At 40.7% G+C, this 263,503-nt stretch overlaps 10 protein-coding genes and 3 long non-coding RNA genes across 28 annotated transcripts; 5 read left to right on the top strand and 8 right to left on the bottom strand.

The window, feature by feature from the left end:
- Positions 1–5,807: 5,807 nt before the first annotated feature.
- Positions 5,808–6,971, bottom strand: LOC111948215. Its single transcript, XR_002874177.1, has 3 exons — positions 6,930–6,971; positions 6,494–6,555; positions 5,808–5,848 (listed from the first exon to the last, which is right to left on the bottom strand). It is a non-coding gene; the product is annotated as an uncharacterized LOC111948215 (long non-coding RNA).
- Positions 6,972–11,623: 4,652 nt separating this feature from the next.
- LOC101170109 (neurexophilin-1) lies at positions 11,624–57,133 on the bottom strand. 2 transcript variants are annotated; one of them, XM_004074159.4, is made up of 2 exons: positions 56,746–57,133; positions 11,624–13,526 (listed from the first exon to the last, which is right to left on the bottom strand). In XM_004074159.4, exons 1-2 carry the CDS (start codon positions 56,791–56,793, stop codon positions 12,771–12,773), a joined length of 804 nt encoding a protein of 267 aa, XP_004074207.1. In that variant the 5' UTR covers positions 56,794–57,133; the 3' UTR covers positions 11,624–12,770. The 2 variants fall into 2 exon arrangements, with proteins under 2 accessions (XP_004074207.1, XP_020562941.1); XM_020707282.1 differs by lacking the exon at positions 56,746–57,133 and adding an exon at positions 46,076–46,204.
- A 7,142-nt stretch (positions 57,134–64,275) lies between these two features.
- On the bottom strand, positions 64,276–119,764 carry LOC101170357 (thrombospondin type-1 domain-containing protein 7A). Of its 4 annotated transcripts, XR_002291214.2 has the most exons (30): positions 119,337–119,764; positions 97,853–98,984; positions 94,722–94,973; positions 93,497–93,669; positions 92,672–92,827; positions 90,909–91,112; positions 87,766–87,960; positions 86,303–86,341; positions 85,339–85,579; positions 82,071–82,186; positions 81,679–81,811; positions 81,448–81,551; positions 79,989–80,183; positions 79,612–79,878; positions 78,738–78,916; positions 78,263–78,268; positions 77,559–77,692; positions 76,965–77,118; positions 76,117–76,258; positions 75,930–76,045; positions 75,733–75,850; positions 75,260–75,405; positions 74,817–74,991; positions 73,561–73,734; positions 73,355–73,450; positions 71,045–71,127; positions 69,783–69,996; positions 68,690–68,777; positions 67,876–68,196; positions 66,100–66,209 (listed from the first exon to the last, which is right to left on the bottom strand). XR_002291214.2 is itself a non-coding variant. In XM_020707283.2 (29 exons), exons 1-29 carry the CDS (start codon positions 119,488–119,490, stop codon positions 66,122–66,124), a joined length of 5,274 nt encoding a protein of 1,757 aa, XP_020562942.1. In that variant the 5' UTR covers positions 119,491–119,762; the 3' UTR covers positions 64,276–66,121. The 4 variants fall into 4 exon arrangements, 2 of the variants coding, with proteins under 2 accessions (XP_020562942.1, XP_011479458.1); XM_020707283.2 differs by lacking the exon at positions 67,876–68,196 and having other exon boundaries at positions 64,276–66,209; positions 119,337–119,762; XR_909620.3 differs by lacking the exon at positions 86,303–86,341 and having other exon boundaries at positions 119,337–119,763.
- Positions 119,765–129,927: 10,163 nt separating this feature from the next.
- LOC101170603 lies at positions 129,928–131,517 on the bottom strand. Its single transcript, XR_909622.3, has 5 exons — positions 131,257–131,517; positions 130,939–130,983; positions 130,587–130,763; positions 130,238–130,318; positions 129,928–130,152 (listed from the first exon to the last, which is right to left on the bottom strand). It is a non-coding gene; the product is annotated as an uncharacterized LOC101170603 (long non-coding RNA).
- Positions 131,518–133,130: 1,613 nt separating this feature from the next.
- Positions 133,131–144,459, top strand: LOC101170855 (phosphatidylinositide phosphatase SAC1-B). Its single transcript, XM_004074161.4, has 20 exons — positions 133,131–133,281; positions 134,587–134,684; positions 136,548–136,622; positions 136,698–136,825; positions 137,153–137,302; positions 138,243–138,302; positions 138,380–138,413; positions 138,525–138,626; positions 138,695–138,780; positions 138,905–138,991; positions 139,347–139,415; positions 139,500–139,579; positions 139,649–139,747; positions 139,822–139,960; positions 140,729–140,798; positions 140,898–140,970; positions 142,553–142,646; positions 143,215–143,307; positions 143,387–143,444; positions 143,622–144,459. The coding sequence occupies exons 1-20, from the start codon at positions 133,253–133,255 to the stop codon at positions 143,756–143,758; spliced, it is 1,761 nt and encodes a 586-aa protein (XP_004074209.1). The 5' UTR covers positions 133,131–133,252; the 3' UTR covers positions 143,759–144,459.
- Positions 144,460–146,102: 1,643 nt separating this feature from the next.
- trnau1ap (tRNA selenocysteine 1 associated protein 1) lies at positions 146,103–151,843 on the top strand. Its single transcript, XM_004074162.3, has 9 exons — positions 146,103–146,270; positions 146,725–146,822; positions 148,731–148,830; positions 148,908–148,957; positions 149,344–149,475; positions 149,654–149,770; positions 150,632–150,830; positions 150,905–150,941; positions 151,403–151,843. The coding sequence occupies exons 1-9, from the start codon at positions 146,247–146,249 to the stop codon at positions 151,561–151,563; spliced, it is 918 nt and encodes a 305-aa protein (XP_004074210.1). The 5' UTR covers positions 146,103–146,246; the 3' UTR covers positions 151,564–151,843.
- A 100-nt stretch (positions 151,844–151,943) lies between these two features.
- LOC101172093 (SH3 domain-binding protein 5-like) lies at positions 151,944–162,864 on the top strand. The gene is made up of 6 exons (XM_011481157.3): positions 151,944–153,617; positions 153,710–153,772; positions 154,870–154,998; positions 156,035–156,196; positions 157,353–157,526; positions 158,696–162,864. Exons 1-6 carry the CDS (start codon positions 153,516–153,518, stop codon positions 159,242–159,244), a joined length of 1,179 nt encoding a protein of 392 aa, XP_011479459.1. The 5' UTR covers positions 151,944–153,515; the 3' UTR covers positions 159,245–162,864.
- A 6,452-nt stretch (positions 162,865–169,316) lies between these two features.
- gabbr1 (gamma-aminobutyric acid type B receptor subunit 1) lies at positions 169,317–203,558 on the top strand. Its single transcript, XM_023960059.1, has 18 exons — positions 169,317–169,893; positions 178,031–178,165; positions 180,269–180,439; positions 181,490–181,591; positions 184,125–184,190; positions 184,317–184,508; positions 184,636–184,881; positions 185,242–185,305; positions 186,189–186,266; positions 190,965–191,115; positions 191,264–191,396; positions 192,102–192,218; positions 193,329–193,436; positions 193,962–194,055; positions 195,732–195,859; positions 199,243–199,371; positions 200,492–200,635; positions 202,506–203,558. Exons 1-18 carry the CDS (start codon positions 169,657–169,659, stop codon positions 202,794–202,796), a joined length of 2,586 nt encoding a protein of 861 aa, XP_023815827.1. The 5' UTR covers positions 169,317–169,656; the 3' UTR covers positions 202,797–203,558.
- Positions 203,559–210,801: 7,243 nt separating this feature from the next.
- On the bottom strand, positions 210,802–213,595 carry LOC101172593 (tumor necrosis factor-like). The gene is made up of 4 exons (XM_004074335.3): positions 212,588–213,595; positions 212,463–212,490; positions 212,325–212,375; positions 210,802–211,691 (listed from the first exon to the last, which is right to left on the bottom strand). Exons 1-4 carry the CDS (start codon positions 212,891–212,893, stop codon positions 211,237–211,239), a joined length of 840 nt encoding a protein of 279 aa, XP_004074383.3. The 5' UTR covers positions 212,894–213,595; the 3' UTR covers positions 210,802–211,236.
- Positions 213,596–226,652: 13,057 nt separating this feature from the next.
- Positions 226,653–240,631, top strand: atat1 (alpha tubulin acetyltransferase 1). Of its 10 annotated transcripts, none has more exons than XM_023960061.1 (13): positions 226,653–227,035; positions 228,237–228,297; positions 228,742–228,833; positions 228,920–228,977; positions 229,047–229,160; positions 229,374–229,574; positions 232,841–232,886; positions 233,272–233,317; positions 234,438–234,515; positions 235,044–235,257; positions 237,087–237,172; positions 237,731–237,809; positions 239,454–240,631. In XM_023960061.1, exons 1-13 carry the CDS (start codon positions 226,944–226,946, stop codon positions 239,934–239,936), a joined length of 1,650 nt encoding a protein of 549 aa, XP_023815829.1. In that variant the 5' UTR covers positions 226,653–226,943; the 3' UTR covers positions 239,937–240,631. The 10 variants fall into 10 exon arrangements, with proteins under 10 accessions (XP_023815829.1, XP_023815830.1, XP_023815834.1 ...); XM_023960062.1 differs by having other exon boundaries at positions 234,441–234,515; XM_023960063.1 differs by having other exon boundaries at positions 226,654–227,035; positions 229,473–229,574.
- Positions 227,858–228,830, bottom strand: LOC110015954. The gene is made up of 3 exons (XR_002291217.2): positions 228,703–228,830; positions 228,431–228,581; positions 227,858–228,348 (listed from the first exon to the last, which is right to left on the bottom strand). It is a non-coding gene; the product is annotated as an uncharacterized LOC110015954 (long non-coding RNA).
- A 756-nt stretch (positions 240,632–241,387) lies between the features above and the next one.
- Positions 241,388–251,194, bottom strand: LOC101171345 (regulator of G-protein signaling 1-like). Its single transcript, XM_004074163.4, has 6 exons — positions 250,925–251,194; positions 246,653–247,156; positions 245,627–245,676; positions 245,367–245,500; positions 242,868–243,034; positions 241,388–242,217 (listed from the first exon to the last, which is right to left on the bottom strand). The coding sequence occupies exons 2-6, from the start codon at positions 247,106–247,108 to the stop codon at positions 242,047–242,049; spliced, it is 978 nt and encodes a 325-aa protein (XP_004074211.1). The 5' UTR covers positions 247,109–247,156; positions 250,925–251,194; the 3' UTR covers positions 241,388–242,046.
- A 1,016-nt stretch (positions 251,195–252,210) lies between these two features.
- c11h6orf136 (chromosome 11 C6orf136 homolog) lies at positions 252,211–261,993 on the bottom strand. 3 transcript variants are annotated; one of them, XM_004074164.4, is made up of 7 exons: positions 261,867–261,993; positions 260,355–260,531; positions 257,675–258,343; positions 255,799–255,887; positions 253,925–254,125; positions 253,123–253,192; positions 252,211–252,688 (listed from the first exon to the last, which is right to left on the bottom strand). In XM_004074164.4, exons 2-7 carry the CDS (start codon positions 260,445–260,447, stop codon positions 252,545–252,547), a joined length of 1,266 nt encoding a protein of 421 aa, XP_004074212.1. In that variant the 5' UTR covers positions 260,448–260,531; positions 261,867–261,993; the 3' UTR covers positions 252,211–252,544. The 3 variants fall into 3 exon arrangements, with proteins under 3 accessions (XP_004074212.1, XP_020562946.1, XP_023815840.1); XM_020707287.2 differs by lacking the exon at positions 261,867–261,993 and adding an exon at positions 261,622–261,849; XM_023960072.1 differs by lacking the exon at positions 253,123–253,192.
- Between the last annotated feature and the right edge of the window lie 1,510 nt (positions 261,994–263,503).

Consider the following 263,503-nt stretch of genomic DNA (forward strand, 5'->3'; position numbering starts at 1 on the left):
AAGCAAATAAACTGCAACTTATACGTAACTGGGTTTTGGAAAATGCATGGATGGATTTTCTGATTGACAGGTGGCCAAATGACCTCTGGATGATCAACTACTACTTTGATGTGAGAACTGATAGTGAATTTTCATTCACAATGGCCAGAACACCTTTCTGATGCTCCCTCTGGGTCTCCTACACAATAAGCACCTGTGTAGAAACTAAGTCACATATGAACACAATTTGAAAGCAATGTGTGTGTTTATGAGGCCATGTGTTTTTTGTCTCTCTGTCTCCAGTTCACATCTCATGATCAAACGTCCAGTTGACTAAAAGGTGTGCTTCTTAAGCACAAATAATTTGTTAAATGAGCTGGAGTTACGAAATAGAATCCTGTCTGTTCCCAAACAGAGCGGCCAAAGTCTAATGTATTTAACCTCTTCTTGGTGGAGACATTTATGTCTAAAAGGACCCTGGAGACCGCAGATGACAACACAACCTGGCATTCTTATTAATAACTGATAAGTTGTGAGCCTGTGAAAGGCAGCAGTTTTCATCCCCTCAGAGGCACTAATCTTTTTGAAGCCAACTGCTGCTTCCTGCTGAATACTTGCAGGACTCGATGGCAGGTGTCAATGTGTGCCAGAACAGACGTCGTCACTCTCCCTATTCCAATCTCCACATCTCATGGGGGCTTGCTATGCAAGCACCGGTCCAGCCTTCTGGCAGACGATTATTAGGATCTGCTTGGTCACACATGGTGCAGATCAGAGGATGCTCCAAGAAGTAATTACAATCAGGCAGAGAGCTTATGTGTTCTTTCTGCTGTTGAGGAAAAGCTGCCTTACCACAGACTGTTTACACACACGCTGTTTGTCCTCTGCACACATCCTTCACGGGAGAAGGTGGAGATATAATTTGTTGAAGAAAATGAGGAACAAAAATAAATGTGGTCAATTTGCCTTCAAGAAAACTTTCTTCGAGTTTGATTGGATTATATTGGTGAAAAACTGCTTGATCAAAAATACCCAAATCATCACTGTCAAACTGTGGTGTTAGGACATTTTAATTTTGTTTAAGCTTCACTCACAACTGCCCTTATGGGTGTGTACAGACTGTCTGCAAAGGAAAAATCAGGAAACCTGTACAAGGCATGCAGATAGATTTTACTTTTTTTCTACCCACCCAAATCCAGCGAACTGCACAAGGGGCAGTGGTGGCGGGGGTTTACGTGATGAGTGCGTGCTCCTTGTGGGTTGCATCCTGACTGTTAGAAATGAGGAAATTAGACAATCAGAACGTAGTTTTTGCATCCTACGTGCAATTACACACCACATGCACACTTTGTGCAGGCAGCATTTGAGTGTGATCTCTAAGGCACCAGTACTTGCACCTTATTAATGATCAGTGAGTGGCATAAGGTCACACTGTGACAACATCACCCATATGTAATAGGTGCATGCAGCATTCAATAACTCTACGGATACTTCACAATATACTTACAAAACGTTCAACAATTATATTTTCCTTTTTCATGGCATCCCTTGAGGTGGCATTATAAGTCTCAAGGGAACTGCAAGAAATACCTGCACTCCCCTTAACCCTTGTGCTATCCTATGACCCCACCCTTACATTGACATGTTCTCCCTACCATGACAAAAGTGGATAAAGGTGAAGAGGATTTCATGTAATCCATGGACACCAGTGAAGATCACAAATCATTGAAGAAAAAAGGTTCAGCGCACTGTCTTGTGGGGTCCAGATGACCCAACTCCCAATGGTAAAGTGCCTACGATAGCACAAGGGTTAAGATGTTGGCGCTCCTCTCTAATACCCTCCATGGGGCCAGACAACCCAAAAACCTGCAACACCCATAAGGGTTCATGTGACTAAAGCTAAAGCTGCAAATTAAAGGAAAATAAACGAATCTCTGCTTCCTCTGTTTTTACAACCATTTTTTTTTTTAGATTTTTCCAACCCTTTTATCTTTTTAACCTAATTTCACTCTCCTGTGTTTCCTGTAGCATCATTGGTGGGATGGTGGGTGTCACAATAACCCAAAAGTGGCGATTTCTGTGAGTCTGTCAAAGATGCAACTGCATTGGCGAGCTCAGCATCCTGAAGATCCCGAGGTTTAGATTTAAATTCTGAATTGGAGAGCTAAGCAATCTAACTAAACGTATTTTTAACATTCTCTTAAATTCACTTTAACTGCAGCCTCTTTTGGTTTTGCTTGAAGTGCAATTCAGTGAAGCTGTTATCAAGGGCTGTTAATGGAGTGAGAACAATTTTCTTTTGATCAGGTCTTCTTTTCATAAACTGTGTTATTATGGAATAATCATATTTATAATAAAGTATTTACAACCAGGAGGTTTTTGCAATCAAACTAGCATTGGAGGAATGGACAATGGGCATAACACCTTTCTGGTGCCCTCTGTGTCTGAAAAATCCAAGTTTGAGAAGTGCTGGAAGGTTCTCATGAAACAAGTCAAACAAGGTACAAGTTTGCATTTATATTAGATATATTAGTTCATGTTGTTCAAACCATTGACTGTATGTGAACTAGACTGAGAGACCCCTCCCTTGGAATTAGTCTCTTCAATTGAGAAATAAACAGCTACTACTCAGTCATACTGTTTGTCAGAATTCTTGCCCTGCTACCTTTTTCTCAACATGTTCTTGCTTATCCTAATTTTTTTCTTGATTATTTTTTCTGTTGCGCAAGTTATTCAAGTTATTAACTGGCCAATCAGATGCTTCAATAAAAGTATGTGATGTCAAGTTGAATGTTCACATTTGATTGACAGATTCTCTTGAGCCCGCTTTCAAGTAGTAAGGGAATGGACCTCCAACATGCTCACTCCTGACTGGCAAGAGGTTGTCATAGAAATGATGACTCAGCCTGACTCAGACCAATCATAGCATACTGACGATTCTGGTTCCAACATGGCAACATCTATATCATGAAAAAATTGCGACTGGAATGACTCATTTCGTTGGAACCAGAAGAAAGCCATTTCAGTCAGGCAACTCCTGCAGTAAAAACATTTATTTTTTCCACATTCTTTTAGTTTGGCATAAGGCTCAGTTCAATTACATAAGACAAGATCTCCATAAAACTTTTGGGTAATAAACTACCCCCAACGGAGCTCGCTGGTGGAAGCCAGGGAGGAGGGTGGGGCAACGAACGCAGCGTTTGCGGTAGAGGAAGAGAAGGAAAAACTTGCACACCTAGACTTTAATAGGACGCTGAACAGGTGAGTTGAATAAACTGAACCACCCTAAGGAGGAGTAACCGAAGTAAACGCACTGCTTGAGTAGTCTGCCTGAAATGCTTCCAAGGTCGCTCACTCACTTAGTCAAGTTCTCATTACAGTCAAACTGCTGATTTGTATGCAAGATTTGTTGCCTATCAAGGTCTGAAAATGCATTAAGTGTTTATTCCTCTTTACTAATCCTAATTATGTTCTGTATTGGAAGATTTCATATTTTTACCAATAACATACTTTTTATAGTATGTTCCCCAAAATTAAAAATACTACAGGTAAAAACTCCCAATGGTGTGAACCTAAGATGCTGTACACATATGGAAATGATACATATGAATCTTCTAAGATGTTTGTCTCTTTTATCTGAAACTTGTAAGTTAGGCATAAGACAGTCAAACCACTATTAAGATCCTAAGTAAAATTGGACAATATGAAACTTGTATGGTTTGGTAATATTTAAGAAAATTATATGATAGTAGTTCCAAATAAATTCTTTTTAGAAGAAATGTGTAATATTAAACTTTTATGAGATAGGCATCTTGTAGTGAAAAAGTAATCCTACAAGTATCACAGAAAGCATTTGCAAGTCTGATTTGAAAAACAGTCAAATAAGAGAAAACATTGGAAAGTTAAAATTTAGCAATGCTAGGTTTTCTAAAAATGAGGTTGTTCATTCTCTCTAATGGATGTTCCTAAAAGTTTTGCTTATGAAACTGGCAACATTATATTGTATCAACAAAGCAAATATTGAAAATACTGTGAGATGTAATTAATATGAAGCAATACATCCTAATGGTTTCTCCAATAAATACCAGTATTTTCACGACCATAGGGCGCACTGGGTTATAAGGAGCGGTCTCAATTATGGGTGATTTTTCAGTCTTTGACACATACAAAAGGCGCACCGGGTGTTAAGGCGGAGACACGTTAACACCCCTTTCGGACCCTGAGAGCCTCCAGAGCGGGTTCATAAAAATAAGCAGTCTCCGTTTTTTTTAGAGGAAACCTTTTTTTAAATTATTGTTCTCCCTAACTCGGTCCTGGGAGGAGTTTGGTGAGGCCATGGAGAAGGACTATCAGTTGGCCTCGAACAGATTCTGGCAAACCGTCCGGCGGGGGAAGCAGGGAATGAGGACTTTGGCGTGAGGCTGTCTATCACCCAAGCTGAAGTCACTGAGGTAGTCAATGAGCTCCTCAGTGGCAGGGCTCCGGGAGTGGACGGAGTCCGTCCTGAGTACCTCAAGTCTCTGGATGCTGTGGGAGTGTCTTGGCTGACACGTGTGTGCAGCATCGCATGGCAGTCGGGAACTGTACCACTGGATTGTCAGACTGGGGTGGTGGTTCCCCTTTTTAAGAAGGGGGAACGGGGTGTGTTCCAACTACGGTGGAATCACACTCCTCAGTCTCCCTGGGAAAGACTATGCCAGGGTACTGGAGAGGAGAGTTCATCCCATAGTCGAACCTCAGATCCAGGAACAACAGTGCGGTTTCCGTCCTAGTCATGGAACAGTGGACCAGCTCTATACCCTCTTCAGGGTGCTGGAGAGTTCGTGGGGAGTTCGCTCATCCAGTCCATATGTGGGTAACGCTTTCTTTTACAGTACAGTACTTACAGTGTACTTAAGTGGTATTTACATGGTACTTATAGTGTAACTACTGGGTACTTTCAGGGTACTTACATGGTACTTTTTATGGAATTTACTGGGTACTTACAGTGTGTTTACATGGTACTTTCTATGGGACTTTACTGGGTACTTACATGGTACTTTTTGTGTCTACTCTGTACTTACATGGTACTTACTGTGTATTTATATGGTACTATTTGGTTCATACCTATGTGGTACATACTGGGTATTTATAATATTCCTACTGGGTATTTACATGTTGTGCAAAGGTGTCTTTTATGGTACTTACCACATGTAAGAACAAGGTAAGTACAAATAAAGTACCTTGACCTTTAGGTCTGCACTCGCTGCATGTTTCATGGTATTTACCATGAATTTACCACAGAAACTACCCCTTAAGTACACTGAAACTGTAACTGTAAAAGAAAGTCAGCCCTATTTCCACTCAACTACATGGTACTTTCAGTAGTAAATGCTGGGTATGTTCACTTGAATATTACTTGGTACTTAACCCTTAAGTACAATGAAACTGTACCTGTAAAAGAAAGTCAGCCCTATTTCCACTCTATTACATGGTACTTTCAGTAGTAAATGCTGGGTATGTACACGTATTACCTTCCTGTGCAGTGTACATACACACTTGGTCTTCTGACCTCACCAAATGAGACAATGCTTACATGTTGGTAAGGGTAAAGTAACTACATTGTAAAAAAAATATTCTGGCCTGATTACTTCTTGTAACATGAGGCAAGTTTAAAGAGAAACAAGACAGCAGTGAAAACAACAATCTTTAATATGATACGTGTCTGCAGCATACAAAGTGTCATCACAATGAAATAGGTTTTAAGTACAAAACAGTTCAAAGGAGAAATCTAAAAAACACATTATTGGCCTGAGGGTCGTGCTTTTTGTCCATCAAAATTCTTTCAGCAGAGTTTGGTAACGGTGCAGGACTTCTTCAGGGTTTGTAACTGCAAGAAAATTCACAATATGAGCTAAAATGAACATAAAAAGCATAACGACTTTGATGAAATACAAAATATATTTTACTTATTTAATCATTTCTGTAATGAGTTTGATAAATTTCTGTGAATTCTTTATCGCTTTGACTGTAATGCTTGAAATTAATCAATTATCCTCATTTATGAACATGATAATAAATTATTCACAACTTTATATTTTAGTTACATAAACAAGAACAACAAAAAAGAAATCAAAGAAAAAAAATCATTATTGCCATAAAAAAATCTAATTTGTTTAGACAAAGAATGACAAAAGCAATGTTTTAATTGGCAATTACTGTGTGTATTTCTTCTTTATAAATATTATTCGCACCTACAATTTGCATTAGCATGAAAAACATTGCAGGGTAAAAGAAAAGGAAAAAAGAAATAAATAGGCAATTTCAAATTCAACACAGTTATTCACAAAAATATGTTTTAATTTTCAAACAGTTACATTCACTGTGTTGGGTGGTATTGTTGTCTCTATCATATTTGAAAATAAATAAATAAATAAAAATAAAATAAAAACGGCGAAAGAAAAGAAAATGGGGAAAAGGCAGTTAAACTCTTCATTAATGTAAATAATATGTCCACTTGGTGGATTTAACTTACTTTAGCTTACTCTCCTGTGGCTTCACAGATTCGTCTGGAATGTCTTCTTCACCATAGCTGATCTAAAGCGGTAAAAAGACGGAAGTACGTCATCATTATTTTAAATAAACGCCTTTCATTGTTTTTCCCAGAAAGACGTGCTCTCAGTCAAACGAGCACAGAACAACAGACGTTATCATTTAGGCTACGTGCTTGTTTTACAGGTGCCCCTCTCCTGGTAAGTAACAACAATGTTTGTAGATTTTCATTACAAACTTTGAAAATGTATACATGAAATAACTGAAATTATTGCAGTAAGGTAGACATGCTCTTACGTCACGTTTCAAACACAGAGATAGTGGCTTGAAATCACGAAGTTAGCTTCTTTATAAAGTTTGATCAGTTTAAATATTTACATGTAATTTATCCAATATTTAGAAAAAAAACACTGGCTTACCTGCCAGATGAAGAGAAATTCAAACTGTTGCGCGCGCCTCGAGGCTCTCCGGATTAATCTGCACGTTCACTTTGGGGGTAGTTGTGCTGCATTCAAGTGCGCTGGGAATTTGCAACTTTACTTGCCCCGACCTATTTAACAAAAACACACACTTGGGGTGTTTTTAGTATTAAAAGTAAATATTTTGCCTTGTTGTTTTACATATTTTCCTGACATTATATAATATATATTAAAACAAGTTCATTTTTAGAACAATATTTAAAAAAAGTTAAGTTTTGAATAATTTATTATCATGTTTTTAAATGAGGATACTTGATTAATTTCAAGCATTACAGTCAGAGCGATAAAAAAATTCATAGAGATTTATCAAACTCATTACAGAAATGATTAAATAAGTAAAATATATTTTGTATTTCATCAAAGTCGTTATGCTTTTTATGTTCATTTTAGCTCATATTGTGAATTTTCTTGCAGTTACAAACCCTGAAGAAGTCCTGCACCGTTACCAAACTCTGCTGAAAGAATTTTGATGGACAAAAAGCACGACCCTCAGGCCAATAATGTGTTTTTTAGATTTCTCCTTTGAACTGTTTTGTACTTAAAACCTATTTCATTGTGATGACACTTTGTATGCTGCAGACACGTATCATATTAAAGATTGTTGTTTTCACTGCTGTCTTGTTTCTCTTTAAACTTGCTTCATGTTACAAGAAGTAATCAGGCCAGTATATTTTTTTACAATGTAGTTACTTTACCCTTACCAACATGTAAGCATTGTCTCATTTGGTGAGGTCAGAAGACCAAGTGTGTATGTACACTGTACGGGAAGGTAATACGTGTACATACCCAGCATTTACTACTGAAAGTACCATGTAATAGAGTGGAAATGGGCTGACTTTCTTTTACAGGTACAGTTTCATTGTACTTAAGGGGTAAGTACCAAGTAATATTCAAGTGAACATATCCAGTATTTAGTAATGAAAGTACCATGTAGTTGAGTGGAAATAGGGCTGACTTTCTTTTACAGTTACAGTTTCACTGTACTTAAGGGGTAAGTACCAAGTAATATTCAAGTGAACATACCCGGTATTTAGTAATGAAAGTACCATGTAATAGAGTGGAAATAGGGCTGACTTTCTTTTACAGTTACAGTTTCATTGTACTTAAGGGGTAAGTACCAAGTAATATTCAAGTGAACATACCCGGTATTTAGTAATGAAAGTACCATGTAGTTGAGTGGAAATAGGGCTGACTTTCTTTTACAGTTACAGTTTCAGTGTACTTAAGGGGTAGTTTCTGTGGTAAATTCATGGTAAATACCATGAAACATGCAGCGAGTGCAGACCTAAAGGTCAAGGTACTTTATTTGTACTTACCTTGTTCTTACATGTGGTAAGTACCATAAAAGACACCTTTGCACAACATGTAAATACCCAGTAGGAATATTATAAATACCCAGTATGTACCACATAGGTATGAACCAAATAGTACCATATAAATACACAGTAAGTACCATGTAAGTACAGAGTAGACACAAAAAGTACCATGTAAGTAGCCAGTAAAGTACCATGTAAACACACTGTAAGTACCCAGTAAATTCCATAAAAAGTACCATGTAAGTACCCTGAAAGTACCCAGTAGTTACACTATAAGTACCATGTAAATACCACTTAAGTACACTGTAAGTACTGTACTGTAAAAGAAAGCGTTACCCATATGTGTTTTGTGGATTTGGAGAAGGCGTTCGACCGTGTCCCCCGTGGTATCCTGTGGAGGGTGCTCTTGGAGTATGGGGTCCGGGGAGCCTTACTGAGGGCTGTCCAGTCTCTGTATGACCGGAGGAAGAGCTCGGTTCGCACAGCCGGCAATTAGTCAGACTTGTTTCCTGTGCATGTTGGACTTCTGCAGGGCTGCCCTTTATCAACAGTTCTGTTCAGAGTTTTTATGGAGAGAATTTCTAGGTGCAGTGAAAAGAAAAGGAGAGAGCACTGGCCCTTGCGGAGCCCCCATGCTGCAGACCACCTGAGCAGACACACAGTCTTCGTTCCAATACTCACCTATGGTCATGAGCGATGGGTCATGACCGAAAGAAAGAGGTCCCGAAAGCAAGCGGCTGAAATGAGCTTCCTCCGCAGGGTGGCTAGGTGCTCCTTTAGAGATAGGGTGTAAAGCTCGGTCACCCGCGGAGAGCATGGAGTAGAACCGCTTCTCCTCCACATTGAAAGGAGCCAGTTGAGGTGGCTCAGGCATCTAGTCAGGCTGCCTCCTGGACCCCCCCTGGGGAGGTGTTCCGAGCATGTCCCACTGGGAGGAGGTCCCGGGGGAAGACCCAGGACACGCTGGAGAGACTACGTCTCTCGGCTGGCCTGGGAATGCCTCGTTGTCCCCCCAGAGGACCTGGAGGAAGTGGCCAGGGCGAGGGATGTCTGGACATTTTTGCTTGGACTGCTGCCCCCCGCGACCCGGTTCCGGATATGCAGAGGAAGATGGATGGATGGATGGATGGATGGATGGATGGATGGATGGATGGATGGATGGATGGATGGATGGATGGATGGATGGATGGATGGATGGATGGATCTTCTCCCTAACTGAGTAACACAAGCTGAACGCTCACACACTCTCTTGTGCTGAGTGTCTCCAACTCTCCTTCTTTCACACGCGCTAGCTAGCGAAGACATCGGCTTCAACACACACACAAACAGTCAGTGTGTGTTTAAAAAAAACAGTGGGAGCAAATCTGAGTTGGTTGTGATTTATTTTTTTATCTTTTCAGTCATCAAACAGCATCCAAAAATCTTTTAAAATCCTCATCTTTTGTATCTGTAATGAACAGCACGACTAAATTTCTATCAAACACATCAGGTTGCCTTTCGTCATTATCAGAGTCTGTCTAGTTGTTGCACGGCTTCGAATGATGCCGGCTTTTTGGCACGATGAAAGCAGTGCAAGCAAACACTTTAGCCCAGTCTTCTACAATCCATTCACAAACTGTGGCCTCCTACAACAATAAAAGCCAACTTTTCCTGCCCCTTTGTGCGTTTCGCTACAGCACTGCTCCCGTTCTTCTTAACATTGAGACTCACCGGGATCTCGGAAGTCACCGCCATGTCCAATGAAGGTGATTCGGCTGGGCTGGAGGTGTTTGTCGACGATATTTTTACTGCAGTATGAGCGGAAGATGATGCTGTTTCATGAGACGAAAGTAAAAAGCTTCCTGTAAGCATTACCGCCCTCAGTCAGTTGCGGTGACGGCAGAGAAGCTTCTCCAAGCTGATTGCTGGTTGTAATCCATCGGTCAGTCGCCTTTTTTCGCAGAACTTCATCTTGAATTCTCTGCAGCTGCTCCCATGTTCCACTGTGTAGCTGACAGCTGCAGTTTAAACTGTGCTTCAGCCATGTTGTAAACAAGTGTGGGGACCTGGGGGTTAGCCCCGCCTATGGCCACTAAGACTCATGGGAAATGTGGAATCCGACACCATAAGTGAGGGAGCTGGGCAGAGAATTGATATTCATGCTGTTAGGCTGTTAATGTGTGTTCTAAATGATGGGCAAGATGACCATAAGAGAGTAGAGCAATCCGCTTCACACTAAATCCCTTCCTCTCTGAAACTGCATGGGGGCTGTCATTTGTGCCCTACTACATAACACACTAAAGTGTGACATATGGTTGTGAGTATACGCGTTTTGCTTGATGGAACTGTACTAGTTTCAGCAGAATGTAACTTCAGATTGTAAGGAAAATATATTTGACTATGATGTTATATGGCATTAACAAACAAAGAACTTGTATGTAGTCATACATATTTATATTTGTATTTTGTAATAGCCGAGTCATTTTCATTAGATGACATATAATGAAAGTAAAAACAGGAAAGAAAGCATAATTTGTCTTTAAGGTTTATACATTTTACTTACAGGACACCTACATTTAATGTTGTAAAAAAAAAACTATAAATCTGATATGCAACATGCATAGAAACATAGTTGCTTTTTAAAGTTCTTATAATCCACATAGTCGATTATTACATGATACATACATATTTCTTTTTGATGTCATGTATAAAAAGAATGAGAAGGGGGCCACTTTCAGGACAATCTCATATAAAGGACTTATGAGTCTTATAAGATGCTAAATATATGTGAAATATACTATAATAGACATCTAAGTTTCTGATAAGTTTTCTCTAGTTCTTTTCCATATGGGAAGGACATAAAAAGTTGTCCAGTGCTGAACAGGATCCCTTTTCTTTTTTTCTTTTGATCAAGGAAATTAAGAAAAAATGATGGCAAGTTGTCTAGATGTATTACATCTATTTGGTGGATTTGGATTGGGTTGATGAATCTGCCTGTTTTCCAGCTCCAACCGGTCAAACCTCACAGAAACAGAAGAAAACCTTTCATTCAATTTGTTAAAAATTGTCCTGGCGTAAAAAATACTTTACATTTGAGACTCGTCTCACTCAGGTAAGACACAACTGTATCTGGATTCAGATGTTACCTTCTTCTTTAAAAAATAGTCTTTCTTCGCAGGTCACCCGGTTTGTTAAGTGCTGCAAGGTTTCAGTGGTATTTGTAATTCCTTAAGCAAGTCCCCTGTTTTCTCCTTACTCTGCCGTCAACAAGAAACACACTTGATAAAAGGAAGTGAACTTTTTAGCAGCACTCACTGGAAGAACACACCAACACACACATTGGGTTGACACAATTTACTGATTTCATTTATTAGTGTCTCTAATCTTCCCTTTTGACCCCAAAAAGACATTTTCAGAGAATAGTTTTCATATTTTTCGTCATATTTAAAACTTCTGTACAGGATTTTAGTTTTCACAAACTTCACATCTAGGGCAGCAATATTGTTTCGTTTCTTTGAGGAAATCAAGAACGAGCATAAATGGGGGAGAACAAAAGCGTGGCAGGGTTGTGGGGGCACAGCTCATGTGGGACATGTACAGAAGCAGCTTCATCCAGATAAACTATGTATATATACAAACCATTCATACAAATTAGGATCCTAGAAGTAGAATTTCTTACATTACATTTCATGTTAGGTGAGAATAGACCCCCCCACACCCCCACCTACCACTGACAACTGAATAGTCAGAAGTTCAGTCAGTAACCAACCAGTCACCCATCAGACTCAAAACATGGCTATATGAGGAAAACACTGGTGACGGTTGGGGAGTGACGAAGGTGCAATGCACAACCCCCCAAAGACACAGGGGGGTTTAGCCCCTTCAATCCACACTCTGCAGGTTGGACCAGCTCATTTCCAAAAGCACACAGGTGAATCGGCATTGTCAACTGTTACCAGATTTTGTTAAGATCAATAAAAGTTTAGTTTTGTTTTCAGGAGAAACTGCAAAACTTAAAGATCACAGGAACGAGGGTCTGTCCATTCAAGGTTTGGTCAGAAAGGTGGAGCTGCTAAAAACATAAACACATAGAAAGAAAGAAATATTACAGTGTCTGGTGTTTCAAGTGGGATGAGCCGCTTAAAGAACTCAAAAAGGTACAGAATTCACAAATTCAAACAGAACTATGCATCTGTTGCAATCTAAGCACTGCTAAGACGGGGAAAGTCGTGATGAGGATCAAAGTTCAATAGGATAGCAATCATAGTTTCAGTTAATCGTTTTAGGTTAGTTGTAGGCATCACACATTGCTATTTTCTAGGTTTGGTAACAGTAAAAGTAAGTGCTCTTTCTACAGAACTGTGAACACAGAGCCGGGGAAAAAGAATAGAGGAACGTGTTGGTACCGCTAATGCACCCGCTTCCCTGGGATGGATAGAAGCCCCAGTCTTTGAAGCACTCACATACTTTGGAGTATTCAGAAACATCAGCCTGAGGGGAAGTACGGAGTGTCACTGTGGTAGTTGTAGTCTGGACACACTTTCTGCACCAGCTTGTAGTCGGTGCTATAGAAGGAAATGAAGATGCAGATAACCTTGAAAGGTTTGGAACAAAGCCAGGACACATGGCTCTGAGTTTGCTCCTGGTAGCAGGTCTTGGATGGATCGAAGTTGCAGAGTGTGTTCTTTGCACCTTTTTCTACCTTCTCATACTCTATGCGACAGTTGAAGGACTTTGAGTCCTTGGCATCTATGACCGACTGCTGTGCTGCCACATCAAACTCAACAATCTTTGTTGGTGGAACCAAGCTAACGGATACGTTGCCATGGCCCGTAGAGTTGTGGCGGAAGTAGACGCTGAAGGTGCCGTTGCCATGATCCACAATTTTACCAGTGATCAGGAGATTGAGTTTGACTGTTTTTATGTTGGAGTGGAAATCCCCCCAGCCAAACATCTTCTTGAACTTTCCTGTCTTAACCATGGGCCGCCGTTTTGTTCGTGGCCGTGAATCCTGCAGATCTGTGGAGTTCCTCAGCCAATCCCACAGGTCTTGCTCAGAATAGGGCTCCGGAGTATCATAGCGAAGGTCCAAGGCTGTGCTGTTTTCTTTGCCTTGTAAAGTCTGTGACAGCAGCCTGCTGATGGACATCTCCTTACCATTTCCTGTCCATATATGTTTTAGTGTTGATTTGGGGCTTCCTGACTTTATGATGTCCGACCTTGATGCTTGGGTACCCTCGACCTGTAGAGGAGAGCAAAACATGTCAGTCTGCTTGTTTTGTGTACCAAACAATAATATAAGTACAACAATATAAGTAATCTATTTAGAAATTGAATTATATGAATTCTGTTTTGGAATTGCATTCGCAAACTCTCACTAAAGGCAGACTTCCAACTTGGAACTCCACGTCAATGTACGTTCAAGCTACCACCTCCAATGAAAAGTCAATGTAAACGCGCATAGACACACGCTTCAAGCTTCTGCATTCAAAACGCTCGCGTTCATGTGTTGCTACGCAAGTTTCCCTTACTGTTTTCATTATGGAGGAGAATTTATATGGCTGGAATTATATGACACCAAGTCTTTCATATATCAGAATAAAGCTGTGAAAGAAAAAGCCAGCAACAAAATTCGAGAGATTTGCAACGCTCTGACATTGCGCACCAAGTCTCTGTAGGTGGAAGACATGAGCTAGTAAACAGTGAAAAAATGGAAGAAAAAAATAAAAGATGAAGAAGCCCCCGTCTAGTGTGAACACCGTGGGCTAAATGTGCGTTGAAAAGGAGCTTTCAGCGCGTTTAAAAACACGTGTCACATATCCGGTGTGAACGTTCCATAAGATCGTGCTAAAGGAAGACATAATTTCAGCTTTTACGATTCCTGTTGTTATTCTTTCCTCTTTGTTTATGTCTGGGTTTCATCAGTAGATGTGTTGCTGTGCTTTTTGGCTGCACTGAATTTAGCATATAAGGATGTAGTCAACCAGTACTGCTAATTCCTGCAAGTGGCAATCTAAAAAGCAAAGATTCTCTAAGAATTGCTGAATAATCCTCTGACTTCTCAGACTTTGAGTCAGATTGGACATCATTCAGAGACCCAACCTCTGGTTCAGAAGAAAATAATGAAATAAAAAAATCAAGGGTAAAGCCCAGATTCTGTTGTCACTACTGAGCCCCCCATCTGGCTCAGTTTTCCTGTATTCATTGGGGTGTTTGCTCTGTCATGACATGGACTGAGGACCACAAAGCCTCATAAACAAGCGAAACCATAAAGAGTTTTTAAGATGAAATCTGCTAAGGGGGAGAAAAAGCTATATAAGTGGGAGTAGAGACTAATAAAAAAAGCACAAGGATTTTTTATTACACAATTACAAAGAAAAAGCTATATTGGAAAGACTGCTCAACAACAGTACATTACCCACACAGCCCCAAACTAGGTTATGATGTCCCAGTAATTTTGATTACATTAGCAAACATTGCATTTGTGTTTGCTGACACCGTCACCCAGGTTTGTTTTCTCAGAGAAAATTTTCTTTGTAAACTTTAATAAATCTTTAAACCTCTTCAAATCTTATTGAGTATGGTTAGATTGAGTGCATCATCTCATCAGGGCAAACAAACAATAGTCTTTTTCCCCCCAGGTTTTTTCAAGATCTTATCTGGTTGTTTTTGGGTGGAAAAGTATAAGTTCTTGAAGAGCTTGATGTTATAAGACCTGTTTTGAGGTTGGGAGAACACAAAAAATAAAGTCATCTAAGGAAGGTAAAACTGCTGTTGAGATAAGAGCTGTTCAGGAGGTAAGAATGCTGCTTAAACTGAATATTGATTACCCCAAACATTAATGCTGCTCATGCCGCAGCGAACAGATCTTTGTTTAGACGAGCTGTGGTGGAGGTTCCTGACATTGATCGCCTGATTTCCGTTGAAATATGTGACAGCAAATCTATCTGTGTGCGATTTTTATATTGAGCAGTTCCAGGATCGATACTGGGAGAAAATGCAGGTATCTCTCAGCTCAATGTCAGTTGCCATGTGAGACATACTTAGAAACCGCAGCGCTTTGATCCGATCTGTCTCACTTCCGGACCAGAAAGACATTGATGCTCACTCCTACTGTGATCTGAGGGTTTTTTCAAACAAAGTTAGACATTTTCTTTTTAGACATCGCACCTTTAGTTCTTCATATGTGCAATATCATTAGTTCAGAACAGTGAAACTTGTCTGAAGACTTAGGTTTCATGTCATGTATATAAAAGGCTCTGATCAAACTTGAAAACTAATGGTCCAAACCAAATCAATTTAAAATATAACTTCAGAAATCTTTATAGAGATGATCAAATGGAAGTCCTAAAGAGAAAACGAAGTTTGGGCAGCATGTGCCATGGGGGGTTGTTGCCGTTCGTGTTGTCATGTTGCATTGACACGCCACATTTCTGAAGGATTGTGAGGATCCTTGTCATGTACATCTGTGGGTTTCAGAGAAAAACATTTTTGTTGTGTGATGTTCTAAAGTGATATGTTATTAAACCTCAGCAGATTTTATTTGGTCTTTTTGCAAAATGTTTGGCATATTTATTCTGATTTTTGTTTAAGGCTATGATGTGCTCTGATCAGCAGAACCTTTGTATTTACTTAAATGTTTTAGGTTCTCATCAGATAATGCTCAAGGTGCAACTGGAATATTTTCCGCTAAAGAAAAGAAGATATCAAAACAAAACACTGTCAGACTTCTTTACAGAATGAGAAGCACAGAGGAAAAGATCTCCTGTGGATCCTTTTCATTCATCCTTGTTTTTGGTTTCCATATGCTAAAGTTAGGAGGATGCATGACCTTTGACTGTGAAGCTGACAGGAGCATCTGATGAGTACATGCGAACGCAGTTTCAGGTTTGAAGCTGTAATTGATTGTTCTTTAAGTCTGAGAAAATGTAGATCTGGACTCAAGAGTCCAGATCTGTTCAAGTACTACCATCTGGACTTCTTTAGATTCCTAAGGACACCAGACATGGCGATGAGCCTGATGATGTCTGCATTTATTTTTCATATAAAGATAAACCAAGAAAGCTCTCCTGACATGATGGTAATCCACATCCACCCTTGCTTTGAGCCCAAATTGCGAGATTTTCACCGCTTCCATTATTTGCACCAAGTTTCTTCCACTGGTGGCAGACTTGTGCTAGTAAACAGTAAAAAAAGAAATAAAAAAAGCCCCTCGCTGCTTGTCCAGAGTGAACACAATGGGCTAAAGGTATTTTAAGTGCGTTCAAGAATGCACCACAGAATGTGGTTTGGTTGAAGTTTCAAAGATGTTCCATAGCCAGCTAAGAAGAAAGGTACCATCAAGTAGGTCCATGTGTTATCCCAGACCCCAAAAGACAGGTGGATGAGCACCTGACACTTAAGTAGCAGAAGCTGGAAGCAGGAATGGAGCGAGCGTGGACCTGCTGCATCTTTAAAGCATAAACAAAAATAAGTGAGGAACTGAAATGATGTTAGACTGACACAAAAGAATGCCATAGTTCTTGATCAGAGCATTTGTATTTCTTAGCTTTGTCTTGATGCTTTTATTTTCAAAAGTTCAATCCCCCCAATCAGCCTCTCCATATCCCTCTCTTCCTCACTGGTGGTCTCCCTCTGCCTCTGCACACTCAGGGCCAGATTTCCTCAAGGTCTGAGGATTGCATCTGTTAAATTAGCAAATTGGTGCATACAATCTATTTAGTGTGTTTTGTCTTTGATGAATTTGCAATAGAGACACTTCTGGCAGAAAGTGGGAACAATTGATTCGATTTGTATCTGTAAAATTAGATGAAATGGATAAACATAGTGCAAACAATGTGATTTATCAAACGTAAAGCAGGATTCTGGGCGCCGCTTTGCTTCTATATTTGGCATGACTCGAAAGGAAGGAGCAAACTGGCAAAGGGGGAGACAGAGCTCTGACTTCTGAATGTGCACTGTTGGCTCCTCTCCTCAGTCTCTCTTGCACTCTTCCTCCTATGCAGGCTCCTGTTCTCTAGAGACCCGCTGGTCACCTGTGCCCCATCTTCGATCCCTCTCTCTGGGGCATTATCGACCGTCATCAGCACAGATGCGCTCACCAGTGTGAGGTTCGACAGAAAACAGCGTGCCACTTGTAGGTTATAAAAGATGTTTCATTTTTTTCCAGGAGCAAGTCATCATAGATGTCCTTTCCATAAACTGGAAACTTCACATTTGCACTATATCTGGTCGAAAAAAATACTGCTAATTGCACCCCATATCAGTTGTTTAATAATATTAAGTTGATTATTCACAAATTCTAAATGAAAAAACGTGTGTAATCTATTTGTATCTGCATGCAATTTAGTGCTTTTTATTGGAGATTTGAGTAAATCAGGCCCCCAGAGTCTCTAAGTCATTGACAGATCTTCTTACTGGTGATTATGCTTTTAGCTTCACTTCAGTGGACAGCACATTCACTTACACACTCCCCAAACAGAACTCACACAGCTGTCAGTACTAGATAAATGGTAAATGGCATATACTTATATAGCGCCTTTCTTCCTACAAGGACAAAGCGCTTTACAGTCACAGACCCATTCACCCAGTCACACACACATTCACACACACATTCATACACTGACTGATACAGATAACTGCTATAGCTGCATACATCTATAGAATAATTGAGTTTGAGGCCTGAACTCTGGCTTGTGTATGGGTTTGCAGAGGTCTGTCTGCTGTAAACTCAGTCGGAACCCTCATTTTTTTAGACAGACGGGCTTTTCTCCCCGCCTCACCTCTGCAGCTGGAGGGCAGCGGCTCCACTGAAGTCATGAAGCGTGTTAAAAGACAATGTAAAACTATGTGTAAATTAGTGTTTCTGCAGACAATGATGTACACAGAACTGCAGGGGAGAGTGTTACTGATCTCCTGGCAACATAATCTCAAAGAAATGATTCTTCACTCTAACTCCTGAAAAACACAACAGATTTATTAGGAGTTGTGGAGGGATGTGTCCCTGTCCCAGAGTTTTGTGCTTCAAACTGAAATGGGAAAAAAGGGAAAAATTACAGTCCATCATTCTTCATCTAAATAGATTTCAAAATCCATGTTGACGTCTCCGAACACACTGGTGAGACCACAGCAGCTGTTTTTAATGATGCAGCAATGATGCAACAACACCCAGTCATATATATATATATATAGTCAATAGCATGAAGGCCTCGAAAAAGTTTTCTTTTAAAAATGTTTGTTTTAAAAAAAACACAACTATGACACATAATTGACAAGGTCCTTTAAATTTAAATGTCCAAAATGTGTCATTGTGAATATTTTGCTACCCCAGCCAATAAAAATCAAGAAATATAAATAAATACAAACTACTGTTAATTACTTCTACAATCTAGCCACATGGGTTGCAAGCCAGTTACTTCTGTGCCAGTCCCAAGACCGGATAAATAGAGAGGGTTGCATCAGGAAGGGCATCCGGCGTAAAAATTGCCAAAATAACCATGCGAATCATCCACAACACTTTAGACAAGATAGAGTGAGGTGGAAAAAGGATGATTCGCTGTGGCGACCCCTGATGGGAAAAGCCAAAAGAGAAAGAAGACATAAGAAGATATCTGCAGAGTATGTATTCTACATTTTGCAGAGACTTTATGACTGTGCATCTTTAAATGAGCAAGCAGAATTCCAAAAAAATGAAAGTGATGGAGGTTTTAAAGTATTTTGATGACTTGGTTTTTTAAAAAAATAATTCTAAGACTTCGGAATTTGGACAGTCCCTACTGGAAAGAGGAATGAAGGATGCTGTTTTGACCTTGAACTGTATTTTCTTCTTAGATTTATAGATTTTATTTTACCTATGCACTTTTAATCCATGTTGTAAAACACAAAAACAGTTGATTTAAAAAAAAATTAAGTCTGCTGTTAAAAAAAGCTAAATGTACTACTCTGAATTGTGTTTTTTGTACAGTTTCAGGTCTGTAAATGTAAAATGTAAACTGTAAAATGATTAATAAAATAAAATGTAATAAAATGAAAAGAAAACTGTTAAAAAAAAATGAAGCTGGGGTTGTCCTAAAAATTATTTACAGCATTGCCACAGAAATTGTTTAGAATGTAAGTTACTCCAGTAAATTGTAAAGTGATAATAAATATTTAAAAAGGCTCACAACTGCTAAGGATTTAATTGTTCCACTTTTATTTGTTAAAACAAAAAAACAAACAAACCGCACTTCGGGACCGCATGTCGGCGAGTCTTACGTAACTTACATTAACCTAATCCAAACCATGTCATTTGAAGACGTAACTATTGTTGTTAACGACTGTCTTAACGTCTTTTAAAAGAACGGTAATGCTGCCCAGACGCTGATCCATTTCGCACATGCAATCGGTGCGGATTGGATACCTACACCTGCCTTTGTTTGCAACTGTGATCAGATTTGTTGAAGAATGGAGAAGTGCATGTATAATGGATGTCATGCCTCCGGGCCCCCCAAGGAGACGTGCCCGACAGTTTGAGAACATACAAAGTGAATGATCCTTTATTTCATTTATTTATACTTCGTATAAAGGATCATTCACTTTGTACATGTCTTCCTGGCGGGGATTCTTTCTCAAATATTTCCCAGGCAACAGTGCTCAGTACGACTGGCTGAGAGATCCATTTAACGCGGCAGCAGCACCTGCTGATTTGAGCTCTGCAGAGGAGGATCAGTTCATTGAAATCACATCATACTCCACCCTGAGGATAAAGTTTACACTTACTAAATTCTGGCTGGGTGTGGAGAGGGAGCATCCACCCATGGGGCAGGAGGCCCTGGGCATTCTGCTTCCGTTCTACGTCCTATCTTTGTGAGATTTTAGGCTTTTCTGCTGCTACCACTTTGAAAACAAAGAACAGAGCTAGGCTCAATATTGAGAGTTGCAGTAACAAACCTGCATCCTGGTTTTGAAAAGATGTGTAGCACAAAGCAGGCACATTGCAGCCATTAACACAACTTTTTATTTTATATTGTTCTTACAAAGTGAATGCTCCTTTATTTAATTTTTTTCTAGTCTATATATGATTTTGATATACTATTAAAGTTTCGCATATTTGGCTTACTTTGTCACAGTTTTTTCGCAGTGGGGGGTGTGGAGGGGAATCAACATTTTTTCTCTTTCCTAAGAGAAAGAAGTTTAAGAACCACCACTCCAAGTGATCACATCCAAGCAAAGTTTTTTTTTTCTAGTTTTTTAAAGCTATCTTCTAATATCTAGTGGCTCACATACAAAAGACTACACAATGTTTGGGGCAAAAATGGGATTGGAATTCCCAAACAAGTTTTTTATAAAAAGAATCGGGAAAGTTCCTAATTTCTCCCTGTAATTAACTTGTCGCTTTGCACTGAACAAACAGGTGTTATTGATGAGTCTGGGTTCGGGCCTGGGGCTTCACGGTCACTCCATAAATCAAAGCGTAAGTTTTGCCTCGTGACCCGCATTGTTTTATAACCTGAACAGGCAGAGAAGGAATCAGCCTTTCTGCTCCCATCATGCTCCACACACCGCAATCAACCACAGTGAACATTTGTATTTTTTGGTGTGGCGTCTTACTCGACTGCTAAGTCCACTGTATAGAACATGTTACTATTTGTAGCGATGAAGGGGACTTTTCCAGTTTTAGAGGCACAAATAACGAATTCATTAATTTAGTCACAGCAGTTTACAACACAATCATGTCCCAAAGTGCTCCACAAAAATTAATGCATACATGTAGGTGTGTGTATACATGTGCGTGTATGTGTGTAATATGATGGTTGATTCAAAAGCCAGCGTTCACCCGCTTATATCTCAACCTGAGTACGTCCAGCAGAAGCTGGTTTGAAGGCTGTGAAACTCTGACATCACAACAAGCACATAAAATCACTGACCTGAGCTTTTGAGCTGCTCAAGCCAGTGCAGAGAACAGAGTGCTGAGCTCTTGTGTTGACGTGTCTGATCAAAGTTGCTATGTTCTACAGACGGCTGACACTATGTTAACATCAGGTATGTGACGCACGCTAAACGTGCAATCTTAAACACACGTTTACCCCACTGTGTTCACACTGAACAAGGTGGGGGCATCTTCTTTTTGTTCTTTTGCTACTGTTTACTCGTGCATGTCTGCCACCTACGGTAGGATATAATATAGTTCCGGCCTGACACAAATTGCCATAATTAATTTTTTCTTTATGATGAATTTTCAAACAGGTACGCCATCCACTCGTTGCTACTAAATCTGAGTCCCTGATTGGTCAAAGTTCGACATGGTTTACCTTTTAACTTGCATTCACTGGCTATGCGTTTTGTACATAGAGCCCGAAAAACGCCATAGATACTTTCGTAGCGACGCGTGTACATGAGAGTTTTGAACGGAGAAGCCCATAACACAAGTTTACGTGCATTTACATAGAATTTTCATTGGAAGTGAACGCTTGAACGTGCGTTGGGTGGTGTGAACATATCTTAAGAGAATGCAGAGAGACATGAACAACAGTAAGTGCTAAAATAATCTGTTTGCCTGGTAAAAAATGTCAGTGACAAAGGAAATGTTTAGCCTTGGCAAACAGGCACAAGTAATCTAATTATACAGTAAATATCTTCACATATACCAGTTCTTTCTCTCATCCCCTAACTGAGATACAGCTTTTTCCTTTCATGCATCTGCCCTTTATTTTGAAATGTAGTTTTTGAAATCAATTTTAACAACAGATAACCACTAATTTCACATTTCCTCCAAAAAGCATTACATAATATCTTTCTTTAGGTAGTTTCCATATAAATTATTTTAAATCTTCTAGTCAGCAGGAAAATACATTTTCCTATTTGAGGACCGTGGTGGAAATCAATTAATTCTGCAGACTTGTCAATTTTTTAGCAGACTCCTGGCAGGTCCAAATTAAGGTTCTATTAGTTGTCACACACATCGGTGTGCAGAATTTGTTCTCCGCCAAGTTTTCTTTTTGAAACTATCCTGCATGATGTAGCACAAAAGAAGCTTGGGGGTTTTGTTGGTAGTTTTCAAAGAACTTCTGTCTGAAAAATAAACTGCATCCACTGCTGCCAGGCACACATATTCTTTGGGAACTAGAAATGACTAATGTCATTTACAGACAAACTCACGTCTACGTCAACTTGACTAATCCAAAAAGTCAAGGTTTTCCCGACATAGTAGAACAACAGACACATTTATACATTTCCCAGTTGAAAACTGAAATAACTAACCCTTCTGGTGCAGCACTGACCCCCCCCCCCCCCCCCCCCCCCAACACCACCTCCATAACCCCTCATCACAGTCTGAGATTTCCTGGCATGAGAAGTTCAGAACATTCTTAGAGGATGGGGGGGGGGGGGGTTACAAAGTCTTAAGTCATCCTGAAGATGAAAGCAAATGTAGAGTTTAACATTTGCTGCAAATATATAATATAAACATTTCTCAAAGTTTGTTATCAAAAAGTACCAAAATATAAATGTGGGCCCTTTTTTATGCAGCTGTAATTTGTCTAAAAGCCACACAAATCTCAACTGGCTTCAGATCAAAACACTGAGGCTTTTTCTGGTTGGATAGTTTTGTCAGAAGCTGCTCTGAAGTTGTGAAATCGTGCATTTTAAAGGGCAGAAGGCTTAGAGGGCAGCACAGTCTCAGCTGCTTGTTCTTTAACACATTCTGGAGTTCATGATATCAAAACATTTTTCATCTTTTGTAAAGCTTAGGATAAAAGTACTAATGTTACAAAACAGGATTACATTTACTATATTTTGGATTAAAACAGCATATTTTTTAGACTTGTTTAAAGCAGTGTTTTTCAACAAGTGTGCCGCGGCACACTAGTGTGCCGTGGGAGATGGTCAAGTGTGCCGTGGAAAATTGCCCTCATTAATTGATCTAAAAACATTTCCCATCTCCAGGAAATCAGCTCTTTGTTCATCCAAACAGGTCCTGATAAAACACTGAGGAGTTAGGAATATGAAAGATCATAAAATACTTTTTTCTTTGTGTTTATTTGATTCTATTAAAGACATTTTTATAAGAATGACGGTAACGCGATTTAGCTGCAGCTATAACTGTTTTCTGAAAAGTCCCGCAGCTTTTACTGTCTCCACGACTCCACCAATCATTCTTGAAGGCTTAATCACATGTCATCAGTCTGACCAATCAGAAGTGTTTAAAGTATTCACTTCCTTGTTCCAATTTAGCTCATAACTCACTCAGTTCCAACAAAAACACCAGCTAAAGCTCGTCTTTAGCGGTGGAGCTTTCCACAGAATCCGGTATCAGACCGTGGAACAAGTGAACAAAACCATGAAGCTCAGAGACGCGAGTCTTTCTGCCGTTTTCTGGCAGTTTTCACACTACATCTCCCATGATGCATTGGCTTAAAGGGACAGCGCCTCAGCGTCCAATAAGTCGTCCTTGTTACATGTCTTGAAACCACAACGAATTCAATTCAATTCAATTCAATTTTATTTGTATAGCCCAAAATCACAACAACAGTCGTCTCGATGGGCTTCGAAGTAAAACATGAAATCAAAAGGATCACGAATACAAAGAGTTCAATAGAAAAATACTAAAATGAACTAACAAACTGACTAAGCTATACTGGCATCCCTGCCCTTAGACCCCCCTTCGCGGGGGGAACATACAGTTTGTATGTAATTTAAGTTTTATTACATCTTTTAGAAAAAACATCTGCAACTTCCTGCTTTTTCTGCCACAATTATCACAAATTGTGGCGGGGGGGGGGGGGCGGGGGGGGGCTGTAGATCAATACAGACTATGAGTTTCTGCTTTTTTTTTTTTTTTTGGGATGCTGGTGTGCCGCGGGATTTTTGTCAAGGTTAAAGTGTGCCGTGGCTCAAAAAAGGTTGAAAAACACTGGTTTAAAGAACTCAAGTTTGTTCATTCAATCTCTGTCACACGTCTGACTCCATGTCTTCCTGATTATCAGGCTGTTCCGGATCCTCTCTAAAAAATCTCCAGCTGATCCAAAATGCTGCAGCCAGAGTTTGGAACTGAAAGCATCCATCACAGCATCTCCGTTGTGGCTCCTCACGCTCAAAACACAGCAGGGGTTCTTCAGGTTGTAGATAGTAAGGAGCAGCACTGAACCTCCCCATCATTTCGTCTCCAACTCCTGTGTACTGGAAGCCTGAGTTTGGATATATCTGGATATATCCAGGATTAAATATGATGAAACACCAGAGCTCTTTTCCGCTTAGAGAAACAAAGAAAACTACATGGCGGTTTTGCTTGATTCTCAACCAAAATTCAGGTATTAGGGATGTGTGCATCAGTGTATGCTGCTGTATTATCAAAACAAATATGGGAAGGTAAGTTAGGAATCCTAAGCACAGCACAGGAACTAACTTTCTGTGTGCATAGTTTGATTCTGCTGGGCTGACAGATGGTCTGTGTGTGCTTCAGCATTGTGTGTTTGCAGCACACACATCCAGATTTGTGTGTACCGCCAATGCGCGTGTACGTTTGTGTGTGTGCCAGGTTAAGGAGGCCTCTTTATCTTTAATGGTACACTTCCACACAGTTTTCCCTTTTAACTTTTCTAAATTATGGCCGATCAGAATACCTAAGAAGCATCCACTATAAACTACCTGAAGCCCCACTCAATTTCATCCCCTTTAAGCATTTGATTACATATTTCTCTTTTTATATTATTTTTAAAACCACTAAATTAAGCTCCTTTTGTAGTTAAAAGCCAAATTGTAAGAAGAAGAAAAAGTTTATTTACTGTTTTTTTCCGTTTTCCTTTGTCTTTCACTGTTCAATCATTTCACATCTGTCACTGCAACTGTGGGGGTTTTATGTTCGAACAGGAAGCTATTTGTTTTCCAACTGTGTAGAGTCCTCCCAGCAAAAAAAAAAAGGATAAAAAAAGAACATTAAGTTTTGTACAATATTTAATATTCAAATTATTTGAAGCCAGAAAAAATGGTGAATCTATCTATCTATCTATCTATCTATCTATCTATCTATCTATCAATCAATCTATCTATCTATCTATAGGAACATAGGAAGAAGGAACATGAGGAACAGGAGAAATACCATGGACACAGAAGAACTACAGAAAGCCTAGAGAGTGAAGGTGACAGTGGTGCCTGTGGTAATTGAAGCACTCGGGGCAGTAACCCCCAAGCTGGAGGAATGGCTACAACAGATCCCTGGAAAGACCTCAGACCTCTCAATCCAGAAAAGCGCAGTGCTAGGAACAGCCAAGATACTGCAGGACCCTCAAGCTCCCAGGCCTCTGGTAGAGGACCCGAGCTTGTGTGAGGAACCACCGCGGAAGGGTGAGAGGGGCGTTTTTTTTGTTTTTTCATTAATGGTGGACCTGAAGTGTTAATCACATCAACATCCAAAGCAAAAACATATTAAATTCACACAACAAAATTTTAAAATCATAGCAAATGATAAAAAAATAGCATTGCTGTACATTTTAGAAATCTAAACAAAATTCCAGAAACCGAAACACAATTAAGGAAAAATGAAAGGTTTTGGAAAACAAGACTCTTTTCCAGAAATCAAAATTTAATGTTAAAAAAAGGAGACACAATAAGAAACCAGAAAAGGGGACATTATGGGACATCTCTGATTGGATGATGATGTTTTCTTTTTGAGTTTTTTAAAATGTGTCATCAATGTCCGCATAATAATTAAAGTTCTATAAATAGTACGGAGCAAATCGAGTAAGATCATAGTGACCAGATGCGTTTTGACTCACTTGCAGTTGAAAAATAATTTTAATTGGCGGATTGGAAGTCTATTTGAGTGAATTGATCCTGGAACGTAAAAAGTTGAAATTAATTGTTGAGGAAAAGACAATAGACGATTTTTTTGGGGTGCCTTGACTAATCATGCATGTAACTCCTCCTGTAGTACTAGCTCTCCAACTTCCACCCTGTGCTCCTCCTACCGCCACTAAGAGCTAACACGTAGAAATGTCACATTACAACTGTGTCTGTAGCACGTCCACCGCAGGAGGAATCACTCCATCTTCCTTTTTAGGACATCCTCAAACCTCTGTAACCTGAATACACAAAATAAGGCTTTTGCACTCTTGGCATCTCGAATGGTGTTATAAATTTGACAGATTTCCTTGTTTTCTTTCCATTTTGTCAGGTTTAAGAACTATTCTTTCAGCTTGTTGGGTAAATTAATTTGAGTTCCCTTTCATCAGCTTCTGTTTTCCTGCATGAGGGTTCTCCCACACCAATTCATGACAACAGATCATTATTTAAAAGGAGCAACCAAGGACATTAGGTTTAACATTTGTTGTGGCATTAGCAGTTGTTAGCTTCTCTGGTCTGTTGTGTTGCCGTGGAAAGCAGTGTTGGGAGCTTTTCCAGGAAGTTTGGAGCTGACGTTTCCCCAGATGACATAAATCAAAGCTGCAAACAGATGGCGCAACTGCACAGCTCACCTAAATTAAGACCTGAAGATTGGCGCTAAAAGGAGGAAGTGTTTGGAGAGGCAGCAGGGCACCTGTTCGCCTGTCAGATCTGCAGCTCCTCTGATCGCTGACGGGGAGCTTCCCTTCGAGCTGCTTCGTCGCTGAATTAATGACAGCAAACAAAGCTAAAGCCTCCTCGCATCCCCTTTGTGAGTTCATTCTCTTTCCACTTTGGTCCCTCTCAACTAATCTTCAGTGTCACACTTAATGAGATTTTCAGTTTGTAAAGTAAGTGGAGCAGTAACTCCCCGAGCAGCGCCTGCCACGGGCTCTGCAGCATCTCTTTAAATGATTTTAAGCAGCCGCACTGCACCTTCTGTCTGTTCCTCCTCTCAAAAAAAGCTCGAATTATAGAGGATTATTGCTGAAAAAGGAGCATTAAATTATTGACTGCAGGAAAAGCTTCATCCTGTTTTTCATGTGTGGTTTCATTTATGAATGTCAGAGACATTTGAAATCATGAAGTTTTAAACGATTTAGATCTGACGAAAAAGATTAAAAGTCAATACTGAACCCGTCGTTGGTTTTACTGGTGCAATCGAGGTTTTGATTCATGCACGTTTGAGCATGTTCTGTACTTCCGACTGGAAGAAGTGTGACAGGGCCCTGCGATGATCAGTCGGGCTGATGATGGAAAGTCAGGGCTAAAGCTGAGATTCAGTCTTTTCTTGAAAAAAGTTCATGAAGAACTGGTCTTTCAAAGGTCTTAACACACAACAAAGTTGTAGAAACCAGGTGGGAATGTGCAAAGGTTAACTCAAATACCAGGACTTAAAAAAAAAAAAATATATATATATATATATATATATATATATATATATATATATATATATATATATATATATATATATATATATATATATATATATATGTGTGTCTTCTCCCCATAATAGATCGACGGCAAGGTTTTCCACACATTGAGATGTCGAGAGATGAGATTTGATGTCAAAAAATGGGATATGAGGCCATTGGGCAGCACATTGTGCATTTATTTTGGTTGGCACTTTGTAGCTTATTAACTGGTTTGATAGACAAGACTAGACTAAAATCTGCCACAGGTAGTTGTAATCAGGTGACATAAGAATCTTAGAGCTATGAATCTATTAAAAAAGCTGCTTTGTGCCAGAAGACGTTCAGTAGAGAAAAATAGGAATTGAAGACACTCCGTTACATTTCTTTAGAATTTTTTCTTTAACCCTTTAATGCCAGAGAGCTTTTCCTCCAGTGTTGACATTCTTTCGACGCCATAAGTCTTCAACTGTTTAATGAATAAATGTAATGAATGTAATTTGGAGCAGAGAATAGTTGGTTTGCACTAATATGCAACATTTTACAGTAGTGAAGTTTTAACACAAAATTAACTCTGTGTCAATCTGCTGCACTTTACATTAGTAATGTGTTGCATATCGATCCAAAGCCAAAATGTAAAGTTACTTTTATCCGTTTCAGCATGAGCTGATTCCCATTGATCATGTAAAACGCATAGCTACGGTTTGTCAAACAGAGTGAGTTACTTAGGAGTCGCTGGCGACATCTTCGTTGTCCATATAAGTGTGCAACAGTGTGCCACACATATCTGACAACTTTTAATACCGGCAAACCCAAAAACACAAACCCCAATGTTAGATGTGCAGAGAGCCTCTTTGCTTGCCTCAACTTTCAACACTGACAATAAAAAATTTAAAAATAAAAACTTTTACTTGCTTTTGGAGTAAAACTTACATTATTCATTGTTCTTGCAACATCCTGGATATCAAGCTTATAATTTTTCGTTTGCAATATCTTAACTGAACTGCAACGAAACAAAACCTTTTTCCACGGTTCCATGTCTGTGAACAACACCTCTATTTCTTTGTCGTTGCACCTTTGGGACAAAAGCCTTTTAATGTGCATCATAGATGGAAAGGCTTTGGCAACACAGAGGGGGAAAAAGATACTAAATTAATATATTAAAGAGTTGGTGAGAGTCCAGCATCATTTTGAAAGAGCAAGTTATTAAGTTTGGTCTTGAACACTGATCCAGCTGAGGATTATCTACCGTTAAACCCATTAGGAACTGGTTCCATTTATTTGCAACACAGCAGCTAAAAGCAGATTCCCCCTCTTAGGTTCTGACTCCACCAGCTGGCTATTTCTTGCAGGTCACAGTCTACATGAGTAAATATGACAAGTATTTATATTCCACACCACTGTGACTTCTCCATTATCTGATTGATTGACCAAAGCAGCTTATGAAAGTTTGCATGTTCATAATTTATTTACATAGACCTTTGATAGATTAATTAAAGTAGTGTGTGGGAAGCTACCAAGACATGTGCATGGATAAACACCATAAAGAAAACAGCATGAAAAGCATGTGATGTTTGGTTTTATAAAATTAAATATTGAGTGCATATATGCATTAAAATTAGTCCCATTATGACCTCAGGGGTGTTCAATTGAAAACTCTACTAAGATGTGTGTGGGTGTGATAAACGTCAGTGGCCTATGCTTCATTCACAACAATCTACTGACCACAAAGAGAATAAATTCAGCTTGAACTGGAATCTGTAGACCAGCAAATCATATATAGCATATTTCAAATAGGGCTGGAATCACTGGGTACCTTACGATACGATGCAATACATTGCTCACGATAACGATACTATCAGGACATGGTGATATTGTTTTAATATATATATATATATATATATATATATATATATATATATATATATATATATATATATATATATATATATATATATATATATATATATATATATATATCGTCTCTAACAACTCACGATATATCAAACTTTAACCCTTGTGCTATCTTAGATGACCCCACCCTTGCATTGACGTGTTATTCTACCATGACAAATGTGGATAAAGGTGGAAAGATTTCATGTAATCCATGGACACCAGTGAAGATCACAAATCATTCAAGAAAAAAGGTTCAGAGCACTGTCTAGTGGGTCTAGATGACCCAACTCCCAATGTTAAAGTGCATAGGATAGCACAAGGGTTAAGAAAGAAGTACATATATGTTTTTTAGAAAATATTTCCCCATTTATTTTTAAAAACAATGATAATAAACAACTTGTGTCCTATTTGGTGCAATAAATAACAGATTTTGTGTAACATTGCTGAAATCAGTAATACTCTGTCTTTGTCAAACGATGACAATTTACATTTGGAAATATCTGTAAAGTTCAGTATAAACAACAAAGAACATGAACGGCAGTGCCATTATTTAATAAAAAAATTGCCATAAACAGGATAAAAATTGAAGAAGTCAAGTAGCTGCCAGGCACATTGGTATTAACTTTTGTAACACAAAGCCATAAATACAGCATTATTTAAAAAAAATTGCTCTAAATCAGATGAATTTTGTGAACAAGTTATAATGTCTTTGTTAATAATAAATGACACAATTTAGTGCAAATGTGGTGTAAACAAACCGCTGATTTCAGTACATCTGATATGTGTGCACCGGTGTGAGAGAAGGAGGGTCTAAGTGCGGGATGCCCAGTTTAGCTTAGTCTGTTTAGTTTAGCCTTTACTTGTTAAATTCTATGATTTCAAGTTTCTTAGAAAGCCCATTGAGACGACTTTTGTTGTGACATTGGGCTACTTAAACAAAATTGACTTGAATTGGGATTCGTACCTTGATCGGGTCTGTAAGACATATAATTTCATTTCCCAGTCCTTGTTAATAAAATGCACTGTGAACGTCATGTTGGACTCAGTGGCCCTGAAGGTCCAGCCGTCACATGTGAACCCCACTCTTTCTGCTGTCTCCAGCGCCATCTCAACCTTAGCTCTGGTCTGGGCGAACAGTGCAGGGATCATTTTTTCAGTATTTCCAAGAGGGAAGGTCAAAGCGTGACTCTAATGCATTCAATAAAAACCGAAATCGCTCGTTCTTCACCTCGCTGCAGGGACGGAGCCCCTTGCACATGTAAATAGCAATTTGGTTTGTAATTGCCTTTGCTCTCGCAGGAGACGGTGGTAGCTTCACCTGGAAAAAGGCATTCACCCAGGGCTGTGTCGGCTTCAGGCCAGCAACAACCACGGCTTTCTAACAAAACTCCGGGTGATGCAGCTTAAATGCTACCCAGGCATCTTTTACTTTGATGCTCTCGCTATTTTTGTTGTTTTTCCCCTCTGCCATTTTTGTGAGACTTTGTATTTTTCTTCGTCCGCCCGCAACAGTCAATCTTGCAACGAGCGCCCCCTATCTACCTCAGAAGAAGCCTCTTACCAAAGGATGATTAATATAGCATTTTACACAGTCTTCAAACGTAAATAAAAAAGATCGACTTCAAGTAAACCATCAAAGTCAAAGCAAACACAGAGTCATCTGAGTATGATGTCACTGTAAATTCTCCCCAAACTAAATGACTGAAGTCTCAATGACTGAGATTCCTGCTAATTTCAGAAGTGACAAACACATCAAGTTAAAAGAGATCGTCTAATTTGAGCAAATAGAAATGTATACATTATCTTAACTCTACTATTCATAATGTGAATTTAGTGGACCAACTCTAACCAGGGAAACTCAGAGACAGCCAAAACCCCCAAAGGTATAGCGGACATTTATCTTACACTAAATGTATCTAAACATCTGCTGCACCTTTTGATAAACTAATCCACATCACTAACCCTGCCCTCTGCACATACATGAGACAACCTACAGGCATAAGCTAAAAGCAACTGCCTTCCTTCCTGCTGGCCAGCAGATATTTCAGGAAAGCTCTTTATGGCCGGGAGCCAGTCTACCTGCTTCCAGGAAACACTTCCAGCTGTTTATAAGCCCTGTTAGAACACACGCTACACTAGAGAGTGTAAAGGTTTGAACAAAAAGTCTTTTCAACAACTATTTTCCAAAAATCTGCACAGTGTTCCGCAGAATCAGCACAAAGCACAGAAAATTCCAAAACCTTTAGTCTGCTGCAGTGGATCCTTCTGCTCACATTAGTGATGCAGACCTGATCAGATTCAATCCATCCTTCAGTCAAACCATCCATCTTTTTTCAATAATTCAGATTTGGGTTGCAGGAGTCTGATCTTTATCCTGTTCTACTGGGGGGAACCCCTAGACCCCCAGGGCCTACGAGGCTACACAGTGTAACATGACTGGAATATCTCCCTAGGAATGAATGTCCAAACCACCTCAAATGGCTTCTCTCAATCTGGAGGAATAGAAGCTCTACTCCAAGCTCTTACCCACCAAGCTTCTCACCCTATTTCTAAGATTCTAATCCATAGGTCATGAGCACAGACAAGGGAATGAACCTTCACCAGTAAATAGAGTCAGTGATCACTTTACTTCAGCCACTACACCCATACACCTGTTGACCTCACGCTCCTTTCTTCCCTCACTTGTGAACAAGCTACTAAAATACTGAAACTGCTTCCAGGTATCGTCGTAACAGTCAACGGTTAATCAAAGTGTTAAAGTCTCCCAAATGAAAAACGAAACTTCCAATCAGAGGACTTTCTGTTAGACCTCCTAGAGACCCTAAGGTACTCTTTACAGCCATTCCACCCATAAGCCAAAACTACAGAAAGAAACTCGTCACTGACCTGCAGGCACAAAGATGTGACCCTCCAGGCCACCAGGGTGAACCCTTAACACATGTTGGCTGAACTAGGGTGATTGAGCAGATTGGTGTGAGAAAGCCCACACCAATCTGCCACCCCTCACCATGGGCAACATCAGAGCTGGAGAAAGTCCAGCACAGAGTTTGGTTTCACCACCCAAACCATGTGTGGAGGAGAGCTCAACTATCTTTAGCCAGGACTGCTTAGCCTTCTTTTGCACCATATCCAAATGTTTAGAGTCTATTTCCATGGACTGAACAGTCGGGGGACCACCCATTGACTGCTACCCAAATGAGAACCACATTAACTAAAACACCCATTTCAGGGAACAGACCACAAAATCATGAATGCTCACAGTCTTGAAAGCTCTAACTGCTCTCTAAAATTAAAGTGGTCTCAAAGTCTGCACATATATACCATGTACAGTACAAAATGAGACATAAAATAACAGAATAATCACAATAATGAATGAAATGTTAACATATTTTCTGTTCAACCCTTACCTACCAAATGTCTTTTGTTTTGTCCTGACTAAAAGAAATACCTAGAGCAAAGTCCAAAAACCTCCATCCCTGCCTCAGAAACACAGCAGCCCCTCCATCCAGTCTGCAGCTAACCAGGACCTTCGACACTCACAAGATTTACTTCACTATACTATAGCAAAGAAGATTTTTCACAGAAGGGAAAATCATGAAGTAAGATTTTTAAATAACCAATGGAGTGAACTTAAAAGCCACTTCACCGCCAGCTCGGAGCAGAGAAACACAAAAACACGAAAGCCATAGCTCAGACCCTCACTGAGCACGCTCACATCAAGTCTGATAAAAGAAAGTCTAATCTGTTTGACCCCTTACAAAAAACATGCACTGAAAAACATCAAGACTTAGCAAAATGTTCGTTAACAATGAGACAGATGAGAGGATCCCTGCTCTAACTGAAGAGCAGCACATTCAAAAGCAAACTATATGTGAAAGCACGGTGATTGTGATTAGCTTCATACTTGTTTGTTGTCGAGAAACATCCCATTGACAAGAAAAATCATAAAACTTTAACAACTCAGTTTGACTTAATTAATGCATCTTAACCTTCCTTAATACGCTTGATCAGCATATCGTCCATAATCAAAAAAGAAAATCAATTGTTATCTTTAAATTTGCAATGTAATTTCAGGGTTACTAACTTACTTATTACTCCAACATGTCCTAATAGCTTGTGTTAAGAATACATTTCTCTTTCTGAATGAAAAATGATGAATGAGGATGAAAAAAATGAGTGTTAAGAATAATACATTCAAAAAATATGAACTTTTAAATGTAAGAAAGTACAGTAAAATTATGCAAAATATCATTATTTTATTCGATACAGTGACTTGCAACTTTGCATTTTTTTTCTTTTTTTTTTACCAAAGCAAACTGTTGTCTTCTTGTGTTTTTTGTGGGTCAAACCTAATGTTCCTAAGTCTGTTTTGTTTTCAAACTATTAGGGTGTTAAGTTCAGTTTGTGTTCAGTTGAGTGGACAAAGCTGTAGCTGAGGGTTTGTCCTGCAACTGCACTTCCTCAAATTACGAATACAAGGACGACAAGATTGTAAAAAAATAGAAATAAACAGAAAATCAATGTTGTTATAATTTAAACTAAACAGATCCAATATATTGATAGATATTGGCATATAATCCCTCTATATCAACCATACTTTAACCAGAGTGTGTTGTTTGTGATTCTGTCATATTTCATTGTCTTGTCGTCTTGCCCACATCTTACCATACATAAACATGTTACTAGTCAGTGTTGTTCCAAACAGCCCCTCCTTTAAAGATTTGTTAGCTGTGCGATAGACCCCTCAGTTCAGATTGTTTTTTCTATGCTTTTCCATGTGTTGTCATAAAAACATCAAGATTAAATTTAGCACTCTTGTCTTACACGACAAGCGTTGTGTTTTGAATTAAAATCCGGATTCAAATGTTGCAAAACAGGGATTACTCTTGTATCTACAAAGCAACTTGTCGAACACGGGTTATATCTGCTGAAAATGATTCAAGCTGTCATAGTGCCTAAGTCATAAAGGAATATTTAATAAATTGCATAAGTCAAATATTTGTGTTAAACAACTGACGTTTTCAATATGTAAACACAAATAAAAAAATATTAAGTGATTTTAGGGGGCAGTTGGTACAAAAAAATTATTTACCTGTGATGTTAAGAAGTTTGAGCATTTAACTCTCATCCTCATCTCATTGAATTGGCTGCCACACCAACATTTCTTGTCTTTCTTTTTAAGTCACTCACAGGTACTTTTCTTGTTTGCTTTTAAAATATTCCCCCCTAAAGCCCTACGCTCTTTGGATCAGTGTGTGCTACTGGTTCCAAGAACCAAATGCAAGTTTCGGGGGGGACTGCGCATTTGCTGTTTTGGCTCCTAAACTTTGGAATAAACTGCCTTTTGACTTTTAAAGCCAAACTGTTCCTTTACCACCATGCCTTAGCATCTGCTAAGCTGGCCTTTTTTTTTTAAAATGTTTTGTTAATATTACTTTTTATGCTTGGTATTTGTATTGTTGTATTGATTAGACCTTCTATACAGCACTTTGGGTGCTGTATAGGTGTAGGTGTAAGGTGTTCTAGACATGAATAAATAAAATTAATTGAATGAAATCAAGTTCCGTTTCATTAAAAAAATGCAGTTTAGAGTTGGAACAAATTTTTAGACAAAGAAAAGCTTTTGTCATTGGCTGATAAAACGATCAGATCACAAAACAGACTAATATTGCAACTAGATCGACAATATGGGTCAATCAGAAGAAGTATGGATTCTTCAGCTTTCCGATTATGCAAAAGTCCAACTAAAGACTGCTCACATGACAAAATAAGCGGTTAAGAGCTGGGAGGGGCAAGAAGCACTGATGTGTATTTTTACTCTTACAACTCTGCTTAACGCTGCTGGGCACTGCTCTGTGGACACAGGTGGATTTCACAAGGACGAGGACCATTCTGCTCCAGTGCAAAAGTCTAGTTATGCTTGTGGGATTTTTGACATTAAATTGACACCTTAGCAGTATGGAGTTAATTCAGTCTCAATAATCAGAAATGCACACAACCGGTTTTACAAATGCACACGCTCCGATTCACAAATGTCATTTTATGCAAACGTGAAAAATAAATTCGGAAATACACACCCTGTGTTTCACAAACACACAGATTGTGTTTCACACATGCACACTAAATGTTTTACAAATGCACAATAAGTGTTTCTCACAAATGTGCACACTGTTTTTCACAAAAACATTTTAGAAATTCACAATAAATGTATCAGAAATGCACAGTAAGTGCTTCACAAACATGATTTTTAGGTACACATGTGACGTGAACTCACAGATCATTCGAATTGCAGACTGTGCATTCAAAATCCCGTTCTCGTTTGTGAATCTCCCCGTGTGTGTGAGAGATTTTTCTACGGTGAATATTGAGACTCATCTGACGGAGCGGGTCAACTAATGTCACCATTGGCTAGTGAATCTGTCAATCAAACTCATCGGCAAAGCAGGCGGGTTCGCTTTTAACCAATCGAATGGCCCCTTACACTCCTCACTTTCAAAGTGACGAGGGAGGGAGCTGTTCAGCACAGCAGTTGAAAGGACGCGGGCGGCAAACATGGCGGAGAGGTCTTCTGAACGGGATCAGTCTCAGCCCGTAAGTAATGCATTTATTTGATCATTCCCTCGTTGTACGTCCTGTAATGTTATTGAATACTAAGTTGAAGCGTTCTCCTTTGCCAAGTGACATGTGTGAATGCTTTATGAACACTGCAGCCGAGTCGTTTGCAGAGTACCCCCACCGCAAATTAGCTTAGCTTTGTTTTGCTTAGCCTGTGCAAGTTGTGTCTGCCTGTGAGTGTGAGTGAAGTTCAAGCCGGTGTCGGTTCAAGCTAGCGTCTATAGCCAATGATCTGTAGGTTCTTAACATGATTCAGATAGAACTAAGGGGAAAAGCATGCCGGATTTACAGCAGCAAAGAAAGTTTAATAAAAAGTATTGATTTGGAGACGGCGATTTGTTTAAACACTGATGCTATGCTATGCTAACTAGCTAGTTGTTCCGTGTGCTGCCTTTCCGGGATCGCGATCCGGGTTAAAGTTAGACACAGCATTTTCACAACCCAGACTTTAAGACGGGGTGGACTGTGCAACAAAGTTAATTCATATGACATTCATGAAAACGACATTTTTTAAATATAACATACATGAATCCACTGTTGAATGAAAGAAGCCTCATTAAGTTTCTAACGTTAGAACCCGTATTGTGCTGAAAAGCCCTGTGAGATTGTGTCAGAGTGACAGCCACTAAAATCCCCGTATCTTTACTTCCAATGACGTAATGACAAGAATCCCAAACATTATGTTTTTAGGCTGTTTTGTAGTCGATAAGTAGTTACAGAAAGGGTGGATGGGAGAAATCAGCTGTCAACAGTGATTTGAGTAGAAGTTACTGTAAATATTACACACAGGCTTCCTGTGATCAGTGTCTTGTCTCTGATTTTTTTTAAAGGTGTTCTTTACTACAAGCTCAAGTTATCATAGCAAGAGTGTTTTAAAAAAATTCCCCTTTCATATATTTGAAAATTATGTAATTTAAGATCAGACAGCTAAATGATCTAATCCATGTTTGTTGTGTTTTTATTTATTCTCTAGGAATTACTGAAGCGTGACAGCGTGACAATCTTTTGTTCCTCGTGCCATCAGGCAATACAACTCTCTGGCAGGGCATCTTACAAGTAATTTCTTTTAATTTTACCCACTGATTTTCCAATTATTTACCTTTTTTTATCAATCTTTTTATTTTGTGATATTTCTATTTGTAATGCATGTGTGTTTATGTGTTTTTTTAAGATGACCATTTTAAAAAAATTTCCTCAGGGATTATTAAATACCCTTCTATTCTATTCTATTTCATATTTTATCATCCTATTGTATTACTGTTTTACCTGTCAATTGGGAATTTAGCATTTTTGCCCCTGTAAATATCTGTCCGTTGAAAGTATTTGTACTTGTATTCCATAGATCTTGTACCTGAAGATAGCATAGAACAACTGTGCAGACACCCACTTGGCCTTCTTCAGTGACGCTGTGAACGTTTATGGCTTTCCTCTGAGGTATTCATGTTATTCATAAAGAAATATTTTATTCACATATCAGGCAGTATAAGTACTTGGTTATTTGTACAAAAATAAAATTACTTTTTTTAGACTCCTCTCCATAAACAAAGGCAACTCTAAAACTTTCCCCTAATGAATAACATTTTACCCCCCCTTAACAGTCTCTCTCACCTCATTTTTTTCCCCAGTGATACATGTAACCCACTCCTGCAATTTTTTTAACCTAGAAATTCTACTTATTGGCATCATACATAAGAACATTACATTTTAAACTGATGTGTACCGTATTGCCGATGCATTTGTAATTATGTGTTTGAGACATGATTTTCATGTTATTGTCAGGGTGAGAGGAGATCATGGATGAGAAAATGTGGGCACAGCCGAGTTAATGCTCACAGTACGTACAACTGACACAAACGGCTTCATTGTGGGAAAAGTGTACACACAATCAACGGTGAGTTGAACCTAGTTTTAGAAGCTTTAATATATACACAGGGCTCCAGACTGCGTCCATTTGGTCGCATTTTGCGACCAAAATTTGAGAGTGTGCGACTGAATTTTACACCCAGTCGCACATGTGCTACCAGTAAATTTGCCTCCTCCACCCTCCGTATTTTTTATACATTAAACATGAAAGGAGCACGTCAATGATCGATGAAATGAGAGATGAAATCATCAATGAGACGCGAGCGCACACACGCACGCAGGCAGACACACACACTCGCGCGAATACTCATGAGACTGGAGCACACGCGAGCACACACTCGCGTTTCATTGAGTGATGCCTGAGGCGGCCAATGCGTGTGAGAAGAATAGGGAAAGTCACTGCAAGTGGCTAAAATGTGTGGAGGGGCGGGGCCTAGAGATAATCGAGCGCGCGTAAACATCCGTGGGAAGGAAACGGAGACAAATATCATCACAACCTGATATGTGCGTCTGAGCTATGAGCAAGTGAACTATTCATTCGTTCTTCCGAACTGCAGCTAGTGTACCAGTGACAGAGTGTACAGCAGGGGTCTCAAACTCGCATGAAATCGAAGCTGCAGCGAGACTGAAAGAGACCAGGAATTAGGAGTTGTCCTTAACATTCAATTTCGTTTTAATATGCCTCTCCCCCTAAGTATGAGCTGTGATATTACATCTTTTATAATTATTTTAATGTTTTGTAATGGATGTAGCCTTTTTTTAATCAGTTGGTATTTTAAATTATTTTAATTGATCAGTGAACTACAAAAAACCCATCAGGACGCATGTCCCATAATGCATTGTTTTGTAGTCTGTAGGGCAGCTTTTAGTCAGTTCAATACTAAATTTCCAGCTGCGTTCGCTCTGATCGGTGTCTTGCTCTCACCCCTTTCTCGTGATATTTTTGTTTTGATTGACAGGTGATGTTGGAGCAAAAACAAAAATATACGTCACACACCAGGTGATCTGTGCAGTGTTGCGTCCATCTGGGTGATCTCAAACACGCTTATTGTGCATCTTGGCTGAACCTATTTGGTGTCACCAACATGAATTTCCATCCTCTAATATTTACATACATTTAAGTCTTGTTTGAAACTGTGAAATTACGAAAGGTTACTACGGTAATCACTTGTTACTAAAAACTTTTTTTTTATTCTAAAAGTATGGTATTTTTTTAACTATTTTTACTTAGTTGTACTGTCGTGACAGCGATGGTGATGTCAGTTTACCTTCATGTTGCATCTTCAAAAGTGCAGAATAAAATATGACACTGAATTAGAAACAGCACATTGTAATTTCTGCATCTATTGTTAAAGTATTTATTTGTAATACAGTGGAAATTAGTAGATTTGGTTAGAATGTTGATTTACGGTATGCGCCCCTAAATTTTCTGGTTGTGCCCCTAAAATTTTCAGTTAGGGGCCACTATGCTCCTAGTGAAAAAAGTTAGTCTGGAGCCCTGATACATAAAAGTGAATGATGTATTAAAAATAAATCTGACAATATAATATTTTTTTTTGCTTTTTTCCAAATACAGGATTGAGCTCCTCTGGTGTGATGTCTTCGTGAGTGTTACTGGTTTATATTACAACATCCTGCTCTCTCCTGAGGACCAAGACTTGCTCAATATCAGTCACATCACGTATTCTGCTGCCATTACATTTTTCTACCACGCATTCAGGCCAGTTTGGATGTCTTTAGTGACGCGTGGGACAGCCATCCAATCAGGACGGAGCAAAGCATGACGCCAAATCAGCTGTGGCAGTTGGGCTTGACCCAGAACCCTGTTTCTGATCCCTGGGTAAATGCTTTATTTAATCTCACTGTACTGGACAACTGATTTGTGTGCAGTTTGACTAAAGTGGAAAGTATCAAGAAGAGTATCATGAAATCATAATGACTACAGTGAATTTTCATCGAAAATGAATGAAAAGGATTATTGTTGTGTGGTGCAAACAATTTCCCTAAATTGTTTGTTTGTAGGAAGAATAGCACATCTGCAAGTTCAAAATGCATCACAATGCATGGTATTATGAGCCATCATATGTACTAATCTCACTACTTTGTTAAGGTTCACTTATTTGCAAATTATAAACAGTTATGGAGATATGAGGTCTGCCTGCAAGCAACAATATAAGTTATTATTAGTCGGTCACTGTTCCTACATAATCTAAAACACAAAAAAAACAGTGCTGTTCATAAACAGTATCTTTTTTCTTTTTTTTTGTCAGGGTATGCTGGTTCCAGAGATTGAATGGGAGGAGAGTGGATCCATGGCTGAACCTCATCCTGGGATCAATGTCCCGGTATGGGACAGTCCCCTTTTGGGTCCACAAATGTTGGAACTGCAAGACGACATCAACCCATTGTGGAATTCAGACCGTTTGGGAGTGGACCTACATCTTTACTGTCCCGTTTGTTTAGAACTTAATTTAGGCGACATAATTACATACAGAAGAAGAGAGACTGAGGGGAGGAAGACAAAGTTCAAATCAATACTGCTGTATTGTTCAAGGGACTTCATTGTATGTAAGGAAGTTATGAAAATTAGTTCCAGTTTAAATAAAATTCAAATCAGTAGAGATCCCACATTTGCTTAAATTTTGATGTTTTAATCTGTCCATGTTTTCACTGAGTTTTACTCTGCAATAAAGGGTGAATGTTTGCACTTTGTTGTTCTATGACCATCTTTTGTTGTGTAGTATTTAACCAGCTATAAAACCCAGAGAGATGAGGATCTTTTTTGCAAGGGTGACCTGGCCAAGAGGTGTATATGTATATGGTTACAATATAAAATCAATGACATTTGAGTTATTAAAAAAATAAAATTAAGGTCAAGCAAAGTGACTTCGGGCTGAGCAGGGGAGGTGTATATTGGGCGTCTGTGATTGACAGTGAGATGAACTTGAGGTAATGTAGTCCCACTGCGTGGTACGGAGCAAAGTGATGCCAGTTTCTCCACAAAACCTGTGGAAGTTGAAGATTTTTCTCCTCCACCTTCATATGATCAAAACCGTGTCTGAGTGTTGAAATGACGCTAGCATGAAAGCTAAGAGAATAACGTACAAACAATCCCGAGTGAAACACTCATTTTAAATCTCATGACCAGTACAGAGTTCGATGGATTCAATGTCAACTGCATTCAACCACTGTTGCCTTGCTTCCAGGTCCACTGAAAAGTTGCACAAGCCAGTAATTTTTGACAACCGAAGGCAATAAACCGACAAGCCATGCTAAGGCTAACACGCTAACGACCGACTGGTACAGAATCAAATATGGGCGGGGCTTTTGCCACCTGCAGAAAGCGTAGAGAAAGTGTAAGGGGCCATACGATTGGCTAAAAGCGAACCCGGTTGCTTTCCCGATGAGTTTGATTGACAGATTCACTAGCCAATGGTGACATTAGTTGACCCGCTCCGTCAGATGAGTCTCAATATTCACCGTAGAAAAATCTCTCACACACACGGAGAGATTCACAAACGAGAACGGGATTTTGAATGCACAGTCTGCAGTTCGAATGATCTGTGAGTTCACATCACATGTGTACCTAAAAATCATGTTTGTGAAGCACCTACTGTGTATTTCTGATACATTTATTGTGAATTTCTAAAATGTTTTTGTGAAAAACAGTGTGCACATTTGTGAGAAACACTTATTGTGCATTTGTAAAACATTTAGTGTGCATTTGTGAAACACAATCTGTGTGTTTGTGAAACACAGGGTGTGTATTTCCGAATTTATTTTTCACGTTTGCATAAAATGACATTTGTGAATCGGAGCGTGTGCATTTGTAAAACCGGTTGTGTGCATTTCTGATTATTGAGACTGAATTAACTCCATATAGCAGAAGCCTCCAAACAAAATGCAGCTCCACAGTCAGTTTTTGTGAAAAACTGTAAGGCTCTGAGGAGATCATGGAAAACCTCAATGATCTGAAAGACCGTTAGCTGAACTTCAACGACCTACTTAAATGTACAAACTCACAGAGCAATAATGAGTACATTTTAAACTAAAGATGAACAGGAGTTTGAATGGAAGATGGGTGAGAGCCAGGCAGAGTTACAATGCCTGAACCAGCAGCAAAGAGGGGGCAACTCGATCTGACTGCTGCCTGGACTGATCAGATAACAGATTAATCAACCTACATCACACATCTGTGAGCGTTTTAGGATCAGACCCTACTTCAAAGAGGCAGATCTGCACAGAGAAGAGCCAAAATGTTGAGATGAAAGAACAGAGCTTTAGTCACTAGTATAAAGTGACATTTGTATGGATATGTATCATTCAAAAATCCCCAAAGTATGAAGCATTTTCCAGTTCATCGTGCGTATTAAAAATGATCCAACAGCAGTTTGAGTCAAGCAGAAACACCCATTTTCAAAAAGAAAAAAGTTAAACTCACGAAATATTTTAACAATTTTAAGGCTTTGGTCAAAAGTTGGAGCTGTCTAAATGATAAAAAATAATATTAATATAATTGATAGTGAAAGTACAGCAGTTTGCTCAACAAAGACAGGATTCTTGCTAAAAATAATAGACGAAATCAAACAGCTGACTTCAGAACCTTCCTAATATTTCTCTTTGATGAAATGCATCCCAGCATGTTTGCTCTTCAAAGCTCAGTTGAACTTGTTAAATGCACCCCTCGCATTTTAGGACCATTCATTTTTCATTCGACAGGAGTCAAACTGGGGGTCTCCTTCATCTCTCAGATTCATCTCGCACAAGGCTGCCTCGCAGCGTTAACGTGGGCTCCTCTCGAAGTAAATGAACAGCACCCAGCTTGAGATTCATGTTTATCAGCCTGAACGAAACCTGGGATGGGCGGGAGTGGGATGTGTAAAGGTGGTGAGGGTGGTGGGGGTACTACAACTACAAACTGGGTCCCAAATGTGAGTCTGCTATCAGCTTCAGGTGCGTTCGTGAAAACGTAGCAACGTTTTTTTGCAAGAACACAATTTTTCATCAGATCTTTCTTGACAAAAACATGGGAGAAAACCTTCAAGGAGCTCAACCATCAAACTTAAACAGAGTATAAAGATGGCTGTGACGTTTTTCAGAACCGCTTTTTTAATTGTTATGTGGAAACAGGTGAGACAAGAGCCCGGGCAGATGACAGAGCCTTGGGTCAGAAAGGACCTGTAAAATGTCTTTGATTGTTCTCGAGTCGCCAGTCATGGCAGAAACTAACGATGACTCAAATCTCTTGGTGAGTTTGTGGGAATAATCACTGATAACCCCAAATTGATATATTAAAAAAGTAAACCAATGCTGTTATCAGTTGAATGTGTTTTATAAGTACCGTATTTTCCGAACTATAGGTCGTTCCGGAGTATAAGTCGCACCAGCCTAAAAATGCATTATAAAGCAGAAAAAAACACAGATAAGTCGCACTGGACTATAAGTCCCATTTTGACTGGAAATTTATTTGACAAAATCTGAGACCAAGAACTAATAACTTGCACAAACTGATATGACACAATCATAGCAAACTGTTTATCTCATAATTTCACAGTAATTCTTTCTCATACTTATTTATTCCTTTCATGAAGCATCATTGGCCAACTAATACTCTGTTTTCATCCTGTATTTGTAGAAACAGTTGTCATTTTTATTGCTTTTCTGAATCTATGAAATCATTGGAAAATAGAATATTATGTTGTTAACCTTCAAGATCTTCCTGTAAAAAAAAGTTTGCTGTTTCTCTGAGTCACTTAACATACTCTCAACACTTAACATACTTCATACATCAAATTGACCCAGGAACATCATCTCTGTTCCTCACAAGTGAACATAACAGGAGGGTTAACAATGTATTTTGTCATGGTTTGGGTTTCTTTTGTCTTGGTTTTTGACTTATTTCGTGTTCTGTCATGTTTGGTTCTGTTTCCTGTTTTATTTTGAAAGGTGTTCTGTTTGGTCATGTTCCTGAGTTTTACTTCCTTGTCCCTATCTGTCCTGATCATGGTCACCTGTGTCTTGTCTGCCCTGTCTGTATTTAAGTCTCGTCTCTCCCTTCCTCTTGTGCTGGTCCATTAACGTCTTTTCCCTGACTCCTTCATGCCATGTTTCATGTTTTGCCACAGTAAGTTTAGCTCTGCAGTGCTTTTTGTTTGTAATTAAACACCTTGCCCTGAAACAGTTTGCCTCCCGCCTCTGCGTCTGGGTCCTACCTGCTCTCCTGCCCCCTCATACCTTGACTGTTGACAGTATTTATTTCAATTTATTTCTAATATAATTCGCTGCAGAGTATAAGTCGCACCCCTTGCCAAACTATGAAAAAAAGGCGACCTATAGTCCGGAAAATACGGTATAGGTTATGCCATGTGTCTTTGGTGTTCTTAATTTACTATAATTTAAATGATAGCAGGGCACCAAAGTGGTAGGATATGCAACATTATTGAGTAAGTGCAAAAAATTTTGTGACAGATTACTTCCATTTTTTAAGTTCAGTCAGTGTTCATTTTTTCAGTGTAGTAAGGAGTAGGTAAGATCAGTTTTATCTCTTTGAGAGATTGAGTTAAAAAAAATTCTTATAAACATGTCAGTCGTGTCATCTGGTGGAAAAGACAAGAGGAGTTTTATATTAGTTTAATTAAGCGCATTGCATAGGTTAAATCGCAATAAAATAAAACGTTTCTTTAACTGAAATAATTTGAGTATGACACCAGAGATGATGTTTTTGTTGTTTCATACTGCATCTTCTTGATTCTTTTCTTCATGTAAAAAACTTTTCCTCAATTCCAACTGTCTATGTTGCAGCACAGGTTTGGTGGTTTAAAGGTGATTCAGAAAAGACTGTGAGCAAACGTCTGACTCGTTCACTGTATATTTTTAATAATAATGACTCATTTTTACAGCAGAGCTTTTGACAGCATGAGACCCTGCTCTGCTGGTGGGTTTTATTTTGTTTCTGCTACTTATTTTTATATATTTAGTGCTTTACTTTTTAATTGATTTCACCTTTAAATTACAGTTTTAATGTTTTGAGTTTAGTGTATGCCGCCGATTGACTGCGGTCTTGTTAAGGTGTCATATCAATAAAAGTGATTCGAGTTGATTTATGGAAACGGCAGACTGACACGCCTCCACAGGACAGTCTGCTTTTAGACAGAGTGTCTGCAGCTGCAGCTAGAGCTTCTTAAAGAACTAAAGGGAGGGGCTGGGATGCCAATTTTGAGGCAGGAAATTGATGTTCTGTTTGGTTTTTCAGAGAATGCTCACCATTTTATTATTCTTGTTTAGTTTAGATCGCGCGTTATAAGAAAACGGTTTTGCTTTTTTTCATTACTAGGTGAGATTGGTTTTTGAACCAAAACATAGAAATAAAGAGAAGTCTGAGACTGCAGCTCTGGTGAACCGATTCTAGATTAGCAGAACAGAATATATCCATGAATGGAAAATATATATATAATTAATGCCAAATAATTTTGGATTCTGAAACTAATCAAATCAAGACATTGTGAATTTCATTTAATTCATGAATTTAATAGCAATATCTAACCTGAGAGTGATGAGAAAAAGATCAATGGGATGGGAACCTACCAGCAAATGTCTTGGGAAATGGGAACAATGACTGTTGATGGAAATGGTTGGAAAATGTGTAAGAATATTTAAAGTTGCACTTTTTTTCACTAAACAAATCTTTAGGGGAGATTTTTGTTGTGAGGTTAGTAGTTTAAATGAAGAGTCCAGCTTTCAAAGACAAGAAAACTCAGGAATTTAAAGAAAAGAGCCTCTGGAACACCTCAACATCTTTTAATTCAGACCCCTCTGATCTTCAGCTCGTGGCTTCGTTCTGCAGCTCAGACTCAAAGGAGAACTTTCAGGGACACTTAACAGCTGATCAAACCATGAGAGAAACAGTTTAAGGACAGAGAAGCAGCAGCAAGCAAACACTGTTCACATCAAGGCTGACTGAAACAGTCCCTGCACTTAAATTTTGCTCTACACTTCCTTAAGCACACAAACATCCCCATTTTGAAAAAATTCCTACTGAATGGTAACTGAATTTTCCAAAGCATATTCCCAAGGGTCAGACTGAGAAGAGTGCAGCATCTGAAAAGATCGTAATATGTTAAATATAATAAAATTAAATAAGAAAACTCACATTGAAAAAAAATCCCATAAAGAATGCCAGCAGTCAGGAAAGGTGGTGATGACGTTGCTCTGAAAACCAAAAACTATGACAAACAGTTGACATGACAAACTGAAATCTACAACATTAAAAAGACTGAGGAGCCCAATGAGGTTCAGCTGTGAATGATTATCAAATGAAACCAGATGAAACTGGCTGCAAAAAAACATAAAGCCGCACAGAAAAAAATCTAGGAACCCTAGACCTAGGTGTGTGAAATTTGTTCTCCATATTTGACCCATTCCTGGGGTAGCAGTGAGCTGCAGACACAGCTGTGCTTGGGAAACATTTAGTGGAATTAACCCCCCAATGCTGAGTGTCAAGCAGGGAGGCACTGGGTGTCATTTTTAAAGTCTTTGGTATGGGTTTGAACCCACAACCTTCCAGTCACAGGGCAGACACTCTAACCACAAGGCCACTGAGCTGACCTGATGTTAAATACACTCTGTAAATAGATCACACGTCTTCACAGACCAACTTTTGTCTAGACATAGTTGAACCTGTCAGCTGCTTCACCAAGAACAAACTATGGGTCACCAGCAAGGTTAAAGCAGTTCTTACCAAAAATGAAAAAGACCCTAAAAAAATTAAGATGCTGGAGAGGCAAAGAGGGGCCCTGGGGATCTTTGGACTTGTGTGAAGGAGGCCAAGGACAACAGGAAGGAGCTGGAGAAACAATTGGAGGCTAAAAGAATGTTGGAGGTTTGCAGGGGGGATGAAGAGCATCACTGAAGCTGCAGCTGAGAGGAGCTGAGAAAGCGAAGAAACATATTTTTCAGTCGATTGGACTTTTCTTCTGTCTGTGCCCCATATTTATGTATCAGCTTTTCTATCTACCCCCGCCCTTTCATCCGTCTCCAGAGCTGGCTGCTCCCCTGCAAAGCATCTTAAACTTAAGTCTGTACCTGACGGGGCTAGGAGGGGGGATGATACCAATGATCTGGAAAACCTTATGCATGATCCCAGTGTGAAGGAATGACTGCAGGCCTGTAACACTCAACTTCTATGGTATGAAAAAAAAAAAACGAATGGTTTTGCATATCTCAGCACCTAAATTGTGACAAGCAGTAAGCCCCCTCATCAGAAGAAGAACATGAGGGTTGAAGATGTTATTCTTTTCTCAGCACCAAGTCCTCACACACCCCAAAAAACGCCCAGATGGGCATAGAACATGCAAACTCCACACAAAAAGAACCCAGCTGGGATTTTAAGCAGGAGCTTCTTGCTCTGAAGTGTCAGTGCCAAAAACCACTGCATCATGCAGCCCAACTAAATCTAGAAGCACTAGAATTAGTAGTTAATCTTTTACCGTGAAAATTAAGGTTAAAAAAATTCTGTTCTGTTCATAATCATTTTAAACATAAAACTGAGAAAAAAAACCAAGATCATGTTCTAAAAAAAAATAGGTCAAAATTAGGTCGGCTAATGAAAGGGTAGAAAAGGAGGAATTAAGCAATATTTGACAAATACAAACAACTCAAATTGCAGTACATTCAAGAAATAACAATAAAAACACAACTAATGATACCTTCACACCAGACTCAGAATCGCACGTTCGAGCAACTACTTTCAATGAAAACTCGATGTAAACGTGTACATATGTGGGTTTTGGGCCCTTGCGTTCAAAACAGATTTTAGTTTGAGGCTCTAGATACAAAAATGCGCAGCAATTATGACGTCAACTTTGACCAATCAGGGGCTTGGTAGTGAAAAAAAGGACGTGCCAACCATTTAAAAATTGATCGCGGAGGAGCAAATAATAACTGCGGATGGAATTATATGACGCCAAATGATGTTGCACCAAGCCTCCTTCAACGGCTCCCCATATGCCTAGTGTGTTGGTAGCTTACACATGATCCATATGAAGCTGCAGAAGTGAACTCGCTGCACCCAAACCCACAAACTCAGATCCAACAGCACCAACTTTCAATTTCATGAACATCACAGAGACAGAGATATCAAAGAACATGAAGGACTGGGGCTCATCAGTCTCAGACCACATTAATCTGCCTTGCGCCACGGGAATGTGTGGCATGTTCAAGAGCACACTAAACAGGAATTCTTCAACGGGCTTTTAGCCCAGTGTGAGTGAAGCATCAGAGTGTGTTTGCAAACGCATTGAAATTCAAGAATTCAAAAGTGAAGATTCTACTTCTTAATGGACACCATTAACAACATATCATCCACGCTGTCAAAAGAAGTGGGGGGTTCAGATTCATGGTAAAGACATTAGAAAACTTGCTGAACAGCCTTCAGTTCATGATCTTAATGACCCTGATGTGCATGAGAAAAAATGCATTATGTTTCTGCTGTTTCAGAGAAGGGTGACAGTTCAATCACAGGAATAGATGGCAAAAGCTGTAATCAACCACATCTCTTAGGTGACTGCATGGCAGAGTCTTTGTCCACTGGTCATGCCCTTGAGGCAAAGACAGAAAGAAATCCCTACTACAACAACAGCAACATGTCCAGGTAAGGCTGACCTTCCTGCCTACAGAGGCTGCTGAGAGGCATCCCTTTAATTCTGGATAAAATGTAATCATACAGAAGAAAATGTTGCATTTCTATGGCAACTCTTAATAATAATAATAGATACTTTATTTATCCCACATAGGGGAAATTCTTCTTCACATTTTGACCCATCCCCTGGGGGGAGCAGTGAGCTGCAGGCTGGCAGTGCTTGGAGGGGTGACGGCTGCCTGGGGAGAGCAGGGATTGATCTGCCAGCCCTTTGGTTGTTGGACGACCTGCTCTACCACCTCATCTAAACCGCCGCCCTTAAAAAGCAACGAAAACCCTCTTGTTATCCAAAAGGCTTAGCAGAATGCTTAAGTTCCCCATTAAAAACATAAATGTATTTTTCGTTGAGACAAATAAGGTGTCATGTTTTTAATCAAATAATCCAGCAAGTAGGCCACAAATAGAGCAACATAACAGATCAAGAGAGTCTGTGATTTTCTGAGTGACAAACTGTTACCAGCATGCACAATGATATTATTACTGTTAGGGTGTAGCAGTGTGACACTCCAAATGTGCACATGTGTATGTTTGCAGGTTAACTTTATGACCAGTCTTAGTAAAATTTTAACAACGCTCCACTATGCATTAAAAACCCAATACAATGAAAATCGTGTTTTTGGTGTTTTTAACATGTTCTTATAGTATTTTCTAACGGTGGCAGATATATATAAGAATTTAAGATTAAAACTGCCTTTCTGCATGGGCTTGTGAAGGAGATAGTGTGAACAAAGGGGGGCCTGCTTCCGCACCAACAGTCCTGCTCACAACTCAGAGGCAGATTTCTAATGAACTCCTGCCGCTATGAATAATCTACGTCTTAGAGTACGACGCAGGTTTTTTGATTGTGTCTAAAATAATCACAACTTAAAGACCACTGGGAAAGTTTTAAAATAGATCAAAAGATGATCGGAGTGGGACTTTAAGGAATCTTCTTCTGAAAATCTGATGGAACCGCAGATGAAATCAAAACTGAAAATGTAAATCAAGCTAATAAAGAAGGTGTGCACAAAACTGAAGCTGCAGATGAAACTGGAGATTAAGATGTGGTTGCAAATGAAGCTACAGATGAAGTTGGATGTTGAAGCTGCAACTAAAACTAAAAATGAGATTATAGATGAATCTAAGAATGACTCTGGACAAAAAGTTTCAGATGAAAATGCAGTTAAAAGCACATATTCTAGATAAAGATGCAAATGGGATGCAGATGAAGCTCAAGATTAAAGTAAAGATAAAACCGTGTGGAGGGAACTATAGATGATCCTAAAGCTAAAACGATAAATGAACCTTTAGGCAAAAATAAAGAAATTTAGCAACAAAGATAAAGCTGTACCAAAAAAAGAGACTTGAACGACCTCGTAAACAATTGAATTGAAAAAAAAAAACAGCTAGACATAACTGCAGAAAACCTAAAACCAGAAGATAACCTGAACATAAAAACATGTCTTCATCTAAATAGTACAAACCAAGAAAACTAGAAAGCCACAAATCTGAGAGATAAAGACAATACTGCCGAGAAAAAAGTAGCAGCTTAGCCGTTCATTTCTGACTGAATGCAGGTAAAAGTCTGTTCTTAAATCAGCTCTCATGCTAAGGAAAAGACAAAGTTTTTGTAGGGTGCTTGGAAATAAAAGGGCAGGTACGGTGGCCCTGAAGTGCAACAAATCACTCAATGCTAGGGGTGTAGCGATAAATCAATTTAATCGATGAATCGATATCTATTCCTATGATCCAACCAGATCAATCTCTCTAAAGTAAGTTGTTAAATTAAGTGAATCAATATATACTATTATAAAATTATTTCAAAATGAAATATTATCTTGATTATCTTACAAGAAATACAAGGAATCTGGAAAACTTCCCCTGCACTGTTCAGTATTCATCTCCAAAGTCACAATGGTTGAATTTTTGGCTCAAAATGTTCAGAATCAATTTTAGGTCAATGGGATCATTAAAAATGAACCAATATCGACAATGAATCGGATCATCTAACAAGAAATTATGATATAAATCAAATGGTTGATAAAAGGAATCGTTACACCCATTCTCAAAAACATATTTGCAGATCATAAAGACAATTAAAAAAGCAAAGCATACAAAACAACAATTAAGCTTCTTTACTTGTTTTTCTTTTTTAATGTTTTTTATTCTTTAACGTTTTCTCTCGTTCCTTTAACTGAGCCTTATTCTGCTGAAGGTTGATTGACGGCTGTCAGCTTCACAGGAACTGATTTCTCTGCTGCAACTGAAACTATCCAAAGGCAAAAATATTAGAAAGATTAAATTGTAATTCAGAAAATCAATGCCAAGACTGCCGGGGTGTCATTTTTGTGGAGGATGGGCGGCTGATAGGCCTCCGTCTCTGTCAGGCATCGATCACAAACAGAGGTGTCTGCAGTTATGTGCGTCCACAGAGACATGAATTTTCTGTCATTAAGGTCGGCCTTAATAATCTGGTGCAACAGTGCCGCCCTGCGTTGCGCATCCCAAAAACAGATCTATAGTTCAGCCGCGGCTCAGCTCTGATCAATAACTGCGATTATTCCTCATTCATGGCTCAGACGAAGCGCAGACATGAGAAATGACTCCAACCATTTGCTCTGCTCTGATCTCCCAGCAACAAGCAGATCTTCATTATAATGATATTTTTCCTAATGTGGCATGTGTTCGACGCAAACCGAGAAATGATGACTTTCTTTGACACGTCAGTCACGTTTGACATTTTATATACTTTTCTGCAGCCCCAACTAAAAAAGACCACACACACACACATTTCCTCACACACTGAATACTTTTTTTCTTCATGAGACCTTTCAAAAAATGGAGAAAAAAATATTTTTGCCCTGGACAAATCGGCCGTCATCTTCCTGTTTCATCACTGAAGGCAGAAAATGGAGATTATTTAAAAATATTCTGTAACACCAGCAGACTTTTAACTTCAGAGTGAGTTCACTGTGACTGCCTTGCACATGTCTGATCTTCAACCTAAAGGAGCCGCACACTCATCCCGCTGGCCTCCATTTGACATGCCCGCATATAAGATGGCGTCCAGCTAAAAAACCTTCCTGTACATTTTTTTAACCCTTGTGCTATTCAATGGGGTCAAGATGACCATTGACGTGTTCTCCCTACAATGACAAAGGTGGATAAAGGTGGAAAGATTTCATGTAATCCATGGACACCAGTGAAGATCACAAATTATTGAAGAAAAAAGGTTCGGCGCACTGTCTAGTGGGTCTAGATGACCCAACTCCCAATGTTAAAGTGCCTAGGATAGCACAAGGGTTAAATTACTTCATGTCAAGAGAAATAGAATTATTTTTTTTCAACGAAAATGGGGGTTTTCCCTGTAAGCTAAAGCATATGGTTCTTCATTTGAGTTTCAGCTAACTCAGTTTAATGACAGAGTTCAAGCTACAAAGACACCGGGCATGTGACACACATTCAAGAACATTTTAGAAGCGGGTTCTTGAACGCACGTTTAGACCATGGTGTTCACACTGGACAAGCAGGGAGAAGCTTCATCTTGTTATTACTTTGCTATTGATTACTAGTGCGACATGGTGAAAATCTTGCTTCAGGCTTTTTCCTTCCGAACTCTATTCCGATAAATGGAAGACTTTGGTGTTATATAATTCTGGCCGGGCACGAACCCCAATTATTAAATTATCCTTTATGATCAATTTTTAAATGGTTGGCACGTCGGTGAATGACAGAGGATGTCATCTATACGTCACTACCATATCAGAGTCCCTGATTGGTTAGAGTTTAAACTGGTTTAACTCAAAACGCATTTAATGGACATTTTGTATGTAGAGCCCCAAAATGGTCTAACTTGTGTAGCTACACGTGAACTCGAGAGTGTGAACAGAAAAGCCTGAAACTTGTGTTTAGGCGAGTTTACATCGATTTTTCATTGAAAGCGTTTGCTCGAACACGCGTTGCTGTGTGTTAACATGTAGCTTCAGACTTAAACCAAAGACAAAATCATGACTGGACTTTCTCCAGCAAGACCAAAGTTTCTTCAGAAGTCCTTCAAACGGTAAAACACTATTGATTTGAAATGGTTTATTTCAAACAATCAAAGCAACAATAATGCACAAAACAATACAATCAGCAATTATACATTTGTGTGATGTATCAAACTAAGGATAATAAGCCGCCTGCTTAACTAAGGCCCTGCATCAATACGTAGACCATCCACCCCCCATCCTTGCCACCACACCATGTGCAACAGGCTAAAGACTTCAAAGAAACGCTGTAACATTCGTTACAGTTCTTTGCGTTTTCTTTATTGAATTTTTAAATCAGAATAGCACTATGGCTGAACTTTTGTGCAATGGTGGGAAAGCTTTGGAAGGCCCAACTTTTGAGGAAAAAAAAGAAAACACAAAAAAGTGCATTCAAGCAAAATCCCTTTCCCAGCTTATTGGAGCCACAGATGAAAATCTGCTGAAAAAGAAATGAATCCGCTGGAAAAAATATTTTTTAACACAAAGAAATGTCTGAAAAACACATTATCAGATTTAAAAAATCAGGTGAAATATTCCTGGGTAATTCTGAGGTCTGTGACTTATATCTGACTGTTAAAAGTTAAATGTTAACTGTTAAAGAGTTTATATATATATTTATATATATATACACTTTTTTTATGCCTTTGTCATTTTCTTTACATTTCTTTGCATTAATGACTGCTAGAATAATGATGTTCTGTCATAAATGGTACAGACATAAATAAACATGTAAAAAAAAGTTAATCATATGTTAGACATAAATATTTGTACTCTGATTATTTCCAAATCATTCACTATTCAAAATTCACAAATGCGTGATATTATAAAGTGATTCTCTTAGGTTTTACTTGATGTTCCTTCGCTCTAAAGCACAATGTGAATATTTTTTTAAATGTATATTTTTCTATCTATCTGAATTTCTATTGTATTGTTGTATTTCTCAGTTATATGAATCTAAACTGTTAATATTGGGTTTCAGATGGTGAAAATCTTGAAGCTGGTCTAAAGGAGGATAAACTGCTGTGAGCAGAACTGCTTTAAATTTCACACAGGCTCCATAATCTCATTAGAGGCTGAAATAAACACTTCAAAAGAGCCATCAGAGGATGCGAGCAAATTATCATCTGGATGCGTATAACTGCCAGTTAGGCTGGTTTAAATAATAATCTTCATTAAAGAGCAGATTAATATAAAACACAAGAGAGGAATAGATGAGGTTGAATGGTTTTGAATGGTTCTGCAAGCGAAAAAACTAGGGCTTTTTTCTTGCTCCCCCTCTCCTCACGCACAGCACACTCTGGCCAGTTTCACAGCGTAACTATCAAGGTGGGACACACACAGTAAAAGGATTGTCTGTGTGAAGTGAAGAGCAACACAAACCCACACACATCAAACCCAGGTGGAGTGCAGAGTCTGAGCTGCGTTTAACAATCAGCTGCTGCTCCGACCTCTGACCTTCCAACACGATTGAAAATCTGGAGCGGCAACAACGACGGCTGTGGTCATTAATCACCAACAACCCCGAGCACACACAAACCGTAGACCCACACATGTGCGCTCCACTCAGCTCTTTAACACTGGTCCAGTCAGAAACAGAAATGAACTTAAAGAGTCGTTTGCTCGCTCGGACGGCGCTTGGCTGTCGACTCACTGCCCCACACAAAACTTAGCGTGTGTGCACACCTGGAAGGGCCTGGCATTAGATCTGTTAACAAGGGGGGTCACAGTTTCTGCATGGGGAGTCACCTTGAAAACTGAACTGCAATCCTGAACCCTCAGCAGACACAGGATCTCAGGTCAGGGGTCAAAGGTCAGCTTGGATCACATTCAGGGGTTCAAACAGGATTTCAGGGAGAGTTTTTCCTTAATTTGAATAAAGAACTGAAACACTAAAAATTAACTTTCCTTTAATTACTGAACATTTTATTATTTTTGTTTATTTTGGACATTGGAGCAACATTTTTGCTTTTGTGGTTTAGTGATTTGTGCAATTTTTTAATTCCACATTTGAATCAAGCAGAACTCTTTTTAAACTTACTTATGTTTTAAGAAAATACAAACTATAAAAAGAAAATAAGAAATTAATTACTATTTTAAAATGTAGGAAAAAGAACAAAAAATAAAAAGTATGAACTGGCCTCAGGATATTTGTACTATAATTTCTTTACAAAATCATGCTGGGATGGGGGCAGAAATGAAGCTTTCGGCGCTTTGACAAGCAAACTACAGTAGCTCAGCAACGGCTGTTTGTTGCAAAGTCTCAAATTGGCTTTTAAACGGATGTGAACAAAGCATTATTGTTCATTTAAAATTCCATATTTTCTTAAAACGTTGAAAATAATTTATGTTCTTTTCTAATTTCAGTTACAAGCACTAAATATTTGACATCTGAATCTTTAGATTTCTTTACAAAAGCAGGAACGTAGGAAGCTGTGTGTTTTGGGGGGGTGCAAAGGTAACAAAGGTTTGGGGGGGGGGGGGTCTATCTGTGGGACTCTGGGACTCCTTTTCCCCCTCAAAGCTCTAGAAGGCCCAATTTTCTACGAAGACCTTTAACGGGACTGCGGAGATGATGTGAGGGGGATGGTGTGTATGTGTGTGTGTGTGTGTGTGCGGGGGGGGGGTGGTTAGAGGACCACCGGAAGGACCGAGCAGAATCCGCGCGCAACACCGCACACACAGCGAAGCGCGATCAGGACAAAATGCGCACGAAGGATGTTCAACTAAAATATAATTCAAAACACTTGGAAAGATGATTTCATCGGTTATGTTGTTGTTTCTTTTAATTTATAATTTAAATTCCTTTTCATTTTATTTTTATTATTTTTTTTAACAACCAAGGCATGTTCTTAAAGCGCCAACAAATTGTTTACACATATAGTTCATAATATTCCACATGAGAAAATATAATGTAGCCTACAATGATTTAAATAAAGAAACTATTGTACAATATTTTAAATAAAAAATGTTGTTTAAAACTGAACAATAATGCATGAAGATATTAAAAAGATGAAAAAGCTTCTTAGAGGAGCGCAGCTCAGCAGAAAGAAGCCAAGAAGGTCTGTCGCAGTTTTCTTCTTTTCCGGGCAGCTGGCCTTTAAAGGTTGATCTAGAAGTCGTTTTGTTGCTCATCCTAAATCTTCCACCGAGCACATACACACAGAAAAACTCAAATCAAGAAGGCCAACTATTCACGCGCGCAATAAACACTGAGTGTTGCGCGCGCTTTCCCTTTCCTCTAGCTCCAGATTCCAGCACAATTGACTGCAGAACCGATTTCTTTAAGCGCGTCTCTGTTGTCAGGTAAGGATGTGTGGTAGCAAATAAATTACCGAACTTGAAGTGTGGCTTTTATGAAGGAGATATATATATATATATATATATATATATATATATATATATATATATATATATAGCACAATCTTTAGCTCCGTCCTGTTGCTGTTGGACTCCAGATTGCTGGACAAAAAACTCTAAGTAATTTCAGCACCGTGGACAGCTCTGCTCCGGCAGCTGCGCCAATTTGGTCCAAACTTGCCAGATTCAAGGAGATAAATCCACTTTATATGAAATAAACGTGTTTTATCACGAGTGGAAGTGTTCAGGTCTCAATTAGAGATCCCAAAAATGAATTTCGTAAAGAAACATTTAACCTTCTCGTGTTTTTTTTCTTTACTATTATATTTATTTAAGAGGGAGGAAAAGTGAAATACTTTTTTCCCTTTCCAGCAAATATGAGTGTGTGTCCGTCCTGCTTACACCGAGAGCTGGCCTTGTGCGCGTGAGCACGTGCTCACAGTTAATGTCCTCCGTTCAAGTCTCTGTTCAGAGTTCAGCTGCAGGTTGGGTTGCTGGAGCGCCCCCTCACATCACATCGTCCGGGTCCGGTCAGGGCTTTTGGTCTATTATTAAATTGGTCTATTTTGCTCTATTTTATGGTGAGTGTTTTCCGCGTGTGACCCTTCGCGCAGGTAAACACCCCCCCCCCCCCCCCCCACACACACACACACACACACGCACACACACACACGCACACCCACACACAAATACACACACCCCGCGACTCCCCCGGTGCGCGTGGCTCTGAAGACTTAGAAAGTTGCGAGGACTCACCCGGCAGAGCACGGCCGTCAGCAAGACCACGGCGCACCAACGCGGCATCCTCCAGGAGCTCCAATGTCCACGCACGTGCCTTAGCCGTTGAGCGCGGCTCCGCGCGCATACATCCACCTGAGGTCCGCTCAGTGCCCGCACGCGCCCGCAGCCACACGCCCCATGAGCGCAGGGCAGGAAACGGAGAGCCGGGAGGCTGACGCTGGGTCGAGTGTAGTCAGAGGGGGGGCAAAGCGCAGCAGTTACATGAGAGTTAATCCAGGGGGGGCAACCGCAGGGTCATCTCTGGGAGCGCGCTGGTTGGCAGCTGCGCACGTGGCAATACGAGGATCCGATGTAAAGAAACGGCTGCGCTTCCTGCTTTTATAACAGGCGTCCACAACACCGCCCGAGAAGCTGTCCTTTGCGGGGGAGGGGCAATCGGCAGCAAAGGGGGAGGGGGGTCCTTTGGCACGGAGAATAAAACACGCAAACGCGAGCGGATGTGCGGGATATAAAGTTATTTCTCTTTGCTCTTCTTCTAAAGAGATTCTTTCGTGATGCTTCAAGGTTCGAGCTCATAAATCATATGTGTCAGTCATTGCCCCAATCCACCACCACTACCACACCACCCCCACGTTCTTTAAATAAAATCAATGGTATGAGTCTGGAAGGGTTCATGTTTATCATCCTCATCTCTGATCCTGGACTTCAAAAGCCAAATTTAGGGGTCCAGAACAGAACTGTTACAGATCAGGAGCTTCTCAGATAACCACCTGTTGCTAAACACCTGAAACTTATCAGGTTTGACATCCAAGTTCTGGTGTTTTGGAGGACACCAGCTGAACAATTCAGTTGACCTTCAAAACCAGGACAAATAGGAGCCAATTAAAACATCCATTCAGAGCCAAACCTCACAGTTGAAACTCAAAGCAGAAATACGCTCAAACTTGTGAGGTCTATGCTTGTATACCCTCATCTATGGTCATGCGCTTTGGGACATGATCATAAAACACTAAACTCTGAGTGCAATCGGCTGACGTGAGTTTCCTCGTTTTGGGTGGGTGAGTGTTCCTTTGGAGATGAGGCGAAGGGCTTGGTCAACCCAGAGGAGTGGATCTGATGCTCTTCCACATCAGCTCAGGGGGCTTTAGTACATTTTCTATGCATGCTGGACACCTCCCTGGGAGGGTAATCTGGGCCTGTCCCACTGGAGGAGGCCCCTGGATGGTTTATATCTTCCCACTGGTCTGAGAGCGCTAGATATTGGGAGGAAGGTCTGAACATCTCTGCTGACTGTCACCCTTGCAACCCAACTCCCGACAAGTCGGGGAAAAAATGGATGTTTGGATAAATGGATGGATGTGTGAGGTTAAGTTCTTTCTGGACCAGCAGAGCTGGACCTCCAGAGCTCTACTGAGAGCTCTGGAGAAGAGCGGCAGGTCTTCATCAGACTGAAGTGGGGTTTCTTAATGTGCAAATTGACAAAACTTGTTGTTAAGTCCAACAGCGTTCCAAAAAAAGAGCAGAAACCCACCTCTCACTTCTTACTCTGTCAACTGCCAGAAATGCATCCTGTCTGATATGGAAGTCTGCAAAGATTATGATTAATATCTAAACTTACCTGTGCACATTTCTGGCGTATTTTCTGTTTTGTTTTTTCTCTATAGACAGCCAAATATAGGAAAATTGTGTAGAGCTGCAGAGGTCCTGAAATCCCACACAAGTGCAAGTCCAGATGAAGTCTTTAGAAACACAATGTATGCTATTCAGGTTTTGATTAAGTTTTTAATATTTATGCACGGATTCAACTAAACGTTTTTAAATTATGAAAAACTTCTTGGTGTTCCTGAATGTTTTTGATCAACCAAAAGACGATGAGAAAAGCTCCAAAAAGAATAAAAGGAGTAGAGGGAAAACTGTATTTTAAGCCCTGCCCTAACAGATGCTGTAAAGAAGCACAATTCTTCCTGCTTCTCGGAAACACCTGCTTCCTTTTTCCGGACTGTCCTTCCCTGATAGAGTATAATCGGGGGGTCAAGTCTTTCATTTCCCACGTATCCTTGCTCATTCACGCCTGCAAGCAGAAATAACAGGGTGGCCTCCCCCTCAGAGGACTGCAAAGGAGCAGGAGATAAAGACGGGCGCAGGAAGAGGATGATTGCCCAGCTGAGTGACGCTCGCGTCACTAAGACGTGCCCTGGCTCGCCTCCATCTGCGATTGTGGAGGCAGATGTTGCTGCTGGCCCCCCCCTGGGTGCGGCGGCAAGCTGCCCACCAGCTGCCAGCTGAAGTGTGGCTGTGCATCCGGAGACAGGAATGGAAGTAGGAATGAGCTTGACCAGAAGGGCTGCTAGGCGACAAAAGGCCTGCTGATCTGGGTGCCAGTACTTTTCAAGCTGAGTGGGGGTGGGTGGCTTGAGGGATGGGGTGTGTGTGTGTGTGTGTGTGTGTGTGTGTGTGTGTGTGTGTGTGTGTGTGTGTGTGTGTGTGTGTGTGTGTGTGTGTGTGTGTGTGTGTGTGTGTGTGTGTGTGTGTGTGGAAGGGGGGTGATGGAGACAAATGGTTGCAGCTGCCTCACATCAAGTGCTTTCTTCCTGATGATCAGGAGCGGAGCCCTGGAATGGAGGCGGGGCCTTCCGGCCGGATCCTCCATCGTTTAGAGTCCAAAACTTTCGGCTACTGAACTTTCAGCTGATCTGATGGAGGTGGGCGGGGGGCAGCAAGAGTCTGGTGAGGAGAGGAAACAGGATGATGGATGACTGTCTCCCAAAAAAATGGAAAAGAAATTTAAGTTTAAGACTTTCCTGACAATCCGATGTATTATTGACAGTCGATCAGAGCAGCTCCTTAACCCTTGTGTTATCTTAGATGACCCCACCATTGCATTGACGTGTTATACTACCATGACAAAGGTGGATAAAGGTGGAAAGATTTCATGTAATCCATGGACACCAGTGAAGATCACAAATCATTCAAGAAAAAAGGTTCAGAGCACTGTCTAGTGGGTCTAGATGACCCAACTCCCAATGGTAAAGTGTCTTTGATAGCACAAGGATTACAATGCCTGGAAACTTCTGCAAACATTTACAGAATGACTAAACTTTTCTGTTTGACAGTATTTTTATTCATTTTTTTTGTGTTTATACTTCTCTAAAGTTTGTGACAGTCTGTTCACTTCAAATCCTCTTTTTCTCATTTTCAGTTCCTCGTCGGTTGTGCTCAAAGTGATAATACCTGTAAACGAAAATCCAGTAAGTATTTATAATCTATTTGTGAAATCATCTATAAATATAGATATTTTTATGGTTGTGGATTGTAAGAATCTGACGGTGCAGGAGCACCTCGTGGCCTCCAGGGGGAGTATGGACTGATCATCTGTGTCCAAAGATTTCTTTAAATCAGGATAAGAAAAGAATCTGCTAAAACAGGGCTGGTGGAGCTTCTGGAGAAACTGGGGTCACTCATGCTCCTCTGGGGGAGGTTTGGTGACTTTGAGCAAAGTCGCTCATCTGAAGTGGTTTTTATGACGTGGCTCTGGTGATTAGTTAGGCCTGCAGGATATCCTTTTTTCAGGCTTAATTGGACGGCCGAAGCGTGATTAGGTGAGGTCTGATTAAAGGAACGAACCTGAACACCCCCCACCCCCCATCCCGACCCTTAACATCTGATCCTAATCAAGGCCCTGATGATAAAGGTTATTACACCACTTCATCAGACAAAGACAACATAAGAAGTGAACGGCTGCATGTCTCTGTGCCTTCAGGAGCTGTCTTTATGCAGCTTCGTGCTGCCAGGCTGCTGTGACCCCCCCCCCCCCCTGGGGTCCTAGATTACACCTGTCTGAGAGGCGGTCCTTCCTCGACGCCTGCTGGTGGAATGTTTAATGCATATATGTCATTGCTGGGGCTAAGGCTCAAATTGTCATCGAGTTCTTCCTCAGATTTAAGCCGTAAATGCAGAGACATGGGGGGGGGGGGGGGGGGGGGGGGGGCAATGTCACCCTGAGCTTAACCTGCTCTGATTTATGGTTGGTCAAGTGGAGAAACCCTATGAACTTACTTTTCAGCAGGGGTACATGTGTGTAGTTTGAAATAGTACATTAATTTTTTTAATACCAATCTGTTTCTCATCTTTTTTGTCCTGTTCCTACTAGGAATTTTCAATGTACTCTTTCTGTTCACAGTTGATCATTAGATATGACTGTATTTTTAATTTTACCATAAAGTTAAATCAATGTCCTAGAATTGTTAATTTTCCTTATTTTTATATCAAGTTTTAGAAATCAGCAGTCATTACACTACAAGAGCGTCCAGTGATGGCAAACAGATAAAATCAGGTTTTCATTCCAGTTATTGCATTCGCTCTGTTGTGATCTGCTTATTTTTGCCTTTTACTTCGTTTGATATATTTTAATTTTATTCTGAAAAATATTTTCCTTAAATTGAAAGTGGCATATAATATAGCAATTTAATATTCCTTAGTAGGTCCAAAGCGCTTTATAGTCCCATTCACCCATGCACACACACACTTGGCACTGACCCATTACCCCTGCACCAAGATTATTTTGAACTTTATTTTAAAGTTTTAATAAAAAATGATTCATTCATGGATTGATTGATTGGAAGGAAACACAAATAAACACATTTTGAAGTAACCATGTGTTGTTTCTGTTTTATGTAAACTGTTTTCTTATAATCTAAATCTAACAATGTGGTGTGTCAAATAATGCTCCATTTAAATCCTGTTGATATTCAAGCTGGTACTCTATTAGTAGGCAAAGGATGAAGCTGGTCTGCTGGACTTTAAATCTGTAGTTGTAGAGATAGATAAGTTAATTCTTCTCTATGAGTTCTGGTAAATCGCCTGTCCATCCTGGGGGAGGATCCCTCCTTCATGTGGGCACCCCTGAGGTTTCTTCGTTTTTTCCGGAATCAATTTTTTTTTAGGAGTTTTTCCTTACCGCAAAGGGTAGGGATGACTGTTTAGTTAAGTCAGTTTGTTTGTTCAATTTAGTATTTTCCTATTGAATTCTATGCATTCATGATCCTTTTGATTTTATGTTTCACTTTTTCAATTACCGATACGAAGCCCATCGAGACGACTGTTGTTGTGAGTTTGGGCTATATAAATAAAATTGAATTGAATTCAATTGAATTAAAGGTTCATGCTAGTTGAATTTAATCACAACCAAATCTGACTCTGGAAAGCAATGGCTGGAATTCACCACCACATCCCATCTCCCTTGGCCTCACGTTTTATCATGGTGTTTGCTTCCCTCTGCTGGACCAAACGCATTACAGCAATATCATAATGTGGATTTGAAGTGTTGCCGTGGGCATAAAATATCCTTGTTTTACAAATAAAGACCCTTCCCATAGAAAATGAATATAATGATAAAGTTTATTCACTTCCGTAATTCCTTTATTGTAACTTTCACAGAATATAGATTCAGGGCTTACTGTTTAACTGATATGAAATATTTGTTTATTTTTACATAAATTGGGGTTTCTTCGAAGTGTCTGTTTCACATGTTCACTTTGTTCCGTCTGCTGATCTTCATCTGAGACCTAACATTTTCACAACATCAAAGTAAAACATTTGCAATTTTGTTTTTGTTTTTCATCAATAGGTTTTAATGAAACAGAACACATTAAAAGAGGGTTTTACGTCCTGCTATCCTGTCAATATTTCTTGTTGGCGCCCCACTGACAGTAGTTAAATTAAAATGATACCAGTAGGAGCATTGTCATGTGACTGTGTATTTTTATGTTGAATTATTCAATCAAGTCTAACGTCTTTATAAAATTGAAGTAATTATGGTAAAAATCAGGTAAAAAAACGATTGCCTGATACAACTGCAACAGGAAAAATCACTCGTAATTTGTTGACATTTTTATCAGTTCAGCTTCCTTGTTGACTCCATGCTCTTTGTTGCCTTTTCTGCCTATACTGTGTTAATTTCATGTAGCTGAAATGATTTGACCACAGTGTATTAGTGCTCCATCATTTCAAAGAATTCTTTTTAATAAAATCAATATGGCTGACTCAACATCCCAGTGATGTGATAAGTATTCAATTGAGCCTAAAACATACAAAGAGCTACAGAAAATAAAGTACAAAATCAGTTCAAATAAAGTTTTTTTTACATGGGAACCATTTAAGAAATATTATATTCTGTAACAGACAATTGTTTTGTAAGACTAAAAGAATGTGTCTGTAATGATTCTGTCCCTCCACCTTTTCTCAATTAAAAGGTTGTGTATTCAGCATTAACATTTAGGCCTACTGTTTTTTTTTTCTGTGAAGTCTATATTCCACCATCAGTCCTTTTTTGTCCAAGACTAACCTCTACAGAATGTTTACTTGGGTTCACACAAGAAGACAAACCAAGGTTGAAGCTCGCCTTGCAATGGACTAAACCATTGGGTGAGAAGTGGATGTTTTAGGAAGAAGAGCAACAGAAGGATCGACTGACTTTCCGTTTTTTAGGTGTGGAATGGGGTTTTGTTTCTCTTAAGACCATAGTCATTTTATGGGATGTATGTACAGTTATTTTTTGGATCTGTTTAACACATTAATTAACCTGGGAATAGAGCTGACAGTGATAGACCCCAGGAAATAAAAGGCAGGAGGATTGTATGTTGAGCAAAAAGATGAGAATTCCACGTTGAACTGTGAGAGAACTAAGAATTTTGAGACACACTGAGAGCTCTGAAGATCGCTAACTATGGGGTTTTGGACAGAGCAACCACACAGTGTCTTTATCTGTGCTTTGAAACTTCATGTTGTGCAAAGAAGTGATGTCATCATGCAGCAGTGTGCCGCTGCTTGATTAAGACCATGTTTTGCACACACACACAGCCTAGCCAAAAACTGGTTCATGCTTCATAGTTTCTACACATGGGTTAAACACTGATACACAGAGGTGTAAATAGAAAATTCAGAACAGAAAAAGAGCTTTGTTCTTTTACTCAAGGCCACTCTCTGCTTGCTCACTTGAAAAGAGCACAGCTTTCGTCTAACGCTTACGGTGAACTGTTTCTCTTTCATCTTTATCCTTTCTAATAACCCTTTAATACAAATTAATTCTACATTTTCCTTTTATATTCTTGGTAAGGACAATCGCGCCTGAATAAAAGACCGGGGTTGTGAAAGTTTTGGAACCTGCTTCCATTGGTTTTTGGAGAAACTGCAACATTTTGGAAGTTCCTGTTTTGAATTTAATCCAGTTATGGAACATTGGGGTTGGAACTGACCGCCACATGAGGTTAGACAGAAATCTTTGACAACTCTGATATTAGCAGATGACGTTGTGCATCTACTGAGGTGAAGATTTGCTTTGGAAAGAGAGGAATGAAGGCAAGCCACAGAAAGACAGAGTATCTGTGTGTAAATAAGAGGAACTCAAGTGAAACAGAGAGGTTACAGGGAACAGAGGTGATGAAGGGGGATTGTTTTAGGAGCAATGGAATATGGGAAAGAGGTGGAGGTGTGGCTCTGAGAAGGAGACAGAGCTGAAGATGTTGATGGCTTTAGAAATCCAACCAATACCAATAATTCATTGTTTATTTCAGCTGTTATTCAAATACATATAAACAGTAGGAAAAGACAAGAGTTGATCAGCCATTAAGTTTTTAACAAGAAAAGTTGCTTTAACCACACCCACATTCATGCCTCCAGTTTGTTCTTAGTTAGATCTTGTGCAGTAAAAAAGAGGAAACACAATATATTACAAAAACAATAAATATTAATTTACAAAAGAAATATATAGCACTTTTTTTGCAACTCAAATTCTGAGAAATAAAACTTAGACATTCCATAAACTTACAGGCAACTAACTGCACAGAACACCGAAACGCCATTCGCCATCGCCAGTCAACACGACGTCTGCCATGGATGAGCAATTTGACCCTGGACCAAATGTTCATTTATGTTCCCGTTCATCCACTTCATATGCATTCATCTCTCTTTCTCAACCAACAAAAAATAAGCCACACTTCCAAAGTCAGAGGTGATTCAGTCACAAAATCTGAAAAACGACAAAAACTCAACATCACTCCGGGCTCTTATGGTGAGTTTCTGACGATGGCCCGCTTTGTTGGGTCACATTTTCCAAAGTAAAATGTGCTTTATGTTTAGAAATGTACATCAGGAATAGAGCTTCATGACTGCACCATCACACAGACAACTAGTTTAAGAAACCCGGAGGAGCTTATGACTCCAGATTTACTAAAAGCAACAGGGCAAACCCAGATGAGCTTGACTGATTCAATCTTCCAGTCTTATTACTCAAAAAACCGCCTCATATATGTGACTCACCTTTGTTTTCTGCCCTTCGCCCAAATCCTAATTACTCCTCATGAGTACATCCTCTTTACATCTACATCACAAAGGCATGCAAGTTTCTGGAAGCAGTTTGAGGGCGACCATCATTTCCACTTCCTGTGTGGGCGCACCCATCCACAACACACAGGTTTGACTTGAAACAGAAGTAACACCCACTGTGGAGCATCGTTCTTTTTTACAGAGTCATTTCTAAAGATTCCCATGTCTAAAATGAGTCGTTGATTTTAAATGTTAACTTACAGAGGAAAAATTAAAAAACATCCTCACAGTCAAAACATCATTAGCAAGTGAATGAGTCCTGCAGGGTTTGGGATGTCAGCTGTACAAACTAGAAAGTTAAAGTTGAAAATACAGACAAATCTATACAGAATTCAATGTTTTGCATACAAGAGGTAATGGAGAATCCCTTTTTTTATCTTTTCTTTTTTTTTTTTTTTTTACAAAACTTTGCAAAAAAAAGTCTGTTTTTACATATCTTGCACAAGATTGTGCATATCTTGAATTAAGAGAGGCAGTTTGATATGGCGAAGCGAGGCGCACGTGTCATGCTGCACTAATATAGTGCAAAAATTATGCCTGGAGAACAGAAGGGAGGACAGGCGACGGAGCTGGCGACTCTCGCTTCTGATTGTATTTTTCCTAAAAGCTGCACCCAGGCCACAAAGACAAACAAGGGTTCTTGGAAAATCAACAAATGATAGAAAAATTCATGCAGCTATGCTGTTACAAAAAGGAAGGAACACTGGAGGGGGGTGGGAAACTTGTGCTTTTCCACAAAGACGTTATCTTAACTAGACCCTGTGGTCTGAAAGCAGCCAGTGGCAGCACACGAAGAAGAAGAGGCATAGGCAGACTTCCAGAAGAAGATCAAAAGTTTGTAAAGGCTCCTGTGACAAAAAACATCAAGGCTGTGAAATAAACATGAGCTCAGAGTGTGAGCTGTGAGGTCACAGTCAAGACCGTTGTTCCTGGACGCTGGCTGAGCAGCTCTCAAAAGGCTTCAGAACAGGGTCTGCACAGGAGATGGGCATTTTCTCATGGAGGACGTCTACATGTCAGCGTCCCCGTCGTAGGCCAGAGTCAGAGGCTTCAGCCTGTTGTTCATCTGCCGGCGCGGAGGCTTCTTCGGCTTTTTGCTAAAAATACAAGCATGAGCACAAGTTATGATTCTCACACTGCTGTGTTCACATTTAAATAAATCATCCTGCTTCTTCGGCTTTTTGCTAAAAATACAAGCATGAGCACAAGTTATGATTCTCACACTGCTGTGTTCACATTTAAATAAATCATCCTGCAGAATAAAACGTTCACACAGAAACACAGAACACAGAGTTTTCTTCTGGTCTCTGCAGTCTGTAACTGATGAGAAGGGAATGTGTATGAATTCAGATGTAATGAGAAGGGACGACCACTAGATGGTAGCAGACTTCTCCACATTGCTGATTGTCTTACTGCAGCCTTCCTTTTCCATTCACACTTTTAGAACATCTTCAGCAGAAACAGTGCAGCCGCCACAGAGATGTCACGTTATATCCCCACTAAGTGTTTACACCAAAGATAAACATGCACAAGCAAACAAATAAAAAACAAAACAAAAAAACACATTTTTTGATGGAAAAAATAATTAAACAGGGATTTGTTGGAGGTTTTTTTTTTTCTAAAAAACAGAATTATTATGTTATTCTTTGCACACAGACGACCAGGACTGTTCAGCTGACTCAGGGAGGAACTGGATACTGAAAATGTTTCCACTTGCATCACAGCTTGCCTTTATATTGAAGTTTTGACAGCTTATCACAAAAATAAAAAATAAACTATGGCAACCAAGTCAGGCTCAGCCCTGAACTCATGGATTCTGATGGGAACTCTAACAGTTATAATTAAATCAATAACACTGCTTACCTTACCAGAATCAAAGATAAACTGGATCTGGAAATACTTTTTCTCAAGGCTAATTGAAATAGGTTTACTAGTGTAATGGTCTGCTCACTGGATTCAGTAAACATTTTGTGAGGAATCTGCAGTTTTTTCAGAAAGCTGCTGCTCGGGTCCTGACTAAAACCAGGAAGTACGACCACATTACTGTCCTCAGGTATTTACACGCACTTAAAAAACATGGCATGGCACAGAAGCACGTCTCTGACATGTTGGCCCCATTTGATCACCACAGATGCAGAAATACTCAGGGACAGACCCTCTGCTGGTACCCAGAGTCAAGACCAGGTATTTAGTGTTAAGCAATTGCAATATGAAATGTTTTTCCTCCTGATATAAGACGAGGCATCATTCTAACAATGTTCAGTGACAATGATTGTATAGTTTTGTAATGAGCTTACTTTCAATTTCATTTTCTTCAAGGCACCTTGAATGGCCTTGTTTGGGAACTGGTTTTACATGTCAACCTGCTTTGCCTGTTTGTGTTACTGCTGTTTCATTTACTTGCCCTTTAATTTTGTAACTAAAATGCACAGCTCTTGCATCACTTTTCTTCATTGTTAACAGAAAGAAAATAATTTGGGAGCCGTGTTTTCAATAAAGTCAGAGTTTGTTCGGCATTGAGCTTCATACCAGAACAAAGAACATGGATTATCTGGAAAAAAGAACAGTCCAGGAATGCATCATTAGATGATTTAGATCACTAAAGGTGTTGAAAATGAGCAAACAATGATTGCAGTTGTAATTTTTGACTATAGGAGCAGTTTTTGGTCAGAGTTTGGTCAGGGATCAAGCAGTTAAAGTACTTGTTTGGTGCAGATGTGTGTCTTGTGAGTGTTCAAACGTGAGTTCTGCAGCTCTGCTCACCTCCAGCATGTGATCCCCTGACATGAGTGACAGCCGTGCTGTTTAGACGTTGGTGGTTGAATACAGCAGGGGGGTGGGGGGCAAGACACTGACTAAGTGATGAGCGTTTCAAAGTGGGCCCTAACGGTGGGCTGCTGCAGCTGCGTGTTTTGCAGCAGCGCTGGCGGCTGAAGGGGGCCGTGCAGCTGTAAGTCGTCTGCCTCTAGTTTCTGGCAGGCTGGACAAGTGTACGGCACCGTGCAGTTATCTGGCTCCATCCACAGAACCCCATCAGGGGGGGACTCAGAACGCGACTTGCAGCAAAGGCAACAATCACAGTGACTGAGTGTGGAGGTGGGGGTTGGAGGGGGGCAGAAACAAAAACAAAGAGGAAATAAAAGAATGATAAAATGATAAAACTCACAAAAATGAAGAGAATGATGAAACATGAACTCAGAGGTGATGAAGGTTAAACCAGGACACTGATGTTCACAGCAGCTCCCCCCGCAGGATTTCTGACGCATTGTTCTCTTTTGTTTTTCAGCAGTTTTATGTTTTGATCAGGGGTCTCCCCTGCTGCATTTCTTTATAAACAGCTAAAAAGAACAGATTTGTTTTTAATATGAAAGCCACACTATTTTGGTTGTTGCTATGTGTGAGTTTGAGGTTTCTGCAGATTTCCAGGCAGAAGGCATGTCCAATGTTTGTGGACCTTCATCCCATCGTGACTGGTAACCTTCATCACGTCACTGAGGGGGACTTTGATCACATCAGTGCACGCTGATGAGACAAACCAGGCCAGGCATGCTGATGTGGAAACACTGTGGTACATTACCATGCCAGATACGTCATGGAGATGATGAAGACCAGCAGGACGAAGACTCCTGCAGCCACTCCGTACACCCACGTCTTGAGCTTCCCGTCTGCACAAAGACACACAAACACACAGTGTTAGATTACAGTGAGGCCAAGCTCAGCGATATAAAGAAAATCAGTCGTGAACAAGACGTTGAGATATTTATACTCCTCCACTTAGGGCAGAAGCACTCCACCTAGTTTGAGAAGCATGACCTCCTAGGCAATAATAAACATTTAAATAACAAGTGTTTTTGTTTTATCCAGAAAATGTGGATTCAGATACTTTTTACTTGATTTATGTAAATTTAAAACAAAAAAAATGTTGTTTTAATCCAAACTCTGTGGTAATAGAATAGAATAGAGGCTTTAGATTAACTGAATAAGGAAAAACTATTTAAACTTTTTGAATGTACTTTACTTGAATTGTATTTTAATCAAAAAACTTTCAATATTTTAAGAAATCTTTTAAGTCTTTTGAATGTTTATGTTTTAAATTATAAGACAATCTTGGACATATTTAATCTGTCAATAGCTCTAAATTGCAGACATCCCATAATAGTTGTGCATAGTGGGGTGCATAGTGCTACTTGTAGCTCTTGAATGTTTTCTGGAAGGAGCCTGAGCTTCAGGGGCGGAGCTACAAGCGGGCAAAGGTGGGGTAACTGCTTCTTTAAGCATTAGCAATAGCACATCAACTAAAATAACTGCTGTTTTAATGTTAATAACAATAACAAAACTGTTTGAAACGCAATTTAGATCCTTTAATTTGTTATAGCCTTCCGCTGCTGTACCTATTTGCCACCCTTTCAGAGTCTTCTGCCCCTTCCAGGAAAAGCCTTCCTACTTAAGGGGTATAGACAGATTTCTTGGTTTTCCATTACATTTCCCTTCCAAGTTCATCTTAATCTGGGTCACACTGCAGTCTGAACCAATGCAGGAGGTCTGCTGCTGTGGAAAAAATCCCCCTTTTCCCAAAATGTTCATATTTTCTATACTTTAGAGGTCTCTCATGGATTTCACAGCCATCCTCATATGAGAACATGCTTCAGTTTTTCTCTAGGATTTAATACCTGGTCCAAACGGCTGCAGGAACCAGGTGCGCCCCGCCCTGCCAGGTGCGCTGGCTGCCGGCTGGGTGGGGTTAAAGCCTCGTATGGTCTTGACGTCGGCCCTGTTGTCTCCTGTGGTGGGGATCTCCAGCATGGGGATGACGGTGCACTGATCCAGCAGGCCATCAGAGGTCATGACTTCAGTGAAGCCCTCTTCACAGCCGCAGACGCCGGCCTGAGGGAGAAGGTAGGGCTGATCAGGGGAGAACTGGGGGAGAGGGCTTCTGTTTTACAACCACTCAGTCACCATCATGACTCACAAATGAGTAAAGCAACAATTATTTTTTAATTTAATATAAAATAGAATTTTACCTAAAAGAAAATCTGCTAGAAAATAAAAAATGCTAATAATTTTAGCTTTTTGTATGACTTTTGTTTTAGTTTGCCAGAAGGTTCACAGCATGTGAGACCATCTCAACTGCAGACGACCACTAAAATTTGCATGAAATTTTAACTGTGAAGAGTGATGCAGTTATAGCTGTTAATAAATCATCATATCTGATTGTTGTCACTTCATTGGCTTTGATGAGGTTTGACAGTGTCAACCCCAAAGCCATGCTCTAAATCATTTTGATGTGCAGTGAGCTTCATATCATGAAATAATCTTCCTTGATACATTATTGCTGGAGGTTGCTGATGATGTTGACACTTTCCTGATGCACATTTTAGTTTGTTTTCTTACTGGTAGTTTTTCTCCTTGAGAGGATTCTTCTCAAAACAGGATGAATGTTGGTAATTCAGAGGATGAACATGAATGCTGACGAGCTTCTTCTTAAAGAAACCTAGGAATGCCAATTAAAATTTTGGGGGAAACTGGCATCATTTGTGCATAAAATCATAGCCGACACTTTCAGTGTTAAGATGCTATTTCTAATTTCCTGCTCTGCCTGCTTTCTGACACGACTCCGGCACAACACAGATTTCTGAGGACTATCCCTCTTAGAGGTTTTAATGAGCCTTGGACCCCTGCAGTGTAATGAATGAGCCGAGGAATAGAAATGTGAAGGAGGGAAACACGCTCAGTCAGACCCCTCACAAACGATGTAAATAATTTTTTTTTTAAACGTACATATATTTCTGTCATTATCATGGGCTTAACAGTGTGCTGCATGTCTGTCTTTGACATCCATAACTGTATAACTTTTACTGATGTTTTAGGAGCATCAGCAACTTCAAGGCCCAAAGCTGCAGAACATCACAAATGTCCTCCTTTCTGAGCTCACCTCAGTGCAGAATGACCGAGGCTTGGTACACGGCGGGTGGCAAGATCGGTCAGCCATCGGCTTGGAGCTTTGCAGACATCCACCTGTGGAGAAGGAGCAGGAAGTCAAAGTCAAGGAGCAGAAGTTTGAAGCCAGTCTGGTTCCTTCTTATTAAAAAAAACATGTCATTTTGCTATAAGAAAGCACGTATCCTAAATAGTGATGTCCCAAATCATACAAATAATTTAAGAGTTGGAAATATACGATTTTTCAAGTGGCATGTAAACAGGATAATATAATGTCTTTTATCAAATAACAGCAGTTTTTCAACAAGAAGATATTAATCCCCCCCCCGGGCTGCGTGGGTCCTGTCGCCGGGGGTGGTCCTAGCTTGGGGGTCTCTCCCCCTCTCTCCTGGTCTTGCTGGGTAGGATCTGGTTCCCCTCATGAATACACGGTTCACTTTGGCAGCGTGCATGTATCTCCACCCCCACGTGCACACTGCCACACTGCTCCCTGTCTGCTTCATCCCTCCTCCTAACCCACAGTGTATTGATGGACAGATACCTTCCCCTCATCTTCGTGTCAGAATATCACCTTTGGAGGTAATATTTGTCATCTCAGCAGATCTGGTATAATTGTTACACAGCTTAAAATAATAACTACTAATTACTAACTACTAATACAAATCAGCGCTTGTATCCTTTTATTCTCTTCCACCCCCACCCCCCCTCACATTCTTCCCCTCTCCCTCCCCACACACACTAAATGTAACAAATAAATCAAAAATAATTTAAAAAAAACAACAAAAAGGGTTGATACAAATTTACACTCTGGTTTCTCGAAGTTCTATAACCTCTTTTTGTGATAGTATAACCTGTCCAACACAAATGGCCTTCAGCTCTAATCTGTTTGCTCAGTTGTTGGACAGAACAAGTTAAAAAAATAAAGAAAGAAAGAATTCTCCCCAAATAGCCAACACGTCCCAGCATGCATCCATTGGTGAGTGTTAAAGTTTTACATCTTGACATGTATAAAGGAAACTCTGGGGGACGGAAGTCATCCAAGACCCCTAAAGTAGTAGGACACATCCAAGCCAACCGTTCATTTTATGGTCTCAGAGTACAAACCAAAGACAACAGGAACTATTTATTGTTCAGCATTTTGCCCAGGATTCTTTTGCGACATGCAAACTTTAGTAATATCAATAAAAAAAGACTCAGATAACCTTTTTATTTATTTATTTTATTTATCATTTCAGGCTATTCTTGAGTCTTAAAGTCATTGTCAAAGTGTTGCTGCTGCAAAAGGTCTGGTTGTTTCTTTCAACAACCACAGCATCATCCAACCCTGCAGACAATCCTCATCAAATTGTATTTGAATATCAATGGATTTGATCGGTAAGAGTAATTTAAAAGAACACAAACTTTCTGCCTACAAGGCAAAACACAGCAATTCAGTTTAACCTAAAACTGACTACAAAGAAGTTACCTGTTGGCCTATGTTTATCTCCATCGGTTAAAGGGGTGGAAGGTAAAAAGGTGGTTGGGGGATGTGTGTCAGGTAACACCAGGTAAAGTGCTGTATAAATAACGATTTGATTTGATTTGATTTGATTTGTAGTTTTTATTCTCTTTTCAATTCTCTCCTCTATGAAGTTAATAATTGGATTAAATCTGTTACTCAGTTGTGTTTCAGTTATAGGTGTTTGAAAATGTCTGTAAACTTGATTAAACTGAGCTCATAAACATATGCCTGAATGCACGAGTACTTGCTCATTTTTAATAGACTGTGTGAATATTTATCAGAGGAACGATGGGCTGAGATAAGCTGATGTGAGAACAGAAAATGATTCTGTGTGTGTGTGTGCGTGTGTGTGTGTGTGTGTGGGTGTGTGTTTGTGTGTGTGTGTGTGTGTGTGTGTGGGTGTGAGTATGTAGGTGTGTGTGTGAATTGTTCCTCTGTTAGCCCCGGGACTCACATTCACGCACAAACAATGGAAGCCTGGCTCACGCTGTTTCTGAGAAACACTAATGATGCAGTTTTAGCAGACAAGCTTTAATAAGATCTGCTGCCATCAAGGTTCTCGCTGGTGTTTTCCTGAAATGATGGTTTTATGTCTCTATCTTGACATGATTTGTTGGTCCTATTGTGACAAATCCTGGACAGAGTCCAAATGAAGTTGTCTTCTCAAAACATAACATTTGGTTCGTTTTTTCATTTACGCACCTGTGCAGCTCTGGTTTTATGGTGAGGCTGTTTAAAAAAAATGGAAAATTTGGTTCTATGTAGCATCTATTATGCAGGTTAAGGGAACACATGGAGGCTTACCTGTAACGTTCAGTCCATCTGAGCGCTCACACCAAACCTGACGAGATGAGCCTCTCCACGGTCCGCTCCTCCACTTGTATTCAAAGCACTGCCCCCCTGCATGGACATGATCAGTTTGTCCTTATATATTTTTTCTTAAAGCAGTTTCATATCAATTCATACAAAGCATCAGAGCCATTTTCCTCGTCATATGATTGCTATCTCACCTGTGCAGGGCCGGGCCTCCAGCTCTTGTTCTGGACATTGCAGCAGGTTTTCAGGATCCTGGGCCACTACAGCTCTGGATCGAACCTGGACAGAGCCAAAACCCAGATCGTCTCCATTCACGCAGTTCAGCTGGCACGGACTCCACACAGTCCAGTCAGTCAGGTAGCAATCGCCTGCAGGACGTTCACAAAGACACAGAGAGATCAGATACCAAACCCACGCGGAACCATTTTGCCTTCTCTGCTTCTCTGCTCTGATCAAATACACTTAAATAGTAAATTTTTCAGACCCAGGCCGGCATTACAGACACGTGAATGCTTTTTTATTTTCAGTTTTGGTTAAAAAAAACGGTATCTGTTTTAAATAAATGACAGGATAGTGTTTCACACTTGCCTTTAGGATTTCACAGAACTGTGCTTTTCTGTCTTAATGTGTCAGTGAAGTCAAGACTTGAGCTCCAGCTCCTATGTCACAAACAGCTAAAGCTATGGTCACACCGCCCTCGACAATGTGTGTTCAATTGGCTTCTTCCAATGGAAAGTCGATGTAAATGTCTGTTTCAGGCTTCTTTGTTAAAACTCTTGATTTCACACATAGCAATGCAAGTTTTTAGGACTGTTTTCAGGCTCTATGAACAAAACGTGTGGCCAATAAACAAAAGTTGCAAGTCAAATCAGGTTAAACTGACCAATCAGTTTAATGGTAGTGACGAATAAATTTGGTTTATCTGGTGAAACCAGATATGGTGACAAAGTTGACCACATCTGTGTCTGTCTTTCAAATAAAGCTTAACGAAGTCCACTCTCCTGACATGATGGCAATCCATATCTGCCATTGCAAAGACACTATCAATGAACCAAACCGTTTCCATTTTGCAAGATTTGCACTGCTTTGACATTTCGCACCAAGCCTCTTCAAACTTTAGGTGACGGACTTGTGCTAGTATATAGCTATGTGTGGATATAGTTAAAGAAGCAGATCTTGAGGAAAAATTAAGAAACTTTTAAGGAAAGAGAAAGCCTCAAAGTCCTCTTTTTTTTTTCTCTGCAGCCTATTCTTCCCTCAGAAAACTCTGACAGACTAACACATTTGGCCTTCCGCTTACTGGTGTCTTACCATGTTGACGGAAAGACTTTCTCTGAAGAACCAGAGCTGGAGGTTCTAATGATTAACTCATTGGTACTTTTATTTTTTTTAAATTTAGTCTTTTTATTTGCCTTGACTGTTTCTATGTATCCCCTTCAGCAGAACCTACCCGGGCAGGGAATGATGCATGCCTCCTGGAGGATGATCTGGGCATCTCCGTCCACCAACAGCTCCACATCTGCACACAGCTCGTCATCCACCAGACCACTGTCCTGCTGACCCGAACCGTCTGACACAAAGCACGACACATTCCTGAAGCGCATCCCATGACCACACCTGGCCCCCTGAGCGCAGAGAAGACAGAGTGAACAGGGAAACCTGTTTCTGCTGCAGTGATTCAGAGCTTCACAGCTCAGAAGCAGAAACAAATCAGGCAGTGACTCAACAAAGAAAGTAGTTATAATGATAATCAAACTCTACTGATTTACTGTGAGAAAAATAATGAATTGATGAAAGCGTCATGAAAATTAACTTAACGGATGCTTGCCTAATTTTCTTTGAAGTTTAAAGCTAAACTCTGCACTAACACATAGCGGAGAGAGGCAGACTAACCTCAGATCTGCATACAGACCAGGCGCTGTATCTCCAGCTGTAGCAGGGCTGAACTGGGCATGGCTTCCACTGTTCCATTTGGTAAGGGCATGGCCTCCCGTCTCCCTGAGGAGCCTGGACCACTGTCCGTCTCCTCCACAGTTTACCTAAAGCATTGTAGGAACCCAGGGCAGAACAAAATCTACTGAGAGGAGTGTTGAATTTGACAATCAGAGAGTCAGAAGGAAGAGGAGGCTCAAGGACTACAGCAGACTCTGAGGCCAACTATTTTAAAATGCGCGTGCAAATGCTTGACCGTTCAAGTAAATGGTGGTTTTCAAAGATAAGTATCCAATTACTGTAACTATTATTACAAAAACATTTTAATATTTAAGAGACTGCTTAGAAATACTGCTTTGAAAGTAAAATATCATAACAAAGAGCTGATGTCATTTGGAGATTTCCTCAGGTCAGACTCATACCAAAGAACGTACCTGCCAGGCCGCAGCTGCGTGTGCACTCAGACCATGCTGACCAGTCAGACAGCTGGCAGTTGACGGGACACTCCACCACGCAGGAAGCATTCATCTGCAGCTTCCTGTCTAAACCCAGCTGCACAGAAACATCAAAAAGCCTCAGTTGATCAGTCTCAGACCCTGTCAGAAGGTTTAACAAAAGGCAGTGGTCTGACCTTCTTGCAGAAGCTGGGGTCCACAGATTTCCCATCACTGCGCACACAGTCCAACATGCGGGTCTTGATGCCGTATCCACACACGGCCTTTTCACTGAGCTGGCAGGTGCTCCAGTCTGCTGGGACACACCTGTCAGCAACAGAACATGCACCCTCCATCCTGCTGTGGGACAAAACAAGTACTCACCTGTGATGTTGTACGAGTAGTGGAAGCAGTTGCTGTTCATTTTGCATGGCTCTGTTGCTGTGGTAGGAGGGCAGGTCTTGTTGTTTCCGGGCTGACGCAGCGGGAAAGCAGTCCTCTCACGAGTCCTGTTCTCATTGCAGGGCTGAAAAGAGAACAGTTTTGTTGAAATATTTTCTCTCTATGTCTTGCCTGGTAGGTGTCTAGAGTAGGGTGCAGCGTCAAGTTAAATCATATGATTGAAATAAATTCAGAGATTCTCACTTTTGTTTTCCTTAAAGACTATAAACTGGCAATTGATTTGAAAATTTCCAAAATTACTTTCAATTATTACGATTTTGACACAGAGTGTTTAGAAATTAATTGAAAAAAATTGTTTTACTGGAATTAAAATACTGATTTTAAAAAAATAACTGAGTTTAATTTGCAAATTTGGGGATTTAATTATATTATTTTTCTAAAAAGAGTTTTAAGAAAATTGTTTTGGAAAATATTACCTGTTGTCATCATGGAAAGAGATGTGAGTGTTCTCAAAAACTTTTTCCTGGCTTTTGTATGCCAACCAATAAATTGGATTTTAGGCAAAATAAGTGAAAAAGTTGCATAAAAACAGTAGGGAATTGTCAGCAAATTATAATGTTCTCTCTCCTAAGAACATCTGAAAATTGGGTCAGGTTGATTTTCAACTCAAGAAGAAAACTGTTGTAAAATCTTTGCATCTGCATGAACTGTAAACAGACTCTCCATCTTGTCTTAACTTTATGATCTTTGTGCTCATATGACATTTTTGTCACATTTCTAGGTGTAGTCCTTCCAAAAATAATCAAATTATGAACCAAAAAAGTCTTTACCAGAGGACATGGGCTCCATGACCCCCAGTCCGACAACACACAGTCACCAGGACAGGGTAGCTGGCTGTTCCGGGCCCCTAAAGGCATCTCTTCCGGGTCACACAGGTAGTCCTCCACCTGCTCAGATGGCCCATCTATGGTGTTCAGCATGCACCTGATCATGAACAAATTCAGTTACTCGGGTCAAAAAACTAAGGTTTTCTCCTGCATAAGATCTGTTTCAGTGGAATGAAAAATGTTCATATTAGGCCCATTTAATGATCTCACTGCTCTTAAAATTGCTTGTTCTGATTAATATTGTGTACAAAAAATGTTACTGTCAACAACTATTTTTCAGTCACTATTTCTTTTTAACATTTTTTGATTTTACTATTATCTATTTTATTGTGGGACGCACTTTAAGATGCTTTGTAGCAAGAAAAGTGCTATACAAAGTTGCATTTGAATTTCTTTAAAACACTGCTTTTAAACTGTCTTTCTGGTTTTCGATTGGCAAAATACACCTGTCATTGTCTAAAAGCAGTCTTTTGACATGTAAAATAAATACTTAATAAACGTTTTTCTCTTGCCACATGTCGATTCAACCCTGCTCACCTGATTTTCCTGGTCTGCACACCTTCACCGCAGTTGCTCCTCAGGTCCACGTTGCTAATTTTCCACACACTCCAGGGCTCGGCTACCCACACATACTGCCCACAGTCACTGAGGCATGGCACCACCTCATACACCTGACAGGCACGCAGAGAACACAGTTACTATCTGAGCATTAGTAGGACATGTCATTTATTTTAACCTGCAGGTTTATTTAACACTTCAAACTGTTGCAGAGATAGCAGGAGTTTCTGCTAAAATGAAGAGAGACTGAGCACAATCTGTAAACACACACTTGAGTTTTTACATTTGAACTTGATGGGCCCATTCTTCCAAAAACGAAATCCAAAAACTTTTTTTAAAGTTATTTTTATACTTGAAAGTAACTATATATGGCCTGTGTTCATTTTTCTATTCTCACATGCATGGTGTCAGTTACTTCTGATAAATTCTGATTTTTTTTTAACTTAACAAAAACAAATCAGTTTTTAAAATAACTTTAAAATACGTTTTATTTATTCATTTATTTTATATTTTATATATTGCACCACCTGCTAAATGTCTTGTATAGCTAGGTTGGGTTTTTTTGTGCAATGGTGCTACATGATGTTTACCTTCCAAAAAAAGAAGATGCCTGTTCATTGTTCTGTCATAGAAATTTATTATTAAAAATAAAACAAAACAAGAAAAACAAAATCTGTACCTACCTGAGCCTGTGGACATCGGATCATCGAAATGGTTAAAAAGAAGAGAGAGAGAAGAAAAAGGATTAGTATTCTCATCAAGAGAAAAGTAGACTAGAGCAATCAGCTGAAAAAAATCATCAAGCTGTCTCAAAATAGAGTAAGTGTTTTACTCTTACTAAATGCTGTTGTTAATACTTAATATTAATTCATATTAATATAATTAATTGTTTAGTCTTAAAAGTTAAATATGAGTCCTTCAAGCATGCCCTCAGTGAGTTTATGCTTGACCAGAGTTGAATCTCTCTGTGCTACTATATCCTTCTTTCCTTCTCATTTTCCTCTTTATTACATATTTCAGTAACATTAAAAGTTGAAGACGTACTACATGTGTGAATGCATCAATAAGCAAAGCCTGTAGAAATACTGCAGAGAACGTCTGTAAAGATTGGAGGAAGAAATGAGGCGTTCACATCTGTGGGAATACTAGCCCTTTTACCTGGTTAACGTGGTCCAGTTTCGGACATGGTCTCCCACCATTGTAGGGCTTTTCTCTGAGCCACTTGGAGCGAACTTTGACCCCACTGCCACAAGACTTACTGCAACGTGACCAGTTGGACCACTCGCTCAGCTTGCAGTCAGAGGGACAAGGGATGATACAAGCCTCCTCGATGTAGCCTGGGATTGGACATTCGAAGAAAAACAAGTTTACTTTGAAGAATATGATTATTAAACAGAAAAGAGCTAAAGTTAGGAAACAGATCATTTTTTTGCAACTGTTTATTAAGACATTAAGACATTATGTGGCAGATTCCAACATTTAATAAAAATGTAAAATAAAGAGCTGAGGTAATCAAAAGCAGAATACATTTATGATACGCTGACAGCAAGAACTTGCAGGAAGATTTTCAAAATAATACAGAAAAATCAGAAGTTTGACTTTTAGTTTAAGAGTGTTGGAAAAAATAAACAACTGACACTAATCTTGCACACTCTTGAAGATTGATGATTCAGTAGTTCATATTCAGGAGTAACAGATAGATTTTGCACACTTTTGCACATTTTTGGCCTTTACTGTTGTAAATAGTTTTTAAATTATTATACCACCTTATTTCTTTACTTTACTTTGTATTTATTTTATTCTATTTTATTTTTATGATTACAAACTGTTATGGTAACGCACAAATTTCCCACGTGCGGGATCACTAAAGTATTTCTGATTCTGATTTGTTTTTTCAAAATATCTTTAATCCTGTGGTTCCCCACACAGCATTTGCTGTGGAGGCGGTTGGGAGTGGGAGTCTCTATGTGATTTTAAGGGTCTTAGGCTTTATCTGACCATTACCGGTTAGGAGGTCCAAGGGAGGACTCACCATGACTGTTGCAGCGAGAAGTCTCCACCAAGCGACTGTCCTGGTCGTAGCACGCCATTGCTTGGTAGCGGTAGCCTTGACCACATTCCTTGACGTCCCCTTGCACCTTCATGCCAAGCTGGCCCTCCATGCGGCTGTTGTCAGGAAGGATGCAGTCCGACCAGTTTCCAACAGGTTGGGCATTGTACTTCTTACACGGGCAGTACTGGGTCTCACTCAGGGGGTACATTTGGTTGTTTTTACACTGGTCACGCTTTTTACTCTTTCCTGGGACAGATACAAAAACAAAAGTGACATTTAGGATGGCCAGTGGCCCCCAGGGAATGCATCATAATGTCACAAAAAAGACAGCATTTATCTGGAAGTCTTCCACTTACCCATCAGGCTCCTCTTTCGGGTCCTGACACCCACACAGTTGGCTGTACAGGAGGAGAACTTGGACCAGCTGCTGAGCTGACAGTCCTCCTGACAGGGCAAATGGCACTGCTGGGTGAGAGGCGGCATGGGGCTGGCAGACTTCAGACACGCCTCAATGTCTGCTTGACCGCCGTCCTGCTTCCGGCATGAAATGGCTGCAGAGAGCCAAGAAAGAGCAAAAGATCAAAGGAGTTTTTGAAAGATTTACACCTCTGGGTGTGTGGGAGCATCGATCGAGCTCTGACTGCAGAAAACAAGAGAATGGAATAAAACCCTTAAATCTGACAGTTTTGTGCTTTAACTTCTCTCTGCCAAAAGTCAATAAGTGGTTTTATTCAGAAATGACTTTAATGAGGAGAAATTGTACTGACTGAGTGAGGAGTCAAAGACTTGTAATAAAGTCTCTCAGCTTCAGCCGGCTCTGTTTCACCTAATGGCATAACGATAAGAGCTTCTTCGAATGGAGGAGCAAGACGCTGATTGCAGGCATCAGATAACGCTGTTTGTGTCTGAGGCGTCAGCAGGAGCTTTGATGGGAAGAACAGTTCAGCTGCCTGCGTGCCTTCGGCTCATGCAGACCAGAGACTCAGCACAGCTTCCTGAGACATTAAATAAATCTTAACTCCTAAACTGCTCATCTCCTAACTATCCCAAGCACCCCGGCTCCTCTTGGCTCATTAGAGGACAAATGTCGGTACTGGGTTTTTCGGAAAATAAGTCTAAAGTTTGTTAAAAGGACACAAATAAAAGCAGAAAATCTTAAAGAACAGTGCATATTTATTGTATGTGTGAACAGGAGTCACAAGTGAATCAGTGCAAAACTTTTAACCATTTTTGTAATTACTTTCTAAAAACATGTGGAATAGTGTGACGTGCTTTTGTCCTAAATTTTTGATGCAAACCTTATTTTAACATGTACTTGGGCTTTACAGCAATTCAGCAAAACTTAACCTAGTTAATCTCATATATCAGAGAATAAACAATGTATCTGATATTTTCTCTAATCCAGTTTATGACCCACAGAACCCACTGACTAAAAACTAATGTACATGGCAGAGTACCTTAAATGACTACTAACAAATTTAAACAAAAAGATCCTAAAATTTTCTATAGATTTCCATTTATACACTGTTAGATTCTGTGATATTCAGATAGACCATTTTTTTAAATGATCCTTGCATTCCAGTGACCTATAAATACCTACTTAGACAATTGGCTCAATGATATTGGTGAAGGATAATCACAGAACTATATCCTTGACTGTGTCTTCACAACACACTGCATTAGTTAGACGTACTGTTGTCCAAGTCCATAACAAAAAAAGGACTGCATGAAAGTAAACATCTTGAACCCTGCCTACAAAAATGTACAGACTAGATCGGAATAATAAAGTGTTTGCTCGATTCATCAGTTTTCTACCTCGAAACTGCAGACCCGGCCCACAGGTCTCTTGAGCGCCAGGACTGTCCTGCCGAATCGACCATGGAACCAGTCGACATCGGCGCCATTTGTGGGTTTTCCATCTGACCATCAATATTAGATGGGAAATTATTAAAAACAGATATGGCTTGTGAACATAGAAACATGAGAGTGGTGTGTGAGTGTGGCTTGTGATGCTGAAAATGCTGGTAAAAGGGCCAAATGTGTTACCTGTATCCAGGACAAACAGAACGAGCTTCACAATCTCTTTCCTGGACCAAAACCTCAGGACAGTCTTGTCCTCCATTAGCTGGGACCTGGATGATGATCCGTTTCCTAACTTGTTTTTTCTTGGAATTACCACCTAGAGAAAACGACTTCTACTAGTGTCATAAGTTCTGACATCCTAATTAGAACATTTTTGCATTTGTTTGTGAAAAGCATACCGAGCCCACCACAATGTGGGCTGGGTAAACATAAACTCCAAAAGTGGCAGCTCAAAGGCGCCACATTACATGTTCAAATCAAAGATCAAAGATATTTTCTCAGCCTCTGAAGCTGTTCGACAGGATAAAGTCAACGTAAAATGTCATTCTGTGTATGTGACAATGATTTGAACATACCTCCTGGACATGTTGACGGACAGGGGCTCCACTCACTGTAAGGGCTGACAATGCAGTCTTTCCTGCAAGGAAGCAAACAAGGTCTGACGGTGTCTGGGCGGAGACTCTCAGGACACCTAAAAGAAAAAGATTCATATAGTGAGTAACACACACTATTGGAAAAAAGTTTATTCAAATGCCCCATATCTTCTGTGTGTATTCATAGGATCCCATTCAAACTCAGATGTGGGGCAGAGTTAGAGCGATCAACCTCTGGACAGAAGACAGCAGGTTAGGTTCTTCCCTTGTTCGTCCATGTGTCAAAACGTCCTTGGGCAAGACGCTGAGCCCCACATTGATCCTGGTGGTTATAGGTTGGTCTCAGTGTTTGGCAGGGGAGCTGCCATCATCATGTGAATGTTTGCATGCATGGGTGAATGAGACGGTGACTGTACAGTGCTTTGGGCCTTCTAAGAAGGTAGTAAAGCGCTATGTGCGCCTTGCTTTATTGGTGTATCATATCTCCAAGTGTCTACAGATGTTGGTCCTATTCTAGTATGAGGATTAAAACTCCAACTGTTCAAATCAACACATGGGGCAGTTGCCTTTACCCTCCACAACTGTTCTTCTCTTCTCAATTTTTTTAAGTTGTCGTTTCTTCTCAGATCTTAAAATGACTGTTGCAGGCAGTTACCTTCTTCGGTTGCCTGTCCATCACTATCTCGTTGGTTTGTAGATGGGATAATGCATTCACCACCTTTTCAAGTACCTACCATGACTTTGGGACCTGTACCTGAGACACAAGTTCCGCCAGATTGAACCAGCTAGGTGATGGTCTAGCATACACATAACCCCCTGGCTGCTAACCCTTTACACCGTGCTGCTATATCCCGCATTGCTCTACAACAGACGTGGGCACTGAGGGCCGCATTCCTGCATGTTTTCCAGCATACCCTGCTCTGGCATGTTCTAATTGGCTGGACATACCTGAAGCAGGTAATCAGCCATGAGTAGGGCAAGATTATTGGCTGGACACACCTGAACCAGGTAATCAGCCATGAGTAGGGCAAGACTATCTGGAAATCATGCAGACACACCGGCCCTCGAGGCCTGGAATTGCCCACCCCTGCTCTACAAGCATTTTAGACAGCCTGCACAATGAATCTTGCTTGCTGTGGAAGATTCCAGGCTTTTATTTAACATGTGCTCAGAGCCTGTGATCTTTTACTATTTTTTGTCCTTAAGTCCACTAATTTCCAGACACAGTATGATTCCCTGATATGAACCTTCCCTTGCATGTGCTGGTAGAACATACCGTACAGATGCTCGTCTTCCAGTCTATTCAACACTTGTTGCTCTCCTCGATTTTTGCCAACTGAGCTATTTACTAAGCTCTCTACCACTGTTTGCAATCTTGCTAATGTCCTGATGGAACTCTGCTGTATCATCCTGATTGGGCAGTCTATCACTCTACCCCTTGCTTTTCACTTTTAATACAGCCTCAAGGTGTCCCCACAATGCACAGTGACTAGTTTCCTGGTTTTGATGTCAGGGACTCTTTAATCTCCAATTTAGTCTGTATATAATGTCAGCAGGCATCTTATCACTTTCAATGCATAGCTGGTAATGGCCTGGATCTTGTTGTTTCCATTGCGATAGCATCTTAGAACCCTCTTTTTTCACAGTTCAGGTTTAGTAAGTCTTAAATAAAATGGTGACTCAGTACTGTAAAAATTATGTTTGAAACAGGACAAAAACTATGACATTAAATTGACATTTTCCACATATTCATCAGAATAAAACAAATCTCTTTTTCACAAATACCTCAACACAATATTTGCCCGACTACATTGATGTGCAAATGTGTTCCATACCAGCAGGCTCACTGCTCAGTGTGAAACAGCAGAACACGGAGTAAACGCAGGAATAAAGACAAGGATTATTTCCCATTTGCAGCATGGGGCCCTGGTGGGGTTCCACTCTTTAATGCTCCTCTTTGGCAAGAACAATGAGACTGTTGTGATGAATAAATTAACAGATAATTCATGTTCCCTGAAGACACCTCCAAGGAAGGAACGGCGCGCAGATGCTAGAACAGTTGGCCGGCAGCTTTGCGCCTCATCAGTCTCACAGTGAACACCTCCACCAGACACCAGCAGCAGACAACCAAAACATAAAGTATCACAAACAGCATGAGAGCAAAAACATAGCAACAATGACACCAGCACAACCAAGGAACATGTTTTTACATGTCATGACAATAAGCCAGCCCCTCCAGATTAAAAACTTGAGAAAACATTGCCAAGCATAGAAATCCAGACAAACTACTGATACTTTTTTTAAATAAATCCTGAATGTTTTATTTCACTCCTTCAGACAGTATTCCTTTAACTACATTTCTGAAATTTAACCTATGAAGCATGTTTTTGGAAACTGGGAGGAAGCCGGAGACCCCGGAGAGAACCCACGCATGTTTCAGGTCCCCCAGCCAGGACTTGAACTGGGGCTTTCTTGCTGTGAGGCAAGAGCGCTAACCACTGCACCACCGTGCAGCAAATTTCACTTTAAAAAAAAAGAGTACTGTCCTGCACAGCAACAACTCCCATTGAAGAGGAGAAATCCTGGAGCAGAACTAGAACCAGCTGCAGAGTCACTCAGACTCTACGTTGTTGTTCTGATGTTGCTCATGTCATCACACAAACCTGAAGTTTTTATCTCTCAGGGTTTTAGAGAATTATAAATGCAACAATAAACACTTCATTGTAAACGTCAGTCATTCACAGAAGCTTTTGTCCATGGCAATTCAGAAACCTCTAAGAGTTGTGGTAAATGTGGGTTTTGGTAAATGTGGGCAAAGAATGCAAAGACAGCCAAACCTGGGCAATCAGTTGTTAGCGTCCTGTTTAAGTCCATCTGCAAGTTGTTCATTCTCTTCCTTTACCGCACGATCGTCGCCCCACCCTCCTCCCCGGCTTCCACCTGTGAGCTTCGTTAGGAGTAGTTATTACCCTAAAGTTTTTATGGAGATCTTGTCTTATATAATTGTACGGAGCCTTATGCCAAACTAAAAGAATGTGAAAATAAATATCTTACTGCATGAGTTGTCTGACTGAAGTGTCCTTGGGCAAGACACTGAACCACACTTTGCTCCTGGTGGTTATAGGTTGACGCCAGTGTTCAGCAGCTGAGTCAGCATCAGTGTGTGAATGTCTGTGTGTGTGGGTAAATGTGACTTTGACTTAAACCTATATATGCCATTCACAATTGACCATTTTATAGTAAATCTTACTTTTTGGGTGGAACTTGTCCCACATTGACACGAACACAGATGACTTTGCGGGTCTGCATCCCCACAGCACAGGATCCATCGTCCGTTCGCGTGACGCCCACTGACACGTTAGTGTAGGGGAACGAAGAGTCTTCGATGCACTGCCCCCACGGACCAGTTTGCCAGTGGTAAACAGTGCAGGGATGGTCATTGCAGCTCCTCACCTCTTGGAGAGCACTAGCATTGGGACACTGGACTCCTCCTGGAGAACAGAATGAAATGAAGGAGGACCTCAATTAGTGTTCTTGCTTGAAAACATAAAAGCTAACCATCTCAGCGCTGACACCAGCATCACTTGTATCAAAGATGGCTAAGAACACCAGACCAAAGGAGAATACTAAGAGAAGACTAATATTTTATTACACCAATTAAACTTAAGATGGTTCATTGTGCTTCCAGTACACTTGATGCTGTTAGAACTTGAACGTCTTGGTTCCCCTTTGGTCTGTCTTCCTTTGGAATCAAGCTAAGTGAATCAAACAGGGTTTTCTTGAGGTTTGAAAGATGGTTTCAGATCCACACAATATATCTTAAAGAGGTGATTATGGATTTCTTTGGTCAATACTGGACTGGGATTGTTGGTCTACAAAGGTACATCAAGATAGTAGTGGGATCTAAGCTACTTAAGTTATTCAGTTTGAAAAATTGAACTATTAATTTACGACACTTTTTATGGGATATAGTTTTTGTTTCAGTGTTTTTAAATATTATATAATTATCTAAACAAGCACAGGGAAACCAATTTCTATATTGGCAAGAATAAAGCTACAAATGGAAATACACTAAATATAAAGATACCGAATATTGGATCAATCAGAGTAAGCAGTGACGGACCTTAAAGAGAAGTAAAGAAAAGAAACTGCGCATCTATTAAAGCCATCATTTTCCATTAGCCAGTGCAGTACGTTTTGTAGTTACATCTTACCCTGCATCACAGTGACCCATGCCACAATTTTACCTGTCACTGCAGAGGAAGACAGGACAATTAGTGCACATGCAGGAAAGGTAAACTATCTTAAAACTGAACACCTTTTTCTTCTTTTAACTGCCCTTGAAAGACAAAACTTTGCTTTTTTTTTTTAAAGGGAAGTTAAACGGTTGCAGAATACAAAGGACTAAGAACTTTTTAGCAACACTTCTGGTTGACATGGCAACCAGCATCCTCACATTAGTGTCTTTGGTTAATAAATTGATTCATATAAAAGCTTCAAGTAATTCACGCTAACACAACAGCATGTGTAGCTTCAAAAGTAATTGTTCAGACGTACAAATGTGGAAGAAATCACTGACTCTTATAACTAATGAAGATTTTTTATGAGATGATAAAGTGTAAGGCCTTCAAAAAACCAAGTATCTATTGGCAAACATATCATTCCCTCACGTGCCTCATTCATCCGAAACATATAAAATTACAGATATCTGTCTGATGAGTCAACTGGAGGAGACAGTAAAAGGCTTTCTGGAAAACCTCTCAAAGTCCTAAGCACCGCATTCATCACATGCATCCTTGAACACGTGTTAAGTATACAGTGTTCACACTGGCACAACCTGGTGTCATATAATTTCTGCAGTTAATAATTGCTGACAATTAATAATTTAACCTCCATGACCAATTTTTTTAACGGTTGGCACTTCTGTGAATTAAACTGGGAGTCATCAATATGTCACTGGCAAATCCGAGTCCCTGATTGGTCAAAATTCACGTTAATGTAAACTCCTCATTGAAAGCGGTTGCTTGAACACACATTTCAGAGGGCGGTGTGAACGAAGCATCAAATGTTGCTTCAGCCAAACCGGGCATGAACGTCGTAACACAGGAGACCCTCTGAGCATGCTCAGTGATTTGATGGTTTGTAATGGCTCAACAAGCTTGTAGAGGCCCAGACCCCATCACAGCAGCCAACATATCACTCATCCTGCTGAGCATGCTGAGCCACAGAAGCCCCCAGCCAGTACTGTTCAGAAGACAAGTAGCAAAGCATCAGAAGGTATCAAAGGTGACTGTCTACTCAGTTTTATTTATGTACATAATTTAAATCTTTGGTATATCAGCACAGTGAGTTTTTGTGTGATTGTTCTGACTAACTACAATAGTTCCCATTCATGGCCGTGACTGCACCACGGTCACGGTCTTTGCTGTCCAGCAGCATAAAAACCCTTTTGTAGCACTAAAAAACCCACAGCAAGGTGAAGAATGCATTATTAAAGGGTTCGTGGACAGAAAAAAGAAAACTTTGGTTCATTAGGGGAGAGAAAGGTTATCTGTGTCAGGGTCTCGTGCACCTGTGTACTCTCCTTTCACCAAATGACTTCATCCAAATCCAGAAGTCTGGTGAATGTCTTTCTAAACTGCACTGATGTGCTTGATAAAGGCATGAACTTTCTTACCTTCCCCTGCATTGTAAGCGAGAATGGAACGCACTCGGGTCTGCTTTCCCTCTGCATTTTTCCCAGAGCAGGTATGAGAGCAGGGTGACCACTGGGTCCAGGGGCTCAAGGCACAGTCTTTGGGGCAAGGCACCTCACAGATAGTTGGCATAGGAAGGATGGCATCACGGCAAAGCTGCTTCTCTACAAAGAGACCTGCAAGGAAACAGGTGTTGAAGTTAAATTCACTTGGAGTCACTGCTTTGTTGCATCTGCAGTCATAAAAAATTGGGTGCCATACACATGGAGCGTATTTCGTCACTGGACTGGGTTGACTACTGAGTTTGTCGGTTTTCATGACAGTGATTCTGCTCTTAAGAACAGCTTCATAGCTTCATCTATTATAAGATGTGGAGAAGGCTAAAACTGGAACCCACTGATGTTTTAAATAGGGTTAGTGAAGAACACAGCTGCATGAGACAGATTTTACAGCAACGTAAACAAATGAAATAAACTTAAAGACCCACTTCAATGAAAAGTGTGTTTTTAGTGTTTTTAATTTCTAATTTTTCTGAAAATGGAGGACATATATAAAAGAATTTAGGCTCACAACTGCATTTCTGAGTTATTCAAATTGTGGTGAATCAGGAGCAGATCCGTTTTGAGAAAGCTCTGAGAATGAAATGCAGGAACTGAAATGGGCGTGCCAAACTTAATTTAATTTTCCTCGTCCGAGCTGGCACCTGGCCCAAAACTGTGCGTAGCTCCAATATTGTTCGCCATTTTTGTTGCTCTGCTAATGTTAGCTTGGGATTGTAAGGGACTCTAAGCCAGACAGCGTGTAAATACTTAGAGATGTAATGGTATTTCAGCGGAAGCTTACTTCCACATCATTGGTTCCTCCCACAACTCACTGGCAAGTTTCAGATCAACTTATTCTGTGCTGCACAAACTTTGTCCTAGAAAATGACACAGGTTTTTTATTTTTGCCTAAAAATGTCACAATCATAATTAAAAGACCACTGGGAACACTTTTAGAATTAATCAAAAGAGGATTAGAGTTGGACTTTATATGTGAATAAAAATAGGAAACCAAAAAATGTATTAGAAATTTTTACAAATATTAAAATACTTGAAATGTGGTCAAATTGAAATACAAAAACGAAAAGAAAAACAATCAGGCAACAATCAAGGGATTGTTCATTAAAAATAATTGGAAAAAAGACAAAATCCTCAAGCAAAACATTGTTATCAAAAAGGACAAAAAAGTTCATGCTTGGGAAAGTTATATCCATAAATATGGACATTTGTCCTGAAAGTCTCCCTCTTAGTCCTTCAGAAACAGAAGAGCCCTGTTGATTCTTCTGCTTCCAGAGAAGACATGCTCTCAGACTGGAGACACTGTGCTGACGGGAAACGAAAGCTGAATCTGAGACGGAGAGTGAAGAACATTTACCCTAATGTAATATACACGTCTGGTGCTGGGGAGGGAAGATGGGGCAGCTTTCACACTGAGAGCTTCTTGAGACAGAGAGCAGCACAATTTGATAAAGACAAGCTCTGTCTTACAGCTTTCAGAGGTTCAGGTATGAAGAGTACCGGTAAACTTCTTCTCAGTTCAGCTACAGTAATCTGAGGAAGTGTACTAAAAACATCTAACAATATGCTTATTTAGAAAATGCTGTCCACTGAACCCCCATCTGTTTAACTCATGAAGAAATGCATTTCTAGAAAAGCAGAACCCCCAACCAGCAGAATATTGAGGAGCCCAGATCACAATCTGACTTAACTCAAAGCGCCATCATGAGGGTTTTTAGTCATCTTCTTGTTTTTGTTGATCCAAATGGGGAGGGAGTCAGGACACTATCATGCAGTCCTCTTTTGTCCAGCTCTGTGAGGCTCAGTTTCCGTTCCAAAGCTTCAAGCACTCGCCTGCTCTCATGTTCCTGAGCTGTGGATGCTGCCACTCTGTCAGATTTGAAGAGTTGTTATGGATTCCTCCAGGCTGGAAGGATCTTCTCTGTTTCCAGCAGAGTGGAGGAAGCTTCTGACTGAACGCTGATGGTTTAGAGAGTGTTTTTACATTTTTACAAGATTACCAATATATGTCTGTGGAAGTATGTAAATTCTTAAAGAAATTAACTTTTTTTTTTCCATGGAAATCTTTTTTTAAAGTGTTCCCAGTGGTCTTTTTATTTTGATTATTCCAATAAAGCCAAAATCCAAAAACCTGTTTTTTAGGGCAAAGTTTCTGCAGAGCAGCAGTAGTTCATTGTAGTAGTTGGCCTACAACTTTGAGTTGTAGGCGGGGTCTGTTGGCGCCAGCTCAGAGGAAGAAAACCAAGGCATACATGGGTAGGCGTCTACAAGTGTATGCATCAGAATAGAGCAGAGCAGGGAGTTTGTGGCTATAAAGTAGTAGTAGCTTCTACATCACACTTACAAACTTTTTCCAACTCCTCCTGATTCACAAGGATTTGGATTAACAAATACGTAGAAATACTCAGAAATACAATTTTTATCTTAATTTTCTTTTTTTTTATGTTTGCCATCGTAAGACAAATGCCTTAAGAACATGTTAAAAACATCCAAAAACAACTTTCGTTGAGGTGAGTCTTTAAGGTTCAACCCTGTTGGCATCAGTGTGGGAGATTGCTCCAGAGAAATGCTGTCTGTTGCTTTTCTCAATCTTCTCAAAGTTTTCATCAGCATTTACCATAACCTGATGGGTAGAGGAATGCATGAAGACAAACACTCCACCCATGTTGTAGCACAAAACAAACCTACTACCTTCACTTTTATCTGGTTTGAACCTTGACAGCCTGCAATCCAACCTGCAGAGCTCCCACCAGTTTGCAGTCAAGAAAATACTAAGTTGTTGACCTCTCTATATTGACACTTGGATCTTTATTTGGACACACTGTTGATGCCTTTCTGTACAGAAATGATAGCTGTTCATTTTTCATGCAATTACGTTTTCAGAAAAAGGACAACACTTTCCAAAAGAAATGCTATCTCAATTGTGTTGACCTGTTCTTTTCAGCTCTCTTCTATCTGTCAGCATCTGTCCTCTCGCAGTAATCCCCCTCCCCCTCAGACTGAAAACCCCCTCAGAACCCCCCACCCCTCGATCACAGATGCTTCTCTTCTTTGTGTCTCCTCACCTTCGCTGTTGACACACTGGACTTGTGGAATTTGAGTCCCTGGACCGCATTCTCTGTCATTGTCAGGAACGCACTCCTCCAATTTAACCACCAGCCACTCGAAGCAGCTGGGGTCATCGCACGGGATGGCTTCTACCAGGTGGGGGCAGTTTCCCATCCCACCTGTGGGCTCATTGATGATCCTCCTCTTCCTCAGTTTAAAGCCTGCCACGAGAATTTCAGAGTAAATTTAAAAATATAAGAAAAAAACACTTGAACGTGAAACCCATCTTTTTTATTATTTTCTGTGCTTTTTTTAAACATGCACCTGTTTTCTCATTCTGAACTTAATTGATGCAAAACAAGCTGCTAAAACAAAGCACCCCACAGAGATTAAGGTGGCTTCATGAAATATAAAACCTTCCTAAACCATTCATGGATGGGTGTGACTCTGAGACAAGGTCACTCAGTCCTTAACCCCCCCCACCCACCCACCCCACTCCTGCTCCTAACAGAAGATACAATAAGGACCTGGGTCTGACTGCAGGTCCCATGGGGAAGGGGGGAATCTTTTCCCACTTTTCAATCACCCTTGTGTTGACTGGTGAAAAAACAACGTTTAATCTGGGGCTGATGACATGTATTTGAGAGGGTTTTGGTGTGTGAACTCCGTCAGACATCCCCTCATTTGCTGCACACAGGGAAGAGGATGCTCTGCATCACACAGCAGACAGGTCAGGACACCAAAAACACACAAAAAAGCCCCACTTTCACTGTAAAATATGTAAGGGATAATGCCCGAAGAGGTGTCCATTATCAGAAAATGGACGATTAACTCTATTAATTTCTAATGATGGAAACCCTGAAGGGCATTTTCCTGTTCTTACCATGGTTGATCACAAAATAAACTAATATTAAATCAATTATTAGTATGTCTATTTGTAATTTCAAACGTTTTAATTTATTTCCTTAAAAAGTGGACTATTAAATTTACAAGTGATGTTGTCATGGTTGCCCGTGCTGGTGTATTAGAACTAATCTGCAGAGGATAAAAGCGATACATAAGCTAATTTTCATAATGACTGATAATAACGATCATGTCAGAGGGAAAGGGCACCTCTTACTGCTTAGTTTTGTCCAGATGATGATGCAAAAATGAATTTTAAATAAAACAAAGTCCACAAGTAGTTTCCTAGATTATAAAGTAATCAACAATCAATTTATTTGATTAATTAATAATAAAATTATTTATAATCAGGTGTTCCAAAATTCTGTTGTTGGGGTAGCCAACTGCCCAACCAGCAACCCCCGCCCACTTGGCTCCAATTTCTGAGTCAATATTATTGTCATCATTGACAAAGATACAAAATCATTGATACAAGCTTCTTGAAGCATTGGAAAAATAATAAAAGCAATGTTTTACTTTTTTTTTTTTTTAAACTGGCTCTGTGGACAACAGAACACTGTAAACTGGTGCTTCATAAGCTCCACCCTAAAAATCCTGACAGCAGTCCTCTGCTTCAACCACAGTCAAGATCCCTGCTTTTAATGAGTGTGGCTGTTAAAAAAGTCACAAATGAAAGTCAGACATCAGAAGTGGCAAAACAACTGTTAGCAGATTCTTGTTAAAATGCCACCACGAAGCCTCTGTGGTTTCATTAACGTATAAGAAATCTGTGCAGCTCCTCAGATCTCAGCATTTTCTCCCCCTTGATGGCATGATAGATTTGCATACCCACATGCATAAGAAGTAGACACCAAATCATGGTCTGATATTTTTATACCTTTCTTGGTGGCTTGGTCTTGACAGTTCTCAAAGGTGCAGGGCCCCCAGGCGCTCCATGGCGACACCTCACACTCCACAGGACAGTTGATGTGACATAGCTGGGTGGTGTTTGGCGGGATGCCTTGGCAGAGCTCACTATCCACTGGTCGCAGTGCTGCAGTGTCACACAAAAGATCACATTAATCATAACAGACACATGTGGAAAGGGAAGAACAGTCAGTTATCTGATGATTTATTCTAGCAGTATGTCAGGTTGGCGATCAGTCTCTCCAGCAGACATGCTCAGGTGTTCCTTGATTCATGCTCACTACAGATGCCTTGCGTTTCTCTTGTGTTTATGTGTGTGCCCCTGCAAAAAAAGTTCTGAGCTTCAAAGAGGTTTAAGTCTATGGAAGCTTCTGCATGCATGTCTGTTGTTTTGTTCAAATTTAAAATGACAATTTTTAAAACACGGAACGCACAAGCCGCAGACCTCCAGGCTCCTTTTCGGAGCTGACATTAAAAGTCAAAGCAGAGTCATGTTCACACAAATCACTTTTAACAATATAAAGAGGAAAAAATCTGAACAAAAAAAGGGAAGTGACAAGAAAATTAAGACAATATCAGTATAACATCAAAGAAGTTGGGTCCCACCTCTGAACTATAAGTCAATTAAAGGACAGATAGACGATGCTGAAACTACAAAGACATTGAATAGCTGCTACTTATTATTTTAAGGTGGAGCATTTTCAGTGTTTTTTAATTGTTCAAATAGGGAGAAAATTTCTGTCAATAATTGAAAGAGTAAAGGACGCACAGCAGGTGAGCGCTAATTGAATGTTACCGTCTTTAGTCCTCAGGTTTGAGGGCATTTCAGCACCAGCTTGCACACAGTAGACCTCGCGTGTCTGGATCCCTCCTCCACACAAACCAGTTTGGTTTCCACGACGACGGTCCTGCTGGCTCAGCAGTGCATCCACCCTGCACTCCGTCCACTCAGTGGTCTTCCAGGTGTTTCTAACAATGAAAAAACGAGACAATTAACTTTCAGCTGAACCTAAAGCTGCAGACATGATGAGATGACATGAAAGACATGAAAGATTAATCTCTTCATCATTTTAGTTTGGAGCTTTCGTCCACATCAGACTGTGTGTTTTGTCAAAAAATTCAGACTACTTGGATCTAACAATCCAACAAGTGGTGGGTTTCCTTCTTCCTGTTGGAGCTGAATGTTCTCTGGGATGTTGATAAGGACAATTAACTGTCACCCAAGCAAGCAGAGGACACAATCTTCATTACTGTTGCACCAACGAACCCAAGGAGTCTGCATGCCTGAAACGGTGTAAGCAATTATTAAACTAAAAGGAACTCCACTGTGGGAGCTCACTGAGCTGGGAGTGTTGGTAATAACTGTCAAAGTTTTTCATGAAGCGGTTTCTAAAATGTCTAAAAATGTTTCAGTTTCCTTTTGTGAAAAACAACGCTTTGCTCTCTGTAGATCTGTAAATCCCTCAAACTGTTCTTCTTTTATTTTATGTGTCAGGAGAAGGTTAAATGGCCGGCCCATCTCTGGCATTGAAGTGCGATTGAGAGTAGACCAAGATGAGAACATGAACGCTCATAAGTTTGTCTAAGAGCTGTGGCTGATCTTTTGAGGAGCTCCTAACTGCATTTCACTCATGCAATCCCTAAGAAACCCTGTCTTTGGGATTTTTCTCACTTTAACAAAAGCATTCCTAGTAGTCTTTTTATTTTGATGACACAGTTTTTTAGCCAAAATAAAAAAAAACTGTGTAATTTTCTGGGACATAGTTTTCTGCGGAAATTCACCTCTGAGTTGTAGGCAGGATTGTTAAAGGTGGAGAATACCCTCCCCCATTTCCCCTAATCCATCTATTTCTGCCTCTTACACCACTAACCAAACATTACTGGTGCAACAAAAATAGTGAGCAATATTGGAGCTATCCAGCTGTACAATTTTGAGCCAGATGCCAGCTTGGACGAGAAAAACAAAGACGTAAATATTGATCTATTTGTCTACAAGTGCATGCATTTCTAAATATGCTCACAGTGTGCAGGTGGGCGCCGTGTCTGCCTGAGGGCTGCACGGCTCACTCTCCTCCAGCTCCGGACACTCTGCTCCTCCACTCAGAGGGAACTGGCTCACTCTCCTTGTTCGGGTGCGCTGGCCCCCACCGGGGGTGTTGGGGTCGTAGCATTCCTTGGAACAGGCTGACCACTCGGACCACTCGGTCACATCGCAGTCTCTGGGAACGACGCAGGCCTGGAAGGTGACTGGCAGCATCTCCTGAGAGCACATGCTGTAAGAAAAATAGACACACAACACAGCTGTCATCCAGTAAACCAGGTAGAAATTTTACACTTTTTTCTCTGAGAGATTCCTAAAAACGCGAATGCTGCATGGAGCACAAATGAACCTATTCTCTTACAGGTGAGAGTGAAATCAATTGTTAGACTTTTAAAGCTTGAACAAGATATAGTCATCTGCATTTTGAGCCAAAGTTAAGCCCCCCCCCCCCCCCCCCCCCCCAGCTGTAAGTCTAGAGTGTTTGGATTTAGTGCACAACTGACACAATATCTCTAACAAAAATAAAACGTCTTCATCTTCAGCCAAAGCAGACTGATCATGAGAACTGTGATTATAGGTGAGCAGATGCGTCAGCTCTCCATGGAGCAGGCATGTGCTGCAGAAGGCTGATGGGATTATCAAGAAGAGAATTCAAAATAATAACAGCTCTGTTTATAGTCTTAAACTAGACTTTATGTGTTTGTTTGATCTTCAACAGCACTAAATTTTCGATTAGTTCTTATCAGTCTGTTTTTTTTCTTTTTGAAGGTCCAATATTTTATGATCTTACTCTATGGATCTATTTATTTGTTTGTTTAAGCAGAGGTGGGAAACACCTGTCCCAAGGTGTCAGTCTATAACGTGAATATAGCTGAAAATCAGATTGCTAAAAACTGATTTTTTAATTTTCAGAAGTGCAGTGATCCTTTAGGCACTCACTTTTGCTATAATCCTCTGAGTATGTGCATGTGTGTGCACACCTAAGTGCATGTAGGTGTGAACGTGACTGCTGGGTACTCACACAAACACACAGTGATCCTTTTCTGGAATTAGATTACATTACAGCGGCTTCCCGGTAATCTGTGAGTGTTAACGTGCTCCCAGAGTCAAGCTTTTTCTCTTTGTGTCTGGCAGGGTTGTGGTCAGGTCTCGGCAACGCTGCTCGCTGGCCTGGTTCTGAGTCGACCCGGCTCTCTCAGACAGAATCAGGACGGCAGCTCACAACAGCAGAGCAGCTCTGAGCTCGTGTGTGAAACGCTGCTCATGCCGTGTCAGCTTCATTCAGCTTCCACCAGCCGTACACACAAGTAGTTAAAAATAATCAGCAGGGTTCAGTGTCAGCTGAAGTTCATCATTATTCTGGGCTGGCGATGTGTCGTGCTGAAAAGATCCAGCTCCAAGAGCCAATCCTTTGTATTAAATCAGAGGACAGAAATTCCCTTAGAGGGAAAAACAGCTCGGATCTCTTTCTTTCTTTTTCACTAAAGTTTTGCTGCTCTCTGCACAATATTGTTTTAATTGGTAGGACAGCAGTCTTTCCAAATGATGCATTCAGGGACAACAGAGCTGTTGATGGAGAACTTCAAAGAATAAGTACAGCAGCAGAAAAGTCTCTACCCTTGAAGTCAGCCAGCTTCACCCTGAGAAGGGTGGAGCCACACATTTCTGCTGTGTGAAGGCTCTTCAAAGATTCAAGATTCTGCAGTAGGAAATCTTATACCATGTTCACACAGGACATGTAACGCGCGTCATAGAATGTGCCAATGTTCTTATAGACCATTTGGCCCATGGTGTTCACACTGGACAAACACTGAGGGGCTTTTCTACAGCGCATGTCCGCCACCTGCAGAGGCTTGGTGCGATACGTCAAAGCAGTGCAAATCTTATGAGTCTTGCTCCAGGCTTTTTCCTTTTACAGCTCTATTGCGATATATGAAAGACCTGGTGTCATATAATTGTGTTCAGGCAAAAACCGCAATTTTTAATTTCTCCTCCATGATCAATTTTCAAATGGTCGGCTCTTCTGTGAATTAAAAGGGACGGCATCCATACCTCACTACCGGAGTCCCTAATTGGTCAATGGATGTACATTTCGAACGTAGAGCCCAAAAATGGTTGTGGAAACTTCCATAGCAACACATGGACACTATAGTTTTAATGTGGAAGCCTGAAACATATGTTCACATTGACTTTTCATTGAATTTGTTTGAAAATGTGCCTCCAAAGGTGGTTTAGATGTAGCTTTACAGTTATGAGTCCAGACCAAGCCAGAATCACCAGCCGTCCACCACCATACTTTACGGTGACATGCTGATCAAATGACTCAATTCTGGTTTCATGCAGCAAAAATTACAATATAATGCACGCCAAATGAGAAGCTTATTTTAGATAGAAAACCATGTTTACTTGTGTTTACTTGTGTTGTAGAAGTTTATGAGTCATCCAAACTGGAGACAGGTTTGTTCAAAAGCTCCTTAAACTAAAGGATATTTGTGAAACCATAATGTAATTTTGTGAATACAAACAGCATTTCTCACATTTTTTAATCTGAATGCGGCTTGTCCAGAAAATAATCCTATTTCAAATGAGTTGAGAAAATCTGTACATCCGGATGACTGTGTCTCACGCAGGACATGATCTGATCTCACTGCAGGTTACATTTGGCTGCAGAGGTGTTCATGTTCACTGGATATTGCTGTGTTTGCAGACTGGAAAACAGCTGCGCTGCAGTGTCCCCGTGTCTTAGGGTGGGTTTACTGTAATCACCTGTGTACTGTCTCTTGACAACATTAACTAATTGAAAAGAGAATTTAAAATATCTGAAAATATGACAGTAAACAAAAAAGGATTCTTAGATTCATTTTGAAGCCTCATACCTGAAAAAGCTGACGTTTTAGAGGTTTTATTCTGAACATGTATTTGATACGTCCTTATTTATTAAAAAATTACTATTGATTATTATTGAATTTAAAGCTTTTTTATTTTATTTGGGGTTTTAATGTGTTCAATCCCTGCTCAGTGTCTGCAGTAAAAGTGAAGTTGACATGGAGATTCAAACCCTTTCAGCACGAATGAGCTGAGAACTCTGAAGAAACAGCTAGAGATGGTCACCTCAGAGCTTCCATGTTCCCGCTCTTGTGCTGGCAGCTCACTTCTCTGGTCTGGTAGCCAACCTGCAGATCCCAGAACTTTCCTCCGGGACGGTTCTGGCGGTTCTTGTTCCTCCTCTTTTTCATCAGTTCTCTGGTCTCAGGGTCTTTGACTTTGCCCCTCTCTCTTAATCTCTCCTTGACTTCCTTTCTCTTTTTCTCTCTTTTGTCCTTGTTCTTCATCTTTTTCTGTCGTCTGGGTCGATCTGCTTGCCTGTCGGCCTTCTTCTTTGCTTTGATCCGTTTTCTGTTTGGTGCAGAGGCTTTCTTCCCATCTCTTGGTGATTTTTCGTCCTGTCTTGGTGTCTTCTCCACCTCCTTGTACAGTTTTTCATCGTCTCTCATCTGTTTGTTTACTCCCACCACCTGTTTGTTCTCCCTGGGCTGATTTTTTCCCTCCCTTGATAATTTGTCAGCATCCTTGGATCTTTTCTTGTTCTCTTTGAGTGCTTTGTCAGTTTGTCTGGTTTGTCTTGAGTTTGGCACAGAACAGGGGCCCCATGGACCCACTCTGAGGCTGTAAAGGCTCTCCTCCCCCTCGCATGGTCCCACCTGACATGTCTGAAATTCAGTCAGGTTTGGGCAGGCTGACCCCCCAAACAAGGGTGGCGCCAGAACGTTGCGAACCCGGTTCCGTAAGCCCATTCCACAGGTTTTAGAGCACAAAGTCCATGGAGTGAACTCAGACACCACGCAGTCCCGCGGACAGGGGATGAGACAGGCCTGCTCCTGCCGAGGCCTGGGCTCAAAGTATTCACAGATGGCGTCTTCTGCCGGTTCTCCATCCGCCTTCTGAACACAGCCCACCTCCCGGGTCTGGATGCCCTCCTCCCCCCGCGAGCACACAGCTGGTCGCTGCCCCCCACCGTTTCGCATCACCACCGGGACACACTGATTCCAGGCTCCGAGCTGCCAGCCGTACAGGTCTTTGTGCCAGTCGCACACACGGAAGCAGCCCTGCTGGTTGTCTGGTCGCTCTGCCTGGTCACAGTTGGTGTGCAGAGTGGTCCATCCATCAGGGTGGGAGCACCACACCGCCCTGCTCTGGCTGCCTCCGGGTCCACACTCACTGCCCATGCAACGACCCCACGGACCTAGAAAACAGACGACAGTAGCCATTAAGCAAACTACACTCAGTTTTACCGCCATCTTCCGTTAAACATGTTAGGATATGCCATTAAAACAAAAAAAACAGTTGGAACAGAAGTCCATCAGTATGTTTAGGTTGAGCAGTTTTCCAGCTTTTGTCAAGAAGTGAAACCAAAAATTTAGAACCTAAATGGACTAAATAAGAAAACTTAAGGCAGTCAAAGGTATTTAAAATCGTTTTTTGTTGGTGTTGTTGAAGAACTCTTTCCCTCTCAGAGTTACCCGTGGGCTAGCAGTGCTTCAGTGCATCCATGCAGCTTTGATGAGGCGGGAGGAGGGAAGGCTCCGTTTCAGAGGACATTTCACGGCTCATTTGGGATGTCGTGTTGCTACACGAGCAAACGGCTCCGTTGAGGTGTTGCAGAGTGGACTCTGCAGCTCATAAAATGCATCATTTGACAATGTTAGATAAAGCCAGAAGTGAATTTTGAACAGATGGGCCCAGTTTCTCATCTGTTTGATTTAATTTTATCTAACTTGATACCTTTTTCCAACAGTTTTGTGCTTAACTCAAATGTTTGGGTCAGCACTGATGTTCAGTGCATGCAGACTGGTGCACAAAAATCTGTTTGATGGTGCATCCTCTCTGGCAGACTGATGCTGATTTATTTTTTATACCCAAGATTCTTCTAACCCTGAACCAGCAAAGCAGCAGATGAACAGTAAACGATCACTATGGTCACATATAGATTTCTCCTCCAAAGGATTTGGGCCACTTACAGGTCTGGCTTACCATTTTGCTTGGTTGCCTATGTCAACATTGCTGAATAACAGCCAAAACTCCGGTGAGGCTAACATAGAGGGTAGAAAAATTCTTCTTTGTTCCTAACATAAACACCCAAAAGAACATGCAAGAACATACATGTCAAAGAATGAAAAATAGCAGCTCTCTGTGACTTTTCTTGGGATGTTTTTTGCATAAATTAGTTCTTAGTTTATTAAAATATAGATTGGTTTAAAAGAGGGTGGGAGTATTTTACTGTGAGAGTTCAAACATTTGAAGCAGTACTTGCAAAGACAACAAAGACTTTGTTGCAAAGCTGGGGTTTGTGTGGGGTTTGTACATGTAGGTGTATGTATATGCATGTGTGAGGCTGCACAGCTGAATTGCATGTTTGTGTGTGTGTGTGTGTGTGTGTGTGTGTGTGTGTGTGTGTGTGTGTGTGTGTGTGTGAGAAATGTCTCGTGGATTAAAGTGAGCAAACTTTGACTGACAAAAGCAGTTAAACTCCACAGTTAATGATGAATAAAAACACTAGATTTTCCAAAAGACATTCTGAAAATGTAAAATTCTATTGACATTTCCTTCCTCTTCAACTGGCTGATAGTTGAAAAACCACACACAGAGGTTAAGTAGTGTTATCAGCAGCTTTGCCATATGTTGTTAAGATCACAAAATCCATCTGGTTATTTGTTGACTTGAAGCTTTATTTCTTTCCTTCTAAGCCAACTAGTTTTATACAAGAAAAAAAACAAAAAAACGTAAGTTAGAGCTCACTACACAGCCAAATCCATTACATCCAAACATTATTTTGGCTTATTTTTGCTCAAAATTTTAGAGTTGACACAAGCAAAACTTCCTAAAAAAATGTTGTTTTGTACAACAAACTCATATTTATTTATAAAAAGACATCTATGTATTTTTATAACGTAATTCTCATGTCGGAGCAGGAGGTGAAGGCTGTTCGTTTTTATTCAGCTCACCCATTGACAGTCTGACTGAACTGAAGCTGGGAGAGAAAACACTCTGGACGCATGAAGAGCGAAGGACAAAAGTCTAGATAAAAAACACCCCCCACCCCCCTGGTGACTGTGCTTCTGGGATGATTCATCCTGGACCATCAGCAGTTGGGTCAACACTATTGGATTTAGCTGTAAAAAAACTGTGCGAAATCTAATGAGGGGGTGACAGAAGCTGGATTCGTCAAGGGGGGAGAGGAGTCACAGGTGACTTCAAGTCTACTCAGGCTGAAGTCAGCTCCTCCACTTTCATGACCGGCTCGGATGCTCTTGTCCTGACCTGATTAGGAGACCGTGGTTAAAATGCCAACGGCAGCATCAGCCCTGTGCAGCTCTACCTGTCCATTTAGCAGCTACAACTCAGGCGACCACACACTGGCAGAGACGGGAACACAGATAGACAACAGTAAAGCTCTTCATCCACAACAATGTCAGGGGTTAAGCTTTTGTAAAAATAAAAATAAAAAAAATTGTCGAATGACAAGAAGTCATTTGTTTTTTCTTGTGATAAGATACATCTTCAGCTTGTATGAAACTTTGTAAACTTTGACTCTTTCAGCTTTTAGTTGCTCAAATCTTTTTCGGACCTGAGGGTGATAATAAAATATGAACTCCAGATTGTTTATGTTTCAAACCCAATTCAAAGATATTCTCTGCATTTTGTTGTAACATTAACATATGTCTGCTGCTGGACAGAAGAAGTTTAAAAAAATAAAAACAATTACAGCAAAGGAGCCAAATGTTCTTAGAAGGAGAAGATTCTCAATAAAATTGGCTTCAACAGATTAAACTTGAAGCCAAGAAAACCTGTTTAGGAACATCTTTTCTCAAGGCCAAGTACTCTGGTTATAGGATCAGAAGACAGAAGACGTTCACTGCATAGAAGAACACTCTTGGAGGTTGCTTAAAGATTTCAGCAGGGAAAACCTCTCCATATTTACTGGTGTGCTGGATGGCTTGGGTCAGACAAAGAGTTTCATCCACAGAGAAACCCACAGACACATTAATGGTCTCAAGATGAGCTACTTTTTCCTGAATGTAATATGGGCGGCTGTGGTACAGAGTCACAGTTGACCTCTGTTTGGAAGGTCACAGGTTCGTTCACGCCTTGCATGCCCATGTGACAAAAATCTCTTTGGTCAAAACTAAATCAATTTTTCCTAGGACTTGATCACCTGTTCCACCTTCAATTGAGGCTCCAACACTGAACACCTCTTTGCAGAATAAGTCAGAGCAGGTTGTGAGATTGCATGATCTGTATTCTACACCTGCAGGAAACCTCTCTGAATATTTTATCAATTTGTCACTGCCAGCTGTCTTTTCGTCAGTGTGGAGTGCTGGAGTGGAGGAATATAAAAAAGCAACACATCCAGGCTAGGAAAGCTGATGAGGTAGGTTGGCTCTGTGGTGGGATAAAGATGGACTCTCTGGTGACAGAGAGGAGAACTCCTAGGGAAGAATAACAGTAATCGCCCTCTGCACACTGCTACCACAGCACAAGAGCCTGTTCAGCCACAGACTGTTCCTCCAACAGTCTCCAACAATCATCACCAAGAACTTATTTCTTATGTTTATATTTTTGTGGATACAGTTCTAAGCTGATGCTGCTGTAGCCTTGATTTTCCTGCCATAAGGAATAATAAAGTTCATCTTAGCTTTATCTTATCTAACTGCCTCTCTGATGCTGCTTTAGCTCTACAAAAGGCAACAAAAGTCATGATGTGGGTAGGAAGACCTGAAGGTATTGTGGCAACGTTAATGCAGTCAGAGAAAATAGGTATAAAAATGATGAAGTCAGACAGAATGGCTTACTACATTTTAAGGGGTGGTGGTTCAATTCTCATGTCTCCTACACTTGTTGTTGTTCACCTTTCGGCTCATCCCTTCAGGGGTTGCCACAGTGAATCAGCTTTCAGTGATTTACACTTTTTATGTCGTATGCCCTTCCTGACACAGCCCTGTTTTTATCCGGGCCGTGGACCGGCACAGGCAGACCCAGAATTGGGCCTTGTGGTTACATAGTTAGGCAGTAGTGCAAAGGGTCTTGCCCAAGGATGCACACTGGATGTAGCTTTAGCCCCCCCACACACACACACGGAAATCGAACCCCGTTTTTCCATGTGCCAGTTATACATGCTTACTCCTACAGTTCAACTAAGAAAGAGGAGAAAAGATCAAATAAATCTGAACTTTCCTGTCTGCAGAACACATTTCATTATTGTCTGCTGTGCAATAATGTTTACATGTTGCAAACACAATTGCAGAGTCATGGTGAGTTGGTGTTATATCCAGTTACTAGCAATCAAGTTTAGATGCAATTTTTTTGGCAAACTTCAAAAAAGCTCAAATTAAGCCCTCTTCAAAGATAAAGCCAATTAAAATGTGTCTGGCCACCCTGGTTTCACCTTCACATTCATTTGTATTCATTTTATTCAACTGAACTGCATTAAACTGAAGTGATAAAAAAAGATAGAGTCAGCAAAGAGCTGGAGAACAATGGACGCTGGGGATGATGCTGGTGGGAGGATGAGGTGGGAAGGTTGGGGGAGGGCAAGTTATACTCAAATGTCATTGAACAAGGTGAGAAGAGACAAAGACTGGAAGAGTGAGGATGACGAGGCTTTCTCTGAACAGGAACACCATACCTTTTAGCTTTCACCCTATTATATTCAAAGCACAATGTAGTCCTGAAAATGTTTACTAGTTTGAAGAAATTCTGATTGGTGCTACAATTGTAACGATTAAAGACGACAAAAAACTTAAAATAAGGTAATATTAACTACAAATACAGTTGATAAAGAAACAATTTAATCAAAATTTGTTTTTTATATTTATGAGTCAGAATCATAAGGAGTCACACATGAATGCAAAAAAAAGCCAATCAAATCACACAAAGATAAGTTAAATAAACTTTAGAAGGATGAGACCAGCCCAGAGACCAAGTTATATTATTGGTTTTGCCCTTCCACTGCAGCTGCTATGTTGGTCCATTGTTCCATGCAGATCTTCTCAAAGGCTGTGGTGTTCGGGGGTTGTAGTCGGAGCCCTATTTGTCCTTAAAATGATCTCTGGTAAACTTCAGATAGACATGTTACCATGGCAATGGACATATGCTGGCTTGAGCAGAGGAAGCTTTGGTGTACAGTCTTTCTCTGGTGTTCTTTGACAGCTCTTTGGTCTTGTTCACGATGGAGAGGTTACAGTTTGAAGGTGTGGACAGGTGTATTTTATACAGACAACCATTTCTAACAGTTGCCTTTAATACAAGTAACGAGTGAAGCATGTATGACAGTTAAAAAGAAAAATTCTGGATTTTTCTTAGATTCTTTTTTTCACAGTAACCCTCTCTTACCTTTTTAAGCGTGACGATATGGAGAATAGGTGACACATACTTTTTTGGTCCTCTGAATGTGGTTTTATTAATGGCACTCTTTCTCTCGAGATGCTTTGCTGGCAAGGGCAAGTAAACTTTATCTCTTATCCATAAGTAAACTAGAAATATATTATCCATCTTTGATAAATGCACAATGGTAGGATTTTTTTTTTTAGATCTTATTCCAGTTTGGACTGCTTCATGTTTCTGTCTGGTCAGATTCTACTTATTAGGTCAGTTCCGCCTGCAACTCTAGTTATGTCACTGAAGCTTAAATCAGCAAGTAGAAGCCAGAATTTCCCATTTGTGTCTGGAGGTGCCTACCATCCTCTTCCTCACTGACCACACTCCAAAAAGCTTTGCAGGAGCTTCCTTGACCTTCAACTCTGTGAGGATTCCCCTCCACATCTCCCTGACATGCCTTTCACTTACTCCTGCAAATTAATTCAGAAAAATATTGAAATTCTTCTACAATTTTTTTGTCTCATAAAACACAATTCTGTGACTTTAAGCTCTTTTGAGCCACTGACAAGCAATCACAGAAGGTCGGGGAAATGGATGTTGTAGTTTCAGGAAACTCAGCAGCTTTAGAGATCACATTTAGAGTCCACTGAACCATGAGCTAACCCACTTCTGCAAGGAAAGCATGGGATGGAGCACACTAGGCAAATAAGTTTCAGGCTGTGAGGACTGGTGTACAGTGACAGCCAGATTCTAGATCAGATGAAAAAAAAAAAGACGTACATGGATCTTTTTGTCTACAAGAATAGAGCGCGCACAGGGAGCTTCTGGCCTTCCTTGTGTAATTGTCACGTAACAAACAATCCTTTTCAAAAAGCATTTCTTATTGGCTTCTGATTTACATGATTTAAAGAAAGTAATTCATTTTCTTTATTAATGTCCTTCATCATTACAAAAATACCACAAGAACATGGTAAAAACACCAAAAACACAGATATCATTGGAGTGGGTCTTTAAACCAAAATCATTTTGTAAAGCTGAGCCTTTTTGATCAAAATGTTTTTTTCTGAAAGAAACCATATTTTTGGCTTTCTTTTTTGTAGTGCATCTTTTTTTCTTTATATGCGTGCTAATATGAGCTGATGGGACCTTTACGTTGACTGCTGAGAAAAAGGTGCAGAAGGAACTGCAGTCACATTAACTGTTTTCATAGCCAAATTACTTAAAGTATTGTTATCCCGGCTTTTCTAATGAACGTGGAGTGAACACTGCATGAGCTGAGACGTTCTGAATTTGTGCTACAGATTAGAGCCTGTGTTGATTTGCGTGCTTTGATTACATGAATTGGTGGGTGGATCATTGACCGTTGCAGTGTCATGGGCTTTATCGATTGCATGCAGCAGACACACACACATACACACACACGCTTACTTGTAACTAGCAGGAAAAAGTAGGGGTCAGCTCAGTTCAGGATCAGTCAGCGTCTATGCTGATGTGACACTGGCTTTGGTTTCATTTTACTAATCCGGCTTTTCTCCTCATTTTAGTGACAGTTGTTTGTTTTACAGTGCTGTTCCATTGCCATGGTAACATGTCCATCACATGTGTCACATTAACACCGGAGGTGGAATTTAAATGTAGGTTGCGTTTCCTGCTGGAATAAAACACCCTTGGTGTCACTGAAGGACAATCCCATCAACAAAATAGGGTTAGCTCACAAAATAATCGCAGGGGGTGGGGGTCGTGTGTCTAAATCCCCATCTCTTTCCTGACAACTGGGAGCTCTTGCTGAGGAAGATTCATTTCAGAGCTTTAAATGTCTTACGTTCCGGTTGCTGATTAAAAATATTTACATTGAGTAACCATAATCTCCTGCTTTACTCTCCCCCCCCCCCCCCCCACTTAAGAATGTGCTCCACTGCAGCTACATACTAGCCTTAACTTATTTATCATCATAACTTATCATCAGGGCCTTAACTTATTTAAAAATTGCATCTTATTTTTATTTGACTTTATGAAAAATTATTTAACAAAGTCTGCTCACTTTGTGTTATCTTAAATCATTTTTGTTAAAATGGTTAGTGTTTATAAAGGATTTTTATCCAATCATATTTAAGCTTTGTTGTGTTGTCAGGTTCTATGAAATCGGCCTTCAGAATCCAGGCTTGCAGGTTGTCAGTGCATTAGAGAAGAGACAGACAGTTGCAAAACCCATTCAGATCTTGATTCTGTGACACCAGGGCCAGCTAGAAGGCTTTACTCTGAGCCTAAAGCTACGTTCACATCACCCTTGGCAAGGAGTGTGTTCAAGCAACCGCTTTCAAGAAAACCCTATGTAGGTACAGTGTATATACACGTTTTGGGGATCCACGTTCAAAACTCCTGTGTTCACATGTCGCTATGCATTTTTTAAGACAGTTCATTGGGCTCTACATACAAAATGCATATCTATTGAATGTGCATTGACAGTTAAACCAGTTTGAGCTTCGATCAACCCGGTACTCCAATTTAGTCTTGACTTTTGGACAGCATCTCTTTGAATTCACAGAGGTTTTACCCCTTTAAAATTTGATCATAGAGGATAAATTAATAATTGAGGCTTGTCCCCAGTCAGAATTATATGACACCAAGTCTTTCGCATATCAGAAAAAAATAGTGAAAGAAAAAGCCTGGAGCACGATTCAAGAGATTTAGACCACTTCGACATTTCCCATCAAGCCTCTTCCAACTGTAGGTGGTGGACATGTGGTACTATCGAGTAGGGATAGACCAGTGTATAGACAGTGGGCCAAACACACTTTCAAGAATATCCATTTAGCCCTTCAAGAATGCCTGGTGTGAGCTTAGCTTGGCATGTATGCCTCTTGCCACTGGATTGAAGTTTCATAGTGCAATGGAGGAAAAGCCTTGATTTACTTTCTTTGAAGCAAAAATCTGAGTAAGATCATTTAGTCTATTGGTCAGCGACTATTCCTGAATCCAATGCTTCTATGCAGTACTCTATCTTGTAATGAAACCTCATGTTAAAAAATAGTTGGACAGGCAAATCTATTCACTTTGAATTTCAACAAAAAACCACCATCTGATGGAAACTAAGTACACAGCTAATCTGTACAGCAGACCCAGTCATGTTTTGCCCAGAATATAGAAGATAGAATTTAATTTCTCGTAAGTAGGTGTTCTGGAGCAGATCTGTATTAGTGTATACAAATATTTGACTCTTGTTTTTAATTACATAAAAAAACCTCACCTGGTAATGGGTACATTGATTCTTTACTACCAATAATTCAGCATTAGCACAAAGCTAATGCTGTGTGCTCCCTGTTAAGCAAAGCAGTGCAATGTAGTAGCATCCCTATCCACTTATTTAACCATTGAAAAGACATGAACTCATCATGACATTAACATCGCCAAGAGAGCAGAGTCAAAGTCCTCTGCACCACTTACTGTCTCTCAGAAGAAATTTCCCAGAGATTTATGAAAAGTAAAGAATATTGAGGTAACAGTTTTTAAACAGTTAGTTAAAAATTTGATTTTTTTCAAAAAACTGGAATTGAGCATTAAGCCCTGCAGTGTGAACGTAGCCATAATCTTACTTCGAGGTACAAATCAGCCATACATTTACAAACTTAACTAACCTTTATAAAACCAATGCTAATTTAGCAACCCTTAGTTTTCAAAGTTGATATGCTTTTAATTGTCTTCAACTAGAGAGTTACTATGGGGGGAGGGGGGTAAAAGAGGAATTTGTGACTCAACAGCCTGAGATTGCAGACCCATGGCTTAAGGGAACTTAGGTTTACCACAGAGTGAAGCACGGGCACTCACCAGACTAAACAGCATAAATGACACAAAATCAGTTTGAATTAAAAAAAAGAACTCCCAGTTTGAGATAAGCAGCTAATGAAACTGTGGTAATCTAATTGAAATCTGATTTTTGGTCACTGTTGAGAATACTGTATGTGAAAGCAACAAAAAAAATTATTCATCTTCCTTATGAACTCTGTCTTCTGAAATATCTTGGTGTGAAAGCTCCAAAAGTTTTAGGAGGGAGTCTTTAAGAAGGATGCTGCAGCTGCAGCTGACACCTAACTGGCATCATACTGTTTGAAGTTCTGGACTCTGGGTTTTGAATCAGGTTGAAAACAGTTTCTCAACATCACCAAGCAAGCCTGTAGTGTTGTGTGTGTTTCAATTCTGATCACACATCCTCATGATCCAAAAGAAGATCACCACCACCCACCACCACGATGCAAATGTCTTTTCTTGCTATAATGACTTGCATGACAGTCTGTTTTGGGTTTAAGAGTGAGGCAGCGTGAGCCGGCGGTCACCCGGGCTTTTGTATCTTTCAAGCAGACTTGTATTTGAACTGACGTGTGGCCTCAGATGGTGGATCAGTGTAATCAGGCTCCATCTGCACAGCAGTGGGTGTTCATGCTGTTGAACCTCATATCTTTACCTGAAAGACAGCACAAAGCAGTAATGGAAACTAACACCCATCCCTGTATCTCCAGTGGAATAAAAAAAGTGAGAGCTTGATAGTATATACCTAATTTTTCCTACTCTTCATCATGAACAATGACTCATCTGCACTTTGCTGTGCTCTTGTTGTACATCAAAGGCAGTGTGTCGCCCACCTCCACAGCCTGACAGAACCACGCATCCCTTAATGGTGCACATAGGAAGCAGCGTGTAAAGGTTTTTACAGATTTTTTATCCGTTAAAAAAATGAGTCACAAAACTGTTTGCAGCAGAAAACCTGTTGACTGACATGATTTATTCCTGCGTCTAAGTGGTCTACGACACCCCCATGTTTCTTCAGTTCAACTCCAATTTAAGGGAAAACAGAGGGTAACCAGTTTGTCTCTTGGTGCAATCTGACATTTGAATGGCTTTGCCTTGATACAGGGTGAAATGAAGGTCAACTGAAGGAAGCAGGTTGATGAAAAGCTCTTTAAGGTTCTTAGGTCAATCCCGTGCCACATTTCAAAGTCTTAAGCAGCCTCACCAGGAGCGTGAGTTCAGTAAACAAGCTTTATCTGACAGCAAGATAGCATGGCTAATTGCTGTAATGTGCTTAGTTGGGTGCCTCCGCACTTCAGCAGTCATGTTATAGTGAGATTGGTCAGAATGTGTGATACATGACGATTAAGACTGCTGGATAGAAATTCAGCTCAGTTGTCAGTGGAGGGACAAAGGACAGTGCACAGTGAGTCACCCCCCCCCCCCCTTCAGCTGCAGCGCAGACCCTCCGACATTATGCTCAAGCAGACTTTGATCTCAGTTAGACACCACACTGCAGTGGCAAGGTTTGATCTTTTATTCAGCGTGCTTTATAAATAATGGTGATTGCCAAAACCACTGAGCATGTTTACATGCCCACAAAATCTGATAACTGAAAGTAATCAAGTACATGCAAATTAAAATGCAACCACTAAAAAATCCTGGCCTACATCTTCATTTTCTGATTCATTTAAGTGAACTACATATGGAATGACTAAACTTTTAACTTCCTGTTACTAAATGAATCTACATGCGTTAATCTCATTATTGGATAGCTGCAGTTATCAGATAAAGGATTGTGGATTATCCTGTCTACATATCATATGAAAAATCTGTTATCTCAAGGACTCGGATGTTTGTGAGTACAGGGTTCAGTCGGTTGACACCGAGTTAACACGCGCCGAGGTTTGAAATCCGTTGATGCAAACAAATTTCATTTGATCTAAAGGAAAATTCTCCACTTGTGTGACAATCGTCCGGTCAAACTTTATTTATAAATCACTTTAATATTCACAAACCTAATGTAATGCAAAAAAAAAAAAATTAAAAAAACACTTTACAAAAAAATGAATAAATTAGCTTTAGATGTGATAGTGTTGAAATCAAATGTGATGAATGAAACTGCAAATAGTCCCCTTTGCTATGTATTTATTAATATATTTAGAGCAGGCTTAAAATAGGCGATGAAGAATCTGTCCAAAGTTTTAAAGACGCTGCAACACCCTAAGCTTACGCTTTGTCTGGTGTGCTCTTAGAAACAACCGATCAGTCAACCTAAAAAACTCAAGGAGACTTTCGGCTCAGACACAAAGGCTGTTGCTAAATCTTCTAAGGATTTGAACACAAACGAAAGAATCTTTAAAATAGACTCAAATGTGAGCAACCATCAAAGGAGATGAAACTTGGGGAGATGTGTTTGCGCTTCCTTTGGGTTAGAAGATGTGCAGCAGCATTTTGTACCAACTTCAGTCAGGCAATCACTGAAGCACTAACTTCCACAGGTAAAGAAGTGCAGTGATACAGCCTAATGGTACCAAAGGCTTGGATGAAAATCCAGATCAGAGTGAATGGGCCTCATTTTGGTCGTCTGCCTTCCATGAAAAAAGGTAGTCCACTGTCAGTTATACTTGAAAAAGTTTGGTTTAGCTATGACTTAAAATCCTCAAGAGGATTCTGGAGAGTTTCAACAAATGCATTCTGGGGGGAAAAGACAAAACACTTGGTCCCCAATCCTGAGATAAAAGATTTGGTTGCAGGAGGAAGATTTCCAAGCCTCTGATGCCAATCCCTTTACTCCAACCAACTCCCCAGTGGGAGATTAAAATGTAATAGTGAATTGTGTCAAATAGGGGGGGAACGATTCATTTTAACAACTAATCAATTCATATCACAATTTGTGGTTACTGGTCCGATTCGCAGTTGATATCTGAATCACTGACCTAAAACCGGTTGAGGACATCTTTAGCCAAAAAGTCAACCATTGTGACTCAGACATAAACACCTGGGTACTGAACAATGTAGGTGAAGTTTTCAAGATTCTTTATACTTCTTGCAAGATAATCAAGTGTAAATTAAATACTGTATGTGTTGGAACAAACAAGTAAACACGATTTAACTACTGCCTATCTAATTATTATTAGAACACTCTACCACACTTTATGGTCATGTATTTGCAAAATTCAAAGTCTTTCCACACCTTGAACTGTAAAGATGGTTTGATCATTTTTCGGAGCCATCCCATGAATGATGTCGACTGTGATGGTTGTTTTTCTGTTATAGTAAAAGAAACCTACTGTGTCTCAATCCAAGTGGTATTTTCCAGTATCAATTATAATCAATTTATTTTGAAATAAATTTGTAATAGCATAGATCGATTCGGTTAACGACTTGCCTCAGACAGATTGATCTGATTGGATCATAGGAATATAAATCCATTAATCAATTAAGTAAATTAATCGTTACACCCCTAGTGTCAAATGCAGTAGACAAGTCCAACAGCAAATCATAATGATGATGTGCTTCTTGGTATAAACAAATATTTAGTTTTGTGTTGTGTTGTCAGCACTGCCCTGACTCCACTGTAGGAGAGGAAAGAAGATCTGATCTAATTAACCACTTATTGCTTTGTAAATGAGAGCAAGTTCAGATATTCTCTGAACATTGTAGCAAAAGTTGTGACAGAATGACTAATAGACTTTACTCTAAAACGTTCCTCTTTAGCCAATGAAGGAAGGCTTTAGAGTACGACCAGGCATATGGACTTTGTGTCGATGCTTTCTTTGGCTGCACTCCTGTCTGGATGGGCCGCGCCTTCCTTCTGCATAATGAGCCTCTCCGTGTCCGATGCCTGTAGGTGCTGTTCTGACAGCAGCACCCTCCCCCATGGTCCCCCGCGCCACAATAATGAGCCACACGCTTGAAAGTGGGAAACAAATGAGCATTTCTGTTGTTGTTTATACGACTTAAAAGGGGAAAATCTAAAGGGTTGATTTTGTCTTTTTTTTTTTTTAAGGGTGGGGGCAACATTTACAAGCTCTCTTTGTAAAGATTTCTGTTCCCGGCAGGTACAGAAAGCATGGAGACAAAGACATGGTTCATCGCAGAACTGGCAGGAGCTCACACATTCACACACACGCACACACATGTGCAAACACAACCGCTCCCTCTGCACTCAGGGTGACAACATAACTGCTGAATTCAAGCTCTTCAGACTCCTGCAGAATAATGACTGCAATCTGGCCCTGCTCTGTTTCCACACAAACACTCAGGTGTCCGTTTAAAGCAACAAAGGCAATTCAGCCTCAGCCAAACATTTGTGTTTTCCACCGAGTCCTCATCAAGTGAGGTGGAAAAGCTGCTTTAGTGCCACAAAAGAGTACATAAAAGCACAAATGTAAATGTTCTAAACTACAGATAGATTGTCTCGGTGATTTATGACATCAGATGTGATTCTGAACTGCAGACAGTTCACACAAACTGTCAGGACGTCCTGCAAAGGAGTGACTGAACCCGCTTGCATCCAGCATGGATCTGCAGCTGCTTTGCTCAAGTGTGATTGGCTGTAAACATCAAAGCTCTCATCTATTTTTAAAATGCATCTCAGCACTTTTGAAGTATCTGAACCTTACATTCCTTCTCTCTCTACAAATACAGGCTGCATTCATGAAAATTGCATCCATCTGGTAAAAAACTAATGTATTCCTGGTGTTTAGTTACTGTAAACGTGTGTTAGGTTTCCTGAGTGGCTTAAACAACAGCATTTAGAATAATACTTGTGGTTTGAAGCATACTGGTTCAGCAGTTTAGCTTATTGATTTGTTGGTATGGAATTTGTTGCCAAAACAAAGCTCCAAATGTTGGATTACATTCTGCAGTTTTTGAGTTTTAAAACTGCATATATTGAAGTCAAAGTAGATGTGCCTTAAAAGATCCGAGCTTTAATTTGCTTGCTTTTGGAAGCAGGCATGGATGCATCAGAAAAGGCTCAGAAATGCTTGAAATCAGCTGCAGCACAGGGAGGCAGAGTCCTTTTTCCATCTCAGATGTAAAGGTTGCTCACAAAAATATCAAATTTAGTCAAAACTGACAGCTTTGCTGTGTGCGTGGGTTCACTATTTGTAAGCCTGCATGTACAGCCATCATTCTAGCTCAAAGTAGCTCCTGAGATTCAGTGGAGAATTGGTTTGGCAGTGCGAGTGTTGATGTGTGATTTCCCTCCTTTTCATGCTGTGCTTTGTTATTTAGCAGCATTCTGTGCTGGCAGGTGTTTGTGGATGAGAACCGGGGCGTGTCCAGGTAAATTAAAGGTATAAAATGTCACAAAATAGTGTTGTGGGTGACTTAGAGAGCCAAATGTAAGAACATTTATTTCACAAGGAGTTAAAAAAACAAAACAAAAGCTAAACTTAAAAAAATGTAATGTAACAAAAAATGAAAAGTCCTCATACTAAAACCAAACAAGAGAAAACAATTTGAGACTAAATGGAAGAGCTGATGAGGAAAACCAGGGCCCTGTTTACGCAGCAAGACATCTAAAAAAACAAAAATACAATAAATTTAGAACCAGAAACCTAACCTGAATTTGGTGTAAATGACCAGACCAAATGTAACCACCTAATTATGAACCAAAAGAACAAAACCATAAATCGTTCACTAAAGACACAGATCCTGCAACAAAAGGGATAAACCAGCTTCAGTAACCAAAATAAACCAGCACCATGCTGATTATTCTCCGGGATGTGATGTGTGAGCTCAGAGATAACACACACTCATCAATAAATTGGGATGTACAGATCAAGAAAAGCCTTAAGAAACAACACTGTTGTCGATATCACTGTAATTATTATGAACAGTGTTACGACCAATTTTTCTGATTATAGAACAAACATGTAACCACAAGAAGCATTTTTTTTAGAAAAGCAAACAATAAAAGGTAATAAATCATCATGACCTTGAATTTATTATTAATTATGTCTGTTTCAATTTATAACATTTAAAATATCCTGTCATAGTGTCCTCCAAGCGTTCAAACTCTCTTAAAGACATGAGATTAACCTCTAGTTGGAAGATTTCATGCTAAAACACATCTCCAGTTTTATCTCCAGATCAACGTTGACCGGGGAGCCAACATGCTGTCAAAATGCAAGGCAATCCTGGCCATGCCCAATTGTATGGCCACCATTACAGTTTGGGTGTGGTCCACAAACATTCAGTATTAAAAACCTCTCAAAATAGCCTGTGATGCTGACAAACTGTAATTAGCATACATATGTAATTACCCTCCCCCCTCCCCTACCAACTCCAATATTACATTTGATCCACAGCTCCAGTGGCAATCAAGTCATACTGTTTGCCCCTAATGCCAGCAGAAGAAATAATGATGAGGAATCCGTTCAGCACTAACAACCTCTCCAACACAACACATGCAGCATTATGTGGAGCTACTGCCTGTGTGGAACTGACCCAAATCTAAAGATGGAGATGCAAACTGAGCCCGTTACCTGAGTAACCACCTGCCTGGCTGCAGTATGAACATCATCAAATACTCCTTCCTGTGTAAAATTACTCACATATTTACCTGCTTTTTCCATTTTTCCTGAAGAAAAAACAGTCTTGTGTTTACAGTGAAACTGACTTTTCTTCAGGTGCCTGGAACCACAGTGGTTCTCTTCAAATTTGACAAAATAAACAGTGAGATGTGCGAAACTGGTCTCTGTGGTCTGGATGGATCTTTAACTTTTCCTTTATTTCTTTTGTCGTTTCTCATTTTCATTTTCCTAAAATACTCAATCAGGTGACACTGCTGACACCTTCACGCCTCCAGCCCGATCTTTGCACTTAGTCGTTTTCAACGCTGTCTTTCAGCACTCTAATTTACCCCCCCCGCCCCCCTATTATTGCATTATTTTTGGTTGAAAGGTTTCAGTAGCGTGGGTTGGGGGGGTTGGAGGCGTGTGCTGGTGGGTGTTTGTGGAGACAAAGAGAGGGTCGTATGTTTGTTTTTTGTGTGCCAATGGACACGAGCATCTGGAGCGGAGAGTCCAATAGCTGTCTGACAACAATGGATGGGGTGGGGGTGGGGGGGGTTAACACATTAACACAACCCCTCAATAGCCTTCATTCATTGGCTATTCCCAAAGATGACACCACAGATCAGCCTCCCAATTTAATTCCAGACTTGATGTTTTTGTGAGCAGTTTGGAGACATCCGAAGGGGGTTATGGCTTTAAGGCAGCGGCAGCCACCTCAGCAAAAGAGGACATGTTTGCCATCCCACATCACATGACTGTTTTTGTTTGTTTACTTCTCTACATGTGCTCTTCACAAGACTCCCATCAAAAGCTGGAAGAAGCTTTCAAATCTGCAACAGAGAAGATGCTCATCCACAGCAGAAGAGCTCAGCAAACAAATCTACAAAATAGGAATTGGATGAAGATGCAAACAAAGATTGTCCATCAATTCTGTCAAAGTCCTACTCCATCACTGGGAACGGCATTCGTCCTCTCTATTCACGCCTTATCCACCCACTCATGCCAAAAGACATTTAGTTCCCAGGCTAACAGACTGTTTAACTATGCTTTTAAAGTTCCACTCCGTTACTCTTTTAATCTATTGTCAACGTTTTCCCTGTGGTCTTTTCATTATGAATGTACCGTTTTTAGCCCAAATAAAAAAAAACTGTTTTTTTTTACTAGGACATAGTTTCTGAAGAGCGGCAGTAGTTCATTAGGAACTCACCTCTGAGTCTGACCTCATTACCCATCATCCCTTTGTGTACATGTTCTTCTGCTAGCTCACAGCCCCTCAGAACCCCAATCTAACATTACCGGTGCAACAAAAATGGCGAGCAATGTTGGAGCCAGATGCCAGCTAAGACGAGGAAAACAAAGGCGTACATGGAACTATTTGTCTGAACGTGGATGCATCAGAATGGTGAGATTGGAGTACTTACATCAATGTTACAAGCTTTCCAACAGCAGTTTTCTATCTGCTCCAGATTCAGAAAAATGTGAAAAAAGAAATGATTAAAAAATGCAATATTAAGCTAAATTTTTTTTAAATGTCCTTCATTGTCGGAAAAATGCCACAAGGACATGTTAAAACCACTAAAAGTAGGATTTTCATTGGATCTTTAAAGGAGTTTGTGTGCTGGGTTGAAAGTTTGAGGCAGCAGGTTGTGCTATAGTGAGTGTGAACCACCTATGTGTCTTCTGCTCCTGCTAAGTCCTCTAGGCCAGTGTTTCCTGACAGTCCTGCATGTTTTCTATGTTTCCCTGCCTATGCCCACTGATTCAGCTCAACAGTGGCTCAGGCGGTTGGGCGGGTCGTCCAATGATCGAAGGGTCGGCGGTTCAATACCCGCTCCCACCAGCCAAATGTCGTTGTGTCCTTGGGCAAGACACTTCACCCTCCTTGCCTCCAGTGTGGCTCCACTGGTGTGTGAATGTGCATGAATGATCCTGGTGATGGTCAGAGGGGCCATAGGCGTGAACTGGCAGCCACGCCTCTGTCAGTCTGCCCCAGGGCAGTTGTGGCTACAACAGTAGCTACCATCACCAAGTATGAATGAGGAGTGAATGAATAATGGACACACTGTAAGCGCTTTGAGCTTCTGGAAAAGCGCAGAAAAATCCAATCCATTATTATTATCAGGCTCTACACAAGCTTGGAAATGACATTCATCAAAGACAAGTACGTTTGAGCAGGACGGTGTTCCTCAAGAACCAGGGTTGGAAAACACGTCTAGGGTCACAGCTACTGTTGGAAAAAGGCGGGGTTTACCCTGGATAGTTCACCTGCTGTGTATGATATAGATCCAATAAAAAAAAGACGGCTTGCACTGCTTTTGTGGCTTGTGATAACAACATGTGTCTTGGTGGTGACCAACTTTTCATTAGTCAGAAGAAGCTGTTAAGCTTCCACATCTGTGTCCACAGCAGCAGCCATTGATTTCTCTGCCCCCTTTGCTTTCCTCTGAAATCCAGATTGAGACTTTTTGTATTTGATGATGGCTCCTTGCTCTGTGATGGTGCACATGTCATCAACTAAACACAAAGGGAAACTGTTCAATCTCTGCACAAAGCATCCGAGGAGGGGCAGCTGCCCCCTCTCATTCTGTAGAAATCTCTGCCCCCACCACCACCTCCACCACCACTCCCATTCAGCAGCCATCTGAGGGTCAAAGGAAGTCCCCTTCAGGGACTGCAGTAAATATGTCAGCCCACTGGATCATCAGAAGACGCTCTCAGAGTGAGAGAGAGGCCAGCTGACACACTTCCAGTGGTTCTCTGCCTCACGTGCACCAGCATTTCCGTGCACTCTGCTGGAAAGTTGCTGCCCTTGATGAAATGGTTCAGCACCAATACATCTACGGATTAAACATAAGCATCTCATTTAAACTGTACATCCAACGAAAGTCTGCTGAGCTCCAGACATATTCACACGTCCTTCTGTCACGTCTTGAATGTAAAGGCGTTTTAAATGTAAGAGATTTTGAGCAATTAGAAGACATTAAAGACAAGAACTAAGCATGTTCCACAGAAAGAGGACTGCTGGCCCTGCTGACAAAGTCCTGCTAGCAACACACATTCTAAATCACACACACACATGTAAACATGCCTATACTGTATCTAGGTTAACTTTGTCTGGCCAATCTGCTCTGGTTTCTCTCCCCTTAATCTGCTGGCTGCTCGAAAATGGAGGGAGGTAAAGGGATGTAAAACCGGAGGATTTCCTCAGAAAGAGGGGGGGGGGGGGGGGTGAACAATGAAGCTGCGGCACAAAAACAAATGTGACCGACGGGGCTTGTTTGTTTGTTTACTGCTATGTTTGCCTTGTTGTCAATGGTTTGTGCTCAGCAGCAGGCTCAAAGATGATCCCCCTCATGTGCCCCCCCCCCCAAAAAAACCCCACCGCCACTACTGCAGGTCTGCAGAAAACAAAAAGACCTGTGCATAAGTGTATGTAAAAACATTTTGAATATATGTGACCAGGAACTTCCTAGAAGATTTTTTTCTGAAATGCAAAGCTCATAAAATTGGGTATTTTTATTTTTTAATTATATCTCTGCACAGCAGTTGTAAGATCACTGACTCTCCTTTTTTTTACATATTCCCCTCAACAGTGTCACCTTCAGCTGGAGTTTGTGAAGACGGGCTTTAAAAGCTCCACCCCCCACCCACCCCACCCCCCCATTTCCACAATCCATGGTACCTGTCCATGTTACGTGTGTATTTAGCTACATGTTATGTACAGAATGAGGATGTTTTTTTGTGTACATGTCCTGTAAACCATTCCAGAAATCATTTTTAAGTAGTTTATCTCCAAGAATGTTGTTATTTTGTTTTGTTTTTTTAACTTTTTTTTTAAATACTTATTGACCCCAAAAAAACTATTTTTTCACTTTTCTAGCGTCAAAGATATGCAAGGGAGAAAACTTCCAATGAACCAGGACAGGTTCTGTAAATCTAGAACTCTCTCCATGGATCAGTCTGTAAATGGGGGTGGGTGGGGGGTGCGCTGACAGGGTTGGGATGGAGTGGATAGGATGGGGGGGGGGGGTAAAGAATTCTATCAGAAAGCAGTCCAATATCCACAAGGAACTGAGAGGGTGAACTGCAGAGGAAAAACATTGATCTGCAGCTGCACCTCTTCTTGATGGGTCATTGGAGACACCCCCCAACACACACACACACAGACACACACAGAAACTCCTATCATCATCACTCCTGCAGCCCCCCTCTCTCTGCCTTTCCTTCACTATGCTTACTGGTCCGTGCATCAGTATTGTGTCCTCCAGACCACGTGCTTTTGGTCTCAGAGGGACTGAGCTTTAACTGGTACCACCCAAACACCACGTCAGGAAGTCTTGCGCCGTGCTGTACTGTACACCTTACAGGCAGCATCCACCCTGCTTTAACACAAAGAAAACTTGCACCATCAGCGCACAAACACTAGTACAGGTATGTGTTCTACCAAGCCCTCAAAAATAAAAGGCAACAAACAGTCATCCTAGTTTCATTTCTGTGATGAACTGCATGGGTCCAACAGAAGCTGCTGAGGACTCCCCTCTGCATCTTTTCATTCTAGGGAAACACAGCTAAAACCAGCTGGGGGTGTAGGGACGTTCCCTTCAGAGACTGCAGTAAATATGGTCTGTTGCAGGACAGTTGCCAAGCATCAATCGTCACCACACGCCTGAACGGAGGATGGGAGAAAAACTTTCCACAATCAGATTCATGGCCCAAGAAAGGATTAGAAAGAAGCTGGTGCATGTTTGTGGTCCTTAGAGCATGGCAGTCAGTGCTCACCCGCTCCTCCAGCGTGCTGTGTCCACAAACAGCGTTGTGTCAGCGTCAGATGGAGAGTGTGTGTTTGCTAGAGAGAATCTCATTCATGCTGTAGTGCTGAAGGTGATGAAAGGAGGGGGGGAGGTTACCTGTCTTCCAGATGTACAGGGGTTTAGTCTCTTCGGCATTTTCAGCATCCAGGGCCCAGACGGAAAAGCACAGCAGTCCTAACCTCCAAAGAAGGAGAGCCGGTGCCTTCTTCAAACTCCCACGACTGACGGCTGTTCCACCATGCAGCCCCATCGCCACGGATACGGCTGGATGTGGATGTAGTTCCCAAAGGCAGTCCAGAGGACTGTGTGCACACACAAGACAGCAGCAGTCCCTCCTGCTGCTCCTTCCACAAAAATAATCCTTACTGAGAAAGCCTCAGGTCTCAGATGAACAAGTCTTTCCCTGTTTTCCCTGTCCTGCCTCTTGAAGGGGGGGCACGGAGCTCTGCCTGTGATGAAACAGGAACAATGGAAGTCTAAGCCTGCTGCTGCTGCTGCTGCTGCACGCCGCTTGATGCAACGCCTCCCTCCCTCTCTCTCTTCTCTCTTTCTCTCTCTGCTGGACGCTCAGACACATGCACACACGCACTCTTTCAACACCCCCCACAAGTCTCCATTTCCATTTAAAATGACCCACTGACGCTGATCTGAACTCAGATCAATGTTTGGTTCGGAAATGAGCTTGATGATGATATTAGCATTCTTTTCTTTTTAATCTAATCAAACATCTGATCATTCCAGTTTGAGGGATAACAACAGAATTTATTTATTTTTAGCTGCAGCCTTGGAGTGCTCTCCCTGAGACTTTTCTGGTGCTGGTACTGTCCAGCCCAAACAGCACAAAAAAGCACTCTATTGCCATCAAAATCCAACTTCGGTATAATGAAGTGTCAAAGTTTATCCCTGGATACCTCCAAATTTATCTCCAGATAATAATTTTAGGCCATAATGCACTGTTTGTTCACGCTGGTGCCAGTGGGCTGTGGGCACATTCTGCATGTGCTTGATGTTATCATAGCATGCATTTGTCTTATCCACGATTATTTGAATAAACGACTTGGGGTTTTTCTGCTGTTGAAAACATTTTTTAAATAAGACCGAAACGTTTGACCATTTTTAATAACAATACTGTTGTAAGAATCGTTTTCAGGCTCTTCCTCAACATAAAATTAAAAATATTTTCCATTGATCTGCCTCTCTGCAGGAGAGATTTTACATTGCTGACACGTAAATTTGGTGTAAAAAACTGTTGAGCCAAAAAAAAGTAAATCAAACTCAATGAAAATTGTCCGTTTGAGCCAATAAATTTAATTTTCCACCACTAAGTTTAAAACTCTACATGCACCAATGATGGCTGTTTTTTTTAAGAGCTTGATCACATCATAAAAAAGTGGCATTTAGCTGCTTGAACTATTGATTTTATGAAAACCTTACCAGTTTTTCACAAAGCACAAATCCTCTTCATTGGCTTGAATTTTGGGTTTCTGATATGAATTAGGAGTCATTTGTGTGTAATCTAAACTGATTCCCTGCTTTCCTCTTTAGGACAGATGAGTTCTTGATGTCATCTCAGCTGAACAAACGTGAGTAACTCCACTGTGAATCTATTCTGTGAATAGTGAAAAAAAAGGTGTCCAGAAGATCGAGTCAACAAAGCTGGAATCAAAAACATACTACGGTACTTTTTCATCACCAGATTGCCACACATCCAAAGTCATAATGAGGCAGGAGAGGCACACCATCAGCAGCAGATTCAGTTACCAGTGAGGGCTTATAGAATTTGTCATCACATGATCTTATAATTAATTCCTGAGCCGAGTAAAAAATGTAAAAATTATATTACAGTTTCCGCTTTGCATTAGTATAAATATCCACCCTCACCCCACCCTATCATTAGTTACCAGATCTGGACCTAAGTGCATCTAAATTTGGCTCTTTGAGTGACCATGATGGGACAAACCATTTAGCAATGACATCCGATCTACCACTGGCCTTGTATGTAACGTTGTTGGGTTTCACTTGAGAACTACAAGGAGGCTAACTAAATTATGTTGTTCTGTGAGTACTGCTGTCATGATTTGATTTTGTTGTCTTGTTTTTGGTCCTTGTTCTGTCTTGTTTCTGTTTCCTGTTTTATTTTGAAAGTCTCCTGTCTTGTCTGTTTTCTTGAGTTTTACTTCCTTTGGTCCCCATCAGCCCTGATCGTGTCCACCTGTGTCTTGTCTGCCCTGTCTGTATTTAAGTCTTGTCTCTGCCTTCCTCCTGTGTTGGTCCATTAGTTACCCCTGTTATGGTGTTCATGCCATGTTCCTCGTCCATGTTTCATGCCACGCCAAGTAAGTTTTTGTTTCCTTTGTCATCCTGCTCTGCAGCGCTTTTTTTTGTGGTTGTAATTAAAACCCACTAGCCCTGATCCTTGCCTCCTGCCTCTGCATCTGGGTCCAACCGGCTCTCGAGCCACCTCACCGTGACAGAATGGACCAACCATATTTTTTGGACCCAGCAGAGCGGGACATGCAGCTCCTAGAGGCTTACTGCCAGGAAGCCGAGCGCACGAGGTCTTACTGGGTTTTTGACCAGGCCCAGTTTGCCTCGTATGCCTGGAGTGGGAGCCACCTGGACTTCACAGGGAGCCGTCTTGCCCTGAGGGGGGGTCGTCGCCGTCGTCCCCGCCGTCCCCTTCCTGTTCCAGAGGTGGTCCGGCACGCACCACATCGCTTTCCAGTGGTGGTGCCAGATGCACCCCATCCCCGTCATGTTCCGGTGGTGGTCCCGGATGCACCACAACCACGTTCAGTGGTGGTCCCGGACGCACCCCGACCCATCCCAGCTCCCAGGGGGGTGCCGCCTGCGCCCCGACCCGTTCCTGCTCCCAGGGGGGTGCCGCCTGCGCCCCGACCCGTTCCTGCTCCCAGGGGGGTGCCGCCTGCGCCCCGACCCGTTCCTGCTCCCAGGGGGGTGCCGCCTGCGCCCCGACGGTTCCCCGGTTCCACTGCCACGCCTGACCCGCCTGAGCTCGGCTCCACGCCTGACCCGCCAGAGCCTGACTGCTGGCCCGACCCGCCAGAGCCTGACTGCTGGCCCGACCCGCCAGAGCCTGACTGCTGGCCCGACCCGCCAGAGCCTGACTGCTGGCCCGACCCGCCAGAGCCTGACTGCTGGCCCGACCCGCCAGAGCCTGACTGCTGGCCCGACCCGCCAGAGCCTGACTGCTGGCCCGACCCGCCAGAGCCTGACTGCTGGCCCGACCCGCCAGAGCCTGACTGCTGGCCCGACCCGCCAGAGCCTGACTGCTGGCCCGACCCGCCAGAGCCTGACTGCTGGCCCGACCCGCCAGAGCCCACGCCTGACGACTCCACGCCGACGCCCACGCCTGACGACTCCACGCCTGACGACTCCACGCCTGACGACTCCACGCCTGACGACTCCACGCCTGACGACTCCACGCCTGACGACTCCACGCCTGACGACTCCACGCCTGACGCCTCCAAGCCTGACGACGCCTCCAAGCCTGACGACGCCTCCAAGCCTGACGACGCCTCCAAGCCTGACGACGCCTCCAAGCCTGACGACGCCTCCAAGCCTGACGACGCCTCCAAGCCTGACGACGCCTCCAAGCCTGACGACGCCTCCAAGCCTGACGACGCCTCCAAGCCTGACGACGCCTCCAAGCCTGACGACGCCTCCAAGCCTGACGACGCCTCCAAGCCTGACGACGCCTCCAAGCCTGACGACGCCTCCAAGCCTGACGACGCCTCCACGCCTGACGACGCCTCCACGCCTGACGACGCCTCCACGCCTGACGACGCCTCCACGCCTGACGACTCCACGGATCTCATGCCGGACCTGCCTCGCCGGACCGCTCGGCCCCCCGGCCGTCCTCCGGACCTGCCTCGCCGGACCGCTCGGCCCCCCGGCCGTCCTCCGGACCTGCCTCGCCGGACCGCTCGGCCCCCCGGCCGTCCTCCGGACCTGCCTCGCCGGACCGCTCGGCCCCCCGGCCGTCCTCCGGACCTGCCTCGCCGGACCGCTCGGCCCCCCGGCCGTCCTCCGGACCTGCCTCGCCGGACGGCGCGGACCCCGGCCGTCCTCTGGACTCTTGTGCCCGTCGAGGTTTATCCTCCGGGGCCCCCCCCCCTCATGTGACTTGTGGAACCTCGGAGCGGTTCCTTGAGGGGGGGGTACTGTCATGATTTGATTTTGTTGTCTTGTTTTTGGTCCTTGTTCTGTCTTGTTTCTGTTTCCTGTTTTATTTTGAAAGTCTCCTGTCTTGTCTGTTTTCTTGAGTTTTACTTCCTTTGGTCCCCATCAGCCCTGATCGTGTCCACCTGTGTCTTGTCTGCCCTGTCTGTATTTAAGTCTTGTCTCTGCCTTCCTCCTGTGTTGGTCCATTAGTTACCCCTGTTATGGTGTTCATGCCATGTTCCTCGTCCATGTTTCATGCCACGCCAAGTAAGTTTTTGTTTCCTTTGTCATCCTGCTCTGCAGCGCTTTTTTTTGTGGTTGTAATTAAAACCCACTAGCCCTGATCCTTGCCTCCTGCCTCTGCATCTGGGTCCAACCGGCTCTCGAGCCACCTCACCGTGACAACTGCTTCACAACAAGACCAACAAACTTGTTGATGCAAGTAGCAATTTTGTACTGTTTAGACATTTTTAGACAAAACTATTTGCAAAAATGTATGGGCCTATAAAAGAAATCAGCAAAACTGAATAAGCTGAAGGAACGTTAACTTAACCAACTGACAAGACCAATAAAACATAAGAAAATGTGACCTGAAATATAAACACAAGGAGGAACTAGTATGGAGTAGCTCAAGCTGCTTTATAAACAGGAGGGAAACTTAAAACATTTAGCAAAGACTACGGACAAGACTATACATAAGACTTGGTATTTATGTTTAACTATCCAGTTTTTAACCCCTTGGAAAACAGAAAAAATGACACGTTCTAATTGGTTACTTTTAATAAATAGAGTAATGCCCTTTCTGACTGTCTGACTGCTCCAGGAGCAGAAACAATCAGACCTGGAGCAACCAGTAGCCTCATACCACAAATAAATATGTATAAAATAAACTGACAATGGATCAAAATATACGTGATAGATCCCTCTCATTACAAAAATGTTAAATGATTAATAAAATGGGCTACACTGTGGTGTAGTGGTAAGTGCTCTCACCTCACAGCAAAGGTCTTGGTTCAAATCTCAGCTGGGACCTTTCTGTGTGGAGTTTGCATATTCTCCCAGTGCTTGCTTGGGTTTTCTTCAGACACTCAGGCTTCTTCCCGCAGTCCAAAAACATGCCTCATAGCTTAATTGGTTACTCTGAAGCAACCTGTCTAGGGTGTACCCAGCCTTTGTCCAGTAGCAGAACAGTAGCCAGGACAGACTCCGGCAACCTCCGAACCCTGAAAGATATATAGCCGGTTAAGAATAAAATGGATGGATACATTCAAAGAAATGTGTGAATAACTTATGAAATCAAATTAATCAAGCGTTAGAATCCAAACCTAATAAGTTGCTTCATAATAAAGTAAAACAAAAATTGAAGTGCAGAATGAAAATGGGGTTGCCTTCCTTTGGTCATAAGTGTGACAAATGGGGTAATTTAACTGTTGAAAAGAAACAAACTCTTGTAGACAAAGTTGTGCACACTTTGAAAAAAGGTTTTAAAAAAAATTGAATGCAACATTTTGTTTTAAATTTGATTTTTGTTTTGAATACCACTTTTCTTTGATTTAAACAAGATATTTTGTCCTCTGGGATTACTGTCAAAAATATGTCACGGGGTTACAGGCATTTATATTGAGTCAGGAAATGTCAGGGAAAAAAAGAGCCTGTGCAATAAGAACAATCGGGCACTGAGGAACAATTTACATAATTTTATTTTTAGCATTACTTAATTAATGAAAGACTATAAGGTGACTATAAGGTGATTTATAAAAGTGGAGGGAGGTGCATGCAAGTTGATTATATCTTGTACAGACATAATCTTAAAGAAATCAGATAAATTGTGGCTGGGGATGGTGTTCCATAGCGTTCCAGTACCCATGCCAGACAGCATAGTATGTGTGTAAGATGACTCTGGTGGTGAGGATGATGAAGAGAACATGGCCATAGCAGAGGACCAAGTGGTTACAGTTGAAAAGACAAAGGTGCTGTGTGACTTTTAGGAAGGAGATTAAATCAAGAGGTTCTTCCAGATGACCGGTGAGGAGCAACAGCTACAGTGATCAGAGAGACTAGGAGGAGGAAAGCAGGTACAGAGAAAGAATATGTAAAAAAAACTACTGCAGAGATTTTTTGCACATACAGTTTAAGATAAGAGGTGTCAAGATTAAACCAATGCTGAAGTTACTCAACTACCATATCTATTGGAAATTTCTATTTGCTTGAAGATATTATGGTTCTTTGTTTATTTAGCCCTCTGGCGTGGCGGCCTGCAACTTTCTGAAAGTTCACTCATATTTTTTTTCCAGCACTTTCTGCCTTTCATCTATCTTCCATCCATCTATTGACCCTTGGGGTCACAAGGTCACTATACCAATCTGGGCATGAGACATACTGTATATTCTTGAAAACGCCTATTGTGTTCACACTGAACTGACAGGGAGAGAGAGAGAGAGAGGGAGAGAGGGAGAGAGAGAGAGAGAGAGAGAGAGAGCATTCTTCTTCTTCTTCTTTTGCTACTGTTTGCTAGCACGTGTCCGCCACCTACAGTCAAAAGAGGTTTGGTGCAAAATGTCAAAGTAGAGCAGATCTCATGAATCTGTCTCCAGGTTTAATTTTTCAGACCTCTATTCCGATAAATGAAAGACTTGGTGTCATATCATTCCGGCAGGGCACGAACCGCAATTATTAATTTCTCCCCAAAATGCGCCGCAGGACCTCAGATCTTGTCTGTACCATTGACTTAACATTGAAACTTGCCCTTGATGCGCAAAATGCGTTTGGTGTGAACAAGCAGCCAGAGAGCACACTGCAAAAAATAAGGAATCATTTGAGAGTCTACTCTTTCGACTCTCTACCTTTTGAGCATGGCCCATCCACAGAGCGGGGAGCTTGTGGCCCACCGATTGTAGCACCTATGTCACACGACGGAATTTTTGTCAGCGCCTGATTCACAACAATTTGAATCTTAAAAAGAATATGGAAACAAAATTTAAGCTTAATTTTCTTTATACATGTCCTCCATCACATACAAGAACATCGTAAAAACACAAATTTCATTGTAGTTAGTCTTTAAGTGTCCTGAAATAATTATTCAATCCAATTCAAACAGTGTTAAGTTTAATTTGTGTGTTGTTGCAACAAAGTGGGGAATACATTGTACAGTTTCAGTAAACATTTTTAGCAAATAAATGACAAAGTCACCAATAAAATCATGAGTTTTTGATGGAGCCTTCTAAACTCTAAACTTTTTCTGCAGGCTCAAACTGCTTTTTTCATCTTTGCCTGAACTTTTGTTTTTCTGTAAAGGAGTTTGAATCTCCAATGTCAGGTAGTCTTGCTGGGCTTAGAATTGCCTCTATGGACACTCCAATCAACTCAATGTATACGTCAGCATAAAAGTTTCAGGTCTTGAGGCTCTTGTTTATGTTTGTTTAATTTTATTTGAACTAGATGACACATCAGTTACCACAACTGGAAGGAGACCAGTGATTTTCCTCATTGTGACCTCGATTGAAAACTGAAGAGGGTCCAACGTTCTTCAAACTGACCTAATTTTTCCTATCTGACCACCTGAACCGAACATAAAACTTTCTGACTGCAGGAATATTCAATAAAAGATCTTCTTTGAGGAGAGAACGTACTGTTCCTCGCAGCTGCATGCGGACGAGTCCGGGCACTAACCACACCAACGCAACTTGAAAATTTAAAGAGTTGATGGAAAAGAACCAGGCTGGATGGGGCCACGCTGGCTTGTTTTTCATCTTTCCCTCATGCTTCTGCTTACCCTCAATTTCCCATCCCCCCACTACCCAAGCCCCCTGCACTCCCCACGACCCCCCAGGATCTGTGGGGCTCTACCAATGGGAGCGTTACAGCAGTATTCCTTCCTAGAGACAAGAACCTCGAGGTCTAGTGTAATCCTTCTCTCTGCCTGTCATGGTGCTTAATACTGACCACGTGCTCAATGCCAAATCATTCCACCTCGCCGAGTTACCGACTTGGTAAAGTGCACGATTGGCGTGTTTTTGTGCCCTGGGTGTGACAGCTCTCTGCATGATGGACTAGATCGTTCAGACATTTTTTTTCTTTGTTTTTCTCTGTTTAATTAAATAATCTGTAACCTCACATGTGTAATCCCAACCAAACCAAAGACTGTTTAGCACATTTTTTACAAAAAAGTCCAGGTTTTATGTTTATTTGCTCCATAATAAACCATGCAAGCATCTTGTCAAGATGAGAGTCTTATTTTGTAGCTGGATTATAAAACTGTCAAATCTAATTAACCCAATTTTGTATTTCTCCGCTAATATCTGTATAATTGCATAAAGACTCACTTGAGAGAAATTAACAGACTGATAGTTTGAATCTAAGGTAAGTGACGTGATCATTTATGGCAGTGTGGTTGCTAGGCAGCTCTGGAGCATCTCCGTAGCACCACAGGACACCCCCATAGCCGACCCATTCACGAGGCACTCATCTTGACCCCGTCCCCATCTATACAGGTGACTCAGAGGTGATTCAGACGAGCAACAACATGTTCTGCCACTAAGAGGAGGTTACAGAGGAAATGTTGATAAACAGGACAAATAAAAAAATGACAGACCTTTGTTTTTCAATGAACGGGCCAAAAAAAAAAAAATCAGAGAAAGTCAGAGAAAATAGAATTGGATGTGGTGCAGCATGTGGCATCTTTTGGCTTTTCTCCAGAACAAATGAATTAAATTAAGTTAACTTAAATTGAGAACAATGTATACGCAGCTTGGTCCCTGTTACATGCAGGGGTTTTTCATGTCTTTCTTTTGTTTCTTTCCTCTGCATGTGCTTAACGAGCTGAGTGAAGACACCTGGTGGAGACCTGACCAGCTGCACAATCAGGCCCCAAAGCCAGCCACCAGGCCTGCATATAAGCTCCTGTGAACCACTGGAGGAGGAAGCTCTTCCTGGATCACTACCAGATGAATGTTTTGAGCTTGCTGTGTTGGAGATTGTGGGAGGTTTGTGGACAGGTAAGACAGGGTACCCTGTACACCTCATGCAGCTTGCGTTCTGTTAGACACACTAGGTAAGTTGGTTGGTGCCACCCCTTGTATGTTTTATCATCACTTTATAGATAAGGCAGTGAGTCTTTTCTTTTCTTGTTTTAGTTTTAGCGCTTTGATAGCCAGGCTGAGTTTTGTTCTATTAATTTCATTCCTTTGGCCCAACCTTTGTCCCTACCTCCCCATCTCCACGTTCAATAAAATCTTTAAAAGTTCCTCATTGTGTGTGTTTATGTTACGTACACCTCCGCCCTAGACCTGTACGTTTGTGAACGTAACAGTCCCCATGTGTGAAGTTTGCATTTTCTCCCCGTAGTAGATGTGCAGGTTTTGGGGTGTTCCGACTTCCTTTCCCAGTCAAAAGTCATTAAAAGCAGGCTACTATAATTGTTGTGCATGAATTTCCCCATAGGAGTCAATGTACGGTGATAATCGCTGTATTTCTGATCAATGATCAATAAATCATCTCCATTGATGATCCTCAAGCACTTGCAGGCACACCACTAATGGTACTCAAGCGCCCTCTTGTGGTAAAGAATAGTTTTCTTTTTAGTTCCGCTGATAGTGACAAGACACTTTGTCTACTTTTTTTAAATGTTGCAGTTCCAAAAAAAAAAAAAAAAAAGGCTGGAGGGTGGGGGTAGAGCAAGAGTTTTAGTATTAGTTTTTCCTAAGCAATAAGATGGAACTGGTTTTGCAACTTTTTCCACAACTTTCAACTGCACTTGCACCATGTACAAAATATAATTGGTAATTGCTATATTTCTGAAGGTAAAGGGCATCCAACATTTGTCCAAAAGTGTAAATATTTCACTCATGCTTAGTTAGAGAAGTTTGGCAGTTGGGTTAATCCTTTGCTCAAGCCACCTGCAAATTAAAGTATAAAAAGCTGGTCCCAAGCTAGTGTCTTTGTATTAAAACTAGGGCTGCACGATGTGAGGAAAACTTGCGATATGCGAGATTAATATTGCGATAACGATATAATTTGCGGTATATAAAATAGAAAAATGCCAAAATCATTCCCATTTCATTAGAAACAGTTTAAAATTACTCGAAATGACCCTCATTGACAGGTGACTAACATAATAGGCCTCCATCTGATTGGTAAACAATGGGAAGGCGTCCATCTGGTCAAAGCATATAGGGATTTATTTGATTCGTTAAAAGCTTCAAGCTGCCATAAGATTTTTAACACATTTTGGGTTTACGATTTATTGCGATATTCGCAGTCTTTTGCGATATGCCTATTGCAGAGCTGGATATTGCGATAACAATAAATTTGCGGTATATTGTGCAGGCCATAATCAAAACTGATGGAAGTATTCAGGGATTGTTAAAGCCATTGTCATGCGTAAATCCTGCTCGGCCAGCAGTTTGTTCCAATATCTACAGTATCAATATTTTCTTGCCCAAAAACAGTAATTTCCCGTTTTTATTTTATGTTTATCCCAAATATGTTTAGTATAAAAAGTAAAAAATTCTGAGAATTCTTTATTCAACTTTTATACCACATGTAACAAAGACTCATAACAGATGTACAGGTTTTACAGAGTTGAAATCACTAAGATGAATCAAGAGCTTTCAGGAAGGGCTAGGGTCACAGCAAGATCTGAGCATGTGCAGAAGACCCCCTTCACACCAAAAGAATCATTCAAGAAGCTGTGATCCTCAATCCAATGACAATGTGTTCATGGAAACACCTGTGGATAAAATAGAAAATAAATTAGAACAAATGTTAAAATACAGTCCATGTAATTTTAAACCACTATCAAAAAGAAGTCTTACCAGGTATCATGTTGGGTGTGCTTCCAACATGGACAGGGGTGGACCACAAGTCTCCTCATAAGTAGCCATGATTGGCCAGATCTGAAAACGTATGGCAGATCAGTGAGTGAGACCGTCTGAACCTACTGAGGCTATAGCAGGGTGCTGCTGGTCTCAGTGCGCTGCGAGAAGACATCAGCAAAGCTCAGGAGAACCATAAAACTGCATCATCACAGACCAGTAAGACAGAGAAAGCCCCAAGCAGGCTGCAGCAGGAGAATATGCACATGTAGAGCGGCCCTGCTGTTTCTGAACTCTGCTTCATTCAGCGTTGCCAACTTCAGACTCATTTAAAAGCAGTTCTACTCACCGCAACAGGACACGCCTCCTCCCATTGTCCTATGACCACGAGACAACCCCAGAACAAGGGGAAAGTCTGAGCAGATCATCTAGAGCTGGCAACAGCCTTTCACACCATCTTTAGCACTTATTAGGAGACGACACCTTGTTCACTTGAGGGGATTGAGAGGTCCTTCCCAATGTATCCCTGCAAAATACAGATAATTTAGGCTGGTGCAATGGTTAAAGCTACAGTTAATGCAACCTGACATGCAGACTCAGTGCACTGTGAAAGAGCTTCATGGACAATCAGAGACTCTAGTCTAGTGAATCATCATAGCAGGACTTCGTTCTAGTAGATTAAGAAACTTTTTAAAGCTTACCCTTAGAGTCCGGAACCTCATTTCTGCTCCTTGTTGGGTTATGTCCTAGAAGACATGAGACAATCCTGCTTACTGATTAAAGTTTTTTATAATCCTAAATTTATAAAACTTAGTTACAACTCTGAAACACCAGGTCACCAGTCCTAAAGAGTAGCACTACCCGCAGTTCAGCATTAAGAGGGCGAACCAATGCCTACGGGCGCGCGCACACGTCCTTACAAAACCGAACAAATCAAATGAGTGAACCAATACGACTAATTAAATTAGCAATTAATTGCGGCGCTGAATGATGATACTTTTTGCGACCAAACTGCTCACCTTCCGCTTGTTGGCGCTCCAAGGCCCGGTCTCATTTGGCTGCTTCATCCCTTCGCCACGTGCTGCTAGCCTAAGGCCCCTGCACGTGTGGCTCACAACGACTATGGGACCCGGAAGACGCACTTAATTTAAATCTCACAAAACTGGATAGGCCTCACTCCGTAACCCGCTTTAGTTGTGGAACACGTGTTACCTAAGACTCAATCTTTTCACACCACACTATCCGCTCACTAGCTAATCCAGAAAAGACAGAAAATGACGAGTCCGACCATTTATATACAGGGTCCGATGTGCTTTAGGTGACCACCTTCTTGCCTGATGATAATAATAAGAAAAATTAATAAAGTAGAATAAAGTAGCGTTTACATTTTAGTAAATTGTAGCAAAAAGTTTTCACATATTAAAAGAACATATTAAATAATAAAAATTAGATTAATAGACCAAAATATGTCAGGCAAGTGGATTATTTTTCTGTAAAGATAAAGTTTTTTTTGTTTGTTTTTTATAAAAATAAAACAAACTAAAGGCATATGCATGAATACCATAATTCCGTAGCTTATGAAGAAATGTTTTACTATGAAAACAACTTTCCCCAGTGGACAATTAATATGTCCGTCTGTCTGTCTGTCTGTCTGTCTGTCTGTCTGTCTGTCTGTCTGTCTGTCTGTCTGTCTGTCTGTCTGTCTGTCTGTCTGTCTGTCTAATTCTGTTAACTATATTATTTATGAGGATGAATTGCACAACATGCCAATATTGCAGAACATATTTCACTTTTCTTTTTGCAAATATGTGTTCATTTGAATTTCTGTTGTAATTTTCGCTTGATTTTTTTGTTTGTTTCACTGCTGATCGATCAAACGGGTGTTCATGTAGCTGTTAATTGTAAGACTTGCTTTGTGAAGTCTTCATGTTATTTCTGAGAGGCAGGATTGTCATTTTCACTTTCACGTGTTTCTTCCATCTGCCGACAGTGTCGCCGTTTCTCATTTCACCCGTTTTTGTGCGTACGCCTGGGTCAGAGCTTGCGTGAAGGACCGCACATTTTCCCGTCAAGTTTGCTTTTAATAAATCTCAACTATTGCGTAGAGAGTGGCGTACGCCTTCTTTTGTGCGTACGCAACGTTTATAAATGAGGCCCCAGAACTCAGAGGTGACTTTCTGATTAACTACTGTTGTTCTGCAGACACTATGTCATAGAAAACAACACTCTTTTTATTATTATTATTGTCATCATTATTATTATTGCCTATACGACCTAAGAGGGAGCAGCTGAAGGATGCAGAAGTTCATTGGTTAACAAGAAGAATAAGTACTCCTGTAAATCATGAGGAAATCATCAAAAGCTCAGCTGCACACAGAAACAAACTATGTGCTCATAGTTTTTTGGCATTAGGATTTAAAAAGAGGAAATGTTTTTTGGTTTCCTCTTCTCCTTTGTAGACTTTACTAGCAGATTACTTCCCTCCATAAAACTGCTGTCTCAGTACAGTAAGTCTCAAAAATGCAGATATACAAATGCTTATTCCTCTGCACTGAAAACAAGTTTGGTCATGTCGACTAAAACTTTGTTTTACATCATTATATATTTTTAATATTTTCATGTCAAAATCTTCTCATTAATTTTTTGTGAAAAGGTTGCAACATTCGAACAAAAACAAGATTGATTTTTCTTTTTTTTTGTAATGAAAGTTTTTCTTACTTATTTTGACAAATAGATAGAAATCGAAATGCATAAAACGTGCTTTTGATACCAGCACCGTTGATTTTTATGTTACTTAACAGCGAACACAGAACGCGATTTGTGACTTCAAATCTTAAGCCCCGCCCCAAATGACGTATCCTCCAGACGCCAGATTCTATATCCTTGACATTCGAGCGGCGCGTGCCGATTCTTTTTCCGTCTCCGTGCTGTGGGTTCCTGGCTCATATCTGGCAACCCGCGCGACTCTCTCACTGTGCTTACGTCAGTGAGGTCAGCCGAACGCAAGGAGGAAAAATGGCGACCGCCTTCGATAGATACAACTTGTAAGTTTTTGTGGTTCTGGTCCCTGTGCTTGTGTTTACCGCCGGGTTGCGCTTTGGTCTGACAGTTGGTGGGGCGGAGGGACAGTCCGCCGGCGGTAGGCACGCGCCACGATGACATGACATGACGCTTCAAGTTCGCTGACAGGCTCAGAGGTAGATTTAGATGATGATGCGGAACCAGACCGGCGGGTCAGACGCAGAGTCGGCAGAGCGACAGTTCCCGGGGCGGTTCGGTATCAGCAGTCGATTCGGGTTTAAGTTTAATTAGTCAGTTGCGTGTAATCTTCGAACCGTTGCTGGTTCTAAGCTTGAAGTTGCCAGTTTTATGGATGGGATCCTTAACTGGATCCGCAGGCGCACCTCTGCGCGTCATTACGCAGAGAAGCCACCCTGTTTTCATGGTGCCACCGCACCCGCTGCTGGAGGGTGTGTGCGGGATTACGGGGGTTCGTGTGGGTTGGATCCTGACCTGGTGAACTGGTTTCTCTATGACCGACAAACCAGTTCACCAGGTGAACCGGTTCTGCGCCTTTTTGCCTCTTTGCTGCTCCATTTAGGGTCGCTGCAATTCTGCTCCTATCCAGTCTTATCATCTGCATCCTCCTCCAAACCAACCACCCTTGTGTCCTCCTTCACTACATCATGAACCTCCTCTTGGTCTCCTTGCTGGTAGCTCCAACCTCTCAACCATCTCAATCTGTTTCCTGCATTTATCTTCAAAACATCTAACATGATCTGTTCATCTGATGGATTCATCTTCATCTCTGCTTCCTCCTCTCTCTAAACCAACATCATTTTCTCCGCCTTTCTTTTCATTCTTGCTGAGACTCTTGTCACACCTCACCTGGTCTGAGTCCAGATTATAAAAGCCAACAATGGAGCTGCTGTGTTTGCACAACAGCTGACCTGGTAGTCACCTCCCCATTCCTCCTCCTCCTCCCATGAGCCTTATACAGCAGAGTTTCTCAAACTGGCCCACAGACCCCTGATCCCTGAGGAGGTCAAGCAGCTGCACAGGAAGTGCCTCGGGCCTTCTGATCCATCAGACGCGTGCTCTTCTTTTCATGGATGAGCCAAAGGGTTCAACAAGAAGTGCTTCACACAGATTCATGAGCTGTGTCTCCTTCTCGCACCGTAGAGAGTCACAAACGAGGCAAATTCACTCCGGTTATTTGCTGACCCGATCTGGCGTTTAAACCAGCTGAAGGATTTCTCTTAGCCATTTCCGCTGTAGGGTTAAAAGCCTCCTCTGCTGATGACGGAATTGTAACGAGAGCTTTTTTTCTTTTTCCTGATATTTCACAGACACACGACTCCTGAGAAGTTCTTCATCGAGGCCTGCGATGAAGGGGAGGATGCCGTGCTGGCCATCGATAGGGTGTCCAACGAGATGACACTAACAGGTAGGAAGTTTGAACCAGGAAAAGTTCACAGTTGACACCACAGACAAAATATATATATATATACATATACACACAGTACAGACCAAAAGTTTGGACACATGTTCTCATTCAAATGAATGGGAAGGTGTGTCCAAACCTTTGGTCTGTACTGTAAATGTTTGCAGAAAGGCTGCAGCCTGAGTTTCTGTATCAGCAGAGAGGGCCAAGCCAGTCACATCTAGCAGCTGTTGACACTATTGCTTTGAAGCTACTGCTGCTTTCTTTAGCAGTTTAGCCTGATCAAGCAGCAACAGCTCTAACATCCAAAATTGGATGAAGGTTCATCTCGGCATGTGAGATGAAAATCGGCATAAATCCATCTCTGTCACACAGCCACTATGAACTTTTGTATGTATTGCACAGATGAAAATTGGACATCTGACAAACACACGAAACAATCGTGAACTACATATATCACGCATGTATCATGAAAGACCGAAGTTTCATGAAAAACGCGTCAAATATGGTGGATGTGTGACACGGCCTTCAGTGTGTCTCATTCACCTCGGCACAGGCAGCAAGAAGATTCCCAGCTCTGCCGTCACGTATCAGCTGACATGTTTTAGGGTTCTCCATCTCAGGGGGTAAAAGCACATGAATCAAAATGACAAGAAGTAGAAGTTTGGTCACCATTTACTCCAAAAGTCCCATTAAAATGAGAAGTATTGGAAAGGAATTCATCAAATTGAAAAGAAGATTCTGTGCCTCCTTAACCCTTGTGCTATCCTAGGCACTTTACCATTGGGAGTTGGGTCATCTAGACCCACTAGACAGTGCGCTGAACCTTTTTTCTTCATTGATTTGTGAACCTCACTGGTGTCCATGGATTACATGAAATCTTTCCACCTTTATCCACCTTTGTCATGGTAGGGAGAACACGTCAATGTAAGGGTGGGGTCATCTAAGATAGCACAAGGGTTAAATATTTCCTTCAATCCCACAATTCTTTCTGAGCAACACTTTGAAACTGAGTATTAGTGACTTCCTCTAGGGGTCACCACAGCAAGTCTTCTGCCCGTCTACCCAACTCTATATTGTAAAAAAAACATTTCTAAATTGCCCTTGCTTTTATTTCATATGCTCTTTTCTTAAGACGACCCTCCACATTTAGCTGGACCTGAGACTCACTTACAATCACTGGGTTGTCCCTGCTTGTGGTTGCAGATAACCGATCAGAAATGCTTGGTTGCAAAATTGTTGCAATAATCTCAAAAAGCACGTCTTTTATCATTTCTTGCTTTTCAGTTTTAATCTTTTGGACAAGTACATTTTATGTTGTTCATGCTTGGATGTTTACATGTCTTACATGATGCAGCTATAAATGTTTTTTTGTCATGGGATTTGTCTTCTGCTGGGTCTACATGTATGAGCTGCAGGAAATGGAATTTTGCTAATGTGCAGATCTCCTTTGTTCTGTTTCCTGTCTGATTACCCCCGTGTGCTCTTCTTTTCTCCCTGACACTGGCTCACAGGTTCCAGGAAAAGGAGATGGGAGGAATTTTATCAAAGAATTCAGACAGCCCCAGGCTATTTTACCATGTTTATCAGGCCTAACTCCTCTGGGGATAGTGGTTTATTACCAAAGCTTCAATAATCACAAGAGTCTGTCTGGATAATCTTCAAGTCCAATTTTTTGTCTTGAAGTGCTAGAAGAAGCTCATTTCGAAAGTGGCAGAAATAGACCTTTCCTCCCTGATCTTCAACCGTACTTTTGCTTTTGAAATGCTGTTTGTGTTTTTGTTTGATTGTTGTCAAAAGTGACTTTACCAATGAATTAGCTAACAGAATTTACAAAGCATCCCCGCCTGTGCCCTGTTCCCACAGGTAAGAAGGACCTCCCTCCAACGGGGGTCACCAGACCCATCTTCGGCATCATGGGAACCATCAGGCTGGTCGCAGGTAGGCGAGCACACATGGGTTCTGCCCAGACGTTGACCTGTAAAATGGCTCTGACTGAGGTCATGCGCCGCACAGGGATGTACCTGATCGTGATCACCAGGAAGAAAAAAGTGGGTGAGATCCTGGGCCACGCCGTGTGGAAAGTCGTCGACTTTGATGTGATCTCCTACAAGAAAAGCGTGCTCCACCTCTCAGAGACGCAGGTGAGAGTGGCTGCTTAGTGCTCAGGTCATCTACGCCGATGAAAGACCTTCATCTGTGTTCTACGCCACTTCCTTTGAATTTGAGGCTTTTATTTTGACATTTATCTAACTGCTACAGAGGATTTCTAATGGTCTGCAAGAGCAAAAAAGGAGGAGGCATGACATGCTCCTCTCCTTCACCACGTTTGCTCCTGCAGAGCATTAAAAATCCTCTGTAGCCATTTGGTAGATATAACAATAAAAGCCTCAAATTCAAAGGAGGTATAGTAAAGAGTTGACTGTTTTGTTATAAGTTTACTTAAAACTTGGGTGTTTGTGTGCTTGTAGTCTCAGGAGAACAAGACCTTTCTGGCCATGATCAACAACATTCTGACTACAGACGGCTTCTACTTCTGCACCGACTTTGACCTGACGCACACGCTGCAGCGATTGGCCAACACCAGCCCAGATTTCCAGGAGATGAGTCTGCTGGAGAGGGTGAAGCATGTTTTCAACTTTACTCAAACACTAACCCATCAGTGGGGCTATGAATCCTTTTGTGCAACAATGGAAGTTTTCTGACGGTGGTTGTTCTAGAAACGTCCACCTGTCTGGAAGTAAGAAATGTCTCGGATATTGACTTGATATTCGGAGGACCCCCTTTCTGATGATGGTAGATGAGGAAAATAAACCTTAAAATTGCATTTCTGAGTATTTCTTTATACAAATCATTATGAATCAGGAGCAGATGAAAAAGTGCCATTGGAAAAAAAAAATGTACTTGTGATGTAAACAATACAATCGATGGCCCACTGTATTCGGATACATCCACTTGCAGGAAAATGTCTCAGTTTTCCTCATTTGAGCTGGCATCTGGCTCAAAACTGTACGGCTGGAAAGCTCAGATGTTGCACGCCTGCTAATGTTGGTTGGGGCTGTAAGCTAGGAGGAGAGCGCATAAACAGAGGGCTCTTAGGGGTCGGGTTGTGCCACTAGTATCGCCCACAACTCGGAGCTGAATTTCTAATGAATTCCTGCCGCTCTGCAGAAACAATAGCCTCAAAAAAATGACACAGGTTTCTGGCTTTGTCTAAAAACGTCAGAATTTTAAAAAAACACTGAGAATGCTTTTACAATAGATCAAAGGATGATCGGAGTGGGTCTTTACTTTACCCTTTATAGGTCCTAACAGAGCCAAAAGTAGAAATATTTTTGCTGGACTTTAGTCCTTAAGATCTATTCATTTGTGGTTACGTGATCCAGCCAGATTTTTACCAACATCTGCTGCTTTGGAAACGGCTTCAAAAACTACAGTCAGTTTGTTCAGTCCACAGAAGAACCACAGCTTCTATGATGTGCTTATTTATGGAAATGTATGTTTCTTTGAAGGTTTTGAAGTCCTGGCATTCATAGATGATGGTGTTTCTGTGCTTTTCAGGCAGATCAGAGATTTGTGTGGAACGGGAATCTCCTTCGAGAACTTGCTGGACAGCCCGAGGTAACCGAACCATTACTGCTCCTCTTCATCCCCTCAGTGTTTGTTTTTTGACCACCTTTTATCTTTTCCCCTCACAGCTCCACAGGTTTGCTCTGCCTGTCGTCCATGGATGTATCCTTTTTTTGCGTTCTGTCTCGGTTTAAAACCCACAGCTCTCAGAGGGACACAAATCCACCTGAGACCAGACTGTGAGGAAGCTTTTCTTTGACCCTGGTGGTGTAGTCATCATCTTGAAGCCATGTCGCATCAACGGGAAGATCTTTGAGTGGATCCTCATATCCAGGAGAAGCTGTTTCCGGGCGGGTGTCAGATATTACGTCAGAGGTAAGTGTGTAATCCTGGTTCCGTTCTGTGGTTCCGTTCCACGCTGACTCGGCTCGTTCTGACTGCAGGCATCGACTCTGAGGGCCACGCTGCTAACTTTGTGGAGACTGAGCAGATCGTGTTGTACGAAGGAGCTAAAGCTTCGTTTGTGCAGGTCAGGTCTATGCTGGGTCTGTTCTGGATTCTGGGCCGTATTTTGGGTTCTGTCGGCAGGTTCTTTTCCAGCCTGAGAGCATAGATCTGTTTTGAAGCCATACCTCCTTGTGTGTGCTCCTCAGACTCGAGGATCCATGCCGTTTTATTGGAGTCAGAGGCCCAACCTGAAGTACAAACCCAAACCCATCATCAGTAAAACCAGCAATCATGTAAGAGCAGCCACACTGTGTGTGTGTTGTTATTTTGTTTGTTTTGTGAGTGTGTGTGGGTGCATGCATGTGTTTGAGTGTTTAATATATTTTTATATGTTTGTGTGCATACATCTGTGCCTTTTTTTGTTTGTTTGTTTGTTGGTACTCATGCATATTTGTAATTGTGTTTTTCTGTGTGCATGTTGTTGTGTGTGTTTGTGTGCATGGACGTAAAGGTGTGTATTTGTGGGTTTGTGTGCAGGATTCTTTGTGTATGCAATCATTTTTGTGTGTTTGTATGTGTGTTTACACATGCTGGTTTGTGCGTTTCTGTGTGTGTCTTTGATACATTCTGTTTGTGAAATCCGCACAGATGGATGGATTCCAGAGGCACTTTGACTCTCAGCTCCTGATTTATGGGAAGCAGACCGTCCTGAACCTGGTGAGACCTGGTCTGCACTGCAGTTCAGAGAGTTCAGGCGCGTGGCGAGGAGCTGCCTCACGAGTCTGCTCCTTCTGCTTCCAGGTGAACCAAAAAGGATCAGAGAAGCCGTTGGAGGAAGCTTTTGCCAAGATGGTGGCTGGCATGAGCAGCGGCCTGATCAAGTGAGTTAGTGCGAGTGCAGGGCAGATGCACGCTGACTGAGAGGCTGACCCCACCTCCTCTGTCCTCAGCTACATAGCCTTCGACTTCCATAAAGAGTGCAGCCATATGAGGTGGGATCGCCTTCAGATCCTGGTGGACACCGTGGCAGAGACGCAGGAGGAGTACAGGTGACAGAAGAGGCAGCCCCGTCCTCCCTTGCGCTTCAGTGGGAGGAGGCACTGACACCTCCCTCTGTGTGCAGCTACTTCATGGTGAACTCGGATGGGAAGGAACTGACCCATCAAAGCGGGGTCTTTCGCAGCAACTGCATGGACTGTTTGGACCGGACCAATGTTATTCAGAGCCTCCTGGCCAGACGCTCGCTGCAGTCGCAGCTTCAGGTATCCGCAAAAGATACTGCACCACAAAAACGTATTACTCCTGCTACTGTACCACTTTTTAGTTCTAAGATTGTTTTCTAAGTTTTGCTTAAATAGGCCAAAAACCGGTTTACGATAAAAGATCAGTTTTCCTAAAGTGAACTATTAATTGTTTCTTAATTAGAAGCTTTTATCAGAAATCAATTTTAGGTTTTAAAATCAAGAACCACTTTAAAGAATAAAGCTGAAACATCACTCATAGAGAACATCAAAGCAACAGCTTCTCTGTTAGACGCTTTTGCTGACTCCATTGGGGCCACTTTCCACCGAGACGCAAAAGACCCAGTGTAGACTATTGACTGTATATGAGAACTGGACTGTGGCCCTCGTTCAAGCGACCACTTCCAATTAAAATTCAACAAATGTTCAGGGCTTCAAAACTACTTTGCAAGGTTTCTACGCAAAGTTCACCGTTTTCGGGCTCTACGTACAAACCTCATGTCCTTTAAACTCATGTTGAAAGTTAAACCAGTTAGCACTTTGACCAATCAAGGACTCTGATTTGGTAGTGATGTATGGATGGCATTCCCTTTTATTCACTTAAGTGCCAACAAGCTCACTCCTGACTGACAAGAGTGGTTGCCATAGAAACATTGACTCAACCAATTTTGGACCAATCGCTGCTTCCTGACAGCTGGCTCCAACATGACCGACATTTGTTGTAGTAAGGTAGTGAAGTGCTATATAAGTAACTGCTGTTTGCCATTTAACATCGGTGTTGGTCCACAGAGGATGGGCATCCTGAACGTGGGACAGCGCATCGAGGAGCAGGCCGAGTTTGAGAAAACCTACAAAAACGGTAAAGGCAATCTACCCAGCTGTCCCTGTCTGTTGTGCGATCAGTAAAAGTGTCACTCCTGAGTTGTGTTCATTTTCTCTGTGTGTGCTTTCTAACCAGCATGGGCTGACAATGCCAATGCATGTGCTGTACAGTATGCAGGAACTGGAGCCTTAAAAACAGACTTCACCAGGTACAGTGACATGACTGATCACACACTAACACCCAGTGTTGTTCTCTTTGTGCGCACACCTTTTATCCTGCGTGATCTGTATGAACACAAAGCGGGTCACCCGTCCATTCCTGTATATCAAGGGTGAGAAAGATTCCACGGAAAATCGCCGGTCTGACCTCTGATCAGCTTATTATAAAATAAAGCACCAATTCCCAACTGGGGATGTTTTAAGGTGCTGTATGAAGAGAGCAGGAAGACATCAGGCAAATAAAGTCATTCTTTTAAAATGCAGGAGCGTCCAGTCTGGCAACTGTAGGAAAAGGGGACCTATCAATGACTTTGAAAATAAATTAATAAATACATTTATCATTAGCATGTAAGCCCCTGAAAAAGAGTGATTCCTCTTAAATAAAAACCAGTGAACGGTACTAGAAACATTGATCTTTATCTGAAGATAGTTTGATCCTGCATTTACCTGACTTCCGATTTTAGAGAATCATTCAGGACTTGTTATAGTTACGTACGATCAGACCTTGAAATAAGGCCAGACTGTCTCCTTTTTTTTGGAGACCACGTGGAAGGACTTTCTCTGTAATTCCAGAACTAAGCATTAGGTTGTCCGACTGGAGAGGTCCGACTGTCTGGAAAATTGAGCAATAATAGGTTAAAAAAAGGGATACAAAGGTGGAATCTAAAAACACTGGAACATGTTTTAGGAGAAACTTGTAACTGCAACGATAACCGAACAAAAGAATCAACACATTTAGTAATTTTTCTATTTCTTTCAACTAAATATTGTTATTATTCCAAAATAAGATAACTGTCCATTTGAAGAGATCTGGGATCAAAAGACCAAAGACTTGGGACTTGAGTCACACTTGAGGAGGATGTGAGAGTTCTAATTTTACCCTTTAGATTTAAAGGCTTGACTGGAGTTTGTGTCCAAAAGACTTGAGAGCAGAAATGGAATCAGCATCTCTAAATGGACGTTTTTTTGTGAAGAGCTAATTAGAGTTTTAGAAAAAGCTCAACTTTGTGGTTGAAAACATTTATGGTAAAAATCGGACTTGCTATGTCAATGACAAACAAAAAAAGACTCTTTACGCAATCCCACAAAATAACAAGTAGGATCATTTGTTTTCTCTCTTTCAGCCCTTTCTCCATGTTTATGGTTCCCCCTGTTTCAGCATAAACCTGTTTATCATTTTCAGGACTTTGCAATCAATTTGTAGCATATTGGCATAGCTTCGTGTTTGCCTCTAAACACACAGGTCAACTGTATGTCATGTGTGTTTCTGTTGAGACCATTGGGGTCATATCTGTACCCTCTGTTCTCCAAGAAAATGGCAGCCCTTTTTACGTTTCGGCAGTAGACGCTGCCTCTGAGGCTGCTCAGAACAGCTGTACAACTGTTCCCTGTTGTAGAGCCGAATTCCTTAGAATGTGGTTCTGAGATCCGTGGAGGAATGATGGCTTTTGACTCTGGGGCAGGAATGGGAAAGATAAAATGATGAAACACAAACTGTTAATCCCTAATATTGTGTTTCATAGAGTGTTGTCATAATGCCTGATTTGATTGGCTGTTTCTCCCTCCCTTTAGGACAGGAAAGCGGACCAAGTGGGGGTTGCTGATGGACGGCTGGAACTCCATGATTCGCTACTACAAGAACAACTTTTCTGACGGGTTCAGACAGGTATCTCCTTTGAACAGTTCTGTGACTGTAGAGCCTGATTGTCCTGATAGATTAACAGGATCATGGGATATTCTGCTTCAGAAAGGTCAGACTAATCGGATTCTTTACTGGAAAACACCAGATGTTGCAGACTTAAAGATTGATTCAAAAAATGGATAATAAAGAAGAAAAAATAGTCATATGTAAGTCGCACTTATGGGAAAAATTTACTTAACAAAATATGGGACCAAAAGCGGACATTTCATCTTGAAAGGCAAATCATAAAATAGAAAAGATAGCAATATTAGACTGAATATCTGCACGCTTCACTACAATAACACATTAAGGCATGATTAGCTTCCTGAAACATTGGAGGAATCTAGTATATTAGTGCAACATATGAACAATCATTCAGATAACCATTGAATAAAGAACATGCTAACACGTTAAGGAAACTTTTTATTTCACTTTTAATCACTAAATCTGTTAAATTCTTCATTCTCTGTGTCGCTTTGGAACAATTACGTGTCACATGACTCCATAATCCTTCGCCAATCTACTGCACACTTTATGCTCCTCTGTGCTGCAGGACTCCATTGATCTGTTCCTGGGTAACTTCTCTGTGGATGACTCGGATGGAGCCACTCCTCTGAGGGTGCAGAAGGACTGGAAGTTCCTGACTGTGAGTAGATCAGGAGAGCCACCGATAGCTGCAGGAGCAGCTCATGTTTCCGTCCTCTTACTCTCTCTTCTGTTTGCAGCTGCCCATCATCATGGTGGTTGCATTCTCCATGTGCATCATTAGTCTTCTGATGGCGGGTGAGCACATTTATGTGATCAAATGGGATTCCAGAAGTTTAAGCAACAAATGTTTTCTGGACTTTGGGCATTTTTAATGTTTTTGGAGCTTGCCCAGCTTTATTTACTTCAATGTTAATGATTCATTCATGTGAATCGGCCTCAACAACATCCAGCAACAAGTGTTCATCCTTGCAGGTGAGACGTGGACGGAAACCCTGGCCTACGTGACCTTCTGGGGGGCCGCCAGCGCCATCACAGCCACCATCATCCTGTTTAATGGCCAGGACTTTGTGGATGCGCCTAAGCTGGTTCACAAAGAGAAGATGGACTGATTGTTTGTGCCGGTGTGTGTGTGCGAACATGTGTGAGCGTGTGTGCGGTCTGCTGCCTCTGAATTACCCTACAGACTGATCTTACATCTTCTCGTCTCTCCTCTGGTACCTTTTTGTTGCTCTAGGTTGCCCGTTTACACTAAAAATAATTCCTGTGTGATTACAGTTTATTTACTGTCGATTGGGCTTTTTCTGGTGTCTCTTTTACAACACTTTGGTTATGTTGTTACCCCTGAGAGGTCACTTTAGCACACGGCCTTGAACATATTAAACAGTTTATGGACCTAATCATGTGACTCTTCTGTGTGAAGTGAAAACTGCGCTCTTTTATTTTTTTGAAGTTCCTTCTGACTACTCTATTAGCAATGGATTATGGAAAATAGTATTAGAAAATCTACTTCAACTTTTTCTGACGATGAAGACTTTTTTTCCTTAAAATATAGTCCTGGAAAAAAAATTTAAAAAGTGGCTTTAAACTACTCTGCTGTTAATGTGACAGGAGAGCACATTGCCGTAACCTCCTGTGAATATTTTGAGGCTTTTATTTTGAAACGTGGTTTAATCAGTAACCAATGCCAGGTTAGTTTGCCAGTTAACCACTGAGTGGCTTGTTACATAATTGAGTCAGCCTTGGATCACTATAATGTTAAATTATTTATCATTAAAACAAGAAATAAAACAAACCTGTTATGGTTCCAAAACATTTTCCACCTCTGTGGTTAATCTACACATAACATCTTCACATTCATTTCCTGTCTGATTTTTGTCCCATCTTTGCTTCATTTCTAGGAACTTTTGTAAATTGAGATAAACATGATTATGCTGTGGGCATGTGATCATTAAATCCTAAGTGCTAATAGGCCACTTTCTGGGTGTGTTCCAACAGTCAGCCATGTTTGTTCATTTTGGCTCCAATGAGAGCTGGGGCGAACACCAAGCGGAAACAATGGCTTCATATGGGCTCAATGCAAACCAATGTGTCACATCAATCATACAGTGTTTGAATCAAACATGCTACAGCTAAGTGATCAGGGATAAATATTTGCAGAAGGATTGAATGTTGTCAGTTGTGCTAGTATCAGTTGAAGCACAGTACTTATCATTCTGCAAGGTTCCTGACTACTGTACCCATAAAAGTTTGACTGAGTTTTCAATGCAGTGTATCATAGAAAATCAAGTGAAAGTCAGAATTTATACTTACGGATGATAAGGCGGATTTTCTATTTTTAAAACAAATTCAAGCATTTCAGGCAAGCCTTATGGTTACAAAAAATACAATAAGAGGCATTTATTTAATTACTGTAGCTGTGATTTAATGTTAGTTTATTATTTTTGCACATTTCTGGCTGAGGTGCACCACAAACAGTAAATTAAACTTTGTATAGCTTTTTTTAATCACTTCAAACATCACACAACATACTACTAAGTTTTCTGGATAGAGATTATCCTTTGTGGTATAGGATGTCTTATTTTGAAAGGAAGTCATGCGAACCTCTGTGAAAAGTTATAAACTATTTCATATTTAGAAAAAATCATCTTTTTTCTTCATAAGTTAATTGTTTTATTAATGCAAAAAAAACAGTTCATTTGTATTCATCATTATAACGACATTCAAAAGCAAGTCGTTGTCTTATTTTTATTTTTTATGGGTGAAGTAAACACTGAAAGAATATTTCTTTAAGTGTTAAATGTTGCAGACCTCTGGTCTATACACTGAACTGATCATCTCTGATGCCAGCCATCATCTGTCATTTTGTTGGAGCTACAATATTTGCATGTTTTGAACACGAGGGGTCTCGAGTGATCAGCCGTTTGTGTTTTATTTCATGCTTAAGATCTACTCCAACAAGTTGATAATAATGGGAAAAATCCCACTTGAATGTGTTGTGTGAACTGATCATGGAAGAGAGGAAACTGAACAGAGATAGAGCTGCATTAGTGCTGTGTGAAATGGATTAAGATTTGTTGGAGCAGCAGAAATGTTGATTTCTTGAGTCACACTGAACTCATTTCCAAGATGGAACTCAAAACCTGAAATACAAACAAGGATCTCAGTTTTTTTGTTTTCTTGCTTGTTTTGTTTTCTCGTAAAGGTGAAAAATAAAAAATCCTAATAATTCCAAGTTCTTTAAAAGAAATTACATTTTGAAGTAATGTGCTCAGTAATGGATAACTTTTGAATACACTCTTAGTTTCAGGGACAGTGACTGAGGGGGAGTTTGAAATTTGACCTTTAAAAGAGGAATAAAAATAAATATTTACAATATAAAATAATGTATGTTGGAAATTAGGTAATTTATGTCTTTGTGTAAATTCCCTCCAGGCCAGCAGGTGGCAGTATTATGGCGAACTTTTTTTTTTTTTTCCCATGAACGCCATACAGTAGCATTGTGCTTGTTTCGGGTCTTAAGTTGGTGATACCCGCAGTTTCATTTTCTGCTTGATAAGCATTAAAAGTTAACTGTAGGACGCGCAGGAAGCCGCCACCATGAGCACGCTGTGGATGGGAAACGTGAGTTTCACCACAGTCCGCATCTTTAATGAGGGAACGGCGGCCGGAAGTCCACGCTTCCTTTACGTCGCGTTTGTTTAAGTTTGGATAATTCTGTTTTTAAACTTAATCCAGCTAATAGGCTCATTCTTAATATGCAGAAATACCCTCTCCTCTTAGTGTTGTTTTGTCGTGCATTATACATTATATCTTAACGAGTTCTCGCTGTTTGTTAGCATTAAAACAGCGAACTGAATCACCGTGTTATTAGCTAAAAAATGCTATCATGAGTCATGACGGACGTTCATGGCTTATATTATTTTCATGGGTTTCTACGCATTAGACCCAGTCGGGCCTAGCAATAGTTCTAATGTCTAAAGTCCTTTTTTTAACAATGTTTTTAAATGGGAACAGAAACATGAATCCTGGACTTCTCTTGTCTTGAAGATTCCTGAATGTCTTCTGTCTTCTGCAGCTGGACTCCTACATGGACGAGAAGTTCATCACCAGAGCGTTCTCCACTATGGGGGAGCAGGTGGTCAACGTACGGATCATACGAAACAAGATGACGGGGTAAGGCCTGAGGATGCTCTAGTGCAGGGGTCGGGAACCTTTTTGGCCGAGAGAGCCATAAACGCCACATATTTTGAAATGTAATTTCGAAAGAGCCATACAATAATGTAGTGTCCCTTTCCCACACTGAGGCACGGAAACCCTACCCTTTTTTAAGGTTCTTTATTCTGGTTACTGCAGACCGCAACAAACGCCGTACAATTAATTCAGCAACTCCTGAATCTCTCCCGCTGAGACGAGAGCAGTGTTGCCAGATCTGAGTGACAGTTTCCAGCCCAAACTCATCGTAAAACCCGCCCACCTCAATAAAAACCAGCCCAAATCTCAACCTAGCAAAAACCTAATGTTGAACGTAAAAGTATAGCAGTAGCCTAATAAAAAATGATGCAATAATAATAAATTATTATATAATAAGTCTGTTATAATAAAATTTTTTATAAAATAAGTACAGAAAATCCAGTTATAGGTTTCTCGTATCGTGTACTCTAGATGGCTTTTGATGGCGCCCCCCTCTTTCTGCCACTGCCAGGTGCTGGACCACAGCGTATGTCAATCAGCGGTGGGCTGGTGACTGGTGGATTAGAGGGGGCGGGGCCTACCTGGGTGCGCGTTGGCTGAACGTTCTCCTCCGGCTGAGTGTATAAGCAGGCTGCGTTATTTTTGTTCGAGCTGTAACCATTCTGACAAGGTTAATAAAAGCCAATAAAAGCCCTGCATCATCTCCATCTTTTGGAAATGAACCCAAACGGCAGATATATTAATTAGTATACTTTTAATTAATATTTTAAATAATAAGAAAAATAATAATAATGACAGTAAAACCGCTAAATATTTTGAAAAGCAGCCCAAATTTTATAGACCCGCCCAATGCCAATTTTACCCGCCCAACATAACCAAAAGAAGCCCAATTGGGCGGAAACCCGCCCAATCTGGCAACACTGGACGAGAGCGCGTCTCCCAACTTTATATTCCCCTGCACCCGCTCCAGCCCTCCCATTTTCCTTATTCGGCCCATAGCTGAACCCCATTGGTCCAAATTACCTAACAACAGGCTGAGCGACAGAACTGAGAGCCAATCAGATCTCTGCTTGATGCGTTCATTGAACTCCAGAACTTTTAACGCGGCCCAACAGCCAAGTTAAACTCAGTCCGCAACAATATGTTTAAAACTAATTATACAAGTGAATGTGTGCTTTGATGTAATTTCAACATTTTTAAAGTACAATAAGTCTGTGGATTCTTTTTTATAACATTGTTATGCTGTTGCTAATAAATGATGAGTATTTCTCGTGGTGGTTTTGCTGATGGTCTAGTCTGGTTGATACGTGGTGAGTTTCTGCTTCATGCAGGCGTTGAGACTTTAAACGTGATCGTAGGTCTGAATGTTCTTTAGATGTGAGACATTCTTATCACATGCAGACGCGGAGCCAAACACACACTCACACGCTGCAGTGAGTGACGGGAAGCGGGTTTTACGTTTTTACAATCCCTTCGCGATTCACCTGTTACCTGTCCCCACAACCCCCCACCCTCTGCTTTCTTCCTCAGACGTCCCGTCCCCGCAACTGCGCGCTCTTTCTCAGAGACGGGAGCGCGCAGTTTTAGGCATGGCAATTCACAGGTTTCCGGCTGGTACAAACTCTGTGAAATAATAGATAATAGTAAACTGAAAGTGCTGGCGCAGATTTTTCTCTCCAAGCACCACCACTACTGCGCGCCTCTGGCATCGCATCGCGCCCGAGAAGGACTGGTCTAATGAAATAAAAGTATAACTAAAGATTTGTCTGCGAGCCACATGTGACCATCAAAAGAGCCATATATGGCTCGCGAGCCATAGGTTCCCGACCCCTGCTCTAGTGTTTCCTGCTTGTCCACTGCTGTGAACCTAACCGCTGTGATCCCACTCAGGGGGGCGATGGGCTACTGCTTTGTGGAGATGAGCGACGAGGCCACAGCTGAGAGATGTCTGCGCAAGATCAACGGCAAATCTTTGCCAGGAGCCAACCCGGTAGGAGAAGCATTTAGTGATTGGTTTTCATTTTTTTTGTTTTCTGAGAAATTGACATGAACATCTCTTTTCTGAAGCCCACAAGATTCAAGTTAAACCGGGCTACATTTGGCAAACAAGAAGCAGGGTGAGTCTAAAGTAAAATATTTCACTGCAGCTCTTTATTTTGGTTTTTGTCACTGTTATCTACATAGGGAACCAAACAAGTGCAACTTTTACTATATAAAATCCCTACTTCTGGTTGTCGGGACCATTTCAATTTGGTCCTTCACTAACATGTGACCTTAGAAAAACAAGACGTCCTTCTGGTTTTAACAATGTTGGCAGCAGAAGCACGGATCTGGGCAGAACTGTCCAGTCCAAAGTAGTCTGTACTGATCCAGGCTAAACTGAGTAGCTCGCTGGTTATTAAACCCAAAAATCCCTAAGTTCTTAAACCAAATATAGATCAAAGATGTCTTGTGAATCTGTGTTATGAGGATGAGTAACTGTTGGTTCTTCCTCCTGTTGCAGGCCCATGTTTTCTCTGTTTGTGGGTGATCTCACACCAGAGGTGGATGATGGGATGCTCTACGAGTTCTTCTACAACCGCTACCCATCCTGCCGCGGAGGAAAAGTGGTGCTCGACAGCATGGGAAACTCAAAGTAAGCATGCAGCTTGTCTTTGATTCTGAGCCAAAGCTCTACTGATACTCAGATCTGCTTCAACAGCAGGGAGTGACACTGTAGCTCTTTATCTAGTGCAACCAAGGTGCGAATGCACCTCTGTAGCCTAAATGTGAGCACGTATGTATTTAAAGCTTCTCTGTCCCTGTTATCACAGGGGCTGTGGCTTCGTCCAGTTTCCAGATGAGCGGCTTCAGAAGCGAGCCTTAGAGGAGTGTCAGGGGGCCATGGGACTCGGCAGCAAACCTCTACGATTGAGCCTCGCTGCTAACAAGTGAGTTCCTCACAAATAACAGAAGGACCCCTTTTCCCCCCAGATGTTTTCTATAAGTTCCTGTCGTCTCTACCCATTCTGTGGAGATTTTGAAAGAAGCTGAATTTCCATTGGAGTACAGTGTTCCCTCGCTATATCACAATTCACCTTTCGTGGCCTTGCTGTTTTGCAGAAGTTTTTCAGTGCAAATTTATGTGCTATATTTTATTTTTTTACACTAGCGCACTGTGTTCTGCGTCCTGTTTGGCTGCAGACTTTGTCGGTAAATCTTGTGTGCCATGAAAAAGTGAATGAAAAAGCATGTGGTGAGGGGTTTTACAGCCTACTTCGTGGATTTTACCCATCGCAGATTATTTTTAGATCGTAACCCCCAAGATGAACGACGGAGCGCTTCACTACGATTAAGGCCCACCAGATCTACCTGAAAAACAAGTTCAGATGTACTTTCCACACTAACTTCAGTGCAGTTAGAAAGGGAATTTCTGAGTGGAAAACATTAAAAATGGTTTCTGAAAATTCACAGCTTTGAGTTTGTGAGCAGCTCCGACTCTGCAGGCCTCAGTCAGCATGAAAGCTTAGTTAGAAGAAGATTCAATAAGTACGATTTGTGGCACGAAAGCAGGGAGTCCAGACGTGTGTCTTTTGCAGTCTCTCCTTCAGGACAAACGGCAAATTTTGAGATCTGATGTTGGCCTCCAGAACCATGCCTCTCTGGTGTTGACTTTATTTTTTTCTCCATCCTGCTTGTGCCTTTATGCTCACAAACATAATAAAAGTGCATTTATGTCACGTGATGTTTGTTGAAGCAGATATAAGCGTGTGCATGGAGGTCTGAATTAGTTCTGTCTTTCCTCCTGTTAGCTTAAGAAACAAGCAGCCGCAGCAGTCTGAGCAGAAGCAGACGTGGCCGTCCAGTTCAGGATACAGCTACGACCAGTACAACCAGTACCAGAACCAGGCCTACCCTGGGTATTACCCCTCATGGGGATATGACCAAACTGCGGCCATGTATGGATACAGCTACCCTCAGTATGACTACTCGCAGTATGCCACCCAACAGGTGAGTGGGCAGCTCTTCAGATGAGCCTGAGTTCTGTGGCAAACATCCAAAGTGACTGTTGTTGTTTTTTTCAGGAAAGCGAGGAGGTTCAGGAGGAGGAGCTGCTGGAAGGTGATTTCAGGTTTAGCAGGATTTCAAACATCAGTGTCCCATGAGGTCTCCATCCTTATAAGATCCACTTATCATGCACACACAGAGCGGGTTCAAACACCTGATGGGTGCCTGTCTTTGGCTGATTTTTCCAATTTTTGACAAGTTTGAGGTCTCAATGGCATCAAATCAGGGTAAAATGCTGAGCCAAACAACTGGATTCAAATCAGCCTGATGCAAAACCGTGTGTGATGGTTCTAATACTAACCCTTTACAATTTGCATCAGATCTCAGTCACTTAAGAATAAGCTGAACATGGTGAAAAATGTAAAATGCGCTTTTAAACTGCAAAGTATAAACCTCCAAGCCTCATCATGCAGTTTGGGGATCTTGGGTGTTTTTTGGTGAAAGATTAAGAACTGCGGAAGTTTAGAACTTTGTTTTTACCGGACACCAAAGCTGCGTTTCTGTCTGTGCTGCAGATCCAGGCCTGGTGCCGGATGTGGTGGGAGCTAACGCGAAGTTCATGGAGCTGAGCGAGGAGCTGTTCGACTCACTCATTGAGTGCCAGTGGCAGTCTACAGATTTCATCGCACAGCAGGAATACATGACCTCCAGCCTGCCAGAGCCCATCTACTGCTGACCTTTTCTGGTTGTAGCCACTCGTGTCGGTGAAATGGTATGAAAAAGAACTTTAGCAAATCTTTTCTGACCTTCATTCTTGTGCGTGAACACAAGTCTAGTGTCGTAACCGATTGATGATCCATAGAGAAGCGCATATCGAGTTGGAACGGATCCTGAGCCACAAACTGGTCTGTTTTATATCCTAGAAATGGACTTGACTACTTTTAGATCTGTGATGGATCTGAAGCCTTGTTGGAGTGATTTATAATAAAAACGTACCCAGCTGGAGATTGGGTTCATGTATGTGTTTGACTCAAATGTGTTGGTTCTGAGACCAGTCTCTACGTGTTTGTCTTTTTTTTTTTTTTTTTGTAATGACAGCAAAAACCTTAATTAAAATAAACTTTGACAAAAACTAACAGATTAATAAATGGGCTTGAAAAATATTTTTTTGAAACATGTCACCTATTTTTTCAATGATTCACGACTTGTTTAAAGTTCTGACAACATTTTTAGAACTAAACTTGTTCATATAAAACAATGCAGATCGTGTAGGTTCCTTTAATGTGTTCCTTAATCATCTCACTCCCATTTGTTTAATTAATTTCTTACCTTACTCAGTCTTGTTTTTCAATCACTTTAAGAGACCCTGACCAACATTGCTTCTTTTTCCTTTGGTCTGACTTACTCATAAATGTCTTTAAAGTAAACAAACAAACCAGTTTCAGTTTTTATTATTTTTTTAAATGGTGGCTGACTTCATTAACATGTGGGACATGAAAGGAGGGATTGCTTTGGAAAAAGGGGAGCAATATTAAAGGGAAAAAAATGTAGTTTATATTTGTAATCCAATTTACTGTTCATAACTGAATCCATGTCAAAGTACTTGCTCCAAAGCAGCAAAAACATTTTTTTTTCAGTCCAGAAGATTGTAATAAAGCCAGATTACCTTAATTGTACAGTGATTGCTTTATTAGTGACCAACTGGCTACAATTATGAGTTTTTACAGAAAAAATGAGATGAGACTAAAGAGGAAAGCATCTTTAAGCAAAAACCTCCAACAGAACCAGACTCGATGAGAACGACCTAGGCCTGTGGAAGATAAGTTGGAACATGGAACAAAATCGAGATAAAGATGGACAAACGAGCCCTCTCTCTTATGAAAAAGACAAGTCAGGAATTGCAAGAAAGACAAGAGACAGCAAATGCAACTATAAGGTATACTTTCAAGTTTCAGAAAAGAAGAGAGAAGAGGTCTAAAACAGCCTCTGACTAAAAAAAAAGTTGCAACCAAGGTATTTATCTTATTTTGAAAAGTAAAGGAAGTAGAAACAAAGGTCTATTTAGGTGCACACATGCAGTATAACTGAAGTTTATTTTGTAGTCTGAAGAATTTTTCAGTTGATATATTTTCTACACTACATTATAGATGGTCAATAATAGACGTAATATTAACACGTATTAGTGTACTTAATGAAATATACTTGAAGTGTACTTTTCGCTGAGCGTATCTTTGTTTTACCTCGTTTGAAGTCCTTTCAAAAGCTAAATTAGAAGGGGGAAAGGTGCTCTTTGAACATGTTTGCCAGTTTTGGCCCTAATCCGCATAAAAACTATGTTCTATGAGGGGGCGCTCATTGCATTTGGAGATGGCAGCAGCAGTTTAGTCCTTGTTTTCGTGTGGGTACGTGGGTTTGACCCGTTTCAGCCCCACGTCTCACGTGCTCCCAAACAAACGTTCCGGTATGTAGCCGGTCCGGACCGGATTCTCCGTGCAGCCATAACCGTAAACACAACAGGCTGTTAAAAAAATTAAGTGTTTTTTGCGTGGGAGACATGTGAAGTGATGTCGCGGTTGCTTTCGTAGATTAGCTGCGACCAAAATACCTCGAGCGACGGGGCCGCGCAGAGCCTGATGGGGTGCGCGTGACACTCCGGTTGGTTGGTGCGCGAGGAGGCTCCAGGAGGAGATGCTGAAGCCCGGCGAAAAGCCGGATGGAGCTGGGAGGAGTGCAGACAGAGAGGACGAGGAGTCCGGCAGACACGAGGAAGAGTTAGATCCACGAATTCAGGCAGGTCCCCGCGAGGCGTCGGTGGGAATGGAGCGCGCGCGCGGAGGGATGTCTGTGTCAGGGGGTGTCAGCGGGTATCTGTGTGTCTGCAGGAGGAGCTGGAGCAGCTCAACCAGGCCAGCGAGGAGATCAACAGACTGGAGCTGCAGCTGGACGTGAGTCTCTGACATGAATTTAAGCATCTCCAGATGAATTCAGCTGATGGATATGTTGCATTTCGGGAAAAGGGCCTCATAATAAACTCAGGCTTGCATGTCTGCTCAGGCTCAGGTCAGCAGCAGACCAGAGGGTTCAACCTCTGACCTGTACCTGCACTGAAGCAGGACTTCTGACACATACGTCCAGCAAAAGCAGGAGCGTGTTCTACAAGAACAAACTTAAATTAAAAACTCCAATCAAACTGATTTTTTAAAACAGAGCTGCAAATGTACATAAAAATTTTAAAAAATCACAGTAAAAAGAAACATTTTGGTCAAATACAAATAAATTCATGTCCATGTTTTACTTCTGAATGCTATTTTTTCTGACACCTTTGACTTTTTCACATGTATTTAAATATTACAAGTACCTCTGTCCTATGATACCTGGGATAGGATAATCTCCAGCAAACCCCTGATTTAACATATGTCTGTGTTGTCATTGTACAGTCTGTGCGAACAAAATTAGAGCATCTGTGCAACAAATAGCAAATACCTTAAAATCCAATCAAAACACTAAATGAATAGTAAAAATATAAATCAGTGAAAGTATTGCTCACCGGTCAGAATATTTTGCATGTATAAAGTCCCACTCTGATCACCTTTTGATCTATTTTAAAAGTTTTCCCAGTGGTCTTTTAATTATGATCATCTTTAGCCCCCCCCCCCCCCCCCCCCCCCCCTCAGAAACTCACCACTAACTGTTGCCCTATCTTCCCCTCCCTAGTGCTGAGAGTTTTCTGTTTACAAGCTCTTCCAATAGCTTACAGCTTTTCACAGACATACAGTTTCGAGCTAAATAGCAGCTCGGATGAGGAAAACAACAACGTACACGAACCTTTCTCCCTCGATTTGACTAAATAAATACTCAGATTTTGTTAATTTTAAGCTTAATTTTATTAATATACGTCATCCATTATGAAAATGACACAACACAATTTCTATTGGAGTGGGTATTTAAATTAGTAGGTTTATGTGAAAGAAAGATTTATTGCTGACATGCGGAAAAATAACAGCTTGAGTCCTGTGACCTTCTTCTTGACTCCTTCCCCCAGGAGGCTCGGTCCAGCTACAGAAAAATCCTCTCTGATTCTGCCAGGAGGCTCAAAGCTCTAAGTTCTCAGCTTGGCGCCTGCACGGAGAGAGCAAGGCCTTACTATGAGGCACGCAGGCTGGCTAAGGAGGTGAGGGATGATTGCCACAGCACTGACACACCTGCATGTGGAAGTTCTCACCTGCATGTCTGCTGTCTATCTGTGTGCGACCACAGCTGGCTGATGGAGTCTCAGAGATCTGAAGGTTCTTTATATTCCTTTACTGTTGAATGCTCCAGATCAGATGAAGGAAACACTTACAGACTCAAAAATAGCTTTCACCCGAAAGCAGACCAGCAACATCTAGGCTGAAAGCCTGTAATCTGTGAGCATTTGTGCTAAAAATAAACATCGGTTCACCTTATGAATGTGAATGACTTAAGAATTGATCAACGAATAGGCCTGTAACTACCTTAATTTAATGAAAAAAGTTACTGTACTAAAAAGTTCAGGTGGAGTTTACAAACGAAAATCTTCTAAATGCAGTAATGCTACTAAGAAAAGAGGGAGAATCTAAAACCGATAGAATTTAGAAGCAGTGGGCATCACAGCTTGATGTGGCAAGCAGGAAGAACCAGGAAGTAACACCTACAGTTTATCAAACAGGTCTGTGGTTTCTAGCTGCTTCCTGAAAAGATGGTGTTTAAACTGCTGATGTATCAAAAAAAAATGTTTTTCTGGTGAAAATCAATGTATGACCTTTGAGATCAAGTGTTACAGTAAATTTAGCAGTTTCAGGAATTTTAGCAACAACTAAAAATATATTTATTTATTTACAAAAAAAAGTTTGTTTTTTTACAACTGTGCTGTAAAAGTGAGAAAAAAATCATGAAACTAAGCTGCAGCTTCATCCATCACAACATAAGAAAGGTTCATCATTCATTGACGCAGACCACCTTCAGTCAGGTTTATGCTGCACATGCTTCTCAATTTTCTCTTTAGTCCATGATTTGTTGTTTCACTTTATGTGTCTTTTGATCATTTGCTCTCTTCAAACCCACCCACGAGCATGAATCAAGGAAAAACTATATTTAAAAATAACATGTCTAGTAAAAAGTGGTTATAGATTGAACCAAAAAATGTCATAGTTATAATAATCTCCCTTGTATTGTTTGACGTCTTCCAGGCTCAGCAGGAAACGCAGAAGGCGGCGCTGAGATATGAAAGAGCCGTGTCCATGCATGCTGCTGCCAGAGAGATGGTGCATGTGGCTGAGCAGGGTCTCCTGGCCGACAAGAACACCATGGACCCCACCTGGCAGGAAATGCTGAACCACGCTACAGCTAAGGTAGCAGTCCACCTTCTGGCTTGTTCCGGAACTGCAGAATCTAGTGCTTCAGTGCAGTAAAAACTGTAGACATGGAAGTTGATGAAGCTTCTTATTCATCCAGGTGACGTTGACTTGAAATTGAGTCATGGCATGTGGAGTTACAGTAGGTCCAGATAAGACTACAGGATCCTGGAGGATACATGTGGAGGTTGAACCCAGCACCTCTCAGACTGAAGTGGGGAGAAGTTTCAAGAAAGGAAACCAAAAGTCCAGATTTCATGACTCAACTTCAACACTTATACATGTATTCACTGGCTGTATAATCTCTGAGGGGCCATTGAAAAGACGTGTGACTGGAGTTTTTCCCACACAACTCTATGGGTAGTGGGATGGGAAAAATCAAAGTGTAAAAAAAAAAAGTTCATTTTAAAATATTAACCTCTCCCCACAATTGTATTTTTAAAGAGAAAATATTTAATTTGGACTACACATTGATTATTTTTAGGTAGTTAAGTTGGAGTTTTTAACATGAAAGTCTGGGGACTTTGCTCCCTGAAACCAGCCCCCAGTGGCCTTCTGAGGAATTACAATATTTGGTACTTCTTATTGGCTACAAATTCAGGAACGAAACATGAGCAGAATCTAACCCTGACTATTCATAAGGATTACAAGTAAACCTTATTAAGCTACTGGATACTTTTATCTTGACCCATGACCTTTTTTTCATAAGAATATTTAGGCTTAATTTAGGATTCAGCCTTTGATGAAGGGATGTGCTGAAATGTCTGTTCAGAACACGGAGAAGTAAAGAATTATTTATGTTACCAAGCCAGAAAGTCAGAAAGACTTTGAGTTTTGACCTGAAAACGGTTCTTCTGATAAAAAAAAGTATGTTTTGGAATTTTAAAACATACTGTGTGCGACGATTCAGCGTCATCTTGTGATCGAGTCAAGTAAAGCGGCTCTTGTTGAACTTAGTGACCCGATGAGTCACTCCTCTGAGAACAAAGAGATTTTGTAGAGAGACGAAGAACAAGGAGATCTCAGAGAGGAGGATTAACGAGGCAGTGTTGACCTCTGAGCGAGAACCAGGAAGAACTTTAACTGCAGCCTTTTAGAGAAATAACTTAATCCAAAAACTGGTCAAACGACCCTCATCCCGTCTCCTGTGCAGGTGAACGAGGCAGAGGAGGAGCGCCTTCGCAGTGAGCACGAGCACCAGCGAGTCACTCAGCTCTGTCAGGACGCCGAGGCTCGTGTCCTGACGCTCCAAAAGGCCCTGAAGAAGGTCATCCTCAAGTCCAAGCCTTACTTTGAGCTTAAAGCTCAGTTCAACCACATCCTGGAGGTGCGTGACGTCTTGGCTGTGTGAAGTTGGCTCCTCCGCTCATAATGAAAGGCTCAGTCTTAACAGAAACGTCTGATGCAGCTCTGCATCAAACGACCATACATCTTTTACTGAAGCTTCAAACATTATTCATCTTATTGCTATTCACAGATAGAAGCCTCTTCATGCTTTTTATAGAGAGAACCAAAAATAAATAAATAAATAAAGCAAGAAGAATTTTTATTTTTAAGAATGTGTTTAACTTTTGTTTTACCAAAATCAGGAGGCAGTAAAGAGACATAAAAGCTAGAACAGCTTTAAAGTCCCACTTGGATCATCTTTTGATCTATTCTAAAATCAGTCCCAGAGGTCTTTCAGTTATGATAATGTTGTTTTTAGCCAAAATCAAAATTCTGTGGTTTTCTTGGTCATAGTTTCTGCAGGGCAGCAGCAGCTCATTAGAAATTCACCTCTGAGTTGTAGGACTGTTTGCAGTGAGCAACCCTGACCTCTCCGCAACTGAGAACTCTCTGTTTACACAGCTAGCTTACAACCAGCGCAGATGAGGAAAACAAAGATGAACATGCATCTGTTTGTCTACAAGTGGATGTATCAGAATGGAGCGGAGCAATGAGCTTGTGGCCCGCTCTCTGTATTTTCGAAGTCACAAATACTATCTTTTTAAAACTGGGTTTTTTTTTTTGCGTCTGCTTCTGATTCCCAACAATTTCAATGAAGAAATGTTCAAAAATGGGACTTTAAGTTTCACTTTTTCAATCAATGTCCTCCACTGTTAGAAAAATCCCACAAGAACATGTTAAAAACATCTAAAGCACAATTTTCATTGGAGTGGATCTTTAAGAAGGAAGAGATGCATGTTTGTATTTGGAGCATGTTTGAATTTGTGGAGTTAAGAGAGCAAAGTTAGAAGAGCTTTTGAAGGCTCCATCTGTAACTATGGAAACGGGGAGTCTAGCAGACAGTGAGAGAAGAGCTTAGCTTGGAAATAGACCTTAGAGGATTTTAGGATCCAATAAGGCGTGCTAGTTCTATGTTAGTGACTTTATTTCCTAAATGTTTGGGCTTGGAGCTTCAGTCAGAACTCGAGGTTCTTCGATGATTGTGTTACAGGGCAAGAAAATTTCACTCGCCATGTTAAAAATGGTCCTCAACCGTGTGGCTGTTTTCAGGAGCACAAGGCTGAGGTGGTGCAGCTGGAGAAGCAGGTGACAGCGGTCAAAACAAGATACTCTGTGGCTCTGCGGAACCTGGAGCAAATCAGCGAGCAAATCCATGCACAGAGGGGCCGCACTGCCACCTGCGACGGGCGGAGCTCCCCTGTTGGAGCAGAAGCAGAGGTGAAAGGGCCCTCTACGACCCCTGCCAGCAGCAGTACCGGGGCCGCCGCAGTGGAACCAAGCTGGGTGGACATGGAGAAAACCCGGCTGTGGGTGGAGAAGCACAGAGAAAGCGGGTGGGGCAGGAGCGAATCGATGGAGGATTGTTTGTCTGTCACCAACCTGCAGACCATCGCGTCAGACTTGGAAAAGTGCGACTCTGTGGAGCACCTGGGGGATCTGAGTGACAGTGGGAGCATGATGGGACCCCAGTGGGACCAAGAAAGAAAGCAGACTGAGGCAGCCGCCATGTGGGAGGGTGTGGCTAAGCGCTCTCAAGTGATCCTCAAAGAAAACCAGGAGGGTTTTGTCAAACAGCACCAAAGAAGTGTTAGTCTCTGACAGTTTGTAGGGTCTGATGGATGAGAGGTGAACATTGAGAGTCCTGCTGATGCTGCAGGATGAAGAACAGCCGGTTAGCCCAGCCGCTGCTCAGCCCTTACGGCAGTGATCCCCAAACCCCAGGTCACAGACGGCACCGGAAATACATTTTTTACATTTTATTATAATCTTATTATGAAAGATGTTTTATTTTGGAAAAATACTAGACCCTCTCCACCACCTTCAACTCATTCTTGGCATATATCAAGTCACTCGGACACATGTCAACAATCCATCTACTTTCTTACATTTCTTAAAGCTAAATTGAGCTTCCATGTTGCCAGTTATGGGATGAGGGAAAATCAGTACCACATTTTAATGGTTCCTACACATAATCTAGTTTACCAATAAAGTTTATTGGAGCTGTAGATATTTTACAGGTGGTTGAAGATAAAAGTTATCCTGGAATGTTATGGGAAACTGGCAGCTAAAAAAAAATCAGACGTTCACTTTAGCCTATTACAGACTGGTCCGTGAAAGTATTGTCTGGCATTAAACCGGTTCAAAAATCTTGGGGACCACTACCTTATGGCACACCAAAGTATAGTGCAGTTTGAGCATCAATGGATGGACATATATGTATGTGTGTGTATATATATATACATACACACACACACACACACACACACACACACACACATATATGAACTTCTACTTGATATTCAGTTTCTTTTCAATGTAACTGAAAGATGCTTCAAACTGCAACAAGTTATTGTTTTTGTTATTACCGGTACATCTGGTGTGCCACAGGGCTCCTACTGGAGTCTTTACTCTTCTCTACTACCACTTGGCAGTATCTCCTATAAATACAATATAGTTTTTCATTGCTATGCCGACGACATCCAGCTCTATTTATCCAATAAATCTAATTTCACAACCCCTCCCTCTTCTCTTTGCCAGATTTGAACTGCAGATTACCAAGGTTGGATCTGACTCGCCGTTTTATTGCATTTTAATTTACCGACCCCCTGGCCCTGCACGGGTATTTTTAGATGAGTTTGCCGAGTTTTTATCAGGTATTATCAATTTTAACTCTGTACTCATAATGGGTGATTTTAATATTCACATTGATGACTCCTCCTGTGCCTCTGCCTCAGAATTATTATTTATAACTGAGTCTTTTAATTTGATTCAACATGTTTCTGTTCCCACCCATGACAAAGGTCACACTCTGGACCTAGTCTTCTCCCTAGGTCTAGATATTAAGCAGCTTAGAGTTAAAGACAGTCACATCAGTGATCACTGCTGGATTTTCTTCAGTGTGATTTCCCCCCGCCCATCTCTACCCTCACCTGTTAGAATGCAGCGACGTATTTTAAGCCAGAATGTATCGGATAGATTCACAGATCTGTTTGATGCAAACTCTTTTAATCATTTTAATGATGTAGATTCTTTTATGCATTCTTTTAACGGTCACTGTGAAACTATTTTAAATACAATTGCTCCTGTCAGACAGAGTGTCTCTTCCAAAAAGTCATTTCCTTGGATAAATGCTGAAATTAATTCCTTCAGAAGACTATGCCGTAAAATAGAACGTCTTTGGAAAATAACAAAACTGGAGGTGCACAGACTGCATCTTAAAGAGCTGATCTCCACCCTAAATTACATGATAAAACAAGCTAGGTCAACATTTTTTCATAATCTTATTTCAATGAACAAAAGAAACCCCAAAACTCTTTTTAACACCATATATACTCTTACATCACCCTCCTCCTCTCAACTCCCCAATCTTTCTCAATCTGATTGTAGCACTTTTCTCCAGACCCTCTCGGCTAGGATTTCAGATGTTGGACATAACATCCCTCCTTTAGCAAGAGCTCGGCCACCACCATCCCCTCTATTCTCACAGACTTAGTCTAATTTTTCTCCAGTCACAGTGGAGGACATCCATTCTCTGCTCAATAAGATCAAGCCCTCATCTTGCCCCCTCGATATAATTCCAACTCCCATTTTTCTCAAAGTGTTTGAGTGTATTGGTGCTGCCGTGGTTGACCTTATAAATCTTTCCTTAATGTCTGGATCTGTTCCTTCCTTTTTGAAGCACGCTATAATAAATCCTGTGCTTAAAAAACCTAACTTGGACCACTCTGATCAAAATAATTTCCGTCCCATTTCAAAACTTCCTTTTATTGCTAAGATCTTGGAGAAGGTTGTAGCGGAGCAACTAAGGTCATTCTTAGAACAAAACAATATTTGTGACGTTTTTCAATCTGGCTTTAAAAAGAACCACTCAACTGAAACAGCTCTTTTAAAAGTTTCCAACGATGTGCTCATGGCGGCAGATTCTGGTCAATACACTGTTCTCGTTCTTTCAGACCTAAAATCTGCATTTGATACTGTAAACCATGAAATCATGCTCGAACGTCTTCATAACAACTACGGTCTATCTGGTTCTGTCCTAAACTGGTTTGTCTCCTATTTCAGTGGTAGATCTTATAAAGTCTGTGTTAACTCTCTATCTTCAGAAGCAACAATCCTGTCTTGTGGCGTTCCCCAAGGTTCTGTATTGGGACCCATTCTATTCACTCTCTACATGATTCCCCTTGGGAGACTCATCAGCAAATTTTCAAATATTTCTTATCATCTTTACGCTGATGACATTCAACTTTATTGCTCCTTTGGAAAAAATAATTACACTAATCTAACAAATCTACTAGACTGCTTGGCCAGCATCAGTGTTTGGTTAAATGACAACCATTTACTCCTGAACCCAAACAAGACAGAGACAATGATTTTTGCTCCTGATGACAAAATTCCCTCCATCAAAAGTCACCTTGGTTCACTGAGCTCTTCTGTCTAGCCCAGTCTCAGGAATCTTGGTGTCTGGTTTGACAAAGCTATGTCTCTAGACTCTCATTCGAAGCGCTTGGTCAAAAACTATTTTTACCACCTGAGGAATGTGGCTAAACTGAAGCCAATGTTGACCAGGTCTGACCTTGAGCTGATCATCCATGCTTTTATCTCCTCTCGTTTAGACTATTGTAATTCTCTTTTTACTTGTTTTAACAAAAAGTCTCTTAAACGTCTCCAACTGGTCCAGAACTCTGCTGCAAGGCTTTTAACTGGAACCAATAAGCGCACTCATACCACCCCTCTGCTTTTAGCTCTACATTGGCTTCCTGTTAAATTTAGAATAGATTTTAAGATTCTGATTTTAGTTTTTAGAGCCTTGCACGGACAAACCCCGATCTATATTAGTGACCTTTTAACTCCCTACACTCCTGCACGTTCCTTGAGGTCCACTGATAAAAATCTTTTATGTGTTCCAAAAACTCATTTTAAAACTAGGGGAGACCTCGCCTTTCAGGCAGTCGCTCCCCGACTTTGGAACGACCTCCCCCTGTCTCTGCGCCAGATTGACTCAGTCGAGTGTTTTAAAGCTCAAGTTAAGACTTTTTTATTTAGGCAAGCTTTTAGCTGACTTTTACTTGTGTTCACTTTTGCCTGTATGCTTGTTTATATGCCTGTGTGCATTTTATTGGGTATTGCTTCTGATTTTATATTGTTTTAACATTGTGAAGCACTTTGTGAGTCGCTCTCTGTGAAAGGTGCTATATAAATAAAAATTACTTACTTACTTACTTACTCTTATCACTTGACTTTCTGAATAAAATCCTGGTTTGATTCCAATTTTCCTAAACTAAACAGTGACAAAGCAGAAATTCTTGTTGTTAATGAAAAGTCACATCTATCTAAAGTTGATGTATTTTATTGACTACACTTAAGTTATTTTATCTATTTCAATCCTGTTTGCTTTAGAATAAGCAATGTATTTTTAAATACAGTGACACAAACTTTACCTAAGAAGGAATAAAACCTAAAAACGTACCATTTCTGTTTTAACTGCATGCAAATGGTGTAACAAGGTCCTACTTTTACAGTAAAACTTGTTTAAAATGTTGACTACCATACATAAAAAAATCAGTAAATGAGAAAGAAAAACATGGTTAATTGTTCTGAATCTTCAGGATTGTTATTATTATATCTAGTATTATTAATGTGGTGGCAGATGCTCCATGTGCTGCAGTGAAATGCATGATAATGTTATGGAATAGTCATTCTTCACGATCCTTTCACATGTCCAAAGGTGTTCTGACTTTAAGTGGGAATCCTTGATAATAGTCTCCATGAATAAAAAATGCAGTGACATTTCCAGAGTTGGTTTTATGTCAGACTGCTACAGTGCACCCTGTCACAATCTCTTATCTTCGAACGGCAAGTAAACACATTAAAGCCTCCTTTTGTCTGGTCGTCATCTATCTGGGCTGCCCTAGAATAAAAATATATTCTAAGAGTAATTCAGAATTGCTAAAAAAAAGTTTAAAAGTCATTTTCATGTACTGCTCCATCAGTTTGTGCTCCTACGCAGGCTGTTGTTGGAGTGCAAATGCACAGTATATTTGGTTTAGATACAGTTCTTTAGGAGTTAAACCATATTATCTGACTGACGTGCCTGTGGACATGTGTGCTTTGATGTTCCCATTTGCATTGTCTATGCACACCACATGTACACTATATTCAGTAGAACAGCCATAAAAATATGAAAGGTGTTGGTTATAGTTTGAGTTTTAGGTGTTTGTGGATGAAAGACAGTATGAAGTAAAAGTAAATAGATTACATACGTATATATAAATCACAGTACACAAATGATGCAGTCCCTACCTAGACCAGCAGATGTCTTCATCTTCACTTGAGGTGCATCAGTTTTGTAGTGCCTTCATCAAACTGTGAGGTGTTGATTCCATCTTACCAAAACCATCAACAAATTACAGTGTCTTACCAGCAGCAGCAAGTGGTAAAATGTTAACAGGCAGCCTTTTATGCTCCAAGAACCTCAAGTTTAAACTATTATTTGACAGAAATGGCTTTCTCCAATCAAAATGGAAACATTTGATTAACAATTTCTATTTCTAAACTTTACAGAAAATTTATTTAACTATTATAATAAATAAATGAATAAAAACGATCTTAACTAGTGAAGTTAAAACTACAAATGTGTGTATTCATAGCCCTAAAACAACCAAACAACCAAGAGAAGAAAAAGTCTTTCAATTGATGACTTTTTTTTCCATTTCACTCCCTTTTTTTTGCTGCATTCATGCAAAGATTGGGACATTTTTTCTAACACATCAAGCTTCTGATCCTTGTTTTCTTATAAAATACGTCTTTACAAATTGCTGCCTATTAGAATGAACAAGGTAAAGACGCAATGAGTCATTGAAAAAACAGCTAGAGAGAGAGTTCGGACTAATAGATGCTTGTGCTGCATCATCGTTGTTACTCTGCAGACTGAGGGAGACATTATATTCACAAAAGTTTAAATGACAACTTTGACCCCAAATTTCCTCTTCTACATGTTTCTTGTCAATGTCTGTTTTTCCAAAAACTCAAAGGCAGCATTTTTCAAACTGTGGTTGACTCTACCATCCCACTGTTCCACAGGAGCCGAAGGCTTTAAACAAATGTAGTGTGATTATCTAATCATATGAGATGTGGTAACACAACCACTACTGGGATGAGAAACACGGGAACCAAAAATAACAGGCTCAGCGTGACGTCCTCGGACGGATCAGAGTGCAGATTCCATCAGCAATATTAGAATGAAGGGGATGAGCAGAGAGCCATACGGGAGAGATGGGGGCGGGGGGGGGGGGGGTGGGGGGTGCAACAGTGGAGAGAAGAGAAACTGCATCAGGGAACTAGAGCAGAAATGCAACAAACAGGGCAGGAAAAAAGCTGAATGAAGGTGAGTGAGGAATAAAAGTATCATAATATGATGAAACACGGCTATATTGAAGTTAAAACACATCTTTAAATGTAGATGCTACCTGTGGTTTGTTTGGTTGCTGATTCTGTCATTACTGTCAGGTCCTTTGACGTTTCCGTATCCATGAGACTCCTCCTGGAAAGAAATAAAGAGTTGAGGCTCTTCAGAAGTCTTAATTTAGCTGTTTTTGCCGATTTAGCAAGAAGAAAAAAAAAAAAAGCATCAACATAAACTTAAAGACTGAGACTTTCCTCCCAACCATATGTGTGGGTTAAGAAGATGGACAAATGAATTACCCATGTGATGACAGATCAGAATGTAAAGACAAACAGCAACAGTGGCTTGATTTATTTCTGTTTTTTTAAATGGTGTTATTTTGGCTTCATCAAACCAGGACCTCCAGAAACTTAATGACCCACTCTGATTTTGTGTGTTTTTACCGTGTTTACTCGTGATAAAGGATATGTATAGAGATGAATTATCTTAAAGTAGCATTTCAGAGTAATTCTTTATTTCAATTGTTGTGAATCAGGAGCAGATGAAACAATGCCGTTTGAAAAAGAGTTTATTTGTTACATATAAAATATGCTTCAATCAGTTAGCTTTAGGTATGTTTTTTTCAGACCTGGTAGTATAATTGTGCTATTAGATTAGACAGGTTTGAGAATGCTGTGAAAAAGAGAGTAGAGTAATATCCCCTTTCTACATCTGTGATTTGTGAATGCATGATTCCTTTGTCTTGATCTTAGTTGTTTTATTCTAAATTTTGTTATTCAAGTGAAACTGCTTGTCTTTGTGTTTTGATTTTTTTGTAGGCTTGCATTATGTTAAGCTGTTGTTGTTGTTTTTTTAATATAATATTAATTTATTATGTATTTAATCATCTATTTACTAAAATTTATATTATCAGTAGTAATTGTATATAAATTAGTATGATATCATCCAAAGATGCTTAAAGTCCCACTGCAATCCTTTTTTGATCTATTTTAAAAGTGTTCCCCGTGGTCATCTAATTATAATTATGCCATTTTTGATTTAAAAAAAAATGTTATTTTCTTGGACATTGTCTTGGCTTTAGTTCAGATCTAATTGTGGGCAGAATCGTTGGCACAGAGCAACCCCACCTGCCCTTCCCATCACCCATAACTGAATTATCTGTTTACACTCTCTTGCTAGCTTACACCCCGAACCTAAAATTACTGGAGCAGACTCATCATCTGCTTCTGATTTACAACGATTTGACCAAAGAAATATTTAGAAATGCAGTTTTAATCTTTATTTTCTTTATATATGCGCTTCATCATGAGAAAAATGCCACAAGAACACGTTGAAAAAAAAGACCAACATTTTTATTCAACTGGGTCATTAAACTGCTCTCTATAGCCCTTTTTCACACACTGAGTATAACTAGTCTCTATACCTCACGCTACAATAACAACGGTGTATTGTATAGCAAAATATGCCTCATAACAATACGCCTTGTTTTGTTAATCTCATAGAAACTACATAGAATGAAAAAAAAGTTAAATACTCAAGAATCAGAAGATCAACCATTCCAGCCTTCTGTTAGAACTCCAGTGCTGTTAAAACAGCTTAATAACCTAAATTCCTTGGTCATATTGGCGAAGACTTATTTAGTAACCCAAAATGCCCCGCGAATTCTCTACATTGTCTTCTTGACTTAAAAATCTGAAACCATCAGGAGCCACAAGCACACAGGTTGTGTGATGATCAAAGAAGGGCTGCTCTGAGTAAAGAAGAGAACATAAAGGTCTTTGACCAAACACAAGCAGACTCCTTATAGGAGAAGCAACAACGACTCACAGGGACAGACGCTCGGACAGCAGGTGAGCAAAATTTGCTCATGTTGCACCCTCTAATTACTGGGGTGGGGGGATAATCCAATATGTGAAGATGCAAAAGCAGACCCAAGAGTTCTCTGAGCAGATCATCTCATTGTTGTCTTAAAATTCTTGTTGTAATGTAAGATTCAGAGGGGTCCGAATATTGTGGTTTGGCATGTTAAAATGATAATCTGTTGCACTGTTGTTGATATAATGGCTACTAGTTATTCATATGGATAATGCCTAACATTGTGACCATTTATTCTGTGGAACAAGAGCCGGACCTCAAGTCACTGAGAAAACTCGCTGTTCAAAAAAACACATTTAGCAAGTTCATGGGTTGACAGAAGATAACACAGGCTTTAGAAGAAAATATAGGATATAACTATGATGGGAAGACATCATTTTCATACATTTTTATAAAGCAGTGATAAGGAAACATATTGATGTGCGAAAACTATAGCAGGTTGTAGGTAATAAAGAGATTTAGTGTTCTAGGCCAACAAGAAATAAAATCTCAAAGTTAATCTGAGACATAAGAAGAAGACGGATACGTTTCTCCAATTACTTGTGAGCAGTTTCAGATTTAAAATAAGAATACTGATTTGGTGATCTAATTATAGTAAGTTATTCCTCCTTTGTTTTTGAGGTGAGATAACCACAAGAACTCAGTGTACCACACTCTAAAAAGAAAAACGTTGATCCAACTTAATTGAATTACTTCAATTGGTAACACCTAATTGTTTTTAAGTGTATCCAACTCAATTGAATACGTTGTTCAAACTTAAATTTTTAGTAATTTTTTCTTTTTTTTTTAGATTTTGTTCATATAACTTAAATTGAAATCTTTATCTAAAGTTTCAATCAATGGACCGTGTCATTTCCAAATCAAAAACCCAACGATAACTCGCATTACAAGGCAGGAATTCACGTTTCGTGAACTCTCTGTCTTTGGTATTGGAACATACAGTGTTTTACCGCACAAGGGGGTTGGTCATCATCCTTTCCCAAACTCTAACTCATGGTGCAGAAAGAAATAAACATAACAGTTTACATAGTAAACCAGCTAGACAACAAAACACATGGACAAAAACTCACACTTAAACCCCAATCTGCCCAGATAGGCAAAGAAAATGGTATCCCACAATTCCTTGCGCTGCCTCATGTTATGACGTCATGACGCATTGACAGCTTCACACCAAAGTTACACCAGCTTAATTGAATTGATTGAAAGTAAAATGACTATGTCAGACAACTACATGTTATTCTTAAGTTGAATGAACTCAAAAAAATGAGTTGTTTTCACCAAACTAAATAATTAAGTTAGATCAATGTAAAAAAGTTTATCTTTCCAACTACAGCTCAAATACTCTTTTTAAAGTGCAATATTTAAACCACTTCGGGTCCAAAATTGAGCCTTTGTAAAAGGATCCCATAATCAACAGCGTCAAAAGCATCGCCCAGGTCTGGCAGGATTAAGACAGTGACTTTGCCAGCGTCAGTGTTTAGGCGGATGTCGTTACCTTGATGAGAGCAGTATCTGTGCTATGCTGGGGTGTAAAACCGGAAAACATCAAATTAATTGTTTATTCCGAGAAAGTCAGTGAGTTGTTGGTTAACAACCTTTTCAAGGACTTTTCCTAGAAATGGCAAATCTGAGATGGGTCTGTAATTGTTCAATACTGTGACATCAAGATTGCTCTTCTTCAGGAGAGGTTTAATGACTGCAGGTTTTAAGGCCTCAGGAAATGTTCTAGATTGAAGCGACAACTGTTTGAGTAATTGGTGTTGACAAAATGTTCAGTATAAACTTCAGAATTCTAGTGGGTAACACATCAAGGCAGCATGCAGACAAAGTAAGGTGAAACAAATATGTAGAAAACATTTTTGAAATGGCAGCTAGTGGGATTGCTTTGATAAACAGTAACAACTTCTACTTAAAGTGTGGTTTTTTTCAAACACTATTGTTTTGAGTCCAGTAACAGTGATGTGAAAGGCCATTCTGTTTCAGAAACACTGAGAAGAGTCAGGTCCAGGTGAAGGTTAAGTTAGGAGGGACCCTCCAGTGTTCCAGGTCTCAATGAACTCCATGACTGTCTCCTTTCTAGTGCCATAAATATAAACTTGAGAAAGTCGTTCTGTCTTCATGAAACATCATCACTTTAGTAATTTATTTAGGGGGAAAACTTAGAACACAAATTTTCAGAGGAAATGACTGACATGCTGTTAAAAACATTTTGTAATTAAAAAAAAGTTCTGTAATAAAAATAATAATATCTTGAACATATTATTACCTGGTTTCATATGAGTTATCCTGCCTACCACTTCTTCTTTATTGAAAGAGGAGGACCTGCTAATTCACTTAAGTTGGAGAGGCAGCGCGTAAAGCACCTCCTCCTCCACCTCCTCCTCGCGCTCCCCCGCTCGCGGCTGCAGTCGTCCTCCTGCTGCGGAGCTGTCTGCATCCATGCAGCATCTCTGCCCTGCGCAGAGCCTGCTCGTCCCCCGTGACTCCCACGGCGGACCCGGACTTGCATTGTTCAGGCGTTGAATTGAGTGATTTCACTGTTTCAGCACCACGGACAGAGACCCGTGCGGACCTCATACCGGAGCTCCAAGAGGCTTTTTCTTTTCCAGTTTATGTTTCCCCCACGAGTATGGAATCATTTGACAGTCCGATGTATCTTTGATGCCCTCTCTCATCGAACGCATGCGCGCCGAGGTGGGACACCTGTAGTAAATTGGAAACTCCAGCCTGCGGCATGGCTCGTCTCAGTCGGCCCGCAGCTCTGCTGCTCTCCGCGCTCATCTGCTTCTCCTGCGCCGCCGCAGACAAGAAGAAGAAGAAGCTCTACATCGGAGCCCTGTTCCCCATGAGCGGGGGGTGGCCGGGGGGGCAAGCGTGCCTCCCCGCCACTCAGATGGCCCTGCAGCTGGTCAACAAGAGGACCGACATCCTGCCTGACTACGAGCTGGAGCTCATCCACTACGACAGCATGGTGAGAGCAGCTGGGCTGCATGCTGTCTGACGGGCACACGTGCAGATTTCCTGAACACCCAAAAGATTGTACTTCACTAAAAGTAGCTCTACTGATAATTTAGTAAGTAAAAAGCATCCAAAGAATAACTTGATAAGTAAGAAGTAACAGTGTGAAACCCTGGTTTATATTCTTAAATTTGTGGAATTGGTAATAAATAAATCAAATCAGTCTGACTGAAAAATGAATACTCACTTACTACAGCTGTTTTGACAACTTTCACTGAATGTGAAAGTTGTCAAATATATATATATATATATATATATATAATTTATTTATTGATATTACACAGAGTCTCTAACATTTTAGAGTTTAGATTTAAGGTTAAGATTAAAACTGTTTAATGCCCTGCACTTTTTTACATCTGTAGCAAATTGCAAGTGGCAAGTTTGTCACCCAGCTGTGAGATTTTGAAATTCCACCTATAAGTTCATCCAGGGTATTTCTTCAAAGTAAAGCCATATTTCCTAGATTACAGTATATAGGTAAAAATGAACTTTTTAATTAAACGATCTGCATATTCAGAAATTTCCCGACATTTGTGTACATAACTGGAATGAAAGATTTAAATATTACACATGAAAACCAATAATATTTTGACACTCTCCTTTTTCTTTTATTCCTAGAATTAATGTTAGGGAGATAATGTAACTTGTTACTACCCACCTCTGATTATTTTCTTCATGTGCTCTCATTATATGACAAAGAAAAGAAACTTTAGCCCATGAGGACCTAAATGATAGTTATGTGGGATACACTATAAACAATGTGGATGTCAGAACACATTTCTGATGTTTTTCTGTCACACTGATGTCACCATCAGTTATTATGGGTGAGAGCTAAGGAAGACTGCTCTGTACTGGTTTACAGTAATTTTGTCAAACTGTGATTCATCAGTCTGAAGATAGAAGTCTATAGGAAGAAGTTTCCCTCCATAAAAAGCAGGAAAAGAAACCTATTTGCCACATCATAGAAATATTTGCTTACCATATCAAGTGACAGAAAAGATTTTGTTTAGATAACAGAAAAGACCGGCCTTGGATTGTAACAATTAATTAACAACAATTAATTAACTCAGTGCTCAAGCCTTGACACATCCTCCATTATGAACTGGTGCTTTTTTACAAAAATAAAACTGAATTTAACTACGGAGAATGCATCAAAAGCTTGAAGAAGCAAGAAAAAACAATAATAACCACCTAGAGGAAAATCTAGCAATCAAGTTTATTGTGAAAAATTCAGTGAATGGCTTATAAGAGGTTCAGCAATCACGGAAAATCAACATGCATCCATGCATCTAAAGTATGCAGAGGTCTCTGCATGCTCCAGATTCTGCAAAAAAGCAACGTCCTAATTTCTCTTTCATGCTTTTATCAAACTTTTCACAAGCTGATATTTTTTGAAAAATAGGAATATGTCTCACTTTTTAATGTCTTACTCTTCTGAAGAGAACATATCAACACATGAGATACATCAAATTTTCTTTCGTTTTATCCATTGGTCAATATTTTAAAGATCAGAAACAAGAGGAAGAGATTTGTTCTGGCTTTTAACTTTACAAACCTGTCAGAAATTTTGACAAAAGTCACACAAAAGATTCTTAATACACATATTTCTTTGTCCCTCCCTTTTATTATAACCTAAGCCAGGTGGAGGGAGGTGGTTGTTCTTGAAGACCATTTCTTTGGTCTTTAAAGTTTAAGGTGGAGGTCCTTCCTCTAGCACCACTCACTGAAGTCCTTCGCCTCTTGCTCTTCATCTTCTCTGAAACACAACACAATTCCTGCATTGTCCAATCAATTCTGCATGTTGTATGTTTAATTTGATTTATTTAAAACATTAAAAGCAATACTACAGTACAACATGCAAAACCCAGAGACATAATACATTGTGCTATGTCTCTGGGTTCTGGTGAAAGTTAATAAAGGGTGGAGATAAGGGGCAAGAGCTCAGTGCCCTGTGGAACGCCAGTACAAAGCTCCACAACAAAACAAATTGAGGTCTACTGGTAAGGTAGTTTGAGATGAATGTTACCAGATGAGAATCCACAGTCGTATTTCCCCTATAGGTGGGGTTGGGTGGTGTTAAAAGCACCAAAAATAAAAAAAATCACCACACACAACCTTGCCCTATGTCCAGGAGACTAGGATTTTTATCACCCATCCTAGCTGGATGCAAACTGGAAAAAGTTTGTCACATTCTCCACCTACAATGTGGAGCCAGTTTCACTGCACAGGAAGTGTGGGCATCCTGAAATCATTAATCTTACTGGGGCAATTCTTTTTTGGAACAAGAACAATGCACAGTTACGATAGTGAAGTGGACATTCCCCAAGTGAAGACATGGGATGTAAATCTGCTTTTGGGGGTCCCTCAGTTCAGCTGCACAGGTCTTCAAAAACCAATGGGACCCCTAATCTGAACAGTCTGTTCTCCTGGTGGCATCATTGGGTTTTAATGGCTGACAGTAATTCATCCTCCTTGTCCAGCAGTAAAAATTGATTGGATAGAAGGAATGCATCATCTGAAATGTCTCTGACTTTGAACTTGAGATTTAAGCCCAGACTTGGCTTTCTGACCGGCCTCTCTGAAACTTCTACATCATCTCCACGGGGATAAGATGGTGAAAGCTGGTACCGGCAGCCCTCCTGAATGCCTGTAACTCTGATATCAACACATTGTGCTGTTGCCAGCTAGTGTTGGCAGAGTTAAAGAAAGGTCATCCATAATTCACCAGCACACAAGCTTGTACCCGCAAGCACATAAGACATCAAGATGTGTTCACCTACAAGATCCTGCTTTTTTGATTTGTGCTCCTTCAGATTCTAACTTGCTTTTTCCTGTTTCTGATCGAAATGTAGTGTTTATGCCACTCCTTGATCTTGAAAGTCCATTTGCTTTGCCTTTGCTGTAAATTTCACCAGAGTTCCAGGGGGACTCCAGAGGTTGTGTTTTAGGGGAGCCTTAAAATGGGTCAGCGTTCCAGAAAAGCAGCGATTGTGCACACAAGCAGTGTTCTGTTACAGTCTGAGCAAGTTCATTTAGCAAAACACAGTGAGAATGTCTGTTCCTAAAACTAAATTAGACAAAGTTCCGAGGTCGTCAACACTGAGATAAAGGAAATGTTAAAAGTTTTTTTCATACCAGAGACAATTTACTATATTGTCTGCACTATAGGGTGCACCGGATTGCAATGCGCAACATCAATTGATGGTCTATTTTTGAAATTGTCAGATAAACGGCGCTCCGAGCTATAAGGTGCATGAAACAAGACAAAAGAGTCAGAGATAGGTCCGTCAGTCAGACATTAACTCTGTTCACAGTAACTCTAGTACCAGTGTGTAACACACTACACATTAGCCTCATTAGAAGCATCAGCGGTGTAGCATAATCTTCATTCCTGTATTTCCCAACTTTGTTAGTAACACGTAAAAAAAAAAGACACAGTACAACACCGCAACATGTTAGCTGCGTTGGCGTATTTACAAATGATTCCCAACTTTGTTCAAAAACGCCTGGCTGCAGACAACAAGATGGCACCCAGACCTCATTAGCCAGAACCGGAATTCCTCGGCTGGAACCAGAAGTTCACGTTCTGTCCCCCATTTCGGTCAAAAATGTCTCTTTTTTTTCTCTTTTTAAACTTTAAACCACAGAAGATGTCTCTGTCGAAAGCTACTGTGCAGTTTGGCATTCCATAAAATCCTTACGTGATCCGCGTGAATAAGCTGATTCACAGAGAAAAGCAGCTTTGCACCGGTATGCAACACTTTAAAGCCTCTTTTCAACAATATACAACACATTAATTATATAAAGTGGGGCATAGCGGCGCAAGCAACTTTTCTCTGAAACCAAATAAGCTGATTGACGTTGACCGTGTTAAGAGTTTAAAAGTTACGGTAGTGGAATGAATGTAAAGACTGGAGCTAGATCTCCAGTGTAAAAGGGTTAACATTTTTACAAACCTGAACACTTATTTTTTAATTTTGAAAGAAGTTAAGCGATGACAGTTTTTTGCCCCATTTTAAGCCCTTCTTGTACACCAAAACTTTATTTTGAACTGGAGACATCAATAAGCACAACCAGAGTTAATCTATATATAAGGCGCTCTGGATTATAAGGTGCAATGACGTTTATTTTATTTTTTTAAAGGCTTTTAAGTGCACCTTATAGTGAGAAATTACGGTGTGTTTTTGTAGTAAATTAGCTATAGACTTAAACGTTTTTTATGTCTGTTTCCTTTTTTTCCATTTCTGGATTCCATCATTTTCATTTTTTAGTGACATATTTGCTATAACCATGTTTGGTTTGTCATCCTCCTGCACCACTCCATAACATATTCCATTCACGCAGGCATTTATTAAGGGTTTTGCTTCTTTTCAGGGATTGACAGTAATAAAATGATTTATTTAAATACTACAAAGAAAATCTGGTTTGGATGCAGCAGCATCCAAACCAGATTTTCTAGGAAATCTGGTTTGGATGGAACTGTTCAGTGGCAGTTTTTGACACTTTTTGAATGGAGTGAGTGAACGTTTTGTCAATTGAAGCGAATGAACCTCATCCAGATGGTAAACTAATCAAAATATGAATTCTAATCAGATTATGGTCTGCATGCAAACAGATGTGATCAGAGTCAGCCCACGGCTGCAAAATGAAAACCTAACACGACAGTAAAGTTTAACAACGCTTGCTGCTTTAATTTGTGTTCAGGTGAGCACGTGATGAAGTGTTAGGGAATGCTTCACTGAAGGACAGGAAAGGTGAACGCAGGAGGAACAACACCCCCACACCTGACACACAGCAGCAGCCAAAAAAAAACCCAGATTCAAAAAACACTTTTAAAAGGAAAATATCAAAGTGGAGATTTCAGAACCTCACTCTCCAGTGAAGCCGCAGGAGTTGACCATGTCAGGAAACCAGATGGTAGCAAACATTTGCAAGATTTTGGCACCTGTTACTCTCCAGCTTCTTCAGTGCCTCTGCTTCAGTTTTCCCGGTTTGGGATCCTTTAGGGGAAATAAATGTTGGTAATCACAGAGGAGCATCTGCTGGAAAATGAATCTGATATTGAAGAGGTGGAAAGGTCCACCTCAGCTCCCCCCGCAAATGTTGTACCTTTTTCTAAATGGTTATGAGGGATCTATTTTGGGCTGCTATCTTTGGCAAAAACACGTCTGTTCTTCCTCAGCTCATATTTGTCAGGTAGATGTTTAAGCATTATTAATAGAACCAGAGCCACAAACAGAAACTCACACTCTTCTGTGCTGCAATTCAAGTACCGCTTTAATCTTTGGCCTCGTAGCCGCTCAGATAAGGGACGAGGGGGACGGGGGGACAGGGGGACGGGCATCTCCGCTCTTCCAACTCTGCTCCGTTCAAGCTGTTCTTCATGAGTCTTCTGCCTCTGAACCTGGAGGCGGAGGTGGGTGGAGTGGAGTTGGCAGGGAGTTTAATGGCTGGCATGGCAACAGTAACCATGACAACTGCAGTTCAAACAAACAGAATTTGTGAAAAAGAAGATGCCAAGCTGGAGTTTTGTTTTGCTGCCCAGACTGGAGCAGACAAATAGGAGGGGTATGAAAGGAGGTGGGGGCCAGCAACAGCACAGGCAGACCAAACAGAAAGCGACAGTCTGATCTCATAGTCCATCCTGTGATCTGCTCTCCACATCAAAATCTGGTAGATCAAGCTAAACTTGGGTGACAGATAATAACTACCAGAGCTGATGGGCTTTCAGACTCTGTTCCGACAAGAAGAGTGCACAATGATTAATTCTGGAAACGGGTTTCCCTTTAGTGGCAGAGCTGGACCCAAAGACATCTGCAAGCTCCAAATTACTGGGGAACATTAAACAAACATGTCTCATGCATGGAGATGCACTGCAAAACAGGTCCCCTAGAAATACGTCAACATTTCTTTAGCCTATTAGCAGATTTTCCTAAAATATAATTTGATCCATTTCCTTAAAAATATTTTTATAAACTTACATTGTCATCGGCAGGACAGTAAGAAGTGATCGAGAAGGTCAAGGTGGAGGTAGATCTGTTCTGAGGACTCAAGCCCGTTCTCGTTTACTGTGGTGATCAACAGACTAACAGATGCATTAATGGATGGATGACTATGTTTCTGGATTAAACCTTGATTGTTTTGTAAAGAGGTGGAATAAAGGCTAGGGAGAAAATGAAAATACAGTTCCTTAATTACTTCTGGTTGTTTTTCCTGATTAGTTTTCTGTGAAATAGTCTTTGGCTTGGCCCCAAACACTTTTGATTGTTGATGTTTTCCCTGTCTAGCTTGATCTCCTGAAACTTGCTTATATTAACTGCTGCATGTTGTTGGCAAAGTATTTGGATGAAATTCTGGACTTGGATGTATCATTTCAGTGAAGTTCAAGTTTTTTTTTGTGAACAAATGTGATGTGTCCATGCAGTATAAACGTGAAATGATGAGTTTTCCAGAACTCTTTACAATACAACACAACTCTTACCTGCATTGGAGGAAAACTAAAATAAATGAAAAAAATAAAACTGAAAAAGGTTTAGCTTTAAGCACTTAGGTTGTTTGCAATCTTTAGTGTAAATGACATCCCTAAAGCCTGGGTTTTCTGAAATTGTGCAAATATAGGGAGCCAGACTAGATGAGGATTGGAGCATACACTGTAAGTCTACTCTTAATTGAAGGGTTTGATGATCCTCTGCCAATCAAAGAACTACAAAGCAAACATAAAATGACGAGGATACAAATAATTCACCCCCATCATTCTGCCTTGGATTTGAAATCTAACCGTAAAGGATAAAACTGATTAAACCAGACGATGAAACTGTTTAAAAGGGACTTTATGGAGGCTGACATGTTTGTACCACAAACCCTAGAGGTTGTTGCATTTACCTTTGTTTTTAAATGTACTTTAGACTGAAAGTTAAAGGGCTGCTGCTTGGTTCCATCAAAACTCCTGATTTTTCAGTGATTAATGATCACTGCAACACTCCCATTATCATCTAAATTACCTATTGATTTTCTTTACTTAGAAGCCAGAATGGATGCTTAAAGCACTAAATGTAACATGTGGATAAAGTTAATGGAAGTTGACTTGTGGGTAAATGTTTTCCATAGCAGTTTATGGTTAAAGGCAGGTGTTTGCTGACCTGCAGAGGGTTGACCTTGAAAAGAACAGCTACAGAGGTGGAGGTTTGCTCTGAAAAGGAGAAAAATGAAATTCACTTGCAGCAAGACAGGATCTGAGTGTAAATGGGAAGAACTCAAGTGGAACGGTGAGGTTACAGTGAGGAGAGGTGAAGAAGGTGGATGACTTTGAGTAGGTTGTCTGTGCAGATGAAAGTGTGGGAAAGAGATGAAGAAGCATGTGCAAGCGGGTTGGAAAAGGTGGAGGAAGGTTTCACGTGTGATGTGTGACAAGAGTGTCACATGCAGAATGAAAGGAACGGTGTAAAAGATTGTGGTGAGAGCATCCATGTTGTTGGTTTAGAGACAGGAAGCAGAGAGGAAGATGTTAAAGTTCTCTGTGGGAGTTACTAGTCCATCAGAGGAACAGCTCATGTTAGAAATTTTGGAGATAAACAAATAAGGACACGTTGAGGGGCGGACCAAAGAGGAGGTTTAGTGAAGGAGGACATGAGGGTGGTTAGTGTGAGGGAGAAGGATAGGATTATATAGAAGCAGTTGAAAAACAAAGAAGATTTAGATAAGCAATCTCAAGACTGATTTTTATTTTTTAATAATGTCAGCTGGGATGACACTGGTTGAATTCATGTGTTTTTTTAAATTTTCTATGACTTTTCCAAAGGAAGGGTCGTCCTTAAATTATTCTCCTGTGTATTCTAGATGGAAAACTTGACTTTAATTTGTAAAAGGCAACATGAACATTTCTGGATCACAACTGCTGACCAGAGAGGTATTCTTCTGACTGGATGTGAGACTTAGCTGATCTTCACAGAATATATTGTATTTCCAAAAAAAAAAAAAAAAGTTTTCTTTCATATTTGATTTTTAAATGGGCATGTTGGATGTCACTTTGTGGACAGTGAGATATGGCGTATTTGTAATGTGATGACAATCCTGTGGTTTCATGTCTACAGTGTGATCCAGGCGAGGCCACCAAGTTACTCTACGACCTTCTGTACACGGAGCCCATCAAGGTTGTGCTGATGCCAGGCTGCAGCTCTGTGTCCACGCTGGTGGCTGAAGCTGCTCGCATGTGGAACCTCATCGTGGTGAGATGCCCCCAAGTTTATTTTCCCATGAATCCCATTCCCTTCCATTGGAGACATTTATCTATAATGCTGTGTTGTTTTTTAGGATTTGCATACAATCGGTTAAGAAGCAGCATTTATGCAATGACTGCAGGTTTAAGGCTTGGATGAGGAGATTTTAGAAGTAGTTGCAAAGGCACAATAAATTTGACCTGACAAAACTATTAGGAGAAAAGGCCAAAAGAGTAACATCTGCCAGTTAACACCAGCGTTAGACATAAAATAGATGCAAAGAACAGGCACCGCATTCCTGTTTCATATTAGTTCAACCGCATGGAGTGCAGGATTTTGATCTGATGGAATCTAACCTCCCAAATATGTACATGTTCTGACCAGAAATACCTATATTTCACATTCAAAGACCTTCTGTGGATTCATAAATGTTTTAATGCATGCTTTTACCCACAAACCTGTAGCAAATCAGGCTTTTAAAACTAAAACACAGTCATGAAGTTACCAGAAGACTGTTTTAGCACCAAATTCGGAGTGCAAAAATCCACACTTGCAGGCAGAAATCAGAGGGGTGAGGGATTCAGCAGGAGGCAGATCCTCTCCACCAGCCTGGCACGCTTCCTCTGCTACGTTAGCGATGAAGAGCGTTGCCTCTTCACCGAGACTCAGCCCCCCAGCTCTGCAAATGTCCAACACAGACACATGAACACGTGAAGCTCAGCGGGTTTTCTAGCTCTTTGAGCGTGCTCCATCTCCATGCGTCACGCCATGCAGCTCCTCACGAGCTGCAGTGTCATCTACATTTTTTCATGATGCTGACGCGGGTCTGAAAGTAGGTTAGTTCTGCAGCAAGGATCTCATCTTCACACACTTGAGTTTCAACTTCATTTTTATACATTTACTGAGAGACAGAAAGAAGAACTGATGACAATCTTATCTGCAGTTTCCAGAGGACTTTTATGGTCATGCAGCAAACGATCTATAGGAATTGGAGCACTTTGAGCAGAAATTGAAGCCTGCTTGCAGCTTTCTAGGCGATAACAAACTCACTGATCTATCAGTGTAATGTGTTCTCGCACTGTTCTACTGTGTTATACCACAGTTGAAAATAAGATTTTTTTTTTCCTAATGTGTCTTGCCTGGATAAATGAAGGTTAAATAAATAAATAAAATGTACCCTTTGTCTCTGCAGGGCTTCCTCTCTGAAGCCTGTTTCTGAACTTTATTTACTGGCCTATGGACACTTCAAGCAGCACTTAATAGCTGCAAATTAATGAAAAAGGATCACTCGTTACGGAAAGGGGGGAGGGTTAATCATTTTGAAAACTGCTTCATCCAGGCAGCTTTATCTGCATTAGACAAAGAAATACTTTTTAAAAGTTTCTTTTGTTTTTTGGATTTATTGGAACAGTTTTTTGGCTAAATCACAAAGGGTTTTTTGGTTGACAACCAGCTATATCGAATTAAACACCCTATTTTTTCTTTGTTTTTCCTCCCTTTAGAAGGAGCTTAAGTCCTGTTCGCATATGAAAAGCAACATGAGGAACTTTCAGTTTTATCCACATTATTCAGTTAAAAAACTGCACTGGGACCACTCAAGTCAGTTCTTTTTTTATATTTGATGAAGAAGAGAATCAAGTACGAAAGGTATATCATTCATAATTAAAAAAATGAAATATGGAAGGGGTTTCTTACCATAAAAGTAACACATCAGTCTCAAAACTCATTTTGAAAGGAACTCCACCTCAGCGGCCTGGTGTTAGAGTGGGTACAAATCCACAGACAGCAGAGGGCTTTAAAAATTCCCTCCTGCTTGACACTTAGCAAAGGTTGTTTCTTAAACACCAGCTGTGACTGCAGCTCACTGCTTCCCCACGGGATGAGTCAAACATGGAGAAGCAATTTCACACCCCCAGCGTGAACGTAGTCACCAATCCTCCATCCAGCAAGTCCCAACGGACCCCTGCTTTGTCAAACACACGCAACCTTATAAACGGCTCCAGAAATTTGGAGAGCATGTCATCATATTTGAACTAAAGGACTTTTGCAGCAGCATAGCCTCACGATCTGAGGCTTATCAATATTGACCATGATGGCTTTTTTGTGTCCTAGTTGTCCTATGGCTCCAGCTCTCCTGCTTTGTCCAACCGCCAGCGGTTCCCCACCTTCTTCCGCACGCACCCGTCTGCAACGCTGCACAACCCCACTCGGGTGCAGCTCTTTCAGAAGTGGAAGTGGACCAAGATCGCCACTATTCAGCAAACTACAGAAGTCTTCACCTCGGTGGGTCATCAAACAGAATGTAAATACTCTGAGCTGTCACTGAGAAGTATTTATGTTGCCTAATAATGTGCTTTGTTTTTCTTTGGCCCCACTGATTTCAAATGGTTTACATACTGATAATAAGTTTGTGTCCGAATAACAAAATGATGACACATTCAAGTAGGTTCTAAAAAACAAAAATAAAAATGAATAACAGTTCAAAGGGTTTTCAATCCTACTGACATATTTTCTTCCGTGAATTGTTGTGACATCAGAGGAAAGAGGTCATTTTGTGCTGTTGAACTGACAAATTCACATTAGCCTTTTCAGTCATTGTCTCACTGCCCCGCAAATGTGTCATTGTTCAGCTTAAATTCCTCATTCCGCCCCTAAAAACTGGAGGAGATTGATATTCAGGGTCTTTGAAGAAGAGGAGGTTAGACAAAGATGTGTTTTTTATGTGATGCAGAGAAGAAAGGTGCATTTTCAGAGTTTAGAAGACCAGGCGGGATGGATTTGGCTGCGTCATCACAGTGTTAATTTTGTCGACTCACACAGGGTATGTGACATTTAGCCCATGGTGTTCAGTCTGGACAAGCAGGGAGGGGCTTTTTCTTCTTTTTGTTTTGTTACTGTTAACAGCATATGTCCTCCACCTACAGTTGGAAGAGGTTTGATGCGGATTGCCGAAATGGTGCAAATCTCAGAAATCTTGCTCCAGGTTTTTTCTTTCACAGCTCTGTTCTGATATATGAAAGACTTGGTGTCATGTCCAACCAGGCACAAACAGCAATTATTCATTTCTCTTTTATGATCAATTTCATGATCAATTTTCAATTGATCATGAAATCAATTGAGCTTTTCAAATGATCGGTATTGGTGTGACAGGAACACAGATGATGAAACATTTTTGCAAAAAGGATGGTAAAATTTGAGAAAATAATAATATGCTTTTTCTATTCAAATTCAATTGAAAATTACTTTTATTTATTTCCAGTCGAACACTGAAAAGATGAATTTATAACAGTAAGTGTGCAGAAAACCACTGTGACCTCCCACTGTGTCTCACAGACTCTTGACGACCTGGAGGAGAGAACGAAGGAGGCTGGCATCGACATCAGCGTCCGCCAGAGTTTCCTCACAGATCCTGCGGTGGCTGTTAAAAACCTCAAAGTATGTTTGCATGAGCGAACACTCACCATGGAAAAGGCAGCACCACTGTCACAATGTGGAGGTTAACTGCAATTCAGAAAATAACCTAATTAAAAAAACATATTGATCATCTAATTATGAATTTAGTCATATATGCAACTTTAAGACAAGGCATTTTGGCAGTCTGCATTGTAAAAAAATAAGAAACCTTTAACTAATTAATCAATCAATTTATTTGTAGAGCCTCTTTTATCAACATGCTATAGAACACAGAGTGCTTAACATAAAATACATCTACAGTCATAGGCTAAAGCAATAAAAAGTCATTAAAAAAGCAACAACAATCAAAACAGTAACATAACGTAGAAGGGAATGCTGTGGCTGAAGGACACACTGTATAGATTAAAAGAATGGGTAAAACTGTACAAAAAGGAAAACATAAAAGGCATGCAATACACAAAAGCAAAATAAATAAATACGTTGATTAAATTAGTTTTTTAAATGCTATGTTAAAAATAAGTCTTTCATTTACATTTAAGAATCTCCACAGATGCAGAAACTATCAGCTCCTAACTAAGTTATTCCACAGAGGAAGACCATGGTACTGATAAGAGGCCTCACTGTAAGTCCTAGTTCTTATTGTTACAGTATAGAAAATATATAGACATAGATGTAGACCAAGACAGAATCTACATCAACAGTTTTCTTTGGCACAGATTTACCTGTGACTGAGGACACAAAACCTTCCCAATCCTAATCCAAATCCATAGTTCAAATTTTCCTTTGACTTTTGGCCCATTAGTATACTTATATTTACTTTTTAAAAATATTTCAGGTAAATCTGACCCACAAAACACAAGCCACATCAAGTGTTAGACCAGGATGCAACCTTCAGACAGGTCTACTTCTTTGGATATTTCGGAGCAAAACCAGTAGAAATGTCTTCACAGTCTTGGATTTTAAAGGGAGTAAAATGAGATAAAGTCTTGTGATATAAAGGCTATGTTTGGCATCAGGGTGTATGATTGGTGGCAAGTGATGCTTTTCACCATCTTTCATCATTTATAAACTGGGCTCTCTTCCCAGCCTTGTTACCAAGCAGCATTTCGTTAACCTTCCACCAAGAGGCATGCTCAGGTAAACCGCAGACTTGAACTAGTGTAGCAACACAAACTGGGTCAACTGTTGGTTTTAGCTCTTAACCCTCTTTTGTGCTCATGAAATTCCAAGACACTTTACAGAAAACCACTAATGTAAATGTTTTTTTAAGAGTTTCCTTAGCATATCATAGCAGGACAAAAAGAAGAAAGTCTGACATAAAGCTGAAATGCTTGTATAATAGGACTGAAGAGCGCTCCTCATCCACACCTTTCATGAAAAGGTCCTCATTCTTTACTGGAGGAAAAAGGGGTTTTAGTTGTTTATGGATGGAGAAAGATGAACAGCAGACATAAATAGCTTTCTTATTACGACTCTGACTGCTCTGGATCTAAGCGGGCATCAAACGGAAACATAGAAGAATTCATGTTCACGCATAGAAGGCTCAAAATTGCATTATCCTTGAATGTTTTGTGTTATTTCTAGATGACAGAGGCTACAGAGAGGAGGCGATAACAACTGGCAGCGATATTCTCAATTCATTTCAGTTGAGTTTATTTATAAGGCCTGCAGAAGGTGTCTCAAGAGTAACACAACAAGGCCAAAAACCAAACAAAACTAAATCATTTCAGATTTTTTAATACTATTCAAACCTGATCGAGAAGACTATTTTTTCTATTGTTTTAATAGTAACACAAAAAAAAAGAATAAATAAAACTGTTATTTGTGTTTTTCCCTGTGTGGGCGAGAAACTCTTTCAAAGGGGGAATAAAGCGAGGCAATGTCTGAAAGGACAGGAAAGAGACAAACACAAAAACTCAGGAACATCTGTTGGAACACATGACAGATAAAACTGTTAAAAAGACAAAAAAACTTGGGGAATGAGAAAGAAAGCAGACAGAGGAAAGGTGAGGAAAGTGTCAGGTGCATCCTAAAGATGACTCCCGGCAGTTTACCTGGTTAATTGGTGATTCTAAATTGTTTCTAGATGTGAATGTGTGTGTGTGTGTGTGGGCCTGCAACAGACTGGGGACCTGTCCAGGGTGTATCCTACCTGCACCCAACAGTAGCTGAGATAGGCTCTAGCAACCCTGTGACCCCATAAGGGATCGGAAACAGACAAGGTGAGGAAAGTGTCGGTTGCATTCTAAAGGTGACTCATAGCAGTTCAACTGTCAGTTTCTGCCTCAAACTTCCAGCACTTCAATCTTAGTTTCTGCAGGAAAAGCGGATTTCTTAACGCAGTACTTCTGCTGCTCAGATCTCAATTTCAGTTTCCCCTCCACACAAACGCGATTACATAACTCGGCCCCCATGATGGCCCAGTTCATTGTGCCAGCCTAGCTGAACCCACACTGTTGCTGTGGCTTGCAAAACTCTAAGGAAGGCTGCTTTTTTTACACCCCTTCAGCTCAGAAAGAGCGTGACTCTTTCTTCTCTCTGTTTCACCTCCAAGAGACAGGACGCCAGGATCATCGTTGGCCTGTTCTACGAGACTGAGGCCAGAAAGGTCTTCTGTGAGGTAACCTTTTTTTCTTGCATGTGTCAAAGGTTTATAAAGTAAAATACCAGCATGTTCTTTGTCAAATGTTCCCAGTCGATGGGTTGATAGTTTGCCACACGACTGGTGTTACCTCTTTGTCTGCAGGTGTACAAAGAGAAGCTGTACGGGAAAAAATATGTGTGGTTTCTGATTGGCTGGTATGCGGATAACTGGTTTAAAATCAAGGATCCGTCCATCAACTGCACATTGGAGCAGATGTCAGAGGCTGTGGAGGGTCATGTGACCACCGAGATTGTGATGCTCAACCCGGAAACAGTTCGCGGAGCTTCCAAGCTGGTGAGACAAACATTTCCTGGTCCATGAGGGGCGTTCCAATATATTTTTTATTTTGATCACACAATTTTAGACCTATACCAAATAATCACAAGATGGCAACCTTAATCTGTTACTTTCCTCTCATTAGACTTCCCAGGAATTTCTAACCCAACTAATGTCCAAGCTGGGGGGTAAAAATCCAGAGGAGACAGGAGGTTTCCAGGAAGCACCACTGGCCTACGATGCCGTGTGGGCTTTGGCCCTGGCCCTCAATAAGACCGTGGGGCCTTTAAAGGCAAGGGGTTACCGTTTGGAAGACTTCAACTACAACAACAGAGACATCACCAGTGAGATCTACCGTGCCATGAACACCAGCTCCTTTGAAGGAGTGTCAGTGAGTAGCAAAGCAAAAATCAGAGAGGGGCTTACACATGAGATTTACAGCTGAAAACTCTTTTCCCATGTGCATGTACGTGAGCTGACACTGTGAACAGATGAAAACTCTAGATCCAAGCTGTGGAAGTTGGTGTTCTTTGCGGAGTTACTGCAAAGTGATTTAGGTCACAGAAGGAGGCCCTATGGAGTTCATGAACTAGTCTGCAGAGGGAGAAAAATGCAGATCTTTCACAAATTCCCAATGCTCTACAGACAAAAGAAAGCTGTAAAGTCCAGAGTCTGCACCAAGATTTTAACTTCAAAACAGTACAATCTGGTAACAATTAGACACTATACATCTTTCTTGTATTCCTTCCAGGGCCACGTTGTGTTCGATGCTCAAGGATCTCGGATGGCGTGGACTCTGATAGAACAGCTTCAAGGTATAGACTCCTTTTTTTGCCTTTGCCTGTGATTTACTGTACTCATGTTGTAATAAAAAATAAAAATCATACAGGTTACTGTGCTGTGTTTTTCTTTTGTGTTTTTCGGGCACAAAATGAACTTTCTGTTTGAACCACAGAGCAAAATATTTAAAGTGATGGTTTGAATTGTAACTACTAGAATCCATTTTTGTTTTTGCAAAAACAAGCCCCTAGGAATTAGATCAAAAACTCTTATACCATTGGCAGATTTTCTTTCAATTAGAAAAGAAAACTGTCATTAGGGCTAGAAAAATGGTCTTACCGAGAATTATTATTTTAAGAAAAAAAATTCAGTCCCTAAGACATGTTTTCTCAAACTAAGATTATTAAGCTTTTAAAAACTTTCTTGATGAGATTATTTTCTTGTAAGACAGAAAAAAAGACACTTTTTCAGATACAAAGGCCTTTTTTTCTTTTTTAAGACTCAGTTTTTGCAGTAAAAATACGTAGATGGATTTTGTTACAAACCAAGACTGATTTCAGGGTGTGAGATTAAAGCCATTCCATCACCAAATGGATTAATGGAAGGAACGCTACCATCCCAAAATTCAAATAAAAGATTACTGTTAAGGTGAGATAATTGCTCTTCCGGTGCCCTTGAGCTTCTCAGAACAATCCACTTAGACACCAAATGGTTTTTAAATGGAGACTGGACGCTGAAGTGTTTCATTTTACAATAACACCTGTCCTTAAATGTGTTATTTTGGACGTAATCTGTGGGTGAACATTTTGTCGTCCTATAAAAATTAAAAACCTCTACTTTCTGACCATGTGGTAAAATCAGCATGCAGGTCTGTGTGAGTCCTGCTTCACCCCCCCTTCATCTGTCTTCATCTTCCAGGGGGGAGCTACAAGAAGATTGGATACTACGACAGCACGAAAGGCAATCTTTCCTGGTATGGAAATGACAAGTGGATAGGTAAGAAACATTCTTCCTTCTTTTGCTTCTCCTCTGGTCATGTTCTTTCTGTGACCACGAACTCCGCTTCCCATAATCCTCCCTTCTTTTTTATTACTTTGTCCTTTCTTACGAACATCTCACTTCTCTGAACATGACGGGGGTTGCAAATAATTATTGTGTGTTTGTGTTCATGTCCTAATGCCTGCAATTCAATTTTACTGATTAAGATTTATTGCAAAGAAATGGCAGGGACTCATTGAAGGTGACAGCGCAGACAGGGACAGCCGCCCGGCTGGGGGTTTTAATGGAATTGGGCTGGGTGACCTTCCCCTTGAGGAATGACGGCACGTATCCCGATCGGTGCATTTGATTGGTCTGAGCTGGAGCATTCGGAGCTGCGGAGGCTGCATGCAGTTATAAGACGGAGTGAATGATCGCAGTGTAAAGGAGCTTGACCTTGACTCGCTTATACTGCTCATCCCTGACAAAACTAGCAGAATTTGTCCCAAAACTGTTTGAACCTAATTTAAAAATAGTGATTTAAAGATGGACACATGGGATTTATTCATAAACTAGCCTTCGATTGTTATTATTCCTGAGCTCAGAAGGCTTTTATTTAGTTTTCTGCATTATTTTTCAGAACTCTTTAAGGCAAAATTGTCACTGTTTTCCACAGGACAAAAATTTATCAGGCATCTTTTAAGGGCTTTTATGCTTATTTTTAATGTGAATCTTTCCTATCCTCCTATTAATGGCTACTGAGAAAGATGTGTTCTCCACCTATGCGTCTGCATTTGACCCCTACAGTCCTGTTGCCTCCTTTGTGCCTGCAGCCACACCAATCAGCTGAAGTCTTTGCACCTGTAGTGGTCGTCTCCTTTCAGTCCTCACAGCTGCTCAGCGGCGTCCTTCCTGCTGGACAGCAGCTGTCACCTTAATGAGCTACCACTGTTAAAAGAGAACACAAATGTTGGAAGAGTTTATGTTTGCTCTATCAATCTCAAATTTTTGTGTGAGTTTAAATTATGCATGATAAATAGTAATCAGATAAGTCCTTAAAATATCAACAACCAAACACATGCTGGACTCAAAGAGGATGGCTCTGCAAAGACAAGGAGGGTAGATATTAATGACAGTATTTAGAGTGAATACAATCACTCAACTGCAAATTGCTCCAATGACAACTGGAGGTCATGAATTGCCAAAAAGAGCATGTTATCTGCAAAGAGCAGAGACAGGATTATAGAGCTCCTGCAGTCATACACACTCCCTCCATTTGGATGGGCAGGAACCCTTTTTTTAAATAAAGGAACAGAATTGGTCTCTTTGCTTTATCTTTGTATGAAGTTTATTGTCTTATATTTAAAAATAAAAGTCTATATCGTAAATGCTTTTTCATTTTCACAATAAAGCTGCATTTGTTGACTCAAAAATTAAATGAAAAATCACTCTGCCTAACAGCTTTTGCTTTTTCTTCTTCAACACCGCTCATTCTGTCATTTACTTAAAATGATAAAGAAAGTGGTATTTGACATTTCATTTTCAAAAAGTTCTCTGGTAAATGTGTAGCATAATTCAATTAGAAAAATCACATTTGACAATTAAATTGGAGTAACAGAAATGATTTTTCATTTTCAAAATGTAACTGCATCAATTGACTCAAAAATAAAATAAAAAATCAATACTCCAAAGTTCTTTTTCATTTTCTACCTTAACACCGCTCATTCTGTAATGCGATAATGCAAAGAAGGGATCGTATTTTTTGTTTTCACATCCACCGCGCAAAAACTGTCACATAATTCATTTCCAGGTAGTATTTCCAGGGGGAGGCAGGGCGATGGCATCAGAGCTCACTCTTCTGTCACAATTGCGCGTATTTGGCACTGGAAAATTAGGGACAAAGCAAGAGTGGAAGAGCTTACAAACCCTCACAACCTCAACCTAACATTAGCGGTGCAACAAAAAGGTGAGCAATATTGGAGCTCTCCAACTGTACAATTTTAAGTCAGATGCCAGCTCAGATTAGCAAAACAAAGACGTACATGAATCTATTTGCAATTGGATGCATCAGAATGAAATAGAGAAGGGAGCTTGTGGCCCGCCAACTGCAGCACCTACGTCACTGATACAACTGTTTTCCAACTGTATTTTTTTGTCTGCGCCAGATTCACAATGATTTGAAGATATACTCAGATACCCATTTTTAATCTTAATTTATTCTTAATTTTCTTCCTTTCCATCCTGAAAGTAATGCTACAAGAACATGTTAAAAACACCAAAAACTCAATTTTCATTAAAATGGGCCTTCAAAGGTCCAAAAAGAAAACAAGAAGGACTGTCATTAGGGTTTGATTTTTTCCAAAAAGTTTAAAGCAGCAGGTGCGTGTGACATCCCTCTTCAAGGGTACATATTGTACCGCTCACATCCTACACATGCAGAGCGGAAGAACTCAGAAATGTGCCGTCTGTCTCACCTTCTGGCCTCCAGCAAGCAATGCTGGGGAGAAAAAACAGGATCGATCCCCTTAAGTGATCTTTGCCCGAGCAATAAGTGGTTATAGATATAATGATGGTCTACATGAGTTTTCCTCAAATTTCCATTCACCTACCTTTTTTGTGTTTTAAGTGGCCCATCCTGTCCTTCACCTCTTATTTTGTTTAAACCATCAACAATTTTTTATATCCTTTCTCCACAGTTTCTTTTTATTTTTTTGTTTCCTTGACAACCTTTCCTGCAGGGTTGCCTTACTTGTATTGTCATGGTAACTAATAAGGATCCTGTTGCCGTGGTAACACAGCCCTGATGCAACACCAAGCGCACGGCGTGATATCTGTAGACAGTCACATGTTCCCAGAGCCGCTCGTACAGAAGCACGCCTCCCCACATGCAAGGACAGGTAGACCATCCCCTCATCATCCTCATCCTTCCTTCTTCTTAATTCTCTTTTGGAGCTCATTAAACCTTCAAGTTTGAGGAGTATTTCTTACCCTACTTTTGTTGTTGTCTACATTTGAAAATGTAGGCAGAAGCAGACGTGAAAATGTGTCTCCAGTTTCTTGTGTTACCTAAAACTTCAATAACAACAACACACTTCATTTATTTACACCTCGGCTTAAACTGCTCAGGCAGAGTCTTATGAATATGAAGTTCTGGAATAAGATTCAAATTTAAAAACAAAATAAATTAAAGAGATATAAATAAATTGATCTCAAAATTTGGAGGAATTGCAACCCTTAAGCGGGAGAAATGGTGAGCAGCTCAGGGATATTTAACCCTTGTGCTATCTTAGATGACCCCACCCTTACATTGACGTGTTCTCCCTACCATGACAAAGGTGGATAAAGGTGAAAAGATTTCATGGACACCAGTGAAGATCGCTAATCATTGAAGAAAAAAGGTTCAGAGCACTGTGTAGTGGGTCTAGATGACCCAACTCAAAGTGACTCCACTCTGGATCAGCTGCTCTGTTTCAGCCTTCAGGAAGATCAACGAATGAATGAGTTTTAGTGAAGTGGTACATGACTGGGCTGCACAGCCACATGGTGGTTAGTGCTCCCGTCAAACACAGAGAAGGCCCTGGTTTGAATCCCAGCTAGAACCTTTCTGTGCATGTTCTCCCCTGTGCATGCATGGGTCAGTTGGTGATTCTAAATTGTCCCTCAGTGTCAAGTGCATGTGATTGTGTAGTCCCGCAACAGACTGGCGAATTGTCCATTGTGTTGTGCACTCTTGCCCAAAAGTAGCTTGGAGTGGCTCCAGCAAACCCTGTGACCCTCAAAAGGGTTTCATGGGGTGCAGCAGATGAATAAATGGTGCTTTTCTGAACTGAAGGTCAGGCGAGAACGCTGTCTCTGTGAGACGCTCTGTAGTCTCCAAAGCTGAAAGCAATGAAGTGCATCTTTTTGCTGCATCATTAACGAATAATGGCTTTTCTGTCTCTTATCAGAATTCAGGTTGCGTCCAGAACACACGTTTTGTTAGTGCTCCAGTCATTTTACTACAACCCTGTTTTTGCTGCCAACAAAAGCAACCCCCCCCCCAAAAAAAAATCTACTTAGCACATTAAAGCACAATGGCACATCAAAAGCAAGGAATTTGTGGTTTATCCAAGACCTCTAGATTCCAGTCTTTGTGATGAACCACCCCAATATCTGAACTCGACGCTCATCATCCATCATCCATCATCGGTTATAGACTTTTTTTTTAGAATCATCAGTATTTGAGCAGATAAACAACAGCTAAAGAAATCCTTCTGAAAATAACTAGGTGGACCTGAAAAAAATACATTTGCATTACCTAACACACTATAAGAAAGGAGGGATGTGGTGTTTTTCACAATACTGCATGTTATTTCACAAACTATTTTTACAATGAGCAGAAGAGATAATGTGGCTTTTTGTGTAAGATGCATTCACATCTGAGGCAAAGTCATCCTGACCGCAATCATGCAGGGGATCATTTTATTCATGGCTGCTGTTCTTCCATATGATTGGAGGATGTTTCCTCCCAGAAACCATAAATGCTGAGCCTTTTAATAAGATATGAGGCAGGTGAAATGTAAACCAATGTGTGAAGAAAGAAAAAAGAACTCCTAACAGGTGGTTGGATCAAGAAACGTTTGCAAAACGAGTTTAGAACCACACTAAAGCACTGATTAACAGGTAATGAACAAAGTTTTTCGTCTTTTGATGTCCCATGGTCTCTGTGTCTAACAGGCCAAGGACCCCCTGCTGATCAGACTGTGGTCATTGAAGAGTTTCGATACCTGTCTCAGAGGCTGTTTGTGTCCATGTCTGTTTTTGCTGTGGTGGGCATCCTGTTGGGCATCGTCTGCCTCACCTTCAACATCTACAACAGCAGAGTCAGGTACAACAGTAGCACTACAGCTGAATTCTCCCTATAAGGGTTTTCTTATACAGACGACTGTGACGAGATTACTCTAGATGTTTCCTCTGATGTGGTCAGTAGTTCTCAGTAAATAACAGTGACGGTGATGAAAGTGTGATTTCTGAAGATACATCCAGAACTCTCAGCCCTACCTGAACAACATGACTGCTGTGGGCTGCATGATGGCTCTAGCGGCGGTTTTTCCTCTGGGCATCGACGGCCTTCACGTGCACAGGAGACACTTTCCTGTCGTCTGCCAGGTAGGCTTCAGTCTGCCACTTTATCCGGTTAAAGACCCACTCCAATCATAATGTGTTTTTTTTTAACATGTTCTTGTGGCATTTTTCTGATGATGGAGAACATATATCAGGAAAATTAAGCCTAGAATTGCATTTCTGAATATTCCTTTGTTTGAATCATTGTGAATCAGGAGCAGATGAAAAAAATGCCATTTGAAAAAAAAACCACATTGTATTTGGGATGTAGAATACACATTGCTTGGGTCACAAGCTTCCTGCTATGCTCTATTCGGATGCATCCACTTGTAGATGACTAGATCCAAAGGCTTCACAAGCTCTGCAGGCTTACAGTATTATTTTCTTCCACATCTGAGAATACTTTGACTACCAATTCATACTAGCCTCGGTGACTGATAAGACATAACTGCTGGTAGCTTGGATCTTGTTCTCTCCATTAAAATGGTTTCAAATGGGTGGAACATCCTCTGTCTAACCTTGTGTCAGTCATTGAGAGTGGGCTATCAGCCTGGTTAGGACATTCATGAAAAACATATATTGTCCACATCATACAGTATTATAAGTGGATCAAATGGAAAATAACAAAAAACACAATAAAGGTTCAGCTGACAGTTGTGTACAAACCAAAACACCAAAGCTGTCAAAACCATGGGTTTATTTAGAGAAATGTAAACATTACTGTTTATGTCTTTTGCTCCGTCTCTGCAGTTCCGCTTGTGGCTGATCGGCCTGGGTTTCAGCCTCGCATACGGCAGCATGTTCACCAAGATCTGGTGGGTCCACACGGTTTTCACCAAGAAGGATGAAAAGAAGGAAAAGAGAAAGGTAATGAGCCTCTAAATCCATAGAGAAACCCCCTTAGAAATGCTCCCTTTAGGCTCCAGATTTTGGTTTTCCCAAATTTACCTCAAAATCCTCCACGTGTCATGGAGCCTGTGACTTTGCTCCTGCTGTGATCTCCTGGAGGCCCTTCCCTTCCTGAACTCTCCCGCTTGTCACAGGTGTTCTGTATTATGTTGATTAGGTTTTGTCTATATATGCCGTTTCTGTTTTTGTTTCTGTGTCGGAGCGTCTTCGTTCTATGCTCTGGTGTTATGGTTCTCTGGCATTAAAGCCCCTTCGAGTAAACTATTGGATTTGGGTCGTTCTTCCTGCACCTGGGTTCTCTCCCTTGGACATTCCGTTACACCACGGTCATGCAGTTAAAAAGATGGATGAATGAATGAATGAATGAATGAATGAATGAATGAATGAATGAATGAATGAATGAATGAATGAATGAATGAATGAATGAACGAATATTTCTTGTTATTATTTCTTTATTTCTATAGGACTTTCCAACATCATCAGAATTGTCTTAACCTGAAGGCTTCTTCCTGACTTTGGTTTTTGAAAACCACATTGTGGAGCATCTATGCTAAAATGTAATCTGAAAACGCCTGAGTGATGAATTTGCAGTTTTCCAGCCTAAATACTCTTTGTATGTATATGTACACACACACACACACATGTATACATACGGACTCCTTGAGTTATATTTGCAGTTCAACCCTTGTGCTTTTTTAAATCAGAAGGTTACAGTTTTTTGTTTTTGTTTTTATCTGTCCATTCCTATTCCAAAATTCATAGCTACACTCACAATAGAAAGTTGAGTTGAACTGTAAAATCCTTGCTTTCGTTTTTTTTGTGCAAAAAAAATCAACTAACCTATGAAGCATGTCTTTGGACCTTGGAGGTAAATCTGTAGAAAGGGGGTGTAGATGTGCTTTGGTGTTCTCAGGGACCTCCTAGCTCGCTGCTCTCACTGAACCCATCCCTGTAAGAGATGGTTCAATTTTCCCTGCTCCACTGACAGCAGAATGAAAACTCCTCCACGGAGCTAAAGAGAGGGCTGTGTTGAATTTTCCGAGTGACTGTCTGTCTGTCTTCCTGCAGCACTTGGACTCTTGGAAACTCTACGCCACCGTGGGAGTGCTGCTCAGTGTGGATGTCTTGTTACTGATGATCTGGCAAATAGTGGATCCTTTGCACGTCACTGTAGAGGTAGGATCATCCTGTCTGCTCATTTTTAAGGCTTTTTAAATTTAAATTTAAGAACATAACTGTGGTCACAGTTTTGTGCTTGCAACCAAAACCAGCATTTCAAAAATAAATCTTTCATATGTACGTTTCTTAGCATGAAATTACTCTGTAGTATTGGGGGAATCATTGACAAATACGACGACCAGCTTTTACTTCAGCTCCAATAACATTTTTTCATTTATGAAACCCCTTCAAAATTGCTTTTTACCCGTTTTATTTTAGTAAAAATGAGTTTTGAGATGTTGTAAAAGCTGTTCCCTTTTTTTTGTAAATTAAAATTCATCCAAAATCCACTCCTACTTTTTGTTTTGTTTATGTTGTCGTGACAGTTTTTCTCTAATTTTAGACATTGGTTTTCTTCCCTTAGATGGTTTGTTCCTCACTACAATGCGTTGGAACTTTTCTCCCTTTTTTCCGCTCCTTTTTCTCCGGGCGTCAGCAGTGTTCGTGATAATACTCGCCATGTTTGTTGAAATGTGTTCACAGAAGTTCACAAGAGAAGCCCCAAAAGAAGACCTGGATGTTCTGATCCAGCCTCTCCTGGAGCATTGCAGCTCAGAGAAGATGACCACGTGGCTGGGTGAGTGGATCTTCGGCAAAGCCCCACATACTTTCCACAGTGCTTTGATCGAGGAAAACTCCCAATACTCATGCATGCTTAGAACAAACCAGTACTTTAAGAAACGTTGTGTTTCAGCTAAAAATCCTCTACAGAATCCTTTGGATATTGGCAGAAAAATGGTTTAAGACCATAAAATAACTGTAATCTCTTCTACGTAAATACAGAAGCAAATGCAGCTGCCCCCCAATACACACAATTGAAGGAAGACATTGTCTTCTAAAATCATGTAGAAACAGACAGAAGTCAAAGTATTTTTAGCCTACTATGGATTTCCTTCACTTGCAGCTGATCAAACGTTTGGTCTTTATAATTCCATGCATTTAAACACAAGTGGGTGGATGTTACATCATCTTTATTTTAATGGATGTCTCTATGTTGTCCAATGAAATTGTACAGTAAAAGATTCATTTTAAGAAGGTTAATGTCATACAGCAAAGAAAAAAAGTATTTTTTGAAATGTTATTATTTCATCAAGATTTTAAATAAAAAGCTGCATCATGCATGCATAGTTTGTGCAGTACTAACATGATACCTTTCTTTCATTTTTAAAAAGTAAAATATATTTCAAGCATCCATACATTTTCATAAATGCTGACCTGACCTTTTCAAATGAGGGCTCATCAGAGAAATGTTTTATATGAAGGATGAAATAATTAATAGCTTTATGGGGCCTTGACTAACTATTGAGTAATTCATTATGTGTGAGCCAGCGAAAAGCATTTTTTGTTGGCAAGGGTTCTGTGAATGATGAACACAAACACATTCCATCACATTTATGATATTTGACTGTAAAGTGTAATTGTTTAAGGTTTCTGAAAATACATTGAATAAGGTATGCATAACTTGACCTTCAAGGTCAAACCATGGTAAACTTATGATAAACTCAGCAAAGGTTGAACATAATAATACGACCTATAACTCAAGGTCAACGAAGAATATAAGCTTGGTTTAAATTAAATTAAATTAAAATATTACATTAAATTAAATTAATTTAAATTAATATAATTAAATTAAGTTAAATCATGATTTGATTTGATTTTTTTGCACAACAAAGTAAAGAAAAAAACATTGGAAAAAAAGATAATTTAATAGAGAGCAGGGAGAGTCAGAACCTTTGTGGCTTCATTTACAGTCTGTTTAATACATTTGCACAAATATTATTTAAAAAACGCGAATTGTATTAAAACACAGAAAAAAAATGCAGTAATAGTAAATCAAAAGTTCATCATAATACAATTTTAAATGAACAAAAGGCCTGTGGGTCACACAAGGCAGGGGTTAAATGTTTTGTGTTTTTTTTCCATTTATAGAGATGCAGCTTCTATCTACATCGAAAAAGTCATTCCATAGTTTCACTGCCCTGAATCTTGGTGAAAACCTTGAAGAAATTAGGGAAGATGAAAAGCGAAATAGTTATCATTTCAGTGAAAATGTAACTGCAAACTATCTCTAAAATACATTGCAAACTGCTCTGAAATATTGTCTTTACTAAAAAGTATTTTAAAACTTATATTTTAAAAATATCAATGTCATAATTAATAAGAATTTGAAGTGTCTTGTTATCACGAAAAAAGTAAATCCTCTTGACCAATTTGTCAGCTGTTGATCATCATCACTCTTCTGTTTTTCTGCAGGGGTGGTGTACGGCTATAAAGGACTCCTGCTTCTGCTTGGAATCTTCCTAGCCTACGAAACCAAATCCATCTCCACAGAGAAGATCAACGACCACCGAGCTGTCGGCATGGCCATATACAATGTAGCTGTAAGTTTCACTTTGATCTATGTGAGTCCATGGCTCTTATGAGTTTGAAAGGTGTTCTGCACACTCACACAGAAAAGAGTGTTAGGATGTAGTTAGAAAAAAGATGGACTCCAGAAGTTTTAGAAAAAGTGTCTGCTACTCCTGATGGACAGCAGATATAAGTCATTATTTTCTGAACAATTTTTATTTTTTAAAGACAGGTCTGATCATTTTTGGCAGCACATAAAGAATTCTGAATGCCAAAAATGACCCCTTAAGTGGGACAGCCGTAGATTCCTCCAACCACCTTAATGACATTCTGCAAGTTGTAGATTTTAGCAGTTTTGATAGGTCCACCCATCTGCCAATCAAAGAAACATGGACGAATTTAAGGTTCAAATAAAATCAAAAGGATTCCATTAAAAAATTTACACACACACACTCCTTCGAAAAAATTTTAATAGTATTTTTTAAAACCAGACAGTAAACATGGGCAGCTGTGGTGCAGAGCAGTCTGAAGAGTGCAGTTAGTGTTTCTGCCTTGCCCTTGTGTCCAAGTGTCTTTGGGCAATATAGGTTGGCGCCAGTTTCGGCAGCGGAGCCGCCATCAGTGTGTCTGTTATGTGCTTTGGGCCTTCTAAGACCATAGTAAATTGTTATAAAAGTATACACCATTTACCATAGGTTTGGTTTTATTTTGTGTAAAATCAGATTTTTTATCATGAAACACCATGAGACCTTTGCAACCTAGCTCCAGTGGTCATTTGAAGTTAAAGTCCCATCCTTTGTCTCACTAGGTGTGTGATGTTTGACTTATTCCCTGGGGAAACAGTTAGCTGCAGACCTAAGCACAGTCTGGAACCATTTTGTGGGTTTAATTCCCTCCAATCCAGCCTCTTAATGCTGAGTGTCAATGAGTGAATGGCAACCTATGGAGTTTTTAAAATTTCCATCAAATTCACCATCACACTTCGGAGCATGTTCAATATGGAGAAAACTATCCATGTAAAATATTATTTTTGACAACCACCCAACAGAGAATGTGAGTTCCCACTTTCTGAGCATCCCCTGTATAGATAGAGGTCCCAACAAGAACAATAACAAATGCCTGGTATGTGACTTATGAGCTGCAGCAAATCTAGACCAATATTCTTTTGCTGTACAAATATAATTCTGATGGATTATTGATAGCATGATCAAGCTGGTTGATGACCTCCCTGTGAAGGGCGAACATATACGGCACAGCATGCATTCACATAAAAAATCAGGTAAAAGCTGCTCAACTGACTCCATTTTTGTGCAAGAATATAGAGAAGTTCTGCAACGTGAAACAATAAATCAGACGAGTCCCTCTCCAGCATCTCGCAGCTGACATGTATCAGATGCTCTCCATCCCAGGTGACTTCAGCCTGTACTGTGAAGCAGACCTCTTCCGTTTTCTCACCTGCCTCTGTCACAGACTGCACATCGAGCTGTCACAAGTTTGACACGTTGGCTCAGATTTCACCCGGATTACATGAATTTTCATTCCCCCTGAGAGGTCACAGTGGTGCCAGGAGAGCTGCAGGTGAGCCTGTGAATGCAGTCAGGTGGAGCTGAGCCGCTTCTGACAGCACCAGATCCACCTACGTCTATATTTATATCTGCTGCTGCCCCACTGATGCTCTGGCTGACAGCTTTTGGACGGGTAAAGATGTGTGTTTGAAAGACTGCTCACTTCCACAGAAACAAAAAGGAGATCATGCATGAGCTGCAGTCTTTGAGGCTGCTTTTCGTGACCCGTGCTGTCGTTCAAGTCACCTTTGAGGAGATTCTTCGTCTGGGAAGCTGTCAGCATCACTTTGTTCTGCTGCCGTGCAAAAGGGAATTTGACACACATCTCTTTTTAACCAGAGCAAATCAGTGTGATGGAAAAGCTCTTCTGTCAATGTATTAATCCTAACTCTACGTGAAGACTTGAAACAAAAGCTTGATAAAACAGAGATTCTCTTTTGGGGTTTCTTTGGATAAACAAAGGGGGAATTTAGAAAAATGGCATGATGATTGAGGAGATACGGGAGTGCGGGAAATCATAATACAGCAAAGAAAAGACTACGATTTTTAAAAAAATCATCTGAATAGTTCTATTTATTTGATTAAAAAGTAACTAACTTCTAAAAATGCAAAAACATTTAAATTTTGAATTATTTGTTGTTGGGAAAATGCCTAATGTGGCCAGGAGATGGCACCCTTCCTTTGCCCAAAAATCAGCTGAAATAAAGTAAGTTGATGGATAGGCAGGTATGAGGGCACTATTGAGTATTCGCATGATATTTTAGCCAAAACTTGAAGTTTTTTCTACAGCAGGACAGTGGAAAATATGGGGACTTTTGGGAGCAGTATTGAAGCAGAGATGTGCGTCATTCAGGTTAGCTCATCAGTGAAGAAACCCTCACCTATAAAACCACAATTCTCTGGTCAAATTCAGAGGGCTTTTTTTTTTTTTGTTTGTTCAAAAAGCTGCCATTCGTCACAAATTCCATTGAGATAAGAGACCTGAGATCATTTATAAAGGTTTAAACACTATTCTTGTGGTTTGTAAAGAACCTCCTGTTGGTCTAAAACTGAATTTTTTTTAATACGCAAAAATGAGTAGAGGGAAAGTCCAAGGTTTTCTTCTCTCTGATCGCTTAAAAAATACTGTTCTGCTCCTGTGAGTACCATCATTTTTTTACATGAACAGCTGGGATTTTCTCCATGGATGCAGTGCTCCTGCTCAGCAGGTCCGCCTGCAACTACACTACACTAGGGCCCAATGGATCCCTGATCCAACGTGATGGTGGCCTTTATACATGGATGACCAACTATAAGTCTTAACCAAGCCTTAACCTGACCCTCCACCCAATTTAGGGGGCAAAACATTGCATTCTCTTCCTTTCTAATCAAATTTCTGAATTTGATTTACTAAGATCAGGGGTTGAATCCAAAGTTTTCTTAATTGATCAAACTTAGTTTTTTAAGACCGTCTCCTCTAAAAAAAAAAAAAAAAGAAGCAGAATGGTACCAAATGTTTGCAAGGACAAATCACAAAACAAGAGAAGTTCCAGGAAAAAATACACCAAAGCAAGACTAGATCAATGTATCCATCGAACTTCTATACATGCTTTTGTGGCAAGAGTTAGGAGGTAAAGACAAATATACGCCATTTACTTTTAACCATTTAATCTAAGAATGTCTATGGGATGTTTTTAGACATGAAAAAAATCACCTCAAAAGCAAGGGATGTTCCTCTTCTCTGTGGTGCTGCAGTCATTCAGTTCTTCCCGACAGCACAGTCTTGCAGCACCTCCTCTGACCTAAGCATGCTTTTACTAGGCAGACTATTTTAAAAATGACTGAGCTAAACCAGTGTTTTCTCTCTTCAGGTGCTCTGCCTGATCACGGCGCCGGTCACCATGATCCTGTCCTCCCAGCAGGACGCCTCATTCGCGTTTGCTTCTTTGGCCATCATCTTCTCGGTCTACATCACCCTGGTGGTTCTGTTCATCCCAAAGGTGACGTCTCCACTTTACCATACAGAAACCAGCAGCACAGATGCTTAGCTGCATCTGATCAGGATTATGCTTTCTGGGCATTTTAGCAGGTACAGACCTGTGGAAAATCAGCTCAACTGTTGACTCTTCAAAGCAGAGACGGGTATAACATTTTGATTTAGTCACTGAGCAATTTTCCTCCAAAGTGACAACAAAATATAAAAAATTGTGGCAGAGAAAACATTCGTCAAAAACAGCGTTTTAGTTTTGAGTGACATTTTGGATATATTTCAAGGCAATTGAGGAAGATTTCAATTAGCGCGATTGACTGCTCGAAAGGTTGTGGGTTTGGTTCCTGCTTATGTTTTATGTATCCATGTATTAATGTATGTATTACAATGTGTCCTTTATTCATTCACACTTGGTTATGGTAAGCTACTGATGTAGCCACAGCTGCCCTGGGGCAGACTGACAGAGGCATGGGTGCCAGTTTGCGCCTCCGGCCCTTCTGACCATCACCGGGACATTCATACCCATTCATACACCAGTGGAGCCACACTGGAGGCAGGGAGGGTGACTGTTGTGTCTTGCCCAAGGACACAATGACATTGGATGACCTGCCAACCGCTTGAGCCACTGCCGCCATTCACACAGTTAGGTTTTTTTTTTTTTTTTAAATGAGAATCTAGTTAATAAGGTTTCCTCTAAAAGGAATCCCCAACACACGTGCATTTACACACAGGACCACATAAACCAGGGACCAAAGAACCATTAAAGACATTAAAACTATAACTGGGCATGTGACACACGCTCAAGAGTGTGCTTTCCCTCCATACACCACTACTAAATCTGAGTCTCTGATTGGTCAAACCCTAACTTCAACACGCGTTCAGTGGTGGTGCATTTTGTACGTCGAGCCCTAAAACGGTCCTAAAAATGTGTGAAGTGACGCGTGAAAACGAGAGATTTGAACGTGGAAGCCGAGACAAGAGACAAGGTCTCCAGCGACCTCACTGATCGTAATCCAGAAGACGCAGATATAGATAATGGATGGAGGCAAATCTGGGGAATAACAACCCCTATTAAAACACTAAACTAAGCTTAAAAGGAGGTTAATCAAAGAAAAATTTGTGTCCCATAGATGAGGCGCCTTATTACACGGGGTGAGTGGCAGTCTGATGCTCAGGAGACGGTGAAGAGCGGCTCCTCCACCAACAACCATGATGAGGAGAAGTCCCGACAGCTGGAAAGAGAGAACCAGGAGCTGGAGAAGATCATCCAGGAGGTCAAAACCTTTTTTCTTTTCAAAGTGCCTGCTTCAGGCTACACATGTGTTAATCAAGATGTTAAATTGCAGTGATAAGAGTAATCATACAATGACTCTGGATGCTCTTGGGTAATCTCAGGGGATGCCAAATCCTATTTTATCAGTGCAGAGATGATCTTAGTAGTAAAGCAACGCTAAAGGAAAAGACAAAGATATTATGAAGTAACAACACAAAAATGAACAAACAAGTGGTTTTAAGATGAATCTTCACGCTGTTTCTTCCCAGTAGACCATCGCTTAAATGACCGTTAATGAAAGTGATGCACACAAGCTACAAACTTGTATGCATCGAGTAAATCGTGTGACCTAACCGAAGAGCCACAGTCCTTTTATAAAAAATAGATCTCAGGAATGCGATTACCGGTAAATGCAGTTTTGTGAAACAGAAAGCTACACAGAAACAAACAATCCCAGACCTTTTTGGTGGTTTGGCTCTTGGACGTTGACATCTTGCATGCTTTAAGCTCGGATCACAGATGATTAAACCCAAGAGCATCGACTATGATGGTGGTTAAGGGCCAGACCATGTCATAGCATCGCTCCTGGTAGAGAACGGGGTGAAGGACGGCCAGCAAAACCGTCTGGAATGCAGACAGACAACCAGTCATGAAATTATGGGAGAAAACAGAATTGTAATTGCTTGAGAAAGAAAGGACTGTTTGGTATGTAAAGGGAAAGGAAGAGGAGTCCAGAATTCCTGGAAGTGAAGTAGATTTTCCTTCCATCCACTTTAGGTCATTATCAGTTATTCCCTTAAAGACCCACTGCAATGAAAATTGAATTTTTAACATGTTCTTGTGGCATTTTTCACATGATGGAGGACATATATTAAGAAAATCAAGCTTAAAATTGCATTTCTAATTATTTCTTTCTCAGATCTTTGTTTTATTTCTATAAAACTGGAATCTTTAGGTTTGAACATTAAGATTTTAAACAGAGAGATAAGAGTGAGAGAATGTTCATGTCTGTCTGAGAAACGTGTAAAAAGTGTGAAGTGAGAGGTTTTACAGCCATAAACATTCATAATCCATTTCAGGATTTCACCTATCCCGGGTCATTTATGGAATGTGTCATTCCTTCGTTCATTCCTCTTCTAAACCCAGTTTGTCCCTTTCGGGGTCACGGGCTGCCGGAGCCTATCCTGATCTGAGTTGTGAGCGAGACCACTGGTGCGAAGTAAGCCCGCTCCCATTTCCCATCACCCATCTTTTTACATGCCCTCCTGCTAGCTAACAGACTCTCACAACCCCAACGTAACATTACTGGTGCAATAAAAATGGGAGTAATCTAGGAGCTTTCAAGGTGGTAGATTCATCGGAATGGAGCTTGTGGCCCGCAGATTGTAGCTTCTACAACACACCTACAAGCGTTTAAATTGGTTTGCTTTTTAAATGAAGCAGAAATGTAATTTTAAGCTTAATTTTCTTAATATATGTCCTCCATCATGCTACAAAAGCATGTTAAAAACACCAAACACACTTTTTTTTTTTTCATTGGAGTGGGTCTTTAAGCATCTGAATGTGTCAGGTAGTAAATGATCTATTCAGCTTTTATAACATGGCAGAGCCTGTAACTATAGTCTTACTTTAAAATTCATATTTTCAACAGGGATTTTAGTTTTACTTCAGTGAGTTGTATCTGCTAAGACTACGGGATGTGGTTTTTTCAGCACTTTAGCAATGCTCTTTAATGGTGTTTATCCAGAGAGTCCTACTTAGATCCAAATCAATAAGACTAAACGTCTCCATCTGGACAGATTTTACTCACTGAACATGTATTTTTTGTCTCTTTGAGCCTTTCTAACGTGATAACCGTTCTGTCTCCTCAGAAAGAAGAACGAGTGTCAGAACTGAGGAACCAACTATCTGAACGCCATGCCCTGCGCACCAGGAAACCACCATCCACCATCACCCAAAACCAGAACCATAGCTTTCCCCTGCTCTCTGTCACTCTCAGTGACCCAAAGTCCCTGGCCCCACCCCCGGGGTATTCTGCGCCCATCTGTGACACCCACCCCGCCCCACAATCCTTCTCAAACTCTTCCAGTCTGTACCAAGCTGACAACAAGATCAATGTGAACAACTGTCACACCAGTCGGCTGCAGATGCTCTACAAGTGACATCCCCTCCTCCAGCACTGAACCACGGCACCTTCAGGTTACAGGCAGCCCAGTTCAAACCCAAATCTTCCAACCAGAACCTCCACATGCTGACAAGAACAAACGTACCTGTGCAGATTTTCCATCAGTCAAGATCAAGAGAGCAACGCTTGCTGTTTCTCAGTAGTTCATGTTCCTGCCAGTGTGTGTTGCAGATTTAGAAAATGTGAACCTGTGAGTTTTGACAATGTGGTCCGTGCCGTTTTACAGAAGTCACGCGTGAAAACTTCCGCCAGCTTAGTTAAATGTGTGTCCGAGTACTAAATGAGAGCTGTGCTGTATCTCAAACGGAGCTACTGGTGCCACTACAGACTCAAACCTCCAGAGGTTCACGGTGGAGGATGCTTGCAGTTTAGAGCTGTTGAATTGAGTTTAAGGCTCTGGATCCTCAAAGCAGCTGTTTTACAGTGACTGGCTTACAGTTAAAGTCTGAAAAGGTCAAGTAAGTTAAAAAGGATGTAGTTGCTGGGGCACAGTTCTGTAAAATTATTCGTCCCCCCCACACACACACACCTGCAATCAAAAACATTTTTTAAAAATTGCCCAGAAGATCAGAAAAGAGTTCTGAAAATGTTGCAGATGAAGACCCCCATCAAAGATTAGAAAAAAGAAAAGTTGGTTTCCACCTTTTGTGGTTGGATTTTCCTTTTAGCGTTTAAAACATCAACAACATCTCACTTTCTCCCAGAGATGGAAATAATCAAATGAAACAGAAACCCCGACATCCCAGTTCTTTTTTTTTTTTTTTTTTTTTTTTTTTTTTTTAACTTGTCCTGTCCAACAGCTAGGCAGACAGATGAGAGCTGAGGGCCTCTTGTGTTGGACATATTTTACTTTAACAAGAGGGGTTATTCATCTTCAGACAAACCAAAGGTATGTCTGAATAAACCCCTTTTGTAATTGAGGCCAAACTTTATTAATTTCAATCATGTTTGAAAATCTTTGGTGTTGGACCGGACGGAAAAGGAAAGAGGGGAACAAGAGAGAGGGACGTTAGAGAGAGGGGGGGTAGGAGGGTGATAATAGGAGGGGAAGGGGGGTAAGACCATGAAGCAGCATAGAGCAGGCAGGTTTACTGGTTGTTTATCGTTACGGTACGGTTCACATGTAGTACAAAAAGGGCGGGGCCTGTTCACACACACTCAAATATTATCAACACACCTGCTAGCCGCAGAAATGTCCACATGTCAACATGCACACAAAACAGATAGTGTTCACGAACGCATACTTATGCCTTTAAACCAACTAGTGTGAAATCTTTCATTCATTCAATCATGCAAACTATTAGTGCAAAGGTGAGCTAACACCTGTGCTCAGGTGAGTGTTTATGTTCTTCTAAAATGGATGGTGGAATGTGAAAAGAAGGAGGAGGAGCGCCCAGCCACCCCCACACCCATACCCCCGCCGCAGCAGCAGCGGCAGCCGGAATTCCCCCAGCGCCACACGGGAACAGGCAGGGAACAACCGCCCCCCGGGCGACCAAGACCGCCACCCAGGCCAGGGCCAGCAGGACCGCCGCGAGGCCCCCAGAGCCAGAGAGCAGGGAGGCGCAGAGGGAAAGAGAGCGCCGCCCCAGCCCAGCCAGGAAAGCCCGACATCCCAGTTCTGCTGCAAGCTCTTCTCTTTTTGCTACTTTCACATTCCTTATGTGGTTTTGCTCCAAATTCTCCAACTTCGGGTTTTTTGTTTTTTTTTTTGTTTTTTTTTCTTCGGGTTTTTTGTTGTTGTTTTTTTTCTACAAAATAATTTTTTTTAAAGCTAATTCTAGAAACTTTTTTAGAAGGAATTTTACTTTTCTTAATTACATTTGAATTATTCCACAATGCAAAAGAAAGCCCACATCTTAAACCTTTTCGAGTGTCTCTGAAGTTGCCATCGTCATCAGGTTGGTCTTCCACCTCCAGTCTTTTATCAGAAACCGATCTGTTTACTTTCAGTGGGTTTTTTGCAGAGCAGTGATTGAACTTGAAACTTTCTGGAGAAACCAGAACCACACAAGGAAACAATCACTAACTTCAGAGCCCTGTTATGCCTCGAATCTGCAAATTTTGTGGCTCCGGCTCATTTTAGACGAGTGTGGGTCTTAGAATACGACTCACACAAGACCAAAACTTCAGTGTCTATAAATCTGATTTTTGTGATGTTGACTTAAATATTGAAGTTAGATGGATATGTGTGTAAAAGCATTATGATGTATTTATCAGACCTGTCCAAAACTCAGTGGTTAGCACTTCTTAACTACTGTGAATTCGTTTTATTATGTTGTAAAATAGGAAATAAATATATTCAAACATGTTGACCTTTATTAATAATTGGGATCCAACAATTGCATCTTGGTTTTCTGTTGCTTCTGCTCTGGATTTAGAGCTAATGATACATTTTAGATGGTGAATGAATGTTTCTCCCATTACCCAGACACCACCTGTCTCCAGGACTTTAAAACAAAAAGAATCTGAAGACGTGTTTAGGTTTGATACATTTTAAATTTAGCCAATGCCAATAATGATCTCTTTATGCAATTAACTGATAATACCAATGTTATACCAAAAATATCATGCACTCTCAAAATGTTTTCATGGTTAATTATTGGTTGAATAATTTAAAATCATAGAAAAGCAGACATAATGTTTGATGATATTCTGTTTGAGTCTTCTTCAGTCACAAGTGTTGGTCTTCCTCAAAAGCTTTTTATTGGATTCCATTGCTTGTTTGCTTTAGATAAAAGCTTCTGCCAAGTGATTTAATTGTACATTTACACGTGTTTTTCATTACATCATTATTAATAAAATGTTGGCATTTTGTTGTCAGCTTCAGTTTTCGTTGATTTTTTATTTTTTATTTTAAGCTTTTAAATCTGTGATTCTTCAGATCTATTGTTTGTACACCTGAGATAATGACACAGATTTTTTCAAATTTAGTGTATAAGCACCATCTGCTGTGCTGGATATACTGGACTATAAGTAGGGTGATGAAAGAACTGGTGACGTTCAGCTGTTTTTATCTCTGGGTGTGAAGTTTATTTATGTCCCAGAAACTTCAAGAATGCAGACAAAATAAAAAATTTGATTTTTTTTTCTAAATAGTTTGCTGTGTGTATTTACGACTATCCGTATTAAATTAAATAACCATGAAACAAGCTCCTTCCAGCTGGTTCTTGGTGCTGTGAGAGATTCATGCAGGAACTCTCAGTTTCTTCAGTTAAGGCCCAATCAAAACCACTTCATTTCAATGTAAATAGAGCTGAACTGCAGATTTGAAGACTGTAAGTGAAGACAGTCCTCCTTTTCAGCAGCATGTGGTGCACAGTGGGCAGTTTTTCCTTCCCTTTGTGGAGTGCACCTTACACAACATCCTTCGTTGTTGCGTGTACTAACATGCAGGTCTAGGGCTTGGGGATACAGTAACATAAAACACACAATGGTTTACTTATAAGGTTTTCTTTTGATAAAGGGAGGAGGACAGGTAGGGACCAAGGTTGGGCCAAAGGAATGAAATAAAGAGAAACAAAACACAGCCCAGTTGTCGCCATCCTAAAACAGACACAAGAAAACAAAAGTCCCACTGACTTCTCTACCATAAGGGAATGAAAACACACAAGAGGTGGCACCAACCAACTTACCTAGTGCATAACAGAAGATGAGCCACATGGTGTACCCTGCCTTACCTGTCCACAAACCTCCCACACTATCCAGCATAAAGAGGACATAAGCATTAATATGAAAGTTGCAAGAAAGATCTGCCTTTTCCAGTGATCCAAAATAGCTTATATGAAGGCCTGGTGGTTGGCCCTCGGGCGTGATTGGACAACTCGTCAGGTCTCCAGATGTCTTCACTCAGCACAGGAACCACATGCAGACACGACATCTATTCAATATACAAGACAAAATAGGGAAAGGTATGAATCTTAGATCAAATCATAATATCACGATTGAGGATAGGACACACAGCTTTAGATAATACACTACATTTACTGGGGAAACATCCCACCGGTCTGTGTGATTGAGGGAAAGGGGAAGAATCAGTGGAGCACATTTAGTGTCACTGTGAATTGTATGGGGAAGAAAGATGGCTGCTGGAGGATAGAGTACTGTTGCCAGAGGGAGAGGGGTTGAGTTTGAGGAGGCTTTTGGGAAGGGAGCAGAATTTGAATGGAGTTGTCATTGGTTTTTTGAGGAGAACTGGACAGAATACAGTTTGTTTGTTTTTTTAGAGACTAGTTAGGTAGTCCTCCACTTCGACTTACACTCCAACACAGAAGGTGGCAGTGTTATACCTCATCATTGCTGCCTCCTGCATTTAAACCACAAGAAGAAGATGGAGGAGACGAAGAAAATAAAAGAAGATGCACATACAGCGGAAAGATGGAGTAAATACAGTAAAAAAATCCCTGCATGTAACAGTCTTTGTACAATCAAACTGATACCAAATACCAAAACAGCCTTTTTTGTGAGTTTGTTGAGCTTTATTTATTGGTTGTGTTGCACTCCCACCATATACGAAAGGTTGTTATTTAGATTTTACGCTATGTAGGCATTTATTGTTATAGCAAATACTTGTCTATAAAGGTGTAAAAAAAGAATTTGCCCATAGTTTCTGTCTTTTTAGATTTTTTTTCATTCTAAATGGTAAATTAAAATATGTTTGACCATTCATTCTAAAAAAATTTTAAATGAATCACACATTTTAGTCTTCAAAAAAGTGTTTGTTTTTATTTAATTTCTTGATAAGTGGTGGTATTTCAATTCATTTGTACATTACATCCATAGAAACAAAGCAGATGCAGAAGGTTTCTGATGATTTATCTTGAGGGCCTACACGCTGCAGCTTGCTCCTCCATCAACTAACCGTCTGCAAGCTCTTGCTGTTTTGGGACTTTGCTTTAGCGCTACATTTTCAGTCAAACAAGCCTCTACACTGCATGCTCATACAACCTCTGCAATCCTAGAATAGTCTTCTAAATAACAGATAACTGTACTGCATGTGTTACAAACAATTACATTTTTTTCTTTCAAGAAAAGGTGATGATACAAAAAATACACATCATCAACTCTAAAAATATGAGACAGAAAAGTGAAAAAAATAACAAAAAAAGGAAAGAGTACTTGGGGTTTCCAGTTTCAAAAATCTTTGCTTAGTTATTGCATTGTTTTTCTAAATTAAGCCTGGAAATTTGGGGTGTTTTAATACATTTATCAGAGCATGCAAAAAATTAACTTTGGAACCTCCTTGCTACTTGCTATGATTTTTCCATTCATTAATATATGCAGTTCACAAAGAAGAGTCAAAGGGGTTTAAACTATAAAGTAAATTTAAGTAAAATCAGCTGGAAAGACCCGTTTAAAAAATACACTGTAGAGGGTTTAGTCCAGTGCTTTTGTGGGTTGGTCCTAAATTTGGGTAAATGCTGAAGGTTGTGTCAGAAAGGGCCTCTGTCATAAAACCAAAGCCAAATCAATCATGTCACTCACAAAATGAGAGAATAATTTGATGGAGACCAGTGATTTACTCTGGCCAAAGAAAAACACAATAAAAGAACTGCTTTTTCAGAAGCATTTTTTTTCTGAGAATAAAACTTAAAGTAATATTTAAAGAAATGTATGCAGCTAAATATGTTGTGTTGTATGGATGTAAAGACCAGTATGATCTAACTTCCGGTTTTCCTATTTTTGAAAAACTGTGGTTTGGTGATGCAATCTGGTCAAGGTATCTCAAATCAAATCAGAGGTTGACTTCACCACATGTCCCATCCATGTCCTTATACGGTTATGGATATGAATGAACAAAGCTTAGGTGATAACCTTGCCTCTACCTTGTCTCAAAGGTCGAAATTTAATAAGTTGACTGCTGCTGACAATTACAATAAAGTTTATTCTATTCTATTCTATTCTATTCTATTCTATCACTACTACTACTCTAACACGTCAATTGACCCTGAACAACGGCTTGCCGTTAGTTGATGCTACTTTCTTTTAAATTATGTTAATAAGTTCCCTCTCAGTTCAGAGTTCCACCCGAGAAAACGACTGCAGCTGGGACAGTTGATGCTACAGCTGAAAATGTCCAAACTGAAAGTGAAAACCTCAAAGTAGAGAAAACGCTGGCAACCCCACGGGTGTGATGAAATGAAGACTTTCCAGTGTTGTTTCTCTGTGAGTTAATGATGGGGAAGCACCAGATTGGAGGGATTTCCCCTTTTCACCTTCTCTAAATGGAACCATAGGAACCCGTGAAAAAGAGATGTTATAATAGAAAAGGAGATTAGGGTCATGGTGGATGATGACCTCATAAGCACTACTTCCCACTTTTGATATCCACAATTAGATGATTGCTAAAAGAGGCTTCCTGAGTGTCAAAAACAGAAATGTTCCTTGTAATTTTTTCATCTGATATCTTTTTTTATTTTTACCTTAGCAACCTATACCAACATGCACTTGTAATTTATTTTTATCTGATGAGATATAGCTGAATGTTTTTAGTGAATCTAACACTATTTCTATTTTTTTTTATACACTAATCAATGCCTTTGTTTGCTCAGGGATTAGCATTGAGATGAAAGAAGAAAAAGATTTATTGCAGCTAAAAATTTTCAGCTAATAGCACTAATGAAGCACTCTTTGAGTTCAACCAACATTTCAGAAAGGCTTTGTGGGCAAAATCTATTCACTGCAAAAAGCTGTAGCCTATAAAAAGGAAAATGACACTAATCTTTAGAGCAACATCACTAGAAAGTAGTAAAATCATCTGTCCATGCAGCAATTTATTTTTATTTAACAAGATATCTTATAATAAGATATCAAAATCTAGAAACAAGGAGTTCCTTAAAAAGGGGAAAACAAACCAAAAAAGCTGTTGAGATAGAGTTACTTCAAATGGAATGGTATACAGCTCGTCATAAGTTTTTTTTTTTGCTGTATCTTTATGCAAATGGAAATGTTTTTAGTTATATATACCTAGCTGGAGTTCATTTTGATTACAGAGACAAAAATCCAAGTAATAAGTTGGAAATTACTCATCTTAGAACAAATAATGAACAAAATTAGCCCATGGTAATAAATCATCATAAAATTGAACTTTAGCATAAAATCCTCATAATAAACCAAGAATTTGGGGGTTTGAACCTCAAATCAAGTTTTCTTTCATCAAGAGTATGGAGCAAAAGGGTTTTGACTCATTTTAATAACACTTTTTCTTTTGCTTTATATTCTTGCTCCAAATGAGCTGAACAATTATTAACTGTGTTGACTATGTGAAAAGCTTGGAAAGAGCATAAATAAGTTAAAACAACTGCAAACCTTGTAAAATGTCGTGATTGTCGAAAAACAAGGTTTTAATTCGTTGCAAGTATCAAATAGTTTGCAGTGCAGACATTTACCTCAAACTTGTAGGTTTAAAATAGTGTGTGTTGATCACCAACACATGTTTTGTGCAGGGGTTCATTAGCACAAAGATCAAGATCCGGAACTGAACTGTTGAGTGAGATAAGCATTGTGTTTGAAAACTATGCCAATTTCCTGAAGAGCTCTTAAAGCGTTTTAGCCACTTTAGAAATTGGCAAAAGTCTCAAATTTATTGCAAGTAAATTAAAGGCTTTAGTGGCACAAAATTAACAAATCAGTAGTAAAATGCAGGAAAGTGTTCTCATCACTTAACTTCACTCTATATCCAAGAAAGAAGTTTGTGTACCGAGCAAAGGCTTCAGCTTAGAAGAAACTGATGACGCGTCTTTATTGGAACAACACTTTTAACCACTCTACCTGGTTTAAAAAAAACAGCTGCAGTTTCTTCCACACAGTAGTGGTTATCGTGCAGTGAGCGTAACGTCACCAACCGCAGGGCTTTCGCCAAATTCGTCTGCTTCCTGCTCACAAGCACCATCTGATCTTGCTCTGCAGCAGCAACACATCAGCTGGGTCTACGCAGAATTCAGACACTTCCATCCCCACATACACACACAAGAACACACTTCTACTGAACAAACTCTTTTTATTCCAACGGCGCTATGGCACCCTCTCATTCTGCACAGTTGAATAAAACAGAATTTTTTAAAACACTGATCATAAACAGTACAGCAGTAACAGATCACACTGACAAATAAATAAATAAATAAATAATAAATACCATCAAAAAAGCAAATAAATATAACAATAAATTATTTAAATATGTTGTCTGTTCTCCACTTGTAGTGAAATCAGAATCAGTAGCACATTCACACATAAGTTACAGTACATCAAAAGGTACCTACTGACACTGAGAGTACACAGTACACAACATTTTGGTGTGTCATGTGGCACCTTTGTTCATTGCTGCAGCTACCATAGCTGCTGTCACTGGAAGGCTCGCTAATACAAGCTAGTATTAAAAGTCAGAGGTCAGGTCTGACGAGGTGGGGATCCCTTCAACCTTACAAAGCAAACGCACCGAAGAAGGTGTTCCCCGGATTGTCCTCCAGCTGCTCTAGCATGCTCTTCTTCATCACTGTCCTCAGCCTGTCCCCTTTTTCCAGGTTGAACACAGCCCCCATGTACACAGCGGTGTACCAGTCTCCATTGGCATCCTGCTCATCGCTTTCTTTCCTCTGGCATGCCGTGCGTATCGAGTGCAGAATGGTCCGATAGGTCTTGTCGTCTTCCCTCCCGTATGAACTAGACCAGCGCTGCACGGTGTGGCTAAGCTGGACCATGGAGCTGGCGTCGCCGCTGCAGCTAACCTCAAACGATGCTTGGCTGTAAACGAAGTAGAGGCCTTTGCGAGGAATCACAATCTCATTGTTGTCCAGGTCTAGACCCCCCTGGAAGTGGAACTGATCCACCCCTCTAATCCACTCAATGGAGGTGTCCAGGGAGGGGTTGTATTTTCCTATTCAAAAGAAGAAGAAGGTCAGTTTGTGGTGTGCAGCATCCCAGTGACATAGTTCCTTCTTTAACCTTCAATGAACCCCTTCCTGCTTTAGATGTCACTTTTAACCTTACAGAGTGGTTTCATCATTTGACTCAAAAACCTCCTAAAATAAAACCCTTAGAGAACAAAACAAAACCAGGGCTGTACAGCTACAGGTGCTTTCACTTAATTACTGTAGCAGTAAACTTCTATTAGGGATTTTAGCACATAAAGATGACTGGTAAATATTTATTTCAATTTTTTTCTTTTTTTTGTGTATTTAAAAACAGAACCGCCTTTAATTCGTTTCAGCTTTTCCTGTTGATATCCTTAGTTATCGTTGGCCCACCCAATACTTTGCCACAGTAGAACTATCTTTTATTGCTTGAAATAAGATTGAAATAAATTTCCAAATACAAATAAATTTTAAGATCTCTTTAAGATTTTCTTAAAAAAGCCCTTTGCGCTCCAGTACCTCAACAATAGAGGTACGATCCTTGACTGGGAGTACCGTAACTGTACTGCGTCCAATGTCCACCACTTTCTAAAAGCTTTCTCTGAACAATCATTATCTAAAAGAATTGGAGAGAAGCTAAAAAGACTGGTTTGTACCTTCCACATGAATGGCTGCTCTCACGTTGGAAATCTGCCTGAGTTTGAGATCTGTAAAGAAAGGCAAAACACATTTTTAAACTCCAGCTTGACCATTTGATCTTCTGATGCAGAGAGAATTGGAGAAAAAGGACTTACGAAATGAGTCTTCGTGTACTTCTGGATGCTGTTTCAAAAGGAGAAGGAAAGAAGACGGTTACAGAACTGCTGGGTTTAGAAGAGCAGAGGTCCTGACTGCCGTATTCTCAGATGTGTGTACCCACCTTGGTATGCGAGCTGAAGAAGAGTACCGCTGCAGCGGCTGTGGCAAGGCAGAGAATGACGGCCAGCATCACCGCTGCGATCCTGGAGCTTGGCTTCCCTCTCAGACTCTTCGGTTGTTCCGCTTCTGTGTGGCCACTGATGATCATTGGGACACTGCATTGACCTTCCATGGTTCTGAGTCTGTTCCTCTGGTTCGCTCTTCTTCTGTGTCCTTCTTCTGATTTGTTCTGTGTGCTGAATCTGCTAGGGCCTCTTTTAAAAGGAGCTTCCTGCTTTGGGGAAACTCCAATGATGTCACTCACCATGAGAGAGTGGAGATATGATGAGGAAGAGAGATCCAGACACTGGGAGGGTCACAACACCACATACTCCTACACACCTGCATGACCTTCCCCCTCAACCCTAACACGCAAGCAGCTGTAGAAACCCCTTTTTTGCACCTTGACGCCGTCAAACTAACACACCCCGCTGCTTAAAGGGCTGCCACAGAGAAAAAAACCACAACCTTTAAACCCCGACCACATAATTGAGTTAGTTTGTGTGGCATACTCCATGCTGATCACAACAATTAACACACGCATAGACCTTCTTTTTCTCAGACGGCTACTGAATTTGCCAGTATTGCCAAAGTGACTCACAAAATGTGTATGAAATAATGCAGAGTGGTGATTGATGTGTCAAGAGCAGCTAACCATGGCCGGCAACGTCACACTTCCTTTTTGTTAAAAATAGCCTCTTGCCAACAAAGACCAGAAGGAGGAGCCTTTTTACTTCATCACACTTACAATCTTTTGTTTACATAGGATTGGTGACGAATCCCACATGAAGACAGAGGGATCTTTAGAACCGCTGAACTGATTACAATCACGGAGGCTCAGACATGTTTGTGAGATCGAAACATTTTAGAGCAAATGTATGTGTGTGAAAGGTTTGAATTCATGTTCACGTGTTTTCCATTCAGTAGTTTTTCAGATGAGATTAGCTAAACTCAACAATTTGTACATTTTAAATTGTGAATAAAGAAAAAAAAAAACATTAGTTTTCGATTAGATGATGTTCACTTACAGTAAATTTGTATTTCTGAATTGTTTGTATTCCTTTTTATATTAAATTATTATGCCTTCTACTGTTTTAATCATTAAGGTTACATTTAATTTGACCAATTTTATCCTGTACAGAAAAACTACTTTAATAATGGATTCACATGGTTTATTTTTGCTATTTATCATTTTTAATATAATTGTAAAAAAAGGAACTACAATTTAACAATTTCTCAACAGGGTTTCTTTTACTACTTTGTTTCACACACTTTTCCTTAGTTCTAGCTTTACTTTTCTTACTTTTCATATGCTTTTCATTTCGATTGATTGATAAAAATAATTTAATGATTGCTATTTTTCATACGACCCCAAATAACAGCAAAGATCAAATCCAATCTCTGATTTAAAATATATTCAGTGTGTTGTTAGTCAGATGGTATTTTATATTAAAAATAGAAGTTGTTTATAAATCTGAATTTGTTAAAAATATAATTTAGTAGGCATATAAAATTTTAAAAAAATCAAACCCAAGAGAGAAACTGAACTAAACCGGTATGGTCAGTTTGTGAAGTTCAGTAGAATGTGTTTTAATTCCTTGTATTGACCCTCCTTTTCATCTTTGAACATATTCCAGTGATTAAGAACAATACTTGCTGCCATTGAAATTCCAGCTACAGTTACAGGATGTCTTATCTAAAATATGAAATCTTTGGCTTTTGTAACAAGCACAGTTTAAAAAAAAAACAACCAATCACAAAGACGGAAAAATCTAACTAGAAGTATCAGTTAAAGTAATGTGTCTTTCAGTCAAACAGATCTTTAACATTTTGCCTGTTTAATACTTTCTCACACCAAGCATGTCATTATTTACCCAAGACCTCTGTTTTGCTTGACTGCTGTGTTGTGGTGTCCCTCTTTCCCACTCCGCTCCAGGGGGAGCTGAGTGATTCCAGATTGCAGTTGACTCATCTGTGCTCCTGTACTTGGCCGTTAACCTCGCCTCTGGCTCACCTGTGCTCCTGCTCCTACACTTGGGTGTGGACCCTGCCTCGGGCTCGTCTCGTGCCCCCAGCCGTCCCCGAAATCCATCTGGATGTAGCTGTGGAAGTGATCAGGGATTCCATTATATTTCTATGCTCTTTGATTAAGCATTTACTTGATTCCATATATGTTCATGAACATTGTTATGTGAACTGTGCTTGCTTGCTGCAAAGAGGTGCTGAGGTCAACGGCAGGGCTGTCTGTGCTTCCCAGTCTATGTTTTCTTTTCTGTGCTGAGTTGTTTGTGGAACAGAGACAGCTGTGGATTGCAGACTAGACTTGCGAAAGTGATCGACTTTGCCAGGCACGAAAATATCTGCTTGCTTGCAAGTCACAGGATCTTTGTGTTGACGTATTTTACATGTTTACATGTTGCTCTGTTGGATAATAAAAAAAAGCTGTCTGCTTTGGGAGCAGAGAGAGAGCAGAGGACAGGGGAGCTTTCGCTTGATGGTGTCTGATGCATCTCTCCCCTTTGCAAAGGTTTGAACTTTCTTGTGTGATTTGTTTCTTTTCCCATTTCACATTAGATTTTAGTGTCCTGAACCATCCGAACCTGTAAAGGCCATTAGAGGCTGCAACAAAGCCCATCTGCTGCACTATTTAAACATGTAGTTGTAGGGTTGGATAAGTCAATTGTTCTCTAAGAGTTCTGGTACATCACCTATTCATCCTGGGAGAGGATCCCTCGTTCATGTGGACATCCATGAGGTTTCTTTTTTTTTTTCCCAGAATCCATTTTTTAAAGGAGTTTTTCCTTATGGAGAAGGGGGGTCTTAGGGCAGAGATGCCCAGTTTAGCTTAGTCTGTTTAGTTTAGCAATTACCTATTGTATTTTATGACTGATTTCATGTTCTTATGCAATTACGGGTATGAAACCCATTAAGACGACTATTGTTGTAATATTGGAATATATAAATAAAATTGAATTGATTGAATTGCTGTGATTTCTGTTTTCCATCAAGTACTGTTGGGTAAATCTTGCTGTGGCTGGCTTGCAGATGGAGCCCTCAACACAGTTTCCTGGACTCTGGCACAGATTGCTGAACCTGCTCAATCTATGATTTCATCTTCATTTATTCATCTTCATTTTCATCTTTCATCACGACACCTTGAGTCGCACATGAAACAGCGTAAAACTACAGCAAAACTGCTAGTAATGTTGTGCTCTGTGAAATTAAACCATAATGGAAAATATAAATTTCACTTTTTTACACACTTAAATCCTTCTATATGCCATTCATTGATGTATGGTAAACCAATCAAAAGGGTTATTGTTGTCACCTGTGATGGATGTGAAATTGTGGCACCTGCACTTAGGCCCAGATCGCTATACATGGACAGAAAGAGGACTCGGAAAGGAGTATTCCATTAGGTAAATAGATGTTCTGCTGCACAGATTGATGTGGGTAACCCTTTGAGCATCTTTGCATAATTTAGATACAAATATGTATGACTGTTTACATTGTGACAAGTTGAGCTGCTTATGGAACTTGATCAAAATTCCCCTTGAATGTGACCTCACATGATTTGTCATCTGAACACTAAGAAAAGGTGTGGAAAGAGAAGAATAAAATGTTGCCAAATTTTTTAGAGTTTAAATCGGGATAGCTATGAGTTCTAAAAACAAACATAGCCTGGTTAAAGAATCAACAAGTCATTGTAAACCAGGGCCTTCCAACCATTGTCATTGTCATTGCCAGATCTCCCACCCTGCTTGCTTTCTAGCCGCCACTGCCTTACCATGCCTTACTGTCTTTATATTTAAATCAGACTGTTCCAAATTCTGACTGAAAGAGCTCACATGATCCAAGTTTTGAGTAAGGAAGGGATATTGGGGGGAAATCCAGGTTGGGAGATTTGAGGGACCCGGGTCTGGACAGCCCTGCTGACTGATAAATTGAATGATTTGTATATTTGGCAGAGATTTTTACACCAGATCCCCTTCCTGACACAACCTTGTATTTTATCCAGGCTAGGGACCAGAACTGGGGGACCCAGACTTGCCCCTCTTGTGGCTTCATAGTTGGGCAGTGACAGAAAGGGTCTTGCCCAAGGACCCACACTGGATGAAGCTCATTGCGCACCCCAGGAAACCAACCCTGGTTTCCTATGTGCAAGTCTTACACACAGCCAACTGAGCCATCCATTCTTTAATATCGGCACACTTGTAACAATAAATGTCCAAGCGGTGCTGCAGCATTTTGAGCTTACTTTAAGTGGATTCATCAAATTAACACGTTCTGCATTTTTAATCTTATTCTTGTAGACTAAACTGTAAACCAAAGCTCTGAGCAGTTGCAAGTTCCCTAAGCAATATGACATAACGTGACTCATTACATGTATGAGACACCTGCATGAGCGGCTGGTAATTTTCCATGGACTCCACAACAAAAGAGCAAAGTATCTATGATACCATGGCAGACGGTGCTGCATGATACATAGTTCTAAACAATAAAAGTAATTTGACTGAATCTATAAATGTTATTGCTTGAATGTTTTCTTAACTTCTGTATTCAAGGCAAAGCATTGTTGCATTAAGTTGTGCTAATTAGTGGAAACTAGTAAATCATTACTTATTAGATGTTGTGGGTGTGAAAACACGAAGACTTCCTCATTGATACCCTGAAGCCTTTGTTTCTGCCTCATTGACCAATGTCACGGGAGAGACATCCACAAGGAAACTTTTGGCTCAGACAGAACTTTATATATAATGTGGTTACACTGTGGGATTGCCTTTGATAACTGAAAGTTTCAGTTGGGCAGAATTTCATGTATTTCAGAGGGGGCAGTATGATGGCCCACAGCATCATACTGCCCCCTATGAAATGACGATTTATCGTATTTCGGGCAGATACTCGCTGCAGTGTTTTACAGGTAAATACTCTAGGGCGGTTCAGTTAATTAACTCACCTGCTCAGCGTCCTATTTAAGCCAGGTGCGCAGTTGTTCATTCTTTCTTACCTTCAGAGCTCATTCTTCGCCCCACCCTCCTCCCCGGCTTCCACCTGTGGGCTCCGTAAAGGGGGGTTTTGTTACCCGAAAAGTTTTATGGAAATTTTATGGAATTTTATGGAAGTTTTATGGAATTGAACGGAGCCTTATGCCAAAATGAAAATATGTGAATGCCAACTTAAAGAATGTGGAAAAATGTCAAATAAATATTTCTTACTGCAAGAGTTGTCTGACTGAAATACATTACTCTCTTAGTACAAGACCAAGCATAACATTTTCTGCTCTATTGTAAACACAATATAGACTCCACTGATTATAGCAGCATGCAGCACTTGTGTTTTTTTATCCTACTTTTGGACTCCAAACTCCAAGGTGAGTCCATGTGATTATCCTTCTGCCACAGAACTGAACACAAAAAGCAATGTCTCTGTTGAATTCACCAAAAGAATTGTACAGTTTTTTGTCTTCCTTTGTACTGAATTGTTCTTTAACACCAGTATCCTCAGAAAAGACTTGCAGCTATGTAGATGCTGGGACTAATGTACAGGAGTACTTAGTATGTAGTTCTTTAAATCAAATGAGAAAGCCTTGTTGATAAGAGGTTAAAAATATTCAACCTGAAAAACAAGCACAGATAACACTTTAAAACTTGCTCTGGTGTGGAATCATTAAACTTAGACATTAAACTTCCTCAAAATGTCAAAATCCAGAACACATCTATTTAGACATTTTTATTGACGATAACACAGCTGTGTGGCTTTTTTTTTTATTTTTTATTTTTATTTTTTTTGCATATGATGCTTCACAGAGGACTGCTTTCTAAGCAAAGATAAGACTGAGTTTGACCACGACTGCTGCCCAAGATGGGGAGAGTTCCACCACGGACTGCCCCAAGGTCTACAGTGTAATCAGTAAGTTTGGTGTCTGTGTTTGTCTGTGCTTGTATCTATACATGCGGTGTAAATAGACTGGTGTGCACATAAAGTTTGTTATAAAACTTGGACATGGGTGACCAATCATCACTGCTGAGGAAGTGATCTGTATTGACTTTGCACAGTAACTTTTGAACTTTTCTGTTTTGTGGAAGTTAGTTATTTGCATGAGTTTTTAGTTTTTCGAAGTTCCTCTTTACAAACCGCAGTTGGAGTTGATAAAAGCTTAAGTGTTATTAAATCTTTGTTTTGTTTAGAACTGGTAGTGTGGGACCCAAAAAGCAAGAGACTAGGCTTGCTGGAGTAAACTTGAACAATTAATAATTTACAACTGGAACATGACAAGACCAAGAGCTGAGGAAGCAAATAAAGAGTAACAAAGCAGATGATCTGACAGGGATGGAGTAAAAATCCAACACGTAAATACACTAAAGATAAATAACTGAAATGACGATGGCTGTCAATTATTCTCAAATGAAACCAGGTGAGAATGTGGTAGTGGGGAAATTCAAGCCTGACAAAAGAACACGACAAGAACCAAGAAAACATAGCTAAAAATAAACCAAAACAAAGGACTTCATCCTCACAGTATCCCCCAAAAGTGGCAGTTTTTGTCGCAATACTTGGAAGAACAAAACAAAAAACAAAACCAGAAAAAAGTTCTGGTCTGTGCAGCCAAACAAATGAGAGAAATATAACGGCAAACCACAGAGAGCAGGCAGGAAGAGGAGCAGTCTCGAACACTCTCCCCAGGGACAGAACACACGAAGTGGAGCAGTCCCAGCAATCCTTCTCACAGGCCATCATTGCTGACAGGACAAATGAAGAGGAGCAACCCCTGGCGACCTTCCTCTGGAACACAACATGAAGAGGAGCAGCCCTGGTGGTTATCCTCATATACATGACACATGAAGAAGAGTGACCCCAGTGATATTCCTCTGGCATTGAACACATGAAGAGGAGTAACCCCCAGTGACCTTCCTCAGAAATGTAACACACATGAAGAAGACCGTCCCCAGCGACCATCTTCGGGGACTGAACATATGAAGAGGGACAAACCCTAGTGACTTTCCTCTGAAACAATTAGCAATTTGCAGTTTTGTATTTACTTATTTATTTATTAAGTACCTGATTGATTGAATAAATGAATATGAATGAACTTATGAATGTTGTGCTTAACAGATCATTGAGTTTTGCGAATATAAATCTTTAGATCTAATGATGTGTTTAAATGTATTCTGGTGTGGCAGCATCAAACACTTGATCTCCAAAATGCTGTCATGACTTATTCAATTGTTAATGTTTTCCTCTTGCCAGGTCATCATTGTAATCGACAAACTGTTCTCTGACATAGAAAACTACTAATTTTAGAAAAAAAAATACAAAGGTCAAAGTTTTTTTAAAGAATGACTCTAAAGTTCCTAAAGCAGAACTGGAGACAAACTAATGTAATTGCGGCTGATTGTATCTTCAAAAAATAAATCCCTAATGTGCTCATGTTCCAAAATAACTTCAAAGAAAATGAGTTTTCATGGAACCCTCAAATCTCTAAGACGTGGTTAAAATCCTTGATACCTTCTTCTTAAACTTCCAAAAATCTTGAGATTTTTCTCTGGGAAGCATCTCCTTGGTTAGTAAATAAGTAAAGCTGACCATTGTCAGCATAACAATGGAAAGGTATGCTCTGATGTTATTGTTTTTTAATGGAATCATGTAAACTCTAAAGGGGATGGTCCCAGCATGGGGCCCTGTGGTACATCCTAACTGAATGGTTGAATGGTGTGTGAGGAAGTTTAGTCAATTAGAGCATCTCATTGGGAAAAGGAACAGATGAAGAGCTTTAGAGGAAGAGAAATTTAAAATTTAGTTATATTGAACTTGAATAGATTGAATCACACCAAAAGATATCTCTGCTCTAAACATATATTCAAGAGATCAGAAAGATTCTAAATTACCAAAGATTTAAAGTTTTATATGTGTGAGTTGCACTGACTGGGTGGGCTAAAAAAACAGTGCAGAGAAAATCTCGCAAGGAGAATGACAAACATCCTTTTCCAGTGACGAACTGCACTTCAGTAGGAGGGGAGTATACCCAGCAACCTCATGGGAAGGAAGTGAAACAGGATTTCTCAAAAAAAAATGCCCCCCCCCCCAATTAACATCTCTCCAGCTCACTTTCACACCTTGGCTTCTAAACTTATGATTTAAACAGGGATTTGACAAGTAAAAAAAATCCCCTGTTGTTGAAATTCATCCATCTTCTTGTTACTTTGTTTCCGTTTCTACAACATAAAAACCACAAAAAAGGCATTTCCCTTCCTCCAAATACAGACCTGACTCTCTGCAGAGTCACAGAGGAAGTCCCAGCTCATTTTACAACCCCCCACCCCCATCTTCCTCAGATGAACAACATCAGTCACCATGGTGAGCAGGTAAAATATTTTCTTCCAGAACAGTACAGGTGTTACAGTATTTGTGTCTCGCAAATTCTAAATCTTAACCCTGTTAAGTCGAGAAGGAGAGTCTACAGGCAGGGATGCCCAGCTTAGCTTATTCCATTTAGTTTAGTTTAGCAATCAGCTGTTGCATTTTATTTTATGTTTTGTACAATTAGCTATGTGTAGCCCATTGAGACAACTGTGTCGTAATATTGGGCTATATAAATAAAATTAAATTGGGTTATATAGAATTTAAGTCTAAAGTATTTTGATATTAAGACTATTTTTAAACTCTTTGATGAAATCCACAACAATAATTTGTAATATCATTTTTAATAAGATATAGATAGTATCAATTATGGTACATTGGGTGATTGGTCAAGTTTAAACTCACAACAATGTTATTTTAAAATGCAAAAAGCCCCTTATTATTTGCCCACTGTCTCAAATTTGATCCACACATTTCTGACATGGTGTAACTGTATTAACGATGACAATTTTTTTTCGCATAGTTGCAACACAGAAAGTAGATATTTAAAAAATGAATAACAGTAGTTTTTCTCATCATAAAGTTTTAAAAATGTTGAAATGTTTTCCCCGCCAAAAGTCTTTTTGAGATTTCATGGAAGTGGTCATTTTGAAATGAGCAGGAAAAGCCCTTCTACTGCTGCTAATTGAATGATGATGAACTGCAGGGTAGAAAACATGGACCAATTTATTGGGTTTTTATGAAAAGTTTGGATTATACTAATGAGATAGGGGTCTCAGGAATGCATGTATCAAATATGACATAAACGGTCACATAAAGTTAAGCTAAAAAATAGAAAAACAAGTCTTTATATTTTATTATTTTTAATTATATTTGGCTAACACAAAATTATAACTAAATAAATAAATAATAATACTTAGATTTACAGGAAAAAGCTTTGGCTTGGTGCAACCATTATTGGTAGATTTGCCTTTGTTAGAAAAGTTTTTTTTCTTTATTCAATGGTATTTATTCTTCAGAATAATCAAACTCAGGTGTTTTAATCACGGTCATGACCACAGAAGCATTAAAACAATGCACCTGAGCATGCAGACTGCTTCTTCAATCATATGTCCAAAGAGCTACTCACAGTGAACTCCAGAGAGCTGCTGTGACAGAACATCACCTGCACAATGACTCAGCCACAGAATGGTAAGTTACGTAAACTGACAGAATGGGGTCAGCAGATGTGAAGTCACATGGTGTGCAGAGGTGACCGACTTTCTGCAAAGTCAATCACCAATCAAGAACAGGGGGTTTTGTTGAGTGGGTTTCCATCATCTGCACTTGCATGTAAGTGCATTACAAAGCAATATCTACAATATTGTAAAGCGCCCCACCACTAGACTTTGAGGCAGTGGAAACTCTCTGGAGTGACAAATAATGGCTTTCCTGTCACAAGGGCCAACGTTGGGTTTGGAATTATTTCTAAGTGAAAGAAAAAAAATAGGAGTCTGCATCAAAGTGATTTTGTTTCCATCATTTCGCTCATCTTGACTCTGGCTGTTTGACAGACAGAAAATCTATTCAAGGGTGTTAAAAATGGACAAAAATTTCAAAGGAAACATCAGTTGTCCCGTTTAGAAAAAAAAAAAGAAGAGAAGAAGGAAAACACTACAAGGATAAAGGAATGCAGGCAATGTCTGAAATTAACACTCAATTACATACAATATGGAGCAACAGTTGCCACATAGCGAATGAAGGTTTGCACTTAAATAGACTAGTCTTGTTCATTAGTTTATTGGGGATTTCTTCTAAACTCTTCTGCCATTCTCATCAATCAGATGCAATGGGCACAATCATGTCTTTTTCTGTTTGGTTTTATGTGGCACTTGCGCACACAAACAGAGGAATATGTCCTTTATTTCCATTGATGTTCATTCGGAAACGACCAGAATTCATTAATTTATAATTCGTGTCATGGTTGTATGAAAAAATAACAGAAAAATGTGGCAATTTCTACCAGAACCAGCCAGCCTTCAAAAGGAAAACACAAATTGATGAGTGTTTAGTGTGAAATAACTTACATCTTAACTGTGATTTCAACTATAAAAGTATATTAAAGTATATTATATGATTATATATTTTGTTCTTGTGTTTGTATGTATGCAGACTTTGAGTTATTGAGGGCGGGGCAGGAAAGGGGGGTGAGGGTGGGGGTGGGGGACGTCGTCCAGTGTTTTCCACAGGGTGTCAAACTAGCCAGGATGATATGAATCAAATTGTTAAAATGAATCATTACACCCCTAGAAAACAATGATGTGAGTTTTCCGTGGAAGAACAAGAGTGAAAAAAACACCTTTGGAACTAGTTAGAGCAAAGAAATCCCCAGGTGTTCTGCTTTTGCTGAAAACAGATAGAACTCCTTATTCACCTCCATCAGTTCAACAAATCATCATCCTCCAAAAGTTAAAATGTGGAAACGGCTCTAAGTATAATCCCACTTTCATCCAACTTTAAGTTATTCGCCACTAATAAAAAGAGGAGACGTCCGTTGTGGATGTAATGCCGCAAGGCCAGGACCACAACACAAATCTCAACAGCATACTCAGACAGAGATGTGTCAGCCACTGATCCAACAAGGTCTGGACCAAAACCATATGGGGAGTTTAGATAGTGGAAGATGACTGTGAGTGTCACTGATTTTTGTGGCATTTAATAGATTCAGTATGTGAAACCTGCATTTGGCCACATAAAGAGACAGGTTTCAACGCGACGATAAAGTAGGTTATTCAAGGACAGGGGGGGAAAACCCCATATCACTTTCACTTAGCTTTGTACCGAAAACAACTGCAAAAAAAGAGATGTTTGTCTTTTGTACCTCAATGTGAAACAAAAACCTATTTACAATATTCACTACTACAGTAAAATTAATGTATAAATAAAAATAAATTCAAATGCAAGAAAAAAGAAAAATACATTGAAAATTTCTACTTGTTTTTAAGCTGAATATTACTTGTCGTGTTGTATTTATATTATTTTGTTGCTTTAACTTTCAAGCTTCTTTCCCTCTGCTGATTTTTATAATTGTCTCTGACAAGTTTATTTTTCTCTTCTCTGCAAACAAATCTGAAAATGGAAACTCCTAAAAATGTATACCAAATTTATCGATCTGCAATGCATGAATGTTGGTTATATAGAGACAACACAAGAAAACCTGCGGTGGTTCACCGGAAACCATCTGACCACTGCTACTCGTCTGCTCTCATTGGTCCATCACAATATTTGCTTGAATCTACCTAGTCAGACAGGATAATAGCTCTCAGTCACACAAGAGGTTAATTTGTTCTACATTCATTTTAGCTTGAATCTTTTATATCTAATTTAATTTATTTTAGTGGAATTTAGTTCAAAATTATTTATTTTTAACGTGATATTAATTGGAGAGATTTGTCACTAAACTATCTTCGATATTTTAGTGTCTATAGAAGAAAGATGCTAAATAAATCACCCCTAAATGTTTCTACAGAGTGCAGGAAGGCCCAATCCAGTACTTTCAGACAGTTTAGTCTGCCTACGTAACAGTTCCTGTGATGACCCAGAGCACAAACATTTAACTAAAGACGTTTCCTTTCTGGAGATCCATTCAAGCTTTTACTTATGAGGAATTATGATCCCCAAAACAAATCCCAGATGGCGAGTCTTCTCCCTCTGAGAAATGTTGATGAAATAAAGCAAGAGATGAGGCCACTAAGTCTTAGATAAGGAAATGAAACTATAGAACATTCCAAAGATTATCCGGTGACTTCAGTCCCCACAAGAGCCACGTGGATGCATGCTGCGAAAGCTTTGGAAAAAAAAGAGGAAACACCAGGATTGTGCAACTTTGAATAATGAGGCAATGTAGGATTGAAAACCTGAAGGAGAGCACCTGTCTGGGCGAGGCCTGCAGAAAGCTGTAGGAGGGCCGGACATGCGGAGGCGGGCTGAGTGAAACCAGGTAGAATCAAACTGGTGGATTTTTACCTCCTTCCGGTAGACAACCGCAGTCGTTTGTTCCTGCGTCGGTTTGTTGCAACACGAGTTGTGCATAGGCTTGTTCCACTCAGGGAGTGTGTTCCAGTGGTTTGACCTGCTGTGGTTTGACTCAATAAGTGTGTAAGCTGAACTCGATAAATGCTTAGCTCATCAGTCGTTGTCTTTACAGCAGATCTCATGAAAGTAAGTTGTTCAGCTTGAGTTCAGATGATGCCCTGGACACTTTTGGGTCTACTTCTAGTTTGAATTGGATAAGAATAAAATCTACAAATTTGTCCAAAATGGTTTTGATTGTCTTTGACATGCCACTGGTTCATATCAGAAAGTGATTTCTGTCAGATATAAAAGAAAAAAACCAAACTTTACACTTTTGTTGACAATTGAGAGACAATTCTCATTGGAGGATATAGATGGATACAAGCCCACAGATGACAAATCTCCCCAAATCTGTAAATCCAGTTTTGATCTGGACTTCCTTTCATGCGCTCTTGAATAAGGGCAATTCTGTTCTTGCAGCAGCTCTTAGTTGTTATTTTTTTCAGACTATCAATCAGCTATTATTTTTGCAGCTTTAAGAGAAACAAAGAGTGGAACTCGGTCATGCTTCCTGTTGAAGTAACCAACTGCAACATCATGGGTTGCAAGACTGAATTTAGCTCTCCTCGGCCCGCCTGAGAAACGTAAACTTTCCTTGCGTGTCTGACTGATGAACCTGAGCACCACCATGATGATTGCGTCCTGCAGTCTGCATTCAGAATACCGTACCCTGCAGTGCCATCTCGTGGCACATCAGGGAATTAAAAGCAAGTGTGCAGTGTAGAACAGAAACTGGATGTGCCCACACCTCTGTCTGCCTGCCCCAGGGCAGCTGGGGCTACATTAGCTGTTACCATCACCGAGTATGAATGAGGAGTGAATGAATAATGGACAAATTGTAAGTGTTTTGAGCACCAAGAAAATAGCGCAGATAAATCTAATCCATTATTATTCTTATCATTATTTACCCAGTTTAGTCAAGCCTGAAATCTTGCATGCCCCATGGCAAAAAGTTTATTTTTGATTGATGAAGACAAAGATGCCTTCTTAAAAAAGCTATAATGGGGAAAAGTAATTCCCTTTATTTTAGGAAAATGTGACATGCCTGGATTTTGCCAAACTGTACTTTTAGAAATCTGATGATAAAAGCTCAAAAATTAAATTATATCCACCTTGTTAAGCTGCTGACAGTGGTATTGCAGATAGATAAGAGTTCTTATCTAATCATTCTTTAGCTAATTTGTGTTGTCAGGATCTTTGAAATACGTCCGAGGCCTTCAGAATCTAAAAAGAAGGCTCACCTGTGCTGTAACGGAAAGAAAGCCAGTTAGAGTTTCTCCAACCAACACTAAAATTCTCACCACCAGGTAAAGTGAATTCTTTGGCTAGAACAGACGTGAAGCTTCTAGCTCAGCTAACATCATTAGAAACTTTAAATAAACATCGTTCTTTAACAATAGTTTTATACAACTTTAAGAAAAGTTTTATTTTTAAAGAGTGGGAAACTAGTGAAAAATACTGAAACTATTTTAAATTAACTGCGTAAAAACCTTTCACTGTTCCCTCGCTCTGATGTTGACAAAAAAGTGTCCGGCATGGTCCACCAGACTCCGCCCCCTCTGGACGCGCCTGCGTGTTGATGACGCGAACCTAAATTGAACCCGGCGGATTCTATGGATCCTCAGGCGTGACCATAAATGCCGGTTCTGCAGGTCTGCCGGAACCTTGCTATACTTTTCTTGTTTCGTCCCAAACCTGCTTGGGGTTCCACTTCTGGTCACTGTAGGTCCGCCTCCGCGGAGGTGGACGTCGCTGCGTGCCGGATAACTGCCAAACAGCTGCTAATAAGCAGCGGAGCCTCCGTGTGAGCTGTTTCGTCGGGGTACCGGTCCGGATCGAACCGGACGATGGAATTTCCCTTTGATATCAACCAGATATTCACTGAACGGATCTCCTTCCTTGACCAGAATCTCGTAGCGGACCGTTGGACGGCTAGGAGGTGGGTGTGAGGATGCCGGCTCTCTTTGTTAGCATGTTTTGATCATGTAGCACCACCCCTTCCAAATAAATCATCTATAATTATCTCTAAATATCAAATTATTTTTAAGTTTAAAAGTATTACTACATTAAAGCGCCATACTCCCTTATAATCTAATATTTTTTTTAATACATGTGTGCATTAGTTGACAGCAGCCGTTAGCTCTTCAGATTTTTTGCTCTGATGATGTCATCTTCTACGTCATGGTTCAGGCTCAGGCCATTTGCCGGTCAATCAACAATGGGTTCTGAACCAGGAACTGCTACTTCTGTCAGTGTGAACAAGACCAAAGTCCTGCTAGAAAAAGGAGACCAGTATCTCCACAGATTTGTTCAGAAGCGGGATCATGGTGGTGTTTTGTAGACCACCATTTACAAAACAAATCCAAATGTTATTTCATATAAAAGCAGGACTAAAGATCACTGAGCAACCATTTAGTTATTGTGTTCCAAGTCCAGGTGAGAAGTTCCACTCCTTATGAAGCTTCGTCAAATTCTCTCCTCGCTGGTTTGCAGATATTTCTGAAGATGTTTACATTTTCTACTTTAAAAAACAAATTTACACAACCAGGTCAGCTACTTAAAATACATCTAAAGGGGTTGTTATGCTTAAGTCAGTCTCCAACTTCTCCTGCGTTAAAAGGTCCAACTTTTTTGTTTTTACCTCCAATTTATTATCCAAAAGGGGGATAAATTGACTCATTTTAAATTTAAAACGGGACTACAAACACGAGTGGACACATTTGAATAATAAAGGGGTTAAATCTTCTGCTTTACTGGGTGATTTTTTTTTTTTTTTTTTTTTTTTTTTTTCCAGGATTTCAACATGTTTTATGAGCTGAGAAACTGCTCTGAAATCATTCAGACAAAGGGTCATGTTTGGTGTCCAAACCTTCTGGGGGGGTTTTTTCTGTTGAAAATTTTAGATTTTAAATCAAAACACAAAGTTTTAAAAAGAAGTTAATCCAAAACCGTGTCAAGTCTGACAGGGACTAAAGTTCTTATCTTTTAATCAATCAATCAGTATTTTTTTTTTAATCCACCTGCAGTTGAATAAAAAATGGCGAGTGAAGCGCAGATCTTGAGCTCTTTGCTGCGTTTCTGAATTTTCTGCTGTTTTTGTTTGTTGTTGTTTTGTTTTTTTGTCTCTGTCCTTCCACCAGACCTGATCTCCAGGCGAACCTTGCTACGGTCATCGATGAGTTGGGGAGAGCCTCGGCAAAGGTGAGTGCACGGGGGCGGGATTATGGGATGTCAGTTCTTCAGAGCTAATATCTGGAACGAGCAGCAAAACGGTTAGTCCATTGGCTTTGAAGAACCGAAGCCCTGCAATAACATGACCTGATGTTAGATCTACCTTTGCTCCTTTTAGTGGGGTCAGGAGTTTCAAACATCTCAGAAAACTCTGTAGGTGGTACTCTTCACTGATTTTTTTATTTATTTGTGGTATTTAAACCAAACAAACTCATTTTGGGGGGGTTAACAGAATAGGAGGCAATGGAGCAGACCTGCATGAAAAGTTTCAATCAGACATCATGACAACTGGCTAAAACACTTAAAAACCTTTTGATAAGAACCTTCAAAATGCAAAGGGAATAAATATTAAATCAACTGGTGGTCGCTGTTTACCTCACTCTGCATGCTGAGTCATGTTTGCGGTCCCCACAGGCGCAGCAGCTGACCGCGGCGGTGACCAGCGCCTCCAAGCTGCAGTCTCAGCGGCACCAGCTGTACCTCCTGAAGGACGGAGAATGCAGCGGGTACGTCTTCCCCCTCCCTTGTCTACGCTGGTCAGGTGGACCCGCTCAGCTCTGGTGCTGTTGTCACACATGTCTCATGTTTGCAGCGGGCGAGGCGCCGTTGTGGGCTTCCTGAAGGTCGGGCATAAGAAGCTATTCCTGCTGGTGAGTCTCTTATTCCTCCTAACTCCTCCCCCGGTTCCTGGTCCTGCAGTGACTCTCGTTGCCGTGCAGGACCGGCATGGTGTGCACGTGGAGGCGGAGCCCCTGTGTGTCCTGGACTTCTATATTGCAGAGAACCTGCAGAGACACGGCTATGGGCTGGAGCTTTTTGACTTCATGCTGCAGGTGAAGTGTCTCTCCATCTTCTCGTCACCTTCCAAGTGAAAAGCATCAATGTTCAGCTGTTTTATGGACGTGAGGTCGGCCATATCTTCCCAAATGAAATAAAACCTTCCGTTTTCTCTGGTCAAAGTTACTCATTGAAGTTTCTTTCAATTCATTTTAATCCAGAACTTCTAGGTTAACATTTTTTCTTCTTCTTTACCCTGAAAACCATAGACTTTTCCTCATATAACTTCCTGTGAATCTAAAGTCCTCTGGAGAGACATGAGAGGAGGAAAACCATCAGATCATCACCGTCATATCTCTGTGTCACAGCATAAGAACGTGGAGCCGGGGCGGATGGCGTACGACAGGCCCTCGCCCAAGCTGCTGTCCTTTCTAGAGAAGCATTACTCCCTGACGCAGAACGTTCCTCAGGTACCGTAAACCCCCCCCCCCCTTGCTCTGCCTGGAACTGGCTGGATCTGAGGAGAAGCCAGATCTTCAGATATAGTTCCTGTCATGTCACATACTTATCCTAAATAGAGTTTTGAGTTTGTCCAACTGAACAACATGTTTGACTGTCTCCTCATGAACCTGTGGTAGAGCGTTTTTAATCCAAACCAGGTAACTTCCTTTTAAAGATCAGAGGAGAGTCATCTGAGTGAAGCAAGATTTGGGCTGTAGGCGAGGAAACTGCAGATCCTGAGGATGAGGAGCAGTGGGATCCTAAGTGGAGCTTTAGATGTGTGGCTTTTTTTTAGACTTTCTGGGTCCTTTTAGGGTAATTTAAATCGGTTAACCACAGACCGCTGATCCCCACTTGGGCTGGTGGTCACTTTAGAGATGATCTAAATAGCTAGATGGATGATAGATGTAGATGTTTTCATGGTCATCTGGGTGGAGCTGAAGGTACTAATCAGGTTCTAGTCGTTTCTGTAGAGTTTGATCCATTTGAAATATATCTGCTGTTGTTACCTTTCTCTGCCACTAGATGTCCTCTCTTCTCTGCTTCCACCTTTTTAGGTTCCTCCAGCTGTTCCTTCTTCACTCAGCTTTTCCTTATCTCATCCTTATGCTTGTCACTCATCTGTCTGGTTTGTGCTACTGTACATCTGTAATGATTACCCCCAGACCTGAACATGAATCACCACTCACATTTATTCTGGAGAGCTCAGCAGAAATATGTGATTCTCTGTGTCTCTGAAGGTTTTTAGGAAAACTTTCTCTCATAAACAAGATTCAAGATTCAAGATTCAAGAAGAACTTTATTAATCCCCGAAGGGAAATTTAGTTGCAGTAGCAGCACTAGGGAAAAGGGGGGGAGGGGGGGGGGGTAAAGACAAACACAGACACAAAAAATACAGAGAGTAGAACAGGACAAAAATTGAGTAAAATACAATTTGAAAAGTGTAGTCTGTGACTAGAAACTAGAATTTTCATGTACATCCGAGTCTGCCAGATGAGTTGTGGAGTCTAATGGCTGATGGCAGGAATGACTTCCTGTATCGTTCTCTGGCACAGCGAGGGTGTATGATCCTGCCACTGAAACTGCTTCTCAGGTTGTCCACCTCCCTGAAGAGGGGATGGGAAGGATTGTCCATGATGGTCCCCAGTTTAGCCAGTAGTCTGTCCCCAACCACCTCTTCCAGCTTGGCAGGCTTGAGGCCAATGACAGACCCTGCTTTCCTAATGAGTTTATTCAGTCTGTTGGCGTCCTTTGCTTTGATGCCAGCACCCCAGCACACTGCAGCAAAGAAGATGGTGCTTGCCATGACAGACTGGTAGAACATGTAAAGCATCCTGCTGCAAACATTGAAGGACCTGAGTCTCCTCAGGAAGTAAAGTCTGCTCGTGCCCTTCTTGTAGACGGCCTCGGTGTTTGTGGACCAGTCCAGTTTATCGTCTAGATGTACTCCCAGGAACTTGTAGGACGAGACAACTTCCACATCCGTCCCACCGATACAGACTGGGGGAGGCGAAGACTTTCTCCTGCTAAAATCAATCACCATCTCTTTAGTCTTGGCCACATTTAGCTGCAGGTAATTTTCCCCAGACCACCTGACGAAGCGCTCCACGAGGCTCCTGTACTCCTCCTCCCATCCATCTTTCACACACCCGACTACAGCTGTGTCATCAGAGTACTTCTGGAGGTGACAGAGCTCAGAGTGGTACTGGAAGTCAGCTGTGTATGTGGTGAATAGGAAGGGGGACAGCACGGTTCCCTGAGGGGCTCCAGTGTTGCTTGTCAGGGTGTCAGACACACAGCTCTGCAGTCTCACAAACTGAGGTCGGCCTGTCAGGTAGTCCTCAATCCATGAGACCAGGGGGGCATCCACCTGCGTCTTCTCTAACTTCTCCCTCATCAGTCTCGGCTGGATGGTATTGAAGGCTGAAGAAAAGTCAAAGAACATGATCCTCACTGTGGTGTTAGGCTTTTCCAGGGAGGAGTATGCTCTCTGCAGCAGGTATAGCAGTGCATCCTCCACTCCCACCTTGGGTTGGTATGCAAACTGCAGTGGGTCTTGGAAAGGGCTCACCAGGGGTCTGAGATGTGACAGCACCAGCCGCTCCATGACCTTCATAACATGGGAGGTCAGTGCTATAGGCCTGTAGTCACTAGGCGACTCTGGATGGTTTTTCTTTGGCACAGGGACAAGGCAGGAAGTCTTCCACAGCACTGGGATCCTCTGAAGGTTAAGGCTCAGGTTGTACAGATGCTGAAGTACACCACATAGCTGGCTGGAACAGTTTTTGAGTACCCGGGGACTGATGCCATCAGGTCCAGCAGCCTTACGCTGGTTGAGCCTCTCCAGCTGTGCGCGTCACTCAAACAAAGTGACACAAGAAGAATGTGAGCTGCTCAGATCACACACACAAAAAAACATCAAACTGATCTTTTTAGATATAAAACACTGACTTATTTACATGTTTAAAGTTCAAAATCAACTCAGAGGTTACTGCCTGAAGTCATTCTTATCACAGATGGAATTCCTTAGGTTCCTGATTCTTTAACCAAAAGGGATTTGAACCATTTGAGCCTGAAAACTTGCAACAACAGCACTTATTAAATGAGCAATTCAAGAAAACATATGAACAAAACTGTACTCTCAATTTTTTTAATCTGTGCTTCCAAATTGATAAACCATTCTCTCGATTCAGATTAATAAATCGTTCTCTCAGATTAGTAATGAAGGTGTAGATGAATACACTGTTCTCTTTTCTAAATTGTCCTCTAACAGTCCATGCACATGGATTACTTACCTAAAATCTTAAATGTATATTTTTTAAACCCCTTGGCACCTGCTGGGCTCTGTACCAATGAGTTTCTGCTCTGTAACGCATGTGATGTGTCATAAACGAGCTGAAACTCAACCTGCAGTTTGAGTTCGTTCTCCAGTTTCTTCTTCAACCCACCCTCCCACGTCACAGAGGGCTTTTCCACACAGATCACCTCCTCAACAAGAAAACGGCGTGCTGTTGACAGCACAGAGACTCTCAAGTTTCAAGTAAACATAAAAAACCACCAGGGCTGGTTTTAAAGGTGAAGGTGTTTCTTCTTGGAAACCTTGGCACAGAATTCATCCAACTTGTTCGTCTGGTTTCTGGGGGAAAGTGCACAGGCGCGCCCAGGTTACACAAGGGGTCTCCACAGCAGCTTCTGCTCAACCAGCATCTCAGTGTGTCTGTTTTCATCTATGCAGGTCAACAACTTTGTGGTATTTGAGGACTTCTTCTTCAACAGAGCAGGTAGGTGTTCCCCACTGGTCCTCTTCTTCCTCTTCCTGTCAGGGGCTTTTGTTCACAGTGAGCCAAGCACTGGTCGGGGGCGTTCCCTAACCTGCCCCCCTCGCCTCGCTCTGCAGTTTACATTCCTGCTGTTGCTGTACTGTCATGCCAATGGGCCTGTCCTTGTTTTGGAGGGAGCTGTCACCAGCATTTGGCATGCCTCTGCTTTTTTTCATTTTCGTTCATCCATTTAGTTTCTGATCTGATTAGGAATTAAACCATTTGTTTTTTACTCTATTTTACGTTTGCCTCCATGAAAGCCTTCTGTAATTGACTGAATCCAGAACTGCTGCTCTTCTTCTTTTTCTACACACCAAAAGTGTTTTGTTTCACTAAACCCTGACAGGCTCCGCCCACTGTCCTCTGACGGATCAGAGGATGCACGGCTTCTTGTAAGAACTCTTCTTTTCTAACACTTCTTCCTTCCTGTTGCCTGCATCCTCCCCCTCATCATGCTTGAGCTCCTTCTTCTCCTCCTTCTCCTCTGTTTGCCTCCTTTTATTGACCTGTACCAAACCACACATTCTAGCGATATGTTAGTCCCCGACCCCTCCGAACCCCTGCGTCTGCCTGCTTTTGCTCCTGCAGCAGAGGAGCAAACTGACTGCCTCCTGTGAGCTCAGAGTACCGCGCAGAAGACATTCTGTTTGTTCCGCCGCTGGAGTGCACTCTGGAAAAAACACACACACAACCGATGGAACGCATCGTGAAAAAAGAGAAATGAGGAAGAAAGCCCAAACCTCAAGAACAGCCAGCACCAGAGCATCCTGCTTCCCTCTAGTTATTTTTTATTGTGCTGGACTAGAAGGTTGCTCATTATCACTGACCTCCTGTGATGCTTCCATGTGTGTTCTGACTGCAGTTCCCACCGTTCTGCTGCTGTTCATGCGTCCTCAGTTGCTGCAGCTTCTTCTGTCTTCCTGTCAGAGGCTGCCATTCTTCTCTGCTTTTGAACTCAGAATCAGCTGCAGAAACTGTCATCTGTTCAACTTTGGGATTCCCTCCTCCACATGAAACGTACACACAAGCCTTCAAACAAAACACAAAATACTGCCTGAAGCTTTACAAATCCAAGAGGAACTTTCAGAGTCAAACACTTGCCTTTAGGGCCTAAAAATAACAACCCCCTTTTTTAAGCTTTTTTTTTTCCAAAAACAGAGTTTAGCTTGTCTTTAAATGTCACTTCCAGGTCATTTTTCTTTAATGCTCACATCCTGGACCTGTTTATTTCGGCTTCAAATGACATATCAGGGGGAAAAATTGTCAGATATTGTGCTGTCCCATGTAGCTTGATGTAAATGTGGATGAATTTACATAAACCTCCCCTATCTGAATGTGTTTGAAGCCACATATTAAAGGGGAGAGGGCATTTAAAAAGCACATGCTTCAACCCGGAAGTTCTGTTTGTTATGTCTGTCCTCTATAAAATCAGGTTTAGGGCATAACCGAGTATCGTTCAAGCAACTAGACTCTACGGCCGACTATTCTAACTGTTCTGTTCTGTGTTCTCAGCAGCAGTCCAGCTGAGGAAGACTCCCCCCAAAAAGCCAGATGGAGAGATCAAGCCTTACTCTTTAATGGAGAGAGGAGGTGAGCCGCTCTTTGGGGCCTAAACGGACACTGCTGTATGTGCAAAGAGACAAATGTGGAGGTGGATGGATGCAGCACATCCCGCAACAGAGCTGTCAAACAAGACAGCTTTATGACTCAGGCTGATGATTTACAAAGCCATGAAAAAAAAAACAAGTGTAAATCCTGTTCTGGAATGAGAAGATGTTTAAATGGATGACTGAACAAAAAGTATCAAGTTTCCTCTGATCATTTCTGAAATATTCTCCACTAAATCAGCATTTTTCCTCATAAAAATGAATAATGAAAGGCTAGCTGCCAAAACTTTTAGCCACTGTAAATGAACTCAAGTATTTTTTTTAATTCAGCTCTTGATGCACTTTTAGTTGTCTTTAAAACTTCAAACATCAAAACAATGTTTTACCTTTTAATAACCATCTGCGGACAGTTCAGCACTTCAGCCGTTGTTAATTTTCAGCTTCTTTTTTCAGTGTCGTTTTAAAAAGACTTCTCAGGTTCTAGAAACTAACGTTCTTCTTCTCTGTCCAGCGGTACGTCAGGAGCAGAGGACTCCTCCGTGGCCGTTTGCTCCCCACCAGTCTCCTCAGCGGTCGGGATCCTCCCAGTGCTCCCCACCCCTGAGTGTGGGTTTGTCCCCAACCAGGGCACCTCATCGGGTCAGCGTGTCGTCTTCCCCTGGAGGAACCAGGAACCAGAGCCGTCAGTCAGCTCTCATCGGGGGCGGCAGAGAAAGACGCAGCAGGTAGAGATGGGGGTTTGATTCCCTGTTCATTCTGCAGTTGAGACCTTTAATAGTATGGCTCAGAGTCACCCTTAATCAGAAATTACATATATGGGGCTTTTATTATCCTAAATGTTATTATTGTGAACGTAAAAAACAGGTCTGTTAATCGGGATCTATTCTAGAAATATAGGCTCCAATGAAAATCTCTAAAACTAGAAAGGAATAAAAGAGCCAGATTAATTTAAGGTCTCCCCCGCCCCTATTTTTGATAATACTAGTTGGGCAGTTTTCAAAAAAAATCAGTAAGTTTACTTAAAACTGCAACTAAGAGTCAAACAGCCAAGACAAATGAAGTCCAAATCCAAAAAGAAAAAACATTTTAACCTCTCAAAATTTCTTATTTTCTTTTAGTGTATTTAGAACTATCCCATCAGTTTAAATGACTGTAACTTTTCATTTTTATAATACACATTTTCTTAGAATATATTTTAGTCCAAAAGTTAAAGAATAGTTCAATTTTTTTCTACATTTTTCAAAGGAATAAAAAAGGAATTTAAGCAAAAGAGAACCTTTTTTTTTCTTTATAAATGTAAAAAATTTGTGTATAGTTATTATATTTCAAAACATTTAAACAGTTTTTTTTCTCTACGATTATGCTGTTATTTTTTGAATTATTTCACTTTCTTTTATTTCATATTTGCTTTGACATATTTTACTGTATAACATATTCACATTCTTAACTTTTTCTTACAGAATTTTTTTTTTTTTTAATTAAATTCTTTTAACTTATGGGATTCTGTAGTTAATAATATAAAATCTTTTTACTTCTTTATGATGAGTTTAGGACCTGTCCTGGATTTGTAATAAGGTTTTTTTTTCATCAGTATTTTACCTTTTAGAAATATTTTCTTTATTTCTCTCCTGCATACATTTACATTAACTAGTCTTTTTTTTCCATGAAGATGCCTTTGAGTTTATTTTATTTTGAAACTTCTTTTTTGTGAGCTGAATAAATATAATCTTAATTTTCATGCTTTAATTCCGTTGTTTTATCATTTTATTTTACTGTTTTAAATTCTCACTCAACTATCTTAAATGAAAGCGGTCAAATGTCAACAACTTAAAAAACTTCCTGATTTGTGGGCTGTTTTTGATTTGATTTAAAAACAAAAGAATAAAATTACTTTTCTGATTTTATTTTGAAGTTCTTAGACCACTTCCTGTTTCTTGTCCCCTGTTGATTTCCTGCTCTCTAATGGCTCCTCTTTTTTCTCTTTTTCATTCCTCCTTATCATTTTGTCCTGTTTCTTTCCTCTGACCACTCCTGCGTTCACCATCTCATCTTTCACTGCCGTCCGCGAGATCAGTTCCCTTAGCAGACCTCAGCCGGGCTTTCCCTGAATCCCAGCTGCTCCTCCTGTTAGAGGAGAACTCTGTGATCCACCTGCTGCTCCCAGTTCAGAGGAGCAAAGAGCACCGCGCTCCCCTTTGAAACACAGAACGTGTCTGCTTGCCTTTTTTTATATGAAACATTAAAGAAGCTGAACCTCGTGTGTGTGGTCCCGTTTGTTGTTCAGACCTTCTGTCAATCAACCAGAAAACTATTGGTGAAAGCTGAGATGGTTTCTTCTCTCCATCATCTTATCTAAATATATTAACAAATGATTTAAGTTTGTCTTTATCTTTCAGTTATTTAAGACATTTTTATTTATCTTTTGTTTTTGTCCCTTTGTTTTCTTTTGCCCTTTCTCCTCTTTTGTTGCCCCGCCATGCCCTCTCACCTCCCTACGCCTCCTCTGTTCTGTTTTCCTCCTCGCTGCGCTGGTCCTCCTCTTTTCCGTTGGCAGCCAGCCGAATTTGGTTGCCCGCCACAGCCTGTACAGCCAGCACATGGACAGCGGAGCTGCCGGACTGCTGGACAGACGCCTGCCAGGTAAGAGTCAGGGAAAAGTCTCTGAAGCCTATGCCTTAGGAAACTTCCATTTTTATTTTGGAGGACGATTATATTGATTAAATACTTTGTAGTATTTTTTTTTTTTTTTTTATCTTTTCTGCTTTCGAGTCAGCCTCCAGGTGCCTGTTGCATTCTGGGACAGAGCTGTCACAGGACAATGAAACTTGTTTACTCCATGTTTTCACGGCAGTTTGAAAAGAAAAGCACTCAAAAGAACATTTCAGAGCCCCAACTGGTTTTTTTGTTGTTGTTGTTGTTTTTATCTCATCAAAACATAATGAGTATACTAATAAATATGCAGAAGAAGGAACATGATTGTTGTCTGTCGTGCTCTAAAGAAGCATTTCTTAATTTACAGTTACTAGAAGCGCCTTAAATCAGGCTAAACTTTCTATTTGGAAGGTGTTTCCATTGTGGGGGAAAAAAAGTCTGTTTGTGGTATTTTTGTTGGTGGTTTTTCTGATTACCGTCTGATCGATTAGTAGCACCTCCAAAGTCTGCTCTGGTCCTCATCTGTGAGCACTTGTGCTTTCTCAGGTTTAAGGCCCGTGCCAGGTCAGACTCGGGAGTACACAGACACACACAGCTCGGCCAGCATTCACACACTCCAGAGCAGGTATTCACACCGCAGCACTGGACGCACAAAAGCTCACTGACGGGGAAACATCTGTCAAGTAACACGGAGAGGGTGAAGCCGCAAGAAGGTGGAGGTCCATAGCAGCTCCATTGCTTTTCATTCTGCCTTGAACACACTTTGAAATTCCAGCTGAACAACAGTTTTTGGCTTTCTGCAAAAATGCTACTTTAAAAAATATATATATATATTTTCACTAGAATGTGTTTAGAAAAAGTCTCTAATCAAGATCAGACTTTCTTTTGGGCTCTTTTATAGGTTAAACATTTAAATGTCTTTACTAAAATGGAGGGAAGTTCTATTTTCTTATTTTCTGAAATGGTTTAATGCCATAACAATTTTAAATATTTAAAGTAATTGATATATATATATATATATATTTTTTTTTTACAATGTTTTTAACGATTTTCTGTTGATATTCTGACTTGTAAATGCGGAATATTAACAGATGTTCTCCAGACCTTTGTCTTTCATTACATGTCTGTCATTACGTGAAAGTAGTGAAATGATATTTTTATTTTAAACGTTGGAAACGGCCTTGGCGTGTTACAAAAGCAGGTCTTCCAGCTCTGCAGGATTCTGTGACGTCTCACCTCCAGAATACCTGATCTTCATCGCCGTGTCTGATTACAGCTCCACAAAAATGCTGCTCTGAAAGAAGCTGTGACATTAGAAAAAGGTCAGCAGCTTCACGCTTAACTGAGCTGAACAAAAAAACAAAAAAAGAAGTCGGTGGTTGTTGGTGTTCCAGCAGTACGGGGAGGAAGCAAATGAAAGCCTTTCATTCTCACTTTCTCTGGAAACCCTGTTGGTTGAAAGAAGAATCTGTGAGCTACAAATTCCTGCAAAGTTCCTTTGTGATGTCCAAAGACCCTGATGAACTACAGTTTTCCCAGTGCTGTTTAAAGTTCTGAGGAGGTGACAAACTGCGTTACCATGGAGATCCTTGATCCAAACTTTAATGTGTGGAAAAACACATCAATGGAGAAGGGAGCTCCAGAAGCCTAAATTTGCTGAGTGTAGAGGTTCAGTCTGGAAAAGAACTCAGTTCTGCAGGGCATGGTGTGCATTTACATGTACATTTATCTCCTTGGTAATTGCATATTTATCACTTTCAAGTACACAGGTACTACATTCTTTACGTGTTATTGCGTGTAATAATAAATGTAAAACATGTATACATTTTACATACCATAACGCTTGTTATACATGTGCAAATATTTATCACGTATAGCAGAATGTAATACACGTGTAATGAAATACATAAATTAATTTGAGAGATGTTAATGCATGCATTTATTTACATGTAATTATACATGTAATACACATAACATGTATTTATCTACAAGTATTACATGTATAATTAATAAACATAACATGTTTAATAATTATGTTTTAGTTCTGAATTGTAAGGATGTCTTAAGTGTGAGCGTTGATGTTCTGCTGCTGTGATTTTAGTCGGGTCTGTACTGAACTTGTGCCTAGAGGCCCCTCCCCGTCCATTTTGGTTGGGTCTTTGTTATGGTCTCAGGCTCCGTTTAGGAGCACTCGCATGTCCTCCATGATGGGTCCTCGCTGTGTCCGTCTGCCCCTTTTGACGGTGAACCATCTCGCCTCATTCTGCAGGTCTCCCATCTCCTCAGTTTTCCCTCCCCTGCCGTCCATGACAGACGCCCGAGCCGGCGGATGGAGGCCTTCAGGTTCAACTGGGTCTGTCGTAGAGGACGGCCAGGTACCGCGCGGTCAGCGGAGCTCGGAGGCAAGCAACTGCAGAGCGCGGCTGGGAGAGGGCGGAGGGCAGAACCGAGGCCGGTGGGGGTCTGCAGGACAGGCCTTCTCCCCAGCCCAGAGGGTGAAGCACATGCAGGAGTACAGGAGCACACGGCCCTGGTGATCCAGATCTGGGCTTTCAACCTGGACAGTCTGGTAGAGCGGTGGCAGGACTCTGACCTGCTGCTCCTTCCTATGGGGGCTTTCACACGTGACAGGAAGAGTTATGTCAGCTATCGGAGCTCCGGATCTGCTTTGTGCACGACCAACGAGCACACTCTCTATTGGGTCAGAGACGTGAGGATCTCTTCCTGTTTGTGTTTCGAGTTCACAGACTGATGAAGTGATTGGATTCTCCAAGGATGACTTCGTTTTTTTTATGAATCTTTCAAACATATTCCTATGTTTGTCAGTGATGATTAAAAAAATGTTGATACAAAATATAATTCAGTTTAGTCAAGCCCACAAACACAAAAAAACGAAATGACAACAAACTGAAAAAAGATCAGCTATTTCAGAGGATCTTCCGTGAAAATATTCAATCTCATCTTTCTTTCCACATCGTCACAAACCGGAGCTGCTCCTAAACAAACAACAGGATTCCTTCCTCATGTTGAGAATGTTTTCCATTTTGCGTATGTACAAGCATTTGTTTACTGATTTATGCAGCTCCAGGTCTCTAAAACTGAAACTACAAACTATAAAAACAAAGAAAAGTATCTTTCTGCAGAGGATGATTGTCACAAGCAGGTCCTGCAGGTTTTGGAGAGTCCCAGAGTTACGGTTAGATAAACCCTCACAAGTACAGTTATAAGCAAAGTGAAGGAGGCCTGTGGAGAACTCAATACTGAAGCCATTCAGTTGAAGGCAGAAGCTTCTGGGTTCACTCATCGTCTTGTAATTGATCACCTCCTGTTTGAGACAAAATCTTTCGCTGGACACAAGATCTTTACTTTTGGATCAGAGTCTCCAGCTCTGTTTTTAGAAAAGTGCTAAAGAAGCAAGAATTGCAGGTACACATCCAAAAAAAAAAAGAAAAACACCCTTCTGGTTGTGCCAGTTTGAAGGAGTGTCGTTTATTCGCTCATTATTGTGACCTCGTCTTGGCCTCTGCAGAGCTCCAACGCCTCCCTCAGCACAGACGTGCCTTCCGAGCAGTTTTTTTGTTTTTCCCAACCTAAGAAAACCCTGTGAACCATGAAGGCGTGAGCTGCTCGCCGAGATGGTTAATGATTACAGGTGAGTACTTTTACTGCTTCAGAGAAACTGGCAACCGAAGGTGCAACCTCCCAGCAACCAGCCCCCACCCAGCGCTGGACATTTGCCCCTGCCAGCCTGAGAATCCATCAGCTGTTTCGCTGTGGAAAAAATGCGATTCCCGAACTACGAATTCTGGGACAGTTGAAGCTTGTCTTCAACATCCTGATCTTCCAGAAGCTCAAACTAAAGAGACTTATCCTCATAAACTGTCAGAAGATGCAAAACCCGAAAACTCCAGCTACCATCAATGCTCCCTGCCTCCTGTGATGCTTGTTCTTGTGTGGGTTGTCTGCCAATCAGTTGACTCATGGAAAAAAGGGTCTTTTTCTAAATAAAACAGTGGCTTTCATTTTATAAAACTATTTGTATCTGAATCGTGGGCATCATGTGATGTAGATGCATTCATATTTGCAGGATTTGTGTTAAATCTGTAGCCAAAATGAAAGAAACAGGAAAAGGTTATTTCACTTTTTATAAACATTTTGACTGCGCATCGGTTTTAGCGAGCTCGAAGATCCCAAACACACAACTTCCATCTTCCATTTATTAAAGTTTGCTATGACACCTCAGTAAAAATGAACAAGGTCTTTGATGGATGAGGCGACGTGTAGATCTTCCTCAAAGTGCAGCCGTTCCAAGCACTACTCAAAGACAGGAAGCTGCACTTCTACACGCCTTCACCATCAGCACTACAAGCTTCTCCTGACCCATTTTGCAGGAATGTGCTGTTTTGTTGAAGAAGCTGCCATGTGTTCATCGTTTTTTAGCAAGTCCTTGAAGCTGATGTGAAAGTGGAAAACTAAAGAATGTGTGAGTCAGACCTGAATGAGGATCCGCTTCTGCCAGGATGACTCATAGGTCAGAGTTAAGAGTCTCAAATAAAACAAAACATCACATTCCAAGGAAGCGGGAACAGGAGTTTTTCTTCCAGAGAAGTCACGGAGTTGGATTCAGACACCCTGGAGAAGGCTGGTTCCCCAGGATTGAAGCTCGATGAAGGCCGCTCCACAGACTGCTCAGGAAACACTTGAATGTTGAAAGAACAGACATGCACCCAGTTCGACGGGGCGCAAGAGTCTCTTAACACAGGAACTCTTCTCCAATTAAAGTCCCTAACTCGTACTGGAAGCAACGTCCTTTCAAATCCTGAGCGCCGTGCAACGCCGCCCTGGATCCAGAACTCTGACCACTAGTCAGCCTCATCCATTAATGTCTGGTAAATAGTGGACTGCAGGAAGCGGGGGTAACAGTCTGTGTCCAGAAGAGAGTAGATCCGTTTCTGAGCCATGTTCAGGGAGGTGTGCGAGGGCGCCTGCAGCAGCTGGAGGGTGAGCTCTCTCGTCTTGCTGTCCAGGTTCACCTAGGACAACACGACAGACCGTGAGACCAACTCTAAAATTACAGTCCCAATTCTGACATTTGTGGATGATAAAAGCGACATAGGATAACAACAAACACAAGATCATGAACCCAGTCTAGCTTTGGTGAGCCAGACTCTAGGTTCTCACAGGTGCTACAGCTGGACTATTGACTATATGAGAACTTAATTAAACCAAGTCGAACTTGGACCAATCAGGGACTTGGATTTGGTAGTGATGTATGGATTTGGTTTATCTGGTGAGCCCAGAAATAGCGCCGAGCCTGATGACGTCTGCGTTTGTTTTTCAAATTCAGTTAGACAAAGGGGACTCTTCTAAACTGATGGTGAACCATATCCACCATTGCAAGGACGCTAGCAATACACCAAACTATTCCTGTTTTGTGCCCAAATCCCGAGATTTGCACCGCTTCACACCAAAACTCTCCCAACTGTAGGTGGCGCATATGCGCCAACAGTAGAAGAAGAAAATTAAGAAGAAGCCCCTCCCTGCTTGTCCAGTGTGAAAACCATGGGCTAAACGTGTGTCAAATGCCCGGTGTTTCAGTGGCTTTACACCTTTGAACCAGAGAAAGCTCTGTTATCAGAAGAAAAAGCATCAGACATTATGGGAGAACGCAAAGGGGCAGTACCTCACGTGTGGATCCTGGTTCGATGTAGGTGGCCCGGATGGCCTTGGCCCTCCTCTGCAGGCTGAATTTGTTTGACGAGTGCCGGTACTGTTGGCAGGCCAAGTAGAACTGCAGGTTCTCCTCGCTGAACTCTGAACGCAAGAACGCTCCGAACACTGCTACCCCGGCTGACAGAGAAAGAGATGAACATCCTAATGAAAAACATGATGGGAGAAGGCAACGGCAGCATTTTAACTCACTACTGCAAATCCCCCTGGAGAGCAGACCATATCCTGCTTTTGTGAATGGATTACAACAGACAGCTGAGAGCCTGAATGGAAAAAGCTGTTTATGATGGACTTCCTCTTGGACTGAGATCTTTATACATTACGGTCTTCCGATTGCAAAACTCAGAACAAACCAGTGAACCTGCTGATTACAGCATAGAACACAACACTGCCCATCAAAGACTCATATTACATCAGCATCAGTCTCCTCAGAAAGCTCACTTCTGCTCATCCCTTTGTTGTGCCTCCTGAAGCTCTCTGACAATAGGTACCTAAAGAAACCCAGACAACCTCAAAAAAACAAACAGCCCACGTATTTTCATTAGACTTTGCTTAACTCGCTTACATGCCTTCAGTGTGGCATATAGACTTGCACAGAATGGAGCTCTAAATTAGTGAGACACTGATTTAAAAAAGCCACACAAGACAAAGGACAGATCAGTTGCTCTGGAATAGGGCGAGTCCAGCTTCTTCATGTCCTATGCAGGTGATCTACTCCATAAAAAAAAATCTTAGGACAGTAACACAGATGTAACGGCAGGTTTGAAAGACTCTTTTTCAGAAGAAGAGCATGAATCAATTTCGTTTGTAAGAGTCAGAAAAGGCCAATGTGTCCAAGGTTGCATGAGGTGGATGTATAATTATCAGGGCTTGCCTACCCATCTGAATACCAAAGCACTTGAGTCACATAAGAATACAAAGGCTTCTACAGCCTCCACAAGGACAAAAAGGTTGGTATAGGAGTGATGAACCAAAAACAAGCTGATCAATTTTAGAGCCTACTCATAGGAGGTACTCCTTTACCATGACTCAATGGTATGTACAGCTGTGATCGCTCTGATCTGGACCTAACACAGCTTGCAGAAGTGGTCAGAGAATGAGTTAGTGGACTGTGGTGCAGTACGGTTCCAATGCGATTGCTAAATGTGCCAATTTGTCAAATCCCGCCCCACCCCAGTCACATTTTTTGGCTAAAACAAAGCAAGGCTTCAAACCACAACTTAAACAACATTCCAGTTGTCTAAGTGGCCTCACACCATACATGGCTCTAGAGTTGGACTAATTTGGTCGCATGTGCAACTACAATATCAGTGCTGCTGCATCTTAAAGAAAAAAAGAGGAAGAAAAATAAAACTTCTCCGCTACTCTGTATGTCTCATTCCTATATGTGTGTGTGTGCAGGTGGAACACACACTCAAATAAGGATTGTTTTTGTTCGACATTCTTTGGACTACCGTAGCTCTTCAATTGTTTACGCAATTTAAATAATTCCAGCAGAGTACAAAATCACACAAATCACTCAACGCAAAAAACACTATAAAGATTACAATGACAATTTAAAAAAAGGAAAAAAAATCATAAAAAACAACACTGCATTTTAGAAAAAGGGGGAAAAAAATCCAGAGACCACAATTAAAAAAAAAAAAAAAGAAGAAACAAAATAAAAAAAGAAACATTTTGGAAAACAAAAGCAATTGTTAAAAATGTGAAACAAGAAACCGGAAAATGTAGACTTAATGGGACATCACTGAGTGGATGATGATGTTTGTCCATCATTTTAACAGAAGGTTATTTGTCTTTCAGTACTTTCATTCAGGACATACCTATCTATTTTAAGATCAGGAAAGACATTTACTATATTTTTTTATTGTTTTAGCACACAGGCGAATCTGTAATGGCTGATTAAAAGATAAAAGATATGAGCAACTAGAAGAACTAGTTTCACAGTAGGTGGCCGAGAATAAAGGAAGAAATTATCATCACCTGTCCTCTTCTCCATCGTCAGCAGTTTCCATGACGGCACAAATGTTTTTCCTACCACAACTGAAGGATGGCAGCTCTCACAACTGCCTGGAAGATCATGTTTAGTAATCAGGCCGTTGAATCCGCGCATGAGAGGATTTTACTGATGAGTGCAACGACTTAGAAAGCTCAAATGAAGACGTCGTGCTACCAGGAAGAGCAAAACCCACAAGGATCCTCAAAGCTCTCCATGGTCCTGAATTCAAAAGTCACCACATTATTCTTTGGACTTTTTGGGGGTTTGGATGCATAAAAACACTTAATCATTTTAAGGTTCATAATTATAACCCTCCCTGAGAGCATGATGCTTTCCTACACTACTTTCCCCATGAAATCAGTGAGAATAAAAGCTCCCACATACTTCACACTAAGTAGTATCTAGACAGGTAAGGAGCAGCACGTACAGCTCCTAAAAGTACAGCATTCTTACTCGAGGAGGCCAGCAAGGTGTTCAGAGACTCCGCCCACTTCTCCAGCTCCGCCTGCCTGAACCTCTTCCTCCTGGTGTGGCCCACCTGGCTCCACTGCCGCATGAATAGCATGCGGGAGCGTCTCTCCTGTGCGCTGGGGAACACAACATCCCACGTGAAGAACACTTCCAGAAACTTCCGGTTCAAAGTCCCAACATGCTCTGCTGTTTATTTACACACAGTTGTCCTTTCATTACCAGGAAATGAGCGAGGTTCTCACCTGTCCTTCTGATCCGAGTTGTAAAGGTTGGAGTTGGAGGAATGAGGACTCTGAAAGAGAAATACTGGAAGATTAACAGACACACTACCCCCACCCTGGGGTTACAGTTGGTTGTAATTGTTGTTCATAACTGCAGGACTGCTCTGCTTCCTCTTTGACTCACCATGTTCCCCAAATTCCTGCAAACCCATATATTAACAAAACCAAACTCAATGCTGCTTTTCATAACATCCCATGATTTCCACTTTCAGCTCCTGGTTGGTTTCTGATTCCCAACAGGAAATAAGGTTAGGTGTAGACGTCTAATAAAAATAAAGCCATCGCTGACGTGAAACACAGCTCTGCCCACCAACAGTTGGGCACAGGACATCAATTCAAAAATCCAACCAGGTTTTATCTGGTTCAAACGTGACCGTCATTTTAAGTTCCTGCTCGAAGACATGCAGAAGAAGGAAGGGGTGTCTACAGAAAGGGTGGTCATCACCACATACCTGGAGCAGATCAGATTGTTCTCAGGTTATGCAACCCACCTTTTCTTTTAAGGAACTTTGACTCATTCTGCAGCTTTCTATGCAGCCGCTCAACTATTTGTTCCACCTCTTCTGTGCTGCCCCACAACCCAAGAGAACATGTTCAGTGTGTGACCAGACTGGAAGCAAATCTGGCTGCCAACACATTACACCCTGGTGTATCTGATTTCCTCTGTCTACAGCAGGCATGTCCAAAGTCCGGCCTGTGGACCAAATGTAGCTTGCATTCAATTTTCTACTGGCCTGCAAGGTGCTGTCATGAAATCAATACGTGGCCCCCCAGCACTTTCTAAGAACTGTGTGTGCAGTTTCTTGACTGTGATTGGCTTAATTCTGTCATTCTGTGTTAAATAGTTCCTTTGCGTTTAATTTTATTGTAACGATTTAAAGAATGCAGGCCGATTGGTTGGCCCTCGCATTTTCACCTCCAAAAAGTTTGGACACCCCTGGTGTACAGTCTGAAAGATTTTGCTTATCTGCTGCGCAGACGACCCACCTGGCTGAACAGACTTTTGAGGTGCTGTTTCGCAGTCATCAGCCTTGCTCGGTTGCGAGGCAGCGAGGATGTGGATGCCTGTGTCCTGTCCTTCTCCATGCTCTCCATGCTCTCCATGCTGCCGTTGGCGGTCTGAGCCAGCTGGCCGTCGCTGTAGGCCCTGAAGCTTTCGTTGAGGTTGCAGGTTTCCAGCAGCCGCGGGCTGACCTTGTCCACCTCGACCAGGTTCTCTGCGCTGACGCTCTGGTCTTTGTTCATCCGGCCCTTCTTCACATCGCCGACATGCTGCTTCTGTTTGACGAGGGGCGTTTTGGACGCTTTGGCGGGTCTGTCATTTTGTGGGGAAATTGTCTGGGAACGAGAGTCTTCGTTGATCATGTTGCCCGCCCCCTTCATCTTCCTCAGTGTCAGGAAGTCCAGCTCCATCAAGGATCCCTCAGAGCTGAATCTGCGCATGGTCAATGACTGTTCAACAGGCGGCGAAAGAAAGTAGAAAATGAAGTGCTGCAAAAAAAAGAGGGGAAAAAAAAACAAGTAGAAGGTCAGAAGGTAGTGGAAAGGGTGGGGTTAAAGATGCTCTATGAATCCTTTATGGAATCCAACATCAAGTTTAAAGATGTGACACCTTCAAAAGGTTTCAAATCATGGGAATGATGGGGAAGTTTGGTACATCTCTACCTTTCCAACAGTACCAGAACCTATACTGGGAAGCGGCCCATGTGCTAGCATGCAGGCAGCATCAACATGACACCTCCGACTCTTTCATTAAAAGTGGAGATTTGTGCCCTTCAGACTGTCAGCGCAGCACTTCCAGTTTGAATCTGGAAGAACCTTCGTAATACTTCGATCCAGCCAGGGAAAACATCATGAAAATGCCTTTTTGTTTTGATTTATGTATTTATTTAGGATAAAAGCAGGAACGGTGGGTCCGGTTTTTGGACACAAATGCAGTAAAAGCTAATTTTCACATTTCCTCTGACCGCTGCAGTTTTTCAGCCGTCACAGCTCACCTTTTCTGACATTTTGGTTTTCTTTGAGCATTTCAATTGAGTGCCGTCTCCCACTGCAACCTATTATTTTAACCGGGTCACTGTAACCAACTGTGTCAAGGTGCTTTCCCCACAATCCTCCCCCGTCCTATTGTGTCACAAATCAGAACCAATAAGCAGCCCCGTTATCTGGGACAGACCGGTCCCATGAGCAGCAGAGAGCCTGACGAATTTACAGCTACTCCGTTACCTACATCTTTGGCTGGTGCCACGTAGTTCTGGTAGATTTGGGTCAAAGTGTTGCTATATCAGCGAGGAGTTTCATCAATCAGTCTGCTAAAGGAAAAGATTCAGGAAAGCAAAAGTTCTATCGTTAAAAATTTCCTCTAAAATGATTTTAAAAGACTGAAACTGAAAGCATAATGAATCGCTCAGACCTGCAGGATCTTGAGACCAATTACTAAATTAACTGTACAACGCCTGCCAAGCTTACAGTTCTGTTTGGTGTTTGATGATCTTCTATGGAAATGAAACAAAAGCCTTTCCAACCCCTTAAACAAACTTTTGGTCCAAACAAGTTCCAAAAACATTTTGCAATACAATCCAGATTCTGTGGAAACGGGAAGATTTGGAGCACGCATAAATACTGTCTTCAAGTTTCAATGATCAAAGCTGTTTTTTTACAATTGTGGGGATAATGGTAGTCCCAAATAAGATGGAAAAAAATATTTAAAAGTCATCAGTTGACAGTTTCTACACAGGAAAATACTCGCTTCACCCAATAAAACGCTATAATTAATTTTGCCTTCTTATCCATTTTTAAGTCATGTTCACTGGTTAACGATAAGATTATTGTCTGAAGAAATTTAAACTGGAAAAAGAACAACAAATCTCTTTGAATAATGGAGAAAAATATTTATTTCAAACATTTATAGCTGTTCTGGAATCAATTAAAGTAATAAAACAGGTGAAATATGTTGGCAATAGTTCAGGATAAACTAAAAAGTAAATAAATCATGAAAATCTGGACTCAAAGCCTTTGTCTTAAGCTAAAAAAACAAAAAAACATCTTTTTGTGTGTGCTAAAGTCTGAAGCTGAAAAAAGATCATCTCCTTTGCTGTTTCTGTTTTTGTTTTTTGGTTGAAAATGACGCATTAGCTGCACGGCTGCTCCCTTTCCTGCAATCAGAGAAAGAAAAGCCTGTTGGGGCATGTGCAGAACACTGGCTGTTTGTTTCCTGAACGCATCGCCAATTTAGAGCTTTGACAGGGAAACGCAGACTCACTGTTGACATGTAAAAAAAACTAAACTGAAATAAAAAAAACTCCCATCAATGCGCGCTCGCCGCCTGACATCAGCGCCTTTATGGGATGCTGTAAAAGCCCTTTCAAAGCAGACTCTTCAGCTCCTCTGCGGTGGAGATACGAATGCATTTCTGATGAGATCGACCACAAACAGCTTCCCTGACAGGTTTCTCCTCTGCATCTTCATCCCCCAACTGCTCCTCATCCTCACATGGCTGCCTGAATGTCAGCTTCAGACGTTTGACTGGAAAAGTTCCTGAAAGGAAAACAGTTTCTGCAGTTCTGCAGATTTCTTCCTGAAGGCAGAAATACACCCACGCTTTTATTAGACTCCTCAAAAAGCGGGTCAGGGAGGGAGACGCCAATCTGCTGCTGCTCCCATGTTCTGCCATAATGGAAACACAATCACACACTCCCCCAAAAGGCCACCGGCCACATGAGCCCCGCTTCTCTGGTTGTGCCAGACAACAGTCATGCAACAGAACCTATTTAAAGCTGCAGACTGGGAGAACCTCAAGAACCAATTTAACCGAAAACAAGAATAACACACCAATTAGGAGTTTTAAAACCTGTCAGAATCCAAAAATGTCTTATTTCATTCTTTTTCTTCAAAGAAAGCAGCTGTTTTACAGACAAAATTTTTAAAAAAATCCAAGCTGAAATAGAAAATTTCTCAACGTTCTGAAAAACCTTTGAAGTTCTTTCCAAGACTGAATTTTTTGGTCTTTGTGGAAAAATGTAAAATCTAAAAGAAGGAAAAAAAAATTTATTTCATAATGGTAAAGACATTTAAAAAAAAAAACCTCAAAGCTTTTAAAGCAAACAGAAAATACTATCATGAAATTATGTTAAAAAGAAAGACGGTTTCATAAACTGCTGAATAAATATTCAAAGTAAAATTTTTCATTTTACAAAAAGTGACATCTTTGCAAATAATTCTACAGCACTTTAAGAGGAATCTTTATTAAATGTAAGGAGAAAATGGTAAAACAAGATGTTTAGGAACAAAATACACAAGTGAACATAATCTAGAACATAATCTAGATCCTAATCTAGAAAATCTAGAGGCATTTCCTACATTGATTTCTTCTAAAAAATAAAACCATTTATTATTTTGTAGGAAAACTGAATATTTTTCAATATTTTGCAGAAAAAGAAATTATAGAGAAAACCCAGGTTTATCAAATAGAACGTTTTCTTCTTTTTCAACACAAAAAGCTTTTAAAGGAAACAGAAAAAATAGAAAACCGAATCCCGGAGAACATTAAAACTTTTTTGAATTTTTTTTTTAAAATCAAAGAAACTTGTTTCCTTATTGGAAAGAACAAATGAGATTATGGTTTAAAAAAGAAAATATATTCTCACATGTTTTTTATATGATACGTTTTATAAAAAAACGCTGAACTAATTTTTGTTTAAACTTTTAATTTGGAAAACGTAATAAGGTCTTTCGAAATATTTTTAAGAGGAATTTAAATCTAATTTAACAGGAAATGGTAAAATATATATATAAAAAAAACAAGATCACAGAGGAGTGAACATAATCTGGAATGTAATCTCTGATGAAATTTAGGATTATAGATTAAAACTAGAATTGTTTTCTTCTACAAAAAAATAAAATAAAAGGGTTAAAGGAAGTATTAAGGTAGACCGAGGCTTGTTTTACTCCAGCTTGGGTTCGGATGGAACTGATTCCTGAAACGCTGCTGCTGAACTGAGAGCTTCGCAGTCCGCTCACCTGCAGCTCACCTGAGCGGAGCGCGCGAGGAACAGGAAGGCAAATCAGAGCTGAGATTTTGGCTTTTTAAAATGTCTCGAGCTCTATCGACACTTTTCGAACTCCACCGAACCGTCCTGTCAAAGTTCTCTTGCTGAACGCATGCTCGTTTGAAGAGCGTCCTCGCTCTCGGAGCGGAACCGGGTCAGAAGGCTCGGTTCAGACCTGCTGGGAAGACGTTCAGCCTCGCGAGACACTCACCTGCACGATCCGAGACCAACCGGCTCTGCTGCTGGTTTCAGGTCCGACTGCGGTTCTGGATCCGCTCTCCGCGCTTTGCTTTACGGCACGAGTCCACGCGCAAGGAATGGGGGGGGCAGCAGCGTTAACTTTCCTCGCGTGACGAGAACGCCACACCTTCACCCTGCCTCGACATGTCCGCACCCCACGCGCGCGCGCGCGCGCCCGGCAGACGTAAAATGATAAAAAGAGCAAAGTGGGACAAACATCCACACGCTCCACGCACGCGCATGGGCGTCATCCTCTGCGTATGCTGACGCAGATATTAAACGACACAAAATGTTATTTTTAGATTTTCAGCTGAAAAGTTCATTAAGTTTAGTTTGACAGTTTATTCTGAGTCTCTGAAAAAATCTTCAGTTGTGTCCAGGATGTTTTCACTCGTGGGAGCAACAGAACCAACGTGAGCCGTAATAACTGCCAGCTGCTAAGAAAACATGTCAAACTTTGAATATTTCCTCACTTTTTCCCTTTTTCCCTGCAGTCAATGTCGTTGTCTGGTAAGAGTCCGAATCGGTCCAGAATCCGCTTTGACCCAGACTCCTGTTCTGGATGACAGCTCCAAGTTTGGAAACTACAGTAGTTTATGTGACAGAGACAACTGTGAGCTGAAGAAGCTGCAAACAGGCCCCCCCCCCACACCGGTTTTTATGGGCTTTTGGGTGACAAACTTTTTCCTTCTTAAAGCTCCTCTGATATTCTTGAAGGTGGATGTCGGATAAGGTGGGTGTGTGTTTTTTTTCTTCATTTTTCATCTTTAAATCATGAATATTTTTCGTGGTTGTACCCCTAGAGCTTCTGTGGTTGAATACATCATCTGCTTTCCAAGATGGGAAACTGCCGTCATGATTACGTAAGACCGGCGTGCAACTGCCGATCTTCAGCGCCTCATCTGCAGATTTCCACTTGTTGCGTAGTTTCTTCTTCATTGAAAGGATTGCCTCAATCTGCTGAAGAGGTGGAGCATGTGATGCTTATAATGGGATGGAAGAGCAGGCTGAGCCGCCAATCATCTTATACTTTGGAGTAAAATGCGCCACCTAGTGTCAGGAAATTAGACCTAAATCCTGTTGAACGCCTGTGGACGGAGCTGAAGCATGTGGAGACCTTCACACCAGAGACATTAGTGCAGTTTGCTCCTGAGATGTTGAGCAGAACATCACCAGGTCTTGAGTGGTTGCTCCAGTGTCCTGGTGGAAGTGAAGCTACTTTTTGCATTTCAGACTTCCCATTAAATAGGACATGAGGAACGTTAGCTTCATTTATTGCACCAACCATATGCTGAGTCGGATTTCCGCCAGTGTGTACCCGACATTCACGCGTGTTATTGGACCATTACACTTTTAAAAACGGAGAACACAGCAGTTTCATGTTAGAACTGTCAGGATAAGGAGCGGTGACAAACGTGCAGCATAAACCAACATTTGAGGCCAAGATAACAACAGCCAAAGAACTGGAAGCAGGAGGGCTGACTCAGCTCAGTTCAGGAGGAGGAGGATGAGGAGGAGGAGGTCCTGGGAGCTGAGGAGACTGCTGTGAATCTGCAAATGTAAACAAGCGAGTTCCTTCTGTGGGTTGGGGTCAGTCTCTGTTCTGCCGCAGTGAGGACAGGAGGGGGGGCAGCAGGTTGAGAGCGGGGCGGTGCTCCTGCACGCCCAGGGCCACGAGGGCGCCGGTTAGGAGGGCCCGCACTCTGGGCAGGACGGGGGGCTGAGCCGGCATCACCTGTAAGGCAGGTGAAAGGTCATGTTGGGACTCATTTTGATTAAATACCCACTCTGATGAAAATGGAGTTTGGGCTCGTTTTTGAGCATTTTATTAATGATGGAGAATATAAATAAAGAAAACTCAGAGGCAAATTTCTAATGAACTCCTGCTGCTCTGCAGAAACTATGTTCTAGAAATCTATACAGTTCTTTTTCTTTTCAATTTGGGCTAAAAATGACATCATAATTCAAAGACCACTAGGAACAATTTACAACAGGTAAAAGAATTATTGGAGTGGGACTTTCATAACCAACAGAAAATATGTTTTTCTGCCTCAAAAAGATCAACTATGAAAATGAGGAATGAGTAGAAACTTTGTCTGTTTTTTAGTGGAAACCTAGGAACATCGGCTCCCAGAGAAAAAAGTCTAGGCAGGACAACAGGAAGCTCACCTTTTCAACTTTGTGACAGTGAATAAGTCCATCCTGCCCCACATAAAATGTAGAAAATGCGTCGTAGGACCTGCAAGAGAAGAGGGTACCTGAAGACTACAAATCTCTAAAAAGAGGCATTAAATGTTTTGCTAGAACTGTAATGGCATGGGGTCTTTAGGGACAAATATTTCCATGCCTTTCTCAGGAATAAAACTGAGTCTGGATTAAGCTGCTAATCCGTATAAAACAAACAAAAACATCACTGACTTTTGACGTCAGCATGCGCCGCATTAAACCAGAAAGGCTGAACCTTCATGCGGTCTGCTTCCAGACAGCAGTTCAAACAGGAAAAACCACTCAACGTGCAGTTACAAGAGTCGCTGGCAAGAGGGCGGTGTTGCCCAAAACCAGCTCTAACCAGAAAAAAAAAGGCACAAAGAACAATCTTTGTGGGAGCTACTAGTACCCCTTGATAAGAGTGCACCACCTTTATAGTCTACCCATGAGACAATTTAAGTTCTTCTTCATTTGTTCTTCTATGAATTGATGCTAAACTAGCATCACTTTCTCTCTTTGGTCATCTTTAAATACTTCTGCTATCAATATCCTCCACAACACCAAAAAGTAGTCGTGAGAGGAAGACGAGGCTCTTTCCTCCGAGAGATGCTGATTCAGCCACACAGATCAGGTGTTCTGATGTACTAAAGGTTAACAGACCTTTATGTGACCAAAAGGCGAGTTGTGAAAGAGCAGATTTTCTCTGGAGCTCCAGAACAGACAGCTACACTTTGGCCTCACTGTTTTATGGATGGCCCGTTACCTGTACAGGTGGGTTTTGTCTTTACGGTAGAAGCGCAGCAGCACGCAGTGGAAGGGGAGGCCCCTGATCCTCCAGCGAGCCTTGATGGTGCCGTCCTCTGGATGCTTGGTGAGCTTGAGCACATCCAGCCGAGCCTCAGCATAGTAACACAGAACCAGGAAGCGCCACAGCGAGAGCGTGAGCTGGTACACCTGCCGCCCTCTTCGGGAACAACAGAGAGAGGACAGAGCATCACAGTGGAAGCCCAATGATGGCGCTCTTACAGGGTGTGTGTCACACAACATTCGAATGCTGTCAGTTCACTAGGATTTGTGGGATTACCCAAAAATCAGTCATGTGGGGTCTGCAGGAATCCTTTTGTTTTTGAAAAAACAGCTGATTTAAAAGCCGTGTGACATAAACATAGAAGTGTCTGCACATAGGTTGAGGCAAGCTGGAAACTACAAGTGATGGCTGTCGTTTGGATCAGCTGATGGATTAGTCATTTTTTCACAAAAATGATCAAACTTGAGGCGATCACTCGTGGACTAAAAGATTCAGAGGAAGCAGCTCCGTTAATATAACCGCGTGCTAATTAGCCGGTTGGTACTGAAAGGATCAGGGTTTTGTGATTCTAGAAGGGTTAGAAGGAGAGTGAATCTGGTGGAGGTTTGTGTGATTGACTCCACAGAAAGGTCACCACCTCTGTGCACATATTGATGGTGGATCTTTTGGTTTGCAGAAGCATGGATCTAAACCCCCATGCTTTAAGGCAGTGTTTTTCAACCATTTTTGAGCGACGGCACACTTTAATCTTGACAAAAAACTTGCGGCACACCAGCATTCAAAATAAAAAGGGAGAAACTCATGGTCTGTTTTGATCTACAGCCCCTCCGCAATCTCACGTGCATCTTTGTGATAATTGCGGCAAAAAAAGCTGGAAGTTGCAGCTGTTTATTCTAAAAGATGTAATAAAAGTTAAGTTAAAAGATTTAAAGACTCTTTGATGTGTGTTCGTTGTGGTTTCAAGACGTTTAACAAGTAAGACTGATTGTGGCTGAGACGCTGTCACTTTAACCCAATGCCTCATGGGAGATGTAGTGCAAACAGCCGCCGTACACAGATAGACTCGCGTCTCTGAGCTTCATTGTTTTGTTCACTTTTTCCACGGTCTGATACCGGATTCTGTGGAAAGCTACACCACTAAAGACGAGCTTTAGCTGGTATTTTTGTTAGAACTGAGAGACTTTATGAGCAGAATCTGAACAAGGAAGTGAAGACTTTAACCACATCTGATTGGTCAGGCTGATGACGTGTGATTAAGACTCCAAGAAAGATTGTTGAAGACAGTTAAAGGGGTGGGACTTTTCCTAATACAGCTGTAGCTAAATTGCGGTACCGTCATTCTTATCAAAATGTCTTTAATTTAATCAAATAAAGACAAAGAAAAAAGTATTTTACGATCTTTCATATTCCTAACTTCTCAGTGTTTTATCAGGGCCTGTTTGGATGAACAAAGAGCTGATATCTTGGAGATTGGTAAATGTTTTTAGATCAGTGAATGAGGGCAATTTCCCACGGCACACCTGACCATCTCCCGGCATACTGGTTGAAAAACACTGCTTTAAGGACTACCAGCTCTGCTTTTATTTTGAAAATAGACTTATCATAGCATGTTAAAACATCGGGCCGCTTCAGTGCCAAATTATATTTATCACCTCTTGCTTTACTTTGCAAGCATTTTAATCCCCATAATGATTATTTTTTGCTTATCCTCCTGTTTTTTTTTACTTCATTTTTTAATATCTCTATTTTCCCAGCTTTCATTCAGTTTTATCACCTGGGTTTTTGTGATGTGCGGACACAAAGGTTTGGGGTTTTTTAAGATCACTCACCTGGTCTTGATGTTGAGCAGGCCGTTGATGAACTCTACATCGTTGGAGTAAATGCTGTAATCGTGGTTTGTCAAAAAGAAGCTGGGAAGCTGCAACACAAAGCAGAAAGCATAGTGTCGAATTTATGCAGTTTTGGCGCCATGAGGCGGACGACCACATCTGGAACACTGGCAGACCCCGTGTTCCTGCGCTATGTCAGCACATTATAACATTTAAAACAAGCCAAACTCTGCAGCCTTGCAACAATCTGTCCGTTAACAAGTTGAATGGTGGAAATGAGTAAATATTTGCAGTGTTCTTTTTCTCCACTAAAAAACTGTTGTCACTTCATTTGGCATCAAAGAGCTCTGATGCAGTTTTATATAAAACAGTAGAACTGGATCGGCTCTGGAGCCTCTAGAGCTGAATATCAGAAGACATCACATCATGAGATTGACCTCATCATGGCAAACTTTCAACATCCTCTTCACAACACAGTTACTCGGCAACAGAGTCTTTGGACCTGAAGTTGCAATTTCCTACGATGACTGACGAATCCCACAAATGAATGACAAAAACTTCTAATTCATCAAGATTTTTTTTTATTTAATTTAAATTTATTTCAATTTTTGGGAGCAAAGCAAATAATCAAGGTAAAATATTTATATTAATAGATTTTTTTTACCCATAATGCTATAGGAGCCTGATCAGTAGTTTGTCAAACTCGTGTTTTTTTTCCGACTCTAAAGTTTTCACTTTCAGTTTGTTTTAGATATTTTCTCAGACTGTAAGTTGCTCCAAAGTGTAAAACTGCATAATAAAGAAAAAGATATATATATACAAGTTGAACCTGAGTATTACTCGCATTTGAGGGAACAGAATACGAGAACAAGGACTACGGAATAGATAACAATAACAGACTGAATATCTGCACACTTCACTAACGTGACACATTGATGCTTCATGAAACAATAGGAGGAATCTAGTATATTAGTGCTACATATGAAGAATTATCCAGATAGCCATAAAGAATACGCTAACACGTCAACTGAATTCTTTATATCACTTTAAAATCACTAAATGTGTTGAATTCTTCATCCTCCGTGTTGCTTTGGAACAATTCCACAGCGTTTCCTCTTTTGTAAAGAATCACATACAAGTCGCACGCCCAGCCAAACTATGCAATAAACCCAACTTATACTCTGCCAAGGATTTGGTGAATAGGGTACCAGCTTTAGACATTTATGTATATATTATATACATTTTGTCCATGTTTCTGTACCAAACAGCCAAAGAAGAAGATGACTTTGAAAAAGGATTACTATACAGACCTCTTTTTTTTAAATTTGCATTTTCATTTGTGCGTGAAAACGAATCATCAAGCTGTCCCAATAGCTGAGTAATGTTTGAAATTTATAGGAAAGATTGTCATAAAGTTTACCAAAGGACAGTAAAAGTAATAGCGCATAAAGATAAAGAAAAGGCCCAGAAATGTTTGAGGAAAAAATAAGCACAAAAGGATGATTGAAATAATTTGAAATTTCTTGAGGAAACACCTGAAACCAAAGTCAAAGAAGCTCAAAAGCATTTACGGTAAGTGATCCCTTACCTTGTTTACTATTACGACAAAGGAATGACAGAAATGAAGCCTGAACTGAAACTACAAATAATAGAATAGGTTTCTCCGGTATTAGAATATCTGTTTGGTGACTACATACCAAAATATAGTTCTCCTCATATTGAACATGAAAGCTGCTTTTCTCAATCTCAGACAGAAGACATGTTTATGGAAGTCTTCAGCCTGACTTTGCAGCATCCTGTGGGATCCTTTTCTAACAAACATTATTATGTAGAGAAAAAAAACAGTCCCCCTCTGGGAAACGTGGAGAACTCTCACCTCGATTCTCAGTTTCTCGAGCATCAAGGCCAGCCTCTCCTCCTCCTCCTGCTCTCTTTGCTGGCCGTCTGTCTGGCTGGCGTGGCTGCACAGAGTGACAGCTGGCATCAACGAGACCTCCTGCCTCCTGCTAAGTCCACCATTCTGGAAGGATCTGATCTTCCCGTCTGGTAGCAGATGACTGATCGGGCAATGGAAGCAATAGAAGCGGGAGCCATACATGAAGGGAGCGGGACACCGCTCCGCCTCAAACAGGCTCCTGAAGCAGTCTGGCTCCCCCTGCAGGTCAGTGTCCCTCTGCAGGCTCAGAACATTTATATCATCCTCCCTGCTCCCATTCACCGTCGTCAGGGGGAAGGAGAACGCAGACAACCGGCGAGTCTTCAGAAAGTGTAGTTCTGCTGCGTTCGTGTGGCTGAGCTCAGGCAGATGCGCTAGCAAACTGCGCAGGCGCTCTGACTCTCTGGGCGGCACCAGCACGCACACGCTGCGTGATTCCTCCCAGTCCTCCTCGGCGCAGCCAGGTTTCTGTGGCCGGATGGCCGGGTGCAGTGGGTGGGACAGCACCGGCTGCTTCACGTTCTGATATCTCAGGCTGTTGGGGGGTGCCAAAGCCCACACCGCACTGCTCAGGGGCCGAGTCGGACCGAGCCATCGCCAGTCAACCACCTACATGTGAAGACGGAGTTCAGTTTCAGAACAGAACCAGGCGGTTTCAATGTACGGTAGTTATCTGGTATTAGTCAGGTTGAAATGTTTTGTGATGAAGAGTTACGCTCACTATGCAGCCAACAAACCTGATGTTCATCAATCACACATTTGTAGGAAAAATGGAGACGCGTTTGTGCTTTTATCACATCCATCTTTCATACCTCACAATCTTCCTGTTATCTTATGGATGCAGCTTTTTTTTTTCAAGCGCATATTTGAGAACATCACATTTTTAGAGCAGTAACGGTTTTTCTTGTCCACAAAAACGTAGCAAATTCGTGACACCATTTTTAAATTGATTTGTCACAATGCATGAGCACGTTATACAAATGATACACAAACAAAGGAGGTGAACAAAACTAAATTTCCATGTTTCTCCTCCTGTTTTACTGCTGCAAAATCCTATTACTATGAATTCCAACGTAAACAACTATCAGATATGTAATTGTTAATGTTCGAGGCTCTTTAGCTAGCTAAAAAGATAACATATTCTATTAAGTAACAGTCTTACTGATGGTAATGTAGATTTTAAATGTAAGGGAACATTTGTAACTCTTTTTGTGTGCTTTTACAGACTATAGACTCATATACCAATGCATACAAGAGCATAAGGCACTAGCTTAAAGACCCACTCCAATGAAAAGTGGGGTTTTTTTAACAGGTTCTTGTGGCATTTTCTCATGATGGAAGACACGTATAAAAGAATTCAAAGTTAAAACTGCATTTTTGAGTATTTTCTTTATCCAAATTGAGATGAATCAGGAGCAGATGAAGAAATGCAGTTTGTAAAAGCTCTCTTTTGTGTCGCAGGAAGTGAAAGGGGGCGGGGCAAAGTCTCCCAGCTTCGCTCCATTCTGATGCATCCACTTGCAGACAAAAAGATCCAGATACATCTTCGTTTACCTCGTCTGAGCTGAAATCTGGATCTAAACTGTGCAAGTGGATAGCTCCAATACTGCTCACCAATTTTGTTGCACCGGTAATGTTAGCTTGGGGTTGTAAGAGGATAGAAGCTAGTCGGAGAGAGGATAAGACAGGATGATGGGATATCAAGGAAAGCTTACTTCTTGCACACAACTCAGAGGCAAGTTTCTGATGAACTACTGCCGCTCCGCAGGAAATAAGTTGTAGAATATGACAGTTTTTTTTTTTTTAATTTTACCTAAAAATTGCATAATCATAATAAAAAGACCACTGGCAACGCTTTGAAAATAGAAAAAAAAAAGATGATTAGAGTGGGACTTTAAGATGAAAATATTTTTTTATTTTTTCCCTTTTGAATCTAGTTGATTTGTTGAGGTTTCTGTTAAAAAAGTAACTAAATACTAGACCCGCACAATATACCGCAAATTTATCGTTATCGCAATATCAAGCAGTGCAATATCCATATCGCAAAAGTCAGCAAAAATCGCAATAAATGGTTACCTTAAATGTGCTAATACAATCTTATGGCAGCTTGAAGCATTTAACGAATCAAATAAATCCATTTATGCATTTGACCAATTGGATGGACCCTTTCCGATGTTGACCAATCAGATGAGCCCTTTTATGTTAGATGTTTGCCTCCTATGTCAACGAGGGTCATTTGGAGTATCATTTTTTTAAACTTTTGCAATAAGATGGTAATGATGTTTTTGGTTGTTTTGCTATTTGTTTATATACCGCAAATTATATCGTTATCGTAATATTGATCACTAATATCGCACATCGCAAGTTTTGCTCATATCGTGCAGCCCTACTAAATACAGACGTTTTTAAAATAATCAAGACTTATTTAAAATCATAATTTACTGGTCAATGACAAATTTGTACTTTAGCATTAATATTATTCCAAAAACTCAATTTCCTATCAAAAAAAAGAGGGCTGCCCTGTAGCACTGCTGATAAGGCGTATCGTCATTCGACACAAATCCACATAACCAACTTTGGTGCTGACTCATCACATCGGTTACAAGCTCCAGCAGATCACCTGACTCCGGCTCCGGTTCTGGACGGGTTTCCTGGCACCGTTGCTGCAGACGCAGCCCACCCAGAAGGCCACTCCTCCCCGGCTTGCAGCCATTCATCACATGGGTCAGAAGCAACCCCGCTGAGCAGCTGAGCATCAGCCGCAGAAGCAGAGGATGAAACCGTCTACGATGGGGGGCTATGAACAAAGGTGGGACAGTTTTCTGATGGTCACAGGTCAAACTGGACAAAAAAAACTTGTTATTAAAAACAAAGAAAGCCCAAGAAGTTACTAAATGACACCAAGAAGAACCGCCACAAAAGCTCATGAAGTACAGCTGAGTCTTTCTACAGACCTGACACTATATTTTCTCAATGTTTACAAAAGTAAATGCCAATTATCAAGAAAAAAAACATTTCTTTAATGTTTCTTTACCGATACGCCTGTTCAACGATTTGTTGGAAAGTCTCAGCTCATCCAGATTTAAGCCCATCTCTTTTTAAGATGTAATAAAAGTCAAAAGATCTCCTCCCCGTTTCTCCTCAGTCTTCTTCTGCAGAAAGACTCAACACCAGCATTTGCAAAACTTTCAGAACATTTGCTGGCCTAATGAATTGCACAGATGACATCTCACTCCATAAAATATTTGCCAAATTAAAGCATGCTAAAGGTTAAAGCATCACCAAACAGGCAAACGAAGATATGCAAGATTGCAGGTTGTAAGGATCTCATAAAGGTGAGGTTGCTACCAACAATAAACTATTGTCCCTGGGGTTAATGGAAGGTAACAACGTTTCACGTCACATGTTCTTTTTGCAGGACTGCAGAGGAGAAAATGTAGCTTCAACAAACCCTTTACTAAATACTTGGGTCTAAAATTGTCCATGAGGTCCTGACAGAGAAACTGAGCTCATGATTGGTTCACCTTCAGCTCTTGAAAGTATAGCATGACAGTAGACTGTGTACATGACACTTGACAGTAAATATAGGCAAAAAAAATTCGAGCTTTAATAATTTGATGAGATCCAAACGGTCTGTCTGACCACAGTCATCTCAGATTATCTATAATCCAACCCTCAGGGAAAGGCTGACCTGTTCTTCATTTCACACCAAGAAGACACGCATGTAATATTCCACTCATGTCATAGTTAATGACACAAGGTCAGTTGAGGCTACAAAACAAAAGACCAAATTCTAGAGTCTATTCTGACTAGTCCAAATAAACTGTGCAGCTTAACGAAGAAAACAACAACCAGTTCGGATTCATTTTAAAAATTCTGTCACGAACATGTGCACAGGTTCCTCCGAGACTCAGAGTCGGAACCGGACTTCGAGAAAACGCCTTCCTGACAGACGGCTGTTGTTGCTAGCTGCTGGGCTGGCTAGCTAGCTAGCTAGTTAGCTCGCGAGCGGTACTGAGGGTTCTGCAGAAATGAGCGGTTTCGCCGAACCACAGTGAGGGCAGTGTCTGTTCGGAAGGACTTGGACTCCCGGCACGCACGGTCAGGTTGGTTACAGACACGAACCACCTACCTCCCAGGGACGTCTCAGACTCCGAATGTCCTTCAGACTGAACCCGCCTCACGCGGCCCGGCGTCACGTTGCCTTCACTGTTGTCGGAATTTCGGCCACCACAACACTGGGACAGAAAAGGGAAGCGAACCAGAGGCGGAAAGTTTTCCAAAGCAAACATGATATCACTAACCCAGCAAATGACAGAAGAGAGGCAGGATCAGATGTTCTATTAGAATAATTACAAATAGTAAAAATGAAAAAAAAAAAAATCTGAATGTGACTGTTCTAGAGATGATTTGTTCCGCAGTCTTCAGTTTATTAAAGTGTTCATGCAGATCCCTGTTTAGAAGGTGACTCAGTAGTTATCTGATGGCCTTCCTCCAACTTTTAAACAAAATGAGCAAAAGCTAAGATTTTTGCTTGCTTGAAGATTTCTTGTTACACTATAACACAATTGTTGCTATCAAAAACTCTTCATAGAGCTAGAACACAGTACTATTCAACCTTAAAATCAGAGAATGGAAACAATCCAAGATTTCTTTTTAGTACAATTGCTAGGTGAAAAAATGCAGTATTGCACATTGTTACGTCCTCCAAAACCTCAGCTTGTCTCTTAGACCCAATCCCCATCAAGCTTTTTAAAGAAACCCTCCCCCTAATTAATGAATCCATGTTTACTATATCCTCCTGAGACCCGGCCCAGTAATTTATGCCCTCTATAATGGACATTTTGTTTACCTGTATGTTTTTAAGGAATTAAGAGATACCTTTCAAAATCCTACTCTACTCTGTAGAGGACATCCTGGGCTTTCCAGTGATGTGTCATGTGATGAGTTTGCATGCTGGGATCTTTAAGTTTTACCTCTACCAAGATGGCTACCATAGCATATACCTATTTTTATGGAAAGGTGAAAGGGAAGTCAAATACTATGTATCTATTCCTTTTTTACCATGTTAATTATATATATTATTGGTCATAAACATGTTAGGAACAATATTTTTAGATCTGAAAACAATTTCATGGTTTCTGTTTTAAAACAGCAGGCATTTAATGAATGTCCACTGTAAAGGACACCGGGACCATTTTAATGTATTCAATGACTGCACATAATGTTTGGAGAAAAAAGTGAAGCAGAGAGGATTCTATACCAGATAGTCAGAGAAGATTCAGATTTGGAGCTTTCGGATGATGAAAAGGATGAGGAGGATGAGATTCAGGAAAAAAGAACTTGTTTTTATAATTAACTTGATTTTTTTGTGTTTTTTAAGCAACCATCATAACAGGTTTACACCTGTGCTACCAGGGCGCCCTTCCTATCAAGATGACCCCAAAGTTTGTGAATACTGGTGTCCAATCCTGTTTTTGATCTAGTTGTGTTCCAACTACCGGGGAATCACACTCCTCAGCCTCCCTGGGAAAGTCTATCCTAGGGTACTGGAGACGAGAGTCCGTCCTATAGTCGAACCTCAGGTCCAGGAACAACAGTTAGGTTTCCAGCATGCCAGCAGGGGTTACTGCTGGCAGTAAAATATATTATATATTATATTGTATTATTATATTATTATTAAATAATATGTACATATATATATATATATATATATATATATATATATATATATATATATATATATATATATATATATATATATATATA

The sequence above is a fragment of the Oryzias latipes genome, chromosome 11 (genome assembly GCF_002234675.1).
Source record: "Oryzias latipes chromosome 11, ASM223467v1".
Classification (NCBI taxonomy): domain Eukaryota; kingdom Metazoa; phylum Chordata; class Actinopteri; order Beloniformes; family Adrianichthyidae; genus Oryzias; species Oryzias latipes.

What these genes read in the sequence shown, in the direction of transcription:
- LOC101170109 (XM_004074159.4), bottom strand. Translation starts at nt 56,793, where the DNA reads ATGCCGCGTTGGTGCGCCGTGGTCTTGCTGACGGCCGTGCTCTGCCGG. An exon ending in TGACGGCCGTGCTCTGCCGG is followed by an intron (nt 13,527 to 56,745) that starts GTGAGTCCTCGC and finishes TCTCCTCTACAG; the next exon opens with GTCGAGGGTACCCAAGCATC.
- LOC101170357 (XM_020707283.2), bottom strand. Translation starts at nt 119,490, where the DNA reads ATGGGGCTGCATGGTGGAACAGCCGTCAGTCGTGGGAGTTTGAAGAAG. An exon ending in ACGCAGCTGCGGCCTGGCAG is followed by an intron (nt 75,406 to 75,732) that starts GTACGTTCTTTG and finishes ACAATGCTTTAG; the next exon opens with GTAAACTGTGGAGGAGACGG. An exon ending in ATGCATCATTCCCTGCCCGG is followed by an intron (nt 73,735 to 74,816) that starts GTAGGTTCTGCT and finishes AACGTCCTGCAG; the next exon opens with GCGATTGCTACCTGACTGAC.
- LOC101170855 (XM_004074161.4), top strand. Translation starts at nt 133,253, where the DNA reads ATGGCGACCGCCTTCGATAGATACAACTT. An exon ending in CAACGAGATGACACTAACAG is followed by an intron (nt 134,685 to 136,547) that starts GTAGGAAGTTTG and finishes CTGTTCCCACAG; the next exon opens with GTAAGAAGGACCTCCCTCCA. An exon ending in ATGAGCAGCGGCCTGATCAA is followed by an intron (nt 139,580 to 139,648) that starts GTGAGTTAGTGC and finishes CTCTGTCCTCAG; the next exon opens with CTACATAGCCTTCGACTTCC.
- trnau1ap (XM_004074162.3), top strand. Translation starts at nt 146,247, where the DNA reads ATGAGCACGCTGTGGATGGGAAAC. An exon ending in GACAGCATGGGAAACTCAAA is followed by an intron (nt 149,476 to 149,653) that starts GTAAGCATGCAG and finishes CTGTTATCACAG; the next exon opens with GGGCTGTGGCTTCGTCCAGT. An exon ending in CGCAGTATGCCACCCAACAG is followed by an intron (nt 150,831 to 150,904) that starts GTGAGTGGGCAG and finishes TGTTTTTTTCAG; the next exon opens with GAAAGCGAGGAGGTTCAGGA.
- LOC101172093 (XM_011481157.3), top strand. Translation starts at nt 153,516, where the DNA reads ATGCTGAAGCCCGGCGAAAAGCCGGATGGAGCTGGGAGGAGTGCAGAC. An exon ending in GACTGGAGCTGCAGCTGGAC is followed by an intron (nt 153,773 to 154,869) that starts GTGAGTCTCTGA and finishes TCCTTCCCCCAG; the next exon opens with GAGGCTCGGTCCAGCTACAG. An exon ending in TGAACCACGCTACAGCTAAG is followed by an intron (nt 156,197 to 157,352) that starts GTAGCAGTCCAC and finishes TCTCCTGTGCAG; the next exon opens with GTGAACGAGGCAGAGGAGGA.
- gabbr1 (XM_023960059.1), top strand. Translation starts at nt 169,657, where the DNA reads ATGGCTCGTCTCAGTCGGCCCGCAGCTCTGCTGCTCTCCGCGCTCATC. An exon ending in CCAGAAAGGTCTTCTGTGAG is followed by an intron (nt 184,191 to 184,316) that starts GTAACCTTTTTT and finishes CTTTGTCTGCAG; the next exon opens with GTGTACAAAGAGAAGCTGTA. An exon ending in TGGTTCTGTTCATCCCAAAG is followed by an intron (nt 199,372 to 200,491) that starts GTGACGTCTCCA and finishes TGTGTCCCATAG; the next exon opens with ATGAGGCGCCTTATTACACG.
- LOC101172593 (XM_004074335.3), bottom strand. Translation starts at nt 212,893, where the DNA reads ATGGTGAGTGACATCATTGGAGTTTCCCCAAAGCAGGAAGCTCCTTTT. An exon ending in AGTACACGAAGACTCATTTC is followed by an intron (nt 212,376 to 212,462) that starts GTAAGTCCTTTT and finishes CTTTCTTTACAG; the next exon opens with ATCTCAAACTCAGGCAGATT. An exon ending in AGCAGCCATTCATGTGGAAG is followed by an intron (nt 211,692 to 212,324) that starts GTACAAACCAGT and finishes TCTTTTGAATAG; the next exon opens with GAAAATACAACCCCTCCCTG.
- atat1 (XM_023960061.1), top strand. Translation starts at nt 226,944, where the DNA reads ATGGAATTTCCCTTTGATATCAACCAGATATTCACTGAACGGATCTCC. An exon ending in TGGGGAGAGCCTCGGCAAAG is followed by an intron (nt 228,298 to 228,741) that starts GTGAGTGCACGG and finishes CGGTCCCCACAG; the next exon opens with GCGCAGCAGCTGACCGCGGC. An exon ending in ATAAGAAGCTATTCCTGCTG is followed by an intron (nt 228,978 to 229,046) that starts GTGAGTCTCTTA and finishes GTTGCCGTGCAG; the next exon opens with GACCGGCATGGTGTGCACGT.
- LOC101171345 (XM_004074163.4), bottom strand. Translation starts at nt 247,108, where the DNA reads ATGCGCAGATTCAGCTCTGAGGGATCCTTGATGGAGCTGGACTTCCTG. An exon ending in CACCTTGCTGGCCTCCTCGA is followed by an intron (nt 243,035 to 245,366) that starts GTAAGAATGCTG and finishes TTTCTCTGTCAG; the next exon opens with CCGGGGTAGCAGTGTTCGGA. An exon ending in AACCAGGATCCACACGTGAG is followed by an intron (nt 242,218 to 242,867) that starts GTACTGCCCCTT and finishes GTGTTGTCCTAG; the next exon opens with GTGAACCTGGACAGCAAGAC.
- c11h6orf136 (XM_004074164.4), bottom strand. Translation starts at nt 260,447, where the DNA reads ATGGCTGCAAGCCGGGGAGGAGTGGCCTTCTGGGTGGGCTGCGTCTGC. An exon ending in TCGAGAAACTGAGAATCGAG is followed by an intron (nt 255,888 to 257,674) that starts GTGAGAGTTCTC and finishes TTTGTGTTGCAG; the next exon opens with CTTCCCAGCTTCTTTTTGAC. An exon ending in CTGCTCAACATCAAGACCAG is followed by an intron (nt 254,126 to 255,798) that starts GTGAGTGATCTT and finishes TTGTTCCCGAAG; the next exon opens with AGGGCGGCAGGTGTACCAGC.